At 38.7% G+C, this 215,047-nt stretch overlaps 7 protein-coding genes across 15 annotated transcripts; 4 read left to right on the top strand and 3 right to left on the bottom strand.

Moving 5' to 3' along the window:
- Positions 1–9,450: 9,450 nt before the first annotated feature.
- Positions 9,451–13,161, bottom strand: oprk1 (opioid receptor, kappa 1). Its single transcript, XM_042429006.1, has 4 exons — positions 13,119–13,161; positions 12,646–13,001; positions 11,420–11,772; positions 9,451–10,533 (listed from the first exon to the last, which is right to left on the bottom strand). The coding sequence occupies exons 2-4, from the start codon at positions 12,888–12,890 to the stop codon at positions 9,995–9,997; spliced, it is 1,137 nt and encodes a 378-aa protein (XP_042284940.1). The 5' UTR covers positions 12,891–13,001; positions 13,119–13,161; the 3' UTR covers positions 9,451–9,994.
- A 10,266-nt stretch (positions 13,162–23,427) lies between these two features.
- atp6v1h (ATPase H+ transporting V1 subunit H) lies at positions 23,428–51,558 on the bottom strand. Its single transcript, XM_042429483.1, has 14 exons — positions 51,463–51,558; positions 49,918–50,071; positions 49,098–49,197; positions 48,393–48,482; positions 47,235–47,348; positions 45,790–45,894; positions 44,602–44,661; positions 43,528–43,625; positions 41,824–42,016; positions 37,738–37,916; positions 37,219–37,344; positions 35,642–35,743; positions 32,837–32,950; positions 23,428–23,833 (listed from the first exon to the last, which is right to left on the bottom strand). Exons 2-14 carry the CDS (start codon positions 50,019–50,021, stop codon positions 23,764–23,766), a joined length of 1,455 nt encoding a protein of 484 aa, XP_042285417.1. The 5' UTR covers positions 50,022–50,071; positions 51,463–51,558; the 3' UTR covers positions 23,428–23,763.
- Positions 51,559–53,060: 1,502 nt separating this feature from the next.
- rgs20 (regulator of G protein signaling 20) lies at positions 53,061–63,467 on the top strand. Of its 4 annotated transcripts, none has more exons than XM_042428286.1 (6): positions 53,061–54,127; positions 60,594–60,760; positions 61,103–61,177; positions 61,293–61,527; positions 62,061–62,250; positions 62,340–63,467. In XM_042428286.1, the coding sequence occupies exons 1-5, from the start codon at positions 53,939–53,941 to the stop codon at positions 62,247–62,249; spliced, it is 855 nt and encodes a 284-aa protein (XP_042284220.1). In that variant the 5' UTR covers positions 53,061–53,938; the 3' UTR covers position 62,250; positions 62,340–63,467. The 4 variants fall into 4 exon arrangements, with proteins under 4 accessions (XP_042284220.1, XP_042284219.1, XP_042284221.1 ...); XM_042428285.1 differs by having other exon boundaries at positions 62,335–63,467; XM_042428287.1 differs by lacking the exon at positions 53,061–54,127 and adding an exon at positions 57,496–58,926 and having other exon boundaries at positions 62,061–63,467.
- A 3,079-nt stretch (positions 63,468–66,546) lies between these two features.
- On the bottom strand, positions 66,547–91,059 carry tcea1 (transcription elongation factor A (SII), 1). 3 transcript variants are annotated; one of them, XM_042428284.1, is made up of 11 exons: positions 90,972–91,059; positions 82,548–82,674; positions 72,638–72,700; positions 72,446–72,551; positions 70,653–70,755; positions 70,342–70,490; positions 70,149–70,205; positions 69,508–69,662; positions 69,112–69,258; positions 68,857–68,928; positions 66,547–66,972 (listed from the first exon to the last, which is right to left on the bottom strand). In XM_042428284.1, the coding sequence occupies exons 3-11, from the start codon at positions 72,656–72,658 to the stop codon at positions 66,964–66,966; spliced, it is 819 nt and encodes a 272-aa protein (XP_042284218.1). In that variant the 5' UTR covers positions 72,659–72,700; positions 82,548–82,674; positions 90,972–91,059; the 3' UTR covers positions 66,547–66,963. The 3 variants fall into 3 exon arrangements, with proteins under 3 accessions (XP_042284218.1, XP_042284217.1, XP_042284216.1); XM_042428283.1 differs by lacking the exons at positions 82,548–82,674; positions 90,972–91,059 and adding an exon at positions 73,872–74,114 and having other exon boundaries at positions 70,342–70,487; XM_042428282.1 differs by lacking the exons at positions 82,548–82,674; positions 90,972–91,059 and adding an exon at positions 73,872–74,112.
- Positions 79,152–91,813, top strand: LOC121908305 (oxygen-regulated protein 1). The gene is made up of 4 exons (XM_042428215.1): positions 79,152–81,204; positions 83,579–83,738; positions 84,662–88,446; positions 88,483–91,813. The coding sequence occupies exons 1-4, from the start codon at positions 80,545–80,547 to the stop codon at positions 91,189–91,191; spliced, it is 7,314 nt and encodes a 2,437-aa protein (XP_042284149.1). The 5' UTR covers positions 79,152–80,544; the 3' UTR covers positions 91,192–91,813.
- Positions 91,814–97,704: 5,891 nt separating this feature from the next.
- Positions 97,705–103,518, top strand: LOC121909171 (vimentin A2-like). The gene is made up of 9 exons (XM_042429611.1): positions 97,705–98,324; positions 98,658–98,718; positions 100,544–100,639; positions 100,952–101,116; positions 102,074–102,199; positions 102,440–102,660; positions 102,751–102,794; positions 102,886–102,971; positions 103,087–103,518. The coding sequence occupies exons 1-9, from the start codon at positions 97,798–97,800 to the stop codon at positions 103,126–103,128; spliced, it is 1,368 nt and encodes a 455-aa protein (XP_042285545.1). The 5' UTR covers positions 97,705–97,797; the 3' UTR covers positions 103,129–103,518.
- Positions 103,519–105,230: 1,712 nt separating this feature from the next.
- Positions 105,231–214,228, top strand: pde1cb (phosphodiesterase 1C, calmodulin-dependent b). Of its 4 annotated transcripts, none has more exons than XM_042428106.1 (18): positions 105,231–106,017; positions 133,148–133,198; positions 133,963–134,128; positions 189,392–189,505; positions 190,970–191,152; positions 192,702–192,768; positions 192,964–193,080; positions 193,608–193,748; positions 196,377–196,477; positions 197,412–197,540; positions 198,103–198,204; positions 203,325–203,445; positions 205,423–205,504; positions 206,175–206,295; positions 207,623–207,795; positions 208,819–209,034; positions 210,082–210,144; positions 210,564–214,228. In XM_042428106.1, exons 1-18 carry the CDS (start codon positions 105,756–105,758, stop codon positions 210,578–210,580), a joined length of 2,226 nt encoding a protein of 741 aa, XP_042284040.1. In that variant the 5' UTR covers positions 105,231–105,755; the 3' UTR covers positions 210,581–214,228. The 4 variants fall into 4 exon arrangements, with proteins under 4 accessions (XP_042284040.1, XP_042284039.1, XP_042284041.1 ...); XM_042428105.1 differs by having other exon boundaries at positions 210,561–214,228; XM_042428107.1 differs by lacking the exon at positions 105,231–106,017 and adding an exon at positions 121,667–121,892 and having other exon boundaries at positions 210,561–214,228.
- The last annotated feature ends 819 nt before the right edge of the window (positions 214,229–215,047 follow it).

Here is a 215,047-nt window from a genome sequence, read left to right as displayed (position 1 = left end):
CTATTTCAGCATACATCGTACTGAGACTTCTTTGAAGCTAAAGTAACCTCAGCACTCATGTTCCAGTTGAGCCTTGAGTTGAGAAAGATAAATGACAAACTTAACTTAAAATATATTGAGGACTTACCATACAAACATCTAGTATGTTCAATAATATCACAGTTCAATATTTACTGGTTCAGTCAAACTATTTATATCCAAAACCAAACTATTTTGCTGAATTTTTCCTGGTTAAAAAAATGAGTTTTGACTTTTTTAGTATCAAATACTGTATATAAAATCTTAAGAGCAGAGGAGAAAAAAAAATCCAGGCCACATTCGAGTGCTCAAAATGCTAATGCGTGTGCACAAGACACAATTCTTTCTTTCTTTCTTTCTTTCTTTGATATGGACAGAGCTCATTAATGAGCAACAGTATAAAATACAAGATGTAAACGTTCCGGAGTTAGCAAGAATGCTAATTTACATCTGTAGTCCCTTGGCAGGTAACAAAAAACAGAAACAGTAGCAATCGCCTTGAGCCATTGTTTGAGATGAGTCTTAAAGGTGTGATATGTAGATCACCGCTTATTGCAAGTGGTCGGCCATTCCAAAATGTACTTCCCTTTACTGACAGTATAGTTTGTCCACATGTGGTCCACCTATGTGGCACAACACAGTCCCCTCTGCTGGTGCTATAGCCACTGTCAGTCCTCTGTTTAATGAATTCGTTTAAAGTAGGTGGGGCAAGCCCATGCAAAGCCTCATACATAAAACAAGCATATTTACAATTAAAGTTAAAAAGTTCTCAAAGCACAATAAATTATATTTTCCAGGATGTTATAATGATGGAATGAGAGTGTTTTTTTTGGGGTTTTTTTTGGTTTGTTTGTTTTTTTGTTTATTTTTTTATCAAAACTGTTTATCCTTAGCTTAAGAGCTTTTCAGTGCACCGATAGTGTCAGCCACTTGTCATTTGTTATTTCCTCTATTTTAAAAAATAGGCTGTGCATGATTAGGAGGACTATAGGTAACACTAGATGGAGTAAAAAGCTGGGTTATCTCATGGACAGAATTTAAGAAAAAAATATTGTGATTGGTAACTAGGATGATGTATTTTTCACTAATAGCCCACATTATTAATTTTGAGTTCTAATACTTTATTGTTCTGTTTGTTTTGTCTACTGATTCATTTGTTAATATTTTGCCATTTTTTAAAATTCCCTTTTGCACCTTCAATAATGTCCATAAGAAATTTGCTTTGGCCTTTCATATAGTCTGTATTACTTTGTTTCTCATCTATCTATCTACTAAAGGAAGGAATCTGTGTGTGTATGTATGTATGTATGTATGTATGTATGTATGTATGTATGTATGTATGTCTTTCATGTATCTCTTGAACTGTTCATCCGATTGACTCCACACTTGGTGGGTGTATGGCTGGGGACTCAAGGGAGTGCAGTATCCAATTTGGTGCAATTTGTGATACGTGTGACACATTTGACATGTGATACGTTTAATATTAATAAACTTTGAATAAACCAGAAATCAGCAAGCAGCTCTGCTCTGTACAGGGGCAGGGCAGTGCCTCAGGGATCTGATGACTGACTCCAGCATGTCAGGGAGAGACCAGAGAAGAGGCGTGACACAAGTCAGAGAAAAAAAAGAGAAAAGTAGTTATGCACATAAAACAGAGCAAATACTTCCACAGGCAGTTCTAAACCAGCTTGTCTCATATACTCTGAGACCTACAGACAAAGCACAAATCTTTGGAGAAAACATACCCACTCAAATCTGAACTGAAGGCACAGCAAACAGGAACAATCTAAGAGCCCAATATGATTGATCCACTTTATTTTAAGATGCACATTATTCTATTTTTAAATGCAGCCCTTATTTTATTTGAAATGAGAAAAGAACATGTATTTACTATTAGAGTACTTATTATTTATAACTGTGTAAAATAGATTGTTAGTTTCTTTCATGTTGTTGGTGTATATACTCATTCACACCTCACATCAACTGTGAGCTACTTCAACGCATAGAAATTATGAAGTAGGAGCTGGAGGCCAGTTGGCCCATTCAGAACAGCCACATTTTTGATGGGCACTGCACTAGTTGAGGTTAATTTTTGTTGGTCTGTAGTCAGACCAGACTTCAAAGTTTTTTTAAGCAGTTGGTCTTTCATCAGTTTCCTACATTCAACATTCAGCCAGGGCAGAATATTCCCCTTTCTTTGATTTTGGCTCCCCGTTCTGGTGAAGGATGCCATCACTTCATTAATTGTTGCAAGAAATGAATCTCAGCCACTCTGTCCCTGCTTAAGAGGACTTAACCCCAATCAAACTCTTTTAGAGTTGCCACAAGGTTTTGCTGTTGACTCTTTGGGACTCTGTCATAATAGGATGTAGTTTTAAATTAATTTGAAAAAACATTTTGTGAGCTTTCTTGAAAAAAATAATTGCATTATGGTCTGACAGGCTAGTCAAGAGGTTTTGGGTCTTAGTGATTCTTTCAGGTCGATTCGTGAACAATAAATATATTCCTATTTTTGAATGATGGGTTATTCTAGTCGGCTGTTGTATTGGTTGTGTAAGATTGAAGTAATCTGCAATATTTTTTCTTTCTTTCTTTTAATTCCAATTTATAGTCTATTAAAATCATCCCCAACAATTATTTCTTTGTTAAAATCACAGTGATTGAAGAGGACCTTTAATTGGTCATAAAAATTCGTTCCCATGTTTTGGTTAATCCATGCATATGAGATAAGTGAATACAGAGAGCCAGTACACCAGACCAGCCTTTCTCCATGAAGTACAAAGTGCACCTGCTTCAAGTATCAGGTGTTAGACTGTTGCTGCCCACTGCTCCTAAATAGTTATGATATGGTGATAAAAAATAATGATGATAATAATAATAATATCTTAATAAATAAAACATATTTCCACACCCTTTCTGAACACGCTTCTTTTTTTCAGGTTCACAGAGATAAACTCTGAGAGAGGCACCCTGGCAGGACAGGACAAAGTCTGCAAAAGACAGAGAAAGTCACACAGAAAAAGATGACATCAGTCAACCTTTGTGTGTTGAGTCTACTAAAGAAACTAATGGACTTTTGAGTTGGACTTTGTATAGGTCAGTGAACCCACCCACACAATCACCCAGCCACACTTTTCAGTTACTCACTCTGTTATTCTTGGTCACTCATGACTGTCAGTCACTTTCTCAGTCAGTCAGTCACTCACTCACTCACTCACTACAAACTCATATAAATACACACTTAACTTAGACAGTTTGGTTACAGCTTGCATTAGAGGAGCATGTTCATATTTTTGTAATGTTTTATGTCTTTATTTGTGTACAATGTTCAGGCAACCTGCACTACTAGTTTAAGTATTTGCTTTTTAAATGGCTGAAATTTAAGTTTAATTACCTGAATGAGCTCAATGTTTTGTTTTTTCTGTTACTTTCTAATTTTGTACAAATGTTTAGCATCTTCAAATAAACACCTCAAAGTTAATTTGTCTTAACATTTTAAGTCACAATTCAAAACAATGTTTATCCACTGTTGTAAATACTGTCAGTGAGTAATTATGTCAAGTCACAAGGTTTGGGGAAAAAATATTTTAAAAATTTAACAAAACTCAGTGTAGTCCTCACAACAGTGTGTTGAGTAGTATGTCGTGCATATTGCAGTTTACAGTAAAAATCTGTAAGTATAACACTTGTGAAAAGTGCAAATTAACAGTAAGAAACTGCAATCCTTTTGGCAATATATTTACTGTAAAAGTGGAAAATAACAGTTTTATGCTGTATTTCTAAAATTTCTAAAACAGCAACAAACTGTTACTTTCTGCAACAGTAAGACACCTTTAATTTTGCAGTAAATTAATGGCAACCCTACTTTTGGGAAGTAGTATGGGTACTTGGGGGGTCCTAGACGGCAGCAGTTCACTGCAGCTGGTCAAGGATACCTCCTGTCGTGGTAATTCACCTCTTGCATTTGACTTCCATGAAGAAAGAAACAATTTGTCAGTATTATATTGTCACACTTTCTTTAATGCTCAGAGCATGACTCACTCAACCTTGATACACACATACAAGCTGCTGCAGAGGAGTGAGCCTGAAGAATGGGCTGAATAAATAAATCCTTTATCTCTTTCACACCAACCTCGAGGAGTAGTTGTGACTTCTCTGTGCATGGTTATACCCATACAGAGATGGCTGGATATGCTTCAGCATGAACAGATGTTCTTTGTTCCTCTTTCACACAAGAACATACTGTTCAGATGCACAAACATTGTTTCTATGACTGTCACTAAGCATTTTTAACCTTTCAGAAGTTCACATAAGCATTTATATTCATACAATAATTTCCCTCACACCCACTACCCTGTAGAAACAGGGCACTCACTGTGGCTGGTCCCAGGTGCCCGACCAGTATTCCCATTTGCTCCTCCTAGCATGGGGGCTTCAGTGGGATCTGGAAGGCAGTAGTTCACTGTGGCTGGTCCAGCTTCACACATACTCTACTGGGGCTGGCTGGATGGCTGCAATTGTCTGCGTCTAATTCTGGTCGGCCCTTAGTGGGGGAGTACCCGGGGAGGGGAGACACTGGGAGAAAGCCCCAGGAGGCAGCAGCTCACTGCAGCTAGTCCTGGTTTGCTCCGTGATGGAACAGCCTCCATCCTCCCTGGGGACCACTTACCCAGGGAGAACCCTAGAAGGCAGCAGCTTGCTGTGGCGGGTCTGGACTACTAATGGGAGAATATACAAGGTTTTAGTGGGTATAAAGCCTCCCATCCAGGAGACATCCCAACTGAGGAGCAGACCTCTTGTTACAGCCCTATCTGGGCAGACTGGAGGAGCAACAGCAATAATAGCAACAACAGCACTTGGTGGACACATTTGTGTTCCCGGGCCAACCCAAGGTATTGGCTCGCTGGTCCATAAAAATCGTGCGATTTTCATGTCTCCACAGTAATCAGATTACATGAGTAATCAGATTACACCAACAGTAATCAGCTTACATAATAGCAGTAACGCCACTGATCAGTATACTCGGTGGAGCCCATCTCTGTGTCTTCAGTTAAACGTTTTTATAATCTTAAAATTAATAAAAACATTTTCTGACACTCAGCTGTTACAGTGTTGACCTATTATTAATAAGGTGGCAGGAGCAGCTAACAGTCTAATCAGATAGCATCAATCACATACATTTTCTTCAGGAAATGCACATTCAAGTTGACATTTATAACTGTATACATGATGGCCTATCAAAAAGTGAAAATCCCATGAGCATTTATTAAATGATTACCAACATTTTCAACTGCATTATTTCCCAGTTGAAAGGATAAACGCCAGCCAAAGGGATTTTTCACAACCTGGCAACCCCAAACTTATTCTTTATAATGGCTTTCGACAGATCAATAAAGTATTACTGTAAGCATAAGAGTGCCTTACTTAGCCAGTTAAGCTTAATATAATTAACAGTACATAATACTTATACACATAATATTAATAGCACATCTACATTCTGTTTTTCCCCCTAGTGCTGTTATCTGTAGTGTAAGCTTTATCCAGCAAATGATGAGTGACATTTTCTCCTTTGAACAATGACGCCTATTAAAGCCTTATTAAACACAAGAGCCTATTACTGAACCTGGCCATATGGAATGGCTTGTTAATGCACACGCACCTTGACAAACAAAAAGAGAGAGAGTGGGGGGAAAAAATGCAGTAATCTTGGTCATTATGGCTGACAGCTTCATCAATGCACAAAAGGACAGATTGATTTAATTTGCCTCTCAAATCTCTGAGAATGCCTGTCAGCTGCCGGAAAGAGTGCTGCACCCTCCAAAAGCCTTTGACAAATGTCCACTATGAGAAAAACAATTGTTCTTGCAGTAAAATAAAATTCAAAAGTAAAATAATTGCCCACCACTGCACCACTGAGACCAGGGTTCAATTACTTACACGGGAAACCTCTGATTGGTTGTGCATTCACAAACACAAATGACAGTGTTTGCAGTTGGAAAGTCTGTGAGGGATCACAGGCTTGTTGCTGCCGTATAGCAATTCCTACTCAACAAGTGCTAAAATACAGAACACACTGTGACAAAATGACCCAAATGACCATTTTCTGATCTGATACCCGTATAGGCAGGACAACATTTCCTTCCAAAAATGTTACAAATGACTGTTGAAAAATGGATTGATATGACCATTTTCCTGATCTGCCACCACTACTGAGTTAAGAATTAGTCAAGTTTGGGCACAAAAAATACTTGGTTAGGGGAAGGTTAGGGCTGGACATTTCCACCAACTCTGTGTATCGTGTATTAGTTAGTAACAAGTAATTGCTTTGTTAACATAATAAAGGCCTTAAAAGTAGTTACAAATTTACATTTGCTCGCGTTGCCCAGTTGGTAGTTCAGCCTAGGGTCAAAAATTTGTTGACTCTTGAAGGAAAATGGGATGCAAACTGTGAAGTCTAGTGTCAAAGTTTGCTTTTTCGACCTAACCACCATCCCTGACCTCTCAAAGGTTTTGCTGTGCTATAATGGTGTCATGCTACTTCAGGCCTTGTCAGGTAAATGTAAATATAGATTGTTTAAGGAATTTGAACAAATGACAAATGCTGTAAGGACAGTCTTTACGTTTTTTTCTGGGCACTTGCAGAGTGCAAGTGGGGGGTAGTGTAAACCCATGCAGTTGTTATGTGTATCAAAGGAGTCAGAAGAGCAGAGTTAGCAGTGATAAGGTCTGCAGAACAGGGTGAACTGAAATGTTTAAGGCTACTTTGGCAATCTAGTCAAATATTGTTTGTGTTTCTGCTGCAATCACACCATCAGAGGTACTTCATCTTCAAGTGTTTCAGCCTAGATTACAGTAATGTCATCAGATATTAAGCTGCTTGTAGAACTTCACAACAAAAGGTAGGTCCAGGTGGCACTTGGCCCTCTATTGCAAACTGAGTCATCCCATTCATAATGTTCTAGACACGTCCATGTTCACACCTGGGTAGTGAAATTGGTAAATCCCAAATCTAGAGAGGCACAGCAGCAGCAACATATCCTCAAGCTCCTCACGCAGTGGCTGAATTTGCGGTCATTGAAAATTCCTCTGCAAGGCCACCAACACAAAAACGACTGACAATTAGTACAATGAGCCCTGGACTTCTGCTTTTCAGTCAGTGCGCTCACCATGGAAACACAAACTTTGTATTTCAGTTGAATAGAATTGATACAGGATTGACAAAAATACCATTTGCAAAGTTAGTTATAATCTCATGGCTGTTTTGTGATGCTAGTCCATGTTTTTCTTCCTTGAACTACAAGAAAATCATTAAGGACAGAAATGAACCCCCACCTTTAAATGAAGCGAGCTCACATTTTACAGCTTTATTGTGGCTTAGTTGCACATGTATGAAGTATATTTTGACATTCAAAGCTTAAAGATACAGCAAAATATCCAACAGATACAGTGAGTTTACAATGCAGCACTTACACATATATGGTGCTCAGACCTGAGCTCAATTCGGCTCATCATTTGTTTATGAACACAGTTAGAATTGAATGCAATCTCATGTACTGAATAAGTTACAGTATTATAGGAATAATTAAGAAATACATGCTGTAACTAACAGTGGGATGTCCACTGTAAGACTTCAGTTTTCTCAGAGATAATGCTACAATAACTTTAAGCAGTAAGCTTATACCAGAATATAAAATATACTACAAAAATGGATGTGGCTAATTGCTGAGCAAGCTGAGGCCAAAGATAAGGCACACAAAACAAGGCACAAAACACAGTTTCTGCTATAACTACTGTATCATTACCAGATTTAGACATAAAATATTGAATTTCAGCTTTACGTTTAAAAAAAACCTCAAAAAATCCCGTTGATCTGGTGACTCCTATAAAAGCTACAATAATCCAGAAACAATGACAGAAAGATGAATGACTTTTTACATGATGAAACATAGATGTGATATACACTGAGCCATATACATTCCTTATCTGTATACATTCAATAATTGTTATTCAATATAATGAACTGATTAAACAGGAAATAATCACTGCAGCCAATGTCAAACATATAAAGCTGAAAAGCCACCGCCTTGCTATTTGAATTAAGGGCTTAACGTCACATTCAGGCTGTCATTTATCTATGTACACAAAAAAAGCTGCACTTTCTGTCAAGAGAAAACCTCATTTTCATGTGTTGGCCAAATTGAAGGATCACATTTTCTCTATAAGAATTACACCTGTGTTTTTGAAAATTCACAAAAACCTGCTGCTTAAACAAAAAACAAAACAAAACAAAAAAACCCCCACATGGTTGTCAAGCTGAAAAGATTAAATTGCGTTAAACACAAAAAGCCCTGCTGTGTAGATACAGTATGGTATTGTCATGTCGACTGTTGCCTTGGAGCCCTCTGCCCAGTTTTCACATGTACTAGTGCTTCAGACAAGGTGAGAACATGCCTGAATGACAACACTATGTACAATATTCGACTTATCCTTGATGAGATGCAGCATCACAGCTGAAAGTGTTCAAAGCTGTAATACACTGTCAGATGTAATAATAGTTTCTTAAAGCACAAAGTTCAGCTTTAAAGAGTAGTAGCCACTGACGTTTCGACACTGAAGCCTTGTCAAAGTCAACCATCTTGTCAAGGAGAAAACACTTTGTATTCAATATCTTCTTGCGGTGAGTTACAGAGGATGGTCCCTGAGACATTATCACATTTTCTACAAGGTTTTACTGCAAAAGTGAGACTATTCAAAGATATTCACAAATTCACAATAGAGCAAAGAACCAAACTACAATTCACATAATACACAATCAGTGTAATATGATGCTTGAAATGCGATTTGATCCCAAAATAATCAGGGACACTTTCATTCTTTCAAAATACCACTTGATCTTTTTATGCATGTGAGAACTATATTAATCACTTTAATTTGAAAACCTATAGGACAATTTACATATGAATACACTGTAGCTACATGATAAAATACTTTTGGTTTGTCTGTTTTGACATCTTTTATCAATATATGAAGAGATTGGCATTTGTTAATATGAATAATGTGAAAAATGACGTCATGTACATGTTAATAATTAGTCTTCAGTTTTTTAATGCATTAAGCTTCAATTCCTTCATAAGGGATTTCATACATTACGAAACACTATACAGTGATCCAGTATCCAGCTGTGGTGTGATCCCAGGAGCATCTTTTTCAACCATCACTGTCTCATAGGCTTTTGATATAAATGTCATCTTAAAGGATAAATCTGGTGTTTTTCTATTATTTTTCTTACTGTCAACAAACCCCAAGCCCATTGGTTCCTACATAAAATATAAATCTTAAAAAAAAAAGTCACATACTGTTTATATACAGTACTAGTCAAAAGTCCTGACGCACCTTCCCATTCTCTTGAATGAGAAAGTGCGTACTGTTTTATTTAAAAAGTCTCAGGAATTTCCTAAAACGGCTGGGCATTTTAGTTTTTAGCAAATGTTACTCAAACAGGTGCAAAAAGTGCATTTGTTGTGGACTATTTTCAGTGGCGGATTGGTACGCATTTGGTGCTCTAGTGAATATTTCGTGGCAGAGAAACAGTGGCATTGGGTCAAAATAAACTACTGGGGCTCTGTTCATTGTAATAAAGGAACACGTCATCCTGTACAACTGTGTGGCTCATTGATGTGTTGTTAATAGTTTTTGTACCACAATGGAGGAATAAGCTACTTCTTACTAAGTAGTACATACTAATACTTGTTTTCGTAGGATCATTCAGCGTTGGTTTTAGTCTTTTGATGGGATTTGCGGACAATAAGACAAATGTAGAATATCACCAGTCTTATTCTTTAAGTGACTATGCTTTTGAAGAAATAACAACTACTCTCACTTGCCGCCCTCAGATGGCAGTGGTGATTTGAGTCAAGCCCAGGTCATTGGAGTCCTCCCAGCCCTGATAGGGCATGGAGGACACGTCCATGGCTAGTCATACGGGCCTGGCTTGCCTCATACCTCCCCTGGCTTCTGTGGGACACGAGTGATCCCGTAGGGTGCTCCTCACCCGACTCACACCCTGGCAGTCCCCGTGTCCCTGTGCACCAGGACAACAAAAGTCTCTGAAGCACCTCTTGAAGTTCTCATCAAGAAAGGCGTAGAGGATAGGGTTGAGGCTGCTGTTGGTGTAGCCTAGCGCCACACAGAAGAAGTAGGCGGCCATGACGGGAGTGGTCTCGGGCACATTGGCCGACAGAGCCTTGACCAGGATGAAGATGTGGATCGGCGTCCAGCACACCACGAAGACGGCGACCACCACCAGCACCAAGCGCGTGATCCGACGCAGGTTGCGGTCCTTCTCGCGTGAGCCCGACAGCAGACGCACACTCTTCAGCCGCATGACCATCAGTGTGTAGCAGACAGTGATGATGATGACGGGCGCCACAAAGGCAAAGATGAAGACACAGATCTTCATCAGGGTATCCCAGTAGGAGTAGGGTTCAGGGAACTGTAGGGCACATTCTGTAGTCCCTGTTAGTTGTAGAATAAGACAAATGCAAAGACACAGTTGTATTTAATTCAGGATTATTTGGTCATAAACTAAAGTTTTGAACAAACAAAACTTTTGACTTGATGATGGTGATGGATGAAAAGTCATGGGAACACCAAAGGTATTACAATTCATCCTGAAGACGGCAATCCACCCAATGGTTGTCTAGAAATTTCACTGAAAACTTGAAAAGTCAACTTCAAGATGGTGCTGGAGGAAAAGCCTAGGGATCATAAATGTCTGTACAAAATGTCATACCAATCCATCAAACTGTTGTTGAGGTATTTCAATCGAAGTGTTGGACTGACCAACAGAGCCACGCCGCTAGCATGACTAAAAATCATAATGTCAGATCCTAAAATGGAGTCGGGCTGACACCACAGAGAGACTAGTCTAATAACTCTGGGTAAAGTGCTCTGTGCCTCATTGAAAGGAGGCTCATTGTCAAAGTGGACAATCTATTAGAATGTCACCGAAAGAAAAAAAAAATCTTTCAAGTTCTATTCTCAATCGAGGAAGACCCATTATGTCTGTCATAGCTTCAGAAAATCAAGCAGCTGTAATGTAGGCTCTCATCAAACCTACAGAACATCCTCTTCACTTCATTGCTTTTCCTGCAGCCAATTAAGCTATTTCAAGCCAATCCTGTGAAACATCTAAAGTGGAGTCACACGACTACATAAAAGTGTGAATGTTGCATTTTGGTCATTTTTCCAGTAGTACCATCTTTAGTTTCTCTGTATGTGCTTTTGAGTTTGTTGTGACACACACACACACACATACATATATACATATATATTGTATATACAGTATATCAATAAAAAGTTGGTAAGAAAAAAAGTGTGAATGTTTGAAAGTTCAAGATACCGTTATTGGTTTTGGTGCTGCCAAGTATCATTGCTGGTATCCCGGCAGCAGACGACAACACCCAGATAATCACATTAATGATCTTGGCCTTGACGGGTGTGCGGAAATCCAGGGCCTTGACGGGGTGGCACACAGCCACGTAGCGATCAACGCTCATCATGGTCAAAGTGAAGATGCTGGTGAACATGTTGTAGTAATCAATGGAGATGAAGACTTTGCACGCCACTTCACCAAACGGCCAGGAGCTGAGCAGATAGTCGGTGCTCTGGAAGGGCATGGTGGTGGTGACCAGAGCATCAGCCACAGCCAGGTTGAAAATGTAGATGTTGGTGGCTGTTTTCATTTTGGTGTATCTGTAGTAGGAAAAGAACGAAAGCAGAGGGAAACACGAACAGGTTGACTGTGTTGATTGTGCTTTGTGTTCATTCTTTGCTGTTTCAATCAAAAGAGGAACAAGGTCAATGAAACTATTTTTCAGATAAGGATTAGTGATGGGGCTTAACTGTTCTCCTCACTAAACAGATTAACTTTAGCAGCCAAAGTACACACACAAAGTCTAATAAAAAGGGAACCAAATGGAGGGAAATGTCTCCAATTCCATTAACACTGCCTTATTCAAGGCTGGAACGTGTAATTTATCAAAGTTAATTTCACATCCAACACTTGACATGATGTAACATGAAATGGAACAGATTGACTTTGAGAGGAAATATTGAATTTACAATCACTGCAAGACTTGTTACAATTTATAATGTACTGTGGTCATTGGTGAAGGAAAAATAGCTCAGGATGCTGGATTCAAATCAGTTTACCAATAAAAAAAAACCGCCCAAATGCACCTTTAAGCACATGCGCAGGAAAACGTGCGCAAACACCAAATAGTGGAAGACGCAGAAATACAAGAAATATAAAAGTAAAGACATTTCTAAGCTTTGCTTTTCTACTTTATCACTGTTGATTTCCATTTACGGCCCTGCAGGGACCTGGATGCAAGTGACTCTGAACTCAACACAGTCATGACAGCAGCTGAACAAACACTTGCGTCCCGCAATTTCATGTATTATACTATTCAAACATGTATACACACCGCATCCGCTTTTGTTCTGTGAGCCATATGGGCATGCAAGTGCACACGTTATATTCCTCACTTTATGACATGAGGCAGACGCTGTCATTGCTTTAGACATAACATGCATAGCTTACATATTTCAAAGCTGAAAACTCACCTAATGATGACATACATCACCAAACAATTGCCTACCAAGCCCACCACAAACACCACGGAGTACACCGCGACTATAATTGGGATGATGGGCGACATGGGCTCGGGCTCAGCATCCCAGGTGCCGTTGGGTGTGTAGTTGAAGATGTCCGATAAGCCGGGTTGCCAGGTGAAGTTTGGGACGCACTCCTCAGGCTGCCCCGTGGGACATCTGTCATCTTTATAGATGTGCACCACGCCGCTCTCCATGGTGCTGAAAACTGCCTGCACCGTCCGGGCTGCTGGGGGGGTAAAGTGACCGCTCAACTGAGACAAATATCGGTCAAAACAGCTGGATTTCCAACGACTGCTACACACACACTAAAAAATAGGGAAAAAAACAGAAAATTTCTCTATTATCACAGATTATGGCTCCAGAGTGCAACAGCCCGCGCTCAAGGACAACACCATCATTACCTAAGTGTGAAACCACCCTACCTGTTTTTTTTTTTCTGCTTCCAAAAAGTTCGTCCTAATTAAACAAGACTGATGGGGAGCAGCTTATAGGGCGCTCAGTCACCGCTTAAAATCCGAATGCTGGAAATATGGCAAAAACAAAAGGTTTCTAGGTAGTTGTGCACGAGCAGAAAAAGCACTGTCTGTGCCACCGCTGCGTCCCCGAAGGTGCGCACTGGAAGCCCGCACTGCTCATTCAGTGACATCAGAGGCTGAGCCAACAGATATGACAGTATCCAGCCAGAAGAGAAAGGCTCTAACCATAGGCATCAGCTGAAAACACATGCACTCTCTATGTTTAAAGCTTTATTTTAATTTATTTGGTGATTTATGGTAAAATTGCATCACAAATGACCTCTAACACTGGCAAAGCTGCCACCAATTCAGCCACACTAACTAATTTAATATCTTTTTTTTATGAGTTCACTAGTTAGTAGGAAAACTAAAACTAATTATGCTACAATATCATGTGCAGATCCTAGTGAAAATGTTTAAATTCCCATCACCGCTGCCTTAAGATTTCCCCTAGCAACTCCTGTGAGAACTACCTCTGCAATGTAAGCATGCAGAGTCCTATCAGATGTTAGAGAGGCATGAAGTAAGAAGGACACTTAACAGTAAGCCTCAGATGATTGCATCCTTACGTGCCAACAGCGTCAAATCATGAGCAATGTGTAAAATAACACGGACACAAATGAGCACTATTATAGACAAGTGTTCTGTAGACTTGCCACAACAGCACCATGTTTTGAATCCATTTTGATACTCAACAGTTTTTCCTGCAAGAAGAGAAAATTTTTCATTTGCATTTCTTACAAACTTCATCTGTTTTTATCAATCAACTATTTTCCAACTGCCATATAACATGAATGCACTAATCAACCTCATAACAGCACAAAATATAGCAGCACCGAGAGCATAAAAAGAAAAGAAAATCTTCCTCTAAATAAAGAAAACATCCCCGTTGGCAGAAATTACCTCTTTAACCAGTCACTTTTTTTTCTCCCCCAAAAGATAGGAGGCAGATTTCAACCAGCACATAATTAAATGGGTGCTGTTTCTTCTCCTTCCTTTCATGCACTAACACTCGTTGCTTAGAGACCCATCATGGCCAGGTGTTGCTTGAGTGACAAAGCCTTTTTGTAGGTGTGTTTCTATTATGGGCCGTACAGGCTTGAGTTTGTGAGACGGCCGTGTTTGTCAGTACAAATATTTGAAACAACTTCACTGATGCCCTATTTGAACCTTGAGCTGGCAGTGGTACAATCTCTCCTCATATGAGAGCACCGGTTGAAGAAAAAGACAGTATTTATCCTTAATCTTAATAACATGGTGCCAAAGGTCTGTTTGTGCACAGATACAATCTGCTACTCATCCTCTGGCACTTTTTTTTTTTTTTATTTGAGTTCCAGAGGAGAAGAGGAAATGTTTGTTATGTAACCTCCAGTAGAAAGGGTTGAGGATAAATTCCTTTTTGCATTTTTATGCCCTTTGCATGATGACCTGAAGTGCTGTCTATTCAGTAAAACGCCTCAATTAATGGTTTCACTAAGATATTAGAGTTCGCTCATTTCATCTTTGGAGGAAAAAAAAAAGTGCTATGAAAAATACTCTTGCTTTTTGCCAGAGATTTCCCAAAAGATAAATCCACAAAAAAACATGGTTGTTCAAGGGTGCTTCAGCGGCTGATTGCTGTAGGAAAAAATCCAGAGTCTCATTTAGATATGTTTCATTTATCCTTCTTGATTTCAAAATTGTCATGACCCTTTATATGCCATGTTAGTTCCCTGTTGGGTCTCCTGAATATCCAATGCCATATTGCTGAAACAAAACAAAAACAGCCACCTCACTTTCCGAGCAGCTTTCTCATAGTAGCAAACTGTGGATTTCAAAGACAGAAACCCATCCCTATCCCTGGTGTCATTCTCATTGAATCTCACTATTATATTATTGATTAAACTTCAAAACATCTGCCATCCCTCTCACACTCAGCCAGACCTTTTACACAAGAAAAAAACATTACTCAAAGACTACAAATGTACACAGTTTGCACCTGTTTTAAACCAACAGGTCATCACATTGTTTTCAAGATTACAAAATTTTACACTAATAGTACCTGTTTCTCAGAAAACTTGACATATTCATATTTAAATGGACAGATTTGTATTTTAGTGAGTTGTTACTGGTTTTATCTATGTCCATAACTCTGCCATGACCATGCTATGTTACATATCACATAGCAACACTGTCTCCTTGAAATTGCATTTATATACTGCTAAATTGTTTCCCCAGTTACGTTTGCTGCCGATTGTGCTGCCTGGATTATGTTCACAGGAAACGTTGTTTCGAATGAATAAAGTGCTACATTAATATATCGCTGTGAAATCAGAGGTACAAGATGCAGGATTCTGAGTCCTGTGTGTGGTTAGATTTAGGTTTGGTTAAGGTTTATGAAAGATTGTTTGGTTTAAATGTTAATAACAAACAGAATACCAGCACTCACAGATCAATAGTTTTCTATTTATTGAGGGCAGCCCTAACCCATTCCCACAACAAATAGAAGACTATTGATATACTGTTTGTTTTTTGCCAAATACATTAATTAACAATATTTTCACACTACGTTGAAAGAAAATGTAATTTAGCCAGAATTGTGTTTCTAGCTAAACACACTTGCTGCTGCAATTTAGTGGTGTATGAACATAATTCCTAGAAGACAAGGTTGCACATAGTCATTTTACCCATTGTTCATACAACTATATTGACTGGTGCAGCTTTCATGCATCCATGCCAAACATTTAGAAACATTATAAATTGTGGAACTATTGCTTATTACAGATATTTTTGTTTGGATGTCATTGTATATACACAATATATATAATGCTCTGGAGATTTCAATCATATGATATGATCCTCATCAGCAGATGGAGTTTGCCCAGTTGTCATGAAATTGTAATTATGTATTCTATGATATAGCAACAAGTATTGCAGAGTGCAGAGGTATGTGTTTGAGTTTGAATTTGTGAAGCAGGTGCGTTCAACCTAAAACAAGACGTTACAGTGTAATTTCATAATAACAGTAAATACTTCTCTGACTATTAGAACTGATTTTTCTTTAATGTGAGGTGTTGTAGCAGCCTTTTCACAGAAGGAGTCTCATCACTCTGTACAATATGTGTGTTTGTAAAATAGACATTGACTAACTTACAGTAAATAAGCAGATCTTGTCTTCATGTTTTTGTCCATATCACGAACCTACAATCTGATATATAAAACTGATACTCTTCAGGCATATATTGTTCCTGTCTGTTCTCCACACTTACATTTGGGATTTAAATCTGTTCCTCTTGATGAGACACGGTGAAATTCACTGAGTTCTATAACTACAGATTACACCCATCTGTAATCATGTCTCATTACTCCAAGAATTATAGTCATCACAGTGCTTTGTTTGAAATCCTCAGAGGGAGAAAAAGAGGAAAAGAAGGTTGAAATGACTTTTGTTTGTTGTTGTCCAGTGAACACAGCGTATCTTCAACACGTCAATTTTACGCAGACTAAAAAAAAAACCTTTTAAGCTTTGTGACGATGAGATATTCCAATGAGATTTAAAAGAAAGCTGCCTGGAGCTCAACTTCGGCAAGATCAAAGGGCTGTGATGTAGGAGCAGGGGGAAACTGGACGTACCACAACCACTCTGAACCCATCAGGCTGGATGATCAATTGATGGAGCAGTTCAACACTTTCAAATGACACCTTCCTCTCCTTCTCTCAGCATGCTGGCTTAGTGTACAAAAAAGCCCAACAGTGCCTCTACCTGTTGAGGAAACTTAATACTTTTAATGTTACAGTAACAAAGACATTCTAACCATGGTTTACAGGTCACTCATTGAGTCAATGCTCACCATCAGTATTTCACATTGGTACAATAACCTCACCACTAAACACAAAATCAAACTCTCCCACATTACCAATCAGGCCAGTAAAATAACTGGATCACTCAAACACTGTTCAATGACACCGATCAATAACAAGGAAAGCCACAATCATAACACAGGATTGCTCTCACCCCTTCCACCACTTCCTCTAGCATCTGTCATCAGGCCGTCGCTATAAGGTTTCACTTGCAAAGAGGAACACCTTTGAAGTGTCCTTCACACCCTCAGCCATTACTGCCCTAAATAAATAACACAAGGCACATACAGTTCTATTCACACCTGAATTGTATTTTTATTGCATCGATGTTAGCATTCATGACTTATTTTACTGTGATGTTTTATACAGTTTCTATTGTGTTATTGTTATGTTTGTCTACCTTTGGTTTTGATTGAGATGTGTCAAAGAGGAATTTCTGTTACTATGTGACAGACAATAAAGTTTCTTGAATCTTAAAGACAAGGGATTTTCTCAACACATTTAAGACAATTTAATCCTTAACAGTCACCAATTTAGTGATGCACTTAGAATCAAGGGTAAAAATCAATGCAGCAGAACCAGACCTATCATCTTTTTTTCCTACATGCATTCTTCTTCCTGGTCAAAATCTGGTGCCTACATTACCCACAACGAAAACAAGTAGAGTTCTCCTGAAAACTCAAAGCTCCACTAATCATATTTTTAGATTGACAAATGGAAAAAAATGACTACAAAAGGAGTTGCTTGTAGTGACAAACCTACAAATAATTATCACCCGGCTACACAGCCTCTTTTAGCTCATTGTTTTGGTTTTTGGGTTGAAATTTTACTGTTGAGATTCACTCTCAGCGCTCTCATTATATTCGTTTTTGACAATGGATGGCAGCTGTTTTCAGCACCAAATGTTGCACAGACAAAGTTGGTGGCAACTAGCTGGTGAACTTACATGAGCATTTAACAGCAGAAGAGTGAGATATCACCTTTGGGTGTCGGTGGAATATTGGACTTAATCAGGTGTCCAGAAACATGACTTCAAATAAATGCTAATGTTACCCTGACTATTGGAAGTGTAAATAGGCAACTGTTAGCTATCTGTTCTCAGCAGAGGTCGGCAAAAACAAGATTTTCAGCTGGTGTTATGCTGCTCTTTAAAGAAAATTGCCAAATTTTGAGACACAGATAGTTTGCAAATCATCTTGACTGTACCACTTAGTAGTCACTTTTTCCTGTGTGCTTTAAAATAAGATATAGCTGCAGTGTGTCATGTCATGTTACTAAATCAGGAGCCAGAATTGAATTCCTTCGTATTACATTGTGGCAATTCATTGGTTCTAGTAAACAAGGAAGATTTTGAAAAAAATCTGCCAAGGCTCTAGAAATAACAAAAAGAAGTAGCATCATTCACCCAGGTAAGGTATCCAAAAGGGTTCAATGTTCATGGCATAGCTTGACGACTTAATATGAAGTACGAGGTAAACTAATGAGCCAATCACAGGAAACAAATATCCTGTATTGTTTAGTTTCGTGCATCAGATGCCATTTCTCGTGCAGTTATTGCCTGTTCCACCCAACCATCAATGTTTCCACACAGGAGACCTATGAATGAACAACAGCTTACATGATTGTAGGTTTCATGTGTGACAGCAGTTTTGTATGCAGATGCTGTTCTGCCTCACACCTTCATCACCTTCATATACAGACATCCAGATGGTGTGGTCACTTCTGGTCCGCCTGGTTTTCTCTGAATGAAAATGACTTGGTTTATGAAAATGTGATCGGCATGTGCTGTATTGTTTCTTCTGAGGATTCAGCTGCACTGGCACATCAGGCACTGGAATTGTGTCGAAAATACTTTGACGGGTATGCCTTACATTGTTGAGAACATTTGGAAAAGCTATAGCAATGTGTGACATTAGTGCACTTCTTGACCAAACCAAATTGTTAGTGAGTTCATGCAAAGCACTTCTTACCACTTTTCTCCTGATTGTCCATAATTGTTTAATAGATTATTTAAATCTCTAGTATCTCCCCTAGAATTACAATAATGGTCCTGTGGCTGAAGCAATTACTTTTATTTCACATCGTTTTTCAGGCACTTTTGTATATGAAATATTTTGATCTCTTTTGCATCTGCATCTGAAGAGCTTCTGCTTGTTTTTTGTGTGTAGGCCTCTCTTCTATAATAATGGAACAACAGGTACATTAGGAGCATCCTGTACATGTGTTTGCATATATCAACTGATGCTTGCTATGGTAATATCACTCAGTTAGTCTCTGAACTCTTTGCACTCTTTGCACATTCCCAATCAATATACGAACATTTCATTCTCCTCGTTTTAAACTTTAACAGCACTTTTCTGTGTAGAACATATTTCTATTATAAATATCTATTCTATATTATTTACGATTACTTGACTTGTGGTATTTGTACTTTCTCTTGCCTTGCAAATTTTGATTGTTGTGCACATGTACACCGAGGCAAATTTCTTGTATGTGCAAACCAACTTGGCAATAAACCTGATTCTGAACTACAGTCTTTTAGTCTTTTAGTCACTGGATAATGGCATTTACAAATGTACCATAACTATGCAATTCATTAGTTAAAGCTTCAATAATTTATTTTTGGCCACTTATGTTCAATAGTATTGTCAAGTTGTTTTTTCACATTTGATCTTTTGTTACCTGAGCACCTTGATGGCTGGTAAAGCAGCGACAGCAAACTTTCTTTTGCCGACTTGGTAACAGAACTCCAAAAGCAGTTAAAAATCACACCCTTTGACATATTATGGCCTTGTGAAGTTGATATGGCTAATATGTTAACAAACTATAATCTGTTAACCCATCAAGCAGACTAGAATTAAATTGGACTCGTTTAAGTCCAATATTCACTCCCTCTAGCTCTTTTTTGGTCTCCTCCAACTCCTGAAGGAAAAATCTGGCTCTTGTATGCCATTTGGTGCTGAGCAGATAGCATACAATGTAATTATCTGAGATTTTTAGCTGAAAACAGCAGACAAAGTTGATGAGAGCACTGAGAGTGAACCGAAACAGTAAAGATACTGGCCTTTAAATCAAAGCAAAGAGCTGAAAGAAGCCAAAATGCTCTGTGGAGCTGAGAGACAGATTTGGGTGATGATTCTTTGTGTGTTAATCACTTTTACACATAGTCATTTGATCCATTGTTCATATAAAAAAGGGATTAGAGCAGCTTTAAAGTCAGACACTCAGGAGTTGCATTAAATTTATGGACGACTGCCTCAGTGGTATCCAACCTAGTGGGTTTGAGGGAGTGTCCAAAATCACTTTAAAATGACCCAGTGACACTTCAGAGATTTTAATGATTGTATTTAAACAGGCGGGTCACTCAAGAAGAAATTGTCATTTACAGGGATGAATCGGTACAGCCTGAAACTCTGCACACAGCCCAGCAGGAAAATGGTTTCTGTACATCTGCACTCTGTCATGAGCGATATGGAGTCGAGCTCTGAAAGCCTTGGAAATTGGGTAATTCCACTTCCCATAACACACAGTTGATTTCACAGCATGAGATAACAGTTATCCACCGTTTAATGTAACACATAAGAGCATTATTGTCAGGCTTGAGTGCAAGACATGAACACCCTGATATTTGTGCTTCTCCTGAGATGCAGGGAAAAAAAAGAGCTTCTCACCATGTGGCTGTCAGCGCAGTCTTGTTTTGATTGTCACTATGGGAACGGACAGTCTCTGACCCATGGTTACAAGAGCAAAGGGATTTGATCGATGAAGCAAACCAGCAATACTCTTCTCTCAGTGAGTTGATATAACAGTCTGCCAGGCTGGGCAAATGAAGATGTCAAACACAAACAATTTGGAAGCATGAACCAGAAACTTGCATCTTTTTGCTCTTCACATGTTAAATTAAGTGAATATTCAGTAAGAAACACTGAGAGGAGGAACAGAGCTGAATTGAAAAGTTGAAACAAGACAGAAGACAGCCACTGCCTCAGGGGAGTCTCATCCGTTAACCAGACCTCAGAGACCGAGTGTGCACACAAACATTTGGTTTCACCCTCTGCCTTGACCCTGAACAACAAATGTGGGTAGCATAATAAAAAAGGCAGTAGGGGAAGAAAAACCATCTGTTTCAGGGTCCAGAGTTCACTCAGTTTGTGCAGGAGTGCCAGCAACTGTAAATAGCGCTCGGAGAGCATAGCGGGTCCAGGCAACTGCAGCCAGAGGCAGTGAGCCTCTACATAAATATTGACTCTGTGTAGATCCCAGCTCTCCAGACCTTTTTAGACGTCAAAGCACGAGGGATGACTGCATCAGACTTTGCAAAGACAGAAACCTGATTTGAATGTTTGCTAACGAAGGACATGCTCATTGTCAAAGGACTGTAGGTGTTACATTGAATGGGTGCTCTTATCTACCAAGGTTGAGATCTCATTCAAAAGAATTTCAAGGTGTCTGTTGCAGATGGACTTAAGAGTTTAGTTCTGTTTGGACATTTTCAGTCTGAATGAGCAGGATAGTGTGATTTCTGTTTATTCTCCATGTGGAGTTAAATTTCAGCACTGAAGGCATCTGGAAGCAGATTACCCATGGGCATGCTGCTGCCAGTCTGGCCTTCTTTCTGCATCTGTGTCCAGCAGACAGTAGCTACTCTAAATACTTAATGCCTATTTAGTATTAATGTTGTTAAGAACAAAGAGGAATAGAATGTTACTTTTTTATGACTAACTGTACTTATTGAGATTTAGAAAAATGAAACCCACAATGTCATGAAACTGCTGACAGTACTGACAGAGATTCGGGTGAGGTTCTCCTTTAAATTTATCTGAAAACTTGCACTATGTGTTATGTGAAAGGAGTTGCTTGTAGCGACAAACCCACAGACAATAATCACCCAACTATGCGGCCTCTTTCATCTACAGAGAGTTGTAGCTTCTTTTAACTCATTGTTTTGGTTTTCAGGCGAAACTTCACTGTTTTGGTTCACTCTCAGGGCTCTCATTGTATTTGTCTTAGGACATAGCAGGCAGCTGTTAAAGCCACTGTACACTACCTGCCCAGCACAAAATGTTGCACAGACAAAGTTAGCAACTAGCTGGTGAACTTAGAGAAGCATTTAACTGCTAAAGAGAGAGATATTAACCCTGTGTTGGTAGTGACTTGACCAACTCATTTCACTCGACTCAAGATACTCACCTCAAGCAGAGTTGAGGAGCAGGCTACAGAAGTTCTGGTGACCTCACTTCTTTCTAACGCCACATCCCCGAGATTCTTTTCATTTTCAAATTTGTAGTCTTCAGCCTCAACCGTTGCAAGTCACATCACTTGTTATCAGACTTTGTGCAACTGGAGCCACAAAAAACTTTGTTTCACATACAGTATGCAGTAGTACTACCCAAAACCTGAAAAACGGACATTGATGTGAAAAATCTGTGCAGTTCCCCTATAAGTTAAGTTAAACAAATCCTACACAACTTTTCCACTCACAATGTTAATAGCATCAGATTTTGTAAAACTACAGTGGTTATGAGTTAATTTTTCTTACATTATAAGGTGCAAGACTGCTTTATGTTGCAAAACAAATTTAACATTTGTTTTTTTTTTATCTGTAAGTAATCCTTATAGTATCTGTATAATATCAAACAAAGTCAATATATTGAGTGTTTTGAGAAAACAAAACATAAGAGTAATTAAACTCATGGTCTTCCAAACAAATGTGTTGAAAATGATAGGGCTGCATTGTTCTTCAGGGATTCATTAAAAAGAAAAATGAAAACCAAACCAAAACAAACAACAACAAAAAAACAGCCTTAGGTGTTGTGTCTTAGTTCTTTTCACAACTCAGATGCAAGTTCAGTTCCTTATCAACACCTCTTATTATAGAAGTCAAAATGTATTCGAGATACAACTTGTATTTAATTTCTTCAGCAGTAAATAATCTCAAATGAACAACAGGAAGCTTTGTATGTTTCTTTGACAGCAATCAAAACCTTTAATAGCTGCTAATAAACATCATGTATAAGAACTTTTGTATCGCCTCCAGTTTTTACTTCACAACAGAGCACTGATAGTATTTTTGACTCCCCACAACAGGGAGAGTTTGAAGGATAGACCTTTTTTTTTTTCTTCCAAGGTCTACTACAGCCTGAAGGCAGAGGAGTCTAAACATGTCAACAAAACACTTATTTGTAAGCGTGAAAAAAAAAAAAAATCTTGTTTCAGCCTCCATCTTGCCATCTGCCGCCTTCACTACTTCAGAGCCAATCAAATATGGTGTGATAAGAAAATTCAATAATCTTAATGAGGTAATCTCTGTGTATCTCTTTGTTATTCAGTGTTCGTAACCTCAGCAATTGTGGACAGAAAACGCAGACACACAACATGGAACACCATAGATAAGCATCTTTATTGGGATACATACAATGTTTAACAGGTAAGACTTAAATAAATTGGAATTTTGTACATTATCACGGACATAAAGTGCGATTTCAATCACCACACATCACTTTAGCTGAGAGAGCACGACACATAGCACGACAGTCAATCAAGTTCACATCAATAATAATTTGGGGTGCAGACGGAAGAGAAACCACACCGTTTGATTTTCAAGTAGTTACACAGAAATAAACAGCTGATTATTAAAATGGCAACGACCAATGTCCGTACAGTACACGCTCATCCACACAGTGATACACAAACACACATGCACAGGAACAGTTCAGCTTCGAGCCGCCACAGCTGGAGCTTGCTGCTGATCGGTGGACTGGAGTTGTCTTCCCAGGTACTCCCTGTGAGAGGAAAGAGCAACAGATTACACATTAACCTCTTTAGCTCTGCTAGGACACCGGTGTCTTCTCTCCCTTTCTTGTTGGTTTTGCCGTAATCAGGAAGACCTCCTGTTTACAAAAATATGGAGTCTCCAAATGTTCTTTTTGGAACTCAGCCTGGACCTTTTCATGAAAAAAAAAGAGTAAGAATAGATATAATGTAGAATTTTCATACTGTGTGCTGTCTTCTTCAAATGTGAGGAAGGTATTCATTGGTATTTTGATTACAGCCTCAAACTTCCCTTGGCCTTTATAGACAAAGCCACAGGCAAATATTTAGATTGAAAAAAAATAAAAATAAAAGGTGGACAATATTTTTCAATTTTTACTGACTTCAAAGACCTTCTGCTATCACCTGAAGTGTTTCTTACACTTTCATAAGAAACTTGGAAGGTTTCTTTTCTAGCAAGACTTTATTTATGCATATAGTCACTGTGGTTCAGGAGCTACAGACATTTCAATTTGGGTATGTAATTTTAGTTTTTACTCCAAAACAGCATCGAGGGGAGAGGTTAAACCCTTAACAGAAACCCACTTACTGCTTTTAAAAGAATAGTTAGACATTTTGGGAAATACAGCAGCAACTGGTTAGCTTTGCCTTGCATTAATGCTAGAAACAAGGGGAAACAGCTAGCGTTGTTATGATTCCTGGTGGGGGACTCCAGGAAGTCACTGCTCCCGGCCAAGAAATAGTCCGGTACATAACCACACGTAAACCCACGGTGTCTCATTTCTACATTCCTGTTTTTGTACAGATTTCACAAATAAGGTATAATGTCTTAATTACTGCTTTAGCTTTAGAAAGTTTTTGCATTTGGACTGAGCCAGCCTTGCTGTTTTCCAGTCTTTATGCTAAGCTAAGCTTATTTACCCAACTTATTTTGCCCCAGCTCCATATTAAAGGTGCAGATGATATATCTTGTTAATTAGTGAGCTTTAGAAGTGCTGGCAGGTGTATTTTGTTACCTTTGGACAGAACCAAGCTAGCCATTTCCACCTGTTTCCAGTCTTTGTGCTAAACTAAGCTCACACGTTGCTAGCTGTAGCTTCATAATTCATAAACACACATGAGAGTGGTATCGATCTCCTCATCTAACTCTCAGCAAGAAAGTGAATTTGCCTGTTCCCCAAAATGTTAGACTATTCCTTTTTTTTTTCGTATTTCAATTCCCATCCAGTTGATGGTTGGGGTGGAATTAGGGCCTTCAATATCCTTTAATATCAGATTAAGCACTTCTCATTTTCAGAAAATGAGTTTATTCTGACCATTACATCATGTGGTCTTTATGATGTTGAAACATAATACCAGTATTTCGAAAGGTCACACTTCCCCTTTAGGTTTCTTCTTGACAGTAACATTTTCAGATATGTTATCATGACACTCACCTTGCTGCTACCAGAAATATCAAATACCTCTCAGAAACCTAAGATGGAGAGGGCTGGCAAATACTTCTGACTACGGAAATTATGGTCTCCAAACTCTGAGACTCTGAACAAGTACTGATAAACATGATATGTCGGTATTTTTCAGCCGAGCAACAACACTGTTAGGATCTCCTTATAAAACCCTGTTCCTGCCTCCATTTCCAACATGCTGTCATTCTCCTTTAATTACATGAACATGGAATTACATGGAAACACACAAGAATGAATCACAGTAGTGAGTTATTATGACACAATATGCAGGAGTCAAACAGGTTAATAGGAAACACAACTGACAACCCACCATTATAGAAAGCAGCAAAACAACCTTTCTGATTCATGGAAGTACTTTTCTGCATGTTTTCCATTTTTGTCTCTCCACCTTAAAATAACTAAAAACATGCCTCATCTCTGGTCAACCCCAAGCCAGCATTTTAATGTTTTATCTCATTGTTAACTGCCGACCCCAACTTGATGAACACTTAAGTATTTTCCAAAACTCTGTTTGTACCAATGGCTATACCTGGGGAATTCACAGATAAACATACAGTTAATTAAAGACAGAGACATTTTAGACTGAAATCCCTTCGAGGAACATGACTCCTCACACCTGCTCTGGATCAATTCAACTCTATCAACAGGTTTTAAGCCTCTGATCTTCACATAACCCATCCTCTCTTTCCTACAAGCACTTTCTCATGGTGTCATACAACATTTCAGCTTTTAACAGGGGGGAAAAGAAAAATCTAAAATGTCCACACTTCCCTATAGTTGTCAGAGATAATCTTTAGCTGGTCTGCAATTAGCAGCTGTATGTTGATTAAGAGGACTGCCAGGGAGATAATAAAGGCAGATGGCAATAATTGGAAGGATGAGCCAGAGTTACGAAGTCAGTGTTCGGGTGCCAGGGCGCTTTCTGATGTACGCATCTGCAGCTGCTGTATTAATTAATACCTAGACAGTAAAATGTGTCCTAGAGGTTAAACGCAGCAATATACCGGCTGGATAAGGAAATATACAATCATTTAAAAAGTACAAAGCAAAGTGCTTTTGAATTATAATGTTATTCAATGACACATTAAATCCTAACATGGTTGGATAGACAAGAATGCATGATAAAGTAAATAAAATGATACAATATCAGCATTAAATCCACTGACCACTTAATTTGTAATACATCCCTTATTTAGTGTCATCATTGCAGATGAAAACACATCTTTAAAGGCCTGAGTGTGTGACTTTTTTGGGTGATTAATCCACACGTCATTTAAAGACATATCACTAAATGTAATAAAACACACAATTTAAATTTCACTGTGCTGGAATATAGCATTTATTTTATTTGCTTTAAATTTGATTTTCTCCTGTTTTTTCCAGCAATAAGTCAAGTTCAGCTAATCACAACAAGTAGTGTTGCATTGTGCTACATGGCAACATACTGTATGTCTGATGACATGATGTATGATTTGAGTTTCCTCAAGGTTATGAAGATATTCCCAGTTAGGATATGAGATTTGGACCAGTTATCATCTGATCTGCCTCTCCTATTTACTTTTTTGGTTGATAAAAATCACTGTTTGCATTGCACATCTAATTGTTTATGGGGGGGGGGGGGGGGGGGGGGGGGGGGGGAATGCATTACTTTTTTCTAGTTTCATTTGTTTTCTATGGATTTTTATATACATACACAATTGCCTCATTTTAAAGATGTTTCATAATTTATTGATGTAGTTATTGTCTGAGGTGTTTGAGATTTGGTTCCTTTAAAAGATGTGTTGTTTCACATTATGGATTTTCTGCCTGATGAAGATTTATGACCAAAACACTGTGTTTCTAATTAACTTTAATTCATTTTTCTAGGCTCCTGTCTGCCGGGTGTAAATTTAATAACACTGAGATGCAACAATTTATTTAGCAAATTCTTGTACCATTTATTCCTGATGCACTCTATGTAAAAAGACCTTAACAAAGAGACAAATTTGGGATGTAAAAAAGAGATATGCTACATGTGTCAAATGTGATTAGATATAGTGATTTATTGGATTAATGCATTTATTCCATCGTAGGTTTGTAAAACCTGAAAAGTAGAGCATTTTTGCGCATTTTTGAGAAGCTGTATCAACTATAATGTAAGAATGAAAATCATCTTATCACTGGAAATCAGCCGCACTTTACATTCAGTGAAAATTTCAGTAAGACGAGAGCTGGAGAGAGGAATATGAATTTCAGAGTATTTGGTCCCTTGAAATTCTCACCAAGGTCAATTTCCCGCTCTTGCAATTTATTTTGCTCCCTCCCTCTGGCTTTTTAAAAAGGAGCACACATTGATCTTGAACAGATATTGGAGTATTTTACTGGCACTAATAAACAGACTAGCGTATGAAATTCAATCTAATAATATATCATGAAATGTCAACTGTAGAAAGAGCTGTGCTTCAGTATAGACACCTGACATGGAGGCCAGTACAGCACAAGGACAGAATGACAGTCAGTCAGGCTTAACAGCAAAACCTCAATAAGGAGCTGAAAGGAAAAAAATTACATTCTTTCACAAGTTCCGGAGATATTTTAAAGGGCACGTCCGTTTTTTATTTGCGGTTTTCATCATTCTGTCGCTTCCCAGTAATGCTCCATACGTATTCAAATCCGAAAATTTAAAATTTTGGTCAAAGTACGTATGTTTCAGCGTCAAAATGCCGTTTTCCCAAACCCTTCTAAAAACCTTTACCCACATGACCTGATGTAGGTTTCTGCATGAAGACGTTGCTACATATAAACCGATATAAACCCCCTTACCTACCTAGCTAGTAGCCACGGAGACGGACTGAACACTCGCTGTTGCTGCTGCTCTGCTAAACGTGCTAACAGACACACACAGACAGAGCACTCACTGTAGCTGCTCCTCAAAGTTTAAAAAATAAACTCTCCCCCGCCAGTGAATGGCTCCGGATCAAAGCAGAATCCGGTGCTTCCGGCACTCTCCTCCCAGCACTCACCAGCTATCTGTCCCTCCACTCCATCCAGAGCATTTATAAACATCTCACACACTCAGACTATGTGACATCTCTCATATTGTATCGGGGGGGGGGGGGGCTGTCAGGGCTGAGTGGGCATTTGAACAACCCAGAAAAAAAAACACAGATGAAGTCGTCCTTTAAAGACTTTTCAAAGCAGACTAAAGGGCACGGAGATGAATAACAATAGTTTCTCACTTCAAACATTCATCTGTGCTGTTGTCATGACAGCAGGGGCCTTTATAAGTAACGGAGGAGAAGATCTTCTCATGGAAATAAAAACAGCAAGGCAACCCACTCAAGGTGACGGCGGGTGTGGCGAGGCGCTCTGAAAGTATTATGCAGGCGAATAAGACCTCACCTCAGTTTTTCCCCCTCATTCTACAGCAGCATTCACGCATTTCTGTTTTCATGAAAGTGATGAATATAGGCCACAAATAATCCAATGTGATGAAACAACCTTGAGACATAAATGCCCACACATAATAGGTCCTGTTGAGATAAACAAATTGAACTAGTGGAAAAGCAGCCGGCTCTGAACACACGATGGATGGATAGGTAACAAAAAACGTTTTACCATTGTTGTCTCTTTCTAACCCTTTATATTCTTTCAGCACAAAAACAAATCAATCATTGTGCTGCTTCAGTGTGGCGGAAGGACAGTGTGATGTTGTCACCAGGGGGAAGGCGTGGGTGAGTAAAGACATACATTGGTGCTTGTAAGTTTACTCTATTTCTCCATAAATATGATCTAAAACGTGATCAGATTTTCATGCAAGTCACTAAAACTAGATGAAGAGACATCAATTAAACAAATGAGACAAAAACCTTACACTTGTTCATTAATTTATTAAGGAAAATGATCCAATGTTACATATTTGTGTGTGGCAAAAGTATGTGAACCTCTAGGATTATCAACTCATTTGAAGGGGAAATTAGAGTTGGGTGTTTGAATCAATGGGATGATAATCAGGTGTGAGTCTGTCAAAGTCTGAGCTTCACAACACAGATTTGTGGAGTGTGTCACGGCTTGAACGAAGGAGGTTTCTGAGGACATCAGAAGAAGAGCTGTGATGCTCACCAGACTGGAAAGGGTTACAAAATCATTTCTAAAGTTCTAGAGTTTGGACTCCACCGGTCGACAGTCAGGCAGATTGTGTACAAATTGGTCAACCAACAAAGATCACACCAAGAGCAAGGTGTGTAATAGTCTGGGAGGTGACATAGGACACCAGGGTAACGTCTAGGAAACTATAGGCCTCTCTTGCAGTGGCTGAAGGAATGGGCTAATATTCCTCCAAGGAATGTCCATGTGCAGGGCTGATAAACAGTTACCGGAAATGTTTAATTGAAGTTATTGATGCAAAAAGGGGGTCATACCAGTTACTGAAAACAAGGGTTCACATATTTTTGCCTCACACAAATATGTAAGATTGGATAATTTTCCTCAATAAACAAATTAATAAATTTGATGTTTAGTCTCATTTGTTTAATCGTGTTCCCTTTATTATCTGCCAGGTGTAAGCCCGGAAGGAGATCATGTGTATGATCGTGTGTGTGTGTGTTTGTATCTGTCCGCAGCTAATCTTGCATACTACTGAACCTATCAGACTTATATTTTTTATGCACATTTATGACTGTATGCTCAAGGACCTCTCGTGATTGTAGCGATTCACAATTGTTGAAAAACCTATTTTATAATGTGTTTTATACCACCATTGATTAGCTTCATCGCCATCTTGACTGTAAGGGAGCCGAGAGGGACAACCGAGTGAGATTCAAGTCTTCTTTGTTTGGGAGGGTAGAGGGAGGTAGAGAGGGGGTTTATTTTGTGTGGTGTGTTACAACAAAATGTTCTAAATAAATAACAATGTTTAAATTGAGAAGTTTGGACTTATTGTCCTGTTTATTGTTTCCTTAAGTTTATACAGTTAGGCAAACCCAGGACGCTCGGTTATAATACCATTTTATGTATCTTAAAGAAAACTGAGACTATACATGCCTTTCAGACATGCATGGTGGAGATCTGCACTCTGCTGAGTTCACTATTCTAGTCTAGTTTTAGGACTTTTTTGAAAATTTGATCACGTTTTAGGTCATGTTTATGCTGAAATAGAGAAAATTCTACAGAGTTCACAAACTTTAAAGCATCTCTGTATAGTGAGCACAAGTTAAAAGAAAATACTAGAACAGATGAATGTGTTCAGATGAGATTTGTGTGCTGGGCTTTTAAATAAAACGCTGCTGCTTCCACTTAGCTGAAAAAAGCAGGTGTGAGTAATAAAGCATCAATTTCTATATCAAATCAAATCAACTTTGTCTTTAGTATAACGACGTGTGCTGAATTTTGCATCAGTTTTCAACTCAGACTACAACTCATGTGCAAGTCCAAACACTGCTTTTCATTTTTGTGATAAGACATTTGTATGCAGCCCTGCAGCAGGTTTTTCTTATAAGCATTATCTGCATACTTTCTACTAGTACTTCATATCTTTTTCATCCATTTCAATTTATCACCATCTTTCTATAACTCCATTCCCCTTCTTCTGTTATCATGTACAACAAAAAATAAAACATCACGAGATCCAGTTTCTGGGATTCAATATATGGCCAAAACGTGTTTTTTTCCCCCTGAAAAGTGTATTTAAACCATAAAGATATCTCTGGCTTATAAGCAAACTTCTCAACTTACAAATCATGCAATTAACCCAACATCTGCCCCCTCTGTGTCTGCAATGCGGTTCTAATTTTGCAGCCTGGAAGATGTTATAGATTAAAAAAAGATACATCTTACATTCAGGGTGGGAAATGAACTTCTTAAAATGTGAACATCTACCAACCACTGAAAGATAAATGTTCAAATTCACCTTCCCCTTAATAGTAAATCATTATTTTGTGTCTGAAATCTACCAGCCACTTTCATATTTTACCAGCATTTGGTTGGTGGCTGGGCTAATTTCCCTTCCTGCTTACATTAGAGGTTGCAATATTCACGTGAGTGGGGAAAAAATACATCTTACTTTCAACGCCTGATATTGAGAATCTGTTTCTTTCTTCTCAGTTAATGAAACAAGACAGCAAAGCCTTTGTGCAGCGGCGAATAAATACAGTTCTAGCAACACTTCAGTGAACACAGAGTTTACACTGAACATTAAGATCACTTAGATGAGAAAACAGTACTACACACTGATATCGAACACAATACCTCCATCCACAGTTGCTCAGGGAGCTCAGTGTGTTTTAGATAGTGGCAGCAAAACAAATACATTTTCACTTGTTGCTTGTGGATTTTTAGTGTTACCAAGCAATCCAGTAGACAGAAAAAACACAGGTTGAGAGGCAAGTTGAGTGTTTGGACCCAGAGGAAACAAAAGGAGTGATGTTTTAACATTAGATTAGTACTGACCAGTGCCTCAGTAAAATTAAGCATATGCTGTTCAAAATTGTGCTGGTGAGAGGGTTTAATACACTTTAGTGGATACATGAAGCCATTTTTCGCAGTTTCATACCGGGAGATCAGAAGAATAGGTAATGTACAATCAGCTGTGGTATAATTCCCTCTGACGCTGATTAGAGATTCAACTAATTTGTGAAATGAGAACCATGATGACTACATGACCTTAGAATAAATTTATACATTTTTTTATGTAAATGTACATGACGCCAAACTGACAGAGTGTCACATCACTACTTTGTTTGTAGGATAGTAAACCTATAAAATTGCACCATGTATGTGTTTGTTATGCAAATGTGTGAATTTCTTATGCATATATACTGTGTACGCATATTTGTGCATTACATATGTAATGGTTTTGTGCTAGTAATGTGCTTTAAGTGTGTTTTTAGTTAAGATCATCTTTGCTTCATTCATCTTGTTTTTTATTGCCTTTAGAAGCACTCTGTAAAATATGCTTTGAAAAGTGCTATGTAAATAAAGTCTATCATTATTATAAACTGCCTTCATGTCAACAGCTAAAGCCTTTAACACCAAAAACTAAAAATCTTGAAGTCCTTTAAGAGCAGAATACTCCAACCTAACTTGGAAACTGTTAAAATGTCCATCTTCTATATTATTCTCTTTGTTCTCCATGAACAACCAAAACACATAGTAACAACAGTTCGTTAGCTGGCATGTCGTGACCTGTTGGATGTCACTAAAGGAATCTTCAAATACAGACTTTTAGATCTGAATGTAAATGTAAGAAACAAATATTGACATACTTCAGGCCAGCCGTAACGGCCTTGGAAGCTTCGAGGCCCCAAAAAAAAGGTATTGGGGACAGCCCTACATAATTCCCAGCAAATATCCACCCATGCTCAACCTGAGCAGAGATCAAAATAAATGAAAATGTGTGAGGTTTTGCAGGACCTTTAATAATTTGAATTCAAATGCAGGCAGTTGTTATTTCCCTGTCAGAAAACCTGGAAGCTTTAAGGGCCAGTTATTCTCATGACACCATGTAGGTGATAAGTGGTTCATATTAAAACAGAATGCATCACATCAATGAGCTTATAAACGTGTTCTTACCAGTTGTGGACCATGAGCTTCTGCACGGCCAACAGAGCGTTGTAACGGACTAGCTGGTCCTCGTGGTGCATGTGATTCATCACCAGCTGTTTCCCACCCAGCTGCTCAATCACCCTGAAATGGAAGGAATAAAAGGTATAATGGGAAAAGGCCTGCATCCGCACAGAAAACAGGTATTATTTCCATCTTTTAGGTCATTCAGAGGAACATGACCAGGTAATATAATCTAGCCTGACTGAAATTTTCTATTTACCTTATGCGGGATCAGTGGCCTTGTAAAAGGATATAATGCTTTGAAAAGGAAACAGACCTGAATAAAACATTTAATAATAAATGGTCTGACCGGAGAAAAGAAAAGTATCGGTGCTGCTACACATCAACTTTCAACCAATCCTAGTGGGGTCTAATTAGCAACATAAGGCTGGAAATGGGGCACATCAACCCTCTGACTGTGACTACAGGGTTATATGGTTGATATAGGAGACAAAAGAAACTATTATTTGCCTGTTAATTGCACAGTGTTTCTGGAATAACAAATGTTGGAGGAGACCTAAAGAACACAGGATGAGGACAGACAAGAATGAGCAGCATCGGAGGATTTAAGACAATAACAAAAAGAAAAACACCTTGAACTTTGCTATTATCTGTAGGGAAATGGAAAACGATCTTGTTTCCCTGGGGTTGTAAGGAGATGGGATGAGATAGACCTGTGGAGGTCAATCAGTGTGTTCAGATAATAACAACTATAGTCACAACAGGAAATTGGCTACTTTGAAGTAGTGTTTTTGTATTTCCCCATTTAAATGTGAGCTGCAGACTAGAGGAGACATTGGTCAATTATTCCTTTATACAAGTGTCATTCATTTAGATTTTAATCGAAAGGAAAGCAAAGTCTTTGCTCATTTGTTTATCTCTCATATGGTTTGAATCTTTTGGAGGAAGCATTTTATGCCTTTATTAGAGACAGTGGAGAGATGCAACAAAGGTCCCTGGCTGTACATGAACTGGTCGGCGTCTAACCCTAAACTATGTGGTTTGATTTATCTGTTATAAAATATGTTAGTGTTGGGTGCTGATCAAACACAGGCAACGTGCAAGTACCTAAAATGAAAAAGGCTTGCAAGATACCAAAGATCAATTTTAGAACCACTCAACAAACAATAGATTTATTTGAGTATTCTTTCAAGTGTTGGATGTGCAGACACAAATCACTCAAGAGGAGTGAAGCTGTTGAAGCACATGCAAAAATGTGTTGTTCACTCCTCTGGTACTTGTAAAGTTGCTGACATGAAATTACAGTGTGTCCAGAGCTGAGATATAGTGCAGCCAGCATTTTTTATTTTATTGACCAACCCCAGATGTACAGAATGTAAGGGCAATGCAAACGCCATCTTAAAGCTGCTAAGAGTTGAATTTATTCTGATGGCAGTTTTTGTTTGTAGAAAAATGACACAATCCTGTTGAAAATTGTTGCAGCGTATGTGTCACTTTCATGCCATTCATCTAAAAAGACAATAATTTTTGACATCTATCACTCTCTGATCTCACAGAGCAAATACACTTCGATCTTATCAAATGAAACCATCTTTTTTTTTTTTTTTTTTTTTTTTACACATTTCACATCTCAGTGAGATATTTTTTTATCTCTGGTGTGCTTAGTGAAGCGTGATCTCCATGACAACTGTTCAAATCTCCGGTTGTCTATATGTTGTAGACTTTATCTGTAATGATTGACAAAGGCCCCCTATGTGGCTATGAGCTTTACAGTTTCATCACGTGCATATAAATGTAAAATTTAAAAAAAAAAAAAATCAAACAACCAATAAATGAAGACAATTCAGTTTTCTTCATATATACTATGCACGTAGCCTACATGAAATCTATTATTATCCAGTAAGTTACTGATGTTAATCAGCCTGGTGACAGTTTGTCCGCCTGCTGTCCTTTCAGCATCTGAGGAGCGGTGGTGCTGACAGAGCAGCTGCCTCTGACGACAGAGACGCTGCGACGCAGGTTGGAGTCAGTGTAGATTCAAAGGACGGATGCTTCAGGAGCTCTTCAGCAGGAATTTTAATTGGTACAAGGGATTAACAGTGGTCCTAATGGTTTCTAATTAAAATTGCTACAGATCTTTATTCTGATTTTTGCCGTTAACAGTGGTCCTGCCTTAGATACCTAAAGCGTAGGATTTAATTTGTAGTTCAGAGCACCACCACAACTCTAGACAGATGTATCGTATGTGAACAGGTCATATTGTGCTTTAATTATGTCCCCCAAAATAGCTGTGTTAACATTATTTCATTCACATTGTGATAGAAGTGATGGTGGGAATGTCTGCATGGTTTCAGCAATGACTGTGGGACCGTTCCACACAGTTTACTGTTTACATTGTTTCATTCGGTGTGACAGAGAACACGGGCTGTGTAAGCAGTATGTTTGCAGTAGTGATGGCTCTGCTAGATGTGTGAGGAGAAGCAGATGAGAATGAGAAGATAAATTGGCCTTTTTCTTAAAATTTGCTTCATGCTGTCTTCACTCAACAATCTCCACTGTAATCAGAAGCTTGTAGGAGAAAACACAAGCAGCCCGTGCTAACCTATCACAGTTCTTGTGATACCCCACAAGGTGGTATATGTGTAGCCAGCATCTGTTGATGGAGGTGGGCGGTTGTGGTGGCAGCATTGCTGTTTATAGCAGTGTCTTTGGCTTTTCATAATAAAACAGGGAGTTGCCATAATTGGAAATTCTAAACACAGCGGCTTTAAAGTTTGATCGGAAATGAGTTTTCACAGGCAAGTGTCTTACCGTTTTCCTCGTGGGTAGTGACGCACATACTCTCCGATATCGTGAGCTGCCACTGCTATGACTTGAGGGTCATCAGACACTTCCAAGAGCCGAGTTAAGATCCTATTGAAGGAAGGTAGACAGAGAGTCATTTAAAAACAGCGGTCTGCGTTCCATCACACCTGATTCACTCTGAAAATCATCTATTTCTCAGAAGCTTCTAGACAAAGACTTTTGTAATATATACTCATAAATACATTAGCCAAGGTTATTTTTCCCTGAGAAGGTGGTGGATGTAGAAATACACTGAAGTCCCTAAAAGTATGGTTTAATGTTACTTTAAAATTGAGGTAAAACCTAAAGTCCAAATCTAAGGACAGAGGATGTGAGGCATCTTCTGAAAGTGTGACACTTCAGGGTTCAAAGTGTGACAAAGAGTGGGTGAGAGTCGGGGGGGAAAGAGCATAATAAAAAAAGGAGGGTAATTTAAGCTGAGATGATGCCTGAGCTGATTACAGAGAGAGGACAGTGATGAGACAATGAGATGGACAGATCAAGATTTTTGATGAATGCAGATAGGCCCAACAGAGTGAGTGACTGAAATACCAAAGAACAAAGACACAAATTGATGTTTTATCTCTTGTGATCTGAGTCCTTAGATTGGACACACACACACACACACATCAACAGTGAAAAACAATGTCGACAGATAGTGCAATCATCAAACTGAGATGATGCTAGTGAGAGTGCCTTTTCAGCAGCTGTTAAAAGTTTGACGTGTAGAGCTGCAACTAACAATTGTTTTCATTATCGATGAATCTGCTGATTATTTACTCGCTTATTCCATTAATCATTTAGTTGATAAAATGTCAGAAAACTGTGAAAAATGCCAACTATTACAACTTCTTAAAGTCAAGTTAATTACTTAAATGCGTTTGAGTAGTGGCATTTCATATGGATTTGAATGTAAATTTAAAAACAAATGTGTATTTTTTACTTTAAAAATCTGTTTTTCAATATTCATCCACTTTCAATGAATTCAAAAACAGCTTCAAAATGTATATTTTATATATTTTTTTCAATTTTGGAAACTGTGTTTAACCTTTCAAAGGCTCAGAAGTCTATTCAAAACCAGTCACATATTTTAATTTCAGTTGTCACATTCGCAAAACATTTTTGACATTCAAAAACAACTTTGAACACCTGAATATGTGACAGGTGCGTCGGAGGAAGGTGCCACTTGAAAACAATGAGAAGAACTCCCTGACATACCTGATGAAGGTCAGACAGACCGAAACATTGTGATTTGATAAATATTCAGCAGTAAGCAAGACAGTGTGGGGGAGTTCTTCTCATTTTCAACTTCAGAATACACACACACACACAATTTCAAATCATATTAGTTTATTTAATTCACTTCACTAGTGGCACAAATGTAACCTATAATAAATAATATTTTGTGCCCTTGTGTTAAAGAACAAACTGTACTTCCAGCGGCATTGTTCATTTGCTTTTGCTGACGTGTAAATGTGAGAATGAAGTTTTCCAGGGCCATAGAGGAAATAAAACGTCTCACTACATTATATGTTTCATCTTACTTGAGGAGCTCATAGTTCTTCTCATTCAGGCGGACGGCGTTCTCGCGCCAGAACTTCTCAGACTTGTGCACGGGGCTCCATTCCAGGCGGCCGGACTTGAGTTCAGAGCTGTACTCATCAAATGAACTGTTGATAAAAAAAAAAAGAGAGAAAAAGGTTAAAGAGGATAGTCCTAGGATCACCACTGTTATTCATCTTACTGCAAAGATAATGCCGCTACCTCTCAACCCACCTATTGTCAAGAGAATTGATTCGAGGGGTACGGTATATGGTCAAGTGGAACACATTTCAAGTACAGAGAATATCTAGTGGTCATCCATGCGTGTAATCAATACAAATCAACAGAAACATGTCTTTGGAAAAATGTGCCCCTTTCATATACAGCACTGTGTTCAATCATTTCTATACCACATTACACACAGTTCTCTCTGTGACGCAGATACTTATCACTCACAACGATTGGTTTTGCTAAACCATGAGTGATTTCTTATTATTCATGAAATAGAGTCCACCAGGTACCTAAGATCCTGCACACTCTCTCCCAGCCTCTCCAGCAGGAACTTGATGTCCTCGGTGATGTCCTCGTCATCGTACTTCTGCTGCTCAAGGTTCTCGAGCTGCTTCAGCACCTTGCACTGAATCATAGCCAGAGCGTACTCCTGACGAGTCTCCCTCTCAGCAGACTTCTCCAGAAGATTCTGTGATCAGACAACAGTGGTGTGAATATCATGCCATATGCTAATAGATGCATGTGTATGAATTACTTGACTCATATGTGAGCAGTTAATTAGCAAATTCAAAACACTCACAATCTGAGAGAATATACTTATTCATACCAAATGAATGAATAAATTGAGATACTTAAAAGTGCTGAAACCCTTAGTCAATTAATTGATTGACAGAAAATTATTCAACAACAATTTTGATAATTGTTTTGAGTTATTTATCAAGCAAAAAATGCCAGACATTCATTGGTTACAGCCAAATGTGAGGATTTGCAGCTTTTCTTGCTTTTATTATATTGTATATTAAATGTCTTTTAGATTTTAGACAGTTAACTGGACAAGCAAGCAATCTGATAGCACTACCTTGAGCTCTGCAAAATTGTGATGAGCATTTTTCACTATTTCTCACATTTTATAGACAATATAATTAATTGATTAATAGAAAACAATCTGCAGGTTAACTGATAATGACAAGTTGTAGGTGACAAATAAATAAAATAAAAATAAAGAATAAATAAATGATTGATACGCCTCTTCATAAAGGATCATTTTTTTCTTTCTTTTTTTTTACCAGTTTCATGTTAAATAATATAAGCAAACAAAGATAATAAATAAGTCATATGAAGACAGACACAGTAAGATGATGTGAAATCGGTCAGTCGTCAGAGAGGTAGCTATAATATTTTGGGGTGTATTAGAATGTTGTCAATCAATGAGCAGAACTGCTCTACACAGCATTACTGGATTTTTCTTTGACACTTGAGTTAATGTGATGATGTACCTTAATTTGTCTGGTATTAGCCAAAAAACAGACATTCTTGTCTGGTTATTTTATTCAAAACAGTTTAATTGCTTTTCCATAATAATTGAAATAACAATAAAAAAACTACATATACATTAACTAAGAATTTCCTTAAATAGCATTATTAAAGTAAGAATTTCTTTCGTGGTGGATACAACATTTCAGAGTTAACCTCTTAAACCAGGGTTCAGGTTCAGGAGTTCTGAGTGAGTTGTGACGGGGATGAGTGCGGCTTTACACTGCAACAAGAACACAATGTTCAAGTGTCATAAAATCTTTTATGAAGGAAGATCTTTGGACAAACTTTCAGGAACTCAGTCTTGCCATAATGGAGAGAAAATTTTGGTGGCGAAATTATGGAGTGATACATAGGAAAAGTGGCTTCAGCGGTCGCCCTGATAGAGAAAAATGCACTCTATACTCTGATTAGACCCTTTCAGCCTCCGTTCAGAGCATAGCTACACCTAACGACAAATATGATTTTTTTTTCCAATAAAGAACCTGTGATGAGTTCACATCATCCCTATCAAGTCACAGCAAATGTTAAGAGCCTGCTTGCCTTTGAAGGCATAAGGCTAAAAGATATTTCATTTCTATTCTGGAGCCTAACTGAATATGGTTTTCAAAGTATGAAACATCTTTTAGTACCAGAGTTAGGATAGGGTGAACACATCGCAAATACGGCAGTACTGCCTTTGAGGATGTGTTCAAGGACTTCCAGATGGTCAGGATAATTCAAGTCACGTTACTATTCCCATGTGGTGAGCAGGATAATTTACATAATTAGGACATTTGGGAAAAATAGCAACACTGAGAACAATATTTTTAATGTTTTTCAAGAAGGATTTTGTAAAAAGGGAAAATTCTACTAGAATGTGACAATCCTAATTTCCTCATTTCCTGCATGACACAAAATCAGGAGCCCTTGAGTATCAACAAAACACTTCTCCATTTGTTGATGAGTAACAATGTTTTTTTTTAACACGTACACCGTAAGGTAAGTTGAACGACTCTTGGGAACACCCATTTCACGTCAAGACATTTCAGGGTCTCCCTTCACTGCCCACCATTGCTTTTAATTAGCTGCAATATAGCAGTCACACTGAGCTACAAACTTCCCTGTCCAATTAAAAACTGAGCCCCTTTCCTTAACGGGTGCACTCACAGACGCTTGATGTGACAGCGCTGCTGGTATGAGAGGTGTTACGAATGAGCTTTGGGGGGAATTCAAAGTAAGAACACATGCAGTCCATTGAGGCAAACATAATATTGTACTACATATTCCCTAAAATCTATTTCAGGAAACAAAAAGACACTAGCAAGGTAGTCCATCAGAAACACAGATGCCCATTTTCTGAGGTTACAAGACAACAGTATAATACTGATGAAAACGGGTTGACAGAGACGTACAAGCCGCCTAAAATGTCTTTCTCCAGGCTGGGTTTGAAAATAGCCAACTTTCCTCCAGTGTTATATGAGCTCAAACTCATGTTTCAATCATGTAATCAATGCCATTTACTACACCACTGTGCTCTGGGCAAGGTGAGGCTGTCCGGTGTTGCCGGGTTGGACAAAGCCTGAAGATCACTGAAGCTTTTCATTTAAAAATCCATATTTATGCTGTAATTCATAGATTTGACATGAATATTTTTATATGTATTCAATATAGTGCGAGCTGAGGGTGGCCAGGTACTGTAGGCTGCCAACTAGACAAATGCAGTGTTCCTATTGATTTTGAAAGCACTTACTGTGAGCTGATTTGGACAAAACCATTTGCAAAGTGAATTTAATGTAATGCAAAGCATGGTGTTACAGTGGAGACTTATTATTGTCAGCAAAAATGTCAGCAAATATCATCTGGATAAAATATGTAATCATTTGGGACTACTTTAAATTTTCCAAATACTTAGCCTTCTGAAGACCTGAAGTTATCACATTGATTTTTAATGTTTTCCCCAGATGTTTCGACCTGTGTTGCAGCCCTGCCAGACTCACTAACTTGCTTGCTTACAGAGTGCCTGAGCATGGGGAGATAAATGGGGCCTTTCCCATTCATCTAATTTTGTCTTTGCTTTGTATGGGGAATTCATTACCTCACATTAACACAAAGCAGCAGAGCAAGTCCAGAAAGCAGCTCTTAGGCTGCATTCACACCAAATCCGGCAATCTGGCATTACAACGCAGGGGGCCACAATGGTGGGGGCATGATGTTTAAGGTACTGGTGAGACAATTTCCTGTTATCCAGGAAGTTGAGTTGGAGTTACAGATTGATGCATTTAAGGATTTATCAGAAGCCAAAACACGGTGCATTGGTTTGTAAAACTCACAGACACAACTCTGGAAAGTTTTCACAGCAGCAACTGTATTTATCTTTCATCGCGATAATCATGAGGTAAACAACCGAATACAGTGTTCATGTTACAAAGTAATCCACCAGGAATGTGCAGTTGCATGAATGTGATTGGCCGCCGTAGCGTGACGTCAGGTTGTGTTTTTGCAAAAGTTGAATACTGTTCAACTTCTTGCCGGACAGCCGCTGTGTGGTCCCCACTCTCGCAGTGTAAATGCACTGCCTGCATTCAAATGAATGGGAGGGCCGCTGTTTTTCACGCATTGCCGGATTTAGCGCAAATGCAGCCTTAAGAGTACATTAAATATTCAAAAGATGTTTTGAGCAATCACAGCTGGAAGCTGAAAGGGCAGCATAATGAGAAATTGTATTTATGTATCTTTTATGGGCTTGGTTATTTATAGGCTGCCTCATCTGTTGTTTAAGAGCTGTCATTTCAGTTTGTTCTTGTTCTGATAAAGTATACAGCCTTAATAAACATTGAAAGTGTTGTGCAGGATTTTGAAAAATGCCCAGTGACTGTCCTATATCAGTATAAAAGTGCTGACATGAAATTGCGACCTGCAAACATTTCAACTTGATAGCTTTAAGTTTAGCCAAAAAAGAAGCACCTTCAGACAAATGAATAGGAAGAAATGGGAAGGCATTTCAGCCAGTGTGCTCAAAAGATTTTCAGTGAAAAGTAGGATTTCGGAGAAACACAGCAAGTGAGAAATTCTCCACATACCCGGAAGGCAGCCAGAATGATTCGAGTGACCTTCTCCTTGACAGACTCCTGGAGGATGTCGGACAGGGCTGGCACTACGTTGTAGCGTCTCAACTGCTCACAGAGCTGAGGACTGAAGGCCAGGAGCCAAACACAGAAGATCATCTGGTACTGGAGCTGGAAGCCACACTTGTTGCTCAGCACCGCTGTTATACTTGGATAGAAGAAAAAAATAATATAAATAAATAAAAAGTAAAATGGGACAAAAAAACAAACGCAAAGTGCCAGGAAAAAGACCCACATCTATATCTACCACCTGTTTACTAATAGAAGAGCTTTCACAGCTGTGTGCCTACATGCTGCCAATCCATTATCTCCGATGATGGTTGGGAATACAATGTTCAGACAGCCTTTAGACAACGGAAGAGCTGCTCAAAATACTGAGTACTAATGACTACAGCTAGACAGCGAATCATACATTTGCAGAAATAGCTGGTAAGTGCAGAGATGTGGATCTCATAGATGCGCAATAATTATCTGATCCAAATAAAGCAGAAAGCCTAGTTGTAAACAGCCATATCAAGAAAAGGTTTGGGACCTAGTGGAAGATGTTGTGGATCATAAATAATATGTATAAGACATTTGGGCAATCAAAATATGAAATAATGCTCTTCGCATCACATGTCTCACTCTGCTCCATCTACGTTAGATTAATGTGGCTGCACAGTAAACCACGTTCTTCTCAAGAGTGAACACTGTGAGCACTATCCTTTGTAAATATTTACTTGGGGTGATGTGAAGATATTTCTAGCATCTATCTACTAAAGGAAGGAATCTCTGCACTGCATGTCATGATCAGAGCTGTACAACCGTGCCATGAGAGAGTCGAGGGGATGACATCTCTCTTCGTTTGATAACGTTAAAAGTTAGGATTTGCTGTGGGTTTCCCGACTCATTTTAAAAAAGACAAGACAGGCTGGAAAGCTTTCTCTGAGAGAGAGAGAGAGAAAGCCTGTGAATGACAGAAATACAACATTATCTTCTGATTGTTTCACGGTGGTTAAGTTCTAAAGTACAAATAAGCAACCATCAAACACTCAGCAGGTGATTTACTGAGGAGACACATTTAATATTAATGAGCTTTGAATAAAACAAGCACACAGTGAGCTGCTCAGCTCTGTGTCTGAGTGCAGTTGGGGCTGTTTGATATCAACAATGTCACACCACAGTGGGGCGGGGCTTCTGAGCTCTGACTTGCTGTGCGGGACAAAGGCACGCACCCCGCTCAGCTAAACTGCCCAAGAAGAAAGAATGAGCGCACACAGGAGAAAAAAAAAAAAACATAGGCGGAGGCAGTAAAACTAGCAAATAGGAGCAGACATGTTTGATTGGCAGCAGAATCAACCAATAGAAGGCCATAAACTGCTTCTACGGTTCAACCTCTGTTTAGTCTCACTGGTGAAGTCTGTCTGGATTAGAATCATATAATTTTGGAAATCCTTATAATTTTAATTGATACGTTTGTCAATTGATACATACATATGTGGTCTTAAGCAATCGCCCCGTTCCAAACAGGCACGTTTTGAATGGGCACTAGTTAGGTGAAGGTGATTATATACTAATTAAAACATACTTATGAATATTATCTTCCATTTCTGCCAAGTCTGTTCCGCTAGATGCCACTAAATCTTACACACTTGTCCTTTAAAAGAAACTATTACTCACCAGTTAACTCCATCAGCCTCCACCCAGGCAAACCTATACTCATTGACCCTCAGCATCAGCTGAAGGCACCCGGCCACACACTGGACATACTGAGAGCTCTGCAAAGGACAGAAGCAAACATTTACCCACATAAGAACATGAGCCTTAGCTGTGTAATCAGGAAAGCAAGCAAAACATTAGAAGGTCAAGTACAATTAGTGCAGTTTAGAAACATGGAGTAGTTGACAAGCAGAGACAGCACATGGAAGAAGTCCAAAACTTGCATTACCATCACCTACCAAACCTGAGGCATTGCACATGCAGTCTATAGTTAGAATACATCAACACATGCTAGATCACAGACTCCAGTGGTACAAAACAGAGCAATAGCAGGGAAAAGTCTCCCATCACACCTGAGCAGAATAATGTAAATTGAGATTAGAGAGGAGGAAGCTAAGAGGAGAAAATAGATCACATTAATCTGTTAATTAAAGAGGAGTTGAATTGAAGCAAAGATGTCCAGCAAGAAGAGCAGGCAGCAGTCAAGACAGAAGAGTGGAGAAGTGGAGGTTACCTGGTTGAAAATGCAGAGGAAAAGATGATGTTCAGTTATTAGATGGCGCCTGGGTCAATAGATTTCTGAGCACACTTCTCAGAATAACCACGCTATGCTTGAAAAAGTATGTGATATAACAATGGTAGGATGCTGCTGCTGTGCAAATGCTATTCCAATTTTCCCTTATTATCCTAAGGTACAGGAAAGCTGTTGTCATGCGCTTTCAGCATTAAGGAGAAGTGGCTTATGGCATGCAATTTTGTACAGTTAAAACCAACCAGTGGCAGCAAACACCATGCTATCTAAATGGAGAATCCCTGCTGGATTTCAGTAATGTGTGTTTTTAGAGACTCAGGTCATCAGCAATCTGGAATTATTAATGAAAAACTGCGGTGCAGGAACAGGATGGGAGAGAAAAGAGGGGAAAGAAAAGATGTGAAAGTCCAGTGACAGCTGTCAGATGCCAGCTTGCACAAACCCGGCCGTTTTTTTTTTTGGAAGCGCCAGGCTGACCGGAGATGCACTTCACTCATACTCACTTCACTGGGAGAAATAGTTCCTGCTCCTGAGCCTGTTTCTGGACCTGTACCATGTAGGTTCTAATAAGAGATAAACAAAAGAAACAGGTGCAAAATTGATGACAATACATCGCTTTGAGCTGAGTTAAAGTGGCGCTGGACTACACAGTATGTACTGTAAACCCGACCACAAGGCCAATCCTGTCACAGGGGATCATCACTGATTTGTTGATTGGCTGCTGAGGAGAGAAATGATTATCGAGCATAATTTCAAGAAGCTATTGCGGCTCATGAAAACATTTTATAAACCAAGACACACTGATAAAATCATGCTTTGAGCAGAGCTGGCTGCAACATGATATTTTAGAAATACTGGTGGACAAAGCAGAAGCACAAGAGGAACTGGAAATCAATATTCAACTGTCTTATCAGCCCACTCTTTGGTGCATACGTCTGCCAAAGCAAAGCCAGCACCTACAGGGCAGCTTTCATTGGACCATCTCAAGGTATGACAAGACTGCTCAAACTCAATATGAATAAATATATTATATCAACTCAAACAAGGTTTCTCACCTTGAGCCCAAACAATAGAATTTAATCAAGAGAAAATAATATATAAAAATATAATAATAGAAAAATCAGACAATTAGACTCTTTGAAAAAGAAAATGGAATAAATTAATGAGAAAGACGCTGTCATCATGAACGAATGTTTAACTAAGAAATAATAACTCATGTCTCGATTTAAAAGAACTAAAAAGTTAATCAGTTTCTATTAAAACTAATTTACATAACAGGATGAATCTCAATGAATTAGACTTTTCCAACAGCACAACAAACACAATTTTCAAATGAACATGATCTCCTGATTTGTTAAAAATGAACATGCAATATTCATTGCACATATTATTTGAGAATAAACTCATGATTTTGGTGCCCTGTATCACCTGTCTGCAACTGCTATAGCGGTCTGTTGTTAATCAAATAAAAACAGACAGAAGATGCCATTTATTATTAAAAAAAAGGGACTGAAACATGACAATGTATTGAACAGGTCACATAGGATTAACAATATCTATTCCACATGTAGTCGATGACTTTGCACGCAGCCTTATTATCACTGAAACAACTCACTAACCACCTTTTTATTGAGATTCTTTGGAAAGCCCTTTTTACAAATCACACAAAATAAAAACTCAGATTCATGTACCTGTGAACTGAGCTGGCTTTTTATCCAGTTGAAGTAGTAGTTAAGATCGCTTCCCTCCATCAGATCACGGCCCCAGGCAGCCAGCTTGGCGATGATCCTCGCCGCCTAATATAGAAAGGAGGACATTTCAAATTCATATAGTGGTGCACCAACAGTCTGCCAAGAGTAGAAATTTAGGCCACAATAAATCACATTGAGACCACAGTTTAACAAGCAGAGATGAAAATCATGTAGAATTATTCAGCATTTGTTTTAAAAATCTAAAAATGTGTTAAGTATACATAAAGTATATTCTGAGCAATGATAATGAGACTGAACTATTTTGCTTGCAGACTGCAGTGACGTCCCTTTGCTGCTTTATGTGAGAAAGAGTACTAAGGCGAGGAGAAGCTAAAAAAAAAAAAATACAATAACTTTTTCCATTTGTAGCTCTGGCTTATAATCAAGTCTTCTATGATGCATCACAGCATCTTTAATTTAAACTCCAGGGAGAAAGGGAGAAATAAAAAAAAGGGAGTCAAGGATGAAAACTGGGCAGACTTAGATAACAAGTCCTTCGGTTTAAAATACTTTGACCAGAAACCCGACAAAAATACTGACTTAACACAAAAGATGATCTACAATGGCATCTGCGTGCAAAGACGAGGCCATGTCAACTACCTCATAAACAATTTCAGCTTGTAAAGTGCTCCTTGTGCCCGGTGATGAGGGAGGAACAAAATGTGTTCGCCAATTTTCTCCTTGACCGGGGAGAATGTGTTGAAATATCAAGACTGTAATTTAAAAGCAAGAGTCAGCATGACATTTGGATTGAGTTAAAGTGCTGTGTCACAGACTTGGGGTCACATTTTGCCCACCTGCTGGATGCCATCTGGCTGGTATTCTTAATTAAGCTGTGGGTGTCCTAACTGAGCACTCGGTTAGTCAGTCATTAGGTGGTCATCTTTTATTTGAAAAGGGTGGCAGGGAGAAATCATTACATTAATTGCCTGTTATCGAGGAAAAAGGGGGAAGGTTGCTTTGTGAGGAATTATTGATGGTTTGTTATGATTACAGGCAGTTTCACATCTGTGGAAGATTAATAGCTGTGAAAAATGTACCTTATCTGTGAAAACAAGCTCTCTGGTTCAGTGTTGTGCAAATTTAAGTATTCTGTTCAGTACACTACAATGTTTCATAGATTATGCTTAATTAACTCATTTCAGGTACTAAAAATACCAAACAGTGCAAGAGTTTTAAGCAAGGATGACAGTTGTTTCCTCATTAAGGTTAAAGCTTGCTATGCCCTTTTAATTTCAAATGTTAACATTTTTTAATTCCTCAATAGTAAAAGACTGCTTGGGCTCTGGTATTTTTTTTAGGTTTTACATGCACCAGCTAGTCTAATGTTGCAGGCACAGGTTGAATTTTGATTGGTGCATTTTACCATGCTCTGAGTAACTCACCATATGGACGGTAAAGAGGTCCTGACGATTCAGCATGGGAAGGAAGTAGGACCAGGCAGTGTTCTTCGTCTTTTTTGCGTAGTCGAAGAAGATGTTCACCCTCTGATGGTTCTCCTGAGTGACATTTGAATTAAAATCTTGAATGAGCTCTTGGATCGTAAATCTAGATTCAGAGAAATGACTGACTGCATGGATCATAAAACATCTTTAAAAGCAAAACAATATTCAATATTTCAAAGAAAAGACCTTATAAAAAGGATAATGTGAAAGTGATTCCCAAATTAGCTAAGATCTTAAATCAGTTATGAGTAATGAGAAAAAGTGCAATCACTCAATAAATTAATAACTTTCATTTCACCATTTCAAAAGTCTTGCGATTAGTGCAAGTCACTTCTCTTTTCCTCAACGACTGCTGAGATTTTTAACTTTCTGAACACGTAGGCTGGCCGTGCTCTCTGTGTTTGCAGGGAGCTTTTTGCCCCACCAGGCTTTGTCTGAACTAAACCCCATAAGGAACGAACTTGGTTCACAGCCCAAATAAATAGCAGTGCACCTTTTGAAAAGTGGAGACTGAAAGACTTTAAACTGATGCAGACTTACCATTATATCTGTTTAACAGATAAAGTAAAACTAACAAACTGTTGTCATAAAATATCTGGTATGTTCTGGAAGAAGGGAAGTCAAACGTGGGTAAAAGATTTACCATTTTTAGCTGTGATTCTAGTTTTTCTGGAGCTACTGTAAATGGTTTAACATTTATTTCAGCTACTCTGAATTTCTGTGTTTATCAATACATTCATAATTAGTGTAATAATAGATTGTTGTTTATTTATTTTATGGCAGACAGACATTGACTAAAAAAAGAAAGAAGCATTTTGTTACACTTCAGTGGAAAATTAACACTTTTTGTTTATACATATAGAATTTAGTGTCCTGTTTTTCCTTGCGATAATTACTTAAACCACTGTCAGTGTATCTAAGGCCCAGGGAGAACTTCAATATTTAATTGACAAGTATTGTTTGGTGAGGGCAAAACAATGACCTTTGGAGCATTCAAACTTTCTGACAATGGCCCTGCTATCTTCTCAAAAAGTCTATATATATATATATGTACATGCGTGTCCCATTTGTCCAAAGTCAATGGCTCTGTCTGTGTACCTGCAGAGTGTCATCAATCAGAGTCAAGATGTACTGGACTGTCTGTTCCTTGGAGATGTGGGCCATCAGGTTCAGAAAGGTCTTTGCACACTGGGTGAAAAAAAACAAAACAACAAAAAACATGTACAAACTCAGAAAAACACAGTCCACATGTATCTCCTGACAAATTGAAGAAAATGAATTTGAAAACATTCAAAAGACTAACTGAGGTTTACAAAAATGAATGAAATTGACAAGGACCTCTGATCCTAAAGCATAAGGGTGCTATCAGACCAACAACAACATTACAGAAAAACAACACAAGTGTCTACATTGTGCTGGGAATGTATTCCAGGGAATACATGGAAGATGAAAGAAAAACATCCAGTTTAAAAGCAGATGGTTTAAATCTCTGAGGATGAACTGTAAAACTCTGAACATTAACACGAAAGCAGCAGTTTCCTCTCTGTCTCACTGCTCAAATGGTAAACTGTAATTAGCACGATGTGCCAAAGCACATTATGTGCACTAGAACATGTAGACACCAACTCTGTTGGTCCAAAAGATAATGAGGGAAGAAGCCTCTTTTTTTTTTTTTTTAGCTGTAATGCCATTATTAACAACAAAGGGGCCTAAAACTTGTTCATGTAATATTCTGTCTGACTGTTTATCGCATGCAGCTGAGAAAATTAAGTAAACACACAAAAATTAAAAGCTCAGGACTACCTGATGTCCTTCATTGGTCAGAATCACTTGTTTCTCCTCAGAGTTGGCCACCTCAAACTTCTTGATGAACTCACAGTCCTCAGCAGAGATCATCTGACTCCTAGAGGAAAATTGATCAAGACATTGCAATTTTGGCATGACAGCATATGTATTATCACTTGTACTAAGTAATTTTAAACTTGTGAGTTTTAAATATGCCTACAGCAAAGCCAAGAGTGAAGCAATTTCCTTTAATAATGGAGCAAGACATACAGCATATAAGTATGCTGCTGATGCTCACATTGGAGGATTGGGCTCAGCCTTTGTCGCTAACATCCTGCTTCTAATTGCAAGGGCTATTTGCACAATAATGGCAGTAAACCTGGAAATACCACATGTTCCACTGAAGGCAAGAAATACAGCATGGATGATCCATGGAGCTGGATGGTTATAGTAGGCACATATATATATATGATATATTCGACTTGCGGAAACAAAGAGTCAAGTCATGAAACAAAAGAAAGAGTCAGGAATAATACATACAGCCAAAAAGAGGAAGCATCACCCAAGACAGTGACTCATTATGCAGAACTAGTGAAGAGCTGTATTTAGATTAGCACAACGCACTCTGATTGAATGAGAGCTCAATTTTTCTATAAAGAAACTGAAGAAATAATACAATATCACAATAACCATGCTGCAAAATAGGTAGCTTGCAGAGTGAAGATTTTTCTAAACTATTCCTAGTAGAGCTGAAACGTCCCAACATAATAAGAGGAAGAGTACCTGCAGGAGAAGATGCAAATATTAAATATACTGTTACTGTTATGGCTTTACTTACTGTAGGTAGGACTGCCAGTTGACCAGATTGGCCCGAACCTCAGCTGCCTTGGCAGCAATGATGTTGGTGGGGACTGCAGCGTCCACAGCCCCGCGGATATCCATCCTGTAATATTCTGGCTACAGTTATTGTAAGGGTAGAAATCCAACACCACCTGGATGGAAACACCAAAATCAACAACAGCACAGTGAGTGAGAGACACACGCAACAGTGTAGCTTGTGTGCACATTCACCAGTGGTGGAAGAAGTATTCAGATCCTTTACTTAAGTAAAAGTACCAATACAGCGATGTAAAAATACTCCATTACAAGTAAAGGTCCTGCATGAAAAATCCTACAGTGGTCCAGTGGTTCCCAACCTAGGGGTCGTGCCCCTCCAAAGGGTCACCAGATAAATCTGAGGGGTCGTGAGATGATTAATGGGAGATGAAAGAAGAAAAAACAAAGTTCTGATACACAAATCTGTTCTCAGTTTTTTTCTCTAATCTTTGATTTTTGGTGAAATATTGGATCATTTGAACATTTAGTGAAATGAAACCATGTGAGAAGTTTAAAGGGAAAAAAATCAGTATTTGGTGGAGCTGTTAACAACTCATAGACATCTGAAATGTGACCTCGACTACACACTGCTTTATGTAAGACATCAATAACCCAAAAGGTTTGTAACCACTGGTTTACTCTTTAACAAAGTGTTGTATTTCAAAAACTTGTTATTTTATCCATTGTGTCAAATCTTAAATCAGAAAAGTAACTAAAGCTCTCAAACAAATGTATTGGAGTGGAAGTATAAAGTAGCATCAAATGGAAATACTCAAGTACCGTACAAGTACCTCAAAACTTTACTTAAGCACAGTACTTGAGTAAAAGTACTTAGTTACTTTCCACCACTGACATTCACTAATAGCCAACAACACAGCACCTAATGTTGTATTTATGTATTTAAGGATAAATTCAACATGATGTAACAATTAAGTTGGTTAGCTGTTAACGAGCAGTTACAAGGAAGAAAGCCATTCTAAAGAGACTTTAGAGCTTCAAACAATTTTCCATTAATAATATAAACATTTCAAAATGTAGCGGAAATATTAACATTACATTGAACCCTCGAAGTTCATGTCTGATGTTTGTTGCAGTAGCTAGCATGAATCTGCTAGCAGCAGGTCATGCTAACTAACTAGCTTAAACCAATGTCAAGATGACATGTCGGGGCTATTCGCAAACTGAGATAAAACAACGCAGTGCGACCCCTATGTCATTAAACTGCATGATTGATACAGCCATATAAAGTGTGTGCATATGACTGACAATATAAATCGTTAACAGGGGCAGAGGTGTACCATTAGCTACGCGTTAGCCGAGGATGCTAAACCAGGATAGCCCTGTGCTAACAGCTTCACACGGCATTCTGTCACCTTGTCAAGATATAACCGCTATATACGCGGGTAGTCACATTTAGGACAACACAATTAGACCAAACATATATTTTGGGAAGTTTTAATGTATCTGATAATGAATAACGGAGTAAAAAGATGGTTGAATCACTCACCCAGTTCCTGACCTGTGCGAACAGCTGACAGACTACAACACGGCGTCATGTGACAGTCAGTCACATGCACCGGCTGAGAAATAACTTTCAGATAACTGGCAGAGTAAACCTGAACTTTAAGCATCATTGCTACACAGCGTGAACATCTGGGCAATAGATAAGTTTCCATCAAATTATGTAATATCAAACATGAGCAGAAATCACTGTAAATGCCATATTTATACTAAAAAGTAGCATACAGATATCAATCACAAAGTAGCTTAGAAGTGCATGTCAGCTGTGAGAGAGGTGCACTAAATGTATGAAAATGATTGAAATATAATGGTCAGTTTGTGTTTAAGGATACTGTATACGTTATTATTTTTATAATACATAATTTTGCCTTTAGCTGTGCTGTATCATGCTGTATCATACATTGGCAGGAACATTACCACATACATAATACATTTTATACATAATATATTATTACATACAGAATATATTTGTTTTACTGTGAGTCACAGTAAAACAACAAGCAAAACAGAGAGCAGTAAACTGCACTGAAATGATGAGCAAACAAAACAAGATCAAAATATAGTGGAAAATATATAGAAAATAAGGCCTATAGTATAAATGAAATAAATTTTTTTTAAAAACCTACAAAGGACTGGGAAAATTTGAAAAAGACCTTCCGAAAGAAATTAGTCTTAGGAAGTGATTTAAAAGATGCTAATGATTTGGTTTGCTTGAGATGCTCAGGGAATTGAAACGCTGTGGAGACCTGACTTAAAAATGGTCCAGTCACCCCAGTCACACTGTCACTAGTGCCTTTGATTAATGTCTGTGTACTGAGATTTTGGTAACATGGACCTACTTATTACACCAATATGTTCCTTTAATCACTAAAGATTGGTGACTTAACAAAAAATCTAAATTACCAGGCTCAATCAGGTTTAAGTTGACAGTAAAAAGTAAATGTTTTGGTGGATAAAGTAAATGGTAGTGGGAATCATTCAGAAACTTAACTCCCTTTCTTTTTAATCATTAACTAGTCTCATCCTCTCACCCTAAATAGAGAAAAAGTGAGGGCTGCTGCAATGAAATGTGAAATCGATACACCTCAAGAGATTGCCAAGTGCCCTTTCTGCACAAGCATGAATAGTACTGAAAATAACCCCTAAAATTAAAACAAAGCTTAGAAAGACAGGTTCAGAAAAGCTTAATGTTGTAAAATGCTGTCTGTTGGTTAATATTTTCAACATCATGATGGACTAGAAAATGAGAATATAAACTGTGTGGGTCCAGCCAATCAATAACAATCAGCTGTGTTATCAGTTGACAGTTTGATTTAACTTTGTGGCTTTGTGGGGATAACAGAGGGCAGTTGATTTCTCTCACTGAAGAGCTTTGATCAGTGTAATGAGCGACACCACCAAGAGCACCACGTTAGGAGCTTCTCAGTAAAATCTTGAACACACCAGCACTGCGGTTGCCACCTCCTGCAGGGGTGGCCCGTGGCTTAGACCACATAGGTGGTCGTCTAGGGTGCCAAATGAGGCGGGGGGGGGGGGGGGGGGCACCAAATGAGTGGGACTTTTTTTTACTGACAGGTGTGCTGGTATACAACATTTGGAAATACACACTTGTTCTCCCCTTATAGTGTTTTTCTTCTCTTTTGATCTGGTTTGTTTTTCAAAGCCTTACTGGTTGATGAGTTTTTGCCCAACAGCCACCAACCACCTTCATATGCTACCTCAGGCCATGCCACCAAACACTCACTGAATAGCGCTTTGACCCCCACTTGCCTTTTTGTCTGATGGACTGGGAGGACTTTGTCTGGGCTGGAGGAACCATTGTTGCACTTCATTTTAGTCTGATTTCATATTTGAAGTTCTTTTACTGGAGGTGCTATTGTTGCATTTTGTGTGTGTGTGTGTGTGTGTGGTTTGGGGGGGGGGGGGGGGGCCAATCTAAAATCTCACCCAGGGCACCATAGTCAGAGCCGGCTCTGAGTGTCGTGTGTATTTCTATATTAATGATGCTGCATGTGAACTGTGGCATATGTTTCCTCTACAAAGTCCATTTATTGATGTGTTTTAATCCACAGATACTGCCAGGATTTCATCAAGTAGCATGCCCAATCACAAATGAATCCACGTCTGTCACTAGTCTTCCCCTCTGTCCATCTCACTCAGACACTAAGACCTCCTGGCTTAATCTGGCCTAAGCTGGTGAGACGCAGCAAAGTACTGCGGAATCAGGATTGCATCCAGTGGGAACATTGTCCTAATCCCCTTCTGCCCTCTCCTTTGTAAACACTCCTCTCTTCGTCAGGGTCACTGATGCTTTTTTTCTCTCTCCCCTCTCTGTCACAATGTGCTCCAGAGCAGACGCCGGAAAAACATAAGAGGAAGGAGCAAGGAGCGTGGATTTCTTATGATCTCGAACAGACTTGGCATTGAGGCTCACGTGGCGGGTGAGGCCTCATGGTCGGAGCATGCCATGTGCTAGAGTAGTGAGGCAGTGGGAGATCAGGCCCACGTCTGCTCTGTGGGGGATCAGACGCACCAGGGCCCTGATGTGGCAGCGGATACGGGGACTGGTCCGGGCCTGCTGGCATGGTACAGGATACCCGGTAAACTACAATGACCCAGACAGAGACGAACAGGAGATGGTGTGCCTTGAGGTATGTCATGGTCTTTCCAATTAGCATGACATATGATAACTGTCTCTATTATTATTGTCTATTATTATAGCCTTTATTTAATAGGTACATAATTACTAGCTAATTTTCATGGAGAAAATATACTTTCAAGTCCCCTATAACCCTTTTTTAGCAACCACATAAGTAAGACTATAACTGCAATAATTACTTCTATTTTTCTCTGAGTAAATATTACAGAAAGTTTAAGAATCATAGAAGACTAATCAGTGGTTGTTGTTGGTTTGATGTTGCACTAATTAGCAACCACAGATAATAAAATAACATACTGTAAGTTTGTTATTGAAAGTATTCTGTTAAGATGACTGATTTTGAGAGACTAATTAAAGTTGTGAGGTTCAGAGTAGCCACATGTCTCCACACATCTTTCAAATGATACGATTCTCATCATGAATCACCTGCAGTGAAGGAAACATGCTTGCATACTCTTTTGTTGTTGTTATTTCAACTAGATTGCTCTCGTCTAAGGGTCAGCTGCTGTTTTTTGCCTCTTGTCAAACCTCTATTTAGGGAAGTACTTCCTGTCTGAACGAGGCTTAAGAAGATTAAAAGAAGAAGATGGTGTGTCTTAAAATAGTGTGATACGAGTCATTAGACAAGATGGTGTGTCTTAAAATAGGGTGATACGAGTCATTAGACATCTAAATAAAGTCAGTCACACAAAATACTTGACAGTCAGTATTAACATCCCAATGCAGTGTTTTATGATAATAACTCAGGTAGTGTGTTCTGAATACATGAAATGGTTTCTAAAAATAGGGGCAGAATGTGATTTTGCTTAGAGTTTGGCAACAGAATCGTTCTTGTTAAATGGATAAATAAAGATTTTCGATGGCTGTCTGTAGTAAAGAGAGCTATGTTACTATTCACAGAGGGGAAGGGATTGTAAGAGAGTATAAAAGGACACAGGAACTGAACAAGTGAGTGGGAAGACCACAGAAGAGTGGAGTGGGGACACTGACATATACATTACACAAAATTGTGGTTTAGCCAGGCATCCCAGAACAGAACTGGATAACTGCTATCAACTGTAAATGATATTTTGCTTCCTTTTTATGTACATATATATATATATATATATATATATTTAGATTTATTGATATCAGGACTTAAAACTCAGACAAATTTGTCTTTTTTTGCTTAACAGATTCACTAACAAGAATGATGAGTTTCAAGCCCATATCAACTTTTTTCACAGCAGATGTTCTGACTTGTCATAGCTGGAAAAGCACAGGTGTAATTAAAAACATCAGCAATGGTTCAGTTCCGGTAAGTGTCATTGTTAATTGTTATTGATTGCACCTGTGTTTGTCCTGCTGTGACAAAATATCTGCTGTGAAAAATATCGATTTGCGTCTCAAGGATTAACAGCTATATGATAGTGTTTGCAACAACAGGGAAACCGGGAAACAGCCAGACTCGAACTGGGGACGTTGCAATTACATGCTCAGTATCTTAGACCTCTGTAATCCACCAAGATGCCCCAGCCATCTTTATTAAAAATAACAAGATTTTATTTACTACAACGCATTCACCACATACAGTTTATTTTTGCAAACAGAGGCCATCTCATCTTTCACACCAATAATCATTCAAACCCAGTTTTCATTATAAGACATAATGTGATTGGTCACATGGTACCCACTTGGCCTGTGGTAGACCTACACCTATTTTCATGCACTGATTGCTCTGTTTTCATGCACTCTTTCAACCTTAGAAACACTTTATCCATCCTCTCAATTTTTAAAAGTTTATGATTTAGATGACTTTTCATTGTAGCTAATTATGACAGTCAGCTAAATGCCACCTATTCACAAGCACTTGTTTAATTATATTCCAGCTGTAATTTTAGGACCTTTGTGATCCAACTTAAAGATCATTTGCGATCCTGGAGTACAGACATAATTACAGAAATGATAACCGGCAGGTCCTGAGATAGACCATGCCTCTTAACCTTTATTTCAGACTCCCATCAAAAGAGTAACAAGACCCGAGGTCTCTCTCCACTTAGTGGCTTTTTATTGGCTCAAGACCTCTACATTTTGAGAACAGAGCTACCTTGTCAATGTGAACAGGTCTTTGAAATTATACACAGAGTCCCTACACATATGATATTATATGATCTGATTGGTGATAGTTCAGTACCCTAAAGATACTATACCAGCCACTCTCCACTAGTATGATAACATCTGGAATACAGTGCCAGAGATCAGTGATGGCATTACTGTTTTGTAAAACCATTACATATCAATGATGCTTTGCTTTTTGTTTTGTTTGTTTTGTTTTGTTGTTTTTTTTTCAGTTGATGTGTGGTGTTGTCATTTCTGTTTAATACTTTTTAATGCACTGGTTGCAAATCAAATTTCAACTCAAGGGACAATACAGAAATCAATGTATTACAACTGCCTTTAACATTCTCAATAATGGCATTAAAGAAAAAGGTCAGATAGAATGTGAGAGGCTCCATTAATGTTAGTGAGCCTGGCAGAATCTTGTTTACCTTTAACCAATGGTGTGGTAATTTGGACCATCAGTCTGCATGGAGACGTATTGCCTAGAGTTAGGTCCATAATGTGATGTTTCAGTTAAAAAACAAAGAACAGATAACAGTGTAACTTGGTTACAAGGATTAAGACAGTGATTACACATTATTAAATTGAGCCTGACATTTACAGTACAAACAGCAATGTGGAGGAGACAGAAAGAGATTCATTAGAAGACCAATAATGTCAGGCAGGAAATAAAATGACTGATAGACAATGATGCTCCTATATTTTGTCACTATATTTGTTGCTGTGACTGGACAATTAAGGCACCCTATTATAAGCTCATCTTCACCTTCAAGATACTCACAGATGCCATACATGGTCTCCTGAGGTGATGTGATGGTAGCCACACTTCCTCTTCAGTCCCTATCTGCATGTTGAGCTCCTGTGATTGAATCTACAGTTAATTATAAATTCCTTAAAGCTTCACAATGCTTTGAAACCCTTAATCACACATTGAAAAGACTATTCATCTTGTCACCGGGCTCTGCCGTCCTACTCTTCCGTGTGACCTTGTGCTCAGACGTACTCCCTCCTCCACTTGGCATTGTGCCCCCAGAGGGAAAAAGTCTGCACATTCATCAAATCACAAGTGCATAAAGTATCATTCAATGCTTGCATGTGTATGTATCAATCTCGCATGGCTATTTATGGGTCTGTGTTGCATAACATGAACACAGGGGAAGGTGTTAAATGAAGTGTTGTTGAGAAAAGTCACATGTTCATATCTCTGGGGGGAATAAAGATGTGCAGATGCTCAGGGCACGCCCCAGTTAAGTACATTTAGAAAGTACTTAATCTGGACAGGAGAGAAATGTATTCTTTGCCTTTATTGACCAGAACAGATTAATGCCTAATTCATAAATTGATCAATAGGCAGTATCACAGAAAAGTTGTAACACTGTAAGAACAATTCCTCACTAAGTCTTGTGTTAGAGACGCTCACATTCTTCTGCACTTATTATTGCAACATGTAACTATTGAAATTACTTTCCATGGCGTCAAAGTGAATCTTGACTGACAATGTGACTCAGACAGGGGACAGCACAAATATGTTGGTGTAAATTAAGTAGATAATCAGATAAAGTACAGTATGCTGTGGTGGATTTTTGTGGAATAGACAGCTATTGAGTACAGAGTGCCATCTGCTGTTTATATACAGCAAGACAAGATGTGCATCTAAAAAGCAAGGACTTAATAATGATATACAGTCAGTTACATTGAAAGATATATGTGACAATGTACATTTTCTTACTTGGATCTGAATCAATTAGCCTAGACAGCTATACAGTCTCATGCAACCATGTAAAATTATTGGGGGTCATAATGAAGAGATTACATCTTGCAAATATATCCATGGTTGTCTTAAATTCAGAGGAACATTGAGCCATTATAAGTCTGTTAGTGCTTCAGTCATAAACATACACAAACATCACCTCGGTGCTGTACTTCCATTTACCTTCAGATGGCAGTGTTGTCTTCTACATCATCACTGCTTGCAGGCCCATACTGTAGATTACCAGGCACACAGCAGCCTGGCAACATCTGTGAAAGAGCTAGACTCAAACACTAAAATGCACGAAATGGAGAGCAGTTTGGTGCTCTTGAAGGATATATCGATCAAAAAAAGTGAATGCCTTTAACTCTCAGGAGAAAGTGTCAGACAAAGCTGTGGCTATACAAGATATTTTATCCCTCAGCAGGGTTTAGTTGGAAAAAAGAAGCGTTGCAATCTCCTGTATCAGCCGCTGGTTGTTTCAGCACCATAGACAGCGACTTTAGGCAGCGGCTCATTGGTGCACGTTTTAGAAACGAAATCATGCCTTTTTTGTAATTTATCTGCATTTTGAACTTTGTAAATAGCATTCATGTAACAAGAACTCAAGTGAAGTTTATGGATTTTTCTCTGGCTGGTGCGTTAGTTTTTATACATTTATATTCATTTTTACAATGTCTCTCTCTTCTTTATCATAAACTGATATCATGCAGCCAGTCAGTTTCTGAAGTCTCTTACACAAGGTAGGTTGAAGGACCAGCACAGTAAACCTGTGCCATACTGTGGGGGGGTTTACTCTCTTCACTGGGCTACTACGAGTTGGAGAGAAGACGCATGCGTACTGACTTGAAGCAGCCGGTCGGAAAAAAAAGCCTTATGTGCCATCGGATGTAATCAACGCAAAGAATTACCTCTTCTCGCTGTGCATACATGGTGAAATTGTAAGTATTGGTAACAAACCGATGTATCATTGCACGGACATGTCGTGAGCTGAGCGTTTGAGGCCGTTTCCTGACGTTTTTAAATAGCTTGTCACTATCTTGCTGTACAGTGGGCTTTTAACAGATCTAGGCAGTGTCTTTTCGGTGGTTGTCCAGGGCGATGAAGCTCTACGGTTCTTCATGGTGGCACTTTCCCATTGATGTGATGTGCGAGTTGCTAATGCGGTGGTTTTCTGCCGTTAAATCGCTCAGGAACCATCAAATCTCCGCGTCGTTCACGTTTGTGCAAAATTGAAGAAGAATGGTGGTTTATTTAGTGTTACCATGATTTATTCCTTGAATTAATACGACCACCCCCACCCCCCATTTCATCGTCTATAGCTGTTGAGTCAAACCATAGCGTACTGCAATTGTGTCAGCTTTGAAGTACCCGACACCTAACGCGTAAAATATGCCGTTTGGCAAGACGCACGAAATCTGCAGTTGAAGCCACCACCGAATCTGAGAGAAACCGCGCGCGGATCCATTTTAGAAATGGCCAAATGGTATTGTATTCACTGGAAGGCTGTTATAGAGCGATGCTGCGGTTATAGATTTGCAAGCTGCGCCTTCAGGCCCCCCTCTCATGTACCAATTCATCTGACATTTTTTTTCTTTAAAGCATCGTTTCTTGTGTCAGATAGTAGCCGGATCATGCCATGTGTTGGAAGCGACAGCTTTGTTACATAAATGATCTGACAGGATTTGGCAGTGTCTGACCTGGTGATGACACATTTGTTAAAATCAGACAAGAAGTCATTCTGTGAGCCTGTGTGTAGTCTATAGGCCTACAAACCTTCATGGGGATTCTGTTGCATACGGTAAAACTATAGTCACAATTATAACACAGTAATTCCGCATCAACATGATAAATGTAGCCTGAGGTGCACGGCAATCTGACGCTTGACAAATACAAATCCTAGAAAAGACAAATATTTACAATTGCAAGTAATATTTACATTATTTGCAAGTGTATTTCATTCATTGCTCCATTTTGGCCCATTGAGGGTTGCAAATCCTTTAATGCACTGCTTTTACAATCAGTAGGATATTTCAAGTTTTGAATTATGGATATTGGACTCATGTTCTACAATCCGTCCTTTTTCACATGCAGTTAGAGTCTGCAGGGGAACGTACAGTCATTATGAGGTGAGAGACTGAAATCTGCTTGGTGGCTGCATATTTGGCAGCAGGGAAAACAAAATCAGCAAATTATTCTTCCATAATATCCCCTTGAATTGAACAAACAGCATTCCATTACAGTGTGACCTTTGGGCATGCCAGCACACGATCTGGTCAGAAAGCATCAGCGGCACTTTACCTCCTGCAAATATAACAAACAGATAGGTGTCAACTAGTGAGAGGTGAATTCAATAAATCTAATTAATCTTTGTCATGGTGACAGGGATGTGCTGGTAAAAATGCATGCACCATCAGGATTTCACACTTTTTTTTTTTGGCTTATACTCAGTGCTCTCCTTACTGTCCTTATTTCACTGGCACTGATTTGCATCCTACAAATGCACTGCAGGCCAAGTATTCCTCCATGACAAAATCTCAGTCAATACTATTCCTGACATCAAAACACTAAACTTAGTGCTTTCCTCTCCCCTCTCCTCTGTCTATAGCCCATGGGATCAGAGCGGATGGAGATGCGAAAGAGGCAGATGTCGGTGCAGCAGGAGTCGGCAGCGGGGGGAACTGCACCGGCCCAGCAGGGCCAGCCGGGCCAAGCCAACCCACGGGGATCAAATGCATGTTGCTTCTGCTGGTGCTGCTGCTGTAGCTGTTCCTGGTAGGTCTTCACCACCCGAGAACTCGCTCATTGTGCACAGCGTGGCAGACATAATGGCACACAGAACAGCACAGCCTGAGCTACTGTGTCTCTACAGTAGGCTCCAGCTTGTGTCTTATGTTCCTGACATTTTTTGCATGTGATCTGTGGACAATTATCATGCAGAAGCCTTATTATATATATAATACATTAAAAATGACTTTTTTTCATGTGCAATCCATTGTCAGTTGAACAAGTTTGGCATCAAATTAATACAAAAATACATTCTTGCCATTTTACCATTATGATTGGTCTTTAGTTTTGCTGCTGCATGTTGTGCTTACATGTCTGTCTCACTATCAGGAATGAAGACAGGGATGATAGGAACCGAAAGGCATCTTATGACGTCAAGGAAGGGACCGCAGACTGTGAAGACTGGTCAGTTGAATTGAGTGCAGTTGAACTGCACAAAAATGCCCCATTTATTAAACACATTGTTTTTGATGATGAATGTTGAAATCACTCACTCTGATGTTGTTCATGCTCTCTGCAGTCCTAAGCCCACGTTGGAGGAGGTGCGCTCATGGGGGCAATCATTTGACAAGCTGATGTGTTGCCCAGCGGGGCGGAACTCCTTCCGACAGTTTCTTCGCACCGAATTCAGTGAGGAGAACATGCTTTTCTGGTTGGCCTGCGAGGAGTTCAGCAAAGAGACCAATAAGAGTGTGATAGAGGAGAAAGCTCGGGTCATCTATGAAGACTACATCTCCATTCTCTCGCCTAAAGAGGTCTCACAGCTCTTGATTTCATTGTTCTGTTAATATCATGTAGATTTTAAGGATAAAACTTCATGACGTCTGTCAAATGATTATCTCATGCTCCCTGACATTAAACAACGGTTTGACATTTTGGGAAAGTCGCTTATTTATTTATTTGTTTTTTAACCTAGAGTTAGATGAGAAGACTGATACCACTCTCAAGTCAGTATGGTACAGCTGCTTAGCTTAGCCTAAAGACCTAGCCTGGTTCTATCTAAATGTAACAAAATCCACTTATTGGTACCTCTTAAGCTCATTAATTAACATGTTATATGGCATTTGTTTAATCCGTACAAAAACAAAAGACTAAAAGTGACAATGTTGTTGCCGGGTAACTAGCGGAGATACTGTACATGAGTGATATCAATCTTGTCATCTAACTCCTAGTAAGAAGGCAAATAAGCGTATTTCCCAAAATGTTGAACTATTCCTTTCTGAAAAAGTCTGTCATTGAGAAAATGCACATGCTGTTCTTCCTAATTTCCCCTGTTGTTGACACCTAGGTGAGCCTTGACTCCCGCGTGCGTGAGGCCATCAACAGGAACATGCTGGAACCCAACTCGCACACGTTCGATGATGCCCAGCTGCAGATCTATACACTAATGCAAAGAGACTCGTATCCCCGCTACATGAACTCCCCAGCCTACAAAAACCTGCTCAACACTCTGTCAGAGCAGTCCCCCGAATCTTAGGGTGGTGATGACCTGTGATCTTTTAACTCTCTTTATCTCCCCCCATCCCTACCCTCTTTTTTAAAAATTTTCTTTTTATGTTCAGTGTAGGATTACATGAACCAGGCCTCAGGCCTGGCCCCTCCCAGGGATCTCAGCGCTATTGTGATCTGCACCTGACCGAAGACACTCAGGTCTCAAAATCTCCCGAGGGCTCGACATCACAAGTACTGCTACAGATCAACATAGCAAAACACTCCAAAGGAATATGAATACATTTTTTCTGTTTTTTTCTTTCTTTTGATAGAAATAATCTATTTTATTTGTGTTCAGAGTTTTTTATGGTCTGTTGTTTTTTTGTATGATCGTTTGGGGGGAAAATGATTCCTACTGTAGACTATATATTTATGAGTTTGTAAATAGTAAAAATGGAATTGTGGGTATTTTATGTGGAAACGCCTGGTTCTATTTACTGCGTATGAAAATCAAAGCTCAAGTCAAAGGCTACACGTTAGCTCTACTTGCAGGCAGCTTTGTGGGGTACTGTATGATTTTACCTTGGTTTCACCCTGTTTTGTTACCTTACCTCACACTTTGGTACCTGTGACAGTGACTTGGCAACTCCAGTTCATGTAGGCATTGTGCGTGATTGGAACTACTGTAAGTGTGGTTTTCAGTGAAGTAACAGAAAGTGGCAATAGCTCTTGTCACGGTGTGCAATTTGTTTCCTTAAGAAACTGAAATCAATGACGGAAGGGTAATTTAACTTTCTTTACTCACAGAAGTTTGCCTACTTCAGACAAGATTTTTTTTTTTTTATTCAAGTGTTACTCACTGCACACCTCATAGGTTAAGTATAGTTTTACTAGTATTACCTATGTAATTCTATTTTACCAGTAAGTATTTTTATTTATGTATATCTATTGCCAATACAAAAAACAGCAAGTACAAATTATATTTAAGGACTGACAGATTTAAGGATTTAAGTAAACTAAAGGTCGCTATCAGAAAATGTTCAAATTTGAGGAACACTTTATTTTTTACGAATCTGTAATTTCCTAATATTTTTTGTTTCCTTGAAGGAACTATGTAACTTTGTGCTAATTATAAGATGAAACGAGAATTTCCTTCCATTTAAACTGAGGTAAATATTAATTCATCAAAAATGATTGGAAACATATAGGGGTAGTTTGGCATTTTGGAAATTATTTTATTATGTTAATTTTTTTGGAAGAACGATAGCACTCTGTTTGTCTGTCAAATATGAAGCTACAGCCAACAATCAGGATAGCTTAGCTTAGCACAAAGACAGGATACAGAGGGAAACAGCTAGCCTGGCTCTGTCCAAACGTAACAAAATACACCTATACTAGAACCTCTAAAGCTCATAAATTACGATGATATATCTCTTGTTTAATCTGTTTAAAAACCTAAGTGTAAAATCGACAATTTGCCGTTGTACATATGTGACGGATTAGTTGCCTAGAAACTGCTCCCGGTCAAGAAATAGTCCGGCACATAATCCCCTGTAAAATAGCATTTTTTTACACTTTACAATAGTTTTACACTTTGTATGGATTAAACAAACAAGATATAATACATTAATTTGTGAGCTTTAGAGATGCCGGTGGCTGATTTTGTTTCCTTCAGACAGAGCCATGCTAGCTATTTCCTCTTTTTCAGTCTTTACGCTAAGCTAAGCTAACCGTCTCCTGGCTTCATATTTACCATACAGACTTAAAGTGGTATTGCTCCTCTCATTGAACCCTCTACGAATACGCAAATTTCCCAAAATGTCAAACTTTTGCTTTAACTCTACATTTATGTTAAATTGTATGTTTACCTGTAGACACATTTTACACTCTTTCGTATGACTATGCTATGTTAGCAATCAATTGGGATTAATCAAATGGAAGTGTACCAATTGGAAGCTGTCTCTGTTAAAGCACTAATTAGTACTAAATTACAGTTTCCTCCAAGAAATTACATTGAAAATAGGAAATTATTCAGAAATTACAGACCCTATACAATAAAGTGATACCGAAATTTGTGAAATTAGTTTTTGACAGCAGGTTGAGCCATTTATTTATAGTCCTGCAAGATTTTAACAACAACAAAAAATTTAAAAGGCCATTTGCTGTAAGAAATTGATGATGTTCTCAATTGACACGGGTCAGGCCAGGTTAGCAGCAACACCAAAGCTACCATGTAAACTGTGTTCATACGTTTATTGAGAGCGTTTCCATTGACTAAAATTGGAGTTGCCAAGTGTTAAATACTTTTATGTATTCTGATAGTTTTAGTTGAATTACTTTGTTGCCTCACAAACATGTCACTCAAAGACAAGATCCTCACATGGGGAAGTGCCTTGACATTCAATTTTATGACATCTTTCTCATGGGCAACAGTTGTTTTCAAACTCTTGCCATAAGGGTGGTTACTGGAGCACCAAGCCAGTTTACTGGAAATTGTCCCTCTCATTGGCCAAATTATCGCATGTGTTTTGTCTTGATTCCGTAGTTGTGACTAGACTAGTCCATTTTGGTAGCGTGTACCAAACAGTATGGTGGAGGGTGATGACAACACATGTCTTTATTTGCTGAGGACAAACAAAGATCAATGGATAGGGCTGGTTGATCTGAACTTCTTGCCAACCTGTGTGCTTCACGGTGGCACTTCTACTTGTCTTAGAGTTAACTTTAACTTACTATGTGCAATTTGAGCTGATGAATACACTGCGCAGATCAACCTCAAACACAATCTAAGCCAATGGTTTGGAGTGATGCCTATAAATGTTGTTTCTTCTTCTGTTTACTATATGAAATGTGTTATTTTGCGCTGAGTTTACTGAAGAATACATTTTTAAAAAAACAAATAATGTGAATGTTTACAGTATATGGTTTTAGTTTTTTTTCTGCTACTCTCCAAGAAAATAATGACTTGTGGGCATTTTGATTAAGATAAAATAAAGCACAATAATTTTACTGACTCTGCAGTGATTTTTATCACAAAACCACAACACATAAATACTAAACACACGTTTCAATCATCAACCTTCATCAGGCAAAATTCATACAAACATTTTAGTTTGGTGGTCAAATTTAGAGTTTTTGATCCTACAAACCAAAGACCTTATGGTGTGCAGGAGCATTTTTGATATATCAGAATAAGTCAGAAGATAAATTAAAATATTGGTATGAAGGTAAACATGGGCAAAATCATTCTGTATTCTGCATATTCTTTGAAGGAGATACCACTAAATACAAAGCAAAGGGTCATAAATAAAACAAAAATTTGGACACCTGGTATGCCACAAGATTAGACTTTTAACAAGTAAACTGACTTGCTCTTGTGTGATTGATCTGGGTATGGCTCATGATGACGTAAGGCAGCACTGAGTTCACCCTAACTAATAATAAGCAGAGTTAAAGGTTTTTCAATAACTTTGCAGATGATAGAAAATACTGGAAAATATAGTTAAACATAAGCAAAATGTGCAAGTCTCCCTGTTTTCATTACAGCAGTGGTTCCCTACCTGGTTTGTGACACTTTGACGCAAATTAACGTCTGCTCACAGTGTCTGCTTATATGATTATATTATTATATTAACTTTGAGAGAAAACCACAGCATTACAGGATAACTTTTACTCAAAATATTAGGTTTTTCCACCATAAAACAGATTGATCAGGTGAATCAAGGTAAAGAAACTCACCAATTTAATTTACAATTTGTTGTTAATCAGACGGGTCAACTTATTGACCCAACTTAGGTGGCCCCTATTAGATACACACAAGAGCTGCAGTGAGGTGTCCATTACAGACAGTAGAACCTAAATCTTAAAAAACATGTTGCACACTTGAGCTTCATATGGTAGTAAAATAGTATTTAATAGTAGTTGATGGTTGCACATCCTTCCCCAAGATCAGACTTTCACTGACTGAACAGCCTCACTCTTATGCAACTGGTCTGGGTTCAGTTTGTGTGGCGGTAAGGCAGCCACAGCAGCTCATCAACATAGAGTGGTTGCACCTGGCAATTAAAAAAACCTCGAGGAAACAATTGTGTATCCTCCCCTGGTTCAGCCAATAACATTATCCTGTCCCTAAACAGATTAATGTGCATACATCAGCATCCACTTTGATGTGATGAATATTCCACCAATAGCAAATGTATACACACACACACACACACACACACACACACACACACACACACACACACACACACACACACACACACGGTAGCCCTCTCAGATCCCTAATTGCATTAGTATAATGTTAAAGATTCACATAACCAGAGCAGACTGGAGGCACATCATAACGGACGGCTAATGAAAAGCACTTCTTTTTAATCAAATGGATTACACTTTATTGGGAAATTAAATAAAACAATGCAATGTTGTGAGGGAAAGCAAAACAACATTGTCCAAAGTGTTAAAACTACATATAAAAAATGCAGATAAAAGAGAATGAGACAAGATTGATCGCATATATCTGACAGTGGGAAACAACTAATAACAATAGTAAAAGATTTTGGGAGGGAGGGCATTAGGTAACGGACGATGAGCTCGATCTATGAACAGGATATTTACTCAAACGGTAACTGCAGTGGCATCTTTGTATGGCATTTTGTGTACCATGTACCACAGAGAAAAAAGCTCCAATCTGTTGCAGATAGACAGAATCTGGTCCAGGAATTTTGCTACTTGGAGTGCCGAGGATGATGCCTGCAAGTTCAGCAGAACTAGAAAACACACAAAAAAAACACAAATTAATACCCAGATACTGGAATATTTACTTTAAACACTGAATATAAAGTCATGAACAAATAGTCCAATATATAATATCTTAATATCAACAAAGACTGACAATGTATTCCAAACAGCAAAATCCCTAAAGTGTAATCCAATATAGATTTTATTTCTTTTCTCTGACATCTTTCCACTCTTTAATTAATTATAAGACTATGTTTAATGGTAATACACTTGTTTAAATTCATGATATATACACATATACAAAACATATACAGTAGTATTATTCTCCCTCTTCAAATGCAATGGATGAATGAGTCAGTTAATCTCTACTGACATTCATTACCACACCTGCATTCATGCATTTTTAAGCTAGATAAAATATTCATTCACAACACACTAGTTTCTATTTAAAGGCCAAATAACATTTTTTGGATTTTATGGGGAGCTTTCTTGTCTGTATTCAGATACTTGACAGTATAGATACCAACAAGTAACATGAGGGGAAAGAGGAGTATGTCATGAAACAAAGGTCTACAGTCCCCTGAAATTAAACCACGGACGATGCAAATATATGGTACACATCTTAACCCCTAGGCTACAAAGACACACAAAAACCAAATAACACTGAGTGCGTTTACATGTGCATGAGTATCCTGATTATGATCAGGTTGTCCTGGTTATGTGTTTTGCATGTAAAAACCATATCCTGGTTTCAGAATCCTGGATATACTAGCTTGAATACTTCCCAGGATACTGTGGGATGTAAACGCCTGATCCCGGTTTCAGATCATTCTCTGCCACGTTTGCAGGCAAAAATTGAATCTCGATTTTTTTTTTCAGGCTTGGGGTCGATTCACATTTTTTAAGACAGTTGAGAAGAATAATCCTTGCACCACTTGCAAGGATTATGCATTAAATACAGGTTATCAAGTACCATGCTTCAACTGAGTAAATTGTGAGCATTCAGTTTAATAATCAGCTTCAGCACAGGTAGAGTAGAAGGGTCCGCTCACTAATTGATCAGCTGTTGTTTGTGTTTCTTTATAAAACATCAGCCTGATATCTGCACACTGCTGCTAGCTAGCATTTTCTAGCACTTCAACTCTCCTCAACAGAGATGATACCTTGTCAACTAACACAAACCAAGAGTTTTTTTCAGTCTGTCCATCTGACAGATGTCCCGTTAAATTCACTATGAGATAGCCAGAGAGAGTTAGCTACCTGGAGTCTTGACAGTCCTGTAAACTGCGGCAGGTGTGCATGTAGTGTAACTAATCATGTCACAGTTTACAGGACTGTTGTGACGCATTTATACATCGTGCAAAAACAAAAATTTTGATTTATCAAACTAAGGGAGGAAATTTTGACTTAAGTAATGCAGATCATGAAATATGCTGTCGCTTGTGTTTTCCATTACTGGTGATCTGTCAGAGCAGATAAATCCAGAAGAATAATAACTTAAGCAGAGTCTAGACATCCAGAAACCAAACTGTGTTCATTCTCAACTGTTGAGGTAACTCAGTCAGTACAGAAATAAGTGCCTGAGATGTTCAGGAATCAAGACACACCCGTAGGCAGACCATCAGAAACCTGAATACTGTTATGATCATGTAAACTACACATCCCAAATATAATCACAAACGGGATAAGACCCAAAACCAGGACTCTAATGTGCATGTAAAAGGCACTCATTGATGAACTGAACATGGGTGGGACTAAACAGCCTGTGCAGAGTGGACAAGGGCATCTTCAAAAGGTACTGATGCTTATAATGTGGAGAAATATACAACCCAACCAATTAAACAGAAGTTAAAGTCTTGGCATGGATAGAGGGAGTCAGAGGGAGTCAACATAGCCCACATTAAGCCACATACCTTCCATCTATTTCCGCACTGATTGCAGAAGACAAATGTGGTCATTGGCTCATCAGCACTGCGAGTTTGAACCTGAGGAAAGGATAAAAATGGACAATGAATGTATTACTATATCATACCAAACAAGCAAGGGTTAAATATGACTTTACAAAACATGTAATTTCTTGCCAAACCTATTTTAACCATACACCACAACGTCAGTAAAAGCTTCTGCTACTGCCACAGTTAAAAAGAAGCATAAAAGGTGATCTGTACCTGTGTGTAGGTGCAGCATTTCCCCTTGCACTTGCCACAGGTGAATAGATCTGTCTGAGTGCCCCCAGTGGTGGCCATCTGGTGGTCCCTGACAGCCTCTTTGGTCAAATTCTTCCTCATTTCCTTCAGCTCATCACTGGCCATTTCCTACAGAAACAGAAGAATGTCAGTAATAATAATGATGATAATAATAATTTAAGCAAACCAATTTTAATCTGTTTATGTTGTAATTAAAGACATACTTTATTCAATTAAATTATATCCGAGTAGAAGTAAAAAGACACATTTTGCTATAACAAATGTAAGAGAAATGGTGCAACTGCAGAGACAGTGCTGGAATATTTACACTGCTGACTGTGTACCATTTCCCTTATAAGTCATCTACAGCCAACACACCTCTGCAGTCATCTTAGCCATACGCTCAGGGGTTACACTCCCGCATAGCACGGTCCTCCTTAAATTAGGGTTTTTCATATCCTTCAGATTTGAAATCCGGCTCCGCACACGGTTCTTGTATTTCATGTCTGTGTTCTTAAACTCTTGGAAGATAAGTGATGGCAGGTTAAGGAATTCAAGTTTTGCATTGTAGAAAAAGTAAAGCCTAAAACTTTACTTATATTAAAAGGCCTTTTAAGTGCAACAGTGGAGAAATAATTGGTTGCTTCATTGATCAGTTCATTGCCAGAAGATAAATTCACAACAATTCTGATAATTGATAAATCTGTTCAGTAATTTGTAAAGAAAATTACCTTGAGCTCTGGAAATGTATTTATTATTAATACAAATATATAATAACAATTAATAATAGTCAATAAATAATATAATAATTATTATTCTGTATCTATTTTCTAAACTTTCACTCTTCAATTAATAGATTAATTGGAAAAATATACAACAGATAAATCAACAATGAAAATAACCTAGTTGCTTAGTAGCAGCTCTAATGTGCATATTAGAAACACAGTAACAACATCCAGAATCAAGAAAAGTGACAAAGATCTGCTTCAAACACATTTGCCATTCACTAAAAAGGATATATTCCTCGATTTGTGCTCCAAGTTCATCACAATCAGCACCAATCGCAATATAATCATCTGAAGAAAAAAAAAAAGAGATGTCAGGGGGTAAACGAAAAATGTTAAAAAAACACTGTAAATAAAGAAAACAGTAACCAACCACAAACAAAACAAATATCCTGTCTTGTTGCTCGATATCATAACAATAGATTACCTCCAGCCTGCAGAGCATTTGCCAGCATCTCTCGGCATTTGAGCCTTATAGAGTCAGAGGTGCTGGGGGCACGAGGAAAGGTGTTGATTAACGTGTTGGGTGTAACATCAGGGGGCTCGCTCTTGCTGCTGGAGTTACTGCTGGAGCTGCTATATGAGCAATAAGAGAAATAGAATGTGTTATTGAAGCAAACAACATTTGAGAGCAACATATAAAAAGGATAGAAAAACTTTCAATATCTGCACACAAATGGCAGAAGATTTGTGTTGACCATCAGTAATAAAGTATCAAAAATGATCTTGTATTGTTACCTTTCTTCTTTTGCCTCTGGGCTTCCCTGTGAGGGAGAAACAACAGGCGTCGTTTGCTCTTTCCTCTTCTCATCTGCAGGCTTCTCTCCACCTCCGGGCTCGTCTAGAATAAAATCAAATCAAGCAAGTAAGAAAAATTACATAAGAGTGAAGCCTTCTTGATTTTAAGGGTTGTAATTTAAAAATATATGTATATATATATATACAGTATGTCTCAGCATTGCAATCATTTCTGTGAAACAAACAACTAAATGTAATTGTTATTTTTAAAGTTTTGATCGTTATTTAAGACATAAACCTAAATAGACATGAACACAAGCTATATTAACAGAACTTCACCCTCTGTAAACAGTCTTGTCCTGCATTAGAAAAGTATGTAGTTAAAACAACCAAACAGCTAACAGAACATTGGCCAAGCATCAGGGAGAAAAAAAAAACACTGAATATATCAAAAAGAAGCCTATTAAGTATGTATGATAATTAAAAATTTAAAAAGTACATGTAATACAGACAGAATTATATAATAATACTAAAAATAAAAGGACAACTCTTCTTCTGATGCACTGAAATATTCACAGGAAATAATCTGCTCAATATTCATCCAAATTGCTAATTTTACACAAACATCCTGCAGTTATTGTGTTCACTATTTGGGTTAATTGTACAGTTTATCAGCTATTCTTTACTTTTATTGTTACACTTTTGTTATAATATGAAATATCCATAAGACGTGTCAGTTCATCAGCTGTCGTCAGTTTACTCTAGAGTAGTGGTCCCTTACGGAAAAAGGGTGGGAACCACAGTTTTATAGTATTATGTAGTGTTTCTTTATTATATCTGTGGAGAGACGAGTATCAGTGTACAATTTTGATAGCAGATGGTAGAGAAAGACAGAAAGCATGGGGGGGAGAGAAGGGAAAGACATGCAATAATGGAGGGAATAAAAGTAGGGACACTGTGATTATTTGGTCTCTTAATTGCATGGCTGATAGGACACCCTCAGAGTAGAAGTGTTGTGTCAGAAAGTTTTAGGTACAATATGTACAGCCTGTTTTCAACTGCAGCAATGATTACGAGTCACACAGCAGCACAATGACAGTGAAGAAGAATCAAAGCGACTGTAATGGCTGGGAAATATACTGTCATATGAGGTAGTAATTTTGTGATACTTCTGCTTTTTAAAAACATCGTCTTCATAAATAATTTGTCTGTTCAGTCATTAATCATGAAATTATTTCATGATCTTTGAATAAAACCCCCAGAATAACATAACAGAATACTTTCAATCTGTGTTATTTCAGCAGCAAAAATCAAATACTGTCAGAAGTTACACTACTATTGAGAACAATATCAAGATATGCTGCCTATATTACACAATAACAACTTTAAAAAAATAAAATAATAACTTAAATCTTCTCTAGCCAACGCTTGCCATCAGCGTGGATGCATTTGTTAAAACTGTTGGCTGCTGTTCATTTGTTTGTGCTGCTGAACAGATCACTTACTAACACCCCTGTGGTTTGAGAATAGGTGTCAGTAATTTAAGAAAAGTGCGACAGGACATTTTTGACAGCTGGTGTAACCAGAGCACAATGTGTTACAATAAGCAAATGATCAAAATTGACTATGGCTTCATAAAGTCGTTAACAATCAGTTACAAACAGATATGTTTACTGGCGCCGATACAATCATGTCTAACAGTTTGAGACAAAAATCTCTGCAGAAGAATAACATACACACAAAACAAATACACACACATTCGAGTATGCGTAGACTTGAAAAGTAGTAATTACCCAAAAGCTTCTTCCATGATTTGATCAAGGACTTGGCTAGGGATGTCACCTCCTCGTCTGTGCTCTGCTTGCGGATGGCATTAACGGACATCCCAATTCTGGTAGACTGTGGAAAGACATTGTGTCAGTGCTTCAGGGTTTGAGTGCTGCCTGTGTCGACGATAAGCCTTCAGTGGGAATGAGCAAAGATACCTGAAGCAACTCCAGTGTCATGGGGACAGTACGCAGCTCCTTCAGAAGATCCAAAGCCCCAGACTGCAGAGGAGAGGGGAGGAAGAGAGAAGCATTCATAGATACATTTAAACCCATGTCATACTGAACCTGTCGTTAGCTGTAAACTGATAAACACAAGTATTGGTTTCTTATAAATCTTAAGATATACTTGACGCCCGTTCTGCAGTAGTCAAGTTTTATTTATTAACAGTGATATTTCAGATGTAAGTAGGTTAGACAAAATTAATTCATTACTGAATTGTTAACTAATTATTATTTATAAACAGACAAAAGCCATTTATTTTGGGTGTAAGTAACATTAATGTTAAGAGTTGAAACAAATAGTTGATTAATTGAGTATAGTCGATCAACACAAAATGAATTGGCAACTATTTTGATAATCAATTGATCATTTAAATGAATTTTAAAGCAAAAAAAAACCAAAAAAAAAAAACCCCAAGAAATATTGAATTGTTGATGTGATGTGATGATTCGTTGCTTTTCCTTGTCATCAATAATATCAAACTGAATCATTTTAGGTTGAGAGGTTCTTGGTCTGACATATCAAGGCACTTAGAATGCACCACAGTGGGCTCTATGAAAATGTGGCTATTTTCTGACATTTTAAAGACAAAATAACAAATAATAATAAAATAATCGGCAGACATACCGATAATGACAAACATTATTAGTTGCAAACATATTCACGCTATACCGTGTGTTTAACCAGCATTACAGTTACAGTAGCTAACGCTTAGCGTCCATAACAGTTAGCAGCTACTTAGCCGCTTGCAAAATCCCAACCTCCAACTGATCCAACAGCATGCATTCATTTCATAACTTAATCCATAATCTAATTAAACTCAGCTATCTTTAAACGACCACATCTAACATGTTGTTGCGTTGCAAGGCACCAAGCCAGCAAGGGCTAGTGGACTGCTATGTGGCTAACTACTAGCCTGCCGTTAACATAAACAGACTTGCATGCTAACAGTTTGCTGCTAGTCATAACAACAGGTATGTTAGCCGCGGAGTTTAATGTTGAGAGTAACGGTGTAGTCAGCGGCTGGCATAATATTCTGGTGTACTAGTGGAGTTTTTGTTGACAGTGACCAAACTGGCTAGTCGGCAGCTAACTAACATTAACTCCATCACAACCAGTTAGCGCCAACGTTAGCACAGCAGCGGGCAGGTAAGCGTTCATTCTTCTCACCCCGTTCTTCTTCTGCGCCATCTTATCCATTTTCTTCGCGATTCTAATGATATCCTCTTCTTCCTTTTTGCCCATGATGACGGTTGAATCTTTAAAAAAAATAAAAAATCAGGAGGAAACGGTAACGAAAATACACGACAAAAGATCACGCCAGTGAAGTGAAAGCGGCGGCGTCTACTTGGCGGACCGGGGACCGCACACACTGACCCTCCGCTCTGTAGCAGACGTGACTAGTCGATGCACGATGGGTTTAAGGAGAGTGAATCGAGACGGAAAACAAGAGTCCTCTAAGACAGCGGTTCCCAACGATTTTGTGACCCCTTAAAATAAAGCAAAGTCTACCGTCTACAGTCTACAGTCTATGAGTCTACCCCTTCGTCACATGTTGAATTGTCTGACAGTTAAGTTACCGATTATTGTCTTGATTAATCGGTTTTGTCAATAAAATGTTCCCCACAGTCCAAGGTTACATCTTCAAATGTCTAGTTTTGTCTGACAAACAGCCCCAAAGATATTCAGTTTGTTACCATGTTCGACAAAGAAAAGAAATAAATCATCACATTTGACAGGCTGAAACCAGCTTATTTTTTTACATTTTTGCTTTAAAAATTACTAAAATGATTATTCAAGTATTTTTTAAGTTTAAAGGATGGGTTCACAATTTTTCATTTCATCTATTTTGATTAAAGACTATGATTACATTGTACAGAGAACAAACAAAACATACAATAATAGCAAAACATCAGCACACATTATGGCTAAAGTACTAAAAATGCTGCTTAAAGATCCCCCTCCAGACATGTTTTAAGATGTATATAAAATACTCTGAGTAATATTTTGTCTGATCATTTTTCCCCCCACAAAAACTCCCTTGAAATGACATATACCGCTTCTCCCTCATTAAAAATCCCGAATCTATAAATATGCTGTCATACTTTTGAGCTCACTTTGTTGCCTCTGCGTGGCCTGATCTTTCAGCCTCCGTTCAACTGTTAGTTTCAACCAGCTGATGTTGTTACACTTTTGTGTGAGCCAGAGGTAATACAAACCACAGTCATTCAGCATCTGCTTGACCTGCAAGACCCATAGTGACACATATACATCTGAATCATGCAGATTGAGTCTGTCTTAAAATTTGATGATAAAAAGACTGTAAATGTGGCAGATATCCACTTGATATGACTGCCTCAGACTGCTGAAGCCTCATATAAGCTTCAGATAAACCTTTAAAAGCATTTTTGTGTGGACACACTGTGGATTTTGGCCCCCATCACTTACATAAAGCACATTTGAAGGAGTATGAACAGGAGGAATGATTACAGTGAGGAAAACCTCTTTCAGTGTTCATATGGACTGTTGTTTTAAGACAGACTTGAAAAATTGTGAACCTATCTTTTAAGTGTTCATCACTCAGTGCTTAAATTAGACAAATGGTTGAGTTTTACAAACAACTAGATTTGGCTCCATTTGTCAAGTTCTGCATAAACATTTGCCATCATACCAAAAACAAAGCCCGCTTTTTGGCATTTTTGCAATTTATCGTTAGATGGCGCCAAAGAGCCACTTGTGTCTCTACTTGGGTTGACCATGGACTCAGTTCTGAAAATCAACCAACCATAATCTGCTTCAAAAACTACATAGACTAAGTTTTGGGTCTTTCACTGCTTTAACGTTAATAGTTAATCAGATAGAGCTGAGTGCATTAATTGTTTCGTCGACAGAAAATTGATTGGCAACAATTTAAATTGGTTGATTAATCATTTATTATGTGCCAAAAGTTCAATGGTTCAAGCCTCACACACACACACACACACACACACACACACACACACACACACACACACACACACACACACACACACACACACACACACACATATTTAGGCAAAAGGCACTTAGCAACATGTAGACATCAACTTGGGCCCTCGGAAATTGTTATGGGACATTTTTCACTATTTTCTTATCATAGACCAAAGAAATAATTGATATGATAATCATGTTTAGGATTGGTAAAAATTTGTCTCAAGTTAGGGGTCACAAGTCAAAAATGTTGGGAAACACATTGAAATAGCTGTTGGAGACACTGATGGTACAATGCTGGTACTTCTTTGGTACTGTTGACATTATAGAATTTGTAATTTTCCAGTATAATGGTGTATAATTTTACTTAAGCTCCAAGTGACAGTTCATAGACATTAATGCATTATTCAGCATAATTACCAGTCAATTAAAGAGAATAAGACTCATGGCTTTTGATGAGGGCATGGCTGATGTGCAGATCAAACCTGTGACCTTTCAGTAACAGGATCTAGGCCACAATGATGGCACACTGTTGATCTTGCATGTATGTGGCACTGATTGACTCACTAATTTGGATTTTACTAATCCAAACAGATCAGCATGTGACATACCACCTAGGGATTGAAGGTTAGGCAATTATTAGTAGTCTGAATAATTTAACTGAGCAAAACAAGTACTTTGCTGCTAATTACACTACATAGAATATACAGTATACAGCACAAAAAAGTCAAATACTTTGCCAAGATGTGTTTTGTTTTTTTGTTGTTTTTTTTGCCTTTTATTTTATGCTTATTCCACTTAAATAAATACACTAAAAGAATATTTCCTCATATTGACCTACACTGACATTATGGCCCTTTCTTTCAATCCCCCTGCTGGCCAGTCTCCATCTTTTGAGACAATGCAGAATGCACTTATGCACCGCACGTGCTAGTGGGAGGTATTAGCAGGTTTTATACAGTCAAGGGCAGTTGGTAACTGGCACATTGTCTGTCTACAGTATAGTGACATAGCTCTCACCCCTTGATGCAATTAGATGATAAGCCACTGTTAACAGACCAAAATTCAAGTCTACTACATGCTACAAACTTTTAGATATACTGTATTTACCTTCCAAGTGTGGATACAAGGATTTCTATGTGAAGGCTGCAATATTAACAACATTATTTCTTACTAATTATATTCAGCAAGAATAAATAATGATGCACTGTGTGTCTTGAAATGCGATGGTGGATTTCCATTACCTGCTGTGAGGTAAAAGTGCACTTTAAGGACCTTATTCTGCCTCATGCTGTCAGCAAGTGCGCAAAATCTTTAACCTAATCCCTATTAGGCCAAGACTTCTCAAATCTGATTATGCAGGCTGCTTGCAAATTAGAAATAGGTCTCGCCACCTGTGGTATCTGTTTTGAGTGGGATAGATTTACTAATATCATTTGACCTGGAGAGTTCATGTACCTTCACAAACATTTCCCATGAACTTTCACCTCCCTCCTTATTTACTTAGTTATTCTGCTGCTTACTGAGCCTTTTACTGTACTCATTCATCCCATTCACTCAGTTAGTTTCTTGCTTTGTGTTTTAGTGCAAATGATAAGTGAGGAATGTATAGCTATTGAGGCAGAGAAGACCTTTGGTACATATGTTTTCTTTATTTTTATTGGGATTTCTTACAGGATACATGCACCAAGATGCAAATATATCAGTTGACCAAATAAAATTATAGTCCCACTCCTTCAGGAGAACATATTGCCAACAATTTTTAAAATCTCATACTGGTAGAAGTGCACATTTTCAGTCCACTGTGGTTCATTTCCTCTGTGGTTTCCTTGTTTGTTACCTCATCTTGATATGCTGATTAAGTGTGAGCAAAGATTAAGCAAATTGGCCATGATGGTGCATGTCCCAAAATAGCCCTCGAACGCTGCTGAGAGGCTTTGACCAGCGCTCGGAGGAATACCAGATACACACTTTCTGTTGTTTTAGCTCTTATAATTAAGGGGAGATGTGAGATATAAGGTAAGTCTTGTGCATTACCTTTCTAGTGACATGTTTGTTTGCCAGTCAGTTATTTTCTTCAGTACCTGTAGGGTGTATTTTGTGTAATTCAGGTGTGTGTGGCCTAAGTGTGTGTCTTGGTCTGTTTAGACTTGTTGTGCTGCTCAAGGTAAAAATGGTGGGTTAATATTTTAACTATAATGAAGTAGAAGCTTTCCTGTGACATTGTTCCTCAGACTATTTATGTTCTATTTAGTGTAGTCTATCACAGAACTAAATATATAAGATACAACAGAGAGTCTAAGCTCTAACACAATGTGTTTTCTTGTAATGTAATGTATATGGTATTAATCTGTCCTACTGGGCTGTATTTAATGATAACATGAACATATAGTATTAACTACATCCATGTTATCTATGATAATATACCTATATAAAAAGACCGATATTACAGTAAAAAACTATACAACCATAACATTTTAGGTGATTTTAATTTAATTTTGTACATTGTATTGTTTCATTTGAAATATAGTGTACATTACTTGTACAGTGATCACACAGTACAACTTTTCTTAATGTCTTAAGTAATTTAATGTCGCCACGTCTCGCGCATGATTGTAGTCCACTATCTCCACAGTAAAATACCTTGTAAATGAATGCTGATCACTGCTAACTGTTGTTTTGAATGTCCAGTCTTAAATCTTGAGATGATAGTTGAAATATCTTATAAAACACTCACTACTGTTAAAATGGATCCTTCATGGCAACTGAAAATTATTCAATATGGTTCCAAAACCGAATCACTACAAGAGAATTAGGAGATGGCACAAAAAAAGAAAAGAAAAGAAAAGAAAAGAAAAGAAAAGAAAAGAAAAGAAAAGAAAAGAAAAGAAAAGAAAAGAAAGGAAAGGAAAGGAAAAGAAAAGAAAAGAAAAGAAAAGAAAAGAAAAGAAAAGAAAAGAAAATCGCAGTTTGATTCTGGATCGGATTATGTCCATGAGAGTCTTTTTAGTCATTGTATGTAATACAACAAAATTTTGTGTGGCAACCCACATAAAGCAGCAGTAACAACACTAGGGAATGAATAAAAAGAATAAAATAAATAAAATATATGTTACACATTCATACAATGAGGTAGTCATATATATTATATTTTAGATGTATATATTAGCTTATAAGACTTATATAAAAGTGTTAAGTAGTCTATGTAGGCAGGTTTTATCAGGGCCACACTGTTTGATTCAGTGCCACATCACCATACATTACAGAACCATTTGTTACTGGTGAATGAGCTACTGTGTGTTTAAATGAATTTGTTATTCTAACAAGGGGTACTTGTTGGTATCTTTAAAAGTAAGACTGCTTTTCCTGTAGATGTTGGTCAATTTTAGGAGAAAATCTATAAGAAATGCATATTTTTACACTTTCAAACATTCTTCAAGACCAAGAATCAAATTTCATTTTCAGTGCAGTCTTTACTGCTTCAACTTCAACTTCAGTTTATTTAAAGTGCACATCAGCCAGATAGTCTCTGTACACTTAACAGGTCAATAAAAGCAACAACAGAAAAAAAAAACGTGATAGTACATATAAAAGTACACACACATACACACACTCACACACACACTCACACACATACTGGTAATAACATTAATATGACAACAAGGTTGAGGTTAGTAATTTTAAAAACAGGGATCATATAACTGTAACAGGGTTGTGGTAGCTACTTGTCAAAGAGGAAAACAGTCAGTGATTTGAGTTCCCAGCCGATGAAATTAGCAGACATCATAGTAAACAGAAAAAATATGTGTTTTCAGCTTGGATTTGACAGTAACAGAGCTTGCCTCCCGAATGCGCAGTGATAGATTATTCCACAGAAGTGGAGCTTGGTGGGCAAAGTCTCGACCTCCGAAAGAGTTCTTATTAAATTGAGGAACAGTTAAGTAACCGGCATCAAGAGAACGTAAAGGACATGATGGAGTATATGGAGCAATAAGGCTGGAGATATATTAAGGACCATTTTAGCCTATATAACTCTTATGTGAAACTACAAAATATCTCGTCACTAAATGTTTCTATTTGTTTTGAATAGAGCCTTGCACTATTGAAAACTGGAACTAAGGGAAAACTGTGTCTGTCCTTACAAACCCACAAATCCCTTGGTAGAAAAGGCATGGCGGAAGCTCAAATTGAATAATTTGACTTCCTTAAGGAAAGCTGATAGGTTGTACTATTCTGCTTGTTCTACTATTGATAACATCAACCTTTCACACATCAAAACAGAGAGAAAATTGACACAGTATTGAATAAATGGGAAAAGCTATGTGTGAAATTCAAATGTAATTCTTTGCTACATTGTGCATGGTTCCATGGGAAAGGCAAACTCAATTTTTAGGTGAATATTGGTGCTGCAACTTTAGCAGTACATGCTAAATTAAATTGCCCTTTGTAGGATTGAAAGGTGGCTAGAAAAAGGTGGTGACAAGTTTTCACAACAGGCTACTTCCAGCAGAGGCTCAGAGTTTCGAGGTACCAATGTATTCAGCCATAATTTGGTAAAACTAGTCGTTTTGAACATAGATGTTGGAGAGGTAGATCGTCTTCCAAGGCATTTCAATAGAAATTTGGATGCTTTTTTTCAGTTGTGAAATTTTGGCAACACTGGAATCTATCTTAACTGGATCAATTCAAGCTGATCACAGCCTTTGTGAGGGAACAAACAACAGACTTTCAACAGCCACCTTTCGAGCATATAGGAGATACATGTTTACTGAAGATATTATGAGAGGAGTCTCACTTTTAAAGCATAACTTACTTGCATTATTTGAGCATAACACCCCTCCCTCTCTCTGCTTCTTCTCTAGCCACTTCCAATATGAGCAACACACCCCTCCAGGAACCACCTGCCCAGGGATTGTCCTCAGGCAGTGGGCAGACATTACCCTCCCGACTGTTACAGCCCATCTCTGATCCCTCGGCTTCTAAAAGAGTATGTTTCTACAAAAGCGGTGACAATAAATTCGGAGGGCATCGCATGGTCATCAATGCCCGCACCTTCAAGACATTTGATGCTCTACTAGACGCTCTGTCCAAAAAAGTGCCTCTGCCATTTGGAGTGAGGACCATCACCACACCTCGTGGGATCCACCTTGTTAAAGGTTTAGATGACTTACACGATGGGGGATCATATGTGTGTTCTGATCAGAGACGGGTTAAGCCACTAAACCTGGATGAAGTGAATCGACGGCAGGTACCGTGGAATACCACCAGACCCATCAGCGCAGGGCGAAGAAAGCGCAAAGGACTCCAATTTGGGAGAAGGAATGAAGTCATCAACAGGCCACCAAAGGTCAATGAAAGGGTGACAGTAAGGACACCAAAGAAGCTTGTGGTCATCAAAAATAGGGATCCCACTGTTAAACGCACAATTGTGTTGCAGAGAAGAACAGCACCAACATTTGAAGCTTTGCTGGATTACCTCTCACAGGTCTTGCAGTTTCCAGTACTGAAACTCTACTCTGCAGATGGCAGAAGAGTAAGTACTTTTGTAAACTGAAATTGTTGAATGATTGTGGATCAATGGTAGTTTAAGGCAACTTCTGAAAATAATATAAGCAGCAGCGACCTTTGCGAAATGTGAAACTATCAACACAAATAAAGTCTTTAGGGCAAATATGTGCATGAAGGTTTGACATTTCGGGAAATATACTTATTTTTGCTGAACGTTAGATGAGGAAATCAATAACACTCTCATATCTGTCCACTCGGAGCCAGCAGCTGGTTGGCTTAGTGTAGCATAAAGATCGGAAAGAAGCAACCAGCGGTCGCTCCAGGACATTAATGCGACCAGGCAAGAAATAGTGCCACACATTTTTTGCTTTTTGTATGTGATGTAACATGTTAGTTAGTGAGCTTTTGAGGTGATGGTAGGTTGATTCTGTTAGAAATGCCAGGCTAGCTGTTTCTCCCTGTTTCAAGTCTTTATGCTAAGCTAAGCTAACCAGCTGCTGGCTGTACTTCATATTAGGGATGGGCATTTGAAGAAATTTCCTGAGGTGATGGTAGGTTGAGAGGAAGAGGAGGATTCATTAACCAGTGTCAGGTGTATGTTGTTCGAGTGGTACATCATTGGGGTCGTTGTTGTGTTGTAAGTAACGATATACACGTTATTGCAATGTTTACAATGAGCTTTGTTGTTTTTTAGCTCAAAATGGTCCCACACCAAACTTCGCCTTCATGTTTACTTTTGTCTAATCTCTACGGCAGCCCGCCGGCAACTGAGTATTCATTTTCCCTCTTGAATTTAAATTGCGCCCTCGGCTGGTTGCAGCACGTAGTGAAATTCATTGCAACTTCAAGACACATACATACATAACAAACTTTGATACGAACGTTAAATCGATTTAATTCCACGTGATCGAAAAAATTCTTAACGATCAATTATCGATCATCGATTAATCATGCCCATCCCTACTTCATATTTAACGGGCAAATGTGAGTGTCGTTCTTCTAAGCTACAGTAACTCTCTGCAAGAAAACGAATACACATATTTCCCAAAATGTCAAAATATTACTTTAAATTTTTCAAACTAGGAAATTGTTTTGTGCCTTGTAAATTTACTCCATGTCATGTGAATCTGTAGTAATACTGTTGTTGTCCTTGAATATACTTTCTAGCAGAGGAGTCCATAGGTTATTTTAAGCAAGGATCACACAAATAGGATAGCCATTAATGTAAGGCTGAAAAGAGCTGTGGGCAGACAGACACGAACACATGAACGTAGTTTCTGTGCACTATATCTTCACTTAGACAATAACTTTTTGAGTTTGATGGTCTAGTCTTGATCAGGAATACCATTCAACTCAAGGTTCACTTACTCGCTTGTTCCAAAGATTTCCGACTGTATCACACAGTCTTCATCAGCAGGTGGTTTTATCTCAGTTGTCATGGAGCTTTAGAGGTTCAAACTTCATTCTTTTCTGGGCACTTTTAGGACCTCTTGTCCTAAAAGAACAAGAAGAACAATTTGGCTTACAAATTGAGTTTGGCAGTTCATTCTCGACCTTGGAAACAGCAGTTAACAAAACAGTGTAAACTCAAGGTCCATTTACCTGCTTGTTCCAAAGCTTTCATATCACACCACATCACTTTGTCTAGTGGATAAAAGCATCAAGATTTGGATACTATCAATGAGCATTTCTTATTATTAAATGAATGAAAATTTATTGTGAAATCATTGTAGGTCTGACTGAGCTTTAACTGACATGGATTTTGATTCCATATCAAATTTGAAAAAACAACAACCAAAAAGAAACATCCAAGAAATAAAAGAGATCATGATATTTATGCACAGCATCTACCATAGTCCTGGCTGTGCTAGGACCATGATGATTTGTAGAATTGGTATTAAAAATTTTAAATATGTTTTAGAGAATTTTTTTGGGAGAGACAACTACACAAAACTGCACAACTAAAATAAAAAATAGAAAACACAGAAATGTTGCTGGGATGAATAATCAGGGCTTTCACTTTATATGTGACAAGAATTCCAGGAAGTCCTAAGAGGTTGTAATCAAAATCTCTACCCCCCCAGTGAGTTATCACCCTGTAATCCCTCCACCTTAAGTCCTTAAACAACAACATGCTTCCTGTTTAAGGTCATCATGATTGTTGAGAACCTTTAAATGCATCTTATGCCACTAGAATGGCCTAATAACCTCTTATCTCTGGTCTGTTTTATAATACCATGAGGCATTAAGAAATAATATCAAGTGTACATGAATTTATTGTTTTCATGTAAGCATCCAGGAGCGTAATACTTTATTACGGTCTATCTTACAATGGATACTCGTGTGTGAATGATTCAAAGTTACTATCATAATGAAAATGGTTTCTCCTCTTCTTTCAGATTGATGGTCTCGCTGCACTTATCTTGTGCAATGGAGTCATTGTGGCAGCGGGCAGTGAGCCATTCAGATTAACCAACTACAATTTTCACAGCACGGGCCAGATGGCACAGGCAATGTACATGGATACTGTGGAATCATCTATGTTGCAGCCTCAAGCTCGTAAGTGTTAAATAGTCCTACGGTACATTGCTATGTGAAGTATGCCATAAGCCAATATTCAAAATGTCCACATAATATCTTAAACAGCATAGTCAGTAACTGCAATTTCAAGGAACTGTTGAATGTAAACTTGCCAGACAGATGGAAGTTTATGTTTGTCTCCAAGCTTTTGCAGTCCTACAGGGACTATCACAGCAATTTTTATTTTATTTACTTAATTTTCTAAGTGTGATGTAACAGATAAGAACAAAACAGTCACTTCACTCCTGTTTGATACTTATGGTACATTATTTTAAGAGTGTCCTAAAGCATAGTTTTTATGTGAAATTCAGTATTTTTTGTTGTTAAAAGGTCAGCTCACTCATATATTTATACACTAGTTCAAAGGCTCAAATGTTTAAAAGTTCAATGTATTCATCCATAAAAAGAAAAAAGTTAAAGTCCTCCCATGCTAATCAACAAATGCTGATTGCCAAAATGCAGGAAATAAATACCCACACAAATATATGTATATATATATACCACGATAAAACATCCAAACAACAATCCATATATCCTTCGCAGATAATTTTGGTTTTACAGTATCTACCCTACTTTTGAGATATCTATCACTTTTTTGTTTTTTTGGCTTGACACAAATTCAATATAGCTGACGTGTTGAAAGAATAGTTTGACATTTTGGGAAATATACTTATTCGCTTTCTTACCGCGAGTTGGATGAGAGGATCTTCTCATCTATTTCTCTGCAAGGAAGCAAGCATCTTTATGAAAATATCAAATAATTCCTTTAAATAATGCTTCCGCACAGATATGAATATTACATGATGCTTTTGCAATCACCTTTTATTTATTTGTTTTCTCTTTCTCTCTCTCCCCTCCTTCTCTCTTTCACAAATACCTGTATTTTACACCTCCAACCAAAGAGAACAACAAATCCTTCTCAAGTGGAAGAGGCTCAAGGAACTTCTCCTTATCATCAGAGCGATATATCGTCAACCAGATAAACAACTCTCGAAATGGAAGCAGGAACAGCCACCTACATCACCATCGCGGATCATTTGAAACAGAGGTCAACCAGCGTCACACATCCATGGAGAGCTGTGGAAATGCTAGGGTAGAAGATGAGCATCATACTTGCATTGTACCTCAGGATGACGACATTGAAAAGTCTTTCCGTGTGAATCAAGATGGCAGCATGACCGTAGAGATGAAAGTGCGTCTGACCATCAAGGAGGAGGAGATGCTCCACTGGACTACCACACTTAGCCGCTCCAGCCTTACTAAGAGGGCAGTTTTTGCCTCAGTTTCTGAGTCGGGCAACAGTTCACCTGACTCAAACAATGCCGTTGCCAAAGACTCCTCTGGCGTCAGTGAAGATGAAGCTAAAGAGGAGAACCACCCCGCTGTAACTGGAGAGGGCATCAGCTTTAACAATGAGCGAGTATATGAGGGCTACACTTCTACAGCCTTGAGGAAAGCAAAAACGAGTTTCAAACGCGCTCCTACGCCAGGTCCTCGACATGTTAAGAAGAATGCATCTATTGAGAGTGTGAAGATGGTGACACAGTCAGGGGTCCAAGAGAGCACCCTGGGCCATTATTCCTACATGGAGAGGACAGCTGATGGAGAAGCAACTGAGGGATACTGCATGGTGAGACACACCAGCAGCAGCAGCAACCGGCCGGTCCCAAAGCCTCGGAAAACAGCATCTGCGGGGGCAAGCAAAAAAAGCTCCCACTCCTCAATCAGGTCGTCAGGGGTAGCTGAAGTCCTTCAGATACAAAATAACGGAATGGAAGTTAGAGAGACTGTGATGCATATTTATGAGAGTCAAGGCTGCTACAACAACTACTTTGCAAATGAGGAATATAGCGCAGATGGCGTACCTTTGCCTGGTCCCTCTTCAGCGCCAGATAGCAAGCCGTCCACTGACTCAGGGCCTCGTTCATCCAGCAATGATTGTGATATCGATTTTAGCTGGCAGCCACCCACGGCTGACTCACTACAAAGACTGAAAGAGGAGATGCTATCGTTGTCATCAGAACCAGTATCTCCGACACAAGCAATTCCCAACAATCTGTCTTCAGTATCTGAGAATGAAACTCAAAGGGCAACAAACTCTCAAATTGCAAGTGAGAAGAAAAAGGTGATAAAGACTTCAAGGAAGCAGAAGAGTTCACCTTCAACAAGTAACTCAGATAAAAAGCGGAAGGAAATTATAGTAAGCTCCTCAAAGAACAGCAAACTTTCATCCACTGGCAAGATCAGCAGCAATGCCAGTGTGGGAAAAAAGAGTTTGAGTTCATTAGAAAGTGCTAAAAGCAGTCAAAAGAGTAAAGCAGCAGAAAAGCCTGAATTGAAGAAATCAATTAAGGATGAAAAGTCACCCAGGAAGGACTCAGCTTTGTCAGTTAGCTCTGAAAATATGAAAAGGACCCCACCCAAGAAGCAAACATTAAATAAAACAGCTGCTAAGGATAATGGCCATAATGTAAATACTCCAACTGGAAGGCCTCAAATGAAAAAGAACATGTCAGACATATTACAACCCAAAAAATCACTTTTACCGGGCAGACAGAAGATGAGCAAACCCAAATCCATGATTGAAAACAGGATACTATTACCTAAAAAATCTTTAGAGTTGAGCGAGAGTGTTTCGATGCCTTCTCTCAATCCTTCACCCTCTGAAATCCACCAATATGTTGAGAACTGGTTAGAGAAAGTCAGCCCAGACCAAGTGCCATATATGGATGAGGCAGACGAATCAGAACCTCAGGCAAAGGTTGTGTTTAAGATAGGTGGTGATTCTGAATCGGAGGACAAGAGTGACTGCCAGCCTAATCCAGAAGAATATTATCCATCACCTGGTGATGCTATCAAGAAATCTGTTTCTTGTTTATCAGTTCCTTTTAGCCATGAAGGGCCAGCAACAGCTCTGCTTCACAATGATCAGAAAGTGAGAGGTTTATGTGTTTCAATGCCAAGTGTCAGAGTCGAACCTGCGCAGTACGAGAACAGACTGAGGTCACACAAATCTGTAGAGACCATTGGCCCAGTTGAGAATATATCATCTTCATCTACATCCAACATTTTAAGTCCAAAAGCAAGGATAAAGCCTGTCCTGCGGCAAATTTGTTCATCCATTCAGTGCATCAGATCAATACCTGACAACAGCAAGACATCAAATCTTGAGAAGTCCAACAGCCTTCCTGATTTCTCATCACAAGTGGCTTCAGTGTTTGGCTCGTCATGCAAAGCCCTCCTGTCATTCTTGTCAGTGATGACTCTGAGGGATAACCTAACAGGTCCTGCACCAAGTGATGGTAACGGGTCGAGAAGCAGCTCCGAGGCCATGCTGATGTTGGAGTCCCTGCAGAAAATTTCCACCATCGACAACCAGGAAGAGCTGAGGGAAAGTCTGACGGACTTGGAAAGCAAAGCGTCTTCTCATTTCAGAGAACGCTGGAAGGATTTCCAGATTCAAAGGGAAAGGCTAGAAAGTGATCCTCTTTCTCCCAAATTTTCAGAAACAGAGTTTGCCCTAGATGTTGTATCCGAAGGGGGTGATGTATTTGAGGATCAGCACATGGGAATAGACGAGCTTATGGAGGAGCTGAACATGCCGCAAGACCTCAGAGCAGAGATTTCTTCAACAATCCAACAAGCTAGAAGTTTTTACCCTGTAGAGGAGAGCACTTTTGTAGATACTGAAAAAAACCACTCAGACTCAGAGGAAGATGTGGAACAATTTGTTCAAGAATGCAAACAGTTGCCAGATCCTGAAAGTACTTGCATGGCTGAGAACATAACTGAGACAAAACAGGGCAATGATGAAGACCCCTCACACGCTGGAGAGGTAGATGACTTAAACGAAATGCAAAACATGTGTTATGAACAGGCAAAGATGATGACTGAGTCAGAGCAAGAACTCGATCAAGTTAAGGAAACAGACCTTGATGTAAAAGAATCAGATGTATCACAGCCAGAGAGAGACGAGGAAAATGAGAGGGAAAGAAAGGAAGAAGAAGACCAAATTGAGGAGGAAGTAGAGGAGGATAGGGAGGCAGTGAAAGACATGAAAGAGATAGATGATGATGGTGGTGGTGGAGAGACTGAAAATGAAGAAAGAGAAAGAGAGGAAGAAGTAGAAGAGGAGGCACTGAGGGAAGATGATGAGGGACAGGAAGCAGAAGGGTGTGGAGAGGTATCTGTTGAGAAAGAAGAGGAAGGGATGGAGGAAGAAATGACAGTTGATGAAGAAGAGGGGCAGGAGAAATTAGAAAAAGTAGAGACAGAGGATGGATTCATGGATGAGGAAGATGAGGAAGCAAGAGACTATGATAATGTTGCAGAGACTGATGAGAGAGATAGTGTTGAGGAGAAAGAAGAGGAGGAGAATTGGAAGGATGAGGATGAAGAGGAGGTGGATGAGGTAGATGAGGAAATGAAAGGGGAGGATCTGAGTAAGAAGAATGAAGATGAAGAAGAGGTTATTGAGGAGACAGATGAGGAAAAGGAAGCAGAAAATAACATTGAAGAGGTGGAAGAGGAGGAAGAGGGGGAGGATGTAGAGGAAGAAGCTGAGGAGGTTATTGAGGAGAGGGATGAAGAAGAAGAAAATATTGAAGGGGTGGAGGAGGAAGAGGAGGCGGGTGAAGAAGAAGAAGTTGAGGATGTAAATGAGGAGAGGGATGATGAAGGAGAAAATATTGAAGAAGTGGAGGAGGAGGAAGAGGAGGAGGATGTAGAGGAAGAGGCTGATGAGGTTATTGAGGAGAGGGATGAAGAAGAAGAAAATATTGAAGGGGTGGAGGAGGAGGAAGAGGAGGAAGGTAAAGAAGAAGAAGCTGAGGAGGTTACTGATGAGAGGGGTGAAGAAGTAGAAAATATTGAAGGAGCAGAGGAGGAGGAAGAGGAAGAGGGGGAGGGTAAAGAAGATGAAGCTGAGGTTATTGTGGAGTGGGATGATGAAGTAGAAAATATTGAAGAAGTGGAGGAGGAGAGAGAGGGGGAGGATGTAGAGGAAGAGGCTGAGGAGGTTATTGAGGAGAAAGATGAAGAAGTAGAAAATATTATTGACGGGGTGGAGGAGGAGGAAGAGGAAGAGGAGGAGGGTAAAGAAGAAGAAGCTGAGGATGTTAATGAGGAGAGGGATGATGAAGTAGAAGATATTGAAGAAGTGGAGGACGAGGAAGAGGGGGAAGATGTAGAAGAAGAAGCTGAGGATGTTAATGAGGAGAGGGATGAAGTAGAAAATATTGAAGAAGTGGAGGAGGAGGAAGAGGGGGAAGATGTAGAGGAAGAAGCTGAGGATGTTAATGAGGAGAGGGATGAAGTAGAAAATATTGAAGAAGTGGAGGAGGAGGAAGAGGGGGAGGATCTAGAGGAAGAGGCTGAGGAGGTTATTGAGGAAAGAGATGATGAAGAAGAAAATATTGAAGAAGTGGAAGAAGAGGAAGAGGATGTAGAGGAAGAGGCTGAGGAGGTTACTGACGAGAGGCGTGAGGTAGAAAATATTACTGAGGATGTGGAGGAGGAGGATGCAGAAGAAGTAGAGGAGAAGGATGAGGAAGATAAAGAGGAGACTATTGAGGGAAAAGATGAGGAAGTGGTGGTTAGTGAAGAAAATGAGGAGGAGGAGGAGAAAGAACAGGAAGAGGAGGAGGAGGAGGAGGAAGGTGAGGTTGTTGTGCTTGAAACTATAGAAGAAATCATGATCAGAGATGAGGAAGAGGAAAAAGCAGAATTTGACAAGGATATAGAAGAGGAAGAAATGCGGGAAGAGAGTGATTGGAGCAAGGAAGAGCTGGAGAAAACGAGTCTGGAAGAAGAATCAATAGAAGAGAAAGAAATCGTAGAGGAAATTGAATTTGAAGAAGATATGGAATTAGGTCAGATGTTAGGTGAAGAGGAGAGGGAAGATGATGAAGAAAGTGAAAGTAATGAGTTAAATGAGGGATGTGACAGAGAATCAAATGAAGAGGAGGAAGAACAAAATATTAGGGATGATGTAGACGGCATCGGTGATGATCCGGTTTGTAAAAGCCTACTAGATGAGGCCTCATATTTGAGGCAGCACAGGAGTAGTTGTGAGGAAGATCAAGCAAACTACGAGGAAGCAAATACAGATATTAAGGAAGGACATAGCACCGAATCACCAACCAAATATTCCACTGAGGGTCAGTGTGAGGATGAAAAAGGTAACGGAACTGACACAGTTAATGAAGTTGAAACAGATGAGGGAGGGGAGCGTCACGACGAAAGAAGCGGCGGCCTACCCCACCCAGTGGAGATATCACAGGAATTACTTGACTTTGTTAATTCTGCCCTCCAGTCTTCTTCACTCATATTCATTTATGATGATCGAGGTCACATCAGGATAGAGCCGGATAATGCTCGAGTTGCGCAAACAAACCAAGTTGTAGGCCTAATTCCCAAAAGCAACAATGATAGCTCGTACGGCTTAAAACGTCTACCGAGCCCGAGCACCTCAGATTTATCTGACTACAGACCAGAAACGTCGGAGAGCGGTGGATATAAAACTCAGGAGTCTGTAGATATTATTTCAGAGAGTGGTGAGGAGACTTCAGAGAGACCTCCTCCAGTCTACAGACATTCAGTACACAGGACTGAGAAAGCAAACGTGGAGCGGGCTAAGTCCTCCAACTCCAAACTGTCCGTGGCAAGTAAGTCAGAAGTCTTGCAAAGTTCCCGATTGAAAAGTGGAGGGAGTTTCTCTTCCCGTGATTCGGGCACTAAAGCCTCAAGGGAAGATCTGTCTTATTTCAGCGCTAGCGCTGCAAGCTCATTAAAGGCTGATGCCGAAGCTGCTACAGAGGCCGCACAGTGCATTTCTTTTGGCTCAGACAAAGACTCAAACGATGGGGTCTTGATTGACAAAGGTAGATGGCTGCTCAAAGAGAACCACCTCATTAGAAAATCTCCTCCAATCTCACTAGGAATGTACGGTAATTTGGATAGTACGTCCATTGACACAGGCCAAGAGAACACTAGCGAGGATGTCCCGCCTCATTATAAAATCCAGAACAACCCCCTCGCAGCCATATCTTCATCAGAGCTTGAGGAAATGGCTAAACCTCCAACTCCAAAGTGCACCTACTACAACATGCCACATGGAAGCGATTCAGACCCCTTTCTGGACGACGTCAGTCTTAAAAGTGGGAAAAGAGATTCAAGCAGTATTAAAGGGAGAGGTTTCAGGGTATCACCTACTATTGACACATCCAAAACTTGGGCAAATAAAAATGGTAGCCTCTCTTCATTTGCATCAGTTGAGTTTAAACTACCAGACAGAAAAGTGCATCCTGAGGGGGAGTCCTCGGTTGTTACACAGGCAAGAAGGACATCTAGTGGAGGAGGAGCTGTACTGCAATCACAAGACTCCCTGGATACACTGCATGTGAGATGTGGCCAATACTGTCCAATTTTATGAAAGCAGGTTCATTATATATCACAGAAATATTCACATATGCTGGGCCTGGGTGTCATGGCTACAATTATTTAACTGTAATACAGATAGAAATGTTTTGTGATTAGTCAAATAATCATGAACAAGAACATATTTGCAGCCCCACCAGTTTTCCAAACGTGTGGTGACTGAAGAGAGTTGTGCCTCTTATTCTTGCTTGAATACAGTAAAAAATGTAAGTTTACAGACATTAAATTCAAAGCTGTCTGTTCTGATGTAATTATAAAATAACAAATTGAATATAAGGATATTTGCTAATAAGAACACCTTTTTTTACTGATTCAATGCTCCTGATTGTATATCATTGTATCATGTATCATTACAAATACCACAAGGTATCAATTTCTTATTGAATATAATGCAATACATCAGAGAAATGACTGTATCTGCCAAAGAAAGCAGAGTTTGTTGCTTGTTTGGGTTCTACCAGAATGTGCAATGCACGTACAGTGAATGCTACTTCTTAAAGCAGCTGTTGATATATAGTATTCACTTTTCAGAGTTTGAAAGAGGGAATGTCAATTAAGAACTTATTATGAATTGAGACCTGATTAGCCTGTGAAATAATATCAATAAATTAATTAAAAGGCAGCTTCTGACAAAATGTTATTTTTGGCTGTAAGAATGTGTTCTATATTCAATAAAATATTTTATTTTTCATTTGTGCATGTGTTATTTACAGTTCTCATATTAAAGCATATTCAACTACAACTACTAACTAAAATTAGAGGATCACATGTATGTTATATGGTGTGTTTACACCTCCCAACCTCAAGACTGAGTTATTTAAGTTTATTCCTTAACTAAAAATCAAAATATTTCATATATCACCATGTGATTACAACCAGGCAGACACACTAATGGAATTGCATAATCTGTCATCTCAGGTTGGGTTGCTGCATACAGTTGACCTAACATATTGCTACAGTAATAGGCACACTAAAAGGAATTTGCCAAATACAAAGACAGTATTCATCATATAAGCATCTATAAAAGCACAAGAATTTTTCAGAAAATTAGCTTTCTTTATGGTTTTATTTGTTGCTTAAGTCGATCAGACATTCAGTTTGTTAACTTCATGATTACACTGCAAAAAAAAAGGTTTGGTTCATGGACTTGCTTGAAGTACATTGTTTAATCAAATTGTAACTGTAATGCTGAAGCCCAGTTATAGGCTTATAGGCAACATAAAATTTTGTGATCATAATGCATTTTTGTGTTTTCATTTTTTTCTGAGTTAACAGCCCAATTTTTCATACGACATAAAAGAATTAAAACAGCAGCGTTCATATAAACTGCTGCTGCCTAGAAGCATCTCTGGACTCTGGTGACATTTGACTTTCATGGGGTTATTAACTAAGTGAAGCATGTGAATTTGGAAGCCTTAGGCTTACAATATCCTGTTTATTCTCGGAACTAGAGGACGACAGAGTGCCCAACTCCAGCCCATCCCCAACTCATAGGGGGTTTCTTTCAAAGCTCCGAACATACTGTAACTGACAATTTGTCAAAAAGAGATTTAATTCTTTAATATTATGAATAGGAAACAAAAGTCTTAAGATGTGATAAAGATATTGGCTGTGTGTCATTTTCTCTCCTCACGTTTGAAGGGTTTGTTTCACTCTTATCCACTCATCCTCAGGCAGGTGAGGGTACAGAGGAGAGACTGGGTGTCATCTGCAGCTGTCACTCAGTCTGAGTGATGCCCCTTGATGCAGTCAGGCATATGCAATTGACACTTGATGTGATGGTCAGTGACAGACTGGCGTGTGTGTGACCAGAGGATATTATCCTTGAAACAACCAAATGACAGTAATATGGAGTTGTATATAAGTATAATTCATTTGTGAATGTGATGCTATATATATTTATCATTTTATGCTAAGGACAGAGGGAAATGCTGGGAAATGATTCTCTCAAGTGAAAATGTCTGGTGTTTCCCCTCCCTGTCCCTGACCCAATCACTCCCTGCACACACACACACACACACACACACACACACATATGCACAGTGAGAGACAAAGAAATGGGGAGACAAAGAGAGTGAGAGAGAAAGAGAGAGGTCTTTATAAAGTGACCATTCTGGATACTTTCCAAGGGTTTAGTCAGTCACTATGGAGATTTGGAAAAAAGCCCCTGCAGTTTAATTCCTCTGTTGTTACTATGGTCGAAAGGTATCCAGTGGAAGTTCCATTCCCTGAAATGAACGCCCATCCTTACTCTGCTCATTCTGCTGACCACTGCCAGAAAAGGTGCTAAAGTTCCAATGTGCTTAAAAAAAACTATTAGAGAAAAGAAAATTCCTCATGATATTAACCTGAGCATCACACACAGACTGGACAAAAGCTCATTGGGGCCCCTGGCATGGATTTACAGCCTTTCTTTCTTACGTTTAGATTTACACCATTCTGATCTTGCACTCACTGGGGCACAACAAACACATTGTGCCGCAACTCCCTCTACTAAATCTACCATGTCATGACCCACAAAGAAGCCCACCAATTTATCAGACTGTAAAAATCAAATAGCAAAACAAGAAAAAGATAATATAAGAATAAGGCACTGAGTTACAAAGTGCAAACTACAAACACAACTTAATAAACAAAATTCCAAAATCCCTAATATCTTGTGAGTTCATCTCTGTGAATAGTGTAGCCCCTGAGTATGTCTCTGTCTGGATTTCAGTTCGGGCAAATGTTGGGGATGATTGCTATGGCTACTGGGCGCGCGGGTCGGTGATTCACCATCATGAGAGATGAAACAAAGGATGCCTGTCTGCTGCCCCAGTGCCTGCGGTTTGAAGCGATGACACCCAGAAACAAGATTTAACTTATCTGTTGCCCTGTCCCATTACAGGCTGACTGACTCTGACTAATGTTGAGCCTTATTTGATTCCTCGTCCAACCCTGTTGTACATTCCTTTTAATTAGCTTCCCCGCAGCGCTGTTGCTTTGGAGAAAATAGGAACCTCAGCAACAAAAATAAAGGGACTAAATGACAAATTATTGCCAGGAATGGGAGCTATTTGGCCCAAACTGTGGCACTGGCAAACACCGGGCCACAAACAATAATTATGGCCTACTGTCTGCATTCTGTTGCTGCAGTTAGGTGACAGATCAGCAGTACACAATCCCTGCTCTGTTTGTGACAATCCCGGCCTCCTCTGTCTGTCTCTCTGGCCAACACCGGCAGAGCTGGATCATAATGGGCCAGGGAGCAGGAATTTTTACGCCCCTCCTGCCTCTAAGTAAGTGTTGATCATGTGAATTTCCATTGACGGTTTTGGGGTTCCACTGTTTACTCATTCTGGGGCCCCTGTGTGGGCCCTCTAGCACCACGGGCCTTGGTGCATTTGTACTCTTTTGTGTCTATCTTACCACTTTATCTCTCCTTGTTTTCCATCCACTTAGGCCCGTGGTGAAAAGTAACTAAATACAGTAACTAGAGTACTTTACTTAAGTGCAATTTGTATTTCAATTTTTGAAGTATTGTCCAATATATTTTGATTTCACTGCATTTCAGAGTGAAATACTGTAGTTTTTACTACACTATATGTATTTATAGTTACACAAATACTTTGCAGATCACAATTTTACATGTAAAATATTTGATCAGTTCATAAGGTGCATTTGTAGGCTACCACTTTAACTGTGGTGTCTGTCTTGCCACTTTATTTCTCCTTTCTTTCCATCCGCTTAGCCGGTGGTGGAAAGTAACTAAATATAGTAACTCAAGTGCAATTTTGAGATGGTTGTATTTCCATTTGAGAAGTATTGTCCTATATATTTGACTTCACTACATATCAGTGTAAAATACTGTACTTTTTATTGCACATTTATTCTACAGTTATAGTTACAAGTTACTGTGCAGATTAAGATTTTACATGTTAAATATATGATCACTTTATATAATATGGTACATTTGTATAGATTCAATCACAATTTAAAAAAATATTCAAGTAATATGATAAATATAAGACTCCAAATGATGCCATTTCACATAATAATTACTTTTACTTTTGATATTTTTTCCATGCTTAGAAAGAAATAGAACAACTGACACTGGGTTAAGACACAGATAGAAAGTTGAAAAAACCCCAGATGTGTCATATTGAGGCCTTACATGAGTACATAATCTTACTTTCACATGCCATATCTAGAGCCAATTCAGACCACAATCTTTACTAGATTATTGTTGTACTGCTTCAAACTGGTCTGTTTCAAAACAGACTTGTATCCAAAATAACTTCAAAGCTGAGACAAAGTGGCTTTGCCTTTACACACTCTTGACACTGTGACTATTGGATTTCTTAATGTGATTTTTCTTGCTTTTTAAAAAAAGAAAGTTCCAATGTTCAAGTACTCTACGTAAGTACAGTTTTGAGGAACTTGAGCTCTGGAACTCCCTGCATAAAGATCTGACACTTGCAGAATCAGTGACATCTTTTATATCACTTCTCAAAATCGTATATTTTTAAAAGGCCCTTCTTTAATTGATTACATACTGTTTTATTTTCATCATGTCTTATCTGCTCTGTTACTACTGTTGTTTTCATTGTTTTTTATTTTATATTTGGAGTATTTGATTCCAATTTATTTTTGTTTTAGTTTAATTATCTGATTTTACTGCCTAATTATTTATCAATAAATGGTTTATCACATACTGTAATGTAGTTATGAGTGGAAATAAGAACAAGTTTAAGTGTTTATTAATGAACTGTAATTGTCAGCAATTATAATTTCCTCTGTGACAACATATTTTAAAGTAGTCTGAAAACGGAAAAAAAAACTCTTGTTGATCTGACAATTACTGTAAAATGAACCTTTAACCAACCATTTTGCTCAGACACAGCCAGACTATATTATTGTTTGACATTTAAATGTAAGTGACACTGATTTTTTTCAGCCTAGTGCTTGTAAAAACCAAACCGGCTCGCTGAGTAGCTGGGTTTATCCCTGCACAGTCATATCTCAGTGGCATCATGCCAACTTCAGCCACCCACAAACATCACCAAAACAAATCAGATCTCCCTTACTAACTTCTTTCATGCCTTTTAAAGAGCAACATATACCCGGCAGCACCGGTGCAGTGTGGGTGAGAGGTGTACAGTGTCACTGGCTCAGCTCTCCTGCTCTGCGTCTCCCTTCAGAATCACTGATTCTCATCAAGTCAGCAGCACTGCAGCACCGACAGCTGTGTATGCGGTGAAGACAGACAGGGAGAAAATAAAGAGAGAGCTTTTTTGTACATGAAGATGAGTCTGTACTGAAACTTCTAATATATGTTTATCATCTGCTGCAGTTCAATCTGAGGAAAGGGTGACAAATAATAAACTGCATTCATATGCTCCAAAGCTGCCGCAAACCTGCCAGTTTTGAATGACTATGATTTGAACCCCACCACAACCTCTCTGTCTTTCTCTCCATTGTATCCCCCTGAGTATTAGTGTGTGATGTCATCTTAGCTTTGAAGATACAGTCCGTGTGTATAATAGATTGGTGAGCAGCCTGGATTTTCTGCAAGATGTTCTCTATGCCTGATTATCGATTGTGAAGCACTTTTCTTGCACACACCACTGTTCTTCTCAATCTCACTTTCACATACCGCCTAATAAGTTACACAGGTCATATGCTCCAATACACACACATATACACATGCACGCCATGGCTAATGAACAATTGGCATGGCTGGCTGATAATTATTGAGGAAAATATCACAGGGTCCCATGATACAATGCCTCATGAAACTGATTGCAAAAGAATGACTTGGGAAACGACAAACCCATGCAGTGTAAACATGCACATAGTGTTTGTGTATGTGTAGTGAGAGACAAGCGGAAGAAATCAATTAAATGAATTAATTGAATATCAAGACGCAATTTTCTTGCACTGCATTATGTCAAATCTGAATGGTGAGAATAACATTTTGCTGACATGGACTTAACCATGGGAAAAAACACACTATAATGACACCATTACATGTGATAGAACTGGGCGTTTTCCCAAAAAGACTTAAAATAATAAACATCTATTAACCCAGTTGTGGAAGATCACATCTTCCTCTTGCTCCTTAACTACATCACTTGCATAAAGGAGTTTTAGAGTTTTACCAGTCTGTTATTTGTGGACAAATTTAGCAAACATCAACAGAAATCCTCTAAAGAACTATCCATAGTCCATTCTGCATCCCCTGACACTCACGTGCTGTTGTACTTTTAGAAAGCTAATATAATTATCCAAATTTGATTTCAGCTTTAAATGCACATCAATGTTTGGGACCTTTGATGTAGAGCATGCTCGCATTCACTGCTTGTGTAATGGTGCCCAACAACAGTTTGGCCTAAATATTGATCCAGGATCGGTTTCTGTGGACCTGAAAGACAACATTAGGGTGTTCTGATTTGTGATTGGACTCTCAAGGTGTCGCTCAAATCCCTGTTGAGACATTTGCATAAGGAGGAGACTATAAATAAGTAATGGTTTAGGAAACGCCTTCCCAGGCGCACTCCGCTGATGCAGTTGGGACAAGAGCTACACCGACCGAGCTATTGTCTGAAGAGATAGAAGCACGATGTCTTACAGATCAGCTCCACATTCTTCGTACAAAAAGATGTTTGGCGGGGAGAGGACCGCGATCAGGAGCGGCTACTCTAGCCGTCAGTACTCCAGCCCGGTGCGCACCTCCCGGGTATCTTTCGGGCTCTCCTCCGCCCCGACCATCTACGCAACGAAGACCCACAGGCTCCGGAGCAGCTCGGCCATGCCCCGGCTGGCCTCCGAGAACTTGGACTTCTCCTTGTCCGACGCCATAAACAGCGAATTCATAACGAACCGCACCAACGAGAAAGCGCAGATGCAGTCGCTCAATGACCGCTTCGCCAGCTACATCGATAAAGTCCGATTCTTGGAGCAGCAGAACAAGATCCTGCTGGCGGAGTTGGAGCAACTGCGGGGCAAAGGCACGTCCCGGGTGGGAGATCTGTACGAGGACGAGATGCGGGAGCTGAGGCGCCAGGTGGACCAACTCACCAACGAGAGGGCCCGGGTGGAGGTTCACCGCGACAACCTGGCAGACGACATCGACAGGCTGAGAGAGAAGTAGGAGGCGTGGCACTTAACCTTTCTCTGTTGTTATGTGATGTTATTTTAGAAACTGTTTTTGCTTTTCTTAGAAATATATGCATGTTTCTTTAAACTTGGCCTAGATTTACGCATAGACACAATTTTTATCCAGTTAGAAATGTTTGCAAGGCACTGCGCAAAACCTCATCTTGTGCTGCCAAAGCTTTGTGTCTGATTTAAGTTTGTTATCCACTCAAAGGTTTTCATGCGTGAACAAGAAGTGGGAGCAGAAAGGGCAAACAAAACTGGGGAGGCACAGTAAAGGGGCCAGTGGCTGCTAAAAAAACTGCTTTTTTTCTGTCATTGCAGGTTGCAGGATGAGATATCCCAGCGGGAGGAGGCTGAGGCAAACATGCAGAGCTTCAGACAGGTACAGTATGACTCATCTCATGACATAAAGTTAAGATCGACTTTGTAAAACTGCTGTACCCCATGTCATATGTTTTGTAATAGATGTGGCAAACAAGAATTACAGCTTTTTGTCAAAGAGAGTGATAATAGGGAATCTGCTTTAGTTTTCAACAGCAGATGATGCTGATGACTCCTAAGCCCTCCTCTGCCCCACCTGCCCTGCTTTTCCTAGTTAAATAGGGGTTTAAAACTTTAAATTGCTGACAAGTGATGTCAGAGAGATTAGATAAACCTTAATTATCTCTACGTTCCTGACTTGTCCGGTGTAACTGTCCCTTTCTCTCCTAGGTGATCTCTATCTAATTATTGTTCATGAGCTGGAGAGACAGGAATGCACTCTTCTGATGGCACAACAGCAGATTCTATCCATGATCCAAAATAGCTGTAGAGCGGAACTGACCCTAGCCTGGTACAAAAGGCCAAGTTGTGGCTGTTGAGTTAAATCAGGCCTGCAATGAGAGGAGATCTTTTTAAGTCTGACTGGTCACACTGAATGAGCTGGACACAAGCACAACAGTGTGGACCCAATGTGGTTATCAGAGCGAGAAGGCAAGCCACCATGTGATCCGGCTGTCTCATTCTGGGAGAGCATCAGCATATAAAGATCTCACTCGTTATGGTCTTGTCAGAGATGGTGAACAATGAAATGATGATGTATCATTCAGATAGTTTCAAATGGGTTTCATTGTCCAACAGAAGACAAAAAAACCCCATCAAAGTGCATTTGCAAATTTGCAGACATACATGAGTAAAAGCAATGATGTGCTTTTCAGTGCACGCAGTAAGTTATCAATACATTGCACAACCATGACCTTGTTTATATGAATGACAGGAAGGAAGTCCCTGTGGCATGCCACCGTGGCACACAGACAACAATGCAGTGCCCGCAGCCGGTACTCACTCAGGCAGTCAGTCACTCTTCCAGCCCAGGGCCTGTTTGGGAAACCCTGCTGAATAGCGCACTTTGTTTGTGGCATTAGAGCAGGGCAAAGCTGCTTCATTTGCTGATACCTCAATTACCAGCCTGCCAACGCCCTGACAAAGCACAGCGGTGTGGTGCCACAGTGAGTGTGTATGTACAAGAGACAGAATAAAATAAAAAAGAATGAGATGTTTTGAACACAAGAGAATCTTTTTACAATGTAGCACAACACACTGAATTCAGTTATAAAATAGTATCATACAATAATTATTGTATCTTAAACCACAGTAACAGAGTTTTCAGTGGAGGAATTGGATTTCTACTAAATGAAACAGCTGAGGTTAAGAATGCAGTTAGCTAATATTAAATGGGATTAAGGACCTTTTGGATAATACTTTGTGGTTCTGGTTGTTGTACAGTGCACCCTTTATTAAATCAATGTCATTTATACAGGGATGGAAACGGTCTCACTACATTTTCTCAACCTTTTCCCAGAGACTGCCAAGGAGGCAGTTATAGTGATTGATTTGGTTGTTTTATTGTATTTAACCACTTGAAACACTTACCAATTTGTCTGTGATGTAGTTGACGAGCACGATGGAGTGTGTCCAGCACATTAAAATCACGAGAAAACACCTACTCGCCATGTGCGATGACACGCCATGTGTCTACAGTTGTTTTTATTGGATGCATGTGTTTGTGACCTTGTAAGGACTGCACAATGGGGCATTTTGTGTACGTGGGTGTTGTGCGCCTGTACACCATGTGAAAGAGCTTTTTTTTTCTGTGTCAGCAAACACGTAATGCAAAATTCATGTCACCTTCACAAGTCACCTTATTAAGAGTCAAATTCACGGCACAGGATGTGGACAATGCTGCCCTCGCCAGACTGGACCTGGAGCGGAAGGTGGAGTCACTCCAGGAGGAAATCAACTTCCTCAAGAAGCTGCATGATGAGGTAAGCTTCCTCTTTTGTGGCTAAAGCTCAGTTTGCTGTGAAAACACTGCACATGCATTGCCTAATAAGCTGAAGGCAGCCTCATAAAACTGGGCCAAATAATTTTCAGCATTTGTTAATCTGATCAGAGTACCAATTGGTAGTGTTCAGTGCATTACAGAAACTCTAATACAGCCATGAAAGACATAAAAAGTATACAAAAGGACACAAGACAGACTCTTAATTTATATTGTCCAACTCATTGCACTTTAGCAAGCTGAAACAAATTATTAAAAATATTTGTACGTACCAATTCTATTGTTTCTATTTCAGGAAATGCTGGAACTGCAGGGCCAGATCCAGCAGCAACAGCATGTGCAGGTGGACATGGAAATGGCTAAACCCGACCTGACAGCGGCTTTGAGGGACGTGCGTCTGCAGTATGAGAACCTGGCCTCCAAAAATATCCATGAATCTGAGGAATGGTACAAGTCCAAGGTTAGGATTTTACACAAATTTGGAGACTATTTAACCCATGTAACTTAAGAATTTTTAAGATATTCTATATATAATCCCACAATCTGCACATTTTAGATCCATAGAATTTAAAGCTGCTATAATCAATGTTTTATGTTAAAAATGGATCTTATGACAACTTGTATGTGAAAGGTGTCACATGTAGAGTAGTGATGAACCAACAGAGAATTATCACCCGACTTTGCAGTTCTACTCAGCCTTGTAGCACCTTTCAGCTCGTTATTTTGATTTTCCAGCATGCAACTTTTCTGTTTGTTCACTCAATGCCCTCATCAATGCTGTTTTCCACGAAAAAAGCTCAGATAAACCCACTCTCCATTCAGCACCAAGTTCCAGACTTGCTCTTGAACATGTGGAGTATTTAGAGACTAAAGAGTCAGATATTGATTCATAGTGGAGACCAAAAAAAGAGCTAGAAGGATGGATATGCGTAAATAGGCTTCTGTTCGCTAACAATTCAAACATATCATGATTATTATATCATATTAAAAGATAACATGAAAGTGTTCAGTTGTGTTTGAAACAAGATTATATCTTGTTTCTGCTGCCCCCAGGTGGCAAAAAAGGAATAATGCAGGTTTAAATCATCATTTTCTCCAAAAAAGCATTAAATCATCAGCTAAAAATCTGAAAAGCAGTGCAGTATAGTAGAATATTTCTTTCTGAATGACCTTTGAACATACCCACAGAAAGCAGCAACCAGAGTTTCAGTGAATGCAGCATTGCCTCAAAACTGCGTCAACCACTGCACTGCAGTGTAATGTCTGCAAGTCTGTTTTTGGCTAGATCTTTTATAATTTACACGCTTCACGCTATCTGCCACATTCACTTTCCCCCAAACTCTGACTCATCATTAATTGAACAGTTGAGTTCTCAGTTCTCTCTTCCTCTCTCTGTGTTTGTCACTGTGAATGCCAGTTTGCTGACCTCACCGAAGCTGCAGCCCGGAATAATGATGCTTTGAGAGTGGCCAAGCAGGAGGCTAATGACTATAGGCGCCAAGTTCAGGCGCTTACCTGTGAAGTGGATGCTCTTAAAGGAACTGTGAGTATGCAACTCTATGTTAGATGTAAATCATAATGTTTTCAAACCATAAATTGAAGAAATAATGCTCAAAAAGTTCAAAACATAAACTTCATGTATTTGAATAATGGCATAGCAGTCAAATAAAAATATATCCAGGGAGGAATTTATATTCACAGGTCACAGAGTAAAAAAAATATTCAGAATCAGTTATTTTCACTGCCTAAGTGTCATTTTGTTTCCTCTTGGCTGCCATCCCAGAATGAGTCCTTGGAGCGCCAGATGAGAGAGATAGAGGAGAACTTCTCCCTGGAGACAGGCGGTTACCAGGACACCATCGGCCGCCTGGAGGAGGACATTCACAACATGAAGGATGAGATGGCCCGTCACCTCCGGGAGTACCAGGACCTCCTAAATGTCAAGATGGCCCTGGACATCGAGATTGCCACCTACAGGAAGCTGCTGGAAGGAGAGGAGAGCAGGTGACAAAAAAAAGTTTTGCGCATAAGCATTTAATACATTCAGCAATGATGCAGATATTGATTTGCAGTCTGTACTTTTAACATTTGCAGAATCTCCACCCCACTGCCAAACTTTTCATCTCTAAATCTGAGAGGTAGGATCACATTTTACAACTTGATTTTACGGCATTGATTGTTTTGTTGATTATATTGCAAGTTATTAACACACTATTTTTTTGGTCTTAGAAACGATGATTGATTCCAAACCTCACATTGAAACCACAACAACCAAGAAGGTCCTCATCAAGACCATTGAGACTAGGGATGGTCAGGTAGAGTCCACTTGAAGTGATTCACAATTGATGGAGTCATTTTCTAACGGTCACTTGAGCTCAGAAACACAAGTCTGCTCATCACCTTTTCTCTGTCCTCTACATCCTTGCTCAGGTGATCAACGAGTCAACCCAGAACCATGACGACATGGAGTGATAACATCTTTGTCTTTGCCAAACAACAAACAAAAGCAATACGAAGAAACATATTTCACTGGGGCTACAAGCAAGCAAACAAACCAACAACACACAAAAAGCAAACAGCTTCTAAAAGTGCCTTTCTATGTGATGATCCAGTAAGCTTGTTAGTTGACACATACTGTATTACGCTTCCTCCTCTGCTGAAGGTATTATCTTTTGTCACATTTGTTTAGACCCAATAATGAAATCAGCACAACATAGACATCCTTACAGAGGTCTACAAAAATCTTTCTTTGTAACCAAAGTAGTATTTTTGATCGGTACAGCATGCACACTCCCAGGTATTCTGTATGCTAAGAGATGTCACGATTGCCTGTACGCAGCAATAAAAGACTGTAACTCAATACTGTGGACAATGTGTAATATTTTATGACACATTATAGTAGTGTAGTGCAATCAGGTAAAAGGATTTATCATTTTGGAAATAGAAGTTTTGCAAGTAATTCAGTTTTGCAGTCGGCTTTAAAATCCGTATTTTTTATCTGAATAAAGTAAGCTAAATGGAATTCAACCTCATTCATTTTGTTAGTCACACTGGTGCTTTTTCTACTGTGATCAGGTCAAAATGTCTTCAGTGAACAACGTCTATTTGGCAGGAGAGTTGTTTGCTGTTTGGGCACTTAAACCATGGTCACAGCAATTATTTTGTCCGTTACATTTACACAAGCAAGAAAAAGTGTTAGAAACTCCTCTCAATATAATGTAATCCAGTTTGACACCACCGCAAACTGGGCTTCTAAAAATTTCATTACCAGAATTAAATCAACATCTCTGACATGACTGCAACATTTACTAAGATTTATTTGCAGTACTGTTCTACCGGACTGCATTATGTTGTGCAGCTGTAATGACAAACTGGTAACTCGGTGTTCAGTGTCACGCTTCTAGTTTTTATAGCCTTTCTGGCCAGAGAAGTGCAATATCGGTGAATCCCATTGCATCCCAGGTACATAACTAGAGTATGAGTCAGGTCAGTTTTATTTATAAAGGCCAGAATTATATATCTTAAATACAGTTGACAGGAAAACGGGGAAATCTCAGAAAGAGCAACACAGGAGAGATCCCTCCTTCACAACTAACAGACACGCCAATACATTTTATTATATAGTAGTGTAAACAGACTTTATATACTGCTATGTAATAACATCTATCATCATGTCTGTTTGTTTTATAAATAATTAAGATATAATATAGTATAGTATATATAAAGCAAACAGGTTGTACTAGAGGAATGACAATATAGATAAATTACAATATTGAGTAAATTCAGTTTTAATTATTGATACTAGATGATTTTTTTTTAGATGGGATTGTTTTATCACTGCTTTTACCCATGTCAAGAATGAGCTCAGAAAAACAAATTGAATTTCATGCCAACTGTGCAAACTTCATTTGCTGATTAAAGCTCAATAACAGCTACTAAATTAAGCCTGAGGGGAAACTGTTTTGTCAGCAATATAATAAGCAAATATTAAGTGTAATCAGATTTGAAAAATCACCATGAAAACATGATCTGTCACAGGTCATTTGTTCAAAATAATATCAAAATACTTGCATAAACATTAATGCTGCACAATGAGTACTGCACTGTACTTAGTACAAATTTGAGGTATTTTACTTGAGTATTTCCATTTTATACTACTTTATACTTCTAGTCCAATAGGCTACATTTCAGAATGAAATATTGTACTTTTGTATTTTTCAGATTATGAGTTAACATGTAGCTAATATGATCTGTTTATAAAATATAATATATCCCAATGAGATCTAATACGGCAGTGTGGAAAGTAACAGAAGCTTTGATCAGAATAAGTCTGTAAAATAAGGATATCCCTGTCTTGTAGATAAAGGCTATAGATATTAATGCAATTCTGACTGACACATGATCAAATGTTCTGAATTTACTGACAGCATGCTGTATTTGACTGCCACCTGTCGGTGATTAATGTCAATTGAACTATCTCTTCTGGTAGGTCAGAAGATTAGAAGTAGCCAAACTTCATTAAATCACGTTTTAATTTCACTCGGGTCAAATCTCGCGAGTGTTTATCCCAGAAGCTTTAAAAGCGTGATTTTATCCTAGGGAATCTACCTGTGTTTTTGGTTCATAAGCAATATTATTTTACGTCAGTGCAGGGTGGATGTCTGTTCATTTTAATAATCCCGGATACTTGCCGGTTAATTACTGTCGCTTGTTTTCGCCGGTGTGCCCCGAGAGATCAGTGTGTTTGTTTGTCGACAGAGCAACTTTCTCCATGTGACGCGTCTGTCGGTGGAAAGAGAAATCGAGGGAGACGCCGGCAGAAATGATCCGTGTAAACTGTTTTTCTATTCTTTAATCGTTTTGATATCTTGCTCCTGTTAACTTTGCTAAAAATGAAGTTTCTAGATAAAAGTTTGTGAATGACAGTAGCGAATAATGTTTTTTTTAAGCGCTTAGTTAGTTGGCTGTGGTGAGAAGATCAAAAATGGAGTCAAGTTTCAACAGGTTTTTGAATAAAATGAAAGGTAAACTCAGAGTAACCGCTTCCGAGTGAGGCTTTCGACCTTTTTTTCTTTTCTTTTTTTTTTTTTTTTTTGGTGATGGGCTCGGTGACTTCTGCTCTAACAAGAACAAGAAACGCGTTGGTGAAAGTGGGTTCAGAGCCGGAGAGTCATGACCCGGAGAGGAGCCAGTCCGCACCTGAATCGGACCGGGCCAGGAAGAAGAGCGCACGGTTCAACGTCTCGAGCCAAACCGGACGGCCGAGTTCCCGCCAGTCGCTGTCCGAGGTCCTGAGCAGGCAAGACTCCGACGGAGCCAAACAAACATCGAAGAAAAAGACTCCTGAAGGTTCACCGAGCGGTGAGTGGAACAGTTACTGAGCATTTACAGGAAGAAAAGGTCTTTTTAAATCCATTCATGTAATGTTTATTTGCTAGTTTGCAATGCCCATCCCTAGATGAGACTCAACAAGACTGCACAAGACATAAAACTCAACAACACATATACATTTCCAGTCAAAGGTTGTGGACACACTTTCTCATTCAAGGGAATGGGAGGGTGGGTCCAAACTTTTGACTGATGCTGTAGCTACATACATTAAAGGAAAAAACACAAAACTCAACAAGAAAATACAAAGAAAACAGCACAAGACACAAACACGTATCATAAAACGACTTTTCAATTTGTGTCATAGAAGTTACCCACCTGTTGCAATAATGCCCATTTTTCAGCTAAATGCATCAATACGCTATAATGAATATAATTAAATTGTGATTTGGCAAGAATCTTTAGCAGGAATTAAACATGCTGGAAGAAGTATTCAGATGTTTTACTTCAGTAAAAGTAGCAGCAGGTTTACCACACTGTAGAAATACCAATAAGGAAGTCTTGCATTCAGAATTTTAAGGTACTAACAAAAAAGTACCTCATTTAGTTAGGCATGTTGTTTATTGTGTCACACACACATCAAAAGTGCTGTTGCAGTGGTGAAATATTTGTCAAACAAGAACGTAAATTCTTACTTGTAACTTAACAGTCAAAACAAAGAACTTAATGTCCAGGTACAGCTCCTCAGGTTTTTATTTACAATCTTCCACCTAGAAGAACTCATCAGAAATGAACATTTTACAAATAGTGCAACCCTTAAATCATCATATAACAAGCAATGAAACATGAAATGTTCAATCTCACCTAAATCACATAACAAAGCATTTTGTCTTAAGGGAGACCATTAAACCTACCTGTTTCTATAAATAATGGTAATGTACCTGAATATAAACAGTGCACATAGAGAACTTTGATTAAATGTTTTCATGAAATGATACGCAATATGTATTCAGAGTATCAGAGGTAGAGCACTCATTGGGCATCAGTATGGCTCCTGTCAGTGTTAAATTTCTTTATCATATGTTATGTAATCAGATTAGTACTAATAAAATACTATATATGCAGCATTCTAAGGTTGAAGCGTATTGAGGTGGAGCAGATTTTAATCTTATATAGCTACTACTGGGTAGATTACTGTAATCCTTCACAATGTATCACTTCATAAACTCATCGTGGGTTTTCTGTGAGTAACCTTAATCTGGAAAGTAACAATAGCTGATCAACACCTTCTCAAAGTGGAAATACTCAAATAAAATGCAAGACTCTCAAAATTGTACTCAAAAAGGACAGCACTTAAGTACATTTACTTTCCACCACTGACATGCAGAGAACTTGCATGTTTTTTTTCAACATCTGAAGGTCATATAGTGAAAACTATACTAAACTATTATCATGGAAATAGGTGAGTGGCCTTTCAGTAGGCCAGTTTAGGATGATTAGGGATTTTTTTTGTAATTTAACTTTTTCTCTAAACATTTCTCAGTTTTTAAGAGCATTCTGGTCTCAAATACAGCTGTTCTGTTATTTCATACCGCACGTCTCTGTGGGTCGGTTAATGGATTTATGTATAGATGAGAGCGACTGGTCACTTCAGAGGATTACTGTGAATGTGCTACTGAAAAAAGGTGTTCACTGAATGAATGCTGAGCTCTTTGAAGACCAGCCTCAATGCAGCATATCTCCACAAGCGAAGCATGTCCTTGATCCGTGAGGTGACCCCCAGACTGAAATAAACCAAAATAACAGTCCTATTAATTCTAAATTAGTGTTTCTCAAAGGAAGGCACGACGTTTGGCTGTATTTTAACAGTCCAGTGCCTCTGTGAACATTAACTGAGCCCAATTTAAATTTGTGCTGCAGCTAATGTGGAAGTTCACTTATGCATCAATTTTATCCCTGAAACTGATTAAATGTTTTCTTACAATTTGGTCTTTTATGTTATTCTGTGGCGAACTGAGTCATTTCATCCTGTTTGTCTTCATCTCTCTCCATTGCTGTTGCTTCTAGTTCCAACTCCCTGCATATCTGTCCCAGAGGAACATGCCTCTCCCTGGCTGACTCCTAAAATACCATCTGTACTGTGCGTTTCCATGACCGTATGACAGCGTAGACTCCCGTTGAGTTTCCTCCCACGTCCCCAGTGATGTTCATGTGTGTAAGGGAGTCTCCTCCTTAACTCCCAGCTGACTCTACGCTCATCTCCTTCCTCCTGAGGAACAAAACACAGACACCTTCCTCCCGATCAGCTTATCTGGTTGGGTCCCTTCAGTGTCAGACAGTCCCAACGGTGTACCGATTTCAACTACTGCTTACTTCTGAAGTTAAGAGACTGCAGAGAAAAGTCAGATATCAGCTCTATCAACTTTAGACCATGGCACTTACAAGAGCTGTCATGCCAAATGAGACTATACACCCACACAATTAAGATTAATAGATCATTTTAGTCAATTTTATACCCTGCCAAGGTTGTTTCAGCTGTCCAGAATAAATGCCCAGTGTAGCAGGAGCTTTATGGGAAATGTCTTATCTAGGAAATACAGTCAGGTGTAAATATAGCTACTAACCTACTGGAGTGATTCTGTAATAATAGTGATGTTGAAGAGCTGCAATTACCTTGCTGTTGATTGCATTGCTGGCACAAGAAGGTCATATTCAGGGAGTTTCCTGTGGCGTTCAAGAAGCTGAAGTCACTCTGGTAGCGTATATTAATCATACTGAATGGTATTTTAATCGATAACAGGATAAGAAACTGTCAAGTAAGTTTCTGTTCAAGGCTGTAGTGTCAGTCATTCTTGAAGGGGAAATATTGTACCGGTTTCCAGTCATGTAGAAAAAATATAGAGATCCAGAGTTCTTTCAATTTCCTTATTCATGCAGGATTTATTTATTCTTTATTATTCATGTATTCATCATTCATTTTTGAGCAACGTAAAAGATTGTTAAAAGATTTGATCAGTCGATAACACATCACCAGATAACGCAGCATAAAATAAAACCGTAAAGTTAAGAATATTTGATATTTTTTAAAGGCCCATAAGCAGTGCACTCAATGTTTGGGAAAATCTTTATTTAGAAACATAAAGACTCTCTAAAAAGCTTCATTTCCTCTTGGAGGTCGAGCTTCTATTGATTCTGTGTCCAGTATTTAACATTTGCAGAGAACATTTAGACTTGCAGTGCGGAACTTTTGCATATAAATGAACGTGTGTTACATTCAAGCCCTTGCCAAACGAGTTCACACTGTTGATTAAGCCTATCACCACCAGATAAAGCTCTCTGTATTTCACAGTATACAGAGTTTTTAAATCTCATGTTGGGCGCCACATCCTCGTGCTGGCCGTTTGGCTGTTAATTGTGCTGCTCTTCTAGACTTTCCAAATGTTATCAGACTGAATGGATCAAACTGATAGTGAAACGAGTCATTTCGTGGGGGTTGTGTGATGCTCAAAACAATTTATCCACCGTTTTTCAGCTGCAACAGTAGGTTACGGCCAGTATGTACTGCCCATCAGGCATACTGGGATAAATCCTGGTGGGCCGTCAAAAAAAAAAACGCTTTTGGGCCGATGGACTTTCATACATATACAATCATACATATCCGTTTTTCACTGGCCCTCTCTGTGTGCCTGTCATTTGGGGTATGCAAGAGAGCGTGCTGCATGCCTGTGTCAGGCCGGCTGATTCAGACTAAATTATGTGTTATGATGCACCACTGCAGGGTTGAGTGGAGGTGTGTGGGGATGTGGGCGTGCTTATTTGTGCTCTAGAATGTAACTGCTGTGAAACAACCAGAAAATAACATTTTATTTATCTGGTTTTCTCGCCACCACCGCTCCCTCTCTTCATGCACTTGACCACCACTGCTCTCTCTCTCGCTCCCTGGTGCTCTCAGCTCTCTCTCTCTCTCTCTCTTTTTTCTCTCATCTTTTTTAAAATGAGTCAGGAAGCAAACAGAAAAGTCTAACTTTACTTTTAATGTTATCAAACGAAGAGAAATATCATCCCCTTATGTCTTTGTACTCAGGCAATCACAGTCCAGCGCCCCCCTTAACTCTCACTGCCAGAAGGGGGAGTCCCACACTCCAGTTTGAAGTTATTAATCAGTAGATCTCCATGAATATTGCAGGAAAGCATCATCTTCATGTATAAATTCAAATCAGGCATTGCAGGAAATAGTATGTAAACAACTCTACATAAATGTGTTTATTTCATATGTAATGTAATTGGTGATCAGTGTTTTTGGAATGGGAGACTAATTTTACAAGCACAGCTTGTAAGTGTACAGCAAACTGTATGTGTTTGTTGTGTGACCATGCATGCTTCATTAATAAACTAAGAGGCATCTGCTGGCTTGCGGCCTGGAAATTGCTTTTGTAATTCGATACTGCACTTGCTTTGATAGGACTGTAAAAAGATAATATAGTGTAGCAATAACAGAAATTAATGAAAGTTTAATGTGCTCAAATTTTAAATAGACAACTCGCCTCTCTTGATCTCTTGTCTCTTGATCAGTGGCTGTAATCTGGTTTAAAACTCACTAAACATTTGAATGTGTAAAATGCAATTACAAATCTAATCAAAGTTTGAGTCATGTTTATTGACAAAGTCCTTAACAAATAGTGTTTTGTGTCCATGCTTTGATCTGTGGAACATTGCACATCAGTCTGTTAAAGTTTGAAGGGCAAAATAACTCATTTTTCACAGCGTATTCTCACGCGACACATTGCCTCAAGAAAATGAATGAAAACAATTTCTTCTTTTTGTTAATACGAAAGTAAATTGCAAAGCAAAAATGAAAACCAAGTTGTGAGACAGCAAAACAATACAAAATAATCCTCTATGAATCCAGTGTAGGATCCAGGTGGTTTCAACTCCTGAATGCTGTCACTCTTGTAATCAAAATTGTCTTATAACAATTGCACATGATTTCTAATTTTGCATTTTAATTTGATAATAATGATAATAGATAATAATTAGTGTTACCAAAGATAATGGGATTAAATTAGTGGTACATATCCTATTTTAAAGACAGTGGAATAAAAGTCTAACTAAGGCAAATATACATTGTTATATACACACATACTAATATGCTATATTAATTGTCCTTAGACAAAATCCAAACTAAATTTTAGAGTTCGTGCTCTTATGCTGGTTTGATCAGTTATTCAACTGGTTATTCAAGTCCTGAAAATGAGAGTTCAAAGTAGGATCAAAGTTGGTGCCAGCTAGTCTCTGTGGGTGACTGGCTCTTAGAGGTGAGTTATGATAACCAATGGTGGGGGATGTTTATCCAAGTTTTGCTAACAACTCAGACTTGGGTGTGAATTGGTCTTTCCATCTTGCTGGAGATCTTGAAGCTCTTGAAGGGTCAAAGGTGGTTTGGGTTAGTGATCTGGGTTAGCAGCCATGTAGGAGAAAAAGGGTCTTCTTATCTCGATCGTTGCTGTTTGCAGGATGTTGTAACTGTCACTGATGTTTTGTTGGCCAGCATTCCTGAGGGCTGAAGAAAGAGCTGGCCCTGTTGTTTGAGGGTTGTACCGTCTGCATTCGAAACATGCAGAGACTTTCTCCTACACCAGTGACATGTGATGTAGCTGTGACACATGTCATAAGTAATTGATATCAATTTAAAATGACACTGGATCTAGCGAGAGTGCCCCATATGGCAAATATGTGTTCCATCTATTCCTTCATCTTCACATCTCATCTTTTCATGTCACCCTCGCTGTGGGAGGAGGATCTATAGAGCAAGGGAAATATGGAAGTCAAGGAAATGAGGACGCACAAATAAGGAACCAGTAAGAACCTGTAGAATATCTTCATTGAAGATTTAGGCAACCCTGTGATGTGTGAATTACACTAACTAATGTGCATTTACAATAGCAACATTTTGTGTCAGTGCGGGAAGTAGTGAAGCATATAGCACAGTGAAAAGAGGACAGGAATGTGGGTGGATATTTGAAATGTGCTTCTTCTCAACATTTGCAGCCTGGTTTCACATCTGCTGCCAGCAGTGAGTGTTAACATTTTTAATATTCATTACAATCATAATTTTTTACCTAACCTCAACTAAGACACTGAACTAGGGCTGCTCAATTATGGCAAAAATCACAATCATGATTATTTTGGTCAATACTGAGATCACGATTGTTTAACACGATTACTCAACAAAAGCGCTTCCATTTTATTAAATGTATCAATCCACATTGACTCCAAGCGTCTCATGGAGACAGCCCGCGTTTATTTTTTTACGCTCTGAGTCTGTTTCTGTCACATTTAATGAAGTGTAATCTGCACAGACAGCTGTTTAAATCACACAAATGTCCTGCTGTATATGTGTTTGGAACTTATTTACGGCATCTACTTTGATTGATCAAAACTCCCACTCTGTCTGTGAGCTTGACTGTTCGACTACAGGCAGATTCCCCTCACTCACAACAGTGGGCGGGCGGGGAAATGAAAAACTATGGATCAATAAATACAAACACCATTGATTTCTTCCTAAGGAGCTGACATGAAAACTATCTTGGTTCAGTAAATTTCTGCTGTCAGTCAGCCTTGTTCAGGCAGGTTAGCCGGCTGCCGGTTCTGTGAACAGAGATGCTGAACGCAGGTCAGAGGTTTTTAGGGAGAGGCAAAAGCGCACCGCTGTAAAGGAAAGGGGTGCGCTGGATTTATAACACAAGACAAAACGAGAGCATCATTGTGAAATGGAATGCGACACGATAATCGTTTTATCTTGATTATCTTGTTTTCATTGCTGTTGGAAGCCGAAATCATAAATGAAAATAAAATTTAATTAATCGCCCATCCCTACGCTGAACCTCAACTTACACTTGAACAATACTTAAAGGGGACATATTCTGCATATTTCCAGATCTATATTTATATTCTGAGGCTCTACTGGAATATCTTTGCATGATTTACAGTTTAAAAAAGTCCTTATTTTTCTTATACTGGTCCTTTATGCAGCCCCTCAGTTCAGCCTCTGTCTGAAATAGGCTGATTTAGCTCTTGTCTTTTTGCGTCCCCTCCCTCTCGATGAGCCCACTGTTCTGATTGGCCAGCTTTTGGAATCTGCCCCTCTCCAGGTTTTGGAGGCTATGTAAATAAACAGTAGTAGTAGGATTTCACTTCTTTTTCTCGTTCTTAGCTTGAAATATAAACTTCTCAAATACACCCGTTCATTTTTGAGCCTGAATCTGATCCGATATGTGAGTCAACAATGGGAACAACCCATAGAACAACCTTAGCAAACAAAGACTACCAACGGACAGCCATTTGTGGGCATGCATGAACAATCTGATGTCATCACAAGGAGGAAGTCGAGGTAATATTGCAAACAAAGCCTTCAGAACAGGTTGAAGCCTGGGCTTTTGACTTGCAGGGGAGCATTTTTACATACATTCACCTCAAGTTTTGGACCTTTGACCATGTTTAACATCCAACATCATAACAATATAAAAATAACTCCCAAATCAATCACAAAAAGTGTTTCTTAAAATATCAGAATCAGCAAACATGTTTGTTTGAGATAAGGTTTGTTTGTGAAAAATGATGCTTAAGTGGACCAGGGATCGGCCAAACATGACTGATTCACATCAAACATGGTTTCTTCATCAGTGACAACCCCACTACATCTCCATGGAGGCTACATATAATAATATATTATTACTATATTTGTATATGTACTTAACATGATTCACTGACTTCTACGGCAAACGTTTTGTTTCTGGTGTATAAGCTCTTTCATTGCTGTGTGGCCTCTGCGATCGCTGCACTTCACTTTGCACAGTGACATTTTTCATGAAAAGTGCAAGATTGTTATAGTTTTCTGACTCCGTCCAAATAACACTGATTAGCTGCTTTGGTCTGTTGGTGTATGAGATGGCTGTTTCTAATCAAAAGGTTTACATTTGTTTGCCCCGCTGACCTAACACTCACCCATGTGGTTTTGCCGCTTTGATCTAGAACCATGCTGGTGCAAAAATCATTAGCCATACTTGTGCGCTATATACTGTAGCTTGAGACTTTTTTCTTTCTTTTCATCAGGATGTTAGTGCTGCAGGATTCAGATGACAGTTCATGTAGCTCTCTGTTTTGTCAGCTCATTTCCCTCAGGTTTGCAACACAGGCTAACATTACCCTTAAAGGTGGCTCTAATGAGTATTTAGCAGGGGAAAAGGCAAGCTCCCTGACACCCTGTGTGTCTTAATTACATGACTGTGTCACTGTGGTGACAGTGGTGTGGGGACTGACAAACGACTGTGCGTCGTTCCACAGTATAGGGTTGACCTCTAATGAGCTTGTTTTTCTGTCTGATTGCGTAGTTGTTGTGTTTAATAGGGATATGCTACTGGGACAAATTACATAATCAAAAAACCTTAAAACTGATATCGTGTTTGAGTGAATTACTCAATAAAAATATGATTTTTTGAATTGTCAGTTTTGTCACTATCAAGAAAATGAGGAATGTATTTAGTTAGAATTGTATTGATTTTTTTAAATTCAAGATCATGAGAGAGAGAGTCAATTTATAAAATAAATATGCTGATTTATTGGGTGGGACCTTTACACACTATAAATAAAAATGTTACTCTTTAGTATTGGGATTAATTTAATGCAACAGGATATTTATAACACCCCAAATTAGTCCTCACTTCCCCTTCTTTATCTTTACAGCTAATTAATGTGCATTGCTGAAGGCCTGTCCTGGCGTTTGATGCCCAGATCAAAGGTTGAGTGATAGTTTACCCTCAATAGACATACAGCAAAAGCAAGCAGGTGTGTTTTTGTGCTAGCAGTCTACTGTACCGTACAGTTTGCTAAAAAAGCAACTGAAGTTTGCTAAACAGTGTGTATTCATAGAAAAAATCCATAAAGAAGTTGTGCCGCCCATCAGATCTGAATGATTTCCATCTCTATTTTGTTATTCCACTGACTGTACAGATGTAGGTGAGGAAAACAAATGCTGAAAATAACACAGTAAAACAACTTAAATATACTGTATATACTATAAAAAACACACTAGCCTAAGGAGTGCTATTTGCCACATTAACCCCTTTGCCATCCTCTCTGTAATGTATGCAATATACTGTATGTCTGAAAGGTCTCCCCGTTGCCTAGTGACAGTGACGTAGCCCTTATAATGACCCTTGAAGAAAATGGATCTTGACAAGGATTCAACAGATGTATGGGTATAGGATACACCTCTCAGAGCAGCTGTTGTACATCATGCGTCTTTTGAAATGCACCCTGGCATTAAAGTCAACATGCATTCGATGGTATCGTGTGTATTTTGCTCGACAGGCGTGAACCAATATTCCTGGCACACTCTTAGAAGATTAAAAGTAATGAATTTTCTGTGTTTTTATGCTTTATCAGCAGCCCTCAGGTACATCTTTATCGCATAAGCACAGTAGAGTTATGAGGGGTGGTGTTATAAAGGTTTATTTAAAACTATAAGTCATCAATTAAACCACACAGTTAAATCAAATTAACATAATTTAAATAATGAGCAAATTAAACATATATAATTTCATTGAGGAATGTTACTGAAAGGAAAACAAATACATCTAATTTGAAATAAGAAGCACACAGCATCTATAAAAGTAATCTTATATGAAACTAATACTACTAGGGTCCTTTGTATATTTTTGTTTTTCTCTTCCTCTGTCATTATTCTGCCAGCAGTAATCGGTTTCAGTTGGTGTGACCGGTTGCTATTAGAAACCTCTGCAGGCGCAGTTCCATGACAGTTTAAAGGAAAATTACGGTTTATTTCAACCTGATATATTTCCCATAAATGTGGCCATTGTGGCTCTATGTGTCATGCTAATTTTGCTCTTTCCAGCTCCATTATAGTGATTCAGGTGATTCACAAAAAGATGTTTATCGCAAACAATGACAATCATCGGGACAAGCTGCTGAAACTCCTACTTCTTTCCAAATAAACATGATTTTTTACATGAATCGCTTCAAAAGTTTGTTTCTGACTCTGAATGAAAGTAAACACAAAAACTAGCTGCCTGTAACAGCCATCATGGCTAACTGGATAGAGATCTGTATCCGGGGCAGTTTGCCGGCTAACCAAGCCACCCTTATTCATCTGCGCACGTCGCTTTGTTTACATGTGAGGTTGTGGATAGCTCTGCATTAGTTCCTGTTACAGAAGTAACTTGCAAGATAAACACTGTGCGGTTTTCATGGACTCTACATACCTTACTTCCTCACGCAGTTACATGTTGTAATCACATTTTTCTTACCATGTATAGCTGAGCGTTTGGTCTAGCCGGCCTTGCTCTTTTTATCCAGCTTGTTTTGTGGAGGTGAAACAGTCTCCAGGAGGACAACGTTGATAAACGCTGTAAATCCATTTGTAGCACACAGCAAAAGTTTCCCTCCTCCCTCGTCAGGAGAGCAGTGACTGCAGGAGCACCAGCAGTTTCTCTGAGGTAATCGTAACTGTATGCTGTCTTTTCTGATGGTCCAGTTGTCTTTCTGCTTCCATGCTTCGCTTTTCCTCTTTCATTTGTTTTATCTCCTTTCTGTGTCCCTTACCTCAAATAAATACGGCTGGCCAGTCAAAGTGAAATGAGTCACAAACGTCCTCATAATAGTCCACGGGATAATCTGTTATTGCACTTAATTTTTTAAATTTCCATACAATCTAACTATGGTGAAAGTCAGTACACGTATGAGACATGTAAACAAATCAGCATGTGTGGATGAATATGCAGGGTGGTTTGGTTAGCCGGCAAGCTGCCCTGGATACAGATCTCTATACAGTTAGCCATAATGGCTGCTACAGGTGGCTAGTTTCTGTGTTTACTTTTGTTCAGGCTCAGAAACAAACACTACAAACAAAGCAATTCATGTAAAAATCATGTTTATTTGGAAAGATGTAGGAGTCTGAGCAGCTTGCCCCAATGTTCGTCATTGTGTATGAAATTTTTTTGAACCCCCCCAGTCACTATAGTGAAGCTGGAGACAGCAAAATTAGCATGATACATAGAGCCACAATGGTCACATCAGGTTGAAATGAACCATAATTTTCCTTTAACTGACATTGTTACATCCAGCTTTTCGTCAGACCTATGATGAACAAGTATATTTACCGTGTTTACACTTCAAAGACTCATGTTGGAGCACCATCTATAGGTGGTCTTTTTATGATAGCTACTTTATGATTGTTGATGTGTAGTTCTGCCCCCTAAACATTGCTGCATTGATGCATCAGTTGATGCATCAGTTAAGAAGTTTGTAAACTTTTTGAGTCTTACAGGTACAACATGGGACTCATGCAGGCTGTTTTAGGAGGTTAGCACCAAAGTTGCAAATCAAATGGAGTACACCCCCAGTGTTGTCCAAAAACTATTAAAAACATGTCAATGAGCCACTCCATTGCACTGGGTGACATTTTACCTCATCACAAAGAGTATGGGCTTGGTCTTATTTTAGAAACAGCTCCAAAGACAAATAAGAGTGATCACGTTTTCATTCTCCGGAGAGTAGCTCTGTGTAAGTCAAAGGCCAGTGCACATGCAGGACTTGCAGAACCTTTTGACTTTGCACTATATTGTAAATGTCTCAAAGAACTTTAGATTCAAGATCCTTTAAATCCTCAAACTGCATGATTTCCTGCATTATAATCTGAAGAAATGCACCCTTGAAAAATCAGAAATAAATGATATTGTAAAAGTGGAATTTTTGCCAGGAAACGTAGTACCAAGGTTTCATGAGATATATAATGGGTGGCGGTCTTTAGCGGTCCCTGGTAAACATACAGTACAGCTTAGAATGCGATCGAAATGAGTTGTAATCACTATCATTGAATTTGTTGCTCAATACTGTTTTCATAGTTTCATAATTGCTTCCAGTAAAAACGTCAGAGGCTGACTCTTGTCCACATGATGTAAATGTCGTCATCTGCCCATGTCCACAAGGGTGTAGAAATAAAATACAAGACATTGTTGTTTAACGAGCTGACCGTCACACATTAGTTGGCCTGGCAGGGCCTCTACAGGCACTTTGATCTGTTTTGTGTTAGGCCCCACCTACTACCTGTGATAAAGTTTGACTGATGGGAGCAAATTTGGTGAAAATTTGTCATCAAATAAAAAACAAAAAATGATTATTGGAAATTACTATGCCAATAAGAATAATATATATATACTTTCAGTTAAAGAAAATTAACTAAAAAACATTATTATAAAATTAGAAAGTCTGTCAGAAGTCTTTTAGATATGTAGCATGATGATGACGGTTAGGGCTAGTTTGGGGGCTACGACATGAATTTACAGAATGTGTTCATGTCGTAAAAGTTCCTGATCATCCAATGTAAGTGACCCGCTTAAAACAAATAACTTTTTGAGCAAATATTTGATTTTAATGCCCACTTTGTTCAGGTTTGTGGAGATGAGAAGGTAGGCAGGGTGTTGTGTGTGTACAACCAAGTGTAACATCAGGAAATATTATGGGTTACTATAAACATTAGGATTCATCCACAGAGGTTCATGAATGTCTACAGCAACTTCCAGAAGAATCTGACCATTTGTTTTTGAGATGCCGTGAAGCACAGTGTTGCTTTAGATGAAATCCTAAGGCTGGAGTAAGCTTGAAACTTTCTAATTTGTAAGGTGTGTTGTCCGACCACATCTTAAGGCAAGCGTGTATAGCTGTTTTGAATGGTCACACTTAAAGGCAGGGCGAAAAGCCTGCTGTAATAGAGGGGTAAAATGCGATAATCACACACTTTCAGACAATCTTTCTTTGAAGGCGTTCGTGATGTATCACACAAAAAGTAACAGTAGTTGTGTGAAGAATGAAAAAATAATTTGAGAGAGAAGTTGGAGTGCTTATCGGATTGTCAAATTGTCTGACGCTGCCCTACTTATCCCAACGTTGGAAAGGTTTTTGTGGAAAGGGGTTTCAGATGCTGTTTGATTAATTTCATTTGAAGCATACTGATACCTTTAATCTGATGGAGGTATTAGACAAAAGGTCTGGGTGTCATCTACCAGGAATCATTGGGGAACCATTAATACCCACACCAAATGGTAGTCTGGTCAGTAGTTGTCCTGATTGCTGCTGATCAAAGCACAGACCGACAACCACTGAACGCTTTTGCCGTCCTTGAAGCACCTATTGTGGCTTTTTACAGAATGTTCTGCCACAGTTTACAGATAAGTCATAAAGTTGTAGAACACCATGTAGCCTTCTAAAGCATCATGAAAATAAAAGCCGAAGCACACTCCTTCAGTTAAGTGTATTATGTAATCTCCTCTCCAACTTCTATAACCCCAAATATATTTAATGGGAAGCTTTGAACATGCCGCAGCAAACTTTGACCATGATATAGACACGCTGTCTCATGAAATACAACCTCAAAGACAACCTTACCCTCTAGCACCTTTCTGCCTCTTTGATTAATGTCCCAGATAATTACACACATCTTTTAGATCCTTTACATAAGGATGAATTTCATATTTATAACAGGACTCTATAGTAATATGATAATGTCAATAATCATATTGACACAACTGTGGCCTCAACAGGCTATTCATATTTAAATTTATCAAACAAGGGTTTGAAAGCACATTGTAACCAATTTGTGCCTTTCAAATAAATGTGCTGACTAAAAGAAATAATAAAAAAAAGTTGCAATATTCCCACACATGCCCTCATTATCATAAAAGCTACCCTGGAACAGGCGGGCACTTGATGTTGCGCAGTGAGAGTGTTGCAAAATTAGGATCCTCACAAATTGCTACATACAGTATGAGTTGGCTGGGGAGAGCAGTGACAGGAGAAGGAGAGCATGAAGAGCCCTTATTGTAGCTCACAAACAAAATGAGATGGAGTGTAATTATCTAACAAGTGTAGACTATAATGTGTCCGCTGGAAAGGTACTGAGTAACTCAAACTTGCTCCGTTATAATTGGATAGATCCCCTATTATCGATTTCCTTTTCCTTTGGCAGCTTAACTGCTGCATCGCTGACAAGTTATGCATCAGTTATTTCTGTGTGTCCTTGTTTGACAGATCAGGGATTATTTAATAACTAGTGATCAATTACCCTTTGAGATTACACACTCATTTCAATGTTTGATTAGTCATCAGTGTATGATTGCAGTGCAGATTTTGAAGTAGATGTTACCACTGAGATTTGTATCCAAGTATCGTAAATCCCCTGCCCTGTTGTCACATTGCTTAGTACATGCCAATGAAGTAAATTACATAATTGATTGTGGCTGTTATTAGAAAAGGGGCTCTAGGAGAGAAGAGGGAGGGAAAAGAAGAAATACTAGAAGAAACACAAAGAATAGATGTAGTTCAATATTGGCTTAAACAATGAGTAGTTCTGAATAAAGCGTAGAGAGGATGGTTGGTTTTCTTTCCCCACGATACTGTAGAGGAGTGAGCAATATGAACAGAGCCAAACAGCAGAAGTGCACTAGTGATTTGTACCTAAATTAAGTATGAGATGACAATTAAAAAGACATTACGTCTTCTGATCTGTGTCCTTCCTATTATAGGCATATCTACTGAATTTGAGAGAAGATGTGAGAACAAGCCAAAAGCCTTCATAAAGAGCACTGGCAGACACTAATCAGTGGGGAAAATGAAACACGGGAAAATTCCATAGCTAAATGTCAGATGGTGCTAATAAGGGGAGCTTTTTATCCTTTGTTGATCTGGTGTGTGCAGGTGTGTGTGTGTGTGTGTGTGTGTGTGTGTGTATGTGTGCATAGGTGAGGAGATGTGTATTGGTTAAAGGAGAGATAGTTTAAATAAGCACATAGGGAGAATTTTTCCTGGATAATATTCAAACAGCAGTGTCCTTGCTCCTGTGTGAATTCATTAACGGCCATTTAAAAGAAATAAGAATAAATCATTTTTAAACAGTTTGTTTTCTCCTACATGTGTAACCATTCGATTGGGTAAATCAGAGCTTGATTTTTTTTTTCCTTTCAAATGAACAGTATGTATGCTGTTAATGGGCTTCGTGTTTCTGCACTCGAGTAAATAGCTCCTGTAAAATGAGAAGCAGTAACATTGATTTAATGACTAGTTTTGGCTCAATACACATAATCACTCTCTTGCTATTTCCACCTTTTTTCTCTTTTAGTGCTCAAGCACCAGTGCATGTTTGATACAACATGATTTTAGCCCACATTTGTATGTTTGAGTGTGTGTGAACAAAACTAAGATAGACTACAATAGGCCAGTGTCGTAACAACTCTGAGCTTCCAATGCTTTTGCTATAAATTCTTGACAGTAGGAGGAGTCACGCTTATTTAAAGACCTCTAGAGATGTCCTCTCCTCCCAACCACCACCACCACCACCGCCGCCACCGCCACCCACTACACACACCTACTGTACCTCTTGGGGAGAGAGACGAGGAGAGAAAGCGGGGAGGGAGGGGTGGAGGGAGATCCAGAGAAGAAAAACAAATCAAGAGCCATAAGCTCCTTGAAATGAGCTTGTTGAGGTGTGAGAAACAAGCGAGAGGGAGAGAAAAGATATGTACAACAAAGACAAGGGGGTGGAGAAGGACATGAGAGAAATTCTCCAGCTCTGTGTCTGTAACGAGAAGTGGTGAGTCTTTGACAGTTCTCGGAGGAGCCGGAGTCGGAGGACTACATTTTTTTTTCTCTCCACGAGGAGAGTTACCCAAACGAAACTGAAACAAGACACAGCAACTGACAGGAGGCGTTAAAAGCAGATTAAAAGACGCAAGGGTGACCGGAGGGTGCCTAAGCAATGGAAGCTAACTCTAAGAAGCATCGCTTTAGGAAGGGTCGGAGTGCCACCTTCAGCATTGATGGCTTCAACATCACAATAGGTAAGAATTTGATGGGTAGACAGAGCATGAAGAAAGGTTAAGTGTTTGCATGGGAGCTAGATGCACAAAAGTGTTTGTGACAGGAGTAGAATACGCGCGAGTGTGTGTGTGTGCGAGAGAGAGAGTGTGAGGCAGAATAATGAGGCGTTTGGCACCAACACAGTAACATCGTTAAACACATCACATTTCAGCCTCTCTGCACAAGTCGACACATTAGTCCATTCTACTGAAGTTGATGCTTTCGTCTGTAATGCAACTACACCATGGAAACAAGAGGGCTTCAGACTAAAGCTGTGTGCTGCTGACGTCAGCAGGAAGGAATTCATTCTATTGTCTTGACAACCAGAGTGTTGATGAACTTATGTGCTACTTGCCTTGTTTGTTTGTTTGTTTGTTTGTTTGTTTTCTTGTTTTTTTTAATTTTTTGCAGCGCTTGTGAAAACTCATAGAAGTGAGTGTTGAAACTGTTGAAAATAGAGTGATGTGAAGATGTTCTGTGCTTGAGACTGTGGAGGAATTATTTCCTTAAATCTGGTGGTAGATCATGAGAAGTTGCTTGACAGTTTTGTTGTGGATACAGTTTGTTGTTTATGATGATAAACAATATATGTTGTATTAGTGTTGTTCAGTTTTATAATCTTACAGTTGTAAAACAGAAAGTTTGCTTAAAACTTTTATCATTGTGCTCACTTTTTTTTTTTTTTTTTTTACAAAACATAACATATTTAGAAACCACTGACAGATTTATACATATGACATAAGTCAATAAATTGCAGCTGCACTTCTGGCCACACCTCAGTCAGTGTTGGCACAGTAGGGGTTTTGGCACAGCTAATAGTAAACACCTACTGCGACATCACTGGGTCGAAGCCAGATTTTCAACCCACAGATAGAAGCGCAGCAGCAGATTTTTGCCTGTAAGCTTCAAAGTTGACTATCACTACACTGATGCTTTCATTTAGGATGCATCTTCTATCTTACTCATTGCAGAAATTTAAAGCTGCACTAATCAGTATGTTTGTGTTAACAGTAGGTCACATGACTACAGGTAGTGTGAAAGGTGTTTCTCATAGAGACAAACCTGCAGAGAATTAGGAAGGTTTTAGTGTTTTTCAGCTCATTGTTTTGGTTTTAAAGCCAGAAAGTTTACTTTTGTGGTTCATTCTCACCATTCTCTTCAACCTTGTTTTCAGCAGCAGCAGGGGGCTAACAAGTGCTGATAAACCAACTTTACACTTCCTGCCTAGCACCAAACGGCAGGGAACATGAAATGGTGAAATCCTGAACAAGAGTTTTAGCCATTTAAGAGCCAGATATTTCCCTCAGGAGTTGATGGAGACCAAAACAGACCTAAAAGCAGAGTGAATTTACATTTGCCAAGTGGTCAGAAACATGACTCCAAATCTGTGTCTTTCAACTAACACAACAACTTTATAAGGATGATCATATGTCAGTGTTGTGTTAACAGCTTGTTCTGCTGCCCGCAAGTGACCCCCTCCAAAAAAAGCTGAACTTGATTGTGATTTAACAACATAACATTAACATTTAAACTGTATATAAACACTAGATGTTAAAAGTTCATATAATAACGAAGTTATAGTGTTTTAAGTCAATGTTTTGTTTTAAAGCTTGTCTTTGCAAGATACATGTGTAAACTAATGTACACAACAGGTGTTTATATTTTGATCCTTGAAATTTATATCAAGTCAGGAACTTTCTTCCAGGTGTCCCCGTACAATTTTAAACCTGAGGCAGCCTAAATCAGCTTTTTGCTCTGGTCAGTGCCTTCTTATTATTGGATGGATTCAGGTTTGAGTGAATTGTAAAAACTTTGAACTAGAGTGAACTTTGGGCCACAAGGGTTCTGAGCTCAGTACTGTTATTGCATAACATGAGACACAGGAAATACTGCAGTTCAGGGCAGACACCACAGACAGGGCAGACACCGACACCAGGAAGCACCTAAAACTTATCCGACTGATAATAACATACTGATAAAATGGGAGTAAGTTTCATGGTTTAGGGCATGACGCACAAAAACAGGAGGAGGAGTGCCCTCAAATACTCTCCAGGTATCTATTTAAAAGCATTAAAAGCAGCTCTGAAAGATTTTATGATCCTACAGAAAACAGACTTTGGATTTTCCACTCGCTTGGATACATCCTTTTACCTATAAAAACCTGCCTCTATCACATGTGGCCTATATCACAGCCATACTACCCACAAGCATGGTAGTTGTCATGGTAACCTACAAGTGTCACAATCAATTGCTCACTGGGCCCAGGTTTCAGTCTGCACAGCGTTTTGCCAATCACCTCCTCTGAAGCGTGACTCCTAAGCGCTTGCACCTCATTGCCTGGCTGGACACCTTGTGTTCACTCCTCTATTAAACACTGAGCTGAGGTGTTTTGTCATGAGTTAAGCTTGTTAGCTCTGCTATGCTTTTGTTGATATACAGCTCATGTGGTGAAAACACTTTTCAGCTCATCTTTAGGGGTAAGGAGCAACCAGGCACTTTTTTTTTTTTTTTTTTTTAAATGTGTACATGAATGCTTTTTTACTTTTGTGCTTTCTTCACATTTCTCACATTCAATACACATACTTGCATATCAGCCTTTTCTAGGGAAGAAAAGTTTTTCATCCTCTACTTTGAGTAGTGTCCAAAAGAGCCTTTGTAGATTTCTGAAATAAGTTTAAAAACATAAATTCTTGTATACTTTCTCCACCATCCTATACTTCTTCATATGCTATGAAAAGCTATTTTAAACATATAACACAGTGAAGTTGGCAGACTAATATCACCAATGTGCATCTACAACAAGCACATAATTAGTGAGAAACTATAACTCAATCGCAGTACAGTCTCTGACCCACTGCCCTTCTTCTCACAAAATAGACACAAAATAGACATGCTGTATGTTATGAGAATGTTTTTTGATATTTGAAGTGAAACTAGGATTTTATGTTTGAATTAAGTATAATAAGAATTAATTCACCATAAGTTGTTGACAAGGTGTTAACGTCTACTCATAAGCATCACATCTCAGATATTAGGGATTTTAGAAAATCCCCTTTTTTGTGTAAAATTGGTGGTTTGCCCCCTTAATATACAGGTTACATGAGTATTGTCTACACCAGTGAACAAGATATTCCAGAAAGTTGATGCAACAAACTATGAACCTAATCCCAAACTCTGATTTGATTAACCAAGACAAGTATTTCCTTTCTGAAGAAGAATTTGTTCAATCAAATCTAAATGGGTTTAATCTGATTTAAGCTCATTCACCATGAACGTAAAAAGCCATTTTCAGTTGAGTGCTCATAATACAATTTGCCACATAAAAAAAATGAACAGAGCTTCCCATTTCACTCTAGTGGAGTTACAAATAGTTTATGTGCATATCCAGACATCTTTTGGAAAAAAAATAGTGGCCTGTCAACAGCATTGAAAGAGCTTGAAGTTTGCATGGAAAAACAGTGTCACTATTGAAGTTTACAGCACTAGTTATATAAAGTGTTGTCCACTCTGTCAACACTCACTCTGGGTTTCCAAAACAGATGATAAATTGGGGCACTGATGTTATGCTTTGGTATATTTGGTTCATACCTGAAAAACAGCCACCATCACCTTTTACAGGTGATAGTAGCTCAAGATCTGAACCTCTGAAGATCTGACCTTCATTACAAACTAGGGATGCAACTAATGATTATTTTCATTATCAATTAATCTGCAGATTTTGTTGCTAACAATTGAAAAATCAGAAAATAATCAGAAAATACACTTAATAATTTCTCAGAACCCAAAGTGACATATTCACAGTGCCTGTTTTGTCCAATCGACAACCCAAAACCCAAATATGATAAATGATGACAAAGGAAATCTGCAAATCCTCAAATTTGAGAAGGTAGAGCCATCAAATGTTTGGATTTTTTGCTTGATAAATGACTTTAACATTTATGAAAATAGGTGCAGATTAACCTTCTGTCAATCATGTAATTTATTAATTGGCTAATTAGCTCAGCTCTAGTCCAAACAGTTCAGAGGGCAGAAGGCATCCCTGATAGCGACTCTGTGTGTATATACTGTGTATGAAGGCTTATTGTCATTTGCTTCATGAAGGTCACTTGACTGAAATGTAGCTTCTGAATAAATTTGTCAGTGCTGACAGTGTGTGGGGGTTGATTTTTTTATTTTGAGCTCATCAGAGCCAACATCAAGAACAGATTTATTGCATTCATGATTAATAATCTGCAAGTACTTGGTCTCTGGACCCCCTCTGATCCTTTGACACAACTTGGAACACATGACTTTGGCATCTAACCTCATTCATCTTTGAACAGAGACTGATGGTGTAATTTACACGCAAGATCTGACATTGTGATTATTGTTATAAGGCTAAATTGAACATTATTGCTTATCTTAATCACAGGAAGATGAAAGAGGCTATATCCTGAGCCTACTATACATCTCTGTGAAGTGTTTTGGTTCGGTTTATTCTACATTTGAACTTGCCTTTGTCTGCTAAAAATGCATGACTGGCCATTATTACGAGGAGGAGGGCCCACACACTTACACAATACAATTTAGCACAATAAGATGTTCATTGCAAGACTGAAATGATTAAGTATTGGACTGTAGAGCTACCTCAAGGTTTACTGAAGGTCATACTTCTGCTGCTCCTGTACTGTCTGTATAATGATCATTCAAGGGCGCAAATGGAAAAATGCAGTCTCCTCCAAACAGACCACACCAGACTCCAGATCACAAAGACAACTCTTGAAATACAATAACTTGAACATAAGTTAAGGTGGCTGGGTGTACATGATGTTACTTAACCGTTTTAAATTGAATATTAAAGCATTTTGTGATAGTATTTTCAGGAAAATGGTTTTGGGAGGTTGAGCTCTTCCATCTCAGACATCAATAAAGTGGTTTTTCATCCTTGATGAGGGGATGCTGCCCCCCTCTCATTGTGGTCACGCTCTTTTAGCATGCAGATGGTCACCTCAACCCTGGATTTAGTCCTGCAGTGGGCCAGGTTATGACATTGTTGAGGGCCAGGATCAGGTTCAGAGTCCACTAACGAGGGCTGGCAGGGGTACCATCTGTCATTAATTAGGACACCATCTTACTCTCCTGTCGTCACATGTAAGTCATTGTGCCATTTTATGTAGGGATCATTTAGATTAAATTTGGCTATCAGAAATAATTAGTAATTATCAGAAATAATGAATTATTATATTAAATAATAGGATTTAATTTACATTAAATCACCACCCCCTACCCCCACAAGGCACCACCCTGAAAGACGGGGACATGATAACCAATTCACTGTTTCAGAGCAGAGGATGGCAATATTCATTTTTGTACAACATTAAATAGACAACATATACATTCAAAAGCATTTATTTCAAATTAAAGCTGCAAGGAGCGTTGGTCGGGACCTCGCACTCTGGCCCATCGGGATAAGATCATTGTGCTTTTTAAAAATGAGGGCTATTTCTTTTAAGTGTGGTGTGCTTTTATTTTGAAAGTTTGATTGACAGGATGAGATTTTCTGCAGGGTGAGACATGTCTGTCTTGCTCACACCTGTGTCATCAAAATTATGCAAGTTTTGGGCCCATTCACTTGAATTTCAATTAGCAAATTGAAAACTCTTGTTTGTGTGTAAAACAAATTAATTTCCTAATTTTCATCAAGTCTATTTTTTAGAAAAGTAAAGACTTTTAACCCACATGACCTGGTCAAAGTTTGATTGAAATGTGTACTGTCAGGTGTGGAGAGACAATAAGTAACTGCAGCTGGACACAGAAAAATACTCATATATTTTGAAGAGTGTGAGAGTGTGAGCGAACCCACACCTTTTTGAACATTTACTGCTTCCACATAGTTTTAGATACAGACTTCATTTGAACTTTAAATGAGTCATGAGACTTTGACCCACAAATCTTGAATTTACATCTTTTTTCTATCTTTTATTGTTTTTGAGATATTATGGTGTGAGTTTTTAAGTCTTTTCTTGCTCTTCCTGTGATTTTATAATGAGTGTATATTGCGGAATGTTTCACAGCACTGAGGGAGTGACATCACCAGGAGCAGTTGGAGAGGAGGATTTTAGAGTACGCTTTTTGTGAAATCTCCTCATAAATCCCATTACTTTGGCCAAATCTTACATTAAAAATCATATTTTTTAGTAGGAAATTTTGTGGCGAATCCATTGATACAGATTTGAAAGTGGTCAGACTTATAGTTTAGATGTCAGAAGCCTCTGTTTGACACAAAGTTCATGCCCAGAGATTGTTCATGCCCATATTAAAAAGACAATTACATCTGATTGACATGAGCCGTGACACTGTTTACATAAAAGTTGGTAATCCAAACCATTCGAGTTATTACAAAGTTTTTAACGACTTTTTTTCAGCATAGTGTCATAAATCACCTATTAAAGTTTGAACCCGATACCATTAACCATTAGGAGATGGTGTTTGTTCGGAGGCCAAAATTGATGCAAAGTCTTATTTTGAAAGGCTGATTGTGGATTTCCTGTTGGATTTAGGTCAGGAGTATCAGCACATGATTTGTAGGTCTTGATGAGATGAATAATTGAGTTTTGGTTTGATCTCTCTACGACCCTACCCCTACTACCCCTACGGGCCGTGGCGGCCATATTAGTTACATAGGTGGCGCTAGAGAGCACATTTTGGCACTTTGGGGGTTAATTTTTACATTTTATCAAATATTTCACCAGACCTGATGTGCATGCCAAATTTGGTGAGTGTTTGGGCATGTTTAGGGGGTCAAATTTAGAGTTTAAGTGGCGTAATAATAAAGAAAGAAAGAAAGAAAGAAACAAACAAACACACGAAAAACAATAGGGTCCTCGCCCTTAGGCAAGGACTACTGTTTTACAGTATTCCTCTGCCTTTTGGGCTTGGTCCCTAAAAATAACAAAAGTAAAAACACAATATGTAAAACTACAAAGATGGCGGAATCAAAGATGGCCCCGGGACCACATGGTGTCTGAGGGGACAAGAAGCAAGAGTGTGTATTTCTTTGTTCTGCCTCCGTGTGTTTGAGCATGAACACGTTAGGTCAGAACAAAAGAGTATGTAAATGTGTAAACTTTGAAGGAAAGGTGACAGATTTAAAGAGGTTAGTTAGTTGCATGCAAGGCCCTGTAGCTTGCTAGGTTAGCTTAGCAGTGTGGCTATCTAATAACCTGACTATGAATAGACATTGCAATAATAAAACAGTGAATAACATTAAACCAGGTCATTATACATACACTGACAAAATTGAATAAGTCTTGTACTTGGCCATGTGCTGTTGCTGTGCTATGCTGTGTTATGTTACCAACCCATGAAGGAAGAGGGGTTTTTGGCTTGCTGCTTTGTTGAGCTGGCGATTTCCTCGGTTGTGGGTGAGCAAGGCTGGGAAGAGTTGCTTCCGGTGCTGAAGCGCAGTCTTGGGTGACTTTCTGGCTTCTGTGTCGCTGAGGAGGTCAGTTGTGCTGGCTGCTTTGTTCTCCTTACAGAGTTAGCAGCAGGATTAGCGCTAACTCAGTTTTGTGGCTCCTGTTGCTTGTTTAGCGGTGTGTACCTCGCTAACCAGGGATCTTAGGCAGGCTCTCGTGTCTTCTGCTGTAAAAAAAAGAGTTCAATGTGATCTGCTTTAGTGATCAGGCCACACGGGGTCAGAGAGCTGCAGGCTGCAGCCGCAGAGAGGGGCAGGTGCAGCCCCTGCTGCAATGACGTTGCAGAAGAGAAGAGAGGCCGGAAAGAGAGAGGGTACCTCTCAAGTCTCTTATTTGATCTTTCCTCGCTCCTTAATCCTTGCTTGAACCAGAAGTCATTCTGGTACACCATTTTGAAGGCAGTCTCCAAGCTCTTATTCCTGCGCTGAGGAGTGTGGAGGGATCTCTGAGAGTAGCCTTCATGGAAGTCTTTTACTGGCTGACATGCCTCCTTGGATTGGAAATCAGTTACTGATTGGATTCTGCAGCTGATTGGACCGATCTGATACATCACAACATCACTGAGTGGAGACAAATTACTGCTTAAACTCAACTGTAAGTGCCCTGAGATAAACTCTGTTGTGATTTGGTGCTATATAAATAAAATTGACTTGACTTGTATCACTCCCAAGATTTAGATTTTAGTTTTTTAGTTTTATGATTTACCATCTAGTTTAACAACTTTTACTTGTCAGTCTGATCAGCAAAAGAACCATAAACAGCTTTCTTCATTTATTAGAAAAAATTTTCTTTTCATCACCTGTTATTTCCTCTGTTAACTTTTATTATGGATAAAATTAAAGTAAGGAAGAGTCTGTCAGCAAGAAACACATTTTAGACACATTTATATTTCACATAATTTATCATGATTTCTGTTCAGTCACATGTGAGGCTGAAAATCCCTGAGCGTCGGGTTTGATATGAGTTACATAAATTTGATTTTCCCTGAAACATTTAGATTAATAAATAATTTCCAGTGTTCAAGAAACACCCTAACCATATTCTGGGTTGTTAAATAATGAATTCACTATCAGAATATCAATAAATACAGACGTTAATAATGAATAAATAATACAAACGTATTCTGCCAGTAGAAAATGGTTCCTGTGCCTCTGAGCAGGACCTGGTACACAGTATAAATACAGAATGCAGGTTTTTATTCATGTGCAGGTGTTTGTCAATCAGGTAACAGGCTGAAGAGAGAAAACACTGCTGCACTGGAGGTGATAACTGTGAGCCTTTATTAGTGTTTGCACAGTGAACATGTGTGCAGACACCAGTCCATCAAAAGTCGCTACAGCTGTTAAAGCCAAATGACAGCTGATTGGCTGTATGCCCTTTTTGTTGACCTGATGATGTCATGGGTCACATGCAAAAGTGACCAATGGTGGCTGAAAGCTGGGTCCGTGATGTGAAAAACCGAGGAATCTGGGAAATTGAGCTAATTCATGAGCAAAGACCCTACACACATAAGTGTTATGGTTTAATTATCTTTAAGACTTGAAACACAATCCAAAACAATTAGAATATTTTACTTTTCCCCTGCACACTTTTAATGCTCAAAACCCACAATAGAGTCACAATGAATCTGTGACTCATCTTGGCTTCAACATTATAGCAGTTATGGGCTACATTGCATGTTATCTTGACAATTCAGAAGTGTCATAGTGATTAGTTGCAGTAGTTTTGTGAAGTGAGGCTTTTGACTTGAAGAAATAGCCTGAGTCTCTTCACATAATTGCTGTGGAATGACTTCCTTTTTGCAAATAGGGGATGTGGGTTGCGTTAGTCCTGCTGATTACACTGGAAAACCCTGAAACATAATTCCCTGACTAGCCTTCACATAGAAATAGTTTAGAAAAAGTGTTAAAATATGGAAATATGTGACTTTGTGGAACTCTTGTTCGATGAGCCTCACATATATATGTCCATGAAATACTACAAAGTGGATAAAATATGTTTCATTACATGGAAAATGTCTCTGTTGGACTGACAAACAGTTGCATCACCAATTTTGTCTGCATCTCCAATATTATACACAGAATTTCAAGAAGAACAATGTATGAAATGTGTTTGGAAATGAAGGCAAATCCATAGTGAGTAAATTTTGATAAATCAGGCTGGAATACATGATTGATTTTAAATAGATGGTTATGTACACAAGAACATGTATAAATGGAGTATCATCACCCTCTCCTAGTGTAAAAATTTGCAAATTATTTGAGCCTCAAACTCTCAAAATCACTACCATGACACAAATTAAGTTTATGAGGTATTAACTTTTTGTGGGAAACATTTGTTTACTTAATGTCAGAGGAAACTTTCTTGACTTTACTGGAGCCAGCATCTAGTGGCTAAATAGAGGAACTGCATCTTGAGGCACTTAAACAGCTTGAATATTGAGCCATTGTGGTTGCCATTGATTATTGTGAAGCCTAATCCCTGTGGAATATATAAACCAAAAAACTGACTGCAGCAATGAAAACACCTGTTCAGGTATTTTGTTGTTTATCCTCTCATACCTAATTCTGACCATACCATTAGTGATCAACAACTGGAACCGGACACGGTTGTTCACTTCTTGTTGGTGCAATGTTGGTGACCTGTCTTCTATTTCTGACAGTACTGGATCACAGCATTGTTTGCCCTCCTCTACCAGTTCAAGGTTCAACAAGTTCATTCAGAAATGCCCCTCTGCACATCACTTAGCTGTAATTGTTGTACTTTTGATTGAATGACTCTTATCCTTCTCCTCTCACATCTGTCATCAATAAGTGTTTTTTTTTTGTCCACAACACTGCTGATGCTGACTGGATGTGAGGTTTATTTCACCCGTCTCTATAAACTCGACATACTGTTTGCAGTGTTTAGAAGGCAGAGTTTCCAGGAGAAGCACCAGTTTCTGAAGTGACAGCAACAATTATAGTAGTTTCACAATCACTTACATCACACTTCAAGCCAATTCTAGGGTTTAATGGAACAGTAAACAACCTCCCTGACTCTTTCTGTATTGCATGTGTGCTTTCTATGGACATGATTCACCATTTCTTTGGTCTAATCTCAAAAAGAAAGATATATTAAAACATAGACATACAATATACACATAGAAACGTATATTGAAAGAGGAATAAATGTCAAAGCCATTGAGACTCATGTGCTGCATGTTTGTCTGATTATGCACATAACTGCATGAAGTGATGACATGTAAGGATTAAAAACATTTCTTGATCCACACTAAAATAATGTGCAGGAAGGGATGGCTTTGTTTTTACTAGTAGTTAATCATGTATACTCATACTATATGTATGAATAGGGAGTGTAATTTCCTCTGGGGGTGGGGACATTTCCCTTTCATTTTCCAAAAGTAAATACTAAATCCAATACTAAAATCTCTCTAAACATGTCCTCTGACTGTCCAGCTGCCAAAATCCTGATGAGAGAGTTCATAAAAATTTAATTGCTCATCACCCAAATCAGTGAAACACAGTGCTCTTTGTGGTAAAGTATCAAGTTTTATGATGATTTTATGATATTAAGTATTTATATGTATATTTTTACTACTTGTGTGAAAATGGCAAATGAAATAGCTTTTAGTATTTTTATTTGTTTTGTATTTGTAGAGTACAGCTCAAAGAAGGTATTGTAACAACATTATAAACATAGATTCATAGTTGCATTCGTACAAACCATGTTTTTTTGCTTTTCTTGATTCCCCATTCCATCTACTTTTTCCCTTCCAGTGGCAAATGAAGATGGTGAAAGCTCCGCCAGACCACTGGCCAATTTTGCACGTAAGTGTAATGCACACTGTATTAGTTAAACTTCATTATGAGTAAGTTCACTCACATCATTCATTTAAAATTATTTCACATTTTAGATCACAGTATCAAGGGGTCACTTCACCCCGAGTTAATGAGATATCAGCTGCAGAAACTTCTGACAACATCAGTACAATCGAGGTCAATGGAATTTCATTTGTTACCAGAGCATAAATGTTAATTAAGAACAAGATTTTCCAGAAAATATATTTGCTGTTACTAAAAGTAATCCACCTACATACTTCAACGTCAACAGATTTCATCTTGAACAATGTAAATAAAGACTGTATTAAGTGTATTTTAATGATTAAGCCTCTTTTTAGTGTATGTCAGGTGGCACTTTCCATTGTCTTAAACATAGAAAACTAACCTATGACATCTTAACTTCACGTGACACCTTAACATCTCTGTAAAACGGTTTATGAGCTGATTTAAGGCTGATAAAACCCGATCATCTGAACCCAGCCATCACTTCTGTGTATCATGTGCAAAAAAAACTAGCATTGACGGCATGCACCCACATGGGGGCAGCATTACAAAGGCACTCAGTTCTCTCTTACTGAGCTCCTGAAAGCCATGTACTGCACATTCAGTGGAGATACTAGAACTCTGTTTATTGTTCAATAACGTATACAAACTGCCACCTGGAAAACAAATGAAAGCTTCTTTTATGGCACCATACAAAATACATGTAACAACACTGAGGCTTCTCTTTTGTTTGTTTTCTTTTTTTGCAGGCTCAAAGTCCCAGAGTGCTTTGTGGAACGCCATCACGGCAGGGATGGGGATCAAAGGCAAAGAGCAGAAGGCCCCCCTGAATGACCCCCGAAGTCCTGAGGAGATTCTGGCTGACGATCTTCCTGCAACAGATGAACCAGATGCCACAGAGAAAACTGCAATCAGGTTTGCTGCTGTCGGGCTGCTTCAGCGATAAAGAAAAATAAAAGTTAAAGTGTTTTATTTGTTAATTATCATGGAGTGAATCCTACTATATGTCAAGCAGCAGTGTGACATTGATACTTGAGTCCAGGTCTATACATACTAGACATACATATTAATACAGGTGTAATTTGCATACTGTCGATATACCTTTTTCAAGTGGGAGGCAACAAGGCAACGCATACAATCTGCATTGTGCAATCATTTTGTATTTTTGGACGCTGATTAATGTGACTTTGATTATCAAGTTGGCAAGATTTGAAGTAGAACCTCTGCTTGCTTTCGATGGAGAGGATAATCTTCTGTCTGACATTTAGCTTTCTTGATACACGCACATGCATGCATAAACGCGCACATACTCAATGCTAATTGTTATGTATGGCTGCTGACCTCAAGGGACGTGGGCATGATTGATTCCACCTTGATAACAAGGACTTCAAACCACCATTAACATAATTCGTTGTCACTTTTAGAATATTGAACGTCTTTTAACACCTGATTCCAATTAACCTTGATGGCTCCGGAGACTGTTACAAATGCCGCAGGTGGCGAGAAGTGAGCATTTGTCAGACGATACTAAAAATTCACCCAGTATGCGATAGCAAGCTTTTGATTGTATGCAAAATAGACAAGGAGTTATGGCAAGTGGATTTGGAAAGACTGTTTTTTCTTGTTGTTTCTGTTGTTTCTGTAGCAATGCATAAGGTGGTAAGAGATTGTGGGAATCCCATGTTTAACTCATTTTGTTTTTCTTCCTACGTTCCAAGTCTCACTGCAGTAAACACATGCCTCTTCTCTGGTGCTTCTCTATGCTATCTCAAATTACAGTGCTGTTGTTCTCTGCCATAGTCTCCCCCTGGACACAAGTCCTTTTTTTTTTCCAGAGTAGTGTGGTGACAAGGAGAAAGTTTTCCACTTGACTGGACACATCCTGTTCCTTCATTTAAAAGCTACAGCCTAGATTTTAAAGAAAAACATAGCCAGTGCAGGGCAGCTAAAAGCACTCTCACCTTTCATAGAGGAAACAGTTCATACGCTCACAGAGACAGTGACTTATTTCAGTGGCATATATTAAGACATAGCAAGGTGGGGAAGAAATGCCAAGCACAAATGCCAAATGCTGCCAAATCTTTGGCTGAGGCTGAACATTTTGCATAACTGTCTTTTGGCATGAAAGAGAAAGATTCATTTCAGTAGCACTAACAGTTTAAATAAAGGTAACACGCTAAAAAATACCCCACCTGCCAGTTTTTGTTTGTTCAAGTCTTTTGACTTGTAAAAAATGAGTACAAGCTGGTGAGTTCTGGAAACTACGAGCAAATGTTGCCTATAGAAAAGGGCTTATTTGACTGCTATTTTCCTTAAGTCTTTGTCTGGGAAAATCCCACTGAGGTCAGGGGATGTCCTCAGCCAGGCCAACAGTGGTTAATAGAGGGCAAATCAACAGGGAGTTGCGGGGATCTACAACTGAATGACAAATGGCAAGATTGTGGTACAGGGTGATTAAATGAGCCGGGAACTAGCAGTAATCCATAAAATGATGTAACTACTGTGTCACCTCCGAGGCCAGAGCTGGCTGTTATCCCCCAGGCGATGATAATTAGATTTTATTGGAGGATGGAGAGGGTTCACATGATCAGCAGCAGTCAGGAAGGGAGTGAGTGAGTTAAAGGACAGCAGCTATTGACTGTCATGAACTGGGGTTGAATGAAGGTAAAAGTCAGCAGTGCTCTAGGTGAATATGATGAAATTTAGAAGAATTGAGTCGCACCATTTGATTAAACGCCAATGTCCATTTTCCTTCCTCCTTTTCTCCTCTAAATGGCTGATCTAATGTGCTCGGCCGTGTATCTGCTTTCCAGTTATTCTTTATTTATCAAAGCTGCTTAAGTATCTTTTTACCTTTTTTTCTGTCCATTTTCGGTTCAGCTGAATGGCTGCCTAATACTTCAGATACATAGCAGCTGCTGAATTTGTTTTAGGATTACAGCTGCCGGTACAATACAGTTGAGTGCATGCTTAGTCGCACAGTGAGGGACAGAAAACAATATGGAGCCATAGTGTATAAACATGCTGACTCATCTCTGCAGCTGGAGTCATGCTGTTGTTGCTGCTCATTAGGGGCGCCTTATGCATTTTAAAGCACTGGATAGCTATTGAATGGGCTATGTGATGCCTTCATGCAGAAGGTGAAATCAGGATTTTCTTGAATGGAGTTGTGTATGACAGACTGTTGTTTACTACAATCCACAAGCAGTCCCAGTTTGCTACTAGTAACCTGCTTGCTATTTATGCAGTGTCACTACTGCCAGTTGCTTGTCACTATTGTTAATTTACAAGTTGCTTTGTTGTAAATTCCAATATTTTACGTCTTATTATAACAAGAAGTAGTACTATAATTTGTGTATTAATCACTTCACTCAACCAATTTCAATTTATATGTGATAGGACTCGTTAACAGTGACTAACTTACATTTTCAGTTATACGCTGAACATGTAAATGTATTTTTAAATTGTCTCCATTCTGCTTACTGATGAAGCAGACGATTTAGAGGATCATGTGATTATGATGCAGTATCTTCACCATCATTTCAATCAACACTTGCCTCTCATCTGACAGGCAGTTTGATCGATTGACTGGTTTTAGTTTCCATTTACAGCTCTGCCGTGAAAGCCAAACTTCCAGCCAGCCTTTAAAGGGGTAAAACACAGAAAGCACAAAAAGCCATTAGGGTGATTTCATTCTGGTCCCAAGAGAAGAGGAACGGAAATGTTTTGTGTGAGGGATAAGTTATTACTAATTAGTTAAAATGACCTTTTAATTAGAAACTAATTGCTGTTGTATACAAGTGAATGTCCCATTGTGATTTGATGCTGATGAGGGACCTGTAGATGCGTAACAACGTTTTAAATAACCATTTGAGTAGAGTAAAACTTGCAGTTGTAAATGTATGATAAATATGTAATGTAATACTATAACAAACATAATATAATTTGGAACAGTCCCAGTTTAATCACAAGGGTATTAGTGGAAAGCTTCAACATATAAAATGGGTAATTAATGCATGATAACTAAGTAAGGATTGAGGGGAAATTGCTGAAAAAATAATGAAAAATATATTAATAATGTGCCACCACATAAGATTTATTTTATAAAACAGCTTGATAGTATGGCAGAGAGAATATAAAGGTGTCTGTCAAAAACAAAAATGTGTCTGTTGAACAGAAAAAAAGTGACAAGTAGCTTAGCAAACAGTGACAACTGACAATATAATCGTATGTGTTGCTAATTTTCAGTGACTAATGTATCTTAATACCCTTGTAAATTTGCATGTTTTCATTCACCACAAAAATAGCAATTTATTCTTTTGTCATCTTAAACATAGCTGCACACAGTAGCATCAAAGCTAGCACACTTAAAACACTCAAACATTCATGCACACGAGGCTCAAACTCAGACAAACTCAGCTCTATGGTCATCAGTGTGATTTATCTGCCAGTTAATTGGATCCCGTGTGTAGCTGTGAACTTTGCAGTTGATTAAGGCAACTGTCTCTTTCGTGGCAGCCTATGGTTTCAGAGGCTGACCTCTTCTTTGGCTGCGGCTGCAGGTTCACAGACCCCCACTGACATCCCCTGTACAGCAACAACCTCCTTCACTAGCCCCACTAGCAGGCTAATGAGCCTCCGCCAGCCAGTGTGACTGGAAGCACATGGACAAATGGCAGAGCTGTTCATCAAAATGATTGAGGCGTGACCTTACAGTTATGATGTTAAAGAGCTGTATCACTGCTGTCTGCCACACGACGCCACATAACTCTAGATGAGGCTTTTACACACTATGCTATATACTATATAAGAATGAACACTGTTTCCAGCAACAGGAAGCAAAATTGTAACTGTGCCAACCCTCTACTGATATATTTATCTGCAGTTGTCCAAAATCTGAACTCTCCTTACCGTAGGTTTGTTATACATACAGTATATACTGTAAATGCTGTTTGGGGTTATATAAAAGCTTCCAACCTTTGCTTTGATAAACATGTCTATTCCCTTGTGTGCAGCCTGTAATTTTTCACTAATAAAAATAACTTGGTTATTGATTGAAGTATAGATCAACAGAGGCACATTGGGGGTTTCTCCACCCTGGATTTAATCAATTATGAGTGTGTAGTTAATTATTATTTACAAGTGTGATGAATAGAAACACATATTTCATTTGAGAAATAAAAATCGATTTTCAATGTCTTAGCGAAGCTCACTGAAGACTAAAATACTGTATAAATACTGTGATTTATAATATCTTTATTTTAAAATGACATGCTTTTTCAAGTGTCTTTAGTTTGAACTCTGCCGTGATAAGATCAGTCCATTTTCTTTAATGGCATTCACAAACAGGCAGAAAATACATTAAGGGAATTTCTTTGTATCTGCCCTCACCTTTACCTCCTACCTCCTGACCTCACTCAATAACAGTGTATTCACTTTGCCCATGTAGCAACCTTTAAATACACTACATGAATTGCAAACTGGTCACCCATGACATGAATAGTCCGCTCTTTGTAGGCTTTGCCACTGCTTTGCATCCATCTTATTGTCAAGTTAATATAGTAATAGGATCAGAGGAGTTACAGGCTGGGAGGCACTTTGGGGGGGCGGTATTTTGTTTGTGCAGCATAAATTTACCGGGATGTTTATCATGTTTAGTTGTGTGAGTTACAGAGAGCGTGGTGTTGCTGAGCCTTGACCCTGAGGTGAACTCTTGAACAGAAAATTGCCATCTATCATGGGCCATATTGCATGAGAGCCATAATTTGCTTACTACAGAGATACGAGACAGAGTAAGTATCATGTAGACATGAGCACTTTATACTCATGAAAACTAGCCTTTGAATGACTGTTGAAGACAATACATGTAAACTGACCATCTAAATGATGGTATGAACAAATATTACTGATGGCACTACAACAATTTCACCTGTCTGATAGTCATATAAGAATTGAAGACCATTAAAAAGATACCCCTTCAGACATGTTTCATATAAAACATATGTATATATATATGTATATATATATATATATATACAATCTATCTCTTATCCCTCATTGAATAATCCAGAATCTATGAATATGCAACTATCTTTCATTTCAAAAGTTTAACTGCTGGACACAAGTCCAAGTTTCCACATTACACTTGACCATGATTGGCTCCAAACTAGTTGGAATGTCACAAATCCTGCTTGTAAATACAGTCTTAAACTCAGATTTAATATGAGCTCAAAAAAAAAAACATTCCTCCCTCAGCAGATTAATGTGAAAACAGTCATCTAGGGTCAAACTCTGAGCAAAGGCTACATCATTCTGCACAATGAAGCTCAAACATCCAAGTGAAGTAACAAAAACAAAGCACATTTTTGAGTGGAGGGGTACTTTAAGTGATATTATTGATATTGACAGTGACTCAAATAGCTAATGTTTTGTGTCAGGACCTTTAGTACTTCCAATCCTAATGAAAAGCAACACCCAAGCCTGCAGCTATTTACACCTCTAAGCTGCTTTTAGCATGGGGTTATCCAGTCTGCATTTAGACTACATAGTTGCCTCCCTACAGCTCTCACTTACGCTCTCCTGAAACTGTAGGTGGCATCTCCAACTAACAAGCTCAGACAACTTACTACACTCCACCTAAATAGTAGACAGTTTAGCATTTAGCAAGCCAGAGTATTTGTAGGCAAAAATATAGAGCTTAAAGATGACAAAATAAACATACATAACATACATAAACATGACTCCAATTAGATACTCCTGTTGCTCTGCATCTGCTGAAGTAGTATTAGTGTAAGGAGGCAGTTGCTTGCTAACATATTAGCCATAAATAAGCACTTGGTAAGCCGTCGGTATATCAGGCCTCTGTTGCTGTGAGGTCTTTCTGTCCCATAGGTCACTTAACGCTTTGATGTCACAGGTCAGTGAATATAAATACTGTGCAGGCTGGACTTTTTCTTCCCTGTGGTTAGATAACATATACTTCAGTCCAACATAAATGCCAGAAAATAATCATAATACTAACAAAATCTCAATTAAGGGTCAGAGGGAATCATTTTGCAGCAACAGTTGGACCTCTGTAACTACAGATGTATAAAAGAAGGGCTACACAGATGCAAACTGCCTCCATGCTACTCAAATATTCAAGTCTGATTGCTTTTCCCCTCACCTTGGTCCTCGGTTTGGCTTTGGATGCATCACCTTTGACCTGTAGGAATATCTCTCTGGGGATGAAGTAATAGGAAGTGTCTTCTCTGGGGTATTTTTCCACCTCCATCACTGCAAATAAATATAGCTTTATGGGCGGGTGCCCTCAATTTCTCCCACCCATCCTCCCATCTCCACTACATCCAATACAAAAAGAGAAATGAAGTATAGATGGGGAAATCATATTTTGTGATAGATGGTCTTCACCAAAATGTGGTCATTACTGCTAAGGCGATTGCTATTTTGATGCATAGATGTCCTTATCGACTTGCTCGGAAATTTAAATGAGATCTGAATTTTTCATGTACCTCCAAATGGCCGGGCCTGTTAATGTCTTGATTTCAGTGTGTGAGCTTTGAGGGAGCCTGAGCACAGTGACAAGAATACCTTAGCAGAGTGTAATTTCCAGCAAGTCCCTCTGTCATAGTCATACGAATAATTCATTTTCATAAGACTTGATTCATTAGGTGTTTTTTTATTAACAGTTGCTGTGATAGCAATTAATCCAGGACATATTTTGATTATCATTATCTGAAGGGACACAATCAGTTTTGCCTCTTGTGTTGCTTCATCGGTCTTGAAATTGAGTAAAATGTTGGCAACATGTGTAAACTCCAGTCTATTTCATAATCACTCATTCAGACATACATTATTGTTGTGTAGTCCCCCTTAAGGCAAAGCTTTTATTCACATTTTGCTGTATTTTCTTCTCCTCCTATGAGCTCTGTTTTAAAATGTGACCATGTGATGAATTTTGTATGCTTAATATCCCCCTCAGATGGCTAATTACTCTCAATTTTCACGGTCAGATTCCCTGGCAACAGCAACGTGTAATTTGTAAATGAGAAACAAGCAAAAGACCTCTGTGTATTCCTAATATTTCATCACATGCTCAACATTGTTGTCTTGTGCCCAATCCAGTGGTCCAAATAAGCCACATTACTACAGTTGTGCTTTTCTCCCTGCAAGGTGTCTCATTCATCAGCTGGCAATGTAATTAAAGTATTCTGTGAGATTCCTTGGGTGCAAAGGCTCCAGGCCCCATCTCCCTCAACACGGCTGCATTCTTGATCCTGCTATTTTATGCATCGGAGAGCTTTTTTTTCCCCCTGCGAATGTAGGATGTTATAAATGTTTTCACTTTAACCCTCAAGTACAATATTAGAGCCTAGTGTTCTGAGGTAATTACGTATCTTTTAATGAAAGATGTCAATGTCAATCAAATGTCACGGAGAGATCCACTTCAGTGGCAATGACTGATCTATTATCATCATTCTCTCAATGGATATTACTTACTTAATTAGATAATATTTAACAAGTACAGATGGGGATGAGTCCAACGCCAACATCCAGTGCCAGTGCAGGAAGTTTAACGTGGAGGTCAGTGTGGACTGTGTAAACTTCTTCACAGCACTATGCACTTTAACTTTTTTTGTGTCAACACTCGATTCTGAGTGCAATGCAGCTGAAATTGACCTTCCTAGTCCTTGCAGTGTTTTTGACAGAACCTTTCTCACCAGGCTCGACCTTGTGCGGTGTCACACTTACAGATGATGACACGGTACATCAAGTCCCTGGGGTGTAAAGCTGTGAACAGCAAGCAGTGAAATGTGAAGTTACTGTTTTGGTTTCCCCTCAAGTTGACCTGTCGACTCTGGCTGTGGCTTTTGCTCTCCTGGGGGCCATACCTCCACAAAATAGGGGGGGAAAAAACAATGATGAAGAGTGCATTGAAGAAAGGCAGCCAGAAAGAGAAAGAAACTGAAAGCTGAAGACAGGGAGGGAGAAAGAGACAAGTGCGCCTTTGAAGAGAACATCAGCAGGCTTCATGGCACTCAGGCAAACCTCTCTCCTCCCTCCTCACGGAGAACCCATCTCAGCAGATGAAAGCAGGAGCCTCTTTGAGGTGGCGCCCTGGCATTATCTCTGCATCCTGCATCAAGTAATTGAAAGACCTGAGAGTATGGTAGGGGGCTTGGAGAAAGGAGGGGCGCTCTGGGTTGAGTCATCCGTGCAAGTTTTGGACTTGCAGAAAAATGAGAAGCTGTATGTTCTTGTGGGTCTTTACTAGACGTTCAGTGAGGTATGAGTTAGCTAAAGAGGAGGGGAACAAGGAGAAACTTAAAAAAAGTTTTTAATAGAATATATTTCAGTTTATATATATATATATATATATATATACACACACACACACATATATTTATATAATGTAATATCTCTTGTCAGGCAGAGTGACAGGAAGCCTAAGATTTTGAAGTCACTATCAGTGAAAGATGTGGGAAAATGTAATGGAAAGAAAATATATTGACTGAAAAAGAAAGCAGAAAAATAGAGTACTCAGCAGCTACATTTGTGTAATTATGCAATTACTGATGCAGCTTTTATGGTGGATGGAATATAACACATTATATATGCAGAAACCAGTGTGTCCTGATGGCTTATATGGCTGTGAGTATCATAAAACTGTCTCGAATTTGATACTGCCCCGCTAACTGCCACATTATCTGCAAATCTCAAATGAATTGGAAAGGACATTTTTGCCCATAAAACCACAGAGGACAGCAATGTAGCATCTGGACGCTGTGGTGTGTTACAGTGAATGGGAAGGTGTGTCCAAACTTTTGACTGGTACTGTATATGTAGTGAGAGAGAGGAAAAGAAAGAAGAATACATTTTAATGTATTACAATGCTCGTATTTGGTGGGGATTGAATATGGAATGGCCTGAATGCTCTCAATGGATCAGTGTAATCTCAGTTAAATCAGTGTCAATGCACTGTCTGCACGCTATTTAATCCTGCCTGGCTTGACATTTGATATGTTGTACAACAAATGTATTATCTACATTGCAGATCTAAAGCATTTGCAGTGAAGGTTTTCATCACTTTAAACATTGACATTTATCTTCCTGATGAAATAAGCAACTGCATGTAAAAGTATCTATGAATTAGATGGTAAAAAAGAGAAGAAAAAGCTGTGTCATTGTTGAGGAAAGGCCTTTTCGGTTTAATCTCATCTTCAACCATAAATGTATTATTGTAATCCAGGGCATTCATACCTTCATCATCTGTTTCCTAAATATCTCTCATTCCTGTTTCTCTCCTTCCTCACTCATTTTCCTCCCTCTCTTCCTCTGGTTTCCAGTGGATGAAGCATAACATGGTTTCTCATTATCAACCAGACTCCTCCCTCTCTTTGACTGGTGGTGTTTCTCCTCCCTCCCTCTTGTGTGGAGAGCTCGGCAGTGAGTGTTAATCCCGGATTGCGCTGCCCTGCCGTCTGCATCCCGTTGTTGCTGGGAGAGCATGGCACGGCTTCAGGACCCCTGTGCTCACACAGGAGAGAAGTGAACGAATGAGAGAGACAGAGAGGGAGATAGGAAAGAGGTACAGCAGGGCTGTTTCACGACTGTCACAGCCACTTGAGCACTGCACTGCACGCTGAGTGTTACTGAGTTTCAGTCACACACACTCTCACATAAACAAGAGAAAGGAGAGAAAAGAAAGGAAAAAAGGGAAGGATGACGGAGGGTTTGTCGCAGCTGTGGGTGCAAATGTGAAGAGAGAGGAAACCTCTGTCACGTCCTGGGTTCCACCATATCGCAAACTCTCTCTGCTCGGTGTTGCGTCTTCCTCGCCACTCAGATTTAAGAGGGATTAAACTTTTTTTTTTTGTGTGATCTCCTGTTGGCACATCTGGAACCCTGTGAGTCTTTGACATGGAGTCACCCACCAAAGAGATCGAGGAGTTTGAAAGCACGGCCCTGAAGTACCTCCAGCCAGAACAAATTGAAAAGATTTGGCTCAGGCTCCGGGGATTGTGAGTATATCCACTTTTACTGTTTTCAACAAGTTTGTGGAACAATGTTGTGTGTGTGTGTGTGTGTGTGTGTGCCTCTGCATGAGTGGCATAAGTGTATAACTTAAGCTGTTAATAATCATGTGTGAATTTATCTGTCATAATTGATCTTAAATAGCTTAAAATAAGATAAATACGATACATTCTGATTTACAAAAGAAACATGCAGCAAGGATACAAGAAAGAGCTTGTGTGTCATAATAAAAGCCTGGCTTTGTTCACCAAGGATAGACTGATAAAAGAGTGAAAATATAAAGAAGAGAGAAAAATAGATAGAGAGCTAGGAATGTCTCAAGCCAAACACCTTTGAACTCCTTCCATTAAACAACTCTGAATGTTTTGTTTACCTTATCGGACAGGAGGGAGGAAAAGGAATGCACATTAAAGCTGAAGAAGTGTTAACCATGGAGGAGTGAGCAAGGACGAGTGTTCTCACTTGAAGCCTTGATGCAGAAAAATATGCTTATTTAAGTCACTTTAAGTACTTTTCTTACTTCAGTGCAGCAGAATTTTTTTAAAGAGACAGGGAAATTATGGCAGTGTAGCGGTATTCTTATGACAAACCAGATGCTGATGCCTTTATTTGCTTATGGCCTGTGTGGTGAAACGTGCAGTAAACACCTGTTGTAAAATTGGAAGACAATGAATTTGGACTTAAATGATTGAATGGTTGTATTTTTGGGTGAGTCAGTGAGGCTTTTGCTTTTTCGTTTTCCTTCTTCATCTCCTCAGTTGCAGTATTTTACCTGTGTTCACCTGCTATACACCCATGTTATTCCTCTATGAATAAGAGCTTCACATTTTACATTTTCCCATTTAAGTTTATTTTAAACCCCACCACTATAATATTACTTTCTCACATCCAGTAACCAATCAACACCTCTATGACCGAAGAAAGCCTGACACGCTGTACATGCAAGTTGAAGTGGGAATTGTCTTTTATCCATTTTTAGTTCTCATCATTCTTACTCAGCGAGGGGGGGAGGCAGCGGTGTTAGTATAGAAGGGTCGTCTTAAAAAAACCAAAACAACACACTAATGTAACTGCTGCAGGTCTGAATGAAATGCAGTTTCCTCCTGCACCACAGACAAGTGAGTGAAAAAACAGTGCATGGGGCTGTTCACAATTTTCTGCAGTGAAGCAATCAGCCTTTTTTCACACTCTCCTCTCCTCTCAAATCCCTGTAATTTATTTTTGGTTATTTTCATGTCACAATATATCCATTGTTCCATGATTAGGATTATCCACTGTTTCTCTCTCTCCTGTGTCAAAAGCCCAATATGTGGGTTCCCCTCACTATCATCCTCTGCCACATTTAGTTTCACATTGTCTCTTCCATTTGGTCACTGTCATAAATACGCTATCATAACCATCTGTCTTTGTGGATATTTGATGGATAGTGAGTGAGATGAACTCTAGGGGGCCTGAGCCTCTTTTTTTTTTTTTTTCATCATGGCTACGCTGCAGTCTGCTGGGTGCTCTGAGGGCTCCTGTTGCGTGTCAGGGATCACATTAGCCTTTAATCTCACAAAGAGCCTCCATCTAAAGAGAGAGAGCTCCAACTGACAGGCAGCCCCCACAGATGTTGACAGTTCACACAGTGTATATCGTTGTGTGTTTAATAGAGAGGGCTTGTCAGTGCAGAGTACATGTATGTGTATGCAACAGGGAAAGGTTGACCGTGTGTATGTGCTCGTGTGGATGATATGGATTGGATGTGTGTTTGAGTGTGTATGTGGCGGCTTGGTGACATTTACTGTATGTGCTGTAGGACACTGGTTCCCAACCTGGGGGCCCGGCACCCAGTAGGGGTCGCTAAAGCTTCACGGGGGAGTCACGAGGCCTTTTTGATTTTAAGGAGTGTAAGAAAACTTGTTTTTTTTAACATACAGTATATCTCAGTATGTCATTAATTTCTGTGTTATTTTTTAAAGTTTAGATTGTTATTTAAGAGATAAACTTCTCTTAGAAACCTCACATAGATAATAACGATGAAGACATAAATACAAGCTATATTCACGTAGCCTTCACACTAAAAAATAGCCCCGTCCTGCATTGAAAAAGTATATAATTAAAACAATCATAGAGCTAATAGAACAATGGCCAAGCATCAGGGAGAAGAAAATATTTAATTGTCAGAAAGAAGCCTATTGAGTATATAGTAAAAAATGTATATGTATGTATATGTATATGTATATGTGTGTGTGTGTGTGTGTGTGTTTGTGTGTGTGTGTATATATAAAATACAGATAGAGAATTTAATAAAATGTTGATAAAAATATAAGGAAATCACTGTCACTTCGTTAGGGGTTGTCAGTTTACTCAATGATAGAATAGGGTTCCCTTAAGGAAAAAGGATGGGAACCAATGTCCTAGGAGATTTATTTGGCAGCTGTATGATTTTTGTGAGTGTGTGTGTGTTTGTGTGTGTGTGTGTGTGTGTGTGTGTGCTGGATGGCTATCGCAGCACTCTTTCTGGCACAGTATACTCCACAGAGTGCACCAATCATCCGTGAATAGACAGAGAAAGCATTTCCTTTGGACAGTTTTCGCTCTGCTCGACCGTCAATGACGTAGTCTAAAGCCTGGTGACATCCTCTGATGAAGGCGTGAACAGCATGTTGTGTTTTATCACTTTCCTCTGACAAATTGCCCCTTTATGTTTTTGCATCGGTGAATGGATTCCAATAGATTTCCATTAATAAATTAGATCACTGGGACAGACCGACCTCTCCGTCACCCACTGATTAATGGAAATCAATGAATTATTTAATCACCTGATCAACAGTTCATCATAGAAAGCTCCCTTAAAGGAAGACCAACTTAGATTTAGCCCAAGGAGGATCAAGCTGGCCAGATGACCACGTTATGACACTGACGTCTGATTTATGAGGCCTGGGCCAAAAATGAAATAAGATAAAATACATGAAACAAGATATTTAAAAAGTAATTTAAAAATACCCCCCCCCAAAAATAACTCTGACATGGATTGTGCTTAATATCTTCACTGTGACCTTTATAATTACAATAATACATGAAATTTCCATGATCCCTTTCAACCCACATCCTCATTATGCTGAGGACATTGCATTAAAGCCATCTAATTAGAAGAAGCTCTGTGTTGTTGACACATACACAGATGTGGAGGCAAAGCAATCTCAGTGAGAGGGGGGAAGGGGCAAAAAGGTGGGATAAAGGATAGGAGAGGAGGTGAGGAGAGTAGGAAATATCAATACTGCTGTTTCTCCCAGAGATTCTGGTTTCCATTTTGTTATTTATCCTTATCTACTGTGTCTCTTGTGCCTTTGTTGTCTATATTCTTTTCTTTTTTCATGTACCATTTACCCTGTTTGAAATGCCCAGCACTCTTTAGAACAACCACCTGACTGTGATACTTAATGTCTATTTAATTTTAATCACTTGATGGACCCCAGATGATTGATTTAATGTGAAGATGATTTTTTCCCTCACTAATCTAGAGGGAGCTCTTAACATTTCTTCATGGAGTAAATTCCTTAGCTTGCACTTTCATACTGAGCTCCAGGAAAGATTGATACAGAAAACGATTGAGAAACAAATCAAGCTAAGTGCTGTGAATTCTGCCTGACTGGAATTTAAATCCACATCTGTAGTCGAACGGCACTGGGTCCATCCTTCCCCCCCTCCACTTCTCTATTATGAGTGCCTTAAGTGTGTGTGTATATGAATTCAGCTTTTAGAGGCACGCTGTTATCTCTTCATGGAGGTGTGGGTGTGTTTCAGGCCAAATGTTAGGGTAAGTGATAGTAGGTGTGTTTTAATGTGTAGGCTCCCGGTGTATGTATGTGTGTGTAAAAGTAAAGTAGGTGGGATGTCAGGGATGGATAGATTGGTGTGTGTGTGTGTGTGTGTGTGTGTGTGTGTGTGTGTGTGTGTGTATGCAGGTATTTTTTGCATATTATTACACCTCTCTTAAATCCCTCATCTGCATAAGTAATTGCTAGCATTTGCATTCTTTATTGAACTTATTGTGTGTGTAGAAAACTAAATATTATAACTGCTGCAACTGACGTTATCCCAAAAAACTTATTTACATATATTTTCTATAAATTCACACATCGTATATTTTTATTTTTTGGGATGATGTCTGTTATCGGAGTTATATTTGCCCTCATGCAAGAAAAATTGTATCCTAAACCCCTTACTTGTTTTTGTGAGGTTTGTTTCCGCAAGGTCAGATGCACCAAATTTGTTGTAAATCATTTGTTTCAACTCGATGAATGCTACCTACGCATGAGTAGAATTGGCTATAAAATTAATCATAAAATTTAATCATTTGCGTAATCAACATCCCTAAATTGCTATATAAGGCTTCCTGTTCAGCTCCATTTGTGGGCAGTGTCAAGTGTATATATTTTATTTTATTTTTTTTAGTTTCATATTTAAACTCTAAATTCATTCAGATAATGGCATCTTGATTCTTTAGTGAAATGATTTTTTACCATCTGAAGAAAGGCAGACTGATCTGTATTTACTCATACATAAGAGAAAATTTTAAGAACATTTTTGAATACAACAAATTCTCTGAAATCACTAACATGTGCCAGGAATAAAATCTATTTGTATGAGTGTTTCTTGCATGAGGCTCAATGTCTTTTATTCCTAATAAATTCAACATAGATTACAAGAGTAACATTTCAATCGATGCCTCACTATCCTTAATATTTGTTCTCTCTGGCAGGCGGAAGTACAAGAAGACGTCCCAGAGGTAAGACTTGCTGCTGGGACTCTGGACCTCCTTCTCATCCTTCTCTTTCTCCATCCTCTCATCCCTCATTCCTATTCATCCCCATCTCTGCTCAACCCTTCTTCTTTTTTTCTGTCTTTTATTATTCATTGTTGCTTGCCTTGCAAAACACTCTGTAACTATGAAAGTGCAGTTTGAATTAAAGTTGTTATATTATTGCTATGGGTGTTATCATTATTATCCCCTCTGTTCATCCAACTTCCTTCCTGAGGTTGACAAGGCAAAGCTGAACCAGTCAAACACACCTTGTCACACTTGTATACATTCACAAATACTCTTTTTTTCACTCCCTCTTTCTCTCTTGTGTTGATACAAGTGTCAGCTCATCATCATTACCAGATAACTGGCGCTCTGTTGGATAGAAATTATGAGGACAGAGTTGTTTTGGAACCGTAGACAACTCACTGAATTTGAAAGCTTGACAAATAACTCAAGCGCCATGTTATCTACTTCAGTATGAAACTTTCATTTGTTTAGTTCTGCTAGAGATGCTCAAGGGAAATCAGACTCTCTATTAACTGGGACTCAAATGCATTTATGCACACGCACGAAAGCAGGGATTAATTAATGCCACTGGATGAGTGGCTAATGTAGATTTAAGTATCATTTGTTAAAGATCTTTCTGTATTGATCTCAAACATGTCAGCAGTGTCCATTATTCTTTTCAGCTTCCCCAGTGATTATTTTTTCTGATGCAAAGAACATATTGAATGGCTTTAGGACCCAAGAGACCTTGCAAATCTGTAAAAGTGACAACTGAGCAAATGACAAAAACAACTTTTGTATTCCAATATGTGTGATCTAGAAATCAAACTAGCCAGGTGCTTTTGTGGTTTGTGGTTAAATGTCCCAGCTCTAAGATAAGATAGTATCAGATAGTATACCCTAAGTATAAACTTAAGGTGCCTTTAGACTGTGTGACAATGACCATGTAAGTTTATTATGAGCCACACTGTGCGAGAGTCACACTGTGGCTCATAATAAAATCTTGGTCACAATCTGTGTCAGACTGCATGATACCAATTTGGGCATGTCAGATTGTGCAATGAATATATGGTGAATCGTAGTGATGTAAATAGAAAAAAGTATGTGAAAGCAGAGTCACGTCATCAGATCACATCATCCATATTCACCACTCTATGCATGCTCCTGACACTCTTAAGGAAAATATGCATGTTTTCCCCCTAAACTTTAAATTTAAAAATTGCACTTGCGAAAAGTCACACTTTGCTTGTCGATGTGGAGCATAGCAGCACTGTCATAATTGTGCCAAAAGCTGTTGCCAAAGCTCCAAATTGGCCGTTGGTGTGCGTGTCTCACAGTGCGGACCACCCATGTGGACTGATGACCAAAGATTTCACCACGTTTTTCTTATGATTTTCACCTTTCGTCTCAGGCAGCCCAAAATCACACAGTGTGAAGGGGCCTTTAACAAATAAAACATACGATGCTTTTATACACTGATGGTAAGCCTTTAACCAAAACTAAGCCAAGTCCAATGCTTTGTAAACCTGTACTGTAGTATACATTTATCTATCATGTAGAGCAAAGTGGGACGTCCGGCAGACATTTTCAGGAAAAGAAATCTATGAAAACACCAAAACTAATAATACATTATTCCATCCCCCAATACTTTCCGACTTCCTTATCCTGTCTGTGGCCCTCAGCCCCAAGCCCTTCCTACTGAAGACATAAATCTTTAAAAATGGTTCAACATATAGAGTCTAATTTTAAAAAAGGCTCAGTCATTTCTGTAAACAGCTGACCACTGCAGTTCTTGGCACACGTTACTCAAATAACAAATAGTGGATATTCATGCTACTTTTTACTCATATTTACTCATACTTATTTCATTCATATAGCACTTTAAAAACAAATATGTTTTGCACCAAAGTGCTTCACAAAGACACTCACCGGCCACATCAGGTACACCTGTGCAATCTAATGCAATCCAATACAACAGCTGTGCCATAAATTCTACATTTATGAAGCTTATACATTACATATACAGAGCTTATACATATAAGATTATACATATACAAGGTGATAATTCTACTTTCTGTTTGTTATTGAGGTCGTAGTGGTTGGTGGTGGTGGTGTACTGGAGTGCATTATATTGAAAGATGTTCCTAATATTTTGTCCCCCCTCGTGTATGTTAATTGAGTGGACAAAATATTAGGAACACCATTCAATATAATGCACTCCAATACACCACCACCCACTAAAACCTCAATAATAAACAGAAAGTAGAATTATCACCTTTCTGACAATGTCAACACAATTGAAAATGTATAAGCTTCTTAAATGTAGAATTTATGGCACAGCTGTTGTATAGGATTGCATTAGATTGCACAGGTGGACCTAATGAAGTGGCCTGTGAGTGTATATGTATGTATATACAAGAATAAAGACATATAAATGCGTAACAGATGTTGTGGAATGAAAGCAAGATAAAAATAAAAACAAGTTTAAAACTCAAGGAATCAGATAAAATAAAAACAGGCTAAAAACAAAAAACAAAAAAAGCCAGAGAATAAAAGTGGGTCTTAAGGTCAAGCATCTTAAAACCATTAACAGACTCAGCCTGTCTAATGGCCTCTGGCAGCCTATTCCAGAGCCAAGGAACCACTACAGAAAAAGCCCTGTCCCTGGCCTTTTTTTTCCATGAACGGGGCAAGGCCAACATGCCACGGTGGGAGGATCTGAGGAGTCTGGTGGTGCTGTAAGGGGCGAAAAGTTCTTAGATATATGTAGGGGCAAGACCATGGAGAGATCTGTAGACAATTAGAGGGATTTTGAAGTTTATCCTGAAATGAGCCAGTGTAAAGACGCGAGGATAGGGGTTATGTGGTCTCGTTTCTTGGATCTTGTTAATAACTGGGAGATGGTAGCCTGAGAGATACCTAGGTAGAAGGAGTCACAGTAGTCCAGCCTGGATGATATTAGTGCATGAATGACTCTTTCTAAATCAGAGGGTGATAAGAAATGCCTAATTTTGGAGATGGTTCTGAGTTGGAAGAAGCTGGACCTTACAACAGACTTTACCTGCCTAGTGGATATAACACCCAGGTTCTTAGCATGTGGTCTGATGTAGGCAGAGAGGTGATTGAGGTTCTGGGCAGTAACAGTAGTATGATGTGGGGGGCCACATCATACAAGAGTAGGATCTCTGTCTTGTCCTCATTTAACTGAAGGAAATTATGAGCCAACTAGCCTTTAATATCTTGGAGTTTTGTAATCAAGTTACATTGGCCTGATTATGGGAATTAGGGAGAGGTAGATCTGAGTATCATCTGTGTAGCAGTGAAAAGAGTTTGGTTGATTCTTCCCAATCGGAGCATGTAAAGATAGAAAAGAAGTGGGCCTAAAACTGGACCCTGTGGAACCCCATGAGAAATATTTGCAGGTGTGGAGGATGAGCTGCCAATGGAAGCAGCAAAACATCTCTTTGAAATGTAAGAATGGAACCAATAAAGGGCAGTCCCAGAAATGCCATCCAGCGTGTCAAGCGATCGAGGAGAAGTGTGTGGTCGACAGTGTCAAAAGCTGCATTGAGATCTAGAAGAATTAATAAAGATATTTAATAACAATGACAGATAAACATATTTAATAATGCCGAATGTTTGCTGTTTTGTTTTGCTTAATATTTCAGCAGGCCATTTCCTTCAAGTTTCAAATAATAATAATAACACTACAAGACAGGATTTACTACATCTACTACTACTACATTAAACACACCACTTCTTTTGCTGCAATTAGTTAAATCAACAACAGTTCTAGCCACAATCTGGAGAATGCATTGGCTCAATTTGTGTTAACTTAGTAAATAAGGAAATTGTAACTACTCCACAAATGAAGCTCTAAACAAACATAGGTTGCTAGGGCGCTGCTCTAGTGCTTTCATGTTTCATGGCATTTTCCTGTGAACTGGGGGATTGCCGCACAGTTAGAGTAATTGAACGAAACACTCCTCATGCTACTTATTGGCACAGTGTGTGGTCGTTTGGAGCGGTATAGAGCTAGCTGTTGGAAACTCTCATTCTCTCTCTGTGTCACTGTCTCTCTGTCTCTCTCACTCTCCATGCTGGGTGGGTGAGTTCCTGTGTGGAGGAGCCGGGTGATTGACAGCTCCATATGTGTCTGTGTAATTACGGCCGGGCTAATTGGCAGAGAGGAACACTGGGACATTGTCATTACTGACACACCAGGACAACCCCTCACACACGCAGATGGAGGGAGCGATAGCCCTCTTCCCAGAGGGAGGGATGGAGGGATTGAAGGGAGGGATGCCTGTTACTATTTTGGTTATTGGTTTTTGATCACATGGTCACTACTGTAGTCTGCTCTTGCTCACTAAACCTCTGCTCTTGTTCACTAAACCTCGCCCCCCTTAGTTACTGTTGCTGCACCTATCGAACTTTCCATTCCAGCACGGCATATATACAGTTTGCAACAATAATGGTGACAGATTAACTATTTGAATTCTTAGTCATTTTTGAATTACAACCCTGGCTGACTCTTTTTAAAACAAGAAGCTAGTAAAAGAGCTTCAAATGCAGTTGATGGCTACATGTCATGCTAAAACACTGAGGCAAAAGCTACATGTGCCAAGCAAAAAAGTTGATAACCCAAGTGAAGTAAAAGACATGAAAATTAAAAGACAGCATCAGTCTTGTATTGCGTATTGTATTGCAGTGTAGTGCTACTTAGCCTTAAAAGTATGATAAGTGAAATGTGTTTATTTGTTCTAACATAACCTTGTTTGATTGTTTTGCTTGCAAGAAAGACAGACATTACATTTATGCTTCATTGTTCATACTTCATCCAGTATGTATTAGACTTTCAGGATGAGGACTAACCAAACCACCAAACTAGTGGTGTTGGGCCTTGGCTATAAGTTTGGCTATCAGAAATAATTAATAATTATCAAAGATAATTATTAATTATTAAAATCTATAAAATTATTAATAAGTATTAATAATAACGGGGCACCACCCTGGACTCAGGGAAAAAGATAGCCAATTCAGTCTCAAAGTGTACTAATCTATCAATTTGGAACTTTGACTAATGATTAACTTAATAACTATAAACAAAATTACCATATCAATAGCTAGTTACGGTTGAAGGATTTTGGAGTTCTTTTCAGAGCAGAGGTTGGCAAAACTCATTCTTGTGCAACATTAAAACAGACAACATGCATATCCAGAACCATTTATTTAACAAAAAGGTAAAAGAGCAAAACACACAATATTAATCTAGCAAAGTGTACCTATATACAAGTGTTTGTGTGTGTGTGTGTGTTTGTGTGTGTCTTGAACCACAGTTGCCTGAACCAAAGTTTGCAAAGCTAGGTTTTAAACCTCTTAACTGTGTGGTTCTCTGTTCAAGGCCAATTGGTGTAGGATAATGGTGCCAGCTTAGGAAGAGGTTAGTTGCATGCAAGGCCTAGTTACTGGATGTAACATGTGTTGAGCATGCTAACATTAACCTAGCGGTGTGGCTATGCAATAACCTGACCATGAACAAAACATCACAACAATAGTTCAATGAATAACTTTAGCCAAATCAATACATGTACAGTACATTGATTTAGTTAAACAGTCTTACTTAGCCGTTCTATGCTTCACTATATGTTGCTAGGCTATGCCCAGTTGTAATCAAGTCCATAGAGAAATAGATGTTTTGTGGTGTGCTGCTTCTTAGCTGGTGAATCCGTGGATGAGAAAGGCTGAGAAGAGTTTGGCTCCAAAGCTGAAGGATGCAGGCATTGCTGGGTAGACGGTGCTCCAGTCATGCAGGTCAGAGGGCCCAGGTCACTCCTTCGTGCAGTCCTTACAGAGTTAGCGGCAAGCTAACTCTGCTTTGTGGCTCCTGTGCTTGTTAAACCAGCCAGCAGACTTCTGTGGTAGCTGCCGGCACTAGAAAACTGTTATTGAGTCTTAGGCAGGCTCTCGCGTCTTCTGCTGAGTTCTGTGTGTGTCTGCTGTGAGCAGGCTGCACCAGGAGATCTCTAGTTTTGTTAACCTGGATCAATGGGTGGAGTTTCACACTTAGGTGCGAACAACCAAGGACTCAGGTTTCTTAGAGTCTTGAAACATGTAGTCAGCTAGTGAGACAAGACTGTAAACCACCCCAAATCCAACAAAGAGCAGACAAAGCCACTAATGTTACCTACACTCTGATCATCCAGGACTGGCTGCCACACAGTTTATTTGCTAGTTGGGCTCTTTCTTTGCGTAACCTGTAACCCCTGTAATATCCCGACTCTTGGCCTAGGCTAGGTTAGTCCGTTGAACATCTGCAGTTTAGTTAGTTAGACATCTGCAGACATCTTATTTTAGAACAGATACCGCACACTTGATTGGTATCTCGATTTTGGTTTTGAAAAGGCAAAAAAAAAAACAACAAATTTATACACTGGCCTCCAAAATGCCAAGTATTGCTCTTATTACAGCCCTACGCACACTGAAATCATACACTACTACTACTTCATACTTACTATAAATCCAAATCTTGGCAAGCCTGCTGTGCATAGTTACAGTTGCTAAGCTATGACTGGACAATTGCTTTTTGGGGGAGGGATTTAGTGAACAGTCAATTAAAAATGTGTTTGATAAAAATAGACACTTTCTCTTATGTTTACAAAAAAGGCATTGATCACCAAAGCACTACCACTTACAGCAATTATTCACCAACAAAGCAACAAGTTGATGGTTTGTGTATCCCTTCGTATCCCCTTACAGGCGCTTGAATGCTACACTGAATGAAACAGGCTTTTACTTAAGCTTGTAAATATGCTACAGTGGTCACTCCTTGTAGCCCAGCTTTTAAAAGCTTTAAGTGTTTTGCCATCTGATCCAGGCAAGCCTCCAGCCTTAAATGGCCTTATGTTGTCTGCCCAGTTGTTGAGAGTGTGTGTGTTTGTATGTCAAAGCGAGAGTTTTTGTGTCTCCTTTCTCTCGCTCCTTGGGCTGCAGTGTTTGTCCAGATTGCAGTCTTGGAAGCTACGCAGGCTACAGTGCATGTTTTCATTGGCAGTGACTCTGTTCAGGCATCTACAACCTGGTCACTAGGGGTGTGAATCTCTGGGAATCTCACGAATCGATTTGATTCTGATTCTTGGGTGTCCGAATCGATTTGACCCAAGAAAAGGGAGCACTATTTTCAGTCTTTTGCTCCAGTATACTGTTTTCCAAACCATTCACTGGTCCTTATTCCACTGGAATACAATAGGAAACATAACTGGCAATTAAGATAAATGGTCCACAGCCTTTTTATTTTAAGAAGCTAGCTGCATGCGTCAATGAATTAATTGATATGAAAGCATCTTACAGTCTCCTGCCTGTATGAAAATAATAAAATGAGGGGAAGGCGGAGTGCTCCGCTGTGTTGTTAATAATGTTATGTCTCCAGCAGTGAAGAGCAGCCTCTCTGCTGCACCATCAGCTCTGGGAAAAGTCATCGTTGTCCAAGACGCTGAGCAGGTGCAGGGTTTTTGAGGTTAAACAGACTGAGCACCGAGTTATTTTATTCACCTCAGAGTTGGTTTAAGGTGTTTAAGTGCTGCAGCGTTTGTTGGTCAGCAGGTCTCATTTGTTACTGCTGGAATTCTCTGCACCACTCAGCTAACGTTAGTTAGTTAGTTAGTTCGTCTCACAAAGGTAATTATTTAATCATTAAATCAAAAAATGCTTGCAACCACTGCCTTTTTCGAAGATGAATTACAAGACAACTCAGAACTGTCTCAAGTAAGTTGAAACAGTTGGGTCCAAGTCAAGTATGAAGTTTTGTCAAGCATTTAAATCCAAAGTTAAATCCAAATCAAATCTCAAGTTTATGACTGTCTATAGCTCTGCGTGATTTGCATTCGATTTATATTGAAATGTTTTAATTTTCCTGATATTTTTTACATAAAGAAGAAAATTCTATTACCACCTGTCACTGAAATAACAACTGACAGTTGATGATCTAATTACCCAGTAGTAAACAGATGTATTTTTTCCGCTGTATAAAACATCTGCAAGACTGGGGGTAATTATTCTTTACTCTTCTGGAGGCAGCAAGAGAAGAAAGTGCCACCTATACAGAAACTCAAATAATAAATGAAATGTGATAAACATCTCAGTACTGCCCACACTGTTTGACTGACAAGTATTTTCTACAGTGGAAAACACCAGAGGTCATGTCCTCTCTGCATGTTTTTTCTGGAAATTTGGAAATTTTAGCAATCTGAGTGGAATTTAAATTCTAAAATTTAAAAACTTACACATGGTAGGTATTTTACATGCTGACTCCTATATTTTTAGACTCAGAATATACATATTTGACTACTTTTTGGCTAACAAAAAAAATAAAGAATTTGGTATTTCTGTAGAAGGTTTTAAACAGCCAGCAGCCTTTATGTTGGGGAATAAAATTTACAGAAAATATAATTAAACAGTTAACTGAATGAAAATCCAAATAATTAAAACATTTTACAGACTGTCTATTTGGTGTTCTGGCATGAGCAGAAAGATCAGGGTTTTGGGAGGACCTCAGTATTTCTAAAATCTTGGCAACTACAGCATAGACCATTTACTGTATGCTGATGTCACAAAAATTATAACCACAAAATCTCCAAGTTGTTTGAAAAGTGCTCTGAAGAGCAAAGTAATATATTTCTTGTAGCTCTTGGTCTAAATAATATAGCAGGACAATAATTTCACTCTCTGAAATAACATTTGGACAAAAATGCCAACAGCTGGAACAGAGTGAATGAAGAAAATCAGCACATTGACAGAAGAAAAAAAGAGCAAGAGCAATGGAGAGGAGTACAGAGAGTCACAAGGGAAAATTGAACTCTTTGGTTAATGTCAGTAATCAGGGAGCAAGTCTTCCAGGCATTGGCTGCCTTTCAAGAACAGCCCATTAGATGCCATTACCCGAGCCTCTCTGTCTCTCTTTTCTGTGGTTTGGGGCCATTTGTTAGTCACCAGGGCTATTGGGCTATTTATTGGAGATGATTCATTTGGGGCAACAATGCAATAGTGTTTTCAGTGTCACACTTGGATTAGCTGGTCCCTCGAACAAATACAATCACATCTGATGAAACAAAAAATTGTCTCTTGAGCAATAAGGAGCAGAAATTACATTGGCAATAAAGATGATGATAATGAATTAGAAAATGAAGATGATGCACACTGCAAATCAATTAAAAATAACAGTTAGAAGCCACACACACAGTCACTTCATGCTCACTTTGAATAGCACAGTCTCATTTTTAATATTGATTATTAATACAAATCTCACATCAGGACTGATTGTTTTTATCCAAATGGCTGCAAGGTAGCAAAAAATGAAAATTGTAGTGAGACGTATTTGTAATTATAAAAACAAAAAGAAAAAAACTGTAAAAGTAGAGGTAAAGTATCTTTTCGCAAAATGTACAGGAAATGTGAATTTGATGTGAAGGATTATTTTTAAGGGTCATTGCCAATAAAATAGGAAGATTTTGTTATTTTCCTGAAATTTCATCCAATGTCACATACCTTCTTAGACTCTTGTACATGTAAGGGTTAATCTAGCCAGACAGAGTATCTAATTCAGTCAGTAGAGCTATTTTTATATAAAACACTGGTGTCAGGCTTTGGTTGTTTAGACGGACAACAGACAAGCGAGTCAGCTAAAGACCTCAATTTCAGCCCTGAATAACTCACTGTTTCTTCTGTAATTGTTTTCTGGTTGTGGTGATGAGTTGTGGGGTTGTTGATTTTTGGATTTGACTCCATGTCTGTCTCTGTTTTAGCCTACATTTTGTGTGTAATCCAGTCAAATGCAGCAGTAAACCTGTTGTTTTTAGGTGTGGAAGTCTTATAAAACCAATAAATTAGGCTTTTTTTGTGGGGAGAATTTTGCTATTTATTTTCTTGCTGTGGCTTACAGAACTGTTACACTGATGATTACGTCTCTCTTGTTGCCCCCCTCTCCCCCCCAGCTTTCTTCATCTCTTCACCCCATCTCCTCTCCTCTCTCCTACTACCTGATTAGAGGGGTAATTGCCCGACTCAAACGAATCTCCAAGCTTGGGCTAATTACATTCTTCTCAACCAATCTCTTTCTTTTTTCTTCTCTTTTTCCCTTTTCATTCCCCTACACTCCACATCAGGTGCTCCTTTCTTTTCCTCAGTTAGCATGATTCACACCACATCACAGTTTTCTAAGCCACACAGGTGTTGAGAGACGCCCTTCAGTTTGTGCATCAGTACACATGCACAAACTAAAAACATAGTGAGACACACATTCTCTGATGCACAATACCTGTATACAATGTAAACGCACATACACACTTGCAAATATTTAACAGACACACAGTATGCAACATGTGTATACATGGGTGTCCAGTTATGTTTTAAAATGGGGGAGCAAACTTGGAAAGATACATGGGAGGTGGGGAGGGGTTGGTTCTGCATTTCTACACCCCCTAACTTTTTGGATTAACTCAAGAAACAGCTACTAGTCTACATTAGTTAGATTGAAGGTGCTATGAAAACCAAGAACATCATATCAAGAACAGTATATAATTGGGTAGATCAGGGCAGGAAATGATTATTAGAAAAAAATTTCATATTTGAAATTATATTTATAAAAACATTATGTAGCCTAAAATGGTGGTAGGTTGCAGGGTACTAGGCCATCTTCAAGGTCAAACAAGGACAAACAATTAATATAAATGAAATAGATTTACAACACATCACAATATGATTTGGATAATTAAACCTGGTTAAACAATGTTAAACCTAAGGGTTGATACTCTCAATACTCACAAGGCCATCTTCAAAGTCTGAATAATTCACTGCTGCAAGCTGCTGTTGTGCTGTGCTGCTCTGTCTTGTCTGTCTGTGCGTTGTCAGTCCTCTTTTTGTGCTGTGATGTTATCAGTTATCAAAGTGTCAGTTGTGTCTCGCAGTCAATGTGTGAGAGTTGGCATTCCTGTAAAATAGCCACGTTACGCTTAAAAGAGTCGACTCTGATTCAGTTTGTTTACATCTCCACAGCCGAATCCTGTCCAATCAGCGAGTAAACGTTAAGTGGGCGGGCTGGTAAAGTTCAACATTCACTCACAAATCGTTGCACATTTCAGCAACAGTACAATCCTACTTTTAGCTGGTTTAAAGTTTGGCTGGAGTCAGTGCGCCAAGCAGGTTCATTCAACATACGCTAGCCTATCTTTTCCTATGTTCTATTTTCAGTCAGTGATCGCAGTTAAGCTAAATGGCATGTTTCTCACCTTTGTAAACAGTCAGACTCCTTTGTGGATTGATAGACTGTGACTGACAGCCAAACCGTGCTATGGCAAACAATCAGCGACAGGTTTGACTGGACCAACTCAAAGGGTGGTCCAAAAATGTGTGATTTTTTTATTATTTCTTTTTCTCAGTTGCAGAAAATAGCAAAATGATCATTGATATAGGCTGCTTAAATATAATCACCTGATTGCGAGGACTGTATGATGATAAGTTTATTTTTAAAAAGACAAAAAGTGTGGTAGCAAAACCGTAACTTTGTTCCCCCTAATTGAATAATGGGGACACATTTGCGCCTATGTGTGTATATATGCACAGAGATCCACAAACAGCTACTTGTATACACATCAGTGTGGGGGATTTTCCATTCAAGCCAAAAAATACCCCTCAATAGCTGTATGCCATGAGGCAAATCACTTTCAAATGAAATTTTTTTCCTTGCTTATCTCAAAGTGACATCTTAAAAGGCACACAGTATGCACAAGTGCTGCATTTCCTCTTGTGGCAAAGGGCTTCTACACTGATTATTTTCTCCCTCTTTGCCTACCTTAGAAAGACATTATTGAGCTTAATGTATTGCTATTCTCAAGATTGATTACAAAGGCTAAATGATAGGCTTTTATCCTATGTTGAGGCTACGGCAGAGATGAGAACATAAACGTCACAGGCTTTCTTGGTGCCAGCCCAGCTCACAGGCTTCCCCTTCCTGCTGCCTGCAACAGATAATATTGCAGATTTATGGTGCAGATTGTCTCCTTAATCTCGTTGTTTATATCTACCCTTCCTCCAACCCCCTGCTTCTCCATCCCACCTCTACCCTGGTTCCTGCTGTTTGTCCAAAGGGTATTACCCCAGGACAGAGGCAGTTAGACAGAGAGAGCAAAGGAATGTGAAACTGATTTTCTGTTTGTGTATTTCAGAGAGAGAGAAAACATTTGGTCACAGTGTGTGATAATGTGAAAGAGAAACTGCGGGCATCCTCTAGTGTTTTGTATGCTGAATGTGTGTAATCATGTGTGATGCCAGGCAGCCATCTGTGTGTATGTTTGTGTGCTGTGTGTGTTTTTCTTTCCATTCAGCTATCTATCACCTCACATCATTCATCTCAAGCTAACCCAGTCATTTCTGTCCTAGTGGGAGTCACAGACCTCACTTATAGCATACTCAAATACCTTCTGTGGCCCACAGTCTCTGTCATAACCAATGTGAAAGGCTGTATCCTCAAAATGGGCTTTCATTGCTAAAGAAGGGGAATGGATGAGATTGATATGAGCAAGTCTGTTGTATACTGAGCTTTGCTTCAGAAGTATATGGTGCAAGAATTTGAGTATTTTTCTACTGTGGTATCTTAATGACCCATAGCCTGAACTTCTATGAACCTGCAAGGCTTTGGCTCTAGATTCTGCTTCTGTGTTTTACCAACATTTTGTATATACGCCATTGGAAAGGTGACAAAGCTCCGGATACCAGGACTAATTTGTTTGTGCTGTTTGGTAGGCGAGTGCATTTGCAGGATCTGCAACAAATGAATAAGTGACACTAATATTGATTATCTTTCACATTTACAAGCAATGACTTTTAAACGTCACTATCATTAAATTGATATAAGGGCTCCATCCAAAGTAGGAGGTCGACAGAGTGGAGTAGAGTGGGCAAGAGACCAGCACCAGACCACATCTCACCCAGCTGACCAGCTCTCCAGAGCTTCGGGTGTGTCCCGAAGGATTTATTTTTTATATTTGATATTTTTTATTTAATCTTTATTTAGTCAGGCAGTCTCATTGAGATTAAGATCTCTTTTCCAAGAGAGATACACCGGCAGCTGCCGATGCTGCTGTTTCTGCTCTGTACAATCAAACCAGCCCGTTGTTTGATTCTCTCCTGAATCAGAAAACAGGGAAGAGCAGGTGAAGAATGATGGAGAACAGAGCAATGATTTCTGAGCTTATTTTTTTCAAGAGAAAATAGAGGAACAAATGGTTTGCTACTGGAAACATTACATGATTTTGAATACAGGGAAATATATTGAAACTAGCAGTGCACTCCCCAGTACTGTGAAAAATCTATCTAAAGTTTACATGGACAAATAAATATCAAGGCAAAAAATGCATATAAGATGTTCTGGATCAGGATATCACCTGTATGCACATGTCCTGCCATTGTGTCCACTCCTTTTTTCACTACCTGCCAGCATTCGACAAAAATGTGTGGTGGTGAGAGTGGATCAAACTAGGCAGACTCTTTGATCATGTTCCTACTGGCATGTTATTGAGGTAAATCAAAAAAGTAAATTAAAAGCAGTCAGTGATTTTTTTTATTTTTTGAATGATGCTTTTAGCTGCTGTCGGATGGTATCCAAGTAGATAATGGCTTGATTAGTGATGTGGTGCTTTACAGCTTGTTTCTGCTGTTATGCAAACACTGGACAGTGAAGGATTTGGCATTGTAAAGTGAAATATGTTATTTGTCACTTGGCAGAAAGCTCTTTTGTCAAATACTAAAGATTAATATACACCTCTGCTGTGTGCTTCTGTTTGTGTGTGTGTATGCCATGTTAACAAGTATCTATCATGCCTGCTTGTATGTGAATTGTTTCGTATAAATGTGTGAGTATGTGAATAAACTTATTTTCTTTGATGTTAATGTACTAGTCACACCTGTGACGCAGTTAGGACTCTGTTTTCTGTCACAGTTTTTTTTTGTGCTCTTTTGGACATGCTGGACTAAACATCCTTTCCAAAAAATAAACCTTCAGTACAGTAGTTCACTGTTACACAGTCAGAGCCATGTCAGGTTCATGGGGACTGTATATGTCTCTTAATGTGCATGGTTTGCTTTAGTAATAACATCGGTCACACATATTGTACACTTCCTCAATCATGTTTAATTTAAGCCCTGACACTTGTGGTACAATAGACAGTAGGTTTTAGCTTTCATTCTTCTCTTGAATTATGTCAGAAAGAAAGAGTTATGATACAACACATATTATTGATACTGGAGGGGGTTACTTTTTATGAATGATAATCATGAAATGCATTATATGAAGAATGAATATTCATATAAAGATGATCTGTTGATGGTAACTTATTGCTTTGTGACTTTCAGATCATTCTATGAATAAAAGCAGAAAGTTTAAAATATAAATCAACTACAGGTACAGGTACAGGATGCCCACCGCATCGCTACTGGATAAGCTCAACATCTTTTATGCTTGGTTCGATGTGGACAACACAGCGCCCACCATTTGTCCACATGTGGGTGGGGAGGCTGCCATGTTGACCCTAGAAATGTCCCATGTGAGACGATCCTTCAAAAGTTTCAACCTCCACAAAGCTCAGGGGCCAGACAGTATCCAAGGCCTGGCTCTCAGGGCATGCGCTGATCAACTGGCAGAGCTGTTCACCAACATCTTCAACCTCTTCCTGAGTCAGTCTGTGGTCCCCACCCCATTCAAGGCACCCACTATGGTTTCCTGTCCCCAAGAAACCAGTGGCCTCTTGTTTAAATGATTACTTTCCTGTCATCATCATGAAGTGCTTTGAGCACACACTTTGCTTAGTCAAAACCCTCATCTGCTACTCCCTCTCTGACACCTTTGACCCTCTTCAGTTTGCATACAGACCAAACAGGGCCATGGATGATGGCATCACATTGATGCCACACACTGCGCTTACCCACCTGGACAAATGGAGTACATATGTGAGAATGGTCTGTGAGAGTGCTTTGATCTTGGATGGAGACCTCCATCTGCAGCTGGATATTTGACTTCCTGACTGGCAGGCTCCAAGTGGTGATTGCTGATCGTCAACACAGGTGTACCACAGGGCTGTGTCAGCTCACTCCTGTACTCCTTGTTCACTTACTACTGTGCTGCACAGCTCCAATGTCAGCATTAAGTCTGCTGATGGTGCAACCATCCTGGGCCTCATCACAGACAATGATGAGATGGCCTACAGGGTGGAGGTGAAGACACCAAGCAGCTGGTGCTAGGACAACAAACTCTAGAAAACTAAAGAGATGATTGCGGACTACAGGAGACAGCAAGGGGGTGGACCTGCGAAAGGCACACAGCATCATCAAGGACCACAGCCACCCAGCATGAAGACTGTTCTCCTTGTTACTGTCTGAAGAATAGAATAGAATAGAATAGAATAGAATAGAATAGAATAGACTTTAATGTCCCTGTGGAGAAATTTGTCACGTGCGTTCTGTAACTACAAGATAGTACAATAAATAAGGGATACAAATACAGGCATAAGGCATAAAAAGGCTTTCATTTTTGGGCTTGCCAATTTCAGGTGTGAAGAAAAAGTCTTAATCCTCAGCATTAGTAAAATCCATACTAACACTACAAAACACTGTTAAGCTTTAAGTCTAAGTGATCAGTAACACTGTAAGAGGACCAGACTTGAGTATTTATATATATTTTACCAACTCCCAGAGCAAGCCTTGCAGGTTGTGTGTGTGTTCTTAAAATGAACTAATCAACTAGCTACAGCGCTGTTCCAAGTTCTCATTTTCCAACTCAACTTTTAGGATAATGCTACTTGCTTTTGATTTTTTTCCCCCACCTATTCTTAAGTGCTTTCACGTACAGAGATTTTAGTCTCTACACTGCCGGTAAAGTTACTTGTGGGTGGAAAATCTACCAAAGTATTGCTGCAGTCTTTTAAAAGCATCAAGTTAACATGTTCAATTGAAAGCAGAAGCAGAAGTATGATAACAAGGCTATTTGTGTAAATAAACAAGCCTAAAAAAACAAACCAAAGATAATAGCCAGACAGCCAAGCTGCAGTATAAGTTGAAGATACCAGTAAAAGGTCAGAGACTGGTCCACTGAGAGTAAAAAGGATTGGTGTTCAAGTCAAAGAAAAAATCCAAGCCCTGAATAGTCTCCTACTTATCATTAATACTACTGTGGTCAGTAAATGTCAGGAAAGACTTTTGTGGTTTGCCCACTTTCTGTCTACCTGCCACTTTTATTGTTGTTTATTCACCTCAGTTAGTGATTTCCTGCTTCACCGCGAGTGACTGCAGACACCCCCTGAGGATGGACCTGAACTTATTGCTCTCTTTACCTACATATTTATAAGCCTCAGTTGAACAAGAGCACGACAAGAATTTTAAAAAATACTTTACTCAAAGTGAAACGTATGCTGGCTGCATTTCACTGCAGTTTTGTAATAGATGACTCGTTGTACGATAGTTGAGTGATGATGGAACCTAAAGAGAATATACAGTGTATACTCCAATGCATACCTGATTGACAGGTGTGTATGAGAATGAAATCAACTGAAAAGAAAGTAGTCCCACACTGTCCACACTAATAAGTCTATTTCAAATTGTGACGTTTTGATCATGAAGCTAAATAAACTTATTAGTGCTGACAGAATACAGGAGATCACTGCTTTTTTGCAGTGATCTATGAGGAATCTATTGCTCTTTGGTTCTTTTTGTCTTACATCAAAACCATTGATACCAAACCATGGTCATAATTACAGCTACAACTAAAGATTATTTTTGTTATCAATATTTTCCTGGTTAATTGTTAGGCCTATAACATGTCAGAAAGTATTGAAAAACACCCATCATAAGTTCCCAGAGCCCAACTTTATGTCTTCAAATGTTTTGGTTTCTTTTTTTGTTTTGTTTTTTTGTCTGTCCAACAATCCAAAATGCAAAGATATTCAGTTTCCTATCACAGAAGACAAAGAAAACTAAAACATATTCCCTTTGTAGTAGCTGGAACCAGAATACCGAATGCCGAATATTTTTATGTCTAGCAACTAATCGATTAATCGAGTAATTGTTGCAGCTTTAGTCATAACAATATCATGTGTTGTCAGTGTTACCAATGTTACATCACAACAACATGTACACAGAAATGCAAGATACATCATGACAAGCCATTTTTAAGTGTTTTTATTTTCGATAAAACAAAGCAAAGAGCTGTTCAGGAGTTTTAGACGCAACTGTGTCATTTAGTAAAAAATAAAATGTCTTTTCAGGGAAAATAGAAAATAGATTGGATATGTGGTACAATCAAGAAAATAGGAAAAAGTTTGAGTAGAAAAATAGAAAGCAGTGAAATGATAAATGAGAGAGGAAAATCAATCAATTTAAGTTAACTACTCTCTATTAATTTGTACTCCACATGTCCAGCTTGGAGAGGGGAGATTGAAACTTTATCGACAAAAGCTTGTACCTCATTTTCATTTTCCTCTTTTGTTAGAGTCTATGGAACTGGCCATGTAGGGTTGACAGCACATAATAGGATTCAGGATAAAATCACATACCTTCCTGGCTATACGGTACAGTGGTAAATGTGTAGTTATATATAATACCCAAGGACTAATGAATAACAAAGTCTTGGCTTAAAAGGTATCTTTTTATGGGTTACTCAATGAATCCTGTAGGAAAGCTCAGCATGCTCACATGAATTCAGTATGATTCATGTTTTAAGTAGTGATGGTTATAGGTGTTGAAATGCCCAATACTGTATGTGAGGCACTCCAACTGGACTGCACAATGGTTCATTGGGAATAAAGGTTGCAGTTGCAAGGTCTTTTTTCTGTGTGTGTATGTGTCTGTTTGTGTGTGTCTCTGTGTGTGTGTGCATGTATGTTGTGTGAAGTGGCCCATTGCCAAATAATGTGCACTCTGATGTCCTTGTTTGTCCAGAGGTTGAAGGACAGACCAGTGATGACCTCACTCACCACAGGGCACCACTTTTCAGCCTTTATTGATCTATCTGTGTGGTTGTGTGTCTGTGTGTGTTGGTGTGTGTGTATGTGTGTGTGTGCGCGTGTGTGTGACAAGGACAAGGACAGGGACAGCTGCGTAATCACGCCTTTTCCCACTCTCTTTATTTCACATTGTCTCTTCCTCTTTGTTTTATTTACAATTAACAACCTGAATTATCTCTTCAGTGTGGGTTCAATACACATATCTCTTCTCTAATAACACCATTGAGGTAATTCAGTTAAAAGGATAGGACACCTTATTTGCAATATAGCCTTTGTTTCTGTGTTCGTGCACCTGCTCTCATTGTCAAAGTAACTGAGGCAGCCATAGTTGGGTATCACTATGCCTGGATTACTGCTGTAATAATCTGTGATAGAATCAGAGTATTATACACTGTCTGTTATTATGTCGGTGCTCTGGCTTAGAGTCAACCAGATAATCTAATTGAGAGCACTCTTTTCTCTACCTCTCCTATTTCATCAAATTAGCTCTCTGGCCTGTGTGTGTGTGTGTGTGTGTGTGTGTGTGTGTATGTGTGTGTGTGTGTGTGTGTGTGTGTTTCTTTGACCACCATAGGTCACCTGTGCCATTCTTTGCTTCAGGGTTATGACTACCTTTAAGCACAGTTTAAGGTTATGTCAGCCCAGCCCCCTCTTTTCCTATCGATAATCTACACATCTGTACTTCTCAGGGGGTTCTGGGCCTTTATTTGCCTCTTACATGAGATAACACAGATACTTAAGTCACCCATGAAAGGACAATCAAAGTCAATTGTGATGCTCCGTTATGGCAGAATCTCCCAGCTAGAGTCCTACTAAAAATTTACCAGTTTAAAAATGTTTCATGACTTACATGTTGTTATGTTATGGGTATTATTGTTGATATGTTGTGCATCTTGTCATCTTGTGCATTATGTATACATTTCCAATCATAGATGTACAATTAATAATTATTTCCGGTCAGCGTATTTCAAAAAGTGCACTTGCATCTTAGAAATTATATCATCACCCCTGCGTTGAAACCCTGAGGCTGTAGCCAGGATTAAAAACAGCTGACGTCATGACTCCAAAACACCCCTATCCAACACACATTATTCTGACCAGTTATGAAAAAACAAGATTTTATTTAAATGCTTTATTAATTCATTCATCTGTTAAAGTATATTTCTCTATCAGTGTTATTATTTGTTTAGATTCAGTAACATTTCTCTGAGCTTCCCCAAGATCAACATCAAAAATTCAATTTTATTTAGTAATCTGCTTAATCCATGTAATAAAAGTAGGATGTAATTAGTATAAGTAGTTAGTATTCGTATTAGTATACAAGACACTAATATATGATATTTAGAGACCGATTATAATCCTGTATGCTTAATGCTTATAGAGGCATCTTTCCTTGAAGAAGAGAGTGAGCAGGAGGATGTAATGGAGACAAAATAGAACCAGGGGAGATGATAAAGGTGAGGGAAGTGAAGGCTGCTATCAAGCTAGTGAGAATGATGAGAGGGATGAAGAGAAAGAGAGAAAAAAGTAATGGAGAAAAATATTTGCCAGATGACCATGTCTGTGACTGTGTCTTTTTCCATTGTCTTGAAATACAACATTCCTTTCTCAGTGTAGAGGCCAGTAAGCTTTTTCTTACGCCCAGGGCATAATAAAGACTTTAAACATTCCAAGCAAACCTCACAGTACAAATATCCCACAGTGTTTGTACAGTATGTGAAGAAAAGAGGGCTGGAATATGCTGAGATTTCAGATGCAGACTGAAGAATGCAGTATCACAGTTATTGAGTAATACTAAATGTGGTATAAACAGTCCATTCAAATCACATTCTACAATGCAAGAGTATTTTATTTGTATTTATTAGGACAGTGGATTTTTTAAGCAACAGAAAGGGGCACCCTTATGGCAAGGCTGGTAGACTGGAAAATTTGTTGGAGCAGACTATCACCCTTGAGGCTTGTAAATCTTTCCGCCAAGCCAACAACTCCCTCCTCTAGCGCTTTGAGAAGCTCCATAGAAATAATGAGATACTTTGCTGACACATCGAAACCCCCTGCCAAAACATAGAGGTCCTTACGGACAATGATGCCCCCCCATAGAGGCTCTTCAGAAACAGATCGGTAACCTCTGCCATAATGTTGGCCTTTTCAACTGTGAGCGTGCTCTGACAACCCAAATTCAGACAAACAACCTAGAGGAAATCTTTACAATGAAAATAAACTGCTGAAAGAAAAGACATCAGCAAGGTCCTCCAGGAAGAGAATAACATGATAGTAGAGCTGGGTGATATGGCAAAAAATATAATGATAATTGTTTCCATATTGGTCAATATTGATATTTATCACAATATATATATGCTGCCAATTTGAAGAGTATCCTGATAATCACTGAAGCCTGAAGAAACCAGAAGGTTCATTAGCTGAATTTTAGAATATAGTTTATTAACATAAAAAATAGAATAACATAATGTAAACATTTAACCGTGCAAACATGGCTTGGTATAGAATATATTTTGTTATAAGAATATATTGCATCTTAACATAAACATTTAACTTTGCAAAGATGCTTTATCTGCCTCAACAAAACAACAGAAGTTAGTTTGCCTTGTAACTTATTAAAATAATGTAAATAAAACTAAAAGCTGTGACTACTATCACATCAAATTCTTTTGGCAGGTCAGCGACCATCTCAAATGTTTTAGAAGAGCAACCAAGACAAAAAAGTAAACAAGTGGATCACACAAGTGGATAGAGTACATATTCTGCTGTAACCTTTTCATTTATTCATTTATCTTACTGACTATGCTTTTTTCTGTGCTTAGTTCACATACAGAAATAATAATAACACTGGTGTTCGTGGGTAACTGGCCTTTCATTGCTACTCTGTTTACTTAGCTTCAAGCTTAGCCTAGCTTAGCAGTTAGCTTCATGCATTCGCAGTAAAAGCAGCCTCGTTGAAACGATGGCGTGTGATGACTGTTCCGCCGTTGCAGATAGGATGTCTCTACTAGAGAGAAATGTCCATGAGTTAGAGCAGCTTTTTTCTGCTAGCATTATTTTAGACGTGATGGGCACTCCAGATATGTAGCCCTGCTAATGATAGCACTAACATAGCTAGCATCAGCTTTGCTATGCAGTAAGAAATATGGGCGTTTACTTTAACATGCAAGCCAAAAACTGCAGACTGACTGGCTGTTGTCACGTTTATTCTGCTATGTGATAGGCTGTTAGATCTATCTATATTGAGTAAAAAATGTCCAAAGTTTATCATTGTTATCAACATAAATTTTATTGTGATCCCGTATCAAGATAATTTTATCGCCCAGCCCTACATGAGTCTCAGATTTCAACATGAAATTCAAAGCCTGGGAGGCAGAGAAGGAAACTTAGCTCCAGGTCATAGATGACCTGAGAAAAGAGCAGGTCTCGAGCAGCAGTGACATTGAAGATCATCACAGGAGAGAGGGTTTCCTGAAGCTTTTCAAGAGAAGGAGACCTTGCACTAGGACAAACAGACACTGAAAAGAGATATAGTTGAGCTGTGATGTGGCCTGCAAGAACGAAGTGACGGAGGATAAAGAGCCAATGTGCCAACACATGGAGGACTTGAGCAAGAAGTTCTGGAGCACTGACAACTGCTTGAAGCAAAGACAGCCCGAATCAAGAGTTATATTTTGCTGCCACTGAGACAAAGGATACATTTTGTCAGGAGCTGGAAGAGGTCAAAATAGTCAAAGGCTTTGATGAGCGGCTCAGAGTTAAGCAAGGAGGTTGCATCACAGAACGAAATGAGTAATGTTCTTGTGCAATAAAGGACTTTGAAGAGCAAAGGTTCCTATGTGATGATGCCATATTTTTTTTTAAAACAGGGGAGTCAGATGATAAAGAGAAGGGACTCCATCAGCTGATTGCAAAAATAAATAAATAAAACATCAGCAAACCAACAACAGCAAGTTGGGTGACTGAAAATTTCAGAGATGTATCAGTTTCTTTACTCAAGGAAGATCAAGGAAAACAAAGGAGAAGAGGGGGTCCGATAGAGACAGTGAAGGTACAGTACCAACAGGGAAGTGAGTCCCACGGGTGTAAAGAAAGACAAACAGGAATATTTGTGGTAATAATGACAAACTGTTTAATTGATCCTGTTGAAAGTTTTCTGTCTGCAGAGGTAACATTAGCTAATGTCATAGATTAAGGACTGTCAAGACAAGCTGCTGCTCAGCCCTGAATGTCCGGAGAGGTGATTAGACTAGAGGTGAGAGATTAAGAGACTGACTTGATGTGCTGCTATAGATTAAGAGGTGATTGACTTGATGTTCTACTATAACTGAAGGATTCAGACAATTCACTGATATTGTCAGCAGTCGGTCAGTAACCGATTGCTATCTAGCTATAATGTACGGGAAGGAAAAATGACATGCAGTCTGCTGACCCTACGTTGTTTATCGAACAACAGGCTCATCAATGTATTATTAATTTGGGCAGCAAAAACACAATCCTCACTAACATTGTAAATATCAAATTGTACAGTGTGGTGTTTCAAACCATCTTTGGCCATGCAGACACCAGTTTGCAAGACCCCTTTACTCGGTAATATCCAACAATTTCATTTTGTAGTTTAGCTAACTCACAAAACAAATGTTCATATAAATCTTAAAACGAGAAGCCTGCTGACTGATCCTGCAATTGATTTTATGATACACAATTGGGTACAGGGAAGTTGTTGTTGGACATTTTATGTTTTAAGGGGATTGGGAAAACAAGTGCAGACAAGGACAATGTAAATGTCACCTCTCTCTATAAAATATAGTAATAAAGAAACACAAAAACATACAGAGATACATACTATAGGTGGGTCAAACCAAATCAAAGTATGATAAGCTTTTTCAATGACAAAAATGCTTTAACAATCATCTATGTACTCTATTTTTAGTTGTATCCTATTACTGTACTGTCTTTACTTCTTGCAACTGCAATAGCCTCCTCTTGCAATGAATAATCTGATTTAATCTAATCTATGAGCAGCTAAGGAAATGACTTCCCTTCAGATGCGTCCTGCACAAATACATATCAGTGCACATCCTCTCGTTCCTCTTGTTGTCTGACACCACTGCGACCTACCTCCCTCCAACTACCTGTGTAATGGGTTTGTTCAGTTTGTTCCCTCTGTTGCTTCATCCCATTTACTCACAGGTCTTCAACTGTAATTGTGTTTTTGAATTGCTGTCGTCTTCGCTTCACACAGCATGAGAACGTTTTTTTCACACGTTAATTGTTCCAGGTCAGTTGTTATTGTTCAGAGATTTTGAGTTTGCTGTGCCCACATGGACCCGATAGGTTGGAAAAAAATCCAAGTTAAAATCATTAGCCTGGCAATAGAATTTGGCACAACACTCGCTGCTGGCATCCAGTGTGGTGCTAGCTAATCAGTGTTGGAAAGACTGCTAAAAATAACATCTGATTGTGAAACCAGAGCGTTCCTGGGTCAAACTCTATTCTTAGATCATTAAGAAGTTTTAAGTGTTGCACAGTAATTAGATCTAATTGTAGAATGTGGGTATGTTGTATTTTTAACTGCTTTTTTAACCCTTAATTAGTTCAGGGGCTTCCTGTATATTGCTATTCTGTTTTCAGCAACTCCTTTACATTAATGTAATTAAACATATTTGACTTTGGGTAGCTGCTGTCTATAGTTTTCTACTGTTGGACACAGACAGCTTGGGGTTAAATGGTTTGCTCAAGGCTACCCTGATGGCAGTTGGTAGAGATGAGAAACCCCTTTTCCACACTGTTATTTGTGAAACTGTTGCAGGGATTTAATGCACTGCCTTCAAAATTGCTTTTGCAAACTCTACCACTGCCTTGAGGTTCACAACTTTATCTGAGCGTGTACACTTAATGTGTGTGTGTGTGTGTGTGTGTGTGTGTGTGTGTGTGTGTGTGCATGTGTGAGTGTGTGTGTCTTTGTAGCTCACAGAGACAGACAGAAAGCCTTTTTTAATCTCTAGCCTGCATGACTCATCTGACATGGGAATTCAGTGACCTTTGAAAATCTGGTTTTTACCTTATTAGATTGTTGTAAGTGAATTACTGGCATTTGATGACCTTGTTATGAACTGGAGACAAGGTGGACAACACAGGTAATCTCTCCCATCATATAAAACTGCACTTTACCCTGTTAGATAGTATACAATCGAGCAATATATTCGATTGGAGGGGTGTTTGGATGTTGGTAAAAAAAACCTTTAACATTTCCAAAAGTGCAATGGTTGCAGTCCAAGTGGTTGAAATTTCTTTCTCCTCCCCCTCCAGGTGGTCTGAATTTCTGTGCTGACACACTACAGATTCCTTTATTGCCACTTTATATTCATCAAATAAATTAAATGTATCAATAATTTATGTGATGATGAGTGCAAAAGAATAAGAGGAAGAGCAAGAAGGGATTATACAGTGTGTTTGTCTGCTCTAACAGAAGCCATAATGTTACTCTAGCTGTAGCATTAGTATGCCTGACTGACCTGGCTACCTATAGTATAGGGTTAGTGTCATCAGTGTAATTATTCCAAGAAGGAAACCTCCCTGTTAGTTCAGAGTGCATATTTAGGTATTGAATTTTATGAAGGCAGTAGATGGTTTTGCACAAGTTACACTTGTATTGGCTGATTGGCATCTGTTGTTTCGTATAAGCTTTACAACCATTGGCTCATTCACTGCTGTGTGGCTAGTAACATCCACTCATATCCATGTAGTGGTACACTGGTGACATTATGATCACTTAATCACTACTCCTCATGATGTTTTATGGTACAGTTGATTCAGCTAAGATTTAATTTTCATGTATGTTTAAGAGGGATTAGCTCCCAGGAGAATCCTTTTTGCAGCTCAGGTTCTTTTAGAGCTCCATTAAAGAGAGGAGGTTTTTTCTGCCAAACCTAACTGTGCAATTTTTTTTTGCTATAAATGGTCAATTCCTTGACGCAAGTGTCTCTGACTGAAGTGTGGTAGACAGAAATAGTCTGATATTATATTGTACTGTACTATACTAGGGCGAGCTAGCTTCCTTGCAATAGAAGAATTCCATATCTTCCACATTGATCATCAAGGATGCTAACATCTTTGCCTGAGACCTGTATCCTCAGTCTTTTTTGCATCATTATATGACACTGATTATCATGTATGAAGCCATCAAATATACAGCTGATTAAGCTGCCACAGTTATGACTGTAAACTGCATATGTATTGTTCCAGATTTGAAAGCTTGACAGGTGTAGCATCAGTAAGGGGACAGGGCTTAGCAAAAAGTCAACTATATTCTTCTCACAAATTATTTTACCTGAAAATATGCCTCACTTTTAGGAAACTAATATACTAATATATCACTAATCTAGTTACTAGTTACTAATACGGCCTGGTTGCAGACCTCTGAATCATCTCAGAGTTGTGTCAGCGATTCAAAAATGTGTCATGTAGACAAAAATTTTCACTTTTCAATGAAATTCCACGTTTGCAATTGTCCAATTGTTTGTCTGTTGAATATGTGCTCAGTGTCATTTAAGGGTACCCATAATGGCAAAGTCCCCCTGTTGACTTGACAGCATGTTGTCACCAAGTCACAAATCCACATACAATTTCTCTCTCACTCTGTCCCTTGTAGACCTGCCCAAGCCATGGGACGCATATTTTAATCTTTTGTATTACATAACTCGTGCACCACTGCGCGTTAGGGATTATAGTCCAGCACTGACACATGTCATGAGCATGTTTGACAGCACGGCTAGTACTGTAGGTATGGTCACTGAAGGGAAATTAAGGAGGGGATTTGTATGTGAGATTAGAGATGCAATGGTGTTTATTTTGTTTTATGGTGTTTGGTTTTAATTCTTGAGTTTCAAAGCTCTCAGAATCACACAGTAGAATAAATTACCAGGAATTTCTTTTAGTTACCTTGACAGAGAAACATATTGTCAGTATGTCGATAGTGTTCTAACACATATGGTACAGGGACAAGGGGTTGTCATGATGTCCATATAGTGGAAGACATACCACAGATAGAGGGATATGAATGTTCCATGATTGTGTATGTTCATCCTTTCCCCGTGTGAATTGTTGGAGTGACAGGAGCTGTACAAATCCTCAGTGAGGTCAATTAGTGCAGTTGGCTTGTTTCGTGTCAGGCCACTGAACTTTGATTACACACCAAGGTTCTTGTAATTTCAAATATCTAACTGTCTGTTGCATTTTAAAAGACTCGAGTTGCTGTGCGGTAGTGTGTTGCACGTTTGATAGAGCTGCTTCACTCTGCTGGCTTTGCTAATCAAGTATAACAGAGGGAATAACACAGGCCTATTATCTGGGTGCTACGGTTGCATTTCAAGCTATTTATGCAAATATGAACTACATGTTGCTTTGCCTTGGTGGTTTTAGATAATGTACTTCCTTCACTTACCACAAATTAAAGTTTTAGGGAGCTTTTAATGTGGTGAAAACAGATGAAGTCTTTCTCTTAGGTTTAGGATATCAAAGGACAGGTATCTTGATTTCACACACTGATATTACAATTTTGGTGTACTGCTGACTATCTAGATCTATAATTGAATGACACTTATTAACACTATACTGCATTTTAAACCAAGTGGGTAGCTTCCAGTCTGAGAAGTGCAGAAGTGCCTTAAATCTGCATTCTTTCTGGTGGCTAGCAGGGGGCAACTTCACTGGCAAAAAGAAGTCTGTTTGTATAGAAGTCTATGGGAAAATGACCCTCTCTCCACTTGATTTATTACCTCAGTAAACACTTTCCTAATGAGTTTATGGTCTCAATCGCTAGTTTCAAGTCTTCTTCAATACAGCCTGATGTTCATTTTGTAAATAATGGTCCCATTTAGAGTAAAATAGACGATAAAGCAGGGTATGCTTTAGGACATGGCTATCCTGTGATTGACAAGTCGCTACCATGGTGACAGCATTGATCATGTAATGTAACCATGGTGTAATCCCAGATTCACAGAGTAAAGGCATAGCTGTAGCTGTTGCTATTTCAGTGTGTTTCAGTTCATGAAAGTTAATTGTAACATTTTGGTCACCTAAAAAAGTCTTGTTCAGTGTTTGGTTGTACTAAAAGACCCTCTAAGAAGTCGGCTGTCCAGTTTTTCCGGTAAGCACATTTTGTTTTAATGGTTTTAAGCCAATTTTTTGCTAGCGAAAATTAGCATTAGCATTATCACAGGTAATCATAGATTGTAAATGCACTGTGCTAACTGGCGCTAACCAAGCTAGCAGCTAGCACTAGAGTCAGCACCACCCTCTCGTCCAAATATGGTCACTTCTGGCTCCAAAAATCAAAGATGGCAACGCTCAAATCCAAGATGGCGACCGTCAAATTGCAAAACTCAAGGCCTCAGAACAGCAGTCCACAAACCAATGGGCAACGTCACGATGACTACATCCATGTTTTTTTTACAGTCTATGCTTTAAACCCAGGGCTGACTTAAGCTCTCAATTGATCGTTTAATCAATTAAGAACAGAAAGCTCACAAGCATATAGCTACTTATGTCCATCCTGTTTTATAGGACGCATTCAGTGCTGCAAATTTCTTTTGACAAAAAGCTACTAATAATAACAAAGGACAACAAGCTAACACTAATGTTAATTACTTGTGGGTTATAAACTGCAGAAGCTGGAGCGCCCTGGTAGCTGAATGGTTACCACATAACTGGACCCTGGTTCTTTTCCAGCTAGGAACTCTTGTTGTATGTCATACTCTCTCTCCCCTTGCCTTCTGTCTGCTACTTCACTATCCACTGTCCAATAAAATAAAATAAAATAAAATGCCAAAAAAAAAATTCTTAAAAAATACCCCCAAAACACTGATGCTTAAATCACTTTAAACAGGGAAATTCTGAATCTCTAAGTAATTTACATATTCATTGAAATAATACTGTATTACGCTGTGAGCTGAGATTGGTTATTCATACCTCACACTGCGGTTAACACAACCGCAATTAGCAACGATTCAACGCGACTTTGCAGCTGAGTGACTCTACTAGCTTCATTACTACTACTCAGTGCTTCTAGCTGGAAGGAATCAAGTAGCCTAAACAGAGAGGGGGGACTGAGTGTAGCTGGCAGAGTTAAATACAAATAAAAACATACAGAAAAGCGACTTCTGTTTATATACTGTATTATTACTGCTAATTCAAAACATTTATTGTCAAACTAGCATTTAACAAGTTCTAAAGCCATCCAGTCTCAAATATCTGAGGGGCACGACGCCTCTGCCTACAGAGACCTGAAACTTGCTTGCGATACATAATTGATTGATGGTCCCATCAGAGTAAAATAAAAGTTCAGAGCTTTGTGAATGCAAGGCCTGTTGTATAATTAAAGGTTCAAAATAAGTATATAGATGTCAGCAGGATAAGACGTACTGTATAAAATGTGCATTAAGTTTATGGATGGCCCATCTCATGTGAGCTGATATACTGCTCCTTTCTATTGTATTAATGGCCTACTTATTGAAATGCACTGCCTGAAAGCATGTTGAGCATTCAGCGTCTCTGGCAGCACCAGGCCCTGTGTAGCTGATCCCTATGATATGAAATAAGAGGTTTGTTACAGGAGGTTTCTAAAACACTCTCCCTTTTCCATAATGTGTAATTCAACCCCTTCTCTGTGCTGGGATTTGAGGCCTAAAATGAAAGGCGGACAATAGTACAGTCATTAGTGAGTCCATTAAATCCTTAATTATGCCATCCTGCCGTGGTGTCTACGTTCCAGTGAGCTCGCATTTTTACCATAAGTTCATTTGCTTCTATTTGACCTCCCCTCCTCACTACCCATTTTTCCTCTTCTGCTAATTAATGGCGTGAGTCATGGGAAGGCAATATTAATTGGTCTTGTCTTCTTTTTCAGTTTTCTATGCTTGTTTGGTGACTTGTGTTGTTTCTCAGTGATCATACTTATGCAGATTCCACCTTGAGAAAGAGATGAGATGAAGGCTTTATGTTGTAAAAGATAGCAGTGTGATATTTACGCATACTTTCTATGAATAGTCTAGCTGTCAGGTGTTAAAGAGTAATTTGCTAACCACATGTCATTATCTGTTAGCTGCATCTGTGCGGACTTTTTGTAACCTTTTCTAACGGCAACCTTTACCTGATCATAACATTTAATCATGAGATTCACCAAACTCCAGATATAGGTAGCCGCTCTCATTGTGTGAATTACCCGAAACCATATGTTGAAGTTAAACACTTTCAAAACATTTTATATTTCTACTCATACAGTGGTCACTATAAAAATAACATATATAATACTGGTGGTATAAATTAACTGAACTACAGGTGTATTTCTTAGACACCAGGTTGTTTTTGAATACCTTTTACTTTGAGTATTTCCTAAGAAGGTGTAATGTTATGTCCGTACTGCAGTGTCTTACTCTATATGACTAGTCAGCTCTCAGAGTTTCCTTCTGGCTGCTGGCCACACTCTTATGTGCTTCAATGGATGTTGACTTCTTTGACTACATCTTTAACTCTGTCATAAGGACTAGGTAATGCTGCTAAAATACAGACCAAAGCACCCACACACAAAGCACACATACAGGTACACAAAGTTTGATGTTCCTCTGCTGCAGTGCTTACTGTTGTTGTGCTGTAATTCTGCTTGTCTGCAGACTGACTACGCCCCGCTAAGCTTTTGGCTTTGTTTTATTTCCCTGCAGAACAAATGACTTCCCAGAAGTGACAAATTGCTTACTAGGATTAAAGAAAAAAGTAGTTTGGATTTAGAAAGGCTTTTGATTCTTGCGGACACAACACAAATACGTACATGCTTGCTTATTAACAGTCACACAACAGAACAACCATTGACACACACTTACAGTACATCCCTGCCATACTCATATTATATTTATTAGCCTCTATAATATCTGGTCAAAACCTAATGTTCTCTCTCAAGGTGGTCATTCTGCGTGGAAGATGAGGCGCTGCAATAATCTCCATTAAGGCCATCTTTTTTTAGATTGATGATGAGAATTTAAAGTTTGATCATTAGGACTTTTTGTCATTCTAACAAGCTTTAATCTAAAGTCCCCATACAGTACCCAAGCAACAAAAAGGCCATTCATTACTGCTTTCCAAAATTACCCCTAAGACTTTTCCAAAAACAACATTTTGTTTTTTCTGACCTACAACCTTTATGGTTAAAGATCCCATGAAATCGTATCATCATGTGATGTATACCCTGTTGGGACACGATGTTGGGGTAGAACATAGCACAGCTATCAATTTCAATGTAAACCAAAAAAAATCCAAAATCTATGTAGCTTTGTGCAACGCTGTCTGCCACAGAGCCGTTTTTTGATACAACCACTGGAGCTGCTACACTCAATACACTTCTGATTTAAAGTGTAATTCTGGTTTATTTTAATTTGTCATTTTTGTAGTTTTGCTGTTATAGCTTTTGGTCATAATAACATTGCACTCACCACTTACTTAGACTTAAGACTTTATTATAGCAATGTTGCTGTACAACCAGATCTAATCAGTCACTCTTATGAATACAATGTAATAATAACTAATAGAAGTGATGCCAAAAACTACAAAAATAAGACCCACTTTGTAATAAAACAGGATTTTCCTATCAACAAATGACCTTTGGTGTCTTTTCTTTTGCTTGAGAACAGTCTCTTATATTCTACTGTGAAATAAACCTATAGAGGTTGTACTTGAATTAAAATTCTTGGATTGCATTCAGAATTGATGGTGCTATATTTCACATGGAGCTTGGAAATACACACAGAGTTAAGAAATACACACAGAGTTAAGAAATACACACAGAGTTAAGCGGGACGATGAAAGCCCATATGACAGATGAATGCTTCAACCTTTTAAAATGATGACTTGGCTGCTGGTAAATCAAACACCCACCTTCTCCTATTGCCAAATGGTCCATTGCCTTTCATTGACTCACAGTGTGCAGGCTGGAATTTACTGAAGTTGGGTTTTCTTACAGCTTTATGTGTTTACATCCACATCAATCTGACCATGGACACAAAAAAGAAGAGTGTGATGATGTGTATGTGCTTTAATGTTGTCCTGTCTTCAAAGCTCTGAAATAATATTCAATATATTTTGTTAAAATGGGTCAGATTGCAGATCTGGTGTTGTTTATTTACAATTTAAAATGTACAATTTCATTTAGCAGACACTCTTATCCAAAGCAACGTACATCTGTGAGTTGATACAACACAAGCAAGGATCTAGTCAGGAGAGAACAACGCGAGTAAGTGCCATAAAGCTAAATCCGATAAGACGTAGGTGCCAACAGATGTGTGTGTGTGCAGAACACAGTGAACAGTTTCGTATAACATTTACACAGCACACTGATTGCTGCACTTACATACGTGTTAATACTCAACTCAATCTCATAAGCTCAGAATACATCCACCTCATAAAGCTGCCCAAAGCAACCTTAATCATGAGCTCTAAATGGCAGCAAAAAGTAAATGTGCTTGAAACGTCACAACCACATATATTGCAGTGCGAAGTGAGCAAACTCTACACAGTCACAGTCACACATTTTTATTTGGGCCAAGAGGGAGAATGTTCAGCATCTGAATTAGGCCGACTTTCTTTGCCCTTCACAATCCACTTTAGATTAGACTGTAAGATTTTTTTGAACAGAAGTCCTGCCTGGAGCGAACCACAGTTCTGATGCTACACAGCTGCCTCGAAGGCTGTAAAAAACCTTTATAGCTCTACATAGAGCTGATTGACTGAAGATGGTGGTATGCAAATTTGAAGTGAAGTAGTAACTTGTGTAATACTGGCATGCTGTTTCTGTACACTGTGTAGTAATATATCAACACATTTTATTGATACACTGATTATTTATATCCTCACATTTTGAGTGCATGTTACAGCATTGCTAATTGTGTCCATTTTCAATGATTACAGAAACAAATGTCTGCACAGTATCTCAAAATAGCTTGAGGGTTTGTGTTTGGTGTCTTGCATAAAAGCTTTACTGTAAGGTGGGTGCAGAACAAAGAATGTACATTAAATATATGACAAGGTCCCAATTACTGAATATCTGTCATCTCATTTTGCATTACATTAGTAATGTTTTGGACACATGTAGTTGCTGTGTTTATTGCATTAAAATGAAAACCACTGAATTGATTACACCACTACAATTTGAACAAATGATTTTGATCCAAAGGATTGACTAACTGTATTTTTCTAGTGCTCATAGAGAAAATTTTTTTTTTTTTTTACTTCCTCTGGTGCATTTGATTGGCAGACTTTGACATGAGTGGGCTGCATTCAGCCAACCACTGATCTCTTTTAAGGTTTCTTCTGTCCCCCGCCATTCTTGTCACATCTGTCATATGCATCCTCCCACGGGAAAGGCTTTGTTTAGAACAGATATCGGAACTTTTTGAAGGAGTTACCAATATTGTTCGGAGAGTGTGCTTGCTTGCAGTGAAGCACTATTTGTAATTTTAATTAGAGCCATCAACAGCAGCAGCAGAAATGTTCAGCTTGCTGTTGCTGTTCCTACCCAAAACTTAATGGCCACCAACGCTCAGTGTGGGTGTCACATTAACATTTGTATTTACATACAATTTAGGTGTTTAGCTCACGTTCTAAAGCAGCACAGAACAAGTGAGGAGGGAGGGGTTGAAGGACATTTAAACAGGACACACTAGCTTGTACTGCCTGTAGTAGAAATGCTCCTGAATCCAAAAGACAATATTTAGCAATGTACAACTATTATATATTTAGATTTTTCTCCAGTATTGTCATTAAAGCCCACAAGAAAAAATGTTGCACTATTATATAGAGGATCACTTTTAGCTTGCTTTTATTTAAAACTAAATTCTTGTTTTGCGGGTTTTTTTTCTTACAAATCATACATTTGTCTGCTGAAAACAAACCTGTGGTGCCTATCATAATTGTCCTGGAGGCCAAGGTGACGTCTTAAAATGTCTTCTTTTGTTGGACAAACATTTGAAGCCCCAAAGATGTTCAGTTTCACTATTGTGAAAGTAAACTAGCATGAAACATTCAGATTTATCATTGATTTGTTTCTATTATTACTATGTGCCTTTGTTAAATGTGTCGATCATATATATCTCAGAAGTGTGCCTCCATGTGCTGGGAGGAGATTGATGGTTTAGGATAGTCTTCTAGGGCCCCTGAGTCTCCTGTCTCCATAGAAGGTAATATTTGTGTTGAAATCTGTCCCTTGCTTGACTCTGCTGTATGTGGAGCTTTTCTATAGGTTGACTGTCCTTAGATGAGCACCAGGGGGCCAATCATGTGAGAATCCTTTGTTTGCTGGAAACTGTAAGAAACATTGAGCTCTTTTCTCCTTTGAGAGAATTCCCTCTGGCTTCTGTATCAAGGTATTCTCTCCAGTATGTTTGTATACAATATATATGAGTATATATGAATGTTTGCAGGCAATTTCCACAACACTATCACATAAGACAAAGTAAAGCAGCAAATCATCAAAACTAAGAAACTGCAACCAAAGATTATTTGACATTTTTGCTTTAAAAAGATTTCTCATTTATTAAGATGGTTGCCCATTAATTTTCTGTCGGTCGACAAATCCATTAATCAACTAATCATTTCAGCTCTAATGTAAAATTCTATATTTTTAAGTCCGCTGTGCAGCCAAATACAAATTAGTGAAAGACTCTAAGTGTACATTTCTGGTGCCAACCGGTTTATGATTTTTTTTTCATTTTCTTCAAACAAAAATGTATGCTGTCAGAATAATTTAAAGATGCCATACAATCACTTATAAATTAAACATATGGTAACTTTAATATCACATAGTATTTTTCCAATAGTAAGCCATTTCTGTTGTGTTAGTCATAATCAATAGAAAACAGCTCGAACAATGAGCTGTTTTCTGTTGATCAGAGGCCAATTCCAGATTAAACCATGCCTCCTCCTTTTCCTGCCTCACCCTCATCCATTTTGTCGAAATGTAGATGTCCCAGAACTCGAGTATTTTATTGACGAACCTGCTGGAGTCACAAATCACAGTCGAGGCTGCAGAATATGTGGTACCACGGCTTAACTGAGTCATCGTGTTTTTACAGGCCTTGTTCCGCTTATCAGCCCGAAACCTGTGTGTGTTCCCTGAAAGCACGCTAATCTCCCCGGTTGATTACATTGACCCCAGGCCATTGATTACACACCGTCTAGGCTAGAATGTCATTAGAACACAGGCGGTGACCAATTTTTGCATCCTGGCACTGCTCTCGTTCCCCCCTACTCAACCAGTTCCATTTATCCTCTCCCCTGCTCTCCGCTGTGTGGAAAATATGCTCAGCTTCTCAAATCAGAAATGGACCTGTTTTTATCAGGAGTTAGGACAGAATGAGATACACTTCAATTTTAATTTTTTTTCTCCCAGTGGGTATGTGGGGAACTATAGTGGTAGAGGATTGTTAGAGGAAGGAGAAAGCTGTTGCTATGTTACCCCTCTGCTGTTTAATATCACTTTTTTTTTCATGTTCACTTCTGGCAGTCACAACAGCTGTCGAGAGGTTGAGCGTTGTGGAGCCCCGCTGTACACTGCAGGCAGCTTTAGTTTGACACCAGATCACTCCAGTCCTTTTATTTTTTTCCCATTCTTCTCTCTGAGCGGGTCAGCCAAGGCCAAAGAACTAAAGGCAATAAGAATAGAGGGGGGAAAATGCTCTCAACCAGAATTCCAACTCTAATCTCCTCTCTGCGCTCTCTGCTCACCCCTATGAGGGAAAACAAATAAATCTCTCATCTTCAGATATAAGGCAGACAGCTGGAGGCTCATGTCTTTGTCTCACTGTCACTCTCTCGTTTAACCCCGCAGCCTGTGGAATTTGTTAATTTATTGGAAAAAAAACATCTGTGAGCCAATATTAGGGATTTTATGAGTTACGTTATGCCCTCTACCTAAGGGATGCTGTGTGATTGCTACTGATAACTAGTTTTCACCCCTGTCCTTTAATAATAAAAAACATATATTTGAAAGTTTGCAATATTGTTTAAAGGATAAGCACTGAGTAAGCAAGTCCTGAATTCAGAGAGCTGAAATGCAGTAATAATGAATTAAGTGTAAATTTTCTGCTACTGTTAAAACAAAATTATGCTTTTCCAATCATAAGTCATTTTGCATTTTAGTTTCCTTGCTCTTGTTTGCACTGTTCCCACCTTCAAAAACTTCCAGGCCAGTTACAGTCCCAAAAAAAGCCAAAAATCACAGACCTGACCTCTGCAGTCACATCCAGCTTTGAAAATATTGCGCTCATCCACCTCTTAGCTGGCAAAGACTTTCGGTTATACCACTTACAGTTCACATACAAAGCCAAACAGGCTGTGATGACATGTTCAGCATCAGACTGCACCTCTATTCCCAACACTGTGACATCTCAGGCATGTATTCCAGGAGTCTCACATGATTCAACACCATTATATCAGGGGTACTGCAAGTCAAGCTGTCCCAGCTGACCCTGCCTGACTCCAGCTGTCAGAGAAATATTGACCTGTCACACAGGAGACATCGTGAAAGCACATATATTAAAGATCCTAAAATGCAGCTATGGAGCTCATCAGAGCAGGGATGTTTTCTCTGCAACTTCAATTATCTCACTGCCAAACTACACAAGTGTGCTGATGACACAATGTTGTTCGGTTGCGATTCATGACAGTGATGAATGCTTTCAGGCAGAAATTTGTGCTGCTTGTATTCTGGTGCAGCCTCACCAAGTCAAAGAATTTGTATTAATAAAGCCCAAAATCACAAATTTGTCTCAGACGGCTTTACAACCTGCGTAACATATGATACTCCTAGACCTGCAATTCGAATAAGCAACAATTTACAGAATAATGTGCTGAAAATTGCAGGGATAATTGAAGATTTCAAAAGAAGACCTCACTGTCTCATATAACGTTTTTATTTCAAGCTTTCACATACAACTGTGGCTTTTGATTTTCAATCTATCACAAGAGAACAGCGACTGTGGTCAGTCTGTATTTATTTTTTTTAGAACTGATTCCAAAAGTGACCAGTATTCACAATTTTAATGTCTATAAACCACTTCTCTGCTCTTTTTCTGTACACTCAGTATGTGTCAAACATTCATATTTCTGCCACATTTTTATTCTGCGCTGATATCCAGCCCCTTTACATATGTTGAAAATCAGAACTCAGTCCAATACCTTCATATTACCCGACATATTTATCACTACTGTCAACTGTATCTCATCCATATGTATTAGCAATATTCTCAGGAAAATAGTTGAGCTTTTTTTTCCAAAGAAATACTCTCTGTATACAGTACATTTTCTGTTTGTATTTTACACTCACTTGCATTGTGTTACTCTAACAGTATCTGTGGTGCATCACTATCTGTGTCATCAAATGATTTTTTTTTTCCTTTTAAAGCATCTAAAGTCATTTATCAATCAAAAATGATGCTTGTTCTATCTTGTCAAATGTCAGGATTGCTGCTCATGTTGGTTTTCTAATTTTGCATCTAGTATATTTGGGCTTTTGACTGTTGGTTGGACAAAGCAAGCTATTTAAAGATGTCACCTTTTTGTGATGTGAATTTTCTGACATTTTATAAATTGTAAAAATAAAATGTCCAGATTAATCAATGATGGAAAATAATGGTTAGTTGCAGCCAAACAGTATAATGTTTATGTTCTGTTCTTGGGTTTTTTTCTGTTTTATATGTTGATTTTGTTTTGTATTTTTCTGTGTATCATGTTGTTTGGCTTTCAGTACTTTCTATGGGGTACTTTTAAAACTACTTTTAGATGAGAGATTAAGCTGTTTTGTCCCGTATGCAGAGTGAGAAGCTGGAGATGAAAGGAATTGAGAAAATTGGTTCACTGGCTCACCGCTAAGTGTTCAGCCATAGCAAATTACATGGCTGTTGCTCCTCCACCCTACAGTACCAGCTTTTTCTCTGGCTACACTGAATTTCTCAGTTGGCTCCGTGCCCAGGAGTTGCTTTGGGCCTGACCTGTGCTATTAACCCAGCATGTTGCCTCCATTGGTAATGACAGCAGGTGAAATGAGCCAATTTTTTTTGGTTGGCAGAGATATTGATTTATCGTACGTCCTGGCATTAGTCTTGTCATCACACAAGTTTTTCTTTTTCGTTTAAAAAATCATTCCAGGTGACTCAATAATGCACAGATGTGACCAAGTTTCAGATTTTCACATCCTACAATGCCCAAAGGCTCAAAAAAGTCCACTAAATAATTTCTTCTTTCATCTCAACACTGTGAAAAAGCATTCATTTTCACTACAACACCCTCCTGGATACTCTACATCTAGTAAATTATCTTTTGACTGAACAACAAGAATTGATTGGGTATTCACTTCAGCCTATTGTCAGACAAACAAAAGCTACGAGCTTCTGATGAAGCTTTTTGCAGCAGCACTCTGCAGAGACAAACATTCTCTCAGTGCACGTGCTAATGTCTTTCAACATGGGCTTTTTCCAAATAAGCCCAGCATGCCGTACGAGATTTAAAGTCGAAGCAAATTACCAACAGAACAAATCTCAACATTTTACAGTGAATTGTAGTCTGACTAGGTGTTTTGTTTAAGGAGGTAGGGTGTTTTTCTGTTCTTGTGTATTAGCAGGGAAGCTCACTGGCACACAGCTGTTCTTAATAACCATCATTAGAGCCAACCAAATCACATGTGCAGTGATTCTAGAGTTGCAGCGTACCCTTCATCCATTCACTTCCTTATGATTCTAAAAATAGCTGTAGTTTAAGAAAGATATCTGCACGTGAAGCAGCTGTTGTCACAGTTAAAGAAACATATTAATCATGTGCAGGATAACTAATGCATATATCTCTTTTTCCTAAATATCTTACTAGTATTAATCACTAGACTTTTTTGCATAGAAATGGAATTAATAACTCTTTTAGAGGTGGATTATATTCAGCATTTTTCACCTGTTACAATTTCACAGCAGACAGTATGTCAGTGACGGTTATATTGCTTGCCATCCCTCAGTTTTAAGAGTTTTTTCCCTGCTGTAGACACACCTTGCATTCAGGGTTCAGCCCCAACTTTGCCCATAAAGAGGAATTATTTGGTCAGAAGTATTCTGTAAATATTTATATTGAAACATTTTTCCTAAACCATGTTCACAAAAACATTTTGCAGCCTTTACTTGGTAAAAGTGCAACCACTGTCAGGGAACGTAATCAATGAGAGCATCTGAAACCTTCTACTCTCCCACCTTTCTGCTTAATAATTCAACAACGACCGTAGCCTCTGTGGGCAGTCACTGTGAAAGAGGGAGCATGACCTCCAACACAGCAGCAGGCGGTATACCGCATGAGGTCGCAGAGTGCAGAAATTGATATTAAGTTGCTTTTTTGTCTTTAGTGTTATTTTTGGTGAGCATGAACATATTTGAAATAACAATAAACACATTGATCCATGGTCAAAGGTGAATAAGTATTGAAAAATATAACACAAAGAAGATGGTGTCTGATCTTTTCAGAGTTATTTTGTAACAGTTGGTTTGCCATGTTGTATTACTCAAATGTTCAAATTATTAAGTTTGGCTTAGAGCAGGAATATTAACATCTGTATGTAAATCAATACATCATAAGACTCAATCAAATATTTATTTTTGGGTAAACCTTCTGTACAGGTTAATTTTACATGTTGTAAATTCTTCTAATAGTGTAATATAACATTGGTAAAATATACAGAGGGCAAGTTCACAAACCCAAAGGATATATCATCGGTATAACATAACCACATAACCAGCAATAACCTACAACTTTGTGCCACCAAAAACTGTACTGATAATAATGGCAATAACTTAATAAGACACTTTATTATTTGTAAAGTGCTCAAGATTAGAAAATAGGATTTGAACCAGTAAAGGGCAGAACTACCAACACTGAACCAGCTATGCAGGCAATCTAATAAAAGTTGTCTGTGGTGTCAAAAGCTACATTGTAGGACTACCCAGATCTGCAATATAATTTTCAGCATGAACACACATGCAGATGAGCCCAAACAGATCCTGTAGTCATCAGAGGTCTGTAATTTTTTTGGAATGAATAGACCTTTCTCACAGCAGACATTTTGAGTTGTCGCAGCAGGAAAAGCACAGGTGGAACTAATAATGTTAGCGATGGACCCGCTCCAATTAAGTGTCTCAGTAAGCCATGTCAGCGAGCCAGCATGCACAATACCAGAGACCTGGTGTTGACACATGTAGGTGGACTGCAGCCAATATTAATGTTATTAATTACACCTGTGTTTGACAGGTTAGAATGTCTCTTATGAGGAAGGCTTACTGGATAGTATTATATTCATGCCAATTAAGACATTTGAGAAGGAAATGTAATTTTTAAAAAGGGAAACAGACTTCCACTAGAGCTAAAATGAGTATGAAAACATCCATGTCACTATATAAAGTATAAAAGTGTCCTAGCCTAACACAACTTTTTGGTCCGAGATTATATTAATTTCTTTGTTTAGTTTCTTTAAAGTCCAGGTAAGACGGCATTTTGTGAGTACGTAACTTCCGTATCGTGGCGTATTTCCGAGTGAAACAGGATAGACAAGCGGGACGTAACATTGGGAGGAATTTGATTTGAACTTTGTAAAGTGGGCATGTTATAATGAATCTTAGGTCTGTGCCACTAAAAGTTGAGGATTGATTGATGGGTGGATGTCATGATATTATTGGTTGAAATTGGTTGGTTCAAGCCTACATAAGCACATGCCATATTTTGTTTTACAGGAAGAAAACATGATTGGATTTTGATGAAAGAATGCAAAGAAATTGATTTTTTGTATATTTTTTTGGCATATATTGTTAAATAGGTGCACAATATGACCAAGGATGTGATCTAAAAAGGTTAAAAAGGCATTTTTCATTTCATCTTGACTTTTAAAATGAGATGAGATTACATACTTTGAAAGATGAAGAGACCTGTTTTCTCAGGTTTTCCACTGACTCACTCCTGTTCAGTATGTACCTTTATGTGTTGATTTCACGCACAAAAGCACAATTATACGCAGCTGATAGGTCAGGCTGCATTTTGAATATTGTTTGCCATCTCATTTTGTGATTTAGACTGAGAGGACAGGTTGATTATCATAATAAAAGAAAATAAATCTTGCCTCTTGTGCAGCAGGAACCCAGACCAGATTAATCTAATATCAGTTGCAATTAATTTGTCATGTCAAGACAGCAGGAGAGTAATCCCATTTGTTAAATGACTGTTGAATCTCTGTTTTAGATTAAGATGTCTGGTGAAACAACTGGAGAGAGGAGAGGCTTCCCTCTCTGACCTCAAGAAAAACCTTGAGTATGCAGCTTCGGTGCTGGAATCTGTTTACATCGAGGAGACAAGGTAAGAAAACAGCAGCTCTCTACAATGGAACAAGTACTGACATGGTTCATTTATTGAGAACAACAGGAGAGCACTGACAAAGGCCAGACTTCATAAAATTGATGACTATCATTAGTATGCCAGTTGACCTGTGCAGTTATTCTTTGTTTCATTTTAACTAATTCTTCTCTCTGCTGGGCTATATAGTCTTACAATTTTATGATGAATACTAAATTAAATGTATAAATTCAGTGGTGCTAATCCTAACGCGAACTCTAAGGTAAAAAAGTTCAGTTACTCATGTACTGCCCGTGCTTACTTACAATGCATTTCATATGGAAATATTGTATTTTTTACTCCACTATATATATTTCACAGCTATAATTACCGGTTACTTCTCAGATTAAGATTTTACATACAAAACATATGATGAGTTTTTAAAATATTATGCACTGTTTTAGATTAAATTACCCAAATTACATAAAGCAGTTAAACTGGCTCCACTTCAACCAACTATGATATTTAAGTACTGCTTACATATTAATGCATCAATAATTATGATACAATTATGTCATAATATAACACTGACATGGACCATTTTGCATAATAAGTACTGTGATACTTTTATGCACACTTTTACTTGTAATGAAGTATTTTTGTAGTGTGTTATTGCTGCTTTTACTTAAGTAAATGATCTTAATACTTACCACCAATGAATATGATGTTTATGTGGCAAATGTGAGTAGATAGGATGTATATGTCAACAATTTATCATCTCTAAATGATAAAATTATAGCCGGTTGTTTGTCAGTCCGTTCCTGAATTTTTTTTATATCTGCTGATCCTGACAAATATTTTTATTCAACAAAAACTGCTTGTTTGAGGTTATGGAAAGATCATCACCATTGCAAATTACCCTTTAAGTATGCCTAAGGTTAGGGAATATGTCAACGTATGCCAACAGTTGAATGCAGGTCCAGAATCTGAGATATGGCCAGGCTTATGGAATTATGTAAGCCCCTCGTCATCTAGATCCAAGCAGATTAGGGCCAGCGGTAGCATGGAGGATGATGAACTATCCAGTGCACAATCCATGTAGCACCATGATTATCAGTGTGATGTGACTGCTTTCTCTTTGCCATAAGAACATGTACTCAGTTCAGAGGGTGGAGACCAACAGGCTTTGCTCTTGATCCCTCATACATGTCAACACAACAGGGTAGCTGTGGAGAATTATTTCACACAATTGGATTTGAATAGTGTATCATGGTGTTTCAAGAAGCCTGGGATGTTTTGATGTTATGTAAGATGTGATATTATTTTGATGGACAGCACTGGGATTTGAGTTTGATCCCCTGTTAGAGAAGAGCTACGAAAAATGATAAATATTTTAGTAAGCCTTTAGTAGTAAGCTGCATCTGTCTGTTTTCCCTTTCTTTGTCTCATTTATATGTGTTTCTGTCCCTCCTTTCTGCCTTCTTTCAGGCGTTTGGTGGACACAGAGGATGAGCTTAGCGACATCCAGTCAGAGTCGGTACCCTCGGAGGTGCGGGACTGGCTGGCCTCCACCTTCACCCGCCAGATGGGCTTGATGCTGCGACGCAATGAGGAGAAACCTCGCTTCCGCAGCATCGTCCATGCCGTCCAGGCTGGAATATTTGTTGAGAGGTAAAAAAAGCACAATCACACAGCCACAAAGTGTTTCAGCATGGTGCTTTTTATGCATGTACACTTTACATCACTGACATTTTGCATACAGTAGTGTCTTAGAGTTTAGAGTTTTGTTTTTCCTTCCCTCCCGACAGCTATCAGTGTTCATTTACTTTAGTATGAAAATCTATCTGTAGAGACCTGAAAATTGCCTGCTTCCATCTGTGACGGAATTAGATTATTGTTTATTCAAGATTTAAAGGTTTTATTTGTCACATGCTCAAGGAGGCATACTCATGAGGCTGTGCTAAAAAGGCTAGTATGAAATAAAGAATAATAATTAGAAAAATAATTAGATTAAAAAAAGAATTTGCTTTATTTATTAGAAAGTATTGAAATGCTTAAGTGTATATTAAGCTGTACAGTTTTTCAGTATATTAAAGTTAAATGTTCATATGTCACAGTTGCAATTCAAACTATACAAAAAAAATTTTGTACGCACTCAAGCACAAACATGCAAATGTTCAGGGTGGAGCAAAGGATTCACAGAGGACAATGTGCTGGACAAGGCTGAGGATATACAGAAATCAGAGGAAACAGTTCACTGTCCTGATGGCCTGAGAGATAAGTCGGATGTCGGCTTGGCTGTTAATGCAGTGCATTTTTCTCAGATCCATCTGAACTTGTGTGTGCACTGACACAAATGAAAACACGTTGGGGAAAATAAATTTGAGAAAATTTTACTCGCTACAGCCCAGTTTTTAAAATTACAATCAAAGACCCTTGTTGGAAATATTCGTGCATATTTATTTATTTATTTATTTATTTATATCTGCACAGTGACTCAGTCACCTGAGTCGACCATACATCATGACGGCCTTGGCAAGCCTGGCTAAGCACAATCATTCAGAGAGTTACGAACAGCTCCTGCTCCAAGGCTGTGCTTTATCACACTCTAACATGCAATATGCGTTTGTTCAAATCAGTAAGCCCCAAACATGTAAGCTATAATCTTTCTTAATCTGTTTTTACAGACCGCAGTCTGTTTTTCAGACATTTACAATGAAGAAATATTGGAATAGAGTGAGAAATAAAACTAAAATGAAAAGGTCACGTCCACCTATTCTGACAAAATGGCCGGCTTGATATTTAGTTGCATTTATCAATGCTATTTTAAGACATCTACCTTTTTTTATAACATATTTTGTTGTATTTCACTAAATATTTGAGATATTGAGCATCGCGCACCGACTTTGCAACTTTGCAATGTTCCCACTGATGACTAATTTCTTACACATCTTTTTAAAGCATTTATGAATCTATATTCTGTCCCTTATATTCAATCAACCTTTAAACATTTTGCATGTGAAAAAAACAGACTTGCAGTTGCAGTTGCCTTTTGTCAATAGAACCTTTTAAAGTTTCATACTGAGCTGTGTTGATTTAACGGTTTATAGTGAGTCTTGGTGGGGAACCTTCCAGGCTGTGGTTTTGGGTCGGTGACTTAACCTCTGGTGTTTACACTCAGCAGTGCACTTCATTTGATGTTTTTATCTCATCCAAACAGGATGTACCGACGTACCTCCAATATGGTGGGACTCAGCTACCCCCCTTCTGTCATATCTGTGCTTAAGGTATTAACATGTCTCACACATCCAAGCAGAAGTATATAGATATGAAATAACTCTGGCGCCCGTAGACACTCTTGAAGCAACATCAATCTCAACAAATTTTTAATTTGTTAGTTTTTTCTTCCTCTTGATAAAAAAAATGAATATGTTGTTTGAGAAGGAGGGTGTCATTATTTGAATTCTTTCTCTTCCACCCAGAATGTTGACAAGTGGTCGTTCGACGTGTTCGCTCTAAATGAGGCCAGCGGAGAGCACGCACTTAAATTCATATTCTACGAGTTGCTCACAAGATACGACCTTATTAGCCGTTTCAAGGTAAAGTTACAAGGATATAACGTATCACTGGTCATTGCTACACCTGTTGTTTGTGTCATTAAAACAAGGAGAAATGAAATAATACCCAGTTCACATTGTAAAAACCTTCACAGTCCTCCTCCAGCATGTCTGATTTGACAGAAGTGAGCACTCTCACTTCTCTGTCTCTTAAGTGTTAGATTGAGTTGTATTTCAACAATGACCATATTATGAGGGGGTTGGGCATACTTCATCTTATCTGATTCTGTGAAGCTCATTTTCTACACCCTCTTATAACTGAGGACACTCCACTTGAAGTGACAGCATCTTAGAGTAAATGACATGGGCAATGAAGCTGACATAAATATGTAATCGTAGTCTGCGGTAGCCTAAATGATGGACATCAATTTCAGATGCTGAGGGATATGTCCACGCATTCAAATTGTATGCACTCATCATTTAAATCAGCAAATAGCCTGTAGAAGCGTCTTACTGTCTGTGGTGTTCTTCGCTTGCAGTTATTTACAGTTGTTTTTGTCTGCTGTCAGATCCCGATCTCCGCGGTGGTGTCGTTCGTTGAGGCTCTAGAAGTGGGATACAGCAAACATAAAAACCCCTACCACAACCTGATGCATGCTGCTGATGTCACACAGACTGTACACTACTTGCTACTTAAGACCGGCATGGTGGTGAGTAAGAGCTGAATAGTTTAGATGACATAATCTCTTGAGATCAAAGCAATTACCGTACTCATACTCTACACCTTTCAAAAAAACCTAGAGAAACCAGTTGCTTTGGTTTCATGTGGAAAAGCTCACTGGAATAAAGCACAGTCTTTGAAATCAAGGGGATTTTATCCACATGGTATTCAGAACATCTCTGTCAGCTGCCGTATACCAGCCTAATTGCAGCTTTGCCTGACATGCAGCTTCTAAATATGGCTTATTTTTTTCTCGGAGAATCCATGAAGCATTCTTTCATGGAAAAAAAATAAACACAAGACACCAGAGAAAAAAAAAATCGCAGTTTAATCCCAGACTCCTCAGGGCAGGTTTGAGCACGTCAACCCACATTTCTAAGAATATCTGTCAAAATGTGACACTTGTGACACAATGTGACACAAAGTATTGATAGCGATTGTCTCGACATTTTAAGTCAAATATTATTTCTTCCTTATTCTTTTGCCACAGCATTGCTTCATTTATATTCTCCTTATTTCATGTTGCTTTTGTTGTTTTTCCATCTGGTGACCTATATTTTACTCCTTCCCACTGGAGTGACTTTAGGGCATTTCTGATGCTGTGTTTCTTTCCAAAAAACACTCACTAAAGCTGAGTTCAAAGTCTCCAACCAGCCAACCAGCCGGCCGCCCCCGCTTCCAGTGTTTTTATTTAATCACCTTAATAAGGTGGCTGCGACAGCTGTCAACATGGTGTGTTTCTTTGGGCAGTGCCTTGCGGAGTAAACCACATTACTGCTAGAACCACAGGCTCCTGGGAGAGCAGGAGAACAGCATCTATCATTTCGCAGGCCCTCCAGACTCCATTAAATCAACAATCAACAGGTCATTCATAAAGCAGGCCCATGAGAAAATATACTCAGGGATGGATCTGCCATCTTGCTCCCCCCCTTGTTCTTAATGACTTCCCCATCCCCCACCGTTGATTAGTCACCAATATCGACTGGGCTTCCTGAGCTAAATCCCCACTCTGTGTACGTGAGTGCACTCAAATGCATACACATCTCAGAGGGAAATGCCCACTCACAGGTGTGTGTGCTTGCTGCATACACACACAGATTAAACATGCATCCCCATAAATAAAAGTGCACACACAAACACACTTTTTACAATCAATTTCTTTATTTTTAGTTTCAGGTGGTTATTTATATGTTCCTATTATGAAACCGGTGTTTTCACAATTACTTTTTTACTGCCAATGTTTATTTGCTTTCTTGTCGAGTTAGGTGAGAAGATCAATACCACTCTTATGTCTGTAAGGTAAATAAAGACTGGAAACAAGGACAAATGGCTAGCATGGTCCTTTCCAAAGGCAACAACATCTGCCTACCAGCACCTCTAAACTAATTAACTAAAACACTAATTAATGCATTATATATTGTTTGTTTAATCCGTACAAAAACCAAAGCATAAAAACAACTTGTTGTGGTTTTACAGAGGCTTTATGTTCCAGAAGCAGCTAGCCAAAATACCTGCTTCCCCCTATTTTTAGCCATGCAAGTGGTACGGCTCTAGAGATGACAATGTCAGTCTATCTGTCGGTCATCAGTCCACCAATTTTGTCTGAACTGAAATATCTCAATAGCAATTGAACGGATTAAGATGAAATTTTGTACAAGCATTCAGGTTCTCCACAGGATGAATTCTAATGACTTCATCGTCATCATCAGCAGGTTTTCATTTTTGTCTTTTAGTGACATTTTTCGACACCCGTGAGATGGATTGCTATGACATTTGGTACAGACATTCATGTCCCCCTCATGAAGAATTGTAATAACTTTGGTGATCCCTTAACCTTTCATTCAGCGCCATTATCAGATCAAAATTTGAATTTTTCCAAAAATAAATGGCTGATTCCTCAGTCTTTGATGGTAGCGTCATATTTACTATGCACACATGAGACTGGTATTGATGGAATTTCAAACTACTCCTTTGCTGCTACTTTCGCATCATAGTCCTCTTTGCTGCAGTGATGAGTAACACCTAAAAAGGCTTGAAACTTTTTATAAAGCATGACGTGTATTCTTATCTTGTTAACTCATAATAAAATTAAAGCGAGCACGACTTCTATTTATATTTGGTAACAGTGACAAATTAGACACTGTTTGAGAGGGGAAAAGGAGGGAGTGTTAAAGTGAGTTTAAATTGTGATTCTCAACTGGGCTTGTCTTATCTAAAGTTTCCTTTTTCGCTTTTCTGACTTTTCCTCTATCTCCTCCCCATTTGTTTCTTTCATCCCTCACGGTAATGTATTCCTCATGCCAAATACTTCTCTCGGCATCCTTTATATCACTTTCCTCCTCTACATCTTTATGACGTGATGTACCATTCCCTGCATTTCCTTTTTTTCCATTCACTGGCTTCTCATTTTTCTTCTCTAATTTCTGTCCATTCTTTCCTCTTGTGTTCATTATTTTCCTTTCCTTCTCTCCCATTGATGTCTGTCTTTTCCATGTCATTGCCTCCCCCCTTCAACACCTTTACCTCTCCTATATGCTCCTCTTAATATCCCCCTCATCCTTATCTTCACCTCCCTCCTCCTCCTCTTCTTTTTCTTCCCTTCTTCATTTGCCTCCAGCATTGGTTGACTGAGCTGGAGATCTTTGCCATGATCTTTGCAGCAGCGGTGCACGACTACGAGCACACAGGGACCACAAACAACTTCCACATTCAGACAAGGTAATGGATCATAAAATCAAAAATGCATGGCGCTGACTCACCGATCAATGTTTTCATTTACTGCAAGGGGGCTTCATTCACACTGAGATCACCTGCAGTGCAGTAATAACACTAAGGCAGGACGGGAGTCCAAATGAACTCCAAACTCTGTGCCCTGGAATAAAAATAGTTTGTTCTCTGTAGACATTACACTCGAAAGCTTGAAGTTCCTCAGAACCATCACTGATGATAACTTGAACTAGAGAGAACAAATGTGTCATGTCAATATAAAAGCAACTATATTGCTATAATTAGGAAATTTAGTTATTTAGTTGACACAATTCCAATCATTTCAGAAACCCTCAGCTTCTTAAAACATATAACGTTAATGTTTCTGAAACATACTTTCATACACAGGGGTGAAGTGGGGAAATCTCAAATTTGAGGATTATTTCATGTCTAATTTTGAAACAGATTTACAGATCCACTATCCATCTAATGTTCAGCTTCCCAAACATCTTTATATCAGAGGTCAGTTCTCAGTAAGATAAGGGTCCTCACTTAAGGAACTTTTTTGTCTAATTTGGTTAGAATTGTAGTTTTCTTTCCTTTCCTACACAACATGTTTAACCTCTCCTTTTACATTATCTACAAAGATATTGTTTTATTTAGGTTGAGATACGGTGTTTTTCCTCCACCTTAACTTCTCCTTGCCCTTTTTTGATTTTATTTTCTTTGTACGATTTTAATAATTTAATAACTGTTCATAAGTAAAGACTCAAAGAAGGATTTTTGGCATGTTTGGCATCCCAAAACTTGATCACATTCACATTTAAGTGATATATTTTATTGATAAAATGAAGAAGTAGCAACATCAAAGGGTTCCATTATTGCTCTATGTACTTTTTTCAGTACTTTTTTCAGACTATTGCTTTGCTTTCTCTTTGACTGACAGGTCAGACACAGCTATCCTGTATAATGACCGCTCCGTGTTGGAGAGTCACCATGTCAGCGCAGCCTACCGCCTACTGCAGGATGACGATGAAATGAACATCCTCTACAACCTCTCCAAGGATGACTGGAGGTCAGAGAGACAGACACAGACAGACAATAAGAGAAGGAGAGACAGAAAGATGAAAGAGCTGAGTGACAGCAAAGGGAAATCAAACGCAGAGATGTAGTAGAGAACAGATAGAGACAGATAGACAGGCAGGAGTGAAAGATGTAAACTAAGCAGGTCAAGCAGAACAGTCTCATGAAAAATACAATAGAGATAATATAATGTACACACCCCCCATTTACAGCTCAATGTGAACTTATCTCTTATTTTTCAAGGCTAACAACTGTGCTCAGTGGAAAATCAGAAAAGTTGGATTACCTTCAAGGTCCAACAACTTTGTACTAAATGGAACTTTTATGTGTGATAATACATTAAAGGAGACAGCTGCAATCCGATTTCTCATGGCATAAGCTGGGACTTGTCAAAGCATGTATTATAAATAGCTCTCAAAAACTCTGTTGGCTGCCTTCATTTACTTTAGCGACTTCCGCAAGGAGTCGGCTTTTATTACCTGCGAGTTTGACAGTTCATTATACAGCACATGGCTCATGTTTCCCTCTCCTTTGTTTCTCTCCTTCTCATACAGAGAGTTGCGGGCTCTGGTGGTGGAGATGGTGCTGGCCACAGATATGTCCTGCCACTTCCAGCAGGTTAAGGCCATGAAGAACTTCCTGCAACAGCCTGAGGGGTCAGTTGCCTTTTTCCTTCACCGCTGTTTACACTCTCTGTCCTCACCCCTGCGATTTACATTTCCATTAACCCTGCCATCAGCCTCTGTTTTCTTACCACCTGCTGTTTACAACCCAATTAACCCTGCCCTGAAGGGTGCACTCATAGAGAAACAATGTTTTATATGAGGAAGACCATTTGAAACAAACAACTGATGATTTCTGTTGCTCAGGTGTTGTTTACGCAATGTAAAATATGGAAATAGAAATGAGTATCTTGCCAAATAGTACCAACACACATGCATTATAAAGCACAAATATACAGCAGGGTGTTAGAGCTGGCCCTCTCAGGCACAAACACAGTATAGTTTCTGTGCTGCAAGTCTGCAGCAGAGTTATGGTGCAGTCACACCAGATTTTAGCAGGGTGAAATTTATTTGTACACTGCAGTGAAAAACAGTCAGCATCAGAAATATTGCTGGCAGATTTGCTAGTATAGGCTGCTATATTAAGACACCAGGTAGAAAACATTCATCTTCCACAAACGTCGTATGGTTTCATGTTGTCTTTACCTGTATTCCTGCTCTGCTGCCTGTATTGTATATAAGGAATGATACCCTGAAACAACAGCTATATAACTTCCTCAGCCCTCACTGTCACTAATGATGAATGAGTATTGGCAAAACAGTTAAATTTTATTGAGAAAGTCAGAAGTACACCACACAGCAGTGTAATGCATTTGGGTGCTGGTCAAGAGAAGGCAATGTAAAGACAATCAAAAATGATGGAAGGTTTTGGCTACACAACAAAAACCCAGCTCTGGACTGGATTTTCTGAAAGTGGAGGAGCGAGCAATGGGTTTCACATTTGCTTGCCACCTCGGAAAATACATTTCAGGTGTAATATAGGGGACTCAAATCATGTGAACACAAACTCCACATACAGTACCAATTAAAACACTTGGACACGCCTTCCCATTTGCTAGAATGAGAAAGTGTGTCCAAACGTTTGACTGGTACTGTACATTATGGTATAGTAACAAAATTATATGAACTACACACACAGTCTGACCTTTTGCAATAAATTATTTCTTGAGTTACATCTAGAAATTTAAAAACGAGATAAGAATATATGTGACCAAATTGGGAGGCTACCATATTTAAAAAAAATAAATCTACAATTTCATCAAAAAATACATTTAATCCAAAGTAGACTGCAAAGAAAACCGAGGTTCTCCACAGTCAACCCTGCAACATATTAACATAAATAATGACCTAATAACAACAGCAACATAATACATGTAATAACAGCAGCAATTATCACCATTATTATCAACATCATCATAATTTAGAATGAATAAAATAAATAAACATTTATGGACAGGTCATGTAGCCATAAGCTTATAAAATGTAACTACCTTGAATAAAAAAAAGATGATGTAAACAACATAAGTTAATTTCATATTTAGGGGGTCAAAGTTCAACCAGGAAGAAGACAGGGCCAGGTGTATTCACAACAGGAACTTTCAGTTAAATTAATGGATTTTTTTCAGGCGCAGCCGGAACGTCCTTTTCACACTTTGTGAGCACAGCACCCTCCGCAGTGACTGATAGCTGGGTCTGCTGTACATGCAGACTTGGAGCTGCAGTTTAAAGTAAAATAGAGCTATCAAGCAAACTATCATGTGACGTGATGAGTCATCACTGCTGATGTAGCGCCAACACTGACGAGAGAAAGCTGCGAGGAACTTGTTGACCTTCAGAGTATTCTCTTCACTGTGATAATTCACAGCAATTGTCATGACTAGAAAAATGCCCACAAAGCAGTGATATGGAGATAAATAGCTTCCTGAGAATATATGTCGGAAACAACAATATTATTATTCCTATATTTGTGATTATACCTCAGAACCAAAGAGTGCTGACTAGAAGGTAATCATCAAGCGACAGTATAGAACACGTACACATGCACATGAATGAGAGATTGCAGTCTGCAGGTAATGCTGAATAGACTGTAATGTGAAGTAATTCAAACCAGTCTGCTCCCGGCCTGCTTACAGAGCACTTTAAGACCCAATCTGCCTCAAATGGAATGAGAGGAAATTTGAGCTAGTCTTTCTCACCTCTGCTTAACCTTGTGCTATGTGTGTGTGTGTGTGTGTGTGTTTTCATTTGTCTGCCTCCTTTCCATATTGGTTCGGTGTGAGCCCATGCATGCATCAGTCCATTAAACATGATGGTTTGATATGGTATCAGGTGATATCTCAAACGCCACTGATGGCTGATGAGGTGAGATGATGCATCTTCACACTGTACTGATTAACTTAATGGAGGCAGTTTCTTTTTAGATGGAGACATTTGTCTGTTTTTAGGTTGTCGTGGGTACTTTAATGTGTTTGTATGCACACACTAATGGATGTCTACATAAATTCAGAATCAGTTAAATTAGTGGAGACAGTTTGAGGGTGCCTTCAGTGGACCAGTGCCATCACAACACTTACCCCAGATTCCCTATGTAGCTAAATTCTGTAAACCAACTAACAACACTAACCATTGGTTGCTTATATATGAGCCATTTAGATTAAATAGTTAAAGAGGAAGGATGTGGTCACCCACCTGACATGACAGTTGATCTAAACTGGGGAGATTTTAAATTACATTTCACAAAAATGACACAATATTCCTCAAAATTACCAAATATTGTCAATTGGATTAGCATGGATGGATTGAATTAGATTATTATCCACTGCTTGATTACAACTAACTCACACACATTTTCTCCATGTTTGTGGATATAAATCAAACAGTCTTACCTATATTTACAAAGGATCGGCAGATAAGTTTAATATAATTTACCATAAAAATGTAATGTTTGACAGTTATGCTATAGCTTGTGATGCTACAGTTACTCCTTGTTACATAGTTGATTGCTTTAGATCGGACCGCACAACAGATGTTTCCTAGCGACTGATTTACACATTATAAAAGTCCCCCTCCAGTCAAACATGTTTTTTTCTTCTTGTTCCTTCAGTTGGATGTTTGAGCGTCACTGTGCAGGATGATGTATGTACAGAGTTTGACTTTAGAAGGCTGTTTTCACATTCAACTGCTGAAAGTGGAAAGTTTCTCTGTGCTTAAATCTGAGTTTAAGATGCTATTATGACCTGGCTCAAGTGGCCACAACAAAGGGGAAACACACCAATTTAATAAATCAAGTTAAACAAATGAACTAAATATTTACAATATGGGGTGTGGGTGTCAGTATAATCAGTAGCGTGCATGGGTGGAAGATGTCCAAGGGGGTGTTGTACGGTGCATAAAAGCAAAGACAAAGAAATAAAGAAACACAACCAAATTGAAAAAGCATGTGGTGGGGAAGAGACGAGAGCTGGAGCAGCAGCCAAAGTGGCAAAGAGTCAGCCAGAGCCTGAGCTGTGTCACAACCCAGAATTAAATAACAATCACCTGCATAAACAAAGCAGACAGCTAGGTAAATTGTACAGCAAACATAGCACACAACAGATGACACCACAGGGGTCATCACACACGCGTACTCACGAACATAATTTGTGACATCACAACAAATTTTCAATCAGGTAGAAGGAGTAGATGTATGTTTTTAAGGATTTTTAAGGAGGTAAATTCACTTTTTTGTGGAAAAACCATATCAGACACAAATTATTAAATTGCCTTCAAACATGGCTGGAGGGGATCTTTAAGTTTTAATGGTGCAGCCCTATTTAGTTAATCACTAGTTTGAAAACTGGTTTGAATCTACTAGATAATTACTAAGAAGTTATGAACGACTTTACATAAACTTAGTAACAGATTTATGAATACCAGGTTCAACCCAATCCATTGCAAGGTTACAAACTTTGAGACTTGACTTGCATTTTTCACATCTAATATTTATGCATATTTTGCAATTAATCAACCTATTTGTAACTTGTATATCAGCTCTTCCTAACGGCTAATACCGCTCTGCACCCTGCTGCTATGCAGTTCATCTTGTCTACATTAAACTCTACTCCTACTGTCCCACTATACTCAATGTCTTAGTAATTTTATCTAGTTTAAATTATTTGTGCAACTTTTGTACTTAAAAAAAACAGTAACTATAGTAAATGTCGATGTCATTTGGTCAACATTTTTGTCCGAGACGCATCAAAAGGCCTAAAGCGAATACATTTTTACCATGGTGCCATATTCTGACCACTGAGCATATACACTACAGTGCCTATGAAAAAGTCTCTTGGATTTCTTCATGTTTTATTGTGCTCCTCGTCAGTTTTTTGCAGAGAGATTGCTTTAGACAGTTTTATAGCTGTGCCCCATTCTTTCCATTCTTGCTGTCTTCCAAGGGGTTTTCAGTGGCTTTGAGGTTTTCATCTGTCCCCGATTGGTACTCTTCAGTGGTGACAATTTGTCTGGAATTTCTGTTTGTCTGATATACAGTACCAGTAAAATGTTTGGACACATTCACTTGAATGAGAAAGTTTGTCCAAACTTTTGACTGGTACTGTACTTTTAGCTTGGAGATTGACTAACCAGTAATTTGATCTACTAGATACATGTGTGTTTTTTAGGGGACATCACATCTTTTTTGTCATTTTCTGTTTGGGAGCTGAGTGGAGTGGGCTTGTTTTAAGTGGGGCCTTAAAGAGACAGGAGTTAAAACAGCCTGTTTCAGACAAAGACTAAAGTGAGAGGCTGCATAAATAACCAGTATAAGATAAATAAGTTTTTTGAACTGCAAATAATTCAGAGATATTTCAGTCAACCCCCAGAATATAAGTATAGACCTGGAAATGTGTACGATACATCCACCATAACGTAAAATCACTTGCTACACCTTGATTAAACACAGGTGATCTTATTTTATTTCACTGTGTGACTTCTAACCTGGCTGCACCAGTGATGGATTTTGTATAATGTATCACATTAAAGGGGTGTGGTGCATTACGAAAATATTGTATTCAAACTTAATTATAGAGATTTGTTTTCACTTTGACACCCTTTTCTAATTTATTCAATGCATTTGGATTCAAAGTTGAAAAACAATAAAACTTAAAAAAAAACAACACAACCAATGACAAACACTCTCTGGGTGACTTAAGTTGTCTATCTTCTCTGTTTTGTAGCATTGACAAGCCCAAAGCCCTGTCCCTACTGCTGCACACAGCAGACATCAGCCATCCAGCCAAAAACTGGGACCTCCACCACCGCTGGACCACCTCTCTGCTGGAGGAGTTCTTCAGACAGGTGAGCAGGTGCACATCTTCTATATAAATACCACTCAGACATCAGCACCTTTATAATCCCATGACTTCGAGAAGGCCAAGTGAAAATAAGGTTAACTGTGGCAGGAAGAGCACAGGTGAAACTAATAACAGTAATGACTGCTCCATCCCATTTGAGTGTCCCTGTAAGCCATAACTACGAGGTAAAATTAGTTTTAATTAGAGAAAAATGGAAATGTTCAGTTGCTATTGTCAGTTATTTTGACCAAACAGTATATTCGGTATTGAGTTAATAATAATAATAAACATCTTTTTTCAGTTTTTTTTAATAAGTTCATTTTAGAATGGCTATAAGCATTATTTTTTATAACAATATATCAAATGACCGTGTATAATGTCAGAGGTGTTGCTAGTAGTGATGAACCCACTGAGAATTATCAGCGACTCTGCAGCTTCCCTCATTTTTAGAAAGCTTTATAGCGAGTTTTAGCTCATTGTTTAGTTGTCTGGCTGCAACTTTACTGTTTTAGTTCACTCTCACCACCCTCATAGTGTATTTTTCGGCTGCAGCAGGCAGCTGTTTTCAGAGAAAAAGCTCTAAAAACCCACTGGACACTACCTGCTCTGCATGAAATCCCAAACAGACACAGTGAACATAATGGAACATTTAGCAGCAACAGAGCCAGATATTTCCCTTAGGAGTTGGTGGAGACCAAAACGCAAAGTGAACATTGGACGTACATTCATCAGGTAGACAGAGACACAACTCCAGATGAGTGATAATGTTGCTCCATAACTGCTGGATTTGTAAATAAGCAACATAAGCTGTTTCTGCTGCCCAATGGTGGACAAAAAATCAGTTGATGCTGGTTTAAGAAAACACTTAAGTGCATAAAATATAAAGAAGTCCAGGACATTTATCACAAATTACTTGTTTTAATATCTCAGTCTTATTATTTGTTTGTTTATTTATGATGGATGATTATATTGTACTGCCATGAGCTGTTGTACAATAAAGAAGTAAGTGAGCATTGATAATACAAGGGTCATAAAACTGGAACACCTAAATAGAAAGCAGCCCTGATTAATGTTATTGGTCACACATGTGATTTTTTCTGCCATGTTAAAGTGTCTGTTGTGAAAAGGCTTGTTGGTTCAGCTGTAGAGTCTGGGAGGAACTGTTAAAATTAAGATGAAAGACTACAGTAAGTTGGAAGAAGGATTTATTCATCTTGTCTCAAAATAGTACACTGAGGTGCTTTTTGATGCGTATAAAATATTCGCTCTCCAAATTCAGTCCCATATAAGTCAGGTTTTCTTCACAAAGCATTGCAGCATTTTTTTTAATATGATGCTTTGGCGCAACTCTACCCCCCAAAACAGTTTACATTACTGAGATATGCAGTCATACTTATGAGTTTATGAGTTATATCAACTAATCATTTTTTTAAAATGATGCCATGATAAGTGCCATGGCAGATTAAAATGTAGAACATTAACTCTTTGATAAAACAATGCATTCGACTATAAATAATAAATTGCATCTTTGTAAATGTCAACAAAAGGGACAGTCAACTGGTGCCATGTTGTTTTCATCTCTTCCATTATTAATCCACATTGTTCTGATTATCAGCGCTATTGTTGTGGCTGCTTTCACAAGGCCTTTGTCTCTCGGGATATGAATTGCCGATAAATAGCTTCTCCACAAGAACATTGCCTCCCGACTCCACATCTCATCTGTTTGTGATGAATCAGAAGAGAAAATGAAACACATTTGTGGCCCAGAAGCACTTGGGGCGAGGGCCAGACAAATCCAAATCCTGTTGATAGAAATGTGAGCATATGGTGTGTAGTGGTAGCGGTGGTGGTGGTGGTGGTGGTGTGTACTTTACGTGTGTTGTAAGTGTGTGTTTATGAGTGTCAGTCAGTTGTGTGTGTATTCCTAGAGGGTGGGGTACATTTTTCTAGATTTTGACAGAGGAAACTGATGTGTTTCCAGGGGGACAAAGAAGCAGAGCTCGGGCTGCCGTTCTCTCCACTCTGTGACCGAAAATCCACATTGGTGGCACAGTCCCAGATCGGTGAGTAGCTACACCGTAATGGTATGGGTTTAGAAGCGTTGCACCAAAATGAGTTTATTTGTGAAATTTTCCTTTGTAAAAGTATTTATAGAGCACCCAAGCGTAGGTTTGGTTTTTGAAGTGTGTATGTGTGGGTTCCATAATAATGGTGGTAAAACAAAGAAAACAAGAAACGTTATGTAAATTACTGAATTATTAAGGCACAAAACCTATTATCACATTTAGTGTCTTTGATAAAGACCCAATACTTTCTCCTACAATCTATGTCCTTTGCCTCATTTCTGTATAAATGTAAATAAGGAAAATAGATTTGGTCAAAAGATTTGCAGAAGAGGTGGCAGGACTGTTTTTCATCCCTGAATAGTGACTGCAGTTTTTCTGAGTAGATTAAACTAAAGGACAAATGTTTCCTGTTGTCTCTCTACCATCTAAAAATACCCCAAAAAACATAAAAAGGTAACTTTAGTCCTTGGTTGACACTGTTAACACCCATAAACTTCATCCTATTTGTATCTCAGATTTGATCTTCAATTTTATAACATTATGGAAAAACCTGGAAAATTTCTTAATGTCTGTCTTAATGTCTTAAATTAAAGCATTGAAGTGACTGTTCTTAGCAGTGATTGTTTGATTAAATGTTGTGAATTTGCTGATCTATCTTTGTCACCAGGGTTCATAGACTTCATTGTGGTGCCCACCTTCACTGTGCTGACAGACATGATGGAACGTATCGTCACGCCGCTCATCGACGAGGCCTCCCATTCAGGTTTTGCAGGCTTTCGGCGCTCGAGGTGAGCTTCAGTACCTCCTCTTAATACTGGGAGATCAATAAGAAATGAAAAGTTTTGGATTCTTATTTCTGGTGGAAAGATCTATGGCAAGGCAGAGTAGATGGACGTGGGTGACTGTATGTAAATCTAAATGAAAGTGTAACCAGCTTGGTTAAATGAGGATGGAGAACACACTGCTTTCTACCCTTCACCTCTCAACCTGTCACACGAACCCTCATTCCTTTTTGAGTAACTGCACTCTCAATGACGTGATTAAACCTCAGCAGCTCCTCTGCAATAACAGCATATCTAATGGAAGTATTGAGAACAGCAGATGAGTCTCCCATGAGTAATCCATTTCTGTGCGTGGAAATGTCTCCACCTTTCATCAGGCAGAGCCACACACCTTGAAATTGACATTTTAGAAATGCTACTCAAGTTTGCCCTGCCATCCCGGATCACAAATGGGCCTCAGTGCTGGATTGGCATACACAATAGCCTCTTGGGATTCAAAAGGAAGTGATTTTGTCTCCACTGGCTTAATTAATTGGCGCACTACATTTCCTCCAGCCACGTAGTAAATCAGGTATGTGTAGTCATGATTTAAGCTTTGAAACCTCACAAATAGGAAAATACATTCCACTTACTCTTGCGTTACTAATATTTAGATTATCCAGAGAAAAATCATTTAAAAAGTTACAGTCTGTTATTTCTTTAATCTTTGTGTCTTATTAGAAAATAAAGCAGTACTCGGGGAGTCTGGCTCTGCATCTTCCATTGCACCTGCACATCAATATCAGCCTCCCCATTCTCCTCAACAGCAGTCATTAGCATCACTCAGTGGGCCTTCAGTCGAAGCTAACCGAGTGGAAATCTCAGATAGTGTTGCCACTTGTGCTTTCTCCTTGTCTCTGCACACACCTGGGTGCTTATGGGTTTTTTTGGACCGTTTCTTTCACAGCATTTATAGCAGCTTTCAATCATCTGTAACGATGTCCGCTGTCTATTTTTGCCTCTGCTTATTTTTCTTTCTTCTGGTCAGTTAGTCCACTATTTTGGTCCAAATTAAATTATTTCAACAGCTACTGGATGGATTACCGTGAAATTTTGCACAGACATTCATGGTCCCACACAGAAGGGATTACTTTAGCCATCCCCTGACTTTTAATCCATCACCACCAGGAAGTCAAAGTTTTCACTTATCCAACAAAATGTTTGCAGACATTCCTGCTTTTTCCTGACCTTAATCATTAGCATTTAACTCAAAGCACCGTTACAGCCTCACAGAGATGCTTTAGTCTTGTTAATCTCTCAACTTCTCCCTTCACTCTCATTTTGTCCTCTCCAGCCTGAACAGTATTAGCTCAGAGGAAGCCAAGAGGCACAGTGTGAAGAGCATAGGCTCCGACAGCAGCTCAGGCCAGAGCTCTTTGCTGACGGTGGACATGAAGAACTTTAAGGCGTTGTGGAATGAGGAAGTTTATCAGAACAGAGAGAGGTGGAAAGCTCAGGCTGATAAAGGTACAGTACATCCATTCAGCATTTAAATTGGTAAAAGTACTAGGGATTTGGCAACTTTGGGAACATCAAAGCTCCTATGTGTCTGAATAGAACATGAGATCCACCAGAATATAGAAAATTGGCTTATGAGGCGGTAATGCTCTTAGCTTACTCAGAGGGGGATTCCAACTTTGTAAGTGTCGGATTTTGTGGGATATACAGAAATTGTCTGTGTTGATTTATAATGTGAAATTCAATAAGAGCTGATTAGTATGTTGACATGCATCAGTTCTAACTTAGAAGCATTTTCTAAGGGGTTTATAAGTTGTAAGTAATAACTTTCTTAATTTTTAATAACTAATCAGTTATAAGCCATTAATCAAACATCCCTCTGGTTGGTATCTGTCCTCCTGTTTTATCGTTTTAGGTCAGTCTCATTTATCAACAATTTATTAATATTTACAATCGGGGACTTCTTGTACGTAGCATTTATGAATGAATTACTAGAAATTTATTGCCGTAAACTTAATGGCTTATTACAAAGTGAGAAAATAATACCAATTTATTAATTAGCAACATTTATTTATTTGTACATTGCATATCTGCATTTTTGGCATATGTACATTTTGCTTTTTGACATTTATAATATTTATCTAGATTTTTTTAACCTCTACATTTGCTTTTTTCTAATCCTTATTTTTCCGCATATTTCACTACACATATTAGTTGCATTTTAGTTAAATGACAAATAAACCTTTGAATCCTCTAATCAATGTTTTAAATCTTAAACAGGCAAAAGGGATTTTCTCACAACCTGGCAACCCAAAAATTCTAATCAATGGTTTATAAATAATCTGCTACTCTATAAATCATTAGTGAATTCTTTTTAGCCATCAATAAAGTCATTAGTTACAACTAACAACACTCCAGTAAGCTCTCTGATTAACCTTTACTGACTCAAAGTAAGAAGTCGTCATGAATTAATGCACATGAACTCACACTGTCACATATGCTAACCTGCCTGCATGCTCCATGTGACCTCAGAGGCGGAGGAGAGAGCTAAAAGAGAAGCGGAGGAGCAAGCCCAGCAGGAGGAGGCCATGGAGCCCCAAGAGGTCCACACAGAATCAGAACAACCTGAACCAAATGAGGACAAATTGGAGGGGAAGGCGCCAGAGTCAGTGGAGGTCAGCAGACCACCAGATGGTAACACAGTGGAAACAGAGCAGGGAGCGCAGAAGAATCCACCAATGCAGAACGGTACATCTCCTTACTGTGTAACCCCGTAGCATGAGCTGTTTTTAAGAGACATGACATCAGGCAATGTCTTTAACTGTGCTATGTGTGACGTAATTCTCCAAACCTAAGTGATCATTACAACCTCAGTGAATGTTAAGACAATTTTCTACGATGATGTCTCAACCCTGTTTCATGCTACATCAGTGAAACAGTTTATAATCTCTGAATCTCTTGTCTCCATTCAATGCAAAACCAAATTTCTGAGATGAAGAGTAGTAACATCGTCCAAATCATTCGGTGCAGTTGTTTTGTGAATAAAAACTAGTTTCTATCTAATTGTTTTGAAGCAAACCAGGTGTCAGAACGTCCTCATTGGATGGTCGGGGCTCGGGCTACAACTAACAATTATTTTCATTTTTTTTCAATTCATCAATTAGTTGTTTGGCCTATAAAATTTCAGAGAATGGTGAAAAATGACAATCACTGTTTCCCAAAGCCCGAGATGCAACTTCAGATGTCTTGTTTTGTCCCGACCAACAGTCCACAACCCCAAAGATATTCAGTTAACTATCATAAAAGACTAAAGAAACCAAATATTCACTTTTAAGAAGCACAAGAAACAAGAGAATCTTAGTAAAATCTGACTAAAAGCAATTAATCAATTATCAAAATAGTTGCTGATTAATTTTCTATTGATTGACTAATCGATTAATCGACTAATAGTAGCAGCTCTAGTCGGAGCACCAGTAAGCATGTCTATGACATACAAAAATCTAAACAAGGAAGTGAACAAAGTCATTGCAACAGTGGACTGGAGCTAAAATATTACATTGATAAATTATTAAAATGAATTAGAAACATGTTTTATTATCTAACATGTTTTTCTGTTTCAAAATTTTAAAAGTATTAATTCAATAAAACGCTACGTAGCTCAAGGACAGCTGTACTTTATTACAAACTTACATTTCGAATGTCCTAAAACAGAGAGGATGCTTCGGAGGTTTCACATTCTTGATAGGATTGTGTGCATGATTCTGACAAATAACACAAACTATTTTGCCTTTTCAGGAGAGCTGTCTGAAGGGGCTGAATCTCCAGAGAGTGTAGAAGACAAGAACGCAGGAGCTGATGGTGAGTTTACTCTGTAAAGCCCAACACAATTCACAGAGAATTAAACATGACCTTATGAAATAAAGTTTAAACCAGTGTTTCAGTTTAATCTCCCTTCATCTTGTTTTGGCAATGAAGCAACAGCATGTGCAAAGAAATGCTACCCTACCTCGGGGGGGGATATACTGCATTTGTACTACTTTTTAGCTGTTGCGGTGTGTAAATGTTGATGAAAAGATATTTTTCCCTGCAAGGAAACTAATTACTATTAAATAAGCTAAAGACAGTTGTTTAAATGGGAAACATGGGACCAGAATTTTTGCTACTTGATTAGCAGAATACGCAGAAATTGTAATACATGAGAAATACTAAATGGACTCCCCTCGCCTGTTATCAGATTGTTTATGTCTACGTATTTCTCTTTTATTTCCTTTTAGCAGAGGTGGCGATGGAATAATCAAGCTATGGAGCATCACAGCCACACTGTTTGCATCTGTACTGCTGTGGATCTGAACCTGCTTTTACCCACATGGGAGGACTCGCCAGAGGGAACAGCAATTAGTTGGACTGTGTCGCCCTCTACAGGACACCAAGAAACTGACACCTTCACTTTCTTTTTTTTTTTTAGTCTCTCATATGATCAACTGTTTTCACTTTGCTTTTTACTTTCACCATGTTTCTACTCCCAGGCTCTTGTGTGCAGAGCTTGCAGCTCTCTCTCTCTACCCATGTGCATTAATCCTCCCTTCTTGCTTACTGATAAAGATGACAGAAGAAGATTTAATGACCTTAAGACAACAGTGAGGATAAGGAGGAGCCTTTGATAGACTGCTTTTGTGTGTTTCTTTTACATGTCGCCATTGTAAAAACCTCACTTTTTAACACTGCTTTATTATTCTCTGTCAACACAAGGTATAGTCTGTTAAAAGTTTATTTAGAGACACGAGGTTATTTTGGTCCTTACAGAGTAACACATGAGTACAGATTTGTGGGAAATGCAGATTAGATGCACAGTAAGAGGGACTATTACAACTGCTGCATATAGTAGTATGTACAGTATATGAGTATGTGTACAGTACATGGTGGTAACTGAGTACACTGGAGTTAAATTCACAGGTCTGCAGCTCTACCATTTTACTAGCAAGTACTCCTTAAACAAATCCACTCTATGTAGAAAAGTCTTCACAGATCACGCTTCTGCTTTAGGAGCTCCTGTTGAGAGTCTCTTCTGCTTGCTGCGGTGACTACAAAAAACATTTTTTACCACCACTTGTGGCTCAATCTGTTCCCTTACTATGTTTACTTTCTTGCTTTCCTCAGACATTGTGTCCTTGCAGCCCGGTTTCAATCATTTGTTTGTGTGTTATTGCCGTCTTTACTGTACATATTGAAAGTTTCTATATGTTTGGATCTTAGGAGGAATAGAAATCCTGTGATTCCACAATCCACCGACAGATAGTTTTGGATATAACGTGAAAAAATGTCCAAAAATTAGAATGCAACTTTTGCATTTCAAACATATCACGTACACTAATGCATTCAAGTTTTTGTAATATATACAGTTCTTTTTTTGTTTACCTTTTTTTTTTTTGTAACATTCTTATTTGTTATGCAATGTCCGACATGAGTCACGCACTAAATGTGTCTAATATCCTCACAATGTGTGTCACTCTAAAGTTGTCATCAAAAAGTCTCTGTTGAACGTTTCTTCGTCAGACTTCTTCTCGATGCCTTCTTATGTGTATTTAAGCTGTAGCACAGAGTCAATATTGTCGCTGAATTAGAGAAAAATCTTATATATGTGTAGTATTTCTTTTTTTTTTTGCAGAGCAGTTATGTTACAGCAGCTTCACCTTCTCAGTTGTTGGTGTAATGTTTAATCAATGTGTTTACAGTGTGCTCGTACACCTATTAGCCAGTTGAATCCATCATGCTTCTGTGATGGCCGTGCATCCGAGGCTATGAGTCCAAACTGTATCTGCTTCTTGGTTGTTTGCCAGGTTTTTAAGGCTTGTAAGACCCTTGTAATGTTGCGTATATAAGATGCAAATATTGCTTACTGTGCATATGTAACATATTGAACCTTTGCAACGCTGGTTCAGCTTTTACTATATATGTGTAACTGGAAAAAAAAGAAGCATTTTGGCAGTATTTGCATAATGATGGATATGTTTTCCCTAAAATTGTGCACTTTTTTTTCTTTCATTAGGTTCTAAATTCTTTTGGTATGATAATCCCGAAATTCATAGTGGCAAGATGAAGTTCTTGGCATATTCTATGTTTATTTTACAGTATACTGTACATGTGTATACTGCTACCTACACTAATATGTATAGAATACATCGGGTTTAAAAGGGGTAAATAATTTAACAACTAAAATTTATATAAATAGGAATTATAGAACCTTGTGAATTTTTTTTAGCCTCTTTGTTTTAATACACACTCCCCATTTTTATATTATAAAAGGAACATTAGTGACACGCTGGGATATAGCAGTTTATCACGCAATGTAACCATGCTACTTTCTACCTAAAAAATACAGTCAGTGGTTAGCAAGCCAGCTGGCTGAACGTGTGCCTCTATATGTACTTATCATTTCACATCTTTCACCTGTAGGAAAAGAACTTTGTGATGTCATTTGAATCTGTGCGAATCCAGGCACATTCAAAGAAACCAGTAAATATCTTCCTACAATATTACACACTAAAGAGTCTTGACTAAGACTTTTATTTTAGACACTGTTGGAAACCTACAGCCTGTTTGTAAAGTCAGCTGTTCAATGTTGCAGAAGTATAGTATTTATAATGGTATATTTTGCTCTTTTTCATTTAGAAAATCTATTTTCTAGCTGTTTTTGTGCTGTATAGTGTACGTTTTTTGTTTTATTGTGCGATCCTTTTTTGACTCAGAGGATGGATTGTCAAAAAATACGTCTTCAACATGTAATGACATTTTTCTTTTTTTGTCATTTTGTCTCCCTTCTCTGGTTTTATTTGTCCCGTGCGTCTGTTCAATATGTTTTTTTTGTTTATTTTTTTCCACCAGCTCTGAAGTCAGAAATATTCAAGTGGCTCAAAACTCTGTGAATTTACAGAGTGCACATCTTAGCAAATTAGATTTATAAGTAGAACAAACACAAAACCTGTTGTATCCTCAAAATAACCTGCCTGACACTTGGTAAAGCAGAATATATTTTCTGTACCAAGGGACCAATACATGTACAGTCTTGTAGTTTGCTCTATCTTTTCACTTGCTACTGTGATAGCCTACTATATGAATATTTAACAGGAATTTATACCAACCATAATCAGAAACATAGCTGTATTTATGACATGTAAAGACTTCTAAACATGGTGTTTTGTAATGGTTACTATGGAACAGATTATTTGTTGTTTGTTTAATGCTTTGTTTCCTTGTTTAGTCTGAATCACTCTATATGACTGAGGTTAGATGGATGTAACGCCTGTGTGTGTGTGTGTGTCTGAAACGCCGGAAAATTCATTCAAATTTTAAATTCAATTCAAATTCATGCATTTCTGATCTCCTCACTGTGACCTGCTCTATTGATAAGAGTGTTGAGATGAGTGTGTGACATGACTGGGTGCATATGTGTGTATGTGTGTGTGTGTGTGTGTGTGTGTGTGTGTGTGTGTGTGTGAGTGTGTGAGACAGATGAAGAGAGAGAGATAAACAAAAAAAAGTGATGCAGTGGACCGTGTAAAGCTAGATAAACAATTCTCACCACCACTTAACAATCAAAAAATGCATTTCAGATAAACACTTTTTTCCACTTTAAAGATCCAATCTTCATATGGTTTATATCCCTCATCAGGCTGAATATGTTTACATATATAAAACAAAAGTAGACATATTCTCAAGGTCAAATCACAAACTTATGCTTGCCTAAAACCAAGGTGAAACATTTTAAAAAAGAGATAAAACAGTCCACTACATCCCTGAATAGAATGACTTAGAGAGTGTGTATGGGTGTGTGCGTATGCATGTATGTGCATGCATGTGTGTGTCACTGTCCCATGCCGGCCAGGCGGCCGTGTGTGCCACCATGCTATGTGACTGCACAGCCGTATCAATAAATCTGGACTCAAAGGGCTCAGATCATGTCTGCCTGTCTTCATTTCTTCAACACAAAATGTAAAAGCTATATATTAGTGACATGCTGAAGATTATTAAAGGATATGCCTGGTAATATTTATTTTTTTTTTTTGTTATAGCCAACAAATCCCATGAAAAGACCAACAAACCAACAGTGTGTTTGTCTGTCTCAGTACTTCTTGACTTCCACAGCCTGTCTCGGGCTTCATTTGTTCCCACTGAGGACATAAATCTTTAAAAACACATCACAAATATATGTGTATAACGTATTTAAAGGCCTAAGAGTTTCCAAAAACAGCAGGCTACTGTGATTTTTACTAAAATGGAGCATAATGTTAGTTCCGGCAGAGCATTGAAGTCGTGCTTGTCTCAGCTGATTGGCCTCAGCTGTTTTCAATGTTCTTCACAATCAGGGACTCCTCCACAGTTATGTGGCTGGTAACATCCAATCACATGCACACAGGTGTACACCGCAGACATTTTAACCTGACACTGTCACAGCTCACTCTTACACTCTATGCAGTTTGCTGCTGCAGCTCCCCCCACCACCTTAACCTCATCCTTACAGTGTGTGGTACTTCATTTTGTTGATTTTAACTAAGATGTAATGTTTATCAGAGGGATGAGCTCTCTAAGCAGACTCCTCATACAGCAGAGTGGATTGATACACATTTGGTGCTCTAGTGAGTATTTTTGGCAGCAGGAAAGTGTATGTGGGACTGACTCAGAATTAACTGCAGTACCCATGTTCATGGTAATAATGGACTATGGGTAAGTATGGTACATGAGAATAAGCTACATGTGCCAACAG

This window comes from Thunnus maccoyii, chromosome 12, assembly GCF_910596095.1.
Source record: "Thunnus maccoyii chromosome 12, fThuMac1.1, whole genome shotgun sequence".
Classification (NCBI taxonomy): Eukaryota; Metazoa; Chordata; class Actinopteri; order Scombriformes; family Scombridae; genus Thunnus; species Thunnus maccoyii.
The sequence above is the reverse complement of the archived record's forward strand: the minus strand, read 5'-3'. Positions and strand labels throughout refer to the sequence as shown.

Bases quoted from the DNA above. Each gene is read 5' to 3' on its own strand.
- tcea1 (XM_042428282.1), bottom strand. From the start codon at position 73,946: ATGGGCAAAAAGGAAGAAGAGGATATCATTAGAATCGCGAAGAAAATG. The intron at 72,552-72,637 runs GTATCTTTGCTC...GTCTTTCCACAG, and splicing joins TGACACTGGAGTTGCTTCAG to TCTACCAGAATTGGGATGTC. The intron at 69,259-69,507 runs GTGTGTTGGCTG...CTGTTTCTGTAG, and splicing joins TGGCTAAGATGACTGCAGAG to GAAATGGCCAGTGATGAGCT.
- atp6v1h (XM_042429483.1), bottom strand. From the start codon at position 50,021: ATGGATATCCGCGGGGCTGTGGACGCTGCAGTCCCCACCAACATCATT. The intron at 32,951-35,641 runs GTAAGACACTTG...CTTCCATTTCAG, and splicing joins CACTACCCACGAGGAAAACG to GGTGATTGAGCAGCTGGGTG. The intron at 23,834-32,836 runs GTAAGAACACGT...TTCCTCTCACAG, and splicing joins AAGCTCATGGTCCACAACTG to GGAGTACCTGGGAAGACAAC.
- oprk1 (XM_042429006.1), bottom strand. From the start codon at position 12,890: ATGGAGAGCGGCGTGGTGCACATCTATAAAGATGACAGATGTCCCACG. The intron at 11,773-12,645 runs GTGAGTTTTCAG...TTCCTACTACAG, and splicing joins GTGATGTATGTCATCATTAG to ATACACCAAAATGAAAACAG. The intron at 10,534-11,419 runs GTATCTTGAACT...TACAACTAACAG, and splicing joins CAGCACCAAAACCAATAACG to GGACTACAGAATGTGCCCTA.
- rgs20 (XM_042428286.1), top strand. From the start codon at position 53,939: ATGCCATGTGCTAGAGTAGTGAGGCAGTGGGAGATCAGGCCCACGTCT. The intron at 54,128-60,593 runs GTATGTCATGGT...CTCTGTCTATAG, and splicing joins AGGAGATGGTGTGCCTTGAG to CCCATGGGATCAGAGCGGAT. The intron at 61,178-61,292 runs GTCAGTTGAATT...TGCTCTCTGCAG, and splicing joins ACCGCAGACTGTGAAGACTG to TCCTAAGCCCACGTTGGAGG.
- pde1cb (XM_042428105.1), top strand. From the start codon at position 105,756: ATGGGCTCGGTGACTTCTGCTCTAACAAGAACAAGAAACGCGTTGGTG. The intron at 134,129-189,391 runs GTTTGCTGCTGT...TCTCTGTTTTAG, and splicing joins ACAGAGAAAACTGCAATCAG to ATTAAGATGTCTGGTGAAAC. The intron at 193,081-193,607 runs GTAAAGTTACAA...GTCTGCTGTCAG, and splicing joins ACCTTATTAGCCGTTTCAAG to ATCCCGATCTCCGCGGTGGT.
- LOC121909171 (XM_042429611.1), top strand. From the start codon at position 97,798: ATGTCTTACAGATCAGCTCCACATTCTTCGTACAAAAAGATGTTTGGC. The intron at 98,719-100,543 runs GTACAGTATGAC...TTCACGGCACAG, and splicing joins ACATGCAGAGCTTCAGACAG to GATGTGGACAATGCTGCCCT. The intron at 102,972-103,086 runs GTAGAGTCCACT...ATCCTTGCTCAG, and splicing joins TTGAGACTAGGGATGGTCAG to GTGATCAACGAGTCAACCCA.
- LOC121908305 (XM_042428215.1), top strand. From the start codon at position 80,545: ATGAGCAACACACCCCTCCAGGAACCACCTGCCCAGGGATTGTCCTCA. The intron at 81,205-83,578 runs GTAAGTACTTTT...CTCTTCTTTCAG, and splicing joins ACTCTGCAGATGGCAGAAGA to ATTGATGGTCTCGCTGCACT. The intron at 83,739-84,661 runs GTAAGTGTTAAA...CTCCAACCAAAG, and splicing joins TATGTTGCAGCCTCAAGCTC to AGAACAACAAATCCTTCTCA.